The sequence below is a fragment of the Mya arenaria genome, chromosome 3, assembly GCF_026914265.1.
Source record: "Mya arenaria isolate MELC-2E11 chromosome 3, ASM2691426v1".
NCBI lineage: Eukaryota > Metazoa > Mollusca > Bivalvia > Myida > Myidae > Mya > Mya arenaria.
This window is the reverse complement of record NC_069124.1, coordinates 58567200-58835512: the sequence shown is the minus strand read 5'-3', so window position 1 is coordinate 58835512 and position 268313 is coordinate 58567200. Positions and strand designations below refer to the sequence as shown.

Here is a 268313-nt window from a genome sequence, read left to right as displayed (position 1 = left end):
TTGAGTGATGTAGTTAGGGTGCAGTCTTGTGGGTTTGAGTCATGTAGTTTGGGTGCAGTCTAGTGGGTTTGAGTCATGAACAGACAATGCGAATGTCCGTCGGACAGTCGGACATGTCCGGTATATTTCAATTTTGACCGACGAAACTTTTGTTTTGGTCGGTCACAATGTCCGGTGAAAAATTAAAGTCAGCACCGTTTAATTTCGGAAAATTTACTTTCAGTTTCTAAATAAATGTTCAGAGTTATTTTTATATCATGATTATTCAGCGTGTTAATCCGTGTTTTCACTATTTGTAAACCCGTTTCGACATGTTTTCGTAAAAGCCGATAAAAGGCGTACGGTTCCGATTTCAGCTCGTACTCTTATACTTTTATTTTACGAAATGTTCGGAATTACAAAATTCCGTATGTAGTGGTTCCTGGCAATCGTGTTAATTTAAATATGATGATTAATATACCGAGCTGACTTTCTTCCGCTCTGTTTAACATTGCCAATAACAGAACTCTACTTTCGTTTTTGCATAAATGTTGTGCCTGAGTTTGACTAGTAGTACAATTCGTTACATTTTTTAACCGTATTGCATCTTTAATTTAAAGATGAATAAAAAGAGTAAGATCTAGCTGTTCCATGGGTAGACGAACCGATGAGTTTTTTTGGGAGGCAAGGGAAGAAAAAAATTATGACATTTATAAGATCCGAATTGATTTTTTTACATTATGTTTGGCTTTTTTTTGTAATTTTATATTGTACTGTAAGACAAATCTAACCAAAATGATCTAAACCTGTTTATAATGGGAAATTACAAAACTTATTTAAAAAAGAGGCTTAAAATCAAGGTTTAGGCTGATGTAACTGAATACTGTTTGTAACATTGCGACAGGTAAAAATTTGGTGCGACAGGTAACTTTCAGTGTTTACCTGTCGCAATGTCCTGTGAAGAAGAAAAAGTTTTCGCGTTGTCTGCATGAAGTTAGGGTGCAGTATTGTGGGTTTGAGTCATGTAGTTAGGGTGCAGTCTTAGCCGAAGATGAATGACAGCAGCTGGGCTCAATTCGATGAGGACTTAAACCTTATTCTACAGTCAGCACTGACAGGGGCAGTCAAGAAGAAGTTGCGTGCACTACCTACACTTACCTATGCCCTAGGAAAGGAGAGATTTGGGCTAGAGAAGAAACCCGACCTCCCCAAAAAGCCACTCCAAACAGGAGACTCTGCGAAATAAAGAAGATCAGAGCAGAATTGCGGTCGCTGAGGAAGAGGTATAGGTGCTCAAGTGATGCAGAGAAAGAAGGTATTGTGCAGCTCAGGGAACAGTTAAGAGCAAGGTTGAAGGCACTAACCAATGCAGAAAGGCTGAGGTGTAAAAGAGAAGCCATTTTTCAGAAGCTCCATCATGTAGGCCAAACTTAACATGTGGGTCTGAAAAATACGAACTCCATGAATTCGCAGTTTAAGTCCTTTGTGATAAATGTAATCTGGAAGTATTTGTATTGGTACATAAATAACGATCTTTAAGCAATGAATATGCAAATGATTACAAATCATCTACGAAATGTTATAAATTAAAAACATGTATAATCTATGATATTAGTTTCTTAAAATTGCACATTAGTTTCGGCACTACTTTCCCAAACCCGTTAGAAAACCAAAAGAAACACAAAATCTCATCCAAACATATTTTTTTTAAATGGGGAGGGGGGTAAATTTGATTTTCATTCTTTTCTTAATTAAAAGCAAGGGGTGCTGTTATCCTGACTTTCAACCACTTCTCGCCAAGTTTTAAAACATTGGGGCAGGAGGTTTTTGACAGATTGACGTAAATGAGAATTAAAAAAAAAAATTAAAATGGGGAGGTGGGTAAATGTGATTTCATTTCTTTTCTTAAATTAAAAGCAATGGGTGCTGTTATCTGACTTTCAACCACTTCTCCGCCAAGTTAAAAACTGGGGCAGGAGGTTTTTGACAGAATTGACGTAAAATGAGAATTTAAAATTGGTTTGAAATCCTACCATCTAGCTCCTTGAGTTCCAATAACATGACAATGTTCGGATGCCCATTATTGTCTGGGCTTCGATCTGTAACTTCTCAGAGAAGAGTGGAATTCTTCTTTAAAACCCTCGCATAATCAGGAGGAGATGTGCAAATCTTCACTGCAACTCTGACCACACACTGGTGCTGTAAACAGCCCAAAATCACCTGTTTTGTGTGAAATGGGTTAAATGGCTATAAGAAATTATTGGACTTCCAGTTCATACAATTTCATTTGGTAGTATAAATATATATTAAATTGATCCGGGTTCTACCATATTGTGACTATATTCAATTATTAATAGAAAATCTATTGATGGTTAGAAATAAATTGCCAATGAAATCCAACACATGAATTTTCCACGATTTTTAATGTGTCAGTGCCCCCCAATAACATATTCAGTAAATGTGCTTTTAAGCAAGGATCAGAAAACTGTTTCAAATTCAGTCCGAGGAACACTTTTCAAAGGATTGTAATAGGAAGTAATGTGGCCGGAAATAGTCAGCCTACAATTTACCCAGTTAAATACTAACTGCATTCAAATTGACGACTTTAAAAGATGTATCTTAACAATTTATATTAGAAAAATGCAAGGTGCCAGTAAACAAATACCTTTCCAAGGCAATTTTGTCGTCCACATAGGACATTTGAAGAAGCTGTCATCAAGGCTGTCAACAAAAGAAATAAATCGTCTGGTCCAATTATATTGGAATGTCGAATAACAACTTCATCTGTAATATATCAGGTTAGCGCAATAAACATTCCACATAGTCATTAATCACTCATATAACTATCTCACATTAATATAGTTTGAGTCAAGGGAACAGACACAATAGCTTCTATAAGCTAGCAGCTTTCATCAAAATAGTGTGGTGCTAGAGGTTCATGTAAATGAAATTAGTATAAACTAACCTATCTCTGCACATGGTAAAGTTGGTCTCCCTTGGGTCTTTGTCCACAGGAAGCATGAACTGGTAGCATGGGTTCTGGGCCATTTCTCGGACGCTGGAGTCGATCCCCCTTTTATCAGCTTGCGACAAAGTCATGGGGTTGATACTGTCATCTTTGGATCATTGCCATAACTACCAACAGAATAGTATCCAAACATATGATGCCCTCTGTTTCCAAGCATTCAATAAAATATTTACACTTTTGAGGTTTTTTTCTAAAAGTATTTTGTACAGCCGTGTTTGTCACAATTCTTTAACATTATGAACACCAGTTCTATATTAGACCTCTATTATCATCTCTATTTCTCACACACATCATAAATAATGAAATAAAACCTTTGCACACCTGAAACATTTCCCAGAGTTACAACTCCATAACTCCAGACATCAGCCTTTTGAGGAAACACGTTTGAATGGGTCCATAGGGAGCAGACCTGTGTTAACCTACAAAACCATTGCGTATTGTTGATACACAAAAATATTTTAAAACAAGAGCCCGCTTTATAGTAGGAGTACCTTAACATACAAATATTTATTGAATACCGGTAGCTAAATGCTCTTTCAGTTATCATCAACACTGAGGTTTCAGCCTAATGTTGCTGGCATATAGACTCTAAGCATTTTTTTTCAATTTTTTTATTTAATACATATAGTTGTTTATCATAAGACAGAATGATAACACCATTTTAGAAAAGAAAAATGTTTTGGCTATTGCAAACTGGCATCTTTGAACCAAACAATATTGTAATTTATGATTTTAACAGAGATAACAATAATATTGCCCCAGAGTCTTCTTGTCAGAAAGTGCTTTTTCTATCAGACTACATAAATATGTTTTAACAAGAACAGTAATTAACATTGATTTGACCTTGAGCTGCTATTCCTTAAAACAATAGGGTCATTTTCTGAGGAAGGGAACAAAATAATTGAGTTAAATGGTCTACTCCTTCACCCAAGTGTTGTGCTGACAAAGTTTTCAAAATCAAGAGAAATGGAAAATTTTATACCCTAATGACCCACTCACTTTGTCAGAAACATTGCTTAAACAGCAGTAATGTATTTCATTGATGACCATGACCTTGACTTTTGACCTACAGATATGATCCATAATTAACAAGGGCATTACTAAGTCAACGCAACATATTACTGAAGTTTCATGTCCTCGTTCAACACATTCTCTAGTCACTGTCAGCTTAGTTTTCAGGACACTGGTAATCTGCATCAATTAACATAAAAAAACAGTAGGGTTTTGGCCCATAAAAACTGGTCAAGAGCAACACATCAGTCCTAGTCCCACGGTCATCTGTCAAACAATTGTGCTGAAAGATCTGCCTTTACTGATTGAAATTTGCAGGATTCTACATATTGTACAGCTCATAATCAATGAGAACTGTACTAAACATGGGCCTTTGAATACCAAAAGAACAGTATTGGGCATTCTACTGTGTCAGAGGGTGGAAATTTTGTGTCTTTGTCAAATCATTTCTTGAATTATGTGAAAAGTTTTCCAATGATTATTGACTTGACCTTTGACCAACCACCCTGAAAAACAATTGGGTCATTTACAAGCAAGGGGGCAACTACTGATGAAGTCATTGTTACTAAGTTCTTCTGGATAATTTCGGGGAAAAAAAGTTTTTTTTAAAAAAAATTGTTGACTGTATTTTTTTTGCCTTTGACCTCCCAGTACCTATCACACTACCAGTCACAGTCAGACATGGTTAACTGACAAACCATCAGACAGATCAACATTTGCAAGCCCATATGGTGAGGGATCTTATTAAAAGGGTTCGTTATATATGCATACCAGTCTATAGGTATGTCCCTCTCCCATGTTTTGCTCCTGTATAATCCCTTATCTTCCATTAGATCTTGGACAGGCCAAAGTCACAGACCTTGGCCTGTTGGTTAGTGGTTAGGAGGAATATTCGGGCTGCTAAGGTCACAGTTAATATTTTTCTTCGTGCTAGGTATTCCATAACCTAAAAAAAAAATGTAACCTTGTGATCAACTTTGACCTCTTACTTGTTCAAATATATTAAGTACCGCGACAAAAGGCTTACACTAATAAAAGAATTTAAGAATCATATTGTCAAGACAGTCTTTACATTCTAGAAAACAAACAGCTGTCATAGTATGTCGAATGCCCCCGATGTGACATGACCTAACGTAACAAGGTCAGTAATGAAACGTGATCTTGCCTTACGTGTCAAATACTATGGCAAAGTATTTGTAAATTTCTCTCTGAACAAAAAATACCATCCCATACTGACAACTACCACTGTTATGTCCTTATATTCAGAATTCCCTTGTGAATAGACACAGTGTATCTTTCACCTTAGAGGTAGGGACATGGGTCTGCCAGGACACGTACGTTCTCGGTTGGGAAACACATGTAGAAGTTTATTTAAAATCGTCCATACAAGGGAAAAGTTTACAGCCCGGACGATGACTAAACTATACTCTATGTTCCTGTATGCAGCACTACATTGTGAATAAAAACACAAGTGTGACCTTGACCTTGAGGTATGGACACGGGTCTTGCGGCGACACGTCGTCTTGGATGTGGAACACATGATGGCAAGTTATTTTAAAAATCTAGTCCTTACAAGGGAAGTTAAGCTCGGACACGACAACCTATACGCTATGTCCTTATAGCAGCACTCCATTGTGGACACTAAGCTGTGACCTTGACCTTTGAGTAGGGACACGGGTCTTGCACACGACACGTCGTTCTTGGTATGTGGAACACATGTGGCAAGTTATTTCAAAATCTGTCATACGAGGGAAAAGTTACAGCCCGGACACGAAACTATACTCTAAGCTTATATGCAGCACTTATTGTGAATAAACACTAAGTGTGACCTTGACCTTTGAGGTAGGGACAACGGGTCTTGTCACGCGACATGTCGTATTGGTAGTGGAAACATGTGGCAAGTTTATTCAAAATCTGTCCTACGAGGGAAAGTTACAGCCGGACACGAAACCTATACTCTATGCTTAATATGCCAGAACTCCATCATTGGAATAAACACGAAGTGTGACCTTGACCTAAGAGATAGGGACACGGTCTTTGCACGCGACACGTCGTTTGGTATGTGGAACACATGTGGCATGTTATTTTAAAATCTGTCATCCGAGGGAAAGTTACAGCCCGGACACGAAAACCTATACTCTAGCTTATAGCAGCACTCTATTGGAATAAACACTAAGTGTGACCTGATCTTTGAGGTAGGGACATGGGGTCTTAGCACGCGACACGTCGTCTTGGTATGTGGTCACATGTGGCACGTTATTTTAAACATCTTTCCATAACAGAGAAAGTTACAGCCCGGACACGACAACCTAGACTCTATGTCCTTATATGCAGCACTCCAGTGAAAAACACTAAGTGTGACCTTGACTTTTGATGTAGGGACAGCGTTTGCACGCCACCACGTCGTCTTGGTATGTGAAACACATGTGGCAAGTTATTTTTCAAACTGTCCATACAGGAAAGTTACAGACCCGGGACGGACGGACGTGCGATTTAATATGCCACCTTGGTGCAGATAAAGGAAATAGGTTTTCAGATTGATTAGAAGAAAAAAAAACATACTTGCAACATTAATATATAGTGTGTTCAGATGAACCATTTCTTGCTATTATGTAAATTTGTAGTTCACTATTTGTGAAAAGAAAACATTGTCTAAATGAACACGTGAAGATTGTTACCTTGGCAACATCAAGGGCAAGCTTGTAAATTTCTCTTTTTAAGTTTTGTGACCTTTGCGAGATGTCAGAAACTTGTATAGCGACTGATCCAGGCCAGTCCATCACAAGGCAGAACCCTGCAACACCACAACAACAAAACCATACATATTATATGGGCCAATCTTCAGAAAACAATCCAGGCATTTATTATCTCTCGTGGGAAATTTTTTAAAATCCTAAGGATAAGGCATTACAGAGAAATTATTCATGTCAAATGCTACAAATATGTTCTAATATCACTCTTCTGTGCTTAAAAAGAAATTTCTTCTTTTCCAAACCAAAACACTTTTTAAATTATTATTAATGATAAAGTATTAATCTACCATGAAATGCTATCGCAGGCTGCCATAGAACTTGACAATGTTTTCTGCTCAGTTTCTCCATAACTTCAGCTTACTTTTGAAATCCAACCTTTGAACGCTCCGCAATGTTGTCTTCTTTCAAAACGAAAATCAAAGAGAGTTGTCCAAATTATCCCCCTCTGAGTGTTTTTTTATGCTTGTCAGAGATTCTAGCCTGTGGCCCTTGAACTTCTGTCCTCCTAACAATTTTGAGAAATTACTGGTCAGGGAAAACCTACAACGTTTCATGGTCCTAACGTAAATGACTTCGAAGTTTTGTAAGGACAAAAAATTCTTGAATACCAAAAATGAGTTTCCAGTCATGTGACCATGTGCTAAAAAAACCCGTCTACACCCCCCATGTACGCTGAATTACGTGCACAAACGCGCCACTTCTTATTTCTTTCATTGTTATGGTTTATAAATAAGGATATATGCCATTCAATAAAGCGTAATCAAGTAGCAAGACTTTTATCAAAATGAAAATAAAAAATCGTACAAACGCATTTTTTAGAGGAACTATTGAGTCAATAGTGATTTAAAATACTGCACTTTATGATGTCACTAAACAACCGTTCGAACACGCTTTTTGGTTGAATGTACAAAAGTGCGTTGTCTACATCAATTTTTCCAAAAATTGATTAATTAGATAGCAAGAAAAAAATATTGTGCATGCTGCATGGCAGTAATTTGGCAAGCTCATTACTGGCTTACGTGCATGCCATCGTTTTGGATTTGCTATCTCCCTACTGAAACCCAGAATAATAGAGACAATGGTATAATGATTACCAAAAGTTTTGGAACCGGACCGATCAACATTAATTTGAAATAATTTTCAAAAGGGGACATAATAATGATATATTATGAGGACTGGTCTGGGTTTTTTTATTATTAATTCACAGACTATAACTGAACAAATCATTAATCAAACAGCGTTATTGTATTTTTACACGTGTGTATTGTTGTATTGAGAGATTGAGTATCAAAATTTCAAGGATAATATTTCGTAATTTCAAAAATGTATGTTTTTACCTTTTACTACACACAGATAATGGTGTATTATCATCCCTATCTAGAGTGGCACTGTAAACTGCACCATAATAACCTGTTAAAAGGTATAAATAAGGCACTTAGTACAACAAATCAAGAAAAACCTTATTAACAAGGACATAAATCTCTTGTGCACTGATCTATGAATTGATTAAATGCAAATAAGTAAAAACAGTAAGTTTTTATTCATTTCTACAAGAAATGCACATGGCTTGTAGGAAATAGTTACATGGAGACTAATTATCTTCAAGAAATACATTTACAGTTTTTAAATAGTGGACAACTAAAATGAGTCAAAAGTATCATTGATTAACTATATACATGACATAATTATAATATAATATTATAGTATAATTGCTACACTATGATTGTAAGTAGTAGTTTATCTAAGCCTGAAGGATACAGCCTGGCACATCATCGGTCAAAACCATGGTTACTTTCTTCGGTTAAAACCTTATTCATACATACCGTTAAAAATCTTTTTTTATATAAATATGAATGGCACATGAAGCCAACTCTATTTCCAATGAAATCGCATGTTTACAATAAATACTCTCAAATAACCCTATTAATGTCAGAAGTCTCCGATGGCGAGTTGTCTATAAGTGGCTGGTTTTAAATGGTAGTGATCAGGTGGATGAGTTCATTTCGCCAAATATTTTTCTACTGGAAAACATTAGTATGAGTGTCTGTGCATAAATATATGTCAGTCAGAGATCCATACACGTTTCACTTGCAGAAACCAATTGAAACTGCCTCATAATTTATGATGTTACAAGCTTTTCATAGTATATTCGCCCACGGTCACAACGGAAACAAGGCAGTAGTGTATCAGGGGTACAGAGATGAACAAGAGCATCATCATTTTCATGAGGGAGGAAAAGGAAACTCTTTTATGCCAGAATATTGTTCAATGCGATATGTTTACAAAAAACTGTTACTGGTAACAGGTGTGCACCGTGCAAACTATTTGCATGCCACACCTGATGTCACAAGGCACGTACATGTATTATTTACACCATTTTTATCAGATAAGAAATAAATTAATGATGCTCTTAACTCACTTCAATGTTATGCTCTTTAGGATATTTAGGCCATTAAATACTTACAACTTCCCAGCTGTTTGCTTGTGGTCAATGGTAGGCCTCTTTTTAGAATGACCAAATGAAGGCAGGTTACACCAGCTCTGTTTACCTCCGCCGAAGGTTCCCCAATGAGGTGGGTATGGGTTTTGACCGGAGACAACCCCTGGCTCGAGGGATGGTGGGAGTGGGGTGATTCTTGCATGTTTGACAGATCTACTTCCAAATGGTAGCACACCTTGATCTGAGAATTATCTGAAATAATTATCCTTGTTGTACAATGTCTGCAGACGATTCAACTTTCGGATATCCAGACAAACAATTACACGCTTGACGTCTGGACAATAACTTTCAAACTAACATTTTAGTATGACGTAAAGTTCTTGTTAGAAAATTCTGCAGTGTTATCAATTTAATGATTTTCAAAAGAAGAAAGAATTGAGCAAGAAATAAACTGGATCTGGAATAAAGGTAGATGGACTGATCCAGTATTTGATTCACATTAGAAGGAAATATGGTATAGATTTTACCAGGTGGACAAATCATCTGTTGTACTGGCCTTCAATCACCACTATACCTGAGTTAATATCACCACTTTACCTGAGAAGTTCATTAACACTGCACTGAGAAGTTCATAACACACTTACTTTAATATAACCACTGCACCTTTTTATCAATATTTACCTGAAGAGTTGAGACAAAGGAAGATTGTGGTATTGGTTTTGAGGTGCCGTATATCCACTAGAGGAAACTCAGATAGTCGCACTGTCCATACTGGATAAGCCACTGCTGCCGGCCAGAGTATATTGGTTGGCTATTACCATCGGTAATCTCTCGCTGTATGGACAAAATAAAACTTTTTTGATTAACAAAAGACAAGTTTTTTTTATGTCAAATAAGAAATAGTACGCCAAAATATGGTAACAGTTCTGGACGTCTTTAAATGTTTTTGTCGTTGATGTCTTTTTCTATTTTTGTGTAATGCTCTGAAGAAAGGCCAAGCATGGCGAACATTTGCAGGATAATAAACCCTATTGTTTTTAAGCTTGAACTCCTTCTTTTAATTATATTATGAAAATATAAAGCATAATGGGGAAAATGCTTTGCCATGATCATGCTTTATACATTTCTCAGTCTTAATTAAGAAAACAAATGAGGACAAGATATTTCAATTTCTGATGTTAAAGCATAATATTGCATTCTCAATATTGATTTTTTTCTTTCAAGATGCATTCTACTCCCAAATTGGAATTAACAAACTTAATACTTTTGTATAAAATTCCAAAAAGGATGAATAAAATGTCAAAAAACAATGGCTCTTATGAAGGATACCGAATTAAATGAGAGAAATGTGCTTGCGTTTTGAAACTTTTGAAATACACGGTTACAATCAGTTATCAGTAATATTTTCCATAAAGGCACTATTTAGTTAGGGTTAAAGTTTTTTCCGTCAAAAATTGATGTTTGTTCTAATCTGTGATCGTTTGGTTTTGACTAAGAGCGCCACTTTAAAGGGTGTCAACTGGAAAAAGGTTAATGGATATTTCTCAAGCTCATACCAATCAGCTGTTTTAGCAGTTATCGCGGCCAGAATAAAAACCTTTTGAATAGAATATATCGATATCATTTGTTCTTGCTCATGCTAGGGGATTATCCACACAACAGTACTAAAAAGCTTACAATGTCCTGAAAAGCAGGAATGAATGTCCTGAGCAGGGGCCTTGGGCATGGGGGGGGCCTCTCCTCACTATCTAATGTCCAGCAGTATGCCAAACTTCATGTAAAACTCTTGTGTGTACTTTTGAACTGGTTCAGAGTTCATCGCCTGCAGTTTCAGCAAAACTTCGGACAGCGAGGTACTTTTTTTATTTACCAGAAAAAATTGCTGCACCTTAAATAAACAACAATATTTTTTAATAAGAATGATTTCTTAATGAATTCCCAACTCAGAAAGATAACTTTTAAATACAATACGTTATTCCATCATATTTATAGCTACCACAAAACTCAAAAACGTAAAGTTGTGTGTTTTGGCACAAACATTTTAGGGGGTGTTTTTGATCTATTACGCACCTAAAAAAATCAGTTTGGTTAGCTTGAAGAAAATTTGTTTTTTATTAAAACGGGCAAAATGAGCCAAGATATATTCATTTCGATCCGTATGCCGTCACTATAATTACATAACAATGTGAATGTCTTTTGACACCAAAGATTCACTTATTTTAAATTACTCCTTGTAAGAATTATTTGTGTAAAATTCAAAGTTCCTATTTTCTAGGTAAATTTCCCTATGGGAGGCTTATTCCCATTCCCTGAGCTGACAGACAAGCCCTGCATTTAAACCACCTCCCTTTTATAGTAAAAACACAGCAATAGCACGAACACGCACCGCTCAATGACCTTCGCCCTCCCTCGAGTTAATGGCCTCCCACGGACTGGCCCCGCCCCTCAAAACATCTTTGCCAGAGGGTGGAGCCCAGAGCCCACACCTCGGTCTTTGCCGTCACTTCTTTAAGGCCACCAGGCTATACATATGTGGGGTCCAACCACGGAAGTCTAAAGAAGAAAAAGACAAGAACCTATCATAGTTATAGTTATGCAACATAATTTGAGTTTCCTTGTCAAAGAGAATGCGTGCATGCATTTGTAGGGATTTCTCTACCTAATTACCAGTTTGTTTATTCTCATTAAATCTTACTCCCTTCACTTAAATTCAGAACAATACCTACCTTTTAATGTTGACTTCATGATCTAAGGGAAGCTGCTGGTAGACGCATAGACGAGGCCTGGGTCTGTGACCTTGATCTCTAACAACGATGTCAAAAACTTCTCCACTACAAGGTTTTCACATGTTAGGTTTCCATGGAAACAATTGTTCTGATTCCTGAAAAATAACAGATAAGTATAATTTTGTTTACATAATATATGAACAAGAGCCCTGAATCACTGACGAATATAGGGAACCCTGCCATGGATTTCTATTGAGTCACAATACATCTATAATTGAGCTGTGATCCTACTTTTTCACCTAACAAAAGGTATATTCATAATGACATGAATTCGATTCTGGAATGAACATTAAGGGTTTTGCTCATGGTTTGTAAAATGCACTTTTATTAGCAAATAAAGAGAGTGCAAATATAAAGGGATGTTAAAAATTAAGATTACTGACAACTGGAACCCTTCAGCAAATGTTGATATGTGCCAAAAAGGTCTTGAAGACCACAATTTACAAGGCTTCAGTGCGATACACTGTTGTGTGAATCGGTTAATAAGCATTATCATTTTATGGTATCAATGTATGCTTAAAAGGTATAAAATACCATCTCTAATTGGGGCCGAATGGCAAAGGAGTCCGTTTTCTAATCATTTCCAGGCGTGTACTCAGTGCTGACCAATTTTATAAGTATTCGTTCGAAAATAGTGGCCCAAGATATAGTGACCTTAAAATTGGTCTCTAGACTGTAAACAACCAAACAGGAGCGGATGCCAGAAAAAACAACAGTCATAAAAACCTCACCTTGCAATTGATTCATGATCTATAAGAACCAAAAAAGAAAGAATTTAGACAATAAAACATCATGATAATTGAAAATAGTTAAATCTTAGGTTGAAAATAGATCAATTATTATGTGAAAACATAGTAGGTAGCCAAATTTATACAGTTACATAATGACATATAAAATAATTTGAAGCAGTCAACCTACCATGTATTTGCAAGGCCTTCCGACAGGCATTATAGAGACATCAATCAGGTGCAAAATGTCAGTTGGGGAAGCCAGTCCGGTCCATGCGCAGGAATGCCTTCATGTACACAGGCCCGTTCCACTACATCAGCAAGCCTGTGCTAGGCCCAAGGGTTAGTACCAGGAAATTGACAAATAAATTGACCCGTTAACTTCAGCAGTACCTCAAGCCAGACTCAGGGACTGCAATGTGAGAGAAAGTGGTAAAAACCTGGTTATTGTGCAATTGACTGTCGAAAATGTACAGGGGGGGGGGGGACCAATCTTCTGAAAAGCAAATACTTACAGCAGAAATATTCACATAATTATGACTTTATATGGGATTTTCTAACCAACTAAGGTTATGCCTGATATATTCGTTGAGAAGTTTCTTGAAAATCATCACACAGAAACACACTGATTAACCATGTATTTTTGTTGAAGTTGCAGAATGCTACTTTTACTGTACCAAGTGTTTCATTTTAGAGAGCCACAATTATGAGACAAGTTACTCATACAAGACCATGAGTAAAGTGGTTATGCAAGATCAGTGAGCCTTACAAACACAGGTGAACAAGCATTTTCAGTGAAAAAGATATCCCCCGCAAACAGATGGCTTGTTTGTGCTGATGGCTTGTTTTGCTGTGAAGGTTAAAAAAAATCTCAGAAAGAATAAGATAAGCACATTGGTTTATCCCTTTCCGAGCCAAATTATAAAATATCGACCGGGACTATTATAGAATTTTTTTAACGAAATAAATCAGAGGGGAGATAAATAAAAAATGCTTTTCCGAAACTGCTTACTCGGAACATCAATCATTGCAAAATAGTACAGATAAGATAAGACCCACCTTTAAAAGCGGCGTCTTATCTGGAACTGCACTATTTTCAACCAGATAGGGTATGCGGTGAAGGGAACGGCTGAAACAATAGATTTTTTAATAAATCAAGGGCAATAACTCTAAGGAAAATTGACCAATCCAAAGAAAAATAGACAGCATTCATAACCAGTATGTTTGGTTCTATTAATTCCAAGTGTGATGAAATCTACCAAGCTAAGTAGCATAGAAAAGGCTGCAAACATGGATCTTTTACTAAATCAAGGGCAAATAACTCATATAGAATCACACAATCCAAAATATACAAATAAACAGGCATCCATCGCAGTATGTTGGTTCATTATTATTTCAAGTTTCAAGAATTCTACCAACTAGCTTACTGAGAAAGGGCTGTAAATGAGAGTTTTTCAAAAAAGCAAGGGGCAATAACTCCAAGTACAATTGACGAATCCAAAAAAAAATGGAAAACCCAGGCACCATTCCAGTATGTCATTTCAATTTATTTTAAGTTTCATGAAAATTCTGCCATCTAGTGGACTGAGAAATGGCTGTGGAATCGTGCATTTTTCAAAAAAATCAAGGGCATAACTCCAAGGACTTGACCAATCAATTTATTTTGGAACGGGGCATCATTCCTTATAGTGGTTCATATTATTTTAAGTTCATGAAATTCTACCGCGCTAGTACTGAGAAAACCAGGGGACAGAGGACGGACGGATAGGAATGGACGGACGGAAGGAAAAAGACGGACGGAAGAGGACGGACAACGCCATTTCAATAATCCCCCTCCATATTTCATAGGGCGGGGGATATAAGCATTGTACAAATAAAGTCTTTAACTCAATAGCAATGTTACACGTAAATGTAGCTTCACATAATAGTAGTGGTGCTCTTCTGTGTTTGAAACCTTTTTAACAACTCAACTGACCTCATGCAGTTGTTGGTGGTGACGCTGCAGGGCTGGCGTCCAACCTCAGCTGCTTTATCCACAACATGCTGTTGCTCACATAGCCGACACTTGTAAACCTCAGTGGAAGTGGCCCTCCAATGTAGTTACAAAATTTAAGTGAATACAGCATTTGACCATATCTGCCTACATTACAGTCAAAAAAGTTGGCCCCTTTATTGCTAGCTTGATTCCTCGTTGGCTCAAAACTGGGTGTAAGGGATCAAATTTTGTTTCATTCTGTGAATGCATTCCGCCTTGGCTCAATAGTATTTCGTCGATCCCTGGGATATCGAGCCAACGGTTTTGACTGTATCTCATACAGGATGGTGTACATCAGTCAAATAAACGTGCCAGACTAGTTAAAGCAGTGTTAATTAGAAAACTTTTAGAGAACAGGCCATTTTGCTTTTCTGAATTGAAAATATTTCTTAATATGTTAACAGTGATTTTAATTGATTTTTACATCAAAGGCCAAAGTATTCCAGGTTGTTGATTTTTTTTGCTATCTTGTACTGATAAACTCGCAAAATTCAGACACTTTAAAATGCCTTATAGATTTAACAAAAAAGAGGAAGATGTAAGATAAGTTCCAAAAATTCACTAAAAAGTTCCAAAAAATGCACTGAAATTACATTTATACGATATAAAAAATGCCTAAGGTTTGAAATTTGTAAGTGCTTCTTCTAAACAAAAAAAATACCAGTAGTAAGCGGCAAAAGTGAGATTCATGTGTTACCAAACAAGCTATACACATGAATAAACAAAATATGCAAATTAAATAACAACAAGGCCAATGCTCTACTGGCATGGCTCTTGTGGTCATTCAATCCAAGAGGCATGTATGTATGTGTAAAAGGCAACAAACATAGAGTTCACGTGTTGTGGTTGGGGGGGGTTTACCTAAAACGTTTGCCAACATCTGAGGACAGAAAGTGTTGTAAGAGATTGTTGCAGGAACCATTAATAGGCTGCCAAGTAAGGCCATCCGCCAAAAAAATGCTTTCAAAACAGCACTCATGGTCAACAATTTCATTTTGTAGCTTTAAAGATAAAAAAGTTTGTCAAAAGGTCAAAGTCAAGGTTCATCCGAGGGAACAACAGTGATGCTCGTTTGCAAAACTGCACATATGGTCCCAAATCTCATTGCTGTCGCCTTGAAAATAAAGGAAGCTCAAAAAGGGTTGGGGCCTAGCAGCTTTAGCCCCTGGGGTGCATAATTTTAAAACTGTTTTGCTAGACAGTCATCATAGATGCTCCACAATAAATACAAAGGTATGAGCTTTTGGTTTGAAACAAGAAGATTTTGAAAATTATTTCTTAAAAAAGTCTCTAGGAAACTTGTGACCCCAAGGGCAGTGACACGCTTGACCCCAGGGGCATAATTGAACAACCATTGTAGCAGACAACTTAATTATGCCTTATTCAAAATAGCAAGTGTGTGCATAGACGGTTCACAGAAAAAGATTTTCAAACATTTCCCAATTGAAGTATACCCAAACTAGTGAACCCGGGGGATGGCCAGTAATGACCTCAGGGGCAAATTTGTAACAACATTACACACAGGCCAATTTGTTTAGATGAATGTGAAAATACACCATACACTATTGGCCAATTAGAGCTAAAAAATGGCCCTTGGCCTTTTCAAACACGAACAAGGCAAAAGTAATTCACAAAATCAATGCCAGAACAAAAAGAGCTAAAACAACATTCCTGTCTGAAGTATAGGAAACCTTATTGCAATGAACTGATATAAAGCTGAAATGTGTTCATTTTCATTTAAACACCACGACACATTTACAGATATGCTAAGGTCTGTACATAATTCAACATTATTTTCATTGTGTTTTTTTCCAAATAGAGTATACTCTAACAGTATTTCTTGGTATCAAAGCTGTCAAAATAAGACGAGTAATACTAGCTCAGTGAACCCAAGAGCCTTGTGATTGAGCCAAACAAGGACATTTTCCTGTGAAGCCTTTCAAACAGCCTAATTGATTTCATTCAGTGCTAAATTTATTGGCTAATTAAATAATGAACATGTCTATAAAGAGGCTAAGATTCTCACTCATAACATTCTATAATCTACGATTTGCTATCGATAATGGGCCACTGATTACTTCTTGTCCCTAGAAATAAACCAAGGTGATGAATATCAGCTACACAACCATCCTCACATAAAGCTTACATAAAAAAATGGAGGATTCCCAATTACTTAGTATATGGTTTGAAATTGTATAAAACTGTGTAAGGGACTACCTATAATAGTAAACACAGCTGACCTTACCAGCCAGTACACCTCGGGCTGACTGGAAATCACCTATCTTGGCAGCCAATGTGACCGACCAGCCATGTAGACCTGGGCTGACTGGAAAACTCACCTATCTGGTCAGCAATGTTGACCAGACCAGCCATGTAGACTTAGGCTGACTTGCAACCACCTATCTTGGCAGGCAATTTTGACCTGACAGCCATGTAGACCTTGGGCTACTGGCAACTCACCTATCTAGCAGCAATGTTGACTTGACCAGCCATGTATACATTGGGCTGATTTTGCCTACTTCACCCTATCTTGCAGCAAAGTTGACCTGACCAGCCTTGATACCTTGGGCTGACGGGCAAACTACATAGCTTGCCAGCGCAAAGTGACCTGACGCCATGTAGAACCTTGGGTGACTGGCAACTCACTATTTAGCAAGCACTGTTTGACTATGACCAGCCATGTAGACTTGGGCTGACTGGCAATCTGACCTATTTTAGCAGCAATGTGAAAATGACAGCCAGTAGACCTTGGGATGACTTGCAACTCACCTATCTAGCAGCAATGTGACCCGAACACCAGTAGACCTGGGCTGACAGGCAACTAACCTATTGTAGCAGCAAAGTTGACCGACCAGCCATGTAGACCTTGGGCTGACAGGCAACTAACCATTATTTTAGCAGCAATGTTGACGCTGACCAGCCATGTAGACCTTGGGGCTGACTTGCAACTCACATCTTAGCAGCGCAATGTTGATGAACAGCATGCTAGACCCTTGGGTGACAGGCAACTAACCTATTTAGAGGCAATGTTGACCTGACCAGCAGTAGACCTTGGCTGACTGGCAAATCACCTTATTTTAGCAGCAATGTTGACCTGGACCAGCCATGTAGACTTGGGCTGACTGAACTCACCTTATATCGTTAGCAGCCAATGTTGAACTGACCAGTCATGGTAGGCTTTGGGCTGACTGGCAGCACACCTATCTTAGCAGCAATGTGACCTGACCAGCCATGTAGACCTTGGGCTGACTGGCCAATACGTCTTTTTTCCTCCTCTTCAGTCTCAAGGTCAATGGATTGCAAGGTAATTGCACATGCTTCTCAAGAGTTCCGTACAAGTCAACATCCTGAAACAAAATTCATAAGTGAAAATGAGAATGTTTCTGAACTGTAGAGCATTATTCACGGCTGTATGATGGAAACTATATATCAGACAGTTTTCTACATTTGAGATTTATTAACTTATTACATAAATTCAGTTGCCACATTTGAAATAGTTTAAACAATATGTTTTCAACATGACGCCTAGGTGGCCATACGGATGATCATTTAAAACAACATCTAGTCTCTTTTTTAAAATTATTATTGCTTGAGTGTAAGAATCCTTAGGCTAAAAAAACACAACACCTGTGTTTCCGGTAACCCGACCGACCCTAGTTTAACTCACCGACCTTATCTTTTGTTAGGTCATAAAGTAAAAAACCAAAAATTAAATATATCGTAATTATTTCATTGCTTGTCTGTCTCTGTTCCCGGGGGAAATAAACCTTTTCATCCTGATTATGTATTACCGGAGGACGCCTTTGTCAACAGGGAAACAAAAGGGCGAGTTTGGTGTCCCTGTCCGAATCTTTAGTTTTAAATTGGCAAAACGCAAATTTGGGGGCATGGTGGGTGTTTTATGTCCAAACACGCAAGTGTGATTTCAAAGGAAACACATTTTGCATGGCTTCCTTATCAATCGAAAATACTGTAGGATATAGTTCGCGGTGTTATTGATCCATGCTCAAAAATAGAACTTACTTTATTTACTTACGGCTTTGAGTATATCATGAAGCCTCTTCGATAAGCTTTGCGAATGCATGCAGGATTATCCTTAAACTGGGTGGTTCAACATTCATTAATGTTACATTAATTTATCCCGCATGTATCACATGGTATTATGTTCATTTAATTAAGTCCCTGCAACTGACCAATACAACAAAAAACCTGCCAAAGTTATAACAAAGACTTCATAGGAATGTGTCGGCTGCAGGACAAAACGGTACAATTTGTGACGCTATTCAGAGCACAAGCGTAATAAGATAATAAGATCAACGGTCCGTGATGGCTATGGTTTGTCTTAAATGGTTGCGTCGGATACAGTATAATACCATGATTTGCCAGGATTAGTATAGGTGGTAAGAAATACACCATACGATACGAAAAAATATAAATAACAAATAATCGCCTCCCCCTCGTTCTCTCCCTGGGAATCTATTTCCCTTTTTTTTCTTTTTTCAACAATGGCACAATAATGTCGTAATTCACACGAATAGCATGAAACTTTGATTGTAATGAGAAATAAGGATATAAGTCATAAATAATTAAATAAGATACAATTAAAATAAATACCATATCCGCATTATTCTGGTCCTATGACTTAACCTACTCCACATAAGAGAGCTCAACAGTGACAAAAAAATCGCAATTTATTCAAGCAAATTAACAACACTTTAGTTGATAAAGGATGTTCGCCCTGTAGATATCACATAGACTTATAGAAAGTAGAAGTGCTGGATCTGTTCTAAAAAACCGATTCGCGTCCATATGAAAGGAGTCAAAACACCCAAATGCTCATGGGCAAAATTGGCGGGAAAATCAAGGTAGTTAGTCAAAGGTAAGGAAATGGATTTCAGACATTGAACACACACGCCCCTCCGTTTTTTCTGACTTTTTGTTAATTATGTGAAAACTCTAGACTATACTGGTTGAGAAGCCAGTTCCGACGGAAAGCAAGGTTTCCCGACAAATCGCTTGCGCATTGACGTTCCTAGACTTCATAAAGAAGGTAGAATCAATTCCAACTATATTGTAAACCTATGGCAATCAAAAGTGAAATGTACTACCGAGACACACATAAGAAATTTTAGTATATCTTAATCGTTAATTTTTCATTTTTCATTTTGGAACACAAACTTGCACGCTGGGGAATTGACGCGCAGCGTTATTGGCATGAGTGCGAACATAATTTGCTATCATTAATAGCTACAAACGTTGTCCTTAATTGATCAATACAATACGAGTCACTTGTGTACACGATGTGGAACACTGGTGTCATGCGCACAGTTCGCATCCACATTCACTTAAATGCTATACCCCAAAACACAAGTTCCCATCAGAAATGAATAAAAAAAAACATCATTGATAATTCAGTCCTCTGCCTGATTTTCGAGAATGATTGAAGTCGTAAATTGTCAAGGTTTAAATTTTTCGAAAATGCCGAAAAACCCCCCCTTCCACCTAAAATAAACCATTCTCTATTACAGTTTATCATAGTTTTATTAAATAAACGGAAAATAAAAACACACAACAGGCACCTTAAAATGCCCCCGCCATCAAATTGTCGGAAACTGCTTCGCATACACAAGCTAATCAGAACAATGTAACGTACCCTCTTTGCGCCCCATAGATACACTAGAGATGTGAAGTCAAACATGTCAAGAAATATATCGAACAATAGCAGCTTGAGATGTAGTCTATATAATAATGGAACAATTTTAGTCGAGTATTAAACACGTAAAAAGCATTCAATTAAAAACGTTAAAAAAAATGTCGCGAAAAGCTTCTTCCACACAGTAATATATTGATTTGATGCAACAAAATTACATGAAATCGAAAACTGTAAAAAGAAAAAAAAAAATCCGACCGGACCGACCTTTTTTTTTTTCGCCATGTTACCACGGAAAAACACAGGGGTCTTTTTGTTGGACTTATGAAAATAAAATATTCCCTAAAATGCATATTAAACCTACCCTTCGACTGTCCGGATGACGGCTATTACATTGCGGGCAGGAATCCCAGAGGCCTTTGTGATGTTGCCCCCTAAAGAACAGTTTGGGAGGAGACACAGGATCAGCCTGGATCCGCTCCTAGAAACTAAACCATCTTCCACGCTCCATTACCTGGAAAAGAGAACATCCATTTTCTCATACAAAAATTTGTCAACTAGCATTTATAACAAGATCAAGCTCAGCACACTATATTTTATATTAGTATGTGTTGTCTTTAACAGTTTATCCAATCTCATCATTAACAAGTAATAACCAATAATTAATTTCTGGTTGTTAAAGGAGTAAGTTGACCAATGAAAGGTGTATACTTAAGCGCTATGTACTAACTATGGTTTATTAAGAAATTGGGGGCTCATTTTTAGTTGAAAACAACAAAAAAAAAATGGCATAACTGACAACTTCAGAAGATAAAAAAATCAGCTTCCAAAACAACATTGCATATCATACAAAGCTCCAATTCTTCTGTAAGTTGCCAATAATCAGGAATTCTATGTGTTTCTATACAGGCCACACCAAATTAGAGGTGGAGCCGAGCGACGAAAAAAAAAAAAAAAAAAAAATTTCCTTGTCCAGTATTCATAAAATCCGACACGCGAGCGACAGAGCGAAAAATATATTTTTCCTTTAGAGGAAAATAAATAGAAAGATTGTTCAAAATAATTGCCCTATACCCATTGTAATGCAATCTTGAACTGAATATCCATGCAGGACATTGGGGAATACATACGCTATTTATTCATCCCGTGTTTAAGTACACAAACATTATATGGCTAAGCTAATTTCTCTATATAATTAAAAGTCACTTTAATATGACATTAAATCATATGACATAATATTCATAATAAGAAAAAACATTCGCTTTAGCTTAAAAAAGTTCTGAAACGACTTACTATACAATTACCTGATCAGTTTAACATCATATGCACACCTGTCATTAGGACATAATTAGGATTGATTTGGGATTTGTAAAAGAATGATCACTACACAGGATCATCACTAAAACATCAGACTCCATATAACATAGGACTAAATTTGTTTTTATATAACAGGAAATGCCAATGACAAGTGCTTATTAAAACAATAAAGAACAAGGGTGATTTTAAGAGTACGTTTTTTGCGTTATTTCAGATGTTTTTATGCACCAGCCACCATTTTGGCATTTGCCCCCCCCCCAAGTCGGAATTAGCAGCGGGAAGTTGGCACTTCCGATCATCTCTAAAACACCCCCATGGGTAAAATACCCGAACATGCAGGGACACAATTGTGGTGTAAAACCCCTGCCAAATGGCCCTGCAAAAAACCCTGAATTACCTATGTGTAGGCCCATCCCGACTCTTTAATATGAAGACAAAACCACATTCACTGGCCATGCGAGGGACCACCTGAAAGGTAAAAACACACAGCCACCCAACTGCCTCTGCTGTCCCGTCTATACCACTGGAACAAGGGAGAAGGGGGGCGGGGCAACAGCCCCCCCAGGGGGGGGGGAACAAAAACTCGGTTACAATGAGAAGTGCATTACCATCCCGGTTTTGCTGCACATCAAAAACAAAATATAAGTGATAAACTTAGGCTTACTTATGTTGAGGCTATTCCAGACAGTGTTTTATATCGCTATTTGTGAAAAGATACTTGTGCTCAAAACTGTCGTTTGTCAGAATTTGATCAAAAATGAGCCTATGATACAATCAATTCGGACCAAACAATGACTCAAGTTCCAAGTTGCAGTTGAACTGTCGATTTTCCACATTCAAAACGACGTCACTATATTATGCAATATCAATCGCTACCCAGTCTTAGGATACACACGCTTTAGCATAATGATGATTTAAAATAATGCTCTTTAGTGCATGAGACCCCTCAAAATGATTAACACGCATGCTCAAAACATATTTTATTGTCCAAACAATAAGACTTTAATCACCAAACTTTGAGCACATTGTTTTATATACGGAAGCCGCCATTTTAGCGATCGAATTTCATGAAGCCAGCTAAACAGATCGATATACAGTATAAAAAACACTATGCATCGTAACTTCCCTTTACAAAAACACGACCAAACTAGCGTAGACCAAATTATACAGCTTACTTCTTAGCCTTTAAAAAAAATTATTACCCTGAAAAACATTGCTTCGCTGGCTCATCACAAATATGGCACCGGTGCGGCGCGCACAAAAAAAAAAAACATATCTTGTTTTTACATTTCTTACAAAATATAGCGAGCGAGTAAATCCGCGGAACGAAATATCTATTTGGCTTGCCCAGTGTTTCATTGTCCTAAATCCGTGATCTGAGTAGGTTGTTCTAGTTCATGATAGAGGACTATAAATTGGACATGTATGTGGTTGTACAACACACAAGAGCAGTATACATTACCAACCGATGATAAAAATAATAACGCAAGGCTCCACGCTCCAAAGATTCGCGACTATGCCGAGATCTTGCCTTTGGGTTTTTGTCCTGAGATAGCGAAACATCATACTGTTCGAACTTCTGAAGATTTTCGAGCGCAAAAATCGTACCAATCGCGACACTGGAAGACCTCGCTGACTCAACTTCTCCTTATATGGGCCTCACCTGTATGCATAATACGGTATGTAATGTATCAGTGACGATATATGCAGCTACTGGGTATGCTATGACAGTGATGCCCCCCTAGTCGCACATATAAATGACTTATCGGGATGTATGATCATTGGTATGGTGTTAAATGGGTCTGTACGTATCAGTGATATATATGATCAATGCTATGGCAATGATCAAGTGATATTTATATTAATTATGAATGATCAGTGATGTATTATGATAATCTGTACTGGATGATCACGCTGACCCCCGATATAGGATTTGATTGTAGGGTGATCCACAGTGAGTGGTACTGATTAAAGTGTAGCGTCATGATCAACCGGATATAAATGATTACTGGTATGTAGATCATTGGATCGGCGTTAACTGCGAGGTACGATCAATTGAGATATATGATAATGTATAGGATCGGCATCAGTGATGTATATGATTATTGTGTGGCTGATCATGTGATATATATGATTCAAGTGTCATGGATGATCAGTAATATATAGGATAATTGTATGGATGCTTCATGTGATTATATATGATTTCATTGTATGGTCTGATATAGTGATATATATGATTAATTGTATGGTCAGATCAGTGATATATTCTGAGTATGATGGATGACACTAGAAGTAGTATGTAATGTCTTACTGTTATTGAGTAATATCCAATAAAGCAGAAAAACAGAACAATGAAAAATCCTTGAAATTAATGAAGTGGCTATTATGTAATTTTTTACTTTTTGTTGTTCTATTTTTAAAGTTAGGTATTGTTTTTGTGTTTTTTTTTTTTTTTATTCATGTCAATGGGACTGATATAATCAGTGAGTATCAGATATAAGATACTTGGAGGACCATAAACCAAAATATATGTTATAAAACATAGATAGTGAAACAACAGAAAAAGGATGACAAATCAGTCAAAACAAGTAGGCCCATATCCAAGTACGTACCTAAACAGGCATATGGCACGGACTGATATTGTTTTGTGTAGTGCGTGGTTGAGCTGCAGGTCGGGGCACAGGCTTGTGTAGTAGGAACATGAGCAAGCAATATTCTCAAAGGCGATGTTACAAATGATTGGCTCTCCAATCGGTCTTTGAAGTACACGTTCTCGTAGAAAGTACAGAAAATGTCAGTGATATTGACATAGGCTGTTAAATCTTATAAAGGTCTGTCTGTATTCAGACCAGTATGAAATGGAGGAACAGCTAGCAGGCAATCAAATCAAATTCAAATAAAACACAAGCGTTTGATCAAATCAAAATGAAATTCAGCCCTTAAATAATCTTCATTTATGAAACAATTTAAAACAATGTATCGAGTTGTTCTCCGTTTATAACAAGTTATTTACTCAACCATCAACATCAAGGAGCTGGTCACAGTATGTGACGAATGCCCCCGAATGTGCCATTGACCTAGGAACAAGGTCAGTACATGGAAAAGTTAAAGATTAACAAATTACATACGGACAAGTATTTAAAGTGCCTCTGAAACATAAAAAAATACCACCATACTGCACAATCTACATTATTATGTCCGATTCAGCCATTCCATTGTGAATAAACACTAGTGTATCTGTCACCTTAGAGGTAGGGACATTGTCTTGCACGTGACATGTCATCTTGGTATGTCGCAAAACATCGTGATAGTAATTTTAAAATATGTCCATACAAGAAAAAAGTTACAGCGACATAACAACATACTCTTGATCCTTATATGCAGCACTTACATTGTGAATAAACACCTAAGTGTGACCTTGGACCTTAGAAGGTAGGGACACGATTCTTGCCACCGCGACACGTTGTCTTGGTATGTCGAACACATGTGGCAAGTGATTTTAAAATTCTGTCCCTACAAGGGAAAGTTACAGCCCGAGACACGACAACCTATACTCTATGTCCTTATATGCAGCATCCATGTGAATCCACACCTAAGTGTGACCTTGACCTTGGAAGGTAGGGACACGGGTCTTGCTCCCGACACACGTCTTCTTGGTAAATCAAACAATGTGCTAAGTATTTTAATATGTCCATACAAGGGAAAGTTACAGCCCGGACACGGACAACCCTATATCTATGTCCTTATAGCAGCATTCCATTGTGAATAAACACTAACGTGTGACCTGACCAGAAATAGGGACATCGGATCTTGGCACGCGAACACGTCGTTCTTGTATGCGAAAACATGTGGCAAGTTATTTTAAAATCTGTCCATAAATAGAGAAAGTAACAGCCTGGACACGAACAACCATTACTCTATGTCATTTATATGCAGCAAACCCATTGGGAATAAACACCTAATGTGTGACCGGGACTATTAGAGGTAGGGGACATGGTTCTCTGCACGCGACACGTCTTTCGTCTTGGTATGTTGAAACACATGTGGCAAAGTATTGTAAATCTTGTCCATACAAGGGAAAGTTACAGACCGGGACACGAATACCTATTGACTCATGTCCTTATATGCAGCAATTCCATTGTGAAATAAACACTAAGTGTGACCTTGACCTAAGAGATAGGGAAAATTAAGGACACGGGTTTCTTGCACGCGACACGTCGTTCTTGGTAGCCGAACACCTGGGACAAGTGTTATTTAAAAATCTGTCAGTACAAGGCGAAAGTCTACAGCCCAGGACACGACAACCTATACTGCTATGGTCCTTATTGCAGCATTCCAATGGAATAAACCCTAAGGTGGACCTTGACCTTAGAGGTAGGAAGACTACGTTCTTGCACGCGACAGTGTCTTGGTATGCCGAACACATGTGGCAAGTTATTTTAAAAATACTTGTCCATAATATTTATTGAGTTATGAGGCGCGACGGACGGTCCGACGGATCTTTCATCCTTGTCACAAAAGCAAGGGACATGTCTACCCATTGTCAAGAATGTGCTTTAAAATAAACAGTGCACAAACATCACATGCTGATAAAAATTTAAAGTGAAGGTGGTGATGGCTGTATAATACTGTTAATAATCTTAATATCATATTTTTCCCATAGGCAGTTAGAAACTAAAGAATTAATAACAGGACGATGTTAGAGCCAGTTAAAACAATTATGCAATTATGATAATGCCTATAATAAGAAGAGCTATCATAACCTAAAGCATATCCATGCCCGAATGAGACTGACGTCAGAGTGTGGAGGAGTGATGCTGTAAGCGGGTAGATGTTAGGTCTGCATGTGAACACGTCATTCTTAATGTGACCAAAACATACATGCATAGTAATTTCAAATATCTCCGGCATGACAGAGTAACCGCCCCCCCTGAACAGGACCAAATAAACTCTATATATTGTGCATATCTGCAGCATTCCATATGGTTAAACTCTTAGTATGACCCTGGAACTTTGATATTATGGGGTAAGTAGGTCTTGTATGCAATACAATGTCATGTATGTACAGAACACATGTCCCAATTTAAGGACCATTACTCGCCTTTCTGGTACCGATATAAATTAAATCCCCAGATGAAAAAACTTCATTTGCTGGGTAACATTTTCTGAAATTTCAGTGTTTTGACTCTGGTTCAAAATTTTGGTGATACACAAGGACTCCAGGATTCCTACTCAGGCTTTTTACAGTGAGACAATAACAACAAATGGGATAAAAGTGAGGAAGTATATTTTTAAAAAAGAAGGGAAAATAGATATTAAGAGCAAAAAGTAGGGAAGTAAGGGTTTCTTTACTGACATTTATTTTGTGATGCAAATAGTTAAATGATTAAAAAAACCTATCATCAATGTGACTGACAGAGTAGCTTTTGCCTACAAAACAATTCTTAAAGAGAATTCAATAAAGAAATATGTCCCTTTAACAAACAATTAAATAGCATCACATATCTTAGACAATATCACAGGGCTTTCCAATGATTAGTATTGTAGCACTTAACAGTCTTTCATCACAATGAAAATATGTGGTGTTGTCTGGAAACATGAGTCTTGTTCAGGTATTCACATTTACAACAAAAACACAGCTTTAATCAAGAAATATGAAAATACGAATTCATAACAATATGTTATATTCAATTAAAGAAAACCTCCAAAAATATTAACAAATATCTATCATAGCCTGCTTGAAAGTTTGTTCAGATAAAATTGAGTATGGCAAGATACTAGACCAATTTCCACGTTTCTTAATATGATGTTATACAATGAAATCACACACATAGAACTGAATGATAACAACTATTAATTTCACAGGTATATCTCCTAGAAAGAGCATTATGGATGTTTGAGCTGAGATAAGCTAAACCTGGAGTTTGTTATTGGTCCCAGGCAAAACCCTGTTCATTTCAGGGATATCTCCAAAATAGGGTCACATCAGTTTCTCTGGTGGTGACCTATTGAGAAGCCCTGATCCTGAAAATAACACACAAGTCATTGTGACTACATTCAATTTCATTCATTGTTATTATTCACATTTTTTCCTTCTGTTTGCTTTGCTCTTATGAACTATATTCAAAAATTCAACAAGTTTATTTTGCTTTAGTGGAAGTTGACCGGTAAAATATCATAACTATTTTTTTATCTTAACTAAGGAAACTATTTTAAATCCACCTGCACATACTTTTAAGTTAGGTTGACTACAGTATTATTGAAGTTTAAACATATTTATTTTACAACGATTGTGAACCAAGTTATTACAACATTATATTTGTCACTCTCGTTGGCACGATTTTACGCAATAGTGTGGTCTTGTGTTGTGGGGGAAACCGGAGAACCCGGAGATAACCCACTTGTCTAGCTTGGTGACCACAAACCAAACCCACATGCAGTACTATTCACTGTAAAATGAAAAATATACCTAGTCAATTTCTTAACAATTTCTCTGAATGATATTCTCTTTTGTGGATCACTCTGCCAGCACAGCTTCATGATCTCGTAAACCTCATCGGGGCAGGTCAAAGGTTTCGGGAATCTCTCGTTCTGAGCGAGGCGTGCCCAATGCTCCTCCTGTGGATCGGAGCCTGGGGAGGGTTGGGATGGTTTGGTTAACCTTGGGGTTCCTCCATCCAAGAAGACCTCTAAGCACACAACGCCGAAACTCCAGATGTCTGACTGCCGACAGTATGTCCCGCTACGAACCTCTGGAGGAGCCCTGTAGATATGAATGATAAACAAATCAATAATCATGTAAATTATTAACAAAACAGCATGTGGACAGGACGGATAGACCAATGGATGGATGAACAGACAAACAGAAGGATGGGCAGGTGATTACGTAATGGTATTTAAAATTTTATGGGTTTCAAAATTATTTTCTCAAAAGAACACAAAAATGAGTTTTTAAGAGCTGCAGTTATCCAAGGTTTATGTACTCAACTAAACAAATATTACAAAGACACAGATAGAGAAGAACCAAAGATAAATGGACGAAACATAGGTAAAAGTTATTTCACAATTATTTTGCTAGATGTAAGTGGAAATTGCTAAAAACATGTATATTGTAAACTATAGCATGTGAAACAAGTTTTGAGGATATGTAAAATAAAATAGTAAAGCAAAACATGAAGTCTTTGCTTGACTCTGCTGTCAGCCAGACTCGGACAACACCAGTGTTTTAAAACCTTTGGACCATCTCTTCAAAACAGAATGCTGCGATTAGAGAAATATCAAATACTGCACAATCATCATCATTACCATAATACATGTAGTTTAAACTGAGAATCAGTCCTCCTGTATGTACTGTTTTCACAATCATTCTCCAGTTCCTTCGCCCAACCAAAGTCCGCCACCTTTGCTGTGAGGTCAGATGTCAATAACACATTCCTTGCCGTCAAGTCACAGTGAATAATGATGTTGTCATAAAGAAATTCCATTCCCTGGAAGAATTTTGTGAAGAGTTTTTTTATTGAAGCAAAATTACTTTAAAAAGAGTGTTCTCAAGTGGTAAATGCAACCAGAGGGGCACACTCACACGGTTTCTTAATATTAACTTCATGTTTATTTTTAATGTTTGCAAGAGTTCAATTCACACAAATATATAGCAAAATATGGACACTATGACAATGATTATTTCAATCTATGACGAAAATCAACTACATGTAAGATCTTTACTGAAACGTTCCCCGGATGTTTACCCAATAGCAAAACAATGACTTTAAGATAATAAATATCAACTTGATTCTTTTACTCCTCTTTACAATTAAGTTTAAAATAAATCAGTTCAACCAGTCAACATGTCATTTTTAAAAGATTCCTAACAAACATGAAGTTACCTGAGCAATGTCTATAAGGCACTTCATTTTGCTATCATACAACATTTTTGGCTCTTTCAGGTAATCAGAAAGGCAGCCATTTTTCATAAGCTCCATCATGTAGGCAAACTTAACATGTGGGTCTGAAAAATAAGAACTCCATGAATTCGCAGTTTAAGTTCATTTGTGATAAATGTAATCTGGAAGTATTTGTTATTGGTACTATAAATAACGATTTTAAGCAATGAATATGCAAATGATATTACAAATCATTAAGAAATGTTATAAACTTAAAAACATGTTATAAATATATGATATCAGTTTCTTTAAAATTGCACATAGTTTCGGCACTACTTTCCCAAACCCGTAGAAAACCAAAAGAAACACAAAATTCTCATCCAAACATATTTTTTTTAAATGGGGAGGGTGGGTAAATTTGATTTTCATTTCTTTTCTTAAATTAAAAGCAAGGGGTGCTGTTATCCTGACTTTCAACCACTTCTCGCCAAGTTAAAACATTGGGGCAGGAGGTTTTTGACAGATTGACGTAAATGAGAATTTAAAAAAAAAATTAAATGGGGAGGGTGGGTAAATTTGATTTTCATTTCTTTTCTTAAATTAAAAGCAAGGGGTGCTGTTATCCTGACTTTCAACCACTTCTCGCCAAGTTAAAACATTGGGGCAGGAGGTTTTTGACAGATTGACGTAAATGAGAATTTTAAAATTTGGTTTGAAATCCTACCATCTAGCTCCTTGAGTCCAATAAACATGACAATGTTCGGATGCCCATTCTTGTCTGGGCTTCTATTCTTTAACTTCTCGAGAAGAGTGAATTCTCTTTTAAACCTCGCATAATCAGGAGGAGATGTGCAAATCTTCACTGCAACTTCTTGACCACACCACTGGTGCTTGTAAACAGCTCCAAAATCACCCTGTTTTGTGTTGAAATGGGTTAATTGATATAATAAATATTGGTCAGTTTCATACAATTTCATTATGGTAGTATAAATATATATTAAATTGATTCCGTGTTTCTACCATATTTGTGACTATATTCAATTATTAATAGAAAATCTCATTGATTGGTTAGAAATAAATTGCCAATGAAATCAACACATGAATTCCACGATTTTAATGTGTCAGGTGCTCCCATAATTATTCTAGTAAATGCTGCTTTTAAGCACTGATCAGAAAACTGTTTCAAATTCAGTCCGAGGAACTTCAAATGATTGTAATAGTAGTAATGTGGCGGAAATATTCAGCCTACAATTTTACCCCAGTTAAATACTAACTGCATTCCAAATTTGACGACTTTAAAGACTGTATCTTAACAATTTATATTAAAAAATTGCAAGGTGCAGTAACAATACCTTTCCAAGGCAATTTTTGTCGTCCACCTGGACATTTGAAGAAAGCTGTTCATCAAGCCTGTCAACAAAAGAAATAAATCGTCTTGGTCAATTATATTGTGAATGTTCGAATAACACTTCATCTGTAATATATCATGTTAGCGCAATAAACATTCCACATAGTCATTAATCACTCATATTACTATCTCACATTAATACTAGTTTGAGTCAAGGGAACAGACACAATATGCTTCTATAAGCTAGCAGCTTTCATCAAAATAGTCTGTGCTAGAGTTTACATGTAAATGAAATTAGTATAAACTAACCTATCTCTGCACATGGTAAAAGTTGGTCTCCTCTCTGGGTCTTTGTCCCAACACTGAAGCATGAACTGGTAGAAATGGTCTGGGCAATTTCTCGGACGCTGGAGTCGATCCCCTTTTATCAGCTTGGCGACAAAGTCATTGGGGTTGATACTGTTCATCTTTGGATCATTGCCATAACTACCAAACAGAATAGTATCCAAACATATGGTGCCTCTGTTTCCATAAGCATTCCATAAATATATTATACACTTTTGAGGTTTTTTTTCTAAAAGTATTTTGTACAGCCGTGTTTGTCAACAATTCTTTAACATTATGAACACCGTTATATATTAAGACCCTCTATTATCATCTCTTTCTCACACACATCCATAAATAATGAAATAAAACCTTTGCCCACCTGAACATTTCCCAGAGTACAACTCCATAACTCCAGACATCAGACTTTGAGGAAACACGTTTGGAATGGGTCCACTCGGGAGCAGACCTGTGTTAAACATACAAAACATTGCGTATTGTGTACACAAAACTATTTTAAAACAAGAGCCCGCTTTATATAGGAGTACCTTAACATACAAATATTTATTTGAATACCGGTAGCTTAAATGCTCTTTCAGTTATCATCAACACTGAGGTTTCAGCCTAATGTTGCTGGCATATAGAACTCTAAGCTATTTTTTTTCATATTTTTTTATTTAATACATATAGTTGTTTATCATAAGACAGAATGATACCACCATTTTAGAAAAAGGAAACTGTTTTGGATATTTCAAACTGGCATCTTTGAACCAAACATATATTGTAATTTATGATTTTAACAGAAGATAACAATAATATATGCCCCAGAGTTCTTCTTGTCAGAAAGTTTTGCTAGACTACATAAATATGTTTTAACAAGACAGTAATTCACATTGATCTTGACCTTGATCTGCTATTCCTTAAAACAATAGGGGTCATCTTCTGATGAAGGGCAACAAAATAATTGAGTTAAATGGTCTACATCCTTCACCAAGTTGTTGTGCTGACAAAGTTTTCAAAATCAAGAGAAATGTGTAAAATTTTATACCCTCTGACCATCACTTTGTCAGAAACATTTGCTTAACAGCATTAATGTATTATTGATGACCATGACCTTGACTTTTGACCTACAGATACTGACTCCATAATTAACAAGGGTATTACTAAGTCAAACGCAACATATTACTGAAGTTTCATGGTCCTCTGTCAACACATTCTCTAGTCACTGTCAAGCTTAGTTTTCAGGACACTGGTAATCTTGCATCCATTAACATAAAAAAACAGTAGGGACCATAAACTGGTCAAGAGCAACACATCAGTCCAGTCCCACGGTCCACTGTCAAACAATTGTGCTGAAAGATCTGCTTTACTGATTGAAATTTGCAGATCTACATATGTACATGCTCATACTCAATGATAACTGTAAACATGGCCTTTGACATACCAAAAGAACAGTATTGGGCATCTACTGGTCAGAGGGTGAAATTTTGTGGTCCTTTGTCAAATCATTCTTGAATTATTGTGCAAAGTTTTCCAATGATTATTGACTTGACCTTTGACCAACCACCCCTGAAAACAATTGGGGTCATTTACAAGCAAGGGGGCAACCTACTGATGAAGGTCATTTGTTACTAAGTTCTCTTGATATTTTGGGGAAAAAAGTTTTTTAAAAATTGTTGACTGTATTTTTTTGCCTTTGACCTCCAGTACCTCTCAACACTACCAGTCACAGGCAAGACATGGTTAACTGACAAACCATCAGACAGATCAACATTTGCAAGCCCATATGGTGAGGGATCTTATTAGAAAGGGTCGTATATATGCATACCAGTATATAGGTATTGTCCTCTCCATGTTTTGCCTCCTGTAGTAATCCTTATCTTCCATTAGTATCTTGGACAGGCCAAAGTCACAGACCTTGGCCTGTTGGTTAGTGGTTAGGAGAATATTCCGGGCTGCAAGGTCACAGTGTAATATTTTCTTCTGTTCTAGGTATTCCATACCCTAAAAAAATGTAACCTTGGTGATCAAACTTTGACTCTTACTTGTTCAAATATATGAAGTACCGCGACAAAGGCTTACACTAATAAAAGAAATTTAAGAATCATATTGGTCAAGACAGTCTTTACATTCTAGAAAACAAGAGCTGTCATAGTATGTGACGAATGCCCCCGAATGTGACATTGACCTACGAACAAGGTCAGTACATGAAAAGTTGATCTTGCCTTTATGTGTCAAATACATATGGCAAGTTATTTTAAATTTCCTCTGAACATAAAAAATACCACCCATACTTGACAACCTACACTGTTATGTCCTTATATTCAGAATTCCCTTGTGAATAAACACTTAGTGTATCTTTCACCTTAGAGGTAGGGACATGGGTCTTGCACAGGACACGTCGTCTTCGTATGTGGAACACATGTAGCAAGTTATTTTAAAATCTGTCCATACAAGGGAAAGTTACAGCCCGGACATGACAAACTATACTCTATGTCCTTGTATGCAGCACTCCATTGTGAATAAACACTAAGTGTGACCTTGACCTTTGAGGTAGGGACACGGGTCTTGCAGGCGACACGTCGTCTTGGTATGTGGAACACATGTGGCAAGTTATTTTAAAATCTGTCCTTACAAGGGAAAGTTACAGCTCGGACACGACAACCTATACGCTATGTCCTTATATGCAGCACTCCATTGTGACACTAAGTGTGACCTTGACCTTTGAGGTAGGGACACGGGTCTTGCACACGACACGTCGTCTTGGTATGTGGAACACATGTGGCAAGTTATTTCAAAATCTGTCCATACGAGGGAAAGTTACAGCCCGGACACGACAACCTATACTCTAAGCTTATATGCAGCACTCTATTGTGAATAAACACTAAGTGTGACCTTGACCTTTGAGGTAGGGACACGGGTCTTGCACGCGACATGTCGTCTTGGTATGTGGAACACATGTGGCAAGTTATTTCAAAATCTGTCCATACGAGGGAAAGTTACAGCCCGGACACGACAACCTATACTCTATGCTTATATGCAGCACTCCATTGTGAATAAACACTAAGTGTGACCTTGACCTAAGAGATAGGGACACGGGTCTTGCACGCGACACGTCGTCTTGGTATGTGGAACACATGTGGCATGTTATTTTAAAATCTGTCCATACGAGGGAAAGTTACAGCCCGGACACGACAACCTATACTCTATACTTATATGCAGCACTCTATTGTGAATAAACACTAAGTGTGACCTTGATCTTTGAGGTAGGGACACGGGTCTTGCACGCGACACGTCGTCTTGGTATGTGGTACACATGTGGCACGTTATTTTAAAATCTGTCCATACAAGAGAAAGTTACAGCCCGGACACGACAACCTATACTCTATGTCCTTATATGCAGCACTCCATTGTGAATAAACACTAAGTGTGACCTTGACCTTTGACGTAGGGACACGAGTTTTGCACGCCACACGTCGTCTTGGTATGTGAAACACATGTGGCAAGTTATTTTAAAATCTGTCCATACAAGGGAAAGTTACAGACCCGGACGGACGGACGGACGGTGCGATTTTAATATGCCCACCTTTGGGGGCATATAAAGGAAATAGGTTTTCAATTGATTAGAAGAAAAAAATAACATACTTGCAACATTAATATATATTGTGTTCAGATGAACCTTTCTTGCTATTATGTAAATTTGTAGTTACTATTTGTGAAAATAACATTGTCTAAATAAACATTAAGATTTGTTACCTTGGCAACATCAAGGGCAAGCTTGTAAATTTCCTCTTTTTTTAAGTTTTGTGACCTTTCGCGAGATTTCAGAAACTTGTATAGCGACTGATCCAGGCAGTCCATCACAAGGCAGAACCCTGCAACACACAACAACAAACCCATACATATATATAGGGCCATCTTCAGAAAACAATCCATGATTTATTATCTCTCGTGTAAAATTTTAAATCCTCATTATAAGTCATTACTAGAAATTATTTCATGTCAAATGCTACAAATGTTCAATATCACCCTGTTCTGTGCTTAAAAATAAATTTCTTCTTTTCCAATACCAAACACTTTTTTAAATTATATTAATGATAAAGTATTAATATACCATGAATGCTATCGCAGGTGCCATAGAACTTGACAATGTTTTCATGCTCAAGTTTCTCCATAACTTCAGCTTCCTTTTTGAAATCCAACTTGAATCGCTCCTCAATTTTGTCTTCTTTCAAAACTGAAAATCAAAAGAGATGTTTGTCCAATATTATCCCCTCTGAGTGCTGCTTTGTCAGAGATTCTGTTGACTGTGGCCTTGACCTTCTGTCCTCTAAACAATTTGAGAAATCTACTGGTCAAGGGAAAACCTACAAAGTTTCATGGTCCTAATTTAAATTGTACTTGAAGTTTTGTAAGGACAAAAAATTCTTGAATACCAAAAATGAGTTTCCAGTCATGTGACCAGTGCTAAAAAAAACCCGTCTTACACCCCCATGTAAGATGAATTACGTGCAACAACGTGCCACTTCTTATTTCTTTCATTGTATGGTTTATAAATAAGGATATTATGCCATTTCAATAAAGCGTAATCAAGTATGCAAGACTTTTAATCAAAATTGAAAATAAAAAATCGTACAAACGCATTTTTTTGGAGGAACTATTTGACGTCAATAGTGATTTAAAATTACTGCACTTTATGATGTCACTAAACAACGTCGAACACGCTTTTTGGTGAAATGTACAAAAGTGCGTTTTCTACATCAATTTTTCCACAAATTGATAATTTTAGATATGCAAGAAAAAATATTGTGCATGCTGCATGGCAGGTAATTTGGCAAGCTCATTACTGGCTTACGTGCATGCCCTCGTTTTGGATTTGCTATCCCTACTGAAAACACATAATAGATACTTATATGGTATAATGATCTACCAACAGTTTTGGAACCGACCGATCAACATTAATTTGCAAATAATTTTCAAAAGGGGACATAATAATGATAGATTTATGAGGAACTGGTCTGGGTTTTTTATTATTAATCACAGACTATAACTGAACAAATCATTAATCAAACAGAGTTATTGTATTTACTACACTGTGTGTATTGTTGTATTGAGATTGAGTATCAAATTTCAGGATAATATTTCGTAATTTCAAAATGTATGTTTTTACCTTTTACTACAACAGATAATGGTGTATTATCATCCCTATCTAGAGTGGCCTTGTAAACTGCACCATAATAACCCTGTTAAAAGGTATAAATAAGGCACTTAGTACAACAAATTCAAGCAAAACCTATTTAAAGGACATAAATCTCTTGTGCACTGATCTATGAATCTGATTAAATGCAAATAAGTAAAAACAGTAAGTTTTTTATTCATTTCTACAAGAAATGCACATGGCTTGTAGGAATATAGTTACATGGAGACTAATTATCTTCAAGAAATACATTTACAGTTTTTAAATAGTGACAACTAAAATGAGTCAAAGTATCATTGATTTAACTATATACATGTACATATTATAATATAATATTATAGTATAATTGTACACTATGATTGTAAGTAGTAGTTTATCTAAGCCTGAAGACTACAGCCTGGGCCATCATCGGCAACCATGGTTACTTTCTTCTGTTACACTTCATACATACCGTTAAAAATCTTTTTTTATATAAATATGAATGGCACATGGAAGACAACTCTATTTCCAATGAAATCGCATGTTACAATTAAATACTCTCAAATAACCCTATAATGTCAGAAGTCTCCGATGGCGAGTTGTCTAAGTGGCTGGTTTAAAATTGGTAGTGATCAGGTGGATTGAGTTCAATTCGCCAGAATATTTTTCTACTGGAAAACATTAGTATGAGTGTCTGTGCATAAATATATGAGTCAGAGATCCATACACGTTTCCTTGCAGAACCAATGAAACTGCCTCATTAATTTATGATGTTACAAGATTTTCATAGCTATATCGCCCACGGTTCACAACGAAGCAAGTGCAGTAGTGTATCAGGGGTATCAGACGATGAACAAGAGCATCATCATTTTCATTGAGGGAGGAAACTATTTATGCCAGAATATTGTTCAATGCTATATGTTTACAATAAAACTTGTTACTGGTAACATGTGTGCACCGTCAAACTATTTGCATGCCACACCTGATGTCACCAAGGCACGTACATGTATTATTTACACCATTTTTTTATCAGATAAGAAATAAATTAACTGATGCTCTTAACTCACTTCAATGTTATGCTCTTTAGATATTTTAGGCCATTATCATACTTACACTTCCCAGCTGTTTGCTTTTGTCAATGGTAAGCCTTCTTTTTAGAATGACAAATGAAGGCAGGTTTACGCCAGCTCTGTGTACCTCCGCCGAAGGTTCCCCATGAGGTGGGTATGGGGTTTTGACGGCGACCCCCTGGGCTCGAGGGATTGGTGGAGTGGGGTGATCAGTTGCATGTTTTGACAGATCTACTTCCAAAGGTAGCACACCTTGATCTGAGAATATATCTGAAATAATTATCCTTGGTTGTACAATGTCTGCAGACGATTCAACTTTCGGATATCAGACAAACATTACACGCTTGAGTCTTGACAATACTTTCAAACTAACATTTTTAGTATTGACTGTAAAGTTCTTTGTTAGAAAATTCTGCAGTGTTATCAATTTAATTGATTTTCAAAAGGAAGAATATGAGCAAGAAATAAACTGATCTGAATAAAGGTAGATGGACTGATCCAGTATTTGATTCACATTAGAAGAATATGGTATAGATTCTACCAGGTGACAAATAATCTGTGTACTGGCCTTCAATCACCACTCTACCTGAGTTAATATCACCACTTTACCTGAGAAGTTCATATAACCACTGCACCTGAGAAGTTCATAACACACTTTACCTGTTCATATAACCACTGCACCTTTTATATCAAATATTTACCTGAAGAGTTGAGACAAGAAAGATTGGGTATTGGTTTTGAGGTGCCCGTATATCCACTATTGAGGAACTCAGTAGTCGCACTGTCCATACTGGATAGCCCACTGCTGCCGGCAGAGTATATTGGTTGGCTATACTCATGGTACTCTCTCGCTGTATGGACAAAATAAAACTTTTTTGATTAACAAAATGACAGATTTTTTTTTATGTCAAATAATGAAATATACGCCAAAATATGTAAACATTTCTGACGTCATTTTTAATGTTTTTGTCGTTGATGTCTTTTTCTATTTTTTGTAATGCTCTGAAGAAAGGCAAGCATGGCCGGAACATTGGCAGGATAATAAACCCTATTTTTTAAAGCTTGAACTCCTTCTTTTAATTATATTATGAAAATATAAAGCATTTAATGGTGGAAAATGCTTTGCATGATCATGCTTTATACATTTCTAGTCTTAATTAAGAAAACAAATGAGACAAGATATTTCCAATTTCTGATGTTAAAGCATAATATGGCATTCTAAATATTGATGTTTTCTTTCAAGATGCATTCTTACTCCCAAATTTGAATTAACAAAATTAATACTTTTGTTTAATATTCCAAAAAGGATGAATAAATGTCAAAAACAATGGCTCTTATGAAGGATACCGAATTTAAATTGAGAGAAATGTGCTTGCGTTTTGAACTTTTAAATACACGGTTACAATCATGTTATCAGTAATATTTTCCATAAAGGCATTATTTAGTTAGTAGTTAAAGTTTTTTTCAGTCAAAATTGATGTTTGTTATAATCTGTATGTTTGGTTTTGAATAAGAGCGCCACTTTAAAGGGTTGTCACTGGAAAATGTTAATGGATATTTCTCAAGCTCATACCAATCAAGCTGTTTTAGCAGTTATCGCGCAGAATAAAAAACCTTTTGAATGGAATATGATCATCATTTGTTCTTAGCTTCATGCTAGGGGATTTATCCCACACAAACAGTACTATAAAAGCTTACAATGTTCCTGAAAGCAGGATATGAATGTCCTGAGCAGTGCCTCTGGGCATGGCCTCTCCTCACTATCTAATGTCCAGCAGTATTGCAACTTCATGTAAAACTCTTGTTTGTACTTTTGAACTGGTTCAGAGTCATCTGCCTGCAGTTTCAGCAACTTCGGACAGCGAGGTACTTTTTTATTTACCAGAAAAAATTGCTGCACCTTAAATAACAACAATATTTTTTAATAAGAATGATTTCTAATGAATTCCCAAATCAGAAAGATAACTTTTAAACTACAATACTTTTATTCCATCATTATTTATAGTACCACAAAACTCAAAAAAGTAAAGTGTGTTTTTTTTGCACAAACATTTTAGGGAGGTGTTTTTGATCCTATTCCGCACCTAAAAAAATCCAGTTTGGTTAGCTTGAAGAAAATTTGTTTTTATTAAAACTGGGCAAAATTAGCCAAGATATATGCATTTTTTCGCTCCAGTATGCCGTCACTATAATTACATAACAATGTGAATGTCTTTATGACACAAATATTCACTTATTTTAAAATACTCCTTGTAAGAATTATTTGTGTAAATTCAAAGTTCCTATTTTCTAGGTAAATTTCCCTATGGGAGGGCTTTATTCCCATTCCCCTGAGCTGACAGACAGCCCTGCATTTAAACACCTCTCCTTTTATAGTAACACAGCAATAGCACGAACACGCACCGCTTCAATTGACCTTCGCCCTCCCTTCGAGTTAATGGCCTCCCACGGACTGGCCCCGCCCTCAAACATCTGCCAGAGGGTGGAGCCCAGAGCCCACACCTCGGTCTTTGCCGTCACTTCTTTAAGGCCACCAGGCTTATACATATTGGGGTCCAACCACGGAAGTCTAAAGAAGAAAAAGAAAGCACCTTATCATAGTTATAGTTAGCGATCATTCATTTTGTGTGTCATACTTATGCCAACATAATTTGAGTTTCCTTGGTCAAAGAGAATGCGTGCATGCATTTGTAGGGATTCTCTCTACCTAATTACCATTTTGTTTATCTCATTAAATCTTACTCCCTTCAACTTAAATTCATAACAATACCTACCTTTTAATGTTGACTTCATGATCTAAGGGAAGCTGCTGGTAGAAGCAGACGAGGCCTGGGTCTGTGACCTTGATCTCTAACACACGATTGTCAAACTTCTCCACTACAAGGTTTTCACATGTTAGGTTTCCATGGAAACAATTTTTCTGTTCCTGAAAATAAAAGATAAGTTATAATTTTGTTTACATAATATATGAACAAGAGCCCTGAATCACTTACCGAATATATGGAACCCTGGCCATGGCATTTCTATTGAGTCACTATATACATCTATAATTTGAGCTGTGTCCTACTTTTTCACCTAACAAAAGGTATATTCATTAATGACCTGAATTCGATTCTAGGATGAACATTAAAGGGTTTTGCTCATGGTTTGTAAAATGCACTTTTTTATTACAAAATAAAGAGAGGCAAATCATAACGGGTGTTAAAAATTAAGATACTGACAACTGGAACCTTTCAGCAAATGTTGATATTTGCCAAAAATTGTCTTTGAAGACCACAATTTACAATGGCTTTCAGTGATACACTGTTGTGTGATCGGTTAATAAGCATTATCATTTATGTTATCAATGTATTGCTAAAAGGTAAAAATATCCATCTCTATTGTGGCCTAATGGCAAAGGAGTCCGTTTTCTAATCATTTCCAGCGTGTACTCAGTCTGACCAATTTTATAAGTATTCGTCTAAAATAGTGGCCTCAAGATAAGTGACCTTAAAATTGTGTTCTCTAGACTGTAAACAAACCAACTATGAGCGGATGCCAGAACAAACACAGTCATAAAAACCTCACCTTGCAATTGATTCATGATCTAATAAGAACCAAAAAAGAAAGAATTTAGACAATAAAACATCATGATTAATTGAAAATAGTTATAATCTTAGGTTGAAAATAGATCAATCTATTATGTGAAAACCTAGTAGGTTAGCAAATTTATACAGTTACATAATGATATATAAAATAATTTGGAAGCAGTCAACCTACCATGTATTGCAAGGCCTCTGCCAGGCATATAGAGACATCAATCAGGTGCACAAATGTCAGTTGGGGAAGCCCAGTCCTGTCCATGCGCAGGAAAGCCTTCATGCTACACAGGCCAGTTCCACTCATCAGCAAGCCTGTGCTAGGCCCAAGGGTTAGTCCCAGGAAATTGACAAATAAATTTGACCCGTTTAACTTCAGCAGTACCTCAAAGCCAGACATCAGGGACTGCAATGTGAGAGAAAGTTGGTAAAACATGGGTATTGTGCAATTGACTGTCGAAACTGTACAGACAATCTTCTTAAAAGCAAAATACTTACAGCAGAAATATTTCACATAATTATGTACTTTTATATGTTATTTTCTAACCAACTAAGTTTATGCCTTAATATTAGTTGAGAAGTTTCTTGAAAATCATCACATCAGACACACACTGAATTTAACCATGTTATTTTTTGTTGAAGTTGCAGAATGCTACTTACTGTACCAAGTGTTTCATTTTAGAGAGCAACATTATGAGACAAGTACTCATTACAAGACCATGAGTAAAGTGGTTTATGCAAGTATCAGTTAGCCTTACAACACAGGTTTAACAAGCATTTTCAGTGAAAAGATATCCCCCGCCAACGATGGCTTGTTTGTGCTTGATGGCTTGTTTGTGCTTGAAGGTTAAAAAAAATCTCAGAAAGAATAAGATAAGCACATTGGTTTATCCCTTTCCGAGCCAAATTATAAAATATCGACCGGGACTACTTTATGATAATTTTTTTTAACGAAATAAATCAGAGGGATGATTAAATAAAACTGTCTTTTCCGAAACTGCTTACTCGGAAACAATCATTGCAAAATAGTACAGTATAAGATAAGACGCCACCTTTAAAAGCGGCGTCTTATCTGGAACTGCACTATTTTCAACAGCATAGGTATGCGGTGAATGGGAACGGCTGCAAACAATGATTTTTTAATAAATCAAGGGCAATAACTCTAAGGAAAATTGACCAATCCAAAAGAAAAATAGACAGGCATCATCACAGTATGTTGGTTCTTATTAATTCCAAGTGTCATGAAATTCTACCAGCTAGTCGCATAGAAAAGGCTGCAAACATGGATCTTTTAATAAATCAAGGGCAAATAACTCATATAGAAATTACACAATCCAAAATATAAATAAACAGGCATCATCGCAGTATGTTGGTTCATATTTATTTCAAGTTTCAAGAATTTCTACCAACTAGTTATTGAGAAATGGCTGTAAATGAGAGTTTTTCAAAAAATCAAGGGCAATAACTCCAAGTACAATTGACCAATCCAAAAAAAAAATGAACAGGCATCATCCCAGTATAGTAATTCATATTTATTTTAAGTTTCATGAAATTCTGCCAGCTAGTGACTGAGAAATGGCTGTGAATGTGCATTTTTCAAAAAATCAAGGGCAATAACTCCAAGGACAATTGACCAATCAAATTTATTTTGGACGGGCATCATTCCATTATAGTGGTTCATATTTATTTTAAGTTTCATGAAATTCTACCGGCTAGTTACTGAGAAAACGCAGGTGACAGACGGACGGACGGAAGGAAGGACGGACGGAAGGAAAGACGGACGGAAGGATGGACGGACAACGCCATTTCAATATCCCCCTCCCTATTTCATAGGCGGGGGATAATAAGATATTTTACAAATAAGTATTTAACTCAATAGCAATGTTTACACGTAAATGTAGCTTCACATACTAGTAGTGGTGTGTTTGAAACCTTTTTTAACAACTCAACCTGACCTCATGCAGTTGTTGGTGGTGACGCTGCAGGGCTGGGTCCAACCTCAGCTGCTTTATCACAACATGCTGTTGCTCACATAGCCGACCCTTGTAAACCTCAGTGAAGTGGCCCTCCCCTGTAAGTTACAAAATTTAAGTAATACAGCATTTGACCATATCTGCCTACATACAGTCAAAACAAGTTGGCCCTTTATTGCTCGGCTTGATTTCCTCGTTTGCTCAAACTGGGTGTAAGGGATCAATTTTGTTTCATTCTGTGGATGCATTCCCGCTTGGCTCAATAGTATTTTCGCTGATCCCTGGGATATCGAGCCAACGGGTTTTGACTGTATCTCATACAGGCATGTGTACATCAGTCAAATAAACGTGCAAGACTAGTTAAAGCAGTGTTAATTAGCAAACTTTTAGAGAACAGGCCATTTTGCTTTCTGAATTGAAAATATTTCTTATATGTTTAACAGCTGATTTTAATTGATTTTTACATCAAAGGCCAATATATTCCAAGGTTGTTGAATTTTTTTTGCTATCTTGTACTGATAAACTCTGCAAAATCAGACACTTTAAAATGCCTTATAGATTTAACAAAAAAGATGAGATGTAAGTTAAGTTCCAAAAATTGCACTAAAAGTTCCAAAAATTGCACTGAAATTACATTTATACGATATAAAAATGCCTAAGGTTTGAATTGTAAGTGCTTCTTCTAAACAAATACCAGTATGTAAGCGGCAAAATCTGAGATGTCATTATGTACAACAAGATATACACACTGAATAAACAAAATATGCAAATTAATAACAACAAGGGCCTATGCTCTACTGGCATGGCTCTTGTGGTCATTTTCAATCCAGAGCATGTATGTATGTGTAAAAGGCAACAAACATATAGTTCACGTTTTGTGTTTGGGTTACCTGAAAACGTTGCCAACATCTGAGGACAGAAAGTGTTGTAAGCAGATTAGTTGCATGAACCATTTTAATAGGTGCCAAGTAAAGGTCATCCGACAAAAAAATGCTTTCAAAACAGCACTCATGGTCAAAATTTCATTTTTGTAGCTTTAAAGATGTTTCTATCAATAATGGCCACTGCATTACTTTCTTGTTCCCTAGAAATAAACCAAGTGTGATGAATATCAGCTAACAACCATCCTCACATTAAAGCTTAAATAAAAAAATGGAGAATCCAATTACTAGTATATGGTTTGAAATTGTATAAAACTGTGTAAGGGACTTACCTATAATAGTAACACAGCTGACATTACCAGCCATGTACACCTCGGGCTGACTGGCAACTCACCTATCTTGGCAGCAATGTTGACCCGACCAGCCATGTAGACCTTGGGCTGACTGGAAACTCACCTATCTTGGCAGCAATGTTGACCAGACCAGCCATGTAGACCTTAGGCTGACTTGCAACTCACCTATCTTGGCAGCAATTTTGACCTGACCAGCCATGTAGACCTTGGGCTTACTGGCAACTCACCTATCTAGGCAGCAATGTTGACCTGACCAGCCATGTATACCTTGGGCTGATTTGCTACTCACCTATCTTGGCAGCAAAGTTGACCTGACCAGCCTTGTAGACCTTGGGCTGACTGGCAACTCACCTATCTTGGCAGCAAAGTTGACCTGACCAGCCATGTAGACCTTGGGCTGACTGGCAACTCATCTATTTTAGCAGCAATGTTGACCTGACCAGCCATGTAGACCTTGGGCTGACTGGCAACTCACCTATTTTAGCAGCAATGTTGAACTGACCAGCCATGTAGACCTTGGGCTGACTTGCAACTCACCTATCTTAGCAGCAATGTTGACCCGACCAGCCATGTAGACCTTGGGCTGACAGGCAACTAACCTATTTTAGCAGCAATGTTGACCTGACCAGCCATGTAGACCTTGGGCTGACTTGCAACTCATCTATCTTAGCAGCAATGTTGACCTGACCAGCCATGTAGACCTTGGGCTGACAGGCAACTAACCTATTTTAGCAGCAATGTTGACCTGACCAGCCATGTAGACCTTGGGCTGACTGGCAACTCACCTATTTTAGCAGCAATGTTGACCTGACCAGCCATGTAGACCTTGGGCTGACTTGCAACTCACCTATCTTAGCAGCAATGTTGAACTGACCAGTCATGTAGGCTTTGGGCTGACTGGCAACTCACCTATCTTAGCAGCAATGTTGACCTGACCAGCCATGTAGACCTTGGGCTGACTGGCAATACGTCTTTTTTCCTCCTCTTCAGTCTCAAGGTCAATGGCATTTTGCAAGGTAATTGCATGCTTCGTCAAGAGGTTCTGTACAATGTCACATCCTGAAACAAATTCATAAGTGAAAATGAGAATGTTTCTGAACTTGTAGAGCATTATTCACAGGCTGATTGATTGAAACCTCTATATCAGACAGTTTTCTACATTTGAGATTTATTAACTTATTACATAAATTCAGTTGCCACATTTTGAAATAGTTTTAAACAATATGTTTCAACATGACTGCTAGGTTTGCCATACGGATGATCATTTACAACAACATCTAGTCTCTTTTTTAAAATTATTATGCTTGGAGTGTAAGAATCCTTAGGCTAAAAAAACACAACACCTGTGTTTCCGGTAACCCGACCGACCCTATGTTTAACTCACCGACCTTAATCTTTTTTAGGCATAAAAGTAAAAAACCAAAAATAAAATATATCGTCATTATTTTCATTGTTTGTCTGTCTCTGTTCCCGGGAAATAAACTTTCATTCCTGATTATGTATTACCGAGACGCTTTGTCAACAGGGAAACAAAAGGGCGGAGTTTGGTGATCCCTGTCCGATATCTTTTAGTTTAAATTGGCAAACGCATGTTTATGGTCCAAACACGAAGTTGATCACAGGAGACACATTTTGCTGTCTTTATAATGAAAATATTTAGGATATAGTTCGCGGTGTTATTTTATCCATGTCCAAAATAGAACTTACTTTATTTTACATTAGGCTTTGCGCATATCATGCAGGCTTCTTTCGATAAGCTTTGCGAATTCATGCAGGCTTATAAACTGTGTGGTTCACATTTCATTAATTGTTACATTAATTTATCCGCAGTTATCAATGGTTATTTATTTCATTTAATTTAAGTCCCTTCAACTGAAATCCAAACAAAAACCTGCAAAAGTTATAACAACACATTCATAGGAATGTGTCGGCTGCAGATCAAACGGTACAATTTGTGACGTCAGAGCACAAGCAGTAATAAGATAATAAGATCAAAGGCGTGTGGCTATGGTTTGTCTTTAAATCGGTTGGTCGGATACAGTATAATACCATTTGATTGCCAGGATTTCGTCTAGGCTGGTAAGAAAATACCATACGATCGAAAAAATATAATAATCAATAATCGTCGTCTGGGAATCTTAAAACAATGACCAAAATGTTTTAATTCACTACGAATATGCATGAAACTTTGATTGTAATGAGAATAATGATAAATTATAAATAATAAAATAAGATACATAAAATAAATCCATATCCGCATTTACTTGTTCTATTATTAACCTACCTCCACATAAGAGAGCTCACAGTTGACAAAAAAATCGCAATTTTATTCAAGCAAATTAACAAATTTAGTTGATAAATGACTGTTTCGCTAGATCATCATCATAGACTTATAGAAATTAGAAGTGCTGGATTTGTTCTAAAAACCGATCGCGTCTTATAAAGGAGTAAAACACCAAATTTCATGGGCAAAATTGGCGGGAAAATACGGTAGTCAAAGGTAAGGAAATGATTTCAGACATTGAACCATGCTGTTTTTTTCTGACTTTTTGTTAATTATGGAAAACTTAGATATACTGGTTGAGAAGCAGTTTCCGACGGAAAGCAGTTTCCGACAAATCGCTTTTTCGCGTACGTTCCTTTGATCTTCATAAAGAAGGTACTGCAATTCAACTATATGTAACTAGGCAATCAAAAGTTGAAATTCTTACCGAGACACATAAGAAACTTTTATTATTATTTAATGTTTAATTTTTATTTTTCATTTTGGACACAAACTTGCACGTGGGGGATCTGCACGCGCAGCGTATTGCGCATGCGTGTGAACCTAATTTGCATATCTATTAATAGCTACAACGTTTTCCTTAATTGACTTATACAAACGATGATCATTGTGTACATATTTGTGAACACTGGTGTCATGCTATGTTTCGCATCCACATTCACTTAAATGTATACAAACACAAGTTTCCATCAGAAATGAATAAAAAAAAATCATTGATATTCAGTCTCTGCCTGATTTCGAGTATGAATTGAATGTCGTAAATTTTAAGGTTTAAATTTTTCGAAAATGCTGAAAAATTAAATAACATTTCTCTTATTACAGTCTTATATTTAGTTTATTAAATAAACGGAAAATAAAAACACACAACAGGCACCTTAAATATGCCCCGCATTCAAATTGTCGGAAACTGCTTCTCATCACAAGCTAATCAGAACAATGTAAGTACCCTCTTTGCGCCCCTATTAGATACACTATATGTGACGTCACACATGTAAGAAATATATCGACAATAGCAGCTTGAGCTGTAGTTATATAAAATGTGAACAATTTTAGTAGATATTTAAACACGTATAAATAATTCAATAAAAACGTTAAAAAAATGTCGGAAACTGCTTCTCAACCAGTAATATAATTGATTTGATGCAACAAAATTTACATGAAATCGAAAACTGTAAAAAGAAAGAAAAAAAATCCCGACCGACCGACCTTTTTTTTTCGCCATGTTACCGGAAACACAGGTGTTTTTTTTTGGCTTTATGAAAAATAAAATATTCCTAAACTGCATATAAACTCACCTTCTGACTGTGGCTGGACCGGTATTACATTGCTGGGCAGGAATCCCAGAGCCTTTGCCTGTTGCCTAAAGAACAGTTTGGGAGACACAGGATCAGCCTGGGATCCTTCTAGAACTAAACCATCTTCCCGCTCCATTACCTGGAAAAGAGAACATTCCATTTTCTCATACAAAAATTTGTCCACTAGCATTTATAACAAGATCAAGCTCAGCACACTATATTTTATATTAGTATGTGTTGTTTAACAGTTATCAATTATATTAAAAGTAATAACAATATATTAATTTTTGGTGTTAAAGTGAGTAATGTTGCTCAATGAAATGTGATACTTAAGCGTATTGTACTAACTAGGTTTATTTAAGAAATTGGGGCTATTTCTAGTTTGAAAAAAAAAAAAATGTCCATAACTGACCACTTCAGAAGATAAAAAAATCAGCTCAAAACAACATGATATCATACAAGCTCCACTCTTCTGTAAGTTGCCATATAATCAGGAATTCTATGTGTTTCTATAAGGCCACACCAAATTAATGTGGAGCGAGCGACCGAAAAAAAAATTTTTTTTGTCAGTATTCATAAAATCCGACGAGAGCGAAGAGCGAAAAATATATTTTCCTTATATTCAATATAAATAAGAAAGATTGTTCAAAATAATTGCCCTTATACCCATTTTAATGCCATCTTGAACTGAACCTCTGATGGACATTGGGAATACATACTATTTATTCATCCGTGTTTAGTACAAACATTATATGGATAAAGCTAATTTCTTATATAATTAAAACGTACTTTAATATGACATAATATTCATATGACATAATATTCATAATAATAAATAACACTGCTTTTAGTTAAAAGTTTGAAACGACTTATATAAATCTACCTGAATCAGTTTAACATCATATGCAACTGTATTTAGACATAACTTAGGATTGATTTGGGATTTGTAAAAAAATGATCACTTACACAGGCATCATAAAACATCAGACTCCATATAACATAGACTAAATTTTGTTTTTATTATCACAGGAAATGCAATGACAAGTGCTTATTAAAACAAAAAGAACAAGGGTATTTTTCAGAGTACTTTTTTTGGTTATTTAGATGTTTTTATGCACCAGCCAATTGTATATGCCCCCCCCCCCAAGTCTGGAATAGCGGGGACTTTGACTTCCGCTCTCTCAACACCCGGGTAAAATACCCGACCTGCAGGGACACACTGCTGGTGGTAAAATCCCTGCCAAATGACCCTGCAACCCTGAATACCTATGTGAGGCCCATTCCCGACTATTTTCAATATGAAGACAAAACCACATTCACTAGGCCCTGCGGGGCCACCTGAAAGGTAAAAACACAGCCCATTGCCTCTGCTGTCCCCGGTATACCCCTGGAACAAGGGCGAGGGGTGGGCGGGGCAGTGGTTACAATTGAGAAGTGCATTACAATCCCGGTTTATGCTGCAAATAAAAACAAAATATAAGGTGATAAACTTAGGCTTACTTATGTTGAGGTATTTCCAGACAAGTGTTTATATCGCTATTTGTGAAAAGATATTTGTTCAAAACTGTTGTTTTGTCAGAATTTGATCAAAAATGAGCTTGATACATCAATTTGGACCAAACAATGACTCATGTTCCAGTTAAGTTGACCTGTCCGATTTCCATTCAAAACGAGTCACTAATTATGCAATATAATCGCTACCAGTCTTAGATACACATGCTTTATTGCATAATGATTGCTTTAAATAATGCTCCTTTAGTGCATGAGACGATCAACAATGACTTCAAGCATGCTCAAAACATATTTATTGTCAAAAATAAGATTTAATTTCAAAACTTCGAGCCACATTGTTTATACCGGAAGCCGCCATTTTGATTGAATTTATTGAAACCCATGCTAAACAGATCGATATACAGTATAAAAACACTATGCATCGGTAACTTCCGTTTACAAAAACACGAAAACTAGCGTAGAAAAATTATACTAGATTACTTTTAGCCTTTTAATAAATTATTACCTGAAAAAAATCTGCTTGGCTATCAAAATGGAGGTGCGGGCGCACAAAAAAAAATAAAATATTTTTTTTACATTTTCAAAAAAATAGGAGCGGTAAATCCGCGGAACGAAATATCTATTTGGTGTGGCCTAAGTGTATGTCCTAAAATGGTGATAGAGTATGGTGTCTGTCATGCATAGAGGACTATAAATTGGTACATGTATGTGGTCTGTACATACACACAATGGTCGTATACATTACCCACGATGATAAAATAATAACGCAATGCTCACCTTTCCAAAGCTTCTGACTATGAGAGATTTGTCCTTGGGTGTCCTGAGATAGAGAACATCATACTGTCCGAACTTCTGAAGATTTGAGCGCAAAACGTACCAATCGCGACACTGGAGACCTCGCTGACTCAACTTCTTCCTTATTGTGGCCTCACTGGTATGCATAATTACTGGTATGTATGATCAGTGATATATATGATTACTGGTATGTATGATCAGTGATATAAATGATTATTGGTATGTATGATCATTGGTATGGTGTTAACTGGTATGTACGATCAGTGATATATATGATCAATTGTATGGATGATCAGTGATATTTATAATTAATTGTATGAATGATCAGTGATGTATATGATTAATTGTATGGATGATCAGTGATATATATGATTAATTGTATGGATGATCAGTGATGTATATGATTAATTGTATGTATGATCAGTGATATAAATGATTACTGGTATGTATGATCATTGGTATGGTGTTAACTGGTATGTACGATCAGTGATATATATGATTAATTGTATGGATGATCAGTGATGTATATGATTTATTGTGTGGCTGATCAGTGATATATATGATCAATTGTATGGATGATCAGTGATGTATATGATTAATTGTATGGATGATCAGTGATATATATGATTAATTGTATGGATGATCAGTGATATATATGATTAATTGTATGGATGATCAGTGATATATATGATTAATTGTATGGATGATCACTAGAAGTAGTATGTATGTCTACTGGTATGGAGTTAATATCCAATAAAGCAGAAAACAGAAAATAAAATCCATTGAAATTCATGAAGTGGCTATAACTGTATTTTTTACTTTTTTGTTGTTATTTTTAAGTAATTGTATTGTTCATGTCAATGGACTATTATAACAGTATTACAGATATAAGATAACTTGGAGGACCATAAAAAAAATATATGTTATAAAACATAGATAGTGAACAACAGAAAAAGGATACAAATCATCAAAACAAGTATGCACCATATCCAAGTACTTACCTAACAGGTCCATGTGCACGGACCTGATATTGTTTGTGTATGCGTGGTGACTGCAGGTCGGGGCACAGGCTTGTGTAGTAGTTGAACATGAGCAAGCAATATTTCTCAAGGCATGTTACAAATGAGTGGCTCTCCAATCGGTCTTTGAAGTACACTTTCTGTAGAAAGTACAGATAAATGTCAGTGAATATTGACATAAGGCTGTTAAAGTTATAAAGGTCTGCTGTATTCATACCCAGTAGGAAATGGAGGAACAGCTAGTCAGGCCATCACATTCAAATCACATAAACACAATCGTTGATCAAATCAAAATGAAATTCAGCCCTTAAATAACTTCATTTATGAAACAATTTAAAACAATGTGATCGAGTTGTTCTCCGTTATAACAATTTATTTTTACTCAATCCATCAACATCAAGAGCTGTCACAGTATGTGACGAATGCCCCCGAATGTGACATTGACCTATGAACAAGGTCAGTACATGAAAAGTTAAAGATTAAACAAATACATACGGCAAGTTATTTTAAATTGCCTCTGAACATAAAAAATACCACCCATACTTGACAACCTACATTCTTATGTCCTTATATTCAGCATTCCATTGTGAATAAACACTAAGTGTATCTTTCACCTTAGAGGTAGGGACATTGGTCTTGCATGTGACATGTCATCTTGGTATGTCGAACACATGTGGCAAGTAATTTTAAAATCTGTCCATACAAGAAAAAGTTACAGCCCGGACATAACAACCAATACTCTGTATCCTTATATGCAGCACTCCATTGTGAATAAACACCTAAGTGTGACCTTGACCTTAGAGGTAGGGACACGATTCTTGCAGGCGACACGTTGTCTTGGTATGTCGAACACATGTGGCAAGTTATTTTAAATTCTGTCCATACAAGGGAAAGTTACAGCCCGGACACGACAACCTATACTCTATGTCCTTATATGCAGCATTCCATTGTGAATAAACACCTAAGTGTGACCTTGACCTTGGAGGTAGGGACACGGGTCTTGCTCCCGACACATCGTCTTGGTAATTCAACACATGTGCCAAGTTATTTTTAATCTGTCCATACAAGGGAAAGTTACAGCCCGGACACGACAACCTATACTCTATGTCCTTATATGCAGCATTCCATTGTGAATAAACACTAAGTGTGACCTTGACCTAAGAAATAGGGACACGGATCTTGCACGCGACACGTCGTCTTGGTATGCCGAACACATGTGGCAAGTTATTTTAAAATCTGTCCATACAAGAGAAAGTAACAGCCTGGACACGACAACCTATACTCTATGTCATTATATGCAGCAACCCATTGTGAATAAACACCTAAGTGTGACCTTGACCTTAGAGGTAGGGACATGGTTCTTGCACGCGACACGTCGTCTTGGTATGTTGAACACATGTGGCAAGTTATTGTAAAATCTGTCCATACAAGGGAAAGTTACAGCCCGGACACGACAACCTATACTCTATGTCCTTATATGCAGCATTCCATTGTGAATAAACACTAAGTGTGACCTTGACCTAAGAGATAGGGACACGGGTCTTGCACGCGACACGTCGTCTTGGTATGCCGAACACATGTGGCAAGTTATTTTAAAATCTGTCCGTACAAGGGAAAGTTACAGCCCGGACACGACAACCTATACTCTATGTCCTTATTGCAGCATTCCAATGTGAATAAACACCTAAGTGTGACCTTGACCTTAGAGGTAGGGACACGGTTCTTGCACGCGACATGTTGTCTTGGTATGCCGAACACATGTGGCAAGTTATTTTAAAATCTGTCCATAATATTCTGAGTTATTGAGTCGGACGGACGGTCAGACGGACTTTCATCCTTTGTCACAAAAGCAAGGGCCATTATTCTACCCATTGTCAATGAATGTGCTTTAAAATAAACAGTTGCACAACATCACATGCTGATAAAAATTAAAGTAAGGTTTGATGGCTGTATAATACTGTTTAATACCTTAATATCATATTTTTCCCTATAGTCAGTTAGAACTAAAGATATTAACTAACAGGAGATGTTAGAGTCCAGTTAAAACAATTATGCAATTACTGATATATGCCTATAATTAAGAAGAGCTATCATAATCTATAAGCATATGCCAGCCCGAATGATGACTGACGTCAAGTGTGGAGGAGTGATGCTGTAAGCGGTAAGAAGTTAGGTCTTGCATGTGACACGTCATCTTAATGTACCAAACATACATGCATAGTAATTTTCAAATATCTCCTGGCATGACAGAGTAACCGCCCGAACAGGACCAAATAAACTCTATATATGTGCATATCTGCAGCATTCCATAATGGTTAAACTCTTAGTATGACCCTTGAACTTGAGATAGGGTCGTAGGTCTTGTATGCAATACAATGTCTGTATGTACAGAACACATGTCCCAATTTAAGGACCATTACTCTGCTTGGTACAGATAAATAAAATCCCCAGATGAACAACTTCATTTGCTGGTTAACATTTCTCTGAAATTTCAGTGTTTTGACTCTGGTTCATAAACTTTTGGTGATACACAAGACTCAGGATTCCTTACTCAGGCTTTCAAGTGACCAATAACAAAAAAATTGGGATAAAAGTAGGAAGATATTTTTAAAAAAGAAGGGTAAAATAGGGATATTAAGAGCAAAAAGTAGGGACAGTAGGGTTCTTTCCTGACCTTTATTTGATGCAAATATTTAAAATGATTAAAAAACCTATTCATCAATTGTGATGTACATGTAGTAAGCTTTGCCTACAAACCAATGCTTCAAGAGGAATTCAGCCACAGGATGAGGAGAAGAACCTCTCATCATAGAACCCCACTTGCAGCACTGGAGACCAACTGCATCAACTAATCCTACCGAAATACTAGAAGTGGCTTCTTAATTAAAATCAAGGTTTAGACTATGTATTTCAATCAATGCATTTAGTTAAAACTTTTCTATTATTTCTCGAAATATTTTTACCAAAAAGTAAGGATAGTAGGGCTTTTTCAAGAAAAAGAATGGAAAAGTAGAACCCCAGGTGCACAACATAACATGCTTGGTAAAATGCCTTTAAAGTTTTGTGACTGGTTTCCAAACTTTTGCAGATACCCCGGACACAATTTTGCATGCTCTATAGCCTATTTTTTAACAACCGGTAAGTAAAGGGCCATAACTCTGTACAGGATGCACACACACATCAGATTTTGTAATGACTGGACAGACAGACAAGGGCAAATGCATATGCCCCTAAAGAGTATAGCATAAAAAACATATATTTTATCGCTTAGCATTCCAATTATGAACAATATGTTACCTCGTATTGGGCCTGTGCTATAATTTGCACTTCAAACCAGTCCATTCCTTCAAATGTTAACTGCTGCAATTTAACCTCATAAATTTTCTGCAGAAAAATCTCACAGGAAGGTTTCTGGAAAATACAGAGCATTATAGTAAGCATTCCGATTGGTGACTAAATCAAATACGAGACCTAAGACTACTTTAAATAAACTACTGTTTTTATTATATATTTTCAAAATTTTGTCGAGGATATTAAAATCAATATCTTTCAGAGGAAATCTCAGAGTAACTAATCTTTACAGGCAGGATTCTCCAATATAAATAACTTCACAGAACTGAAAAAAAGGTCCACCAATATTGAATGAAGTTTCATTTCAAAACTCACCCCAGAAATGATTTTCAGCTTTGAGGAGTCCCCATTCAAATTTATCGACAGCGATACTGCTGAAGAACTTTTCATCCTCAGTTCATTCGTATATTGTGTGTGCCCAGAAGTGTCACTTTCCTGCACTTGAATGTTTTCTAAATCCAGTTGATATGCGGAATAGGATTCTTCATAAAAGTCCTTGTCGCTCTGCAGTATGTGTTCTAAGAATGATCGCATCAAGATGTCTGCAGGGTAACTGTCACTTGGGTTTTTATCCTGATAGTCTTTTAATTTATTTCGAATGCTACCTTCTAGAAATCTTTTGTCAATAAAATTTCTAGTTAGAGCAGGCGGAAAAAAGTCTTTCAAGCTGATGCTTCTAAAGAAGTTTTCCACATTTTCTTCTGTCCCTGTATTTTGTGCAGAAATCCGCATCATTATCAAGATGACAAAGGCCCCAACACCGCGCGAGTCCTTGTCTTTTTCCTGACCCTTTAGGTACTTGAGGTCACCGTGCACATAGTCGTATTTTACTTGATAAAACAGATACTGCAAACAAGCACTGTACTGACTCAATATATCTCGACATTTCTCTTTTACAGGTACAAATCTCATTCTAAAACACAACTTTTTTTCTCCCAGATCAGGCAACTCACCAGGTGCAAGCCAAGTGTATCTACCATCCTGACTGTTATCAAAAGCCAGACCAAAACAGTCAACCACTGCTGGTGCTATCCCTTGGGTTTCAGCCAATGCTAGACAAACCTCCTCACAAGTGCTGCAGCCACTAACTCGCTCAAAGCTTAGCTCCCTTTTTTCCCCATACACACCAACCTGAACCCCCTGAGAGAGGGACAGCATCGTAAACCCTGATCCACTGGACATCTCAGCATAGCTCACTTGCTGACTGACCTCAGAGTTGCCGCCAAACCACTTCAGCTTCATCTTTCTCTGCATCTACCATCAACCTACAAATGAAAATATAAACATGAACATCTATCCATGAACATCTATCCATTTAATAAACATGTACCCAGGGATTTGTCCGTATGAACAATTTTATGTTAACATTCACCAAAATTCACCATTTTACAATAATTATTTTAGTATAGCTATAAGGGTGCGGTATTGTTAGGTACAGTAATGTAACAAGGGTGCTTGAGGATTTGAGTGATGTAGTTAGGGTGCAGTCTTGTGGGTTTGAGTGATGTAGTTAGGGTGCAGTATTGTGGGTTTGAGTGATGTAGTTAGGGTGCAGTCTTGTGGGTTTGAGTCATGTAGTTTGGGTGCAGTCTAGTGGGTTTGAGTCATGAACAGACAATGCGAATGTCCGTCGGACAGTCGGACATGTCCGGTATATTTCAATTTTGACCGACGAAACTTTTGTTTTGGTCGGTCACAATGTCCGGTGAAAAATTAAAGTCAGCACCGTTTAATTTTCGGAAAATTTACTTTCAGTTTCTAAATAAATGTTCAGAGTTATTTTTATATCATGATTATTCAGCGTGTTAATCCGTGTTTCACTATTTGTAAACCCCGTTTCGACATGTTTTCGTAAAAGCCGATAAAAGGCGTAAGGTTCCGATTTCAGCTCGTACTCTTATACTTTTATTTTACGGAAATGTTCGGAAATTACAAAATTCCGTATGTAGTGGTTCCTGGCAATCGTGTTAATTTAAATATGATGATTAATATACCGAGCTGACTTTCTTTCCGCTCTGTTTAACATTGCCAATAACAAGAACTCTACTTTCGTTTTTGCATAAATGTTGTGCCTGAGTTTGACTAGTAGTACAATTCGTTACATTTTTTAACCGTATTGCATCTTTAATTTAAAGATGAATAAAAAGAGTAAGATCTAGCTGTTCCATGGGTAGACGAACCAGATGAGTTTTTTTTGGGAGGCAAGGGAAGAAAAAAATTATGACATTTATAAGATCCGAATATTGATTTTTTTACATTATGTTTGGCTTTTTTTTTGTAATTTATTATTGTACTGTAAGACAAATCTAACCAAAATGATCTAAACCTGTTATAATGGGAAATTACAAAACTTATTTAAAAAAGAGGCTTAAAATCAAGGTTTAGGCTGATGTAACTGAATACTGTTTGTAACATTGCGACAGGTAAAAATTTGGTGCGACAGGTAAACTTTCAGTGTTTACCTGTCGCAATGTCCTGTGAAGAAGAAAAAGTTTTCGCGTTGTCTGCATGAAGTTAGGGTGCAGTATTGTGGGTTTGAGTCATGTAGTTAGGGTGCAGTCTTAGCCGAAGATGAATGACAGCAGCTGGGCTCAATTCGATGAGGACTTAAACCTTATTCTACAGTCAGCACTGACAGGGGCAGTCAAGAAGAAGTTGCGTGCACTACCTACACTTACCTATGCCCCAGGAAAGGAGAGATTTGGGCTAGAGAAGAAACCCAACCTCCCCAAAAAGCCGCTTATTCCGAACAGGAGACTCTGCGAAATAAAGAAGATCAGAGCAGAATTGCGGTCGCTGAGGAAGAGGTATAGGTGCTCAAGTGATGCAGAGAAAGAAGGTATTGTGCAGCTCAGGGAACAGTTAAGAGCAAGGTTGAAGGCACTAACCAATGCAGAAAGGCTGAGGTGTAAAAGAAGGGAAAAGGCAAAGAAGAGACGGCCTTTACCTCAAACCCTTACAAATACACGAGGAGTTTGTTGAGCGAGGAGAAGTCTGGAAAGCTCGAAAGTAGCCAGGATGAGGTTGAACAGCACCTTAGGGAAACCCATTATGATCCACTACCGAAGCGAAACCCTGGGAGAATGTGATAGAATTCAACCAATGGAAGAGCCATTCACCCCATTGAATATGAATGAACCAACATGGAAAGAGGTTAATGATGTGGTGAAAAAGACACGTTCATGCTCAGCTCCAGGTCCAAGTGGCATCCCATACAAGGTTTACAAGAAATGCCCAAAGCTTTTACAGACACTGTGGTTTCTCTTGCGTGTAGTGTGGAGGAAAGGAACAATTCCAGAGTGCTGGCAACTGGCCAAGGGCTGTATGGTCCCAAGTAAAAAGAACTCCAAAACTGTCAAGCAATTCCGAACCATCTCATTGCTGAGTGTTGAAGGCAAGATATTTTTCTCCATTCTGGCCAAGCAAATGACAACCTACATGATAGGAAATGGATATGTAGATACCTCCGTCCAAAAGGGAGGAATTCCCGGATTTTCCGGATGCGTAGAACACACCGTCGCACTCACACAACTGCTACATGAGGCAAGGATGAACCAGAAGCATCTCACAGTAGTATGACTCGACCTAGCAAATGCCTACGGCTCCATACCCCACCAGCTAATCAAGGTCGCACTACATCATTACCATATACCAGACAAGGCTAGCAACTTGATCATGAGCTACTTCAGCAACATCAACCTGAGGTTCTCATGTGGCAACTTGACAACAAACTGGTTACCACTTGAGAAAGGAATTGTAACAGGATGCACCATCTCTGTCATTTTATTTGTCATGGGCATGAACATGATTATCAAAGCAGCAGAGAGGGAATCAAGAGGCCCACTTACAAAATACAGTAAAACTGCAATCGCTCGAGGTCGCCAGGGACCGAGCCAAAACCTCGAGGGAATCCGATGTTTCGAACGACCCGATTTTCAATTTTCCAGTTTGATATGAAATATCTTCAGTGCATTTTAAGTTTGAAGTCGTCAAACAGACTGTTTACTAAGACACCGATTATGTGTTGGGTTGTGGAAATCGCTAATATGTTCAAAGTTTGTCTTAAACTAAATGTAAAACGCAAAAGAAAAAAACAATAAATGAATAAATAGAAATGTTTATTTTAACAAAAAAGTAACATTTTCGTAACAAGCAACATTTGTATCACAGTACATATTGTGGCTTTAGTCAGATTTAAGTTTCGCAAAATCAAGGATTGTTGATTGGCGCATCTTGTGACAAGATGTCGGTTTCGCGAAACTGTTCAATCCGATGTTGAATTGATATGGTAGTGTTTTATTCATATTTTCATAACTCATTTAAATTTCTCACAATTAACTTCTTATCAGTAACTTCTCATAATTATCATCTCAAATGCCCATATCAACTAATATCGGTCATGCGTTAACAATGAAAAACGGTTTTTCACCCCTTATCAAATTGCCTTTCAACTGTCATTGCAATTTTTACAACTTGCGAAAATTTTAACACCTAGCAAATGTTTGTTTATTTTGGAACACGCGTTCGGGAAAAAGTGTGAAATTATGTCCTCGAGGGAGCCATAAGGTTTTGTGCACGTTTGTGTACTTGGGACCGAGGATATTGCTCGACTGCTCGACATAATTAGGTTTCAAGGCAGCGTGGGAATATTTTATATGAAAATATAAGGAAAAAAGTTCGGGACCAAGCTCCGACCTCGAGGGAACACCGGTTCTCGAGCGACAGCTTGTTCGAGGGAACGCAGTTTCACTGTATTGGGATCAGGCTCCTATCAAATAGGGGATTCATGGATGACATGACAGTTACCACAGAAACCCATATCCAGGCGAGATGGATCCTCAAAGCACTTGATGAAACTGTGTCTTGGGCAAGAATGCTATTCAAACCAGTCAAGTCAAGGTGTCTGGTAGTAAGGAAAGTGAAGGTGACTGACAAGTTCAAGCTTGACATACAAGATGAGGAAATCCCTTCACTTGTCAACAACCCGATCAAGTGTTTAGGGAAGTGGTTTGATTCCACACTAAAGGACACCCGCAGCCAAGACAGGCTAAAACAGCAGATTGAAGAGGGGCTGAGGAGGATTGACAAGTCCGAACTCCCGGGAAAGTTCAAGGCATGGATCTTCCAGCATGGTATCTTGCCTAGACTCATTTGGCCATTAATGGTAAACGAAATCCCCATCAGTACAGTTGAAAAACTTGGAGCAGGCAATTAGCAAGCATCTGAGAAGGTGGCTTGGACTTCCGCCTTCTTTTACCAATATTGGACTCTATGGCAAGTCAACAAAGATTCAGATGCCCATAAGCTCCCTCATCGAGGAGTACGAGGTCGCTAAAACACGTCTGCTACTAACACTCAGAGACTCAAGTGATGGTAAGATTAGTGGAGTAGGAATAGAAGTTAGAACGAGAAGGAAATGGTCAGTGAGCCAGGCTGTAGAACAGGCTGAAAGCAGCCTCAAACACCAGGATATTGTAGGCACTACAAACAAGGGTAAAGAAGGTTTGGGAATCAGTAAGAAGCAGCGGTGGCAGAACTCTGATAATGTAGAGAAGAGAACCATGATTCAGGGAGAAGTTCGGAGAGCAGAAGAGGAGGCACGGTCGGCAAAGGCGGTACAACTTGGATCCCAGGGGAATTGGACGAAGTGGAACAAGAGGAAAATGGCAGGAGCTATGGAGGTATGAGCCACTTCAACTGAGTTTCCTTCTCCGATCGGTGTATGACATGTTACCCACTCCAACCAATTTGAAGCAGTGGAAGTTATTAGAAGACCCTTCCTGCTTTCTGTGTGAGAATTCCGGATCGCTGCGGCATATACTATCTTCTTGCCCAATAGCTTTGGCGCAAGGGCGGTATACCTGGTGGCATGACCAGGTTCTAAGAGAGATGGCAAATGTCTTAGAATATGAGAGGAGAAAAAAGAGACCTTTGAAACAGACAGGCCCCCAGTTAATCAGCTTTGTAAGACAAGGGGAGAAGAAGCCGACAACAACAGTGTGTAGCGGCATCCTACAAGAATCGCAAAACTGGGGCATGTTGGTAGACCTGGGGAAAAAGTTGAAGTTTCCAGAGGAAGTGGCCCATACCACCCTTCGGCCAGACAAAGTACTTTGGTCCAGGTCTCCAAAGCTGGTTGTACTGGTAGAGCTAACAGTACCCTGGGAAGAGATATGTGAGGAGGCATACAAACTGAAGAAGGGAAAATACCAAGACTTGGTAGACACATGTAGAGAGAGGGGTTGGAAGACGTGGCTCTTCCCAGTGGAAGTTGGATGCAGAGGCTTTCCATCACAGTCAGCGTGGAAAATGCTGGGAGCTGTGGGCATCAAGGGACGAGTCAGGAAGACCGCCGTCCACGCTCTTGGGAGAGCTGCAGAGAGGGCGTCCAGTTGGCTCTGGCTACGACGCAGCAAACCGACTTGGAAGCCAACATAGATGAGGTAGTGACTGATCACCACTACTGCCCCGCCATCTAGAGGGTGTACCTAGATAAGGGGCGAAACACCCAGTGACAGATGGGCACTCGGCTGAGGACGTCTATGTTAAGCAGTAAAGCTGTATCTTCACAACATAGATGCTCATGTTAAAATCATGCATATATTATTATATTATAATAATAATAATAATTATAATAATAATATGTGTATTTTTTATTTAACCGTGCAGTGTTAAATACTGTGGAGCTACAGTTGAAGAATATATTTTCATTGGTGTGAATCAGTTGACTTGTGGCATTTAGGGAGTAAAATGAATATCCAAATGTTAAAAAAAGTTCCTTAAACGTGCATTATGCACCAGATTATGCACCAATTCAATTGTAACCATGGCCCCCGAGGTCCTTGGGTAATTAGGGGATAATGAGAGAAATGGGCCGTGTTTTTACCTTCCAGGTGGCCCCGCAGTGCCTAATGAATGCAGTGGTTTTGTTTTTGCGCCGAAAATAGTGGGGAAAGGGCCTTACCTCAAAGTGCAGGGGAATTTGGCGGGGATTTGACCAGTACTTTCTCTCCGCAGGGCGGGGATTTTAAATACCAAGGATTGCCTGGACCGAAAGTCAAAGTCCCCGCTATTCTCCGGACCTGGGAGGAGTGGGCGTGGTTACAATTGACTGGTGCATTATTGTGGCTACTTGTGAAAATGACATCTTGTTTTGACTTTATTATACAGATCTATTATATAACAGGCATTATGGAGTACAAAACAAGTGTGCACAACTTCAAAACATACATTCTATAATTTTTCCCGAAAAAAGAAAAAAATACGGAAAATCCATCTTATTTTTATTTATTTTTCTCGACGCTCATTTTTGGACATCTTTTTGTTAATTTTATTCCCTCCTCCTGGCACTTATTTTTGAAAAATTTCCCTCAAAACGAAAAAAAAACAAAAAAAACTCTGGCCTAAAGAATAAAGTGTATAATAATTATTTGAATTAATGAACCTAAAAAAAGAACAATAATTACCTTAGAAGTGATTATGTTGAAGGCTTAATAAAATTTAAAATCTATTCCCTTGTTACTAAATTTAGAAAGAAGTGGAATCTCCAACAAAAAGGGAGAACATATATCAAGACTTGCTGCCCTTGCTTCGAGAGTGAACTTAACATAACTATCAGATTTTAACAAAATGTATTTATAATGAACTTGTAACCAACGGAGTGAGGCCATTTTTTTTCTCCAGGGGCATAATTTGAATTAACATGGTAGATAACCAATAGACAATGTTACACACCAAATATTTAAGCACTATATATAAGCCTCATAGTATTTACCAAAAATAGTTCTGTAATTTTTGTAATTTTTCCTTTAGGTTGCCATGGCAACAAGAGCTCTGCATGGAATGCATTTCTTTGAACAATTTTGAAAAAGCATCAATCAAGGATCACTCCTATGAAGTTTCATTAAAATTGTCAAAGCAGTTTAGGAGAAGATGATGATTATAACCAATTGTTGACACTTTTCCTTTAGGATGCTATGGCAACAAGAGTTCTACATGGAACTCATTTCTTTGAAGCATTTTGAAAAAGCACCAACCAAGGATCATACCCATAAAGTTTCATTAAAATTGTCAAAGCAGTTTCGGAGAAGATGATGATAATAACCAATTGTTGACGCTTTTCCTTTAGGTTGCCATGGCAACCAGAGAACTGCACTGAATTCATTTCTTTGAACAATTTTGAAAAAGAACCAACCAAGGATCATTCCTATGAAGTTCCATCAAAATTGTTAAAGGGGTTTAGGAGAAGATGATGATTATTACCAATTATTGACACTTTTCCTTTACGTTGCCATGGCATCTAGAGTTCTGCATGGAATTCATTTCTCTAAACAATTTTGAAAAAGCACCAACCAAGGATCATTCCTATGAAGTTTCATTAAAATTGTCCAAGTGGTTTAGGAGAAGATGATGATTATAAACAATTGTTGACGCCAATGATGGCGACGAAGACAGATGCCGGACATAGACCGATTTGTGCTCAGGTGAGCTAAAAATGGCATTGTAAGAATTTAGTTTTGGAGCAAAATCTGGCAAAAATAACTTCTTAATTTTTCCATACCTTTTTATTCCTTGTCAATGTAAAATTAGCAACAAAGGCTTAGTAAAAACAAGATTTATAACAAAAATGTACCACTGGTAAATATTCTTTCAGACCAACAAAATATCGGAAGTTGTCGGTCCGAATGGCCAATATTTTTTTTAACACATTTGTGATGTCTGTGGCATGCAACAAAAATATCAATTATACAACTACCGTAAATGACTGGTTACAAGACGATAGGGGATATAAGACTTAGGCATAAAATCCGTGAAAACTTGAGAAAAAACTTTTAATTTATGTTTTGGGTTTTAGGACGCATAGAAAAATATTAATCTTGTCTGCTACCATCGGCCACCATGTTTATTGACAGTGATGAAATTTTTGTTTTTCGTGAAAATGGCGATGGTTATTTTAAACCGTGCAATACTTATACATAGAAAAATATTCTTTCCGACGGTGTGTCGTAAACAATAACCAGTCGAGAATGAAAAGCTTTGCAAAGCAAAAACCTTATATTGTACGTGTTTGTTCTCAAAATGTCAACACCTACAGGAAAGTAAAAAGACTGTGACAAAATTGGAAAAAAAGACTATTATTGCAACAGTTTGTACTATTGGTATGTTAAACTGCTTAAGGGAATTGGAGGTTTTTGCACCTTCATACCACTGACAAATTGCTTCTTTATATGCATGTTTAATTATTGTTTTATACAAAAAAAATATTGAATAATTTTATTCTTACAATAATGTATATTTAAAATAATAAAAGTTTTACGATACACCGTATCCCGATCTTCAACTGCCGTTTTAACACGTAACTTGATCCGGGTGATGCGAGTGATATCCCTTTCTACATAAATCTAAACAAACTAGTTTATTTTCACAATTTATTTCTCTGAAGAGCCAATTTCGGCCTGAAATCGACCTCAGAAAAAATGTCAAGAGCTTGTTACTGGTTGATAGACGCAGGCATTTTTTTACATCAAAATATATGAGAAAAAAGTGTGTCTAATAACCAGTTATTTAAAGCTGCACTCTCACAGATTTTTACAACTTTTTATTTTTTTTGTCTAGGAAAGAGAACTTTTTTGCGTAAATATCTGCAAAACAATGATATAAGATTGCTGACAAATGAATCAGATCTTAGATTTCCATATTTCTGTTCGAAAGTTAATGTTTTATAGCTTAAACTGTTGCTAACGGTTTAAGGAAAATGCATAAAACATCAATTTTTGAACTTAAATATAAAAAACTGCGATCTAAGTTTTAATCAGCAGTCTTATTTAACTGGTTTTCATGGAATTTCGCAAAAATTGGCTCGTTCCAAGACAAAAAAAAAAAGTTGTCAAAACGTTCAATCTGTGAGAGTGCAGCTTTAAGGTAGCTTAATAAAATTTTAGTGGTTTTCTAATCATGGAATCTTTAAGGAACATAAAAATTTGGATACTGTGAAATCATTTATGTTCGTTGGACATCAATGTTCGTGGTTTTCATGGGTTTGGTGATCCACGAATTCAAGATCCTATGAAATATAGACCCTTTATTCACTTTTTCAAGTGTCAGTACTTGATTTTTTCTTTAACGAAATATTTAATCCATTATTGATTGCCTACCCAGTGTTTTTAGTTTGCAAAATTCTTAATTAGTATTTATTGGCTTTGCCTACAATGAATCTATATCTTTGACATACATGTGATAATATCTTGGGTCGATTCCAGTACACTTGTCTTAATGTCAACGCACACTAGGGGGGTCTGGGGGCATGCCCCCCCCCCCCCGGATTATTTTTTAAATGGGGAACGTCTGTGGTGCATTCTAGAGCATATCTGGGGCTATTTTAGTCATTTTTAACATCGGGAAAATGTACCCATTTTGACGGCCAAAACGTAGCTTTTACTTGACATGGTTTGTTTTTTTTCTTTTGGTGCTACTGACGCAAGTCGTAGAATCTGCCGGACGTTTGGACATTGTCCACACTACATTAAACACCACTTTTTAATACACACACAAAGCCAATGATAATCCAAGATATGAATAATATACACAACGATAGTTCGAAAAAAAGTTCAAAACACAAAAATTCCTTATGGACGCGTAAGTTGTTTAAAGTTGTTTAAAGTATAACGACGTATCGACTTTGAAATTTGAATGGAATATGGGATGTTTTCCGTGTTTTAATTTTTTTTTTTACTCATTTTGTCACTTTCTTTGAACTTACCTTCATGCTCGTTTGTCGGTAAAATGTGTGAAAAATATCAATTCATCAATTAAAAGCTATCATTCATAAGACCAAACAAATCCATATGAAAAATTTGCATACAAGAATCCTCCCCGACTCGTTAAGCACAACAATAGGCCAATAGATCAATTATCGGTGATTGACAATGACCTCGACGACTCACGTACCAATTAACGGATTAGTGTCAACATGTCCTGTGTTTTACGACCAGTGTCCCGGACAGGCAAAATAGCTGACTTACATTGGTAAAATTAGGCAACCTTAAAAAATTTCTTGTTTGGAGTAACCCTACCCAGATTTTTTAAGGTGGGTAGGTAGGTAGGTTTTTTTTTTTTTTCTCCAACGACAACTGGATCTTGTGTACAGTACATTCACTACATAACACTAGTTATTCAAGGCATTGTAATAAACTTTTGAACAACAAACATCTTAACTTCTGATCCTTTATTTTTTTAATTTCAAAGAATTTCAATCTACTTAAGACTGACACAGAGATGAACTCAACAAAACAAACTTATGACACTCAAGATAAGCAAACGAAAATGTGAAACAAATTGGTTTACATACAATCATACAATGGCTTTGTGTACTTGTAGTTCACTTGATTTTACATTGTAAAATGTTTCATTATGTTTTACCAAATAAAATCAATTCTATCGGAATTTTGTGTTAGCTATTTCACAATCATGAAGGTATATTTGCAATAAATAATATTTGCAATGAATAATATTTAAAAACTAGTATGTTAAACTTATGTCTGTTGATGAAATGAGCCTGCCCCAAGGGGTTGTATGCAGTATATATGGCTTAAGTAATTTATTGTCACACAAAAACGTAATTTCGTTCGGTACACGTTCGACAAACTTGCAGTCAGCCATGTTTTCGAAACGCTCATTGCGATCAGCGATAAAAACCGAAGCTCTACGAGTGTGTCTACAAATCGAAAAGAACCGAAACAGAAGAAAAGAGCAGAAACAGAAAATAGTAGCGGAAAGGCGTTGAAAAAAAAATCGCGGATCAAAATGCCAAAAAAAAATTTGAGTCGGCAACGATTTTTATGGGTCGGTCGCGTTACTCCAAACAAGAATTTTTTTTATTTTAGGCCTTAAGATAATCGCTTCCGAGATTTTTTTCGTTTTTTTTTTATGACTTTCCGGGACAAACATGCACCCTCCATGACTCCGTGACAGAGATATGATTTCCCGGATAATTCCGGACGTCCGGGACATTATCACATGTATGTCGTTGATCAGGATGCATATTCTTTCATGACCTTAATTTCCAAATAAATTGATAATTTACATGGGTATATGCACTAATTTGGCATGTTGTACCACTATAACGAGTGTCATTAACAGTTTGACCTAGAAGATGGAAATCATGTGCCCAGTGTGTGGAGATTATGCGACAACTTACTATACGACGATCGCAGTTTCAGATTTTATTTTTCAAATATGAAATACCACGAATTCAAATACCAACAAAATGTAAATTTTCGAAAAAAACACTAAATTTCATGCCAACAAATATAAATGATTTCACAGTAATTCATTTTTGTATTATTAATCCAATTTATTTTGGCTGTTTTAAACACAGACCATGAATGCAGTCAAAATAAATATATGTTGTTTTTTTAAATCAGGATTATATATGCTCTTGTTATGGACCTGAGAGTAAACCAATGATCTAGTCCAAATAATTGTACGTTGACGGATTTTTTAGATTTTTGATATGGCAAATCCTTCACGTACAAATTGTTTAGTATCAAAAGTGGGTAGTTGTTCCGATCAGGATTCCGGGTTAAAGCATATAGCGTCTATAAAATATCATAAAAACAAGAAATATTACCAGATAATGTTATTTTATATTAGTCCGTACACAATTTTTTTTTATCCAACTTATAATTATGAGTTTGACGGCTTTCCTTCATTTCATTCTATCAAAACATAACGATATATACATGAAGGGCACCTGCAAGGCTTCAGGGCACAGTTTTAAATCGCTAGAAACATTTCGGCCATGGCCGAGTTGTTACGATTGTATAACAAGGTCTATCTCGAAGCTTTGTCGGAGGAGGCCGAGTTATTACGATTGTATCGAGTTGTTCCCCTCCGCATAATTGTTATCTGTGTCAGTCTACTTTCGTTTTATTAGAAAGGTAAACAACTTGTTTTAATGCATTAAATGCTTGTTTAGTGCAAAATAACATTTCACTTACATGGTAAAATATGAATTTAGCTCTTCATGATCAATTTCAACCATAAAATACTTCACTTAAAACATTTTCAATATTTTTAAAACACCCCTGTTTTTTGCACATTCCCGTTTAGACATTAGGGATTGGAAGAATCCGGTATAACACGTCTATTATTTTAGACTAACCAATGATCATAATCCGTCGAGAAAATGGTGTGCCAATGACGGTACAAATAAATAAATATCATACCTAGAACAATTAATTTTTTAGCCTTTAGGATTAGTCATTCTAAAATGCCGTCCAGGCTCTTTTTTTAATGATGGTTAGCCTGGACCCATCATTAAAAAAAAAGCCTGAACGCAGAATGACTACCTTTAGGATTTATTATTATTATTTCATTTGTAGTATTCATGTTGGATGAGCCAAAATTGCACGATGCAGCAAATATAATAACTTACATAAATTGGACATTTGTGCTTCAAGTGTCATGTCCAAAACGATTCTTATTTTGACCTGGAATAAGTATTATTGTTATTGTCCCAGTTTTGGTGACAGTAAGAAACAACGATGTAAAACTTCCGGGTTAAAACTCCCGTCTACTATCCGTACCGATTTAGAGGACAAAATTTTAAAATGTTCCCATCCAAAATGTTTATTGTGGCAGAGACCTATAAACTATACCAGTACTAGGTCCGTAACAGTGTCGAGAAAAAAATGTGTAAAACATGGGGTCGTGCTAAACTGCTGACCGATTAGCTGACCATATAGGAATAGAAGAGATTTGCTGACGAATTGCTGACCATATGAACAAAGAAGTATTTTTTCTGTTTGTTTTTAGTGTTTAAAATGTTTTACTGTTGTATGAAATGATTAATTGAATTGACGACTGTTCTTTTTTGCTATTCCAAGAGCGTTTCGTTGCAGATAGATGTCTTTTTATCATTAAAAGATAGAAAAAAAACTGTCTACATCCATGCCACACCACGTGGAGGCGCTCTTACCATGGCCCATTTTTGTTTGAGTAAATGAGCTAGTGAGTAGTGATTGATTGATAGATTGATTGTGTGAGTGAAAGAGTTATTGATAGTGAGTGATTGATTGAATGGGTGTGCTAGTGAATAAGTGAACGAAGCATATGTTACAGTGTGCTTGATGAATGAATAATGAAAGATTCAGTTAAACAAGGATTTATTTTTTGACCTATTGATTGATTGATTGATTGACTGACTGACTGCTTGATGTTTTTTGAAATCATTTAGTGGTAGATCACTGCCTGGTATGCTCTCCGCTGTGCTCGTCGGCATTATATCAATGGCAGAAATCGCAGTATCAATGTTATATATATATATATAAATGATAAATATATCATAGTCCATTTTCCTTATATTTACATTGGTCAGCTAAGAATTTGAGTTTTCCTATACGTTACATTGGTCAGCACTATGCAGTGAACCGTGAAGTTGACTGACCATATAGAAACAGTACAACTTTGCAATATCGGGTTTCCTTATACGTTACATTGGTCAGCTAAGAAATTGGTCTGTAACTTTTCAATACCGGGTTTTCCTATTCGTTACATATTGGTCAGCTAAGATTTAAGAACTCCTCTCTATCATTGAGTAATAGTTAGCGGCATATAAAATAAGTAAACAAGACAACTAAGTTTCAATGCTATAATAACAAAATCAATTTGATAATAATTGGTCTGTTACAAATCCTTAACTCGTATTACTTTTTCATTTATTAACAATATCAGGCCATCAATCGGGTTAAAGGTAAAAATATTTGTCAATGACATAATGCCTACATAACAAATTTATTAAGTATTTAGTCAACAACTTAACAATGTATCATAGTCCATTTTCCTTATATGTTACATTGGTCAGCTAAGAATTTATTCAGTAACTTTTCAATATCGGGTTTCCATATATGTTACATTGGTCAGCTAAGAGATTGGTCAGTAACTTTTCAATACCAAGTTATCCTATACGTTACAGTGGTCAGCACTATGCAGTGAACCGTGAAGTTGACTGACCATATAGTCATTTTGGTCAGCTAAGAAATTGGTCAGTATCTTATGAATGATGCATTACTTTGTCATCAATATGCACTGAACCATGAAATAGAGTGACAATACAACAATTGACCCCGAGGCTCTTGGTGCAAATTGTGACAACTCGATAGTCGCACAGTGTTAGCGTTCATATCTTTAACGATTTTAAGGGGCTTCAAGGACCATACAAGTTAATGAATAAATATAAATTAAAAGCGTACACTAGATTCACCAATAATGCTTTATTTGTTTATATTATGTGAACATTTCATTATGCTGTATGCTCAACGAATTACAATTATTTCATAAAAATTTTAAGAATTTAAAGGACATGTAATTACACATAATATGAGTAAATATAATATAATGCCTACATAACAAAACTATTAAGTATTTAGTCAAAAACTTAACAATGTATCATAGTCCATTTTCCTTATATGTTACATTGGTCAGCTAAGAATTTGTTCAGTAACTTTTCAATATCGGTTTTCCATATATGTTACATTGGTCAGCTAAGAAATTGGTCAGTAACTTTTCAATACCAAGTTATCCTGTACGTTACATTGGTCAGCACTATGCAGTGAACCGTGAAGTTGACTGACCATATAGTAATTTTGGTCAGCTAAGAATTTGTTCAGTAACTTTTCATTATCGGGTTTACTTATACGTTACATTGGTCAGCTAAGATATTGGTCAGTTACTTTTCAATATCAAGTTTTCCTATACGTTACATTGGTCAGCACTATGCAGTGAACCGTGAAGTTGACTGACCCTATAGAAACAGTACAACTTTCCAATATCGGGTTTCCTTATACGTTATATTGGTCAGCTAAGAAATTAGTCAGTAACTTTTCAATGTCGAGTTTTCCTGTACGCATATTGAGTAAATATAATATAATCTTCTTTCTCACTTATCGACTCCTTTGGCACCAACGGATAAAATTCCAAACTTTTATCCAGGAAATCACGCGTTTTAAATCCAGAGTATGAAAACACGGGACACTTGGTTAAATTGCCTAAGTATTTCGCCTGCGAATGTCCAACAATCAAAGCCATAATGAAACTATTTGAAAACACAAAGTCCAGCTAAAAAAATATTTCACTATATGAGCACGCAAAACTGCACTAGACAAAATCCTTTTAATTTTACAAATGGAATCACACAAATTACAGAAAAAATAATGAAAAATACGGCAATATTTCGGAGTTAATTTTGCAACGACTATGAAAGTGATATTCTCGACCAAGAAAATGAAATATATACTTATCAAACTTTAATCATTAGCAACAGTTTGCCTATGATTGCCTTATTATTCACAAAATAACTTAGAACATACAACAGATTAAAGAGAAATAAGTTCTTAATTAAAATTATCAATACCGATTTGGCAAACACCATTCTTTTGATCGTTCTTTGATGTAGTGCAGATAGTTTTTCACAGGTAGTGAAGCTAACATTTAAAGCTACATTAACAATTAAAAATATTGCTTTCAAATAATTGTACTGTACATCGTTATTAAAACCGTGATATTGTTCACATGTTTTCAACAACCCAGAAAAAAATAACTCATTGAAATGCAATTTCCCCCAAAAAAACCCCGACAACTATCCGTCTATTCTTACACTTTTAAGGAGTATATAAAATAAATTTAACATAACATGTCTTGAAAGATCTTAAACATCAAAACTTTTTTTCAATTGTTTTCCTTCTTTGTCTATATGGTCAGCAATTGGTCAGCAACTCTCTTCTATTTCTATATGGTCAGCTAATCGGTCAGCAGTTTAGTATTGACCGAATTTGCCTAAAACATGAACATTAACAATCGTAACAACTCGGCCATCTCCGGCAAGCTTCGAGATAGACCTCGTAAATCAATCGGAACTCCTCGGCTAGTATCAAGATATGGCCTCGGATATAATACGGGTCGTAAGAAAATAGTCCATCATGGCCGACCAAGAAGATGTTCAAACAACCAAGAGATATGTTAGTCCAAAGACAGAATGAGGAGCGAACTTTTACCACTTATTTGTGTGTAAGTGTTATTTTTATACTTATTGTATTTTGATAGAATATAAAAATAGTTTTAAAAGAGACCTAATGAGAAACTAATAGGAAATGTCATTAATTCTTAGTGGGTGGGGTAGTCTTCTTTCATTTGACAGATTCTAATTTAGTAAATAACAATTTTAAAGCTCCAGTGATCAGTGGCAAAAATTAAGAAAACATATACTCTATTTGTTGTTTTTTAATAACAAATAAGTCTGAATCTGACTTTACTTAGATCGATAATAGGTTAGACTTTCTTTCTCAGTGTAATTATCTCATACATTTCATATCATTAACTTTAATTTTTTATAATTAAAATTTACATTCTTTTAACCAAGGATGTATGGTTTATATGTCCGTGAGTGTTGGTAGCGAACAACTTAATGTAATGGCACAATTGAATACCTCGGCCCTGTTCACTAATATAGTTCTCTAAATGAATTAGATCTTCATTCTATTGGTTTAACAAAATGAGTTTGAACGCATAAACCAGCACACATTTCTTTCAAGACTAAATTCTTTGATAACCACCAGTGGCAGAAACATTGAAAAATGCTGACATTTTTACTTTGCCAATGAAATGCAGACATTTAAATTTTAATCTTATTGTCATTTTCAGAGAATAGTATCAGGGGTGCAGCTGACTCTGATTCCCAGCTTGTTCTAATGAAAAAAGGCAGATGAGGTAATGAGTGTGCTATTTTCGAAATTCGGACAATAATTTAACAGTCAATTATCCTATTGGTTTTAAGCCCAAAAGTACCTGCATGTTTGTACAATTAACCAACAAGTTTTAAAATATCAACATTGTAGATTAATTTAAACATGAAAACAATTTCATTTCATATTTTTTAATTAACCAGTAGTCCAGAGCTAAAAGCTGCTCTCTCACAGATTGACAGTTCTTCTTGGTCATTCTTCAAAAGCCCAAAGGAGTAATTAAATTAAATTTACACATATTATTAATTATATGGCTTAATGCAATAGCAACAAAATATTTTCCAAACAATTGAAATCTGTTCTATGATGTATGACCTTATATGACTAGCTGGAGGAATTTTTACCAAATTTTCAAACTTGTATATGAAAGACTGTGATCTGATATTATGTCAGCAGTCTAATATCACTGGTTTCCATACATTTGCACAATAATTGCCAATTGGCTCATTTAAAGATAAAAAAGGCGTCAGAACAGTAAAACCATGAGGATGCAGCTTTAAATCGGTGTTGCACTTAATGTTTTGTGAATACTTTTCTGTTGTTGTACAGGCTTTTAAAATAATTGATCTGAAAATATAATTCCTATTATTGTTGTATTTTCTCTTTTATATTTCAGGCACTGGAATCCGAATGTAATCAAAAATGCCATTGTATGAGGATTGACCTGCAATGCATGGAAATCATCTAACACAACTGCAACTCCTACCTTGGAAAAATGAGTGCAAGATGGAAACAAAGCGTTCAGTGGAACATCTTGTCATCTCAAATATTTGATGACTTACATACTAATGTGAAGTTGAAGATAAAAGTCTTCTGTTGGTCCGTGATTATTAAATAAATCCGAACATATATTTTAAAAGGGTAATATGGTAAAGGATTTATCTACGCTTAAAGTGGTTTTCCTATATTATGGAGGGAAAATAACTACAAAAACAGAAATAGATGGCATCGGCAGACCAAATAAAGGAGAACTATTTTGTTCAGTTCAATTTTTAAGACTTCAGAAAATCCGTTAATAGGGCACATCCTTGCAAATGCCATATTGTAAACTGGGCTCTTTAAAATGTGAAAAGGTGAAAAAGGTCTATAGGATAAGCCTCAAATTCAAGGTTGTGAGTTCAAGACCTCCAAGATACTTTCTCTTGACCTCAGGAAAAGGATGTCCATACTTGTTTCTACTTAGGCAACAGACTTAAGAGTGATTTTGTAAGCTTCCAGCTTGCATAGCAATCTGATAAGGCATAAAATAAGATACTAGCTGACTTGCAAACAGTTTTTCCATTTGTGTTGATTTATTTTTCATTCTGTTGGAATGTTTATTAGAAGTGATGCGCATTGCTTACTGCAACCAATATTTATTTTCTTTATTAAGTTAAATTTAACGAACACATAACATGACTTGTGATTTTACAGATGCATGTTTATTTCGTTGATTGTATGAGTTTATTTTCTCAAATGATGTAATAAAAGTTATTCTGAATGACTGTCCTTTTTTGTTTGAAGAAAATGTGTTGAGGTTTTGGCATAGCATAGTGTCATCATCATCATCATCATCATTGTTGTGTACAAATAAAACAATGTAATAAAAACCAAACTGTCAAGCCAAGCACTAAAAGCGGCACCAGGATATTGCTAAAGAGACCAGTAATACATTTAGACAAATAAAATGCAAAGAAAGATCTATAATTCTGACACATGGTAATGCTTTAGTCCTCTCATTGTGTGTTTATGGTTAAAGTGGAGACATACAGTATTTTTTGTAATGAAGACTTAAATTTGTATGGCAACTTAAAGCCATATATGGGGATTAAATGCCAGAAATATTGTGAAGTCTCCCAATAGACTCAATGCACTTAAAAGGGCATGACACAGAAATGAAAGTAAAAATGGGAGCAAAACCTAATTTATCATTAATTTTACATTGGATTGCATACAGATGGCTCTGTTATTACTTGACTAATATTAAAATAAAATTAAGAGACGTGTTGATTCAAACTGTAACTATTCTTCTTTGCATTTTATGAAGTTGGACATAAAAGAGTCATTTGGTGAAGAGTGATCTAAAGGCAAATTATTCAAAATAGATTAAGTATTATTGAAAAAATTCTGGTATACATTGCTGAAAAGCTTAGTAACCTGGCTAAATATTTGTTTAAGGCTTTTATTTACAAAAAAATAAATAAGTTGAGTATCTTATCAGTAACTCTTTTGGTGTTGTTGTTTTTAATAAAAAATGACAATTTACTCAAAGATATTGATACTAATAATTATAGATTAAGACAAACATAATGTGGAAGGAAACTTCTAATGAGTGGGTTTTATCCACAGCTTAGGAGGTAAAGTGAAGCATGATCTGCCTTGAACAAATACAATTTTAAGACAAGTTCTGTCAACTTAGTGCACCAGTCAATTGTAACCCCCCCCCCCAGGTCCGGGTAATACTGGGGTTAACCCGGGGAAATGGGCTGTGTTTTTACCTATCAGGTGGCCCTGCAGTGCTGGGTGAATGCGGTGGTTTTATCTTCGCTTAAAATATAGAGGGGAATGGACCTTACCTAGAGTCCCAGGGGTGTGGGGGCATTTGGCAGGGATTTTGCCATAGGATCGTCCGCGCAGGGTGGGGATTTTAGCCGGGGTTGGCTGTACTGAAAGTCAAAGTCCCCACTATTCCCCAGACCTGGGGGGGGGGGCGTGGTTACAATTGTCTGGTGCATATCCACATGAACGTTGTACTGGTACTCTAACAATTGAGCTTACTGCGTGGATAGTCACCGCCCCACCCCAACCCCACAGAACTGTTTACACAAAAAAAAAACTGCAGCCCAAACCCAACAATGCTGAAGTAATGGCATGAATAGATTTCAGCTGGTAAAGCTGACTGGGTGCCAAGCTCACACCCATCCTACCACAACCCACAAAACTCTGCACAAGGCAATCAATGATTTTACTGAATAGTGTTTTAATGGCAAGGAATGGTGTGAAAAATAACACGGCAAAGTATGACTTAAAACTTACATTTCATAGGGTATTCCTATAACTGTTGAGAAAATGTTGACATTTAGTCCATGCATGCATTTAATCCGATGTAATGATTCATGCATGCCATGAACCGTATGATCATTTCAATGACTGTCAAGTACATTTTCTGTGTGCTCACGATTTTTCTAGAGGAAAAAGAGTGCTTCAACCATAAGGAAACATCTAAATATTCATAAAACGAACATTCTTTGAGGTTACAATAAATATTTTCTCTTAAACAAGCACATTTAATTTAACACAATCCATTTCCTTGTTGTTACAATGGGCCTTCTTTACGCGGATTGAAAACGGTGTTAATCGCCGGCAGCCGCATCGCACTTTCGTATATCCGTACAACGTTCATGTGGATATGCACCAGACAATTGTAACCACGCCCCCCCCCCCCCCAGGTCTGGGGAATAGTGGGGACTTTGACTTTCAGTACAGCCAACCCCGGCTAAAATCCCCACCCTGCGCGGACGATCCTATGGCAAAATCCCTGCCAAATGCCCCCACACCCCTGGGACTCTAGGTAAGGTCCATTCCCCTCTATATTTTAAGCGAAGATAAAACCACCGCATTCACCCAGCACTGCAGGGCCACCTGATAGGTAAAAACACAGCCCATTTCCCCGGGTTAACCCCAGTATTACCCGGACCTGGGGGGGGGGGGGTTACAATTGACTGGTGCACTAAGTTGACAGAACTTGTCTTAAAATTGTATTTGTTCAAGGCAGATCATGCTTCACTTTACCTCCTAAGCTGTGGATAAAACCCACTCATTAGAAGTTTCCTTCCACATTATGTTTGTCTTAATCTATAATTATTAGTATCAATATCTTTGAGTAAATTGTCATTTTTTATTAAAAACAACAACACCAAAAGAGTTACTGATAAGATACTCAACTTATTTATTTTTTTGTAAATAAAAGCCTTAAACAAATATTTAGCCAGGTTACTAAGCTTTTCAGCAATGTATACCAGAATTTTTTCAATAATACTTAATCTATTTTGAATAATTTGCCTTTAGATCACTCTTCACCAAATGACTCTTTTATGTCCAACTTCATAAAATGCAAAGAAGAATAGTTACAGTTTGAATCAACACGTCTCTTAATTTTATTTTTAATATTAGTCAAGTAATAACAGAGCCATCTGTATGCAATCCAATGTAAAATTAATGATAAATTAGGTTTTGCTCCCATTTTTACTTTCATTTCTGTGTCATGCCCTTTTAAGTGCATTGAGTCTATTGGGAGACTTCACAATATTTCTGGCATTTAATCCCCATATATGGCTTTAAGTTGCCATACAAATTTAAGTCTTCATTACAAAAAATACTGTATGTCTCCACTTTAACCATAAACACACAATGAGAGGACTAAAGCATTACCATGTGTCAGAATTATAGATCTTTCTTTGCATTTTATTTGTCTAAATGTATTACTGGTCTCTTTAGCAATATCCTGGTGCCGCTTTTAGTGCTTGGCTTGACAGTTTGGTTTTTATTACATTGTTTTATTTGTACACAACAATGATGATGATGATGATGATGACACTATGCTATGCCAAAACCTCAACACATTTTCTTCAAACAAAAAAGGACAGTCATTCAGAATAACTTTATTACATCATTTGAGAAAATAAACTCATACAATCAACGAAATAAACATGCATCTGTAAAATCACAAGTCATGTTATGTGTTCGTTAAATTTAACTTAATAAAGAAAATAAATATTGGTTGCAGTAAGCAATGCGCATCACTTCTAATAAACATTCCAACAGAATGAAAAATAAATCAACACAAATGGAAAAACTGTTTGCAAGTCAGCTAGTATCTTATTTTATGCCTTATCAGATTGCTATGCAAGCTGGAAGCTTACAAAATCACTCTTAAGTCTGTTGCCTAAGTAGAAACAAGTATGGACATCCTTTTCCTGAGGTCAAGAGAAAGTATCTTGGAGGTCTTGAACTCACAACCTTGAATTTGAGGCTTATCCTATAGACCTTTTTCACCTTTTCACATTTTAAAGAGCCCAGTTTACAATATGGCATTTGCAAGGATGTGCCCTATTAACGGATTTTCTGAAGTCTTAAAAATTGAACTGAACAAAATAGTTCTCCTTTATTTGGTCTGCCGATGCCATCTATTTCTGTTTTTGTAGTTATTTTCCCTCCATAATATAGGAAAACCACTTTAAGCGTAGATAAATCCTTTACCATATTACCCTTTTAAAATATATGTTCGGATTTATTTAATAATCACGGACCAACAGAAGACTTTTATCTTCAACTTCACATTAGTATGTAAGTCATCAAATATTTGAGATGACAAGATGTTCCACTGAACGCTTTGTTTCCATCTTGCACTCATTTTTCCAAGGTAGGAGTTGCAGTTGTGTTAGATGATTTCCATGCATTGCAGGTCAATCCTCATACAATGGCATTTTTGATTACATTCGGATTCCAGTGCCTGAAATATAAAAGAGAAAATACAACAATAATAGGAATTATATTTTCAGATCAATTATTTTAAAAGCCTGTACAACAACAGAAAAGTATTCACAAAACATTAAGTGCAACACCGATTTAAAGCTGCATCCTCATGGTTTTACTGTTCTGACGCCTTTTTTATCTTTAAATGAGCCAATTGGCAATTATTGTGCAAATGTATGGAAACCAGTGATATTAGACTGCTGACATAATATCAGATCACAGTCTTTCATATACAAGTTTGAAAATTTGGTAAAAATTCCTCCAGCTAGTCATATAAGGTCATACATCATAGAACAGATTTCAATTGTTTGGAAAATATTTTGTTGCTATTGCATTAAGCCATATAATTAATAATATGTGTAAATTTAATTTAATTACTCCTTTGGGCTTTTGAAGAATGACCAAGAAGAACTGTCAATCTGTGAGAGAGCAGCTTTTAGCTCTGGACTACTGGTTAATTAAAAAATATGAAATGAAATTGTTTTCATGTTTAAATTAATCTACAATGTTGATATTTTAAAACTTGTTGGTTAATTGTACAAACATGCAGGTACTTTTGGGCTTAAAACCAATAGGATAATTGACTGTTAAATTATTGTCCGAATTTCGAAAATAGCACACTCATTACCTCATCTGCCTTTTTTCATTAGAACAAGCTGGGAATCAGAGTCAGCTGCACCCCTGATACTATTCTCTGAAAATGACAATAAGATTAAAATTTAAATGTCTGCATTTCATTGGCAAAGTAAAAATGTCAGCATTTTTCAATGTTTCTGCCACTGGTGGTTATCAAAGAATTTAGTCTTGAAAGAAATGTGTGCTGGTTTATGCGTTCAAACTCATTTTGTTAAACCAATAGAATGAAGATCTAATTTATTTAGAGAACTATATTAGTGAACAGGGCCGAGGTATTCAATTGTGCCATTACATTAAGTTGTTCGCTACCAACACTCACGGACATATAAACCATACATCCTTGGTTAAAAGAATGTAAATTTTAATTATAAAAAATTAAAGTTAATGATATGAAATGTATGAGATAATTACACTGAGAAAGAAAGTCTAACCTATTATCGATCTAAGTAAAGTCAGATTCAGACTTATTTGTTATTAAAAAACAACAAATAGAGTATATGTTTTCTTAATTTTTGCCACTGATCACTGGAGCTTTAAAATTGTTATTTACTAAATTAGAATCTGTCAAATGAAAGAAGACTACCCCACCCACTAAGAATTAATGACATTTCCTATTAGTTTCTCATTAGGTCTCTTTTAAAACTATTTTTATATTCTATCAAAATACAATAAGTATAAAAATAACACTTACACACAAATAAGTGGTAAAAGTTCGCTCCTCATTCTGTCTTTGGACTAACATATCTCTTGGTTGTTTGAACATCTTCTTGGTCGGCCATGATGGACTATTTTCTTACGACCCGTATTATATCCGAGGCCATATCTTGATACTAGCCGAGGAGTTCCGATTGGAACATTAAATGAATCTCTGAAATGAAAGAGAAATACAAGGAATAGCTAAACCAATTTTACTTTACGGCACAGAAATTTGGGTAACGGAATTATGATGTCATAAACTTGAAGAGTTCAGCTGAATTTCCTAAAGCATATTCTAAAATTAAAACGTTCAACTCCAAATTATATAGTTTACGGCGAAACTGGAACAAAACCAGTGACGCTAAATATAGAAGAGAATAGAGATCCCAAAGTAATTGATTAATTACATGGTATTACTACTACTACTACTGCTACTGCTGCTGCTGCTGCTGCTGCTGATGATGATGATGGTAACGACGACGATAATAATAATAATAATAATAATAATTAATAATAATAATAATAATAATAATATGAATGTGATTATGAATAATAATAATAATAATAATAATAATAATAATAATAATAATAATAATGATAATAATAATAATAATATGAATGTGATTAATAATGATGATAAAAATAATAATAATAATAATAATAATAATAATAATAATAATAATAATAATGATGATAAATTATCATCACTGATATATAAATGCATTTACGGAACAGTTCAAACTTTACCTTCTGACATAATAAGAATTCGATAAACAATACAAAGTGTGGATTTATAAGAATTTGGGAATATGAACAAGATGTAAATCCTAAACTGCTTAAACTTGCGGTAAAGCGCAAGCTTAAAGTGTGGATTTATAAAGAATTTGGAATATAACAAGATGTAAATCCTAAACTGCTTAAACTTGCGGTAAAGCGCAAGCTTAAAGATAATTCTTAACCACTGTGGTACTCGCTTATTAAAAAATGCAACAGTCAATCTTATAAAATCTTCAAAACATCATTTGGCTATGAGAAGTATCTTAATTCATTCAACACCAAACTCATTATTATGTCCACTTATCAAGTCAAGAAAAGAAATAACAAACTACCAACAGAAAATGAACGATAAGTTAGTTCCTTATTCCTTATTCCTTTTTCGAATAAGGAATAGGGAACTGGTTCCTTATTCCTTATTCAAAATAAATAATTGTAGATATGCATAAAATCACTTCTTTGTTATGTGTTTCATATTTTCATTACAATTCGACAACTTTGTGAATAAAATAATGCACGATAATAGAAAAAAATCGAATAAAACTCGAATAAGGAATAAAAACTTTTAAGTAATACATTTTTTTTCAAATAACTATGCAGAAGTGGTCTACATAAAAAGTGTACAGAAATGCATTGTCTATTCAAGAGGGTTTTAGTGCTTCAAGTGCTTTAAAAACGTTCCAAAATCCGAATAGGTCCGATAGGTAACAGAATTTACGAAAAATACTCAATTTCAAAGTGCTTAATTTGCTAGTTTTTTTGAAGAAATATCAAAAATTGATCCTTTTAAACAATTTGAATAAATGCATTGACTTATTTAAAGGGATGGAGAGTTTCAATTGCTTTACAACGCACACTAAATCGAATAAGGAATAAGGAACTAGTTCCCTGTTCCTTATTCAACACGAATAAAGAACAGAAACGGTGAATTTTCAACTTTTTGATTAAGACATTATTTTTTGATCAAATAACTATGCAGAAGTGGTCTACAGAAAAAAAAGTTTAAAGAAATGCATTGTCTATTCAAGAGAGTATCAGTACTTAAAGTGCTTTAAAAACGTACCAAACTCCGAATAAGGAACAGAAATCTTGAAAACGTATTTCTTTTTTTAACTTACTCGTTTTATCACTTTTCGACAAAATAACTATGCAGAAGTTGTCTATATAAAAAGTTTAAAGAAATGCATTGTCTATTCAAGAGAGTTTTAGTGCTTAAAGTGCTTTAAAAACGCTCCAAAATTCGAATAAGGAACAGAATTTACGAAAAAAATACTGAATATCAAAGTGTTTCATATGCTATTTTTTGACGAAATATCAATTGCACATATATCTTATCAAATAATTTGAATAAATGTGTTTTCTTATTGAGCAGGATGGAGTGTTCCAAGTACTTTAAACCGCACACTAAGTCGAATAAGGAATAAGGAACTAGTTGCAATAAAGCTATAATCCATGTAAATTTTGCCAGATTGTCGTATGCCAGTTTAAAGATTACTTCTTTTTAACATTAGAAGCAATGAGAACATTAAGTTCTATGCTTATATATGCATATTATCTGTCTTACAGGCGACACAAATATATAGAAATGGGCATATTATAAATATTTAGCATAAGAATCGCTGTTTCGATAATTACCGATATCGTCATGTAAATTAGGGTCAATTCTGCAATTGTGGCAGGCATATATGTTTCGATTTATCCACAATGTTTTTTTTTTGCTTTCATATAATGCATTGTTTTCGAAGAAATACAAACGCTTGAACCATTTATCATTGGAACTTGCACCCTGACAAACGCATTATTATAAATGAAAATAGATCATTATTTGTTTGGAGTTGGTAACTATTGTTAAAGGTAAATATGTGAACTAAATAATATATCTTTCGTATTTACTTTTAAATATCTTTATATCTCAGCGTTATCAATAGTAAGGACAAAAGTTCCATGGCAGTTGCATGATTATTATATGTTTTTAAAAAAGAAATGCTTATAACATTGGCTGTAAATGTACTAAACAAAAAACGTTCTCTATACAACTTTACGGTTAGTATTTTTTTCGCTTAGCTTGTTCCCTAGTTTCCATTTTATTCTTTATAATCGGACGTAACATGGTATCTATATATATTTTATATCAGGATGGGCTGACGGCTTTTGTAGTGACAAATCGTTTGGAAACTACCCTCATATGGACTGTAACAAGTTCTACCAATGTGGTCCAGATGGCGAGGTTATTACCCAGTGTCCCGGTAATCTACACTACGACGTAGTAAAAAACAATGCAATTGGCCTTAAGATGCCGGTGTTCATTCAGATCCAGCATAACTAACCGGCCAACGTCAACAAAAGCTATTTTTCAACATCATTCAGAAACATCAGTCCACCTCACACATCATCCAGACGTTTGGTAACCTGAATAGCTCGGATTTCGTCCACAAGAGAGACGCCGACAAAATCGACATCAACAAGAACAAGAGAAACATCTTCATCTGAAAGGCCAACGCCAAATCTTTCTTCTTCAAGAATCGAATTACCACCAAGCCTCCGTTCCTCGACCCCAGTATTGCCAACACGATCGATTGCAATGCGAACCTCTTCTGCTTCTTCACCATCTTCCTCGAGAAATATCCAGCCCTCATCACCCCAGTCAGGACCAATGCCTTCAAGCTCAACTGGCTGCTTTGAACCAGGTTCAACTGGCTGCTTTGAACCAGGTTAGAAACATTATATTTACATGCTTACCGGTATTCATCCTGTCATTGCTTCGACAATCAGCCTTACTCGATTACAAACACGACAATGAGAAATTTAACCGAGTGATGAGCGTACACAGCAAAAATAATCACGCATACAATTCAATTTGATAATTTGCAAGAAATATTGAAAAGTAGCTGTGATTGCCTACTTGTGAGACTCGATATCTAACAAAAAAGAAAAGGTCACCTTTTCCTCGACAGGAATTCATTTTCGCCGAAGACGAATAATTAAGCTGATAATCTGGTCTAATGCTATACCTTAAACCAATTCATTTTACTATGCTAAAGATTTGGTTTTTTTATAAATACATGCATGTACTTGTTTTATCAAGTTTGTACTTTTTAAATCAAATATGTTTTGAAGTCAAACAGATCACAACTTTCATGCACATACTTAATATTGTTCATAGGGACAGTGGAATTCTTGGTATGCGTATCTACGGGTGGCGCCCTCAAAGAATGTGAACTTCATAGCATTGAAACGCTGATGGACGAAGTACTGGCTATGTTGTACGAGTATGATGATGGGGAACCATAGTGTTCTCATCGCAGCTTTATCAAGTAAAAGGACTGTATGAGGACTTATAATATTGGATAATGAATTTTAACATGTACATAATTAAATAAAACTCTACTTTTTTGTCACAACAATTGCTATTTCTGACTGATTTTACTGACAAGAAAGGCCAAAAGAAATAACAACAGCATGCGTAAGTATTTGGTGAACTATGAACATAAAGTATGCTGTGAGAATTTTTGACATTTAGGAAACAAGTTTAGTCTAAATATATGATCACTTTGGCTTTTCAGTCTTTGAATCGTATCATATTTATTATTTTGCAAGTATAAATATATTTGGGACAAGATTGAGGTTGTGTACTCATAAAGTCGTTTAAACCCCTACTGTTTTTATGGACCGTTTTAAAGGGGGTAATCCCATTATTTATTGATACAGATATTTTGGTGCGTGTATGGTATTTGTGTAATGTTTGTACGCTTGTATATCTCGGTCGCTGTCTGTTACATCCTTAAAGTTTGCCCCTTAACTGGGTTTGTATTTGAGTTGTTGGTTTCTGGGCTTCCCCTTGTATTATTTCTGTATTCGTTTTGTGTTTTGTGTTTTGTGACCACATACATTTAATTAATATAATATAATTGTCTTGGAACGAGCAAATTTTTCCGTTGATATCTGCAAACCAGTGATAAAAAAAAGATGACAAAAGATCAGATCGCAGATTTTCATATTTCCGCTCCAAAATGTATGTGCTATGCATTTTTCTTAAAACGTTAGTAACGGTTTAAGCCATGAAACATTAAATTTGGAGTTGGTACAAGTAGCTCCCTTGCCTGGAGCTCGGCATTTAAAGGGTAGTGCTTGAAAAAGTGGTGTACTTAATACTGGTTCGTAGTGCGAGTAGTTGGGGTTAGAAATGATTTTATTGTGTATGATAGATTTACTAATGATATTAATAATGATGATATTGCAGACATACCCCTAGCTCGGGCCTCTCTAGACAAACATTGTAATTCATTTGGTTTACAGTTTCTTGATCTTTGCAAATCCACGGGATTTCGTATTTTCTGGATCATTTACCTTTGCATCAAGAAATGGGTCATCTTTTATTGATTACGTGTTGTGGAAGCAATTCAATTTTGATGATATTATCGGATTTAATATTTGTCCATTCAATGAATGGAGTGATCGTTGTCCACTAGCGTTTTCGATAAAAACAAATTATTCTTTCTGCGACAAAAGTAAAACGCAGTGCAATTTTGTTAAGATCAATATAGAGCAGGATTAATATCTAAACTAACTGTGTTTAACACATGAACGGCAAATGTAAATATACAAAATAGATCTGATATCAATAATATAATTAATTACTTTACACAAACCATTCACGGCTGATCCCTTGTTTAAAAATGATTATATATTTAAAGAGAAAAATTGTTTTGTCGACAATTCACATTGAATTAGCAAACAATGGCTTGATAATGATTGTATAACGGCAAAACGTAATTACTCGGACGCTGCGAACATGTATACTCACTGTAAATCGAACACAAATAGAATACAAATGTGCACCTTGAAAAGTGTTTATAAAAAGCTCGTTAAGCGTAAGCGAAAGTTGTTTAAAAGCCTAAGGCCTTTTGGAAATATTTAAAAAAAGCTACACAGAACAGCAGTGCTTATATTTCGTTGCAAAATTTTACCAAATAGTTTTCAGAATTGAGTGATGATATATTACAAACTGAAAATGGTGAAGCCGAAGGTTCTGTTTGAAATATTGATTTTACAAATACAAGTGAGAGTTTCGAAACGTTATTAGACGGAGATATAACAGTTGCTGAAATAAATGCTGCTGTTAAAACATTAAAACGTAACAAGTCCTGTTAGATGCCTTGTTAAATGAATATTTCATAGAATCTATAGATCTTTTGGGTTTACATTTGTGCAATGTGTTTAATGCTATTTTAAACAGTGGTTATTTCCCCGAAAGCTAGACTAAAGGAAACGTTATACCCTTACACAAAAAGGGAGCTAAAAACGATGTAAATAATTATAGAGGCATTACCCTAGTTAGTTGTATGTCAAAACTGTTTACGACGATACTAAACAAAATAATAATATCTTTCTGTAATGAAGCGAGTGTTGTATCAGATGCCCAATATGGTTTTAGAAAAGGTAGATGTGTCTGAGGTTTGGGGATTTAGAAAATCAAAAGAAATCGAGCGCATTCATTTAAAGTTTTGTAAAGAATCTTAAATGTACGCATCAATACTTCCAATTGTGCTATATACGGGGAACTAGACCGTTATCCCCTGTATGTATTACGATATATTATAATTTTTGGTTATTGGTTCAAAGTTATTAAAACAGATAATATTAAAATCAATGAAATATATACTATGTCCGTTAAAGACTGCCAAAAGGGTAAACATTATTGGGTTACTGATGCTAAAGATATTTTAAGCAAACATGGTTTTACATTTGTGTTCGATAATCCACAGTTATATAATGTTAATACAATCGTACGTCAGTCTATTCAGAGAAATATTAATTGATTCATTTAAGCAAACATGGGGTAATGACAAAGCTAGAAGTAGTGTTCTAAACCTGTATACTAATATTAAAAGTACATTAGACTTTGAACAATACTTGAACATTTTACCGCATGACTTACGATTTTATATTTCTAGATTAGGAGTGTCTGCTCATTCATTAAGAATCCACACCGGTAGATATGCAAATAACAACATTCCTAGGAATGAACGTTATTGTACTTTTTGTGATTCAAATGATCTAGAAGATGAATTTCATTTCATATGAATATGTGTTTGTGATAATGACATCAGAACGAAATACATTAAAAATATTTGAATGTCGGACCAAGCATGTACAAATTCATAGAAGTGCTTAAGTCAGATAACAAAATACTGTATTTGAATTAGCCAAATATTTAAAGAAGCCCTTAAACATAACACTTCAATCACATGTAATGATTAGTTTATATCAGGTCATCCTCATGTTTTATCATTTGCCTATTATTTTTGTTCACGTATGGACAAATATTCATATCTACATACAGACATTGCCTCAGCCCTGTATCGAATCTGTATTATGTGGCATGTTGAATTCACGTTATACAAATGTATTTATATTTTATGACTTATATAATGTATCGTGTTGGTATACGTCGAATAAAATTATGTTCTGTTCTGTTCAACCCAGGTAAATTGAATCCCGTATAATCTAAATCTCAAACGAAGTATAAAAACGCAACTTAGTTTCAGACGACTAAACCACGTACTTTGCACACTTTACATAAAAACCTACGCACAACTGTACTATCTAGAAATGTTTACTTTCCGGGCTCCGGCCTAAATGATTCCAGGAACTTTACAAAAGTAGATACATTTCAAAATAAAATTGAATTTATGCCCAAATTTTAATTTTGATTACGTAAAGTACATTTCCGTCATCTTTAATACCATGTCGACGACATTTTATAAAAGGTATATGGTTAATACATAATCTAGAATTCATGAGAGGGTGAATAATCTAGAATTCATGAGAGGGTAAATAAACATGTCTCTAAGTGAACAATAATACTTCAAACTTATGATCAGTTTTGTAAATCCTATAAGTGAAATATTTTGGAGGAGTGCTAACAATAAAGTATCACTGTCTGTTTGTTTTGCTATTCTAGTGATTTATTTTTTGTTCAACCAGATTAAACAAAAAATACTTTGCACTGTCAGAGTGCTGGTTCTGCCATATAAAGCTGACTCAACATTTATCAAAATATATTTAACATCGCCTAGCTACGAGTGTTTTCTTATTTGTTCGAATGGACTCATTTTAAAGAACTTTGTATCATTTCAAAGTTAAGTTATAATTATCGTGAGTCTATTTATTCCAGACTCCTATAATATGTTTCATAATAGCAATACTAATTTTGAATCTACCGTCGTAACCATAGAGCATAGCATGTGGTGCACATTTCTTTACTTTTAACATATGCTTCATAAAATGAGTGTGTATATTTTATTTAAGCTTAGGTCACCAAAGCCCTGCCCTTCACTGCCATATAAAATAAATGGTTATGGTATTGTAAAATTGTTTCAGTTGACAATCAAATGGTAAGTACAGATAACATTGTTTTACATTGAGGCAAATTAGATAAGAGTCTATATAGTGAACTGTATAGTCTAAATCAAACTGGATGTTATCGCTCTCTTGTTGACATTTGTTTATAGTTATGTTAATTTATCAATGCTGTTGTGCATACTATGTCGATTGTTTTGATGATCATAAGCTGCATGTGCTTGTATCTAAATACGTGATCTGTTTTGTTCTATTATATATTGCTTTTATTTGCTAACGACATGGCCATTGTTGGAAAAACGTGTCGAATTTCATATACGTGATGATATAATTTCAAAATATTATTTCACTTGAGGTTTATCAGTTTATACTCTTAAAACTAAAAGTTACGGTCTTTCGTGAAATGAGAGGAACCATTGCCCTCTGAAAATAGCCAACTTATTGGTATTGTGAATTACTTTATTGACTATGGGGCTATTTTAAACTACACTGGTATTTTGCTTTAAGCCAAAAACATCTATTTGGCAAACCATTCAAACGCTGATTATTTATTCTGTAAATATAAGGATTATAATCTGAACGATGTAACAACGTCAGCCTGTTTATGCCTGTAAAGTGTAAAATACTCTTCCAAATCCTGAACGTGAGGTGAGGATCATCTGGATGACGAACGAAACGGAGAACACTGACAATTTGAATATACTGTACTATTCCCGTTTAGAATATATACTGGTATGTTGATTATATCATTGGATGAGGAACGTCTGGACTTGGATTTAATGATTGTCACTTTTCAACAGATCAGGTGTAATATTACTGTCACACAGACAAGTAAAACAAGAATCACAAATATTCAAAACACACCACTTACTATGTTTAGTGGACTGAGACTCGGGTCTAAAAAATGACAGAAACAGCGTTATGTTAAGCTCAAAATTCTTGGGTAACGAACAAAATGTAAACAGACAAACAAATAACAAATTTATGAAATGGCTAGAACGACGGAAGACAAATGAGATTTCTATGAATTAAGTATTGGCTTTATTAGTTATAGTTCTGACAATGGAGTCAACATATTCTTAGGAATTACCATTATGTTATAGAATAAAATTATGGTAGAGTGGGGATTTTACCTACTTTGCATATTCAAATCAACATCTCATTTGCGTATAACACCAATACCTACGTTTGAGCTAATGTATATAGCACCTTTGTTTACATGTTCATACATGTATATAACTCCAATGCTTAAATGTACGTGGATGTATAAAACGGCAACGCCTGCATGCACATATATATGTAATTGTTAGAGCTTGTTATGCCAATATATTGACAATATGTGCATGTATATACTCAATAAACAGCTTTTTTTCTCACATAGCTTATTGAGGTGCAAGTCTATATAAAGAACATAGAAGATTGACATGACACTTCAGAATTTCAGTTACTAGGTAAGAAAGTGACTAAAACCCAAGAGGTTTGAGATATTGCGTATAAATGCTAACCTATCCCACAACAATCCCACAACTATCCATCTGTTTTAGGAAAGCATTGTTCTATCATGTTTTCGGTATCATTATCAGGTTAAAAGATTATCACTGGGCTCATATATATATATATATATATATATATATATATATATATAATTATATATATATATATATATATATATATATATATATATATATAATATATATATATATATCTACTACAGATATTAAGGTGACCATATATATATTAATCTAGGCATTACGGGGACCGCTGGATTAAGGCGACAAAAATTGGTCTCCTTAATATTTTCAGTCCAGATTTGATGTATCAAATGTCAATAAAAATGTCCATTGACAGTAAGTTGATAAGCTTGAATGTTTATTTACGAGATAATTTCATTGTTTTAAATCTTATTATCTTTTAATATTAAAAAAAATATTCTTAAACTTTTGTGTGTGTATATTTGTGTATCCATAAAAATAGCTATTAAGGCGACCAGGGAAAAAATCATAATTTTGGTCAAAAATAGCTATATACTAAGCATTTTTATTTGTTTTACTTTATTTAAAGCCTATTGTATATTATCCCGAAGTTTCATTCCATAAAAAACAGAAATAAGGAAATTCGATATTTCGTGTACCATCAGCATCCAAATTTTCAAGTATACAGAAATTTAACTTTCCGGAATATAACGGAAATTTTCGGGTATCTCCGTGGTACCATCTCCGTGCAATTATGCAGTATGGCGTTCATCTCTTACGGAAAGAGAATGGTAACTTGGTAAGTGTTTAAAATACATATTCAACGTTTTTTTCGTTTATTTTTATGACTTTTGTACAGTAGTATAAATCGTCCACCCTTTGGATGAAAAGCAAATGATTTATCCGGATTTTGTTCATCCGAAACTAAATCACTAGTATCAACATCCGGTGTAATTTTTGCTGGTATTTTGGAGAAACCCGATTGATTTCTAGCAAACTTGGTTTACCACTACATCGTCGCTTATTATTGTTTGGTATGTTCCAATCTAAAAAGGGATTTGCTCCCTTAACATCTCAGATTTTAATAAATAAAAGACGAAATGATACAAATGCCTTACATTTTGTTTGTCAATGTCATGTCATTAGTCATTCTCATCACCTTTGAATAGCAGAACAGAACGAACACTATCACCAATTCGTATTGTGGCTTTTTGCATGTGTCTTAAATGCTCATATTTGATAATAAATGCAACAATAAAATATTTCCCTTATTCTGCCACAGTTATGCACCAGTCAATTGTAACCATGGCCCCCAGGCAGGTCTTGTTTATACCAGGGATAGCAGGGGAAATGGGCCATGTTTTTACGTTCCAGGTGGACCAGCAGTGCTGAGTGAATGCGGTGTTATTGTGTTTGCGCTGAAAACTGGGAATGGGCCTAACCTAGGATGTCCCCAGGGGCATTTGACGGGGATCTGGTCATTTCGTAACCTTACCATTTCGTAACTGCTGAATCTTGGTTATTTCGTAACCATTTTGTTAGTCAATTCGAAACCGTCAAGAAATCAATTGCTCATATGGTTACCACCATTTAACAAGGTGATAAATAGTACACTTAGCACCTCGTTAAGTGTATTGTTCGAACGTGGATGTATATGGCACAGTAACCGAGACACTTATTGGGAGACATTACTCAAATTCTCACTAGTAACAAGCCAATGCTAAATTAGAAATGATTTGTTATACTACCAAAATATGTTAATTATTTTCTTACATTTTGCTTACTTATAAACAATAATTTAAGACTGATCGTGATGTATTTTTGAGTAAAATTACGTTTACATAAATGATCATTCTTGACCTATTTCATTGACAATATTTGTTCGAATTGTTTAAAACGAACAAAATTTTGTTCTGTTCTTTTCTCAATTGATCCATATTCTGCATACTTTATATCCGAAACCGACAAAAAACAGCCTAAAATTATTAGTTATGGTACAGTGGAAATTCACTAAACCGGATCTCCACAAAACCGGAACCCCGGAATTCCGGATACCGGACAAAAAAATCGAGAAAATTTGTTAGTTGTCAACGTAATTTTACCTCACGAAACCGGACGTTTTGTTCAAACATGTCAAAATAATTCTGTGTATTAGGAATTCGCGAATCGTGTGTCACTTTGTTTTGACAGCCGGTACGTCGTTAAATATTACACCTGTGATGTTGTGTTAACACGATAATCGATAATGATGATTGCGCTGTGGATTGACTGTCGCGCGATAATCAAACGATAATCAAACTTGTGAAAAGAAAATTGATTAAAACATTTATTTGTTTGTTGCAGAAAATAAAGAACTAGAAACGGTTTTTTAGTGATCATTTTGAAGGGTTGTTTTATCTAAAGACTTCTATGATTGAATCAAATTAGAGCGGTGCTTTAATTAAACTATCAAACATACTAAACAAGCATTCAATTACGAGAGTTGTTTTATTTCAAGACTTGGAAAAAAGATGGTTATAAAAACGCAGAAATGTTTAATTATGCTTATCACTTTTGCAAGTGCTTTAATCATGTCTGAACCTCCGTCTAAACGTCGGAGAATTGAACTGTCCCTAGAGGACAAAAGCCTTTAAAGGTTAACTCAGTTAATATATTGAGTAAACTTACTCCGGTTTAGTGAGTTTCCAATGTATTAATTTCCAATAACAAGATACAAAATTAAACACATCGGCACATTTTTAATACAATAAGCATATAAAAAGCGCATACTCTCATTCGGCAAACTCACTACATTTTACAATACTTCTATGCAATTTAAAAAAAATTGAAATTCTAAAGTTATATGGTCTATATATTTAAAAAATATTGGCTTAAGGTCACAATTCCTCTCAATGGTAGAAAATCTATGAATTAAAAAATTATTACATTTAATATTCAGCCTACTTATAATATTTCCTTCGCAACATAAAAAAATAGCTAGTGTGAATGTTTCTATTTGTCATAGTTTCAAGAGTTTATTGGCAAATCGCACTAAACTATTAGGAATAAAGAAGGAATACAACTACTAGATTTAACTTTGTTTATGTTGTTATTTTTATGTTTTATACTTACAGTAAACTTATTTGTAAATTCAAATGGTATTAAATTAATTCCTCATAATTATAGGAGTCAACGGTTAAGATATGACCATTCGATTTCTTAACGGTTACAAATTGACTAACACAATGGTTACGAAATGACCAACAATAAGTGGTTACGAAATGACCATAATTCATTTGACAAGGCTTTTACCAGCTGTTTGTCTGTGCAGAGCGGGAATTTTACCTGGGATTGGCTGGACCGAAAGTCAAAGTCCCCGCTATTAGCAGGACCTTGGGGGCCCATGCTGCAATTGACTGTTGCATTATTTGGATTTTTCTTAACTTTACGACACGCCCCCCTACAGTATTTTATAGTCAAGTTTAGTAACATTTATTTACAGAAATCGGATAACTTAACAAGTAAACTGTACTGAGCTTTTGAACAAACCTACATACTTATAAATCAAAATTGATATTTTAGGGTCTACACTGAATAAACCCAAAATGTTAGTTTTGATTTACTAAATTCGAATAGTATTTAGTCTATCCACACAAAATTTACAGGATCATCAGATAACAAATTTTCTAAAAATTCTCTGTTTGCCAAATAGGAAAGACAGGTTTAAGTGGGGTTAAAAGGTTGCTACAGTACACTCCACGCGGAACTACCACTTTCCGTTTTCCTCGGCGGAATTTGGTCATCGCGGACACGACATCCAATTGATCATAATCCTCTTTCCTCGGCGTTTTTACTCGTTCACCCACCGAGGCTGATCAGTGGACCGTATAATTACAATCGCCGCGTTACTCGGAGGTAAAAACACCGCGAAACTCGGAGGAAAACCGATAAGAATCTCCCACTGTATCTAATTTTGTTTAATTTATTTGATAATTTTTGCTACACCCGTAATTGTTTATAAAAATAATTTATTTCGCGTACCTAATTTTCGGACACCCAAAGGACATCAATCGTAACTTTCACACTTACCAAGTTTCACAGACGAAGATTATTGATTTTCATCTTTTATCCTAGCTAGATTACCTAACCGTATAGTACACCACTGTGACAAGTTAATTTGTAAATACCCATCTTAAACGATGTATTGCATGTAGAAAGAGAAAGTGTGAAATATTTATTGGAGGATTAAATTAACAACAAGGGCAATCTAGGGATTAAGAAAACAAAGACATGACATTTTTGTAAAACAATCTGCCAATAAACTTTAAAACTTATACCACACTTATAGACTGTATGAAGCAATTATGTACAGTTATACTTATTGAATCATCAATAAAAGTCAACACATTCAATGATATAGGTAACTAATTAATGTGATGAATTAAAGTTGGAAATGCAATACTCCAGTTACATTCGAAAACACCACTCAGACACATTAATCCTGCATAACAATATACATGCTCTCCATGAGATCCTCGTGGGTAAAACTGTGAGTTATGTGACGTCACACAGAGTGACTGATCTAAAGCCGATAGAATGTGTTATTCATTTCAATGCATGTATAAAATGGTGTTTAATGGGATTTTAATTAACTTGATGAAGGATTTACACCTATATGCGTTATAAATAAGTTTAGAACCATTGATAAGTACGGATAAATTAATAAGTCAGGTAAAATGCAAATTAGGAAAAAAAGACCGAAAAATATTCACACTTACAAAGTTCTCAACACCTTCATTACTCCAATCTAATTTAAGTTCTCAACACCTTAATATAGTAAGAGAAAGATGACAATAACAAACGCACGCTATGGTATATCTTTCAATTACATAATGTGAAAAACAACAGTTGTTAGACGATGCTGATGAAAATTGATATGGAAATTTTCGATAATTGTTTTTAAAAAGAAACTTACTGTACTTTGAAAAATTAATTCTCTAATTATTCAATACTGTTTTAACAGAAGCAATGTTCTGTAGTAGCTATTCACAACACGCGGAGTTCCGCGATTAGGTCAATAAATCGATTCGATCACCGGCGCTACCGGCAATAAAACCCTCCATAGAAAACGATTAACTCGGTGCAACTCGGCGAAAATTAGCGAGGAAAAAGGTTGCGTACTCGGCGGAAATCCGCGATAAATTAAAAACGCCTCCGAGTCACCGAGGAAATTGGTAGTTCCGCGTGGAGTGTACATGTATCTGTGACCAAAGAAATACTGTTCAAAATTGTGAGTATTCATTTATCTTTCGTTCAGTAAAGAGCATGCAATGGCATAGTGGTTGGATTAGATAATCTGACAGCGGTGCTGGACGTCATGAGTTCAAATATTGTTGTGAGTTCAATGTACCAAATGAATACCTTTGGAATACACAATTATCTATAAAAATGGCAGAGCAAATTGCCCATATTGTAGTAATGTCTTAGATCCAGCTTGGATAACTTGGACACAGTAAGCGGTTCACACCAAGGGAAATTCTCAGATAAAAACAGCGCTTATGAACATGAACATTACATTTTTCATTGAGACAAAGAAAATACATTATTGCTGATCTTCTGAAAACAAATCTTGGATTTAAACAAATCACCAACAAAAATATATGCATTTTAATCACACAATGTTAACAACAGCGCCACAGATCTTATCTGTATGTTTAGGGTTTTTAAAATTTAGCAGTTAAATATAGATTAGCATACTGGTAGGTCTGGTTGGTCTGTTGCTTTAGATGCTAAGTAAACATAATGTCAGTGATTTCATCACTATTTCTATTAAAATATCAGTTTTCTTCTTCAGAGCTTCTCACATTTGCACATTTTTTACCATTTGAATCATAAAAAGATAACAAACAAACACGGATGGAACATTTGAAAATACAATTCAGTTGGTTTCTATTTTCTTGCTCATTTTTGCTTGAAATTATTCTGCTTGAATGTGATATTTGTTGCTTAAATTTGAACTTAACTCTTTGTGAATATTTAAGGAATGTAAGGGGTCAGATTTCAGATTGCTCGTTATTTCTGGAACACTAAATACTTTATTTGATTGTGTACACTGCACTTTCTTGTTAAGCATTCATCCAAATCATTTGGGTAAATATTGGCAGAAAAACTGCTTTTAGATTTATACTGGTCATCAAAACCGGGACTGACAAAACATAAGATGTGTTTAATTAATGTGTGGGAAAGAGGTTTAAAGGTGTCCGCCCACAACGAAATGCTTGCGGGTCACAGTACCCCTTCAAGTAGTTCTTGAAAAAAAATGATTCTCTCAGGTAGCGTTTGATTATGTGTACATTGTATCCTTGTATGTATTTTCAAGTGTACACATGATTTATTTTAGGTTTGTACAATTTTAGTTTTATTAAAATTTTGACATTTTTTTAAGATTTGCCTGCTCCTGTCTAAACACTAAATTCTTGGTCTTTGGACTATTGTCTGCAACTTCAAAACACACTTTTTGGAACAGGACACATTTTTCTGATATTTTATCCAGTTTGACTGCAATATAAGTTGTATTTATCAATCAAGTAAAAAATGACATTTATATTTCCATAATTACCTGGTAGTTATTTGTTAATTTGTTTTAATTCCTGGATAGGTTTATTGCGAGTGTCATGGAAAGCTGGAACTTTTCAGTACACAACATGCAAACTGAGAATGAACTGTGTGTGCCGGCTTTGTGAACAAAAACGCAAGGCGGCTATGGTTAGTTGCGTCAAGATATCCTTGGGACCCCCCCCCCCACCCCCACCCCGGTCACGCAATACAATTTGTGTTTTGCTGATCTGTTGGGATCAGATCATCCATTTGGGGATTTAGATATGTTACCCCAGCCAACAGGCTGCATGTTTAATTTTACTCAATACTAAACTTTGTTTTAGTGCGAACATCAACATGTTTATCTAATTGCAGTTGCTGCTTGGGACAATAAAGTTAAGTCAGCAACCGTCTACCAGACTGCAAGATTCATCTCTTCCAAAGGATGTTGTACCTTTCCAGGTGGGTGTGCATTGATTGATTGATTGATTGATTGATTGATTGATTGATTGATTGATTGATTGTGAGTTTGTGTAAATGAATAACTGTGAAACCATAACCAAATGTTGGGCTGTAAAGGTGTGTATGTGCTTGCTTCACATATTCTCCGTCCTGGTTGGCATACTGGACCGTCATCAGACACTCTGCCATGAATGTTAGAGAGTTTAAAGCTATTTCTTATTTTCCTGTGTAACTATATTGATGTTAGATTAAATTTATGCCGCGTGTTACTGAGTAACAATTTGAAATTGGGCCAAAATCATCAAGCTAGAGCTTTGCATAATCTTTTTCAAACTTCTGCGAGATTTCTGCCCTTGACAATATTGCTCGCAGCCCCCCTCAAAGTTGCACTTCGTTCAGTATTTGAAAGCTTACGGATACACTTTTTTGTTAATTTGAGATCTTAATGTGGCTACTTCTAAGTAAATAGATGCTCAAAGTAACTAGATGCTCTGGCTGTTCACTGGGTGACAAAGGCTACCCAGTATTGGTTGTTCTTTTTTCTGAAAAGATGTTTCTAGTGAATTGCCCAGTTGCAGTGGTTTTGACGCCACAGAACCAGCATAGCTCCATGACAGATATATATGTTTTCGTCATTGATGTCAGTACTGCTGAATTGGATGCCTCACAATTTCTGTGTGGAAATGTCATCTGATACACTCATAACGGCTTATTTCTAGCATAGCTTTCATAAGTGCATGGCCATTCTCTGTCATTTTCAGATACACTGTGTTTTGTGTGGATAAGAAATGCAGAGTGGTACCACCAATCACCTAATGGGGACAGTTCCTGCAATTTACAGAAAAGCTCTCAATTGTAGCCCTACGAACTTCAGGTAAGCGATAAATCTAGACTTCAAGATATCTCTGTACTCAAGTAAGTTTATACATCATTTGAATAAAACATAGGGCCGAATTCAGAACAATCACTCTCACTCACACTCAATGAGTTAATCCTCTGTAATCACATAACGGTCGAGATATTTTCGAGTGAAAGGTATATCCGTATTCACAGGTGTGAGTGAGACTCAAGTGTTTTGCGTGAGTGGGACATTTGTGAGTGCTCGGCTAGGCCACTTGAACCGCCCTCGAGGATTGGTTTTGAATAGGGAATTGAATGAGTGTATGTGAAAACAGTACATGGCAAGTAGAAAAGATTAAATATATCAAATATTTGGAACAAATAAGGGACATGCTCGTTCCCAGACAATATTTAAGAGAGTGGGATAATCCATTGAAGTACATGTTCATTCAATAACGTGGCCATCTATAAACAAAACAAATTCAAAAGGATGCGCCTATCATATATTTGTTTTGTTTCGCAATGATCTTGAACCCCCAGCAATGTTGATGTTTGCAATTCATCAATGGCTGCAAAGACAGGCAGCTAAAGGTACGTGAAGTTAGCATCTTAGCGGCATCAAGTTAGCGGCCTAGCGGCGTGAGGTTGGCAGACTAGCGGCCTGAATTTGTTATCTATTTCAAGGTTCAATGGTTTAAATGGGAAATATGATAAATCAATGTTTTTAGTCATACATTAGCGGCCTTAAATTGTTTTCTACTTCAGAGCATTTTTATATGAGTTTTCTTCTAAAACAATGCTAAAATAATTGTAGATTATGCAAACAATGCAAGATTATATATGAATACATATTTAAATTACGTGATACAATGGAAAACGGCTACATATTTAAAACAGCAACAACAACGACAACAGAAAACATGCATTTAAACGTATTTTGCAACAGTTATTTACAACCCAAAACGTTTATTTTTATTAACCAATTGTTTTAAAATGTAAATTTCAGTTTCAGAATAACACTTATTATCATTTGTTTGTTGCCATAACTAACAATAAGGTACTCAAATCTCAAATAAACATATGTTTACAATGTATAATGTAAACATCACCATAGTCAAACAGATAATCCGATATGATCATGTAAACATACATTATAATTATATACTGTATTGCTCACTTGATGAAGTGGAGTGTTAGCAAGGCGTGTGAATACGAACAGATCACTTGAGTGTCACTCCCCATATTCCACTCAAGTGATCATTTGAGTGTCCCTTACGGGAATGTGGTTGGAGTGTGAGTGAGAGTGGATGTTCTGAATTCGGCCCTTACAATTTCAGCATCAAAATCCAGGTTTAGATCCCAGACCAAACTTTGTCTCCTTCATTAAACTTAATTTCAGATGTTCTATAAGCCACATACATGTTCACTACTTATGACGGATAAGAACTTTCGCAAATTGATTATAAATGCGTTTTCCCAGATTTACACCCTCCTCTTGCAGATACTGCCGATGGTGAAGCTTGGGTGCACTGGGCCGGTTTTCCAGCCGTGTGGAATCAACATCTCCAGCTGAACTGGGGCCGGGAATTATATAAGACTCCTTAGCAGCATGGTGAGCTTTTGCGTATTTATTTCCTGGCTCATATACCCGGCCAGACTTCTGCGTTTAAGCTTTCCTTTCGTCATTTTTTTAAATAACGTATCTCAAGTCTTTCAATGAAATCACAACTGTGACACCTTTGGAGACTAGATTTAAATTAAGGAACCATTATGTGTAGAAAGCCTTTTGGGTGATTTAAAATCAAATTAGTAAACAGGATTCTCATGGTTCATGGTTTATAATTGGCCTTGACCTTTCATTCTTTACTTTGGTAACAGCTGCTTAAGTATGTAAGAAGGGGGGGGGGGGGGTACAGATGTGATAGTAAACAGTGTTTAATAAGGTATATTTGTTTTTATTTTATCACCATTTTGAAGGTAATGATTGTGTTAAATCAGGGATAAGTAACAAGTTTAACACAAACACTGCAACATGTTCTTTATTTCAAATAAATCTATAAATTATCTCTGGAGAATTTAGTCTGATCACCATTTCTCAGAAAATGTAGCTGTCTAAGTGCCTATTCCATCAATGAGTATCACTGTCTTTAAATTGCTGTTGCGGTACAGTTTAAATTGCAAAAGTTTTATGGCCCTGCTTGTTTGCAACTCCTCATTCATTTTTGTACAGCGAGAAAAGTAAGGGAATTCTAGAGATTTACTAGTATTATGGATTGTTTTTCTTGAGTTACACAGTACATAAAGAGGAATAAGTGTGTACACAACTCCTCATTTTATTCCTGTTTATTATTTATATATGTAACATAGATGTGTACAAGACTTAGAAACATGACATAAAAGAGCTCACTTTGATAAATTTTCTCAAAAAAAGATATCTTTACTGTTAAAGTAAGAACTTTTACTGCATTGTAAGTAATGTCTTCTGCTCATCTTTATGACATCATTACATGGAATGGAAACTTCCCAAGATACATTTCCACATGGCGCAGCTCATTTATATATATTGCTGATGGATTGTTTAGAAAGGGACAGTTTTAATTGGACAAAATGTTTTAATCGCCATTTTACAGAGTGCCAGCCAGTCATTGCTGTTCTTTGCATTGCTGAGGAGGACAGTCCTGCCAACATAACAGTTTGTTCAATAACAGGTAAAAAACTGGTCTCACTTTACATTTTCAACCACTGCCAGATAATATAATCTTATATAATGATAACTCCTTCTTCACAACTGGTGTTAAATATATAATGATTAAACAAACAATAAAATGGAAATTATGCTCTTTAAACTCAGAACCATTATTGACTGTCAGATGCTACTGGTAAATGAACAGGTCTTGATGTCCTTTTCTTGAGATAATAACTATTTGCATATTGCCCCGGTACTACTATTGTACATTCAATAGAAAATTGTCTTGTTTGTATCGTTAAATGGCTTTATAATGTTCCCCACTTCCTGATTCTTGAAAATTACGTGAACAAATGACAATCCTACTACCATTTAAAGTTTGATTAAATATCGGACAAGTGTGTTTGTTTTAATTTGCCTTCTGCTTAAAGTAAGGGTATATATACTGGGCAAGAAGTGCTGAATTTCATTGTGAATGACAGTGATTATCCATAGTTTGAATTTGGTTCGGACATGTTTGACGGGAATTCAAAGACATTGTTTTGTCATCATTTTCGCATACATTGGTTCATTCCAAGATAAAAAATATAACCTTTTTAAAAATGTTCAATCTGTGAGAGTGCAGCTTTAATAGACCTGTAAAGACTTGTCGATGTGAAACTAAACTCTCAATCAAACTTTGGTAAAAGTCTTCATTTGAAGCAAAATATGTTTCAATACCCTGTATGAATTTTCTTCACTGGATATTGATTCATAAAAAAACAATGCTCCAGGGTGCGGAGCTATTTTTTTGCTATATGTCTAAATGGAAAAATCTTCTCCTCAGAAGTCAACTTTGTTCCCCAATGTGCAAGGCACAATCGGTGAAAATAATTTCAATAAAAGTCACTGATTATTATTATTGTTATTATTATTAATAAACTTTTACTATTTCAGGAGACAAACAGAAACACAGAGGTGCTATACATTCTGATGGAAAAACAAAAGCATCTCCCATCATTTTGGCGTGGCTCAGATCAAGAGGAGAATTTTAAGAAAGGTAATAACTGAGCAACTAAGAACATGCAAGTTGCACTGGTTAGAGTGTAAAAAAGACCCATCTCCCTTCATAAGAATTGATAATCATCACTGTATTAAATCAAGAAATTGAAACGTAAGTGTCTTGTCTTTTGCAGTGTTTTTGAAATATAATATAATTTTAAAAAAACTAAATTATTATTTAATATGATTGTGAATGTGTGATGTTTTCTTCTGATCATTCACTCTCAAAAACCAGATACTAAAAACATATTTGTAGATTTTTTTGTTTTACTTGTAAATATAGCTTTAAGGTTGTATTTTAGTCAAAGCCTTTTATTCTGCTCAATACAAACTTAAATATTGTAAGAGTTATGGCCCTTTGTAATTTTTAAACAAATACATTTTTTTATGTTTTTGTAAGCCCATTATTAAGGGACTTTTAATATTTTCACCAGCTGCATTATAAAGTCAGACCAAAAGTGTTCAGTAAGTGTCCAAACAATAACTAAGTTAGAATCCTTTCTCAATTCAAGTGAGCGATATAGGGCCATCTCTGTGTTTGTCTGACTAAAAAACAATAATCAATCTTTGAGTTAAATTGACAAATATTGTTGTAGAATGTTTTGTGAAGACATACAATTGGATTACTTTTGTGTCAATAGGATTAAGGTTTCTGCACATAAAAATTATTTAGAATTGCATTTGGGTCAGGCGGTTCACGTTCAATATTACTTGCAGTATAAGTGGAAGCAGTGACTTAAAATTAATTACCAAACAGTTTCTGCTCAATTGCTTTGAGTTAACATACGAGTTATGAAACTTGGAATACTAGTTCTTGGTGGCATAAATGAAAGACCTTGTTTTGTCACATTGACTTGTAATCAAGCACTAACTTCCTCTAAATTCTCTTCAGGTGATGGTTGGGCACACACAAGAAGACATAGATCACAGGTGTCTAGCCATATGAGTAGATAGGAGTGTCACAATCTGCCAAACGTACTTCATCAGACGAGCAGAAAGCTTCTCAAGATCCCGCACTGCACACTAAGACATAGTCTTTGACTACAACAAGGTGATGAAAGTACAGAGAGGTCCAATTGAAATCAATTCTGTGCTGCTGTCATTTCTTCATTCTGGAAGTCGATGGACATGATTTATCATGGCATCAAGTGTGCAGTTTGCCGACTACCAGCAGTCTTGTTCACCAGCTGTGCAACTTGAGCTGGTAGCTTTATTGCTTGAAGCCACTGCATAAGAGGGGGAAGGTGCAGGCTCATCAAAAAGTCTCAAAAGTTGAAACTAGGAAAAGAAGTTTATCAAGAGTGTGAATCTATTTTGAAAACAATCGTAAACATACTATGAATTGAGATGCTTAAATAAAAAACCGCTATTCAAATATCAGGAAACTGCCTTTTTCATACTAAAGGGTAAATGATGTCGCCATTTCCTGTATGTATTTAAATAAGATATGTCTCCACAATTAATATTTTTAGGGAATTTTTCTCAACCTAATGAATGAGATTAAATTGTACAGTGTTATATGAGCTTAATATGTGTTTTCTCATTCTTTAAAATTGGTGAAAAATTGTCAGAAGATAATTAGACCAGTATCCATTACTGCAATCATACAATCAAATATACAGGGACAAGCCCACTGGGCATATGATATAATTAAACCCTGTTTAGGAGCACGAGGCAAACACTTTCAAACGTTAAAGCTGCACTCTCACACTTTGGATGTTTTGACAACCTTTTTCATTTTATGTCTTGGATTGGAACCATCCAATTTTTGCGAAAAATTAAATCCCAGATTTTTCTATTTAAGTTAAAACATTGATGTTTTTTATGCACTTTTCTTAAACCGTTAGTAAATATTAATTTTCGAACGGAAATATGAAATCTGCGATCGGATCTTTTGTCAGCAATCTTTTATCATTGGTTTGCAGATAATTACGCCAAAACTTGCTCATTCCAAGACAAAAAAAGTTGTGGAAACGGTATATCTGTGAGAGTGCAGCTCTAAATGTTTAATTGCTTGATTTTACTACTGTATTAGAAATTACAGGGATTGGGGCATATTTTTAGTGTTTTTATTGCTTGTTTTTGATTCATACAGTCATACTTTATTCTTCAGGGCACAACTTACAAATAGACAAAACTGGAAAATGGTCATATCAAAAGGTCAAAGATAATGCAAGTTGAACAATCATATTGTTCATGGCTTGTATTTTTGGTATATTTTGTTGCATATGCTATAGAAAAGTTGAAAGTTAAAAATAAATTCTTAGTTGAAATGATGGCTTTGAATGGTATTGTCAGATGAGAAACGGCACTATTAAGAAATAGGTATAATGGTACTTTATTTATTTTAATCAATTTTAGATATTATGAAAATTATTATCTTATTTAGTACATGAGACCTTTTAAACAGTTATTGACAATATAACAATGTGTATATGAAGCTTTAGATCAACACTTAAAGCTGCACTCTTACAGATTGTCAGTTTAGACACAAACTTGTCTCAAAATCGGCTGATTTGGTTATCATTCCTTTAATTCAGTCATATTAGATAATTCATGATAGAACCAATCAAAAATGTTCGGTAAAACTGCCGAAAAGTTCATTTACATTAAATTGTTCGTAATGCTTTTAGTCATTGTTCGTAATGCTTTTAGTCATAAAACATCATTTTTTTAACATAAATATGATGAACTGCAATATGATCTTTTTTCAGCAGTCTTATATCACTTCAAATTGGGTCTAGACATTTCTGCAAAAAATACTCCATTTATAGACAAACAATAAAAGAGTACCAGTAGTCAAAACGATCAATCGGTGAGATTGCAGCTTTAAATACACCTTTTAAGACCGCTGTAAAATTCCAATGGTTTGCCTAAATCTTTAAAGCTAGCATACTGTTTAATTGACAACCATACTTATTGTTTAAAAGTGTCATGATATCTTTGTACAATGTTTTTATATAATTCATTTAAGAAGTGAAAACAAATTTGTTTATCTTGTAATTTGTTATCTATTATTTAAATGACTCAGTCAAAAATGGGAACGTCAGTGCTAGTTCTTTTACTATTAACATCACATGAAGTTTCTATTGGTGTAGCAGCAAGGAGGTGTTACATTAAGGATGCATCATTTAAACCAAATTATACATTCATATGCACATCATACAGGCGTGTAGCCGCCTATACGTGAATACGCGGCTGAATCCACATGATTCTGACAAAAAAATCAACCAAAGTTGCAGTATGCGAACTTGACTACATGAATCTAAAACTGGTTATTTTCCAGTACTAAATAATGCACATCGGAACGCCCAGAATGCACTAGATTGCACCATGGTTTTCAAAATTTTCTGAGGGGGCACGCCCCTGAACCCCCCAGCACATTTATGAATTCACATGAATAGAGGGGTAGCTACACCCCTGACATAATTGAAACCACAGTGTGGCTAAACAACACTTGTATGTTTATCATACGCAGTGATCTCCCATGGAAATGCAATCGTCAAAGAATCTGAAGGGGCTGTTTATATGGACTAGATTTGAAATGCACCAAGTGTTTAAAAAAGTTGATTTCAGTCACGAAGAGAATCAACCATACCCCACACTTGTTGGAGTAAGATGAAATGTCCACTTTCCGCGAGAAAGAAAGTACATTGAAAATGTTCATTTGATTCAATTGACTTTATCTTTTTATAAATATGTTGCAATACATAAAATACGTTATTTGTTATAATTGTTTACCCATGTTGAATTTTATTTGGCAAATTTATAAGAGATTTAAATATTAAGAAACTCAGCCGCCAAAGAGGATATGATTATGACATACTTTTTTTAAATCTTTCGAACATGAGTTTTTGAGTGAATATAAGCGAAGCGTTAAGTGTTTTGAAAATGCATCTTTTACTTGGATTTTATAGATTGTTATTACGAAATAAAGTATGGCGAATCAAACGAAGTGTTAAAGCCAAGCTATTGATGGCTGAAACCCTTCAATAAATGTTGATATGTGCTAAAATATAGTCTTTGAAGTCCAAAATTTTGAAATGCGTTACTAACCCGATTCAACAAAAGGCTGTTGCACAATCAGTTGATTGACATAATCACGTGATAAACCAATAACTTCCATTAAGGTTAAAATATTCAACACCTTAGTATGAGTCCCTGTGGGCGAGTGGATAAGCGATCCGTTTTTGATTCTATGTGTTATCTGCACCCCCATGTGCTTGCTCCCAACTTGAACAAGATCAATTTTTAATACTTTAATCTGTTTTTTAAAAATGCAATTGAAGTATAAAAGAAAATCAACCTGGTTACTATTATTTCGGCAGTTTCAGTACCAAGGAGTAAAATAAATATACATGTAAGTGTTTTCAGATGCATTACGAGGAAAAATATACGAGAACGTTGTATACAGAGTATGTTTTTACTGAACATGCGTCTGTTTATTTTGATGCCATAAAAGGTTTAAACTGTTTAAAGGAACTATAACATTATAAAACAAAAATCCGATTACAGATATCAGTGGCAGATCCAGGAATTGACTTAAGAAGGGGTACGTGAAACTCATGGGCTTAATCTTTCCACATCCGCCCCTCCCTCAGAACAGAAATTGAATGGCTTAAAATGTTGGACCCAGGTGGGGGTTAGACTCCCCTCATTTATAGTCCGAAATAGAGCAAATTTAATCTTAATATTGTATTTTTCCCGATGTTGACTGAGAACGTATTATAAACGGACGATTTAAAGGGGTGGGGGCGGCGCGCGCGCTGGGACCGATCCCCCCCCCCAACACCCCCTGAATCTGCAATTGAGTACATGCATTAAAACCGTCTCCGTAGCCTATTGGTTAAGGCGTTCTATACCCTTCATTAAACTGACTTAATACTTCACACAATTGTTCAGGACCATAAGCCAATGAGGTTACATAACTCCATATCCTTAATACAAGTTATGGCCCCTGATTGACTTAGGTTAAACTTTTAGGCAAGTAAAATTTAAGGGGAAGTTGGAATTTAATAAAAAAAAACTTCCATGGGTCACAATGAACCCAATGAACAATGTTCTTTAATCATGAGCTATATAACTGTTCAAGCGTTAACAGACACATTCGTGTGCAGACGAAACTTTTATTGTTTTTTTACAAGCACAGAACTTGTATTTAGCATTTACAGTTTCTATATAATTCAACTGAAAGTTATATTTAACCATACTATATCAAATATTATGTCACCATTCACTAGCGGATTGAGAAGGGGTGCAGTTGGCGTGCGCTCCCTCTAAAATCGTCCAAGTTTACTTTTTGTGTCAATATATGAGAAGAAAATAATAATATATACACATAATGCATCATTTCCGACTACAAATTGTTAAAAATTACTTGATTGAGTAACCCTCAATCCTCCTGCAAACGCCCCTAAGTAACGCCCCCTTCTAACGAGAATTCCTGGATCCGCCCCTGGTCATTATATATTTTGTTTATCAAACGGTACAGAGACCAAGTGACTGAATCTGACTTGCATTTAATGAATGAGATGGTCTGTAAAAGATTTCCGATGAATATCCTATGAAATTTGCAGTCCTCCCGTTTCGACTGGTCATTGTTTGTGGATTTATTATACACAATTATAAAAAATACTATTACCAAGTTGTCTCTTAAGGTTACGGGAGCCTATACTGTCAAAAGTTAAATATATATAATGTGTCCCCCTAATGCCATAAAATATGGATGGTCCCCTTAATGCCTCAAAAATAATATTATATATACACTGGTCTCCATAAACCCTTCTACATATATACCTGTCCCCTTAAAACCTGCAACATACTTACAAATTATTAAGGAGACCGCAAATTACGTATATTTTTTGTTAATTAATTTAAGAAGCCTAAATTTTGTACTCATAATAAATGATCATTTCAATACTAAATTATCAACAAAAAAGCAAAATAAAGTATAAAACAAAAAATATACAAATTGTCTCCTTAATGCCGTAAAAAATATACGGTCACCTTAATGCCCTAAGTAGATATATATATATATATATATATATATATATTAAGTTTCATGTTGGTATCGCCAAATTTTGCCAAAATCAAATAGGTTTTCTGATGCTGAGATGTTGAATTTCCTCATCAGGGCAAAAATTTTGGGGGTCATTGCATTGAAAGCACTTCATAAGTAAACACAAACAATAACAAAAACCACAGTAGTTTAAAGGGAATGAACTATTGCTTTGGTGTCATACTTTTAGGGACATTTAACCTAAAATATTATTTTTTTCTTTATAATTATTTTTCAAAGAGTTCACTCCTACCAGCAATAGCTGGGGATAAGAGAGTCATAGCCACGCCTGGTATAGTACATACATAACATTTATGGTACATGAATGTTTTATTGTAGCTTGCTAGGCCATTTCATTTATTGGTTTGGCAAGTAACCTGTTTCGTGGTAACGACAAGCGTTAATTGCTTTGAGGTCTCACTGACAGACTTATTTCGCCTGACTTGATTACCAATCAGCTTATAGGATGGATACCACGTGACTTTCACAAACCAATGAAATCACTTTCGCCATTATTCTTTGTCTTCAGCGAACAAGCTTTGCGTGAAACGCTAAAAAATCAATTACCACCTCCTCCACAACAATTATACAATAAATTATGTCTAGTCAAACTTGTATCAACTATATAAACCTTTGTATTAACCATTTGATTTTTTCTATCCACTTTGTATATTCTGTTTACATTTCACATCAGTTGTGTTAAAGAACTGTTTCCATTACTCCACACCCATTTTGGTATTTTTAGCCACTTTTGTATATAAGGGTGTTATTTCACATGTTTGTATGTCTGTATTAATTAATGTTTTCATTACTGCACAATTCTGCAGATTTCTGTACTATTTCATCTTGGTGGCGGTTTTGGCCGCCAGATAATTCATCAACATTTAACTTGTTTATACAAATGATGTATATTTTTGTTACAGCATTAAATAAATGCCCATATACAAACTGATTGTGTGTTGATTACTTACTAGCTGGGGATATGAGAGTCATAGCCAAGCCTGGTATAGTACATAAATGACTGCAGTTTAACAATATTAGTGATCTCACAATACCTTAAACTGCAGTAGTTCATATGTTATGCTAGATCGTTGGTAGAAACGACCACTTTGATTAATCTAAAGATGTTTTTTATTTAGGTCAAATGTCATTTAAAAATTACAGGTCATTTGACATCAAAGCAGGAGTTCATTCCCATCGAAACAAGGTATAGCAATATTGCCTAGGTTACAAACGTTAGCTACTGGCTCATTTACTGTTAACTTTGCATTTCTAAGTAATGTTAACTTTGCATTTCGAAGTATCTGTAACGAAATATGTCCCTTCAACGAACCATTAAATATTATATAAATATTGCATGGGTTCCAGTGTGACAGTAAATATTGTCAACATTAGGGAAATACTGTTACCCGAGGCGAAGCCGAGGATAACAGTATTTACCCGAATGTTGACAATATCTACTGTCACACTGGAAGTCATGCAATATTTATTTTATTATACAGAACACAGTTACATTTATATACATATATAAAGATTTTTTACCATTACACAACCTTCAAGTTCAATCAATTTATTCTGTAATTATTGTTTGTTTATATTAGCTGTCATTTTGTTGCAAATGTCGCTTAGAAATAAGGCAAACACCGGTTGTACCCAGATTTACAACACATTTTAATAAGCGCTTACCACCTCAGACTTGGGAAACAAAAAAACCGCCTATTTTTAGACACGCGTGCTATGTGACAGTAATAATGTCAACCGGTCAAAACGGTACTGTCAGTGTGACAGTAAGAAATTGCCCATGATGGGTGTATGAGAAATTAACATGGGCAGGTCACGTGATGTATAATAACATTACATATCTTAGACAATATCACAGGACTTTCCAATGATTAGTATTGTAGCACTTAACAGTCTTTCATCACAATGAAAATATGTGGTGTTGTCTGGAAACATGAGTCTTGTTCAGGTATTCACATTTACAACAAAAACACAGCTTTAACCAAGAGATATGAAAATAAGAATACATAACAATATGTTATATTCAATTAAAGAAAACCTCCAAAAAATTTTAACAAATATCGATCATAGCCTGCTTGAAAGTTTGTTCAGATAAAATTGAGTATGGCAAGATAGTAGACCAATTTCCACATGTTTTCTTAATATGACATTATGCAATAAAATCACAAACATAGAACTGAATAATGATAACAACTATTAACTTCACAGGTATATCTCCATTGAAAAAGCATTTTTCATTTTTGAGCTGAGATTAGCTAAACCTGGAGTTTGTTATTTGTTCCAGGCGAAACCCCGTTCCTTTCAGGGATATATCCAAAATAGGGTCACATCAGTTTCTCTGGGGCTGACCTATTAAGAAGCCCTGATCCTGAAAATAACACACAAGCCATTGTGACTACATTTAACTTCATTCATTGTTACTATTCACATTTTTTCCTTCTTTTTGCTTTGCTCTTATGAACTATATTCAAAAAGTGAACAAGTTTATTTTGCTTTAGTGAAAGTTGACCGGTAAAATATCATAAATATTCCATTTGTTTTCTTGACTAAGGAATTATTTTAAATCTACCTGCACATACTTTTTAGTTACAAGGTTGACTACAGTATTATTCACTGTAAAATGCAAATATACCTTATCAATTCCTTAACAATGTCTCTGAAAGGTATTCTCTGTTGTGGATCACTCTGCCAGCACAGCTTTATGATCTCGTAAACCTCATCGGGGCAGGTCAAAGGTTTCGGGAATCTCTCGTTCTGAGCGAGGCGGGCCCAATGCTCCTCCTGTGGATCGGAGTATGGGGAGGGTTGGGAGGGTTTGGTAAACCTTGGGGTTCCTCCATCCAAGAAGACCTCTAAGCATACAACGCCGAAACTCCAGATGTCTGACTGCCGACAGTATGTCCCCCTACGAACCTCTGGAGGAGCCCTGTATGGTAATTAAAATTTTATAGGTTTCAAAATTATTTACTCAAAAGAACACAAAAATGAGTTTTTAAGAGCTGCAGTTATCCAAGGTTTATTTACTCAACTAAACAAATATAAGACACATATAGAAAAAAACCAAAGGTAAATGGACAAAACATACGTAAAAGTTATTTCATAACTATTTTGCTAGATGTAAGTGGAAATTGCTAAAAACATGTATATTGTAAACTATAGCATGTGAAACAAGTTTTGAGGATATGTGAAATAAAATAGTAAAGGACAAAACATGAAGTCTTTGCTTGACTCTGCTGTCAGCCAGACTCGGACAACACCAGTGTTTTAAAACCTTTGGACCATCTCTTCAAAACAGAATGCTGCGATTAGAAAATATCAAATACTACACAATCATCATCATTACCATAATACATGTAGTTTAAACTGAGAATCAGTCCTCCTGTATGTACTGTTTTCACAATCATTCTCCAGTTCCTTCGCCCAACCAAAGTCCGCCACCTTTGCTGTGAGGTCAGATGTCAATAACACATTCCTTGCCGTCAAGTCACAGTGAATAATGATGTTGTCATAAAGGAATTCCATTCCCTGGAAGAATTTTGTGAAAATAAATTTTTTGTTGAACTAAAATTTGAAAAGCAAAATTACTTTAAAAAGAGTGTTCTCAAATGGTAAATGTGACTGCATCTCGTCTTGCAACCAGAGGGGCACACTCACACGGTTTCTTAATATTAACTTCATGTTTATTTTTAATGTTTGCTAGAGTTCAATTCACACAAATATAGAGCAAAATATGGACACTATGACAATAGGATTATTTCAATCTATGACGAAAATCAAATACATGTAAGATCTTTACTGAAACGTTCCCCGGATGTTTACCCAAGAGCAAAACAATGACTTCAAGATAATACATATCAACTTGATTCTTTTACTCCTCTTTACAATTAAGTTTGAAATAAATAAGTTCAACCAGCCAACATGTCATATTTAAAAGATTCCTAACATACATGAAGTTACCTGAGCAATGTCTATAAGGCACTTCATTTTGCTATCATACAACATTTTTGGCTCTTTCAGGTAATCAGAAAGGCAGCCATTTTTCATAAGCTCCATCATGTAGGCAAACTTAACATGTGGGTCTGAAAAATAATAACTCAGTTTAAGTTCATTTGTGATAAATGTAATCTGGAAGTATATGTTATTGGTACTATAAATAATGATTTTAAGCAATGAATATGCAAATGATATTACAAATCATTAACAAATGTTATAAACTTATAAACATGTTATAAATATATTATATGATATCAGTTTCTTTAAAATTGCACAAAGTTTCGGCACTACTTTCCCAAACCCGTAGAAAACCAAAAGAAACACAAAATTCTCATCCAAACATATTTTTTTTTAATGGGGAGGGTGGGTAAATTTGATTTTCATTTCTTTTCTTAAATTAAAATCAAGGGGTGCTGTTATCCAGACTTTCAACCACTTCTCGTCAACTCAAAACATTGGGGCAGGAGGTTTTTGACAGGTTGACGAAAATGAGAATTTTAAAATTTGGTTTGAAATCCTACCATCTAGCTCCTTGTGTCCAATAAACATGACAATGTTCGGATGCCCATTCTTGTCTGGGCTTCTATTCTTTAACTTCTCGAGAAGAGTGAATTCTCTTTTAAACCTCGCATTATCAGGAGGAGATGTGCAAATCTTCACTGCAACTTCTTGACCACACCACTGGTGCTTGTAAACAGCTCCAAAATCACCCTGTTTTGTGTTGAAATGGGTTAATTGATATAATAAATATCGGTCAGTTTCATACAGTTTAATTATGGTAGTATAAATATATATTAAATTGATTTCGTGTTTCTACCATATTTGTGACTATATTCAATTATTAATGGAAACTCTCATTGATTGGTTAGAAATAAATTGCCAATGAAATCAACACATGAATTCCACGATTTTAATGTGTCAGGTGCTCCCATAATTATTCTAGTAAATGCTGCTTTTAAGCACTGATCAGAAAACTGTTTCAAATTCAGTCCAAGGAACTTCAAATGATTGTAATAGTAGTAATGTGGCGGAAATATTCAGCCTACAATTTTACCCCAGTTAAATACTAACTGCATTCCAAATTTGACGACTTTAAAGACTGTATTTTAAAAATTTATAAAAAAAATGCAAGGTGCAGTAACAATACCTTTCCAAGGCAATTTTTGTCGTCCACCTGGACATTTGAAGAAAGCTGTTCATCAAGCCTGTCAACAAAAGAAATAAATCGTCTTGGTCAATTATATTGTGAATGTTCGAATAACACTTCATCTGTAATATATCATGTTAGCACAATAAGCATTCCACATAGTCATTAATCACTCATATTACTATCTCACATTAATACTAGTTTGAGTCAAGGGAACAGACACAATATATTTCTATAAGCTAGCAGCTTTCATCAAAATAGTCTGTGCTAGAGTTTACATGTAAATGAAATTAGTATAAACTAACCTATTCCTGCACATGGTAAAAGTTGGCCTCCTCTCTGGGTCTTTGTCCCAACACTGAAGCATGAACTGGTAAAAATGGTCTGGGCAGTTTCTCGGACACTTGAGTCGATCCCCTTTTATCAGCTTGGTGACAAAGTCACTGGGGTTGATACTGTTCATCTTTGGATCATTGCCATAACTACCAAACAGAATAGTATCCAAACATATGGTGCCTCTGTTTCCATAAGCATTCCATAAATATATTATACACTTTTGAGTTTTTTTTTCTAAAAGTATTTTGCACAGCCGTGTTTGTCAACAATTCTTAAACATTATGAACACCGTTATATATTAAGACCCCCTATTATCATCTCTTTCTCACACACATCCATAAATAATGAAATAAAACCTTTGCCCACCTGAACATTTCCCAGAGTACAACTCCATAGCTCCAGACATCAGACTTGGAGGAAACATGTCTGGAATCGGTCCACTCGGGAGCAGACCTATGTTAAACATACAAAACATTGCGTATTGTGTACACAAAACTAAACAAGAGCCCGCTTTATATAGGAGTACCTTAACATACAAATATTTATTTGAATACCGGTAGCTTAAATGCTCTTTCAGTTATCATCAACACTCAGGTTTCAGCCTAATGTTGCTGGCATATAGAACTCAAAGCTATTTTTTTCTTATTTTTTTATTTAATACATATAGTTGTTCATCATAAGACAGAATGATACCACCATTTTAGAAGAAGGAAACTGTTTTGGATATTTCAAACTGGCATCTTTGAACCAAATATATATTGTAATTTATGATTTTAACAGAAGATAACAATAATATATGCCCCAGAGTTCTTCTTGTCAGAAAGTTTTGCTAGACTACATAAATATGTTTTAACAAGACAGTAATTTACATTGATATTGACCTTGACCTGCTATTCCTTAAAACACTAGGGGTCATCTTCTGATGAAGGGCAACAAAATAATTGAGTTAAATGGTATACATCCTTCACCAAGTTGTTGTGCTGACAAAGTTTTCAAAATCAATAGAAATGTGTAAAACATTATACCCTCTGACCATCACTTTGTCAGAAACATTTGCTTCACAGCATTAATGTATTATCGATGACCATGACCTTGACTTTTGACCTACAGATACTGACTCCATAACTAACAAGGGCATTACTAAGTCAAACGCAACATATTACTGAAGTTTCATGGTCCTCTGTCAACACATTCTCTAGTGACTACCGAGCTTAGTTTTCAGGACACTGGTGACCATAATCTTGCATCCATTAACATAAACAAACAGAAGGGACCATAAACTGGTCAAGAGCAACACATCAGTCCAGTCCCACGGTCCACTGTGAAACAATTGTGCTGAAAGATCTGCCTTACTGATTGAAATTTGCAGATCTACATAGGTATATGCTAATGCTTAATGATAACTGTAAACATGGCCTTTGACATACCAAACAAGAGCTGTCGTAAGACAGCGCACTCGACTTTGCCGCTTTGACTTAGAAGTGAATACAATAACAATGTAATATTACCTATTTCTATTTATGTCAAACGTAACTAAAATTATTCAATACATAAGGTGACTTTGATGCTGACCTCCCACCACCCAAAAAATGACGCAAGTCATTCAAATAACTTGATTTCCCATTATGAAAAAATGGTAAAGAATATACAAATATGCCTTTAAAAAGAAATTAAAATAAAATTAAAAAAATAATAATAATAATAATTCAAGGGCCATCTAGTATAGCCCTCCTTGTTTTCCCTTGGATAAAAACTGCTTAAGAATGTAAAAATGTGCCTGTCAAAAAAAAATTAATAAAAAAATCCAGGGACATAATTTGTATTTAGGGTTAAAATGGAGTTATGTTTCTTGTTGTAAGATGGTCGTAATTAATTTTGAATTTTATTAAGTGCATTGAATGAAAGGTATAGAAGTTGTTTTTATTTAAATCCCAACTTGTCCTTAACTTTTACTTGCCTAAAACTTTAACCTAAGTCAATCAGGGGCCATAACTTGTATTAATGATATGGAGTTATGTAACCTCATTGGCTGGTGCTCCTGAACAATTGTGTGAAGTATTAAGCCAATTGAATGAAGGGTATTGAAGTTATTAAACAATATCCCAACCTGCCCTAAAACTTTAACCTAAGTTACATAGTCAATCAGGGGCCATAATTTGTATAAAAGATAATATGGAGTTATTTAACCTCATTATGTGATGGCTCTGAACAACTAAGTGAAGTATTAAGTCAATTGAATGAATGGTATTGGAGTTTTAAGTGAAAATCCCAACTTGCCCTAAAACTTTAACCTAAGTCAATCAGGGGCCATAACTTATATTAAGGATAATATGAAGTTATGTAACCTCATTGTGTGATGGTCCTGAACAACTGTGTGAAGTATTAAGTCAATTGAACAAAGGGTATAGAAGTTATTTATAAATTATAAAATATCCCAACATGCCCTAAAACTTTAACATAAGTTTAATAGTCAATGAGGGCCATAATCAGTGTAAAGAATAATATGGAGTTATCTAACCTCATCATGTGATGGCCCTGAACAACTGTGTGAAGTATTAACTCAATTGAATGAAAGGTATTGGACTTATAAGTGAAAATCTCAACTTGCCCTTAAACTTTAACCTGACGCCGACGCCGACGCGAGTAGCATAGCCCACCTATTCTTCGAATAGTCGAGCTAAAAAACAGTATTGGGCATTTTCTGGTCAGAGGGTGAAATTTTGTTGTCCTTTTTCAAATCATTCTTGAATTATTGTGCAAAGTTTTCCAAAGATTATTGACTTGACCTTTGACCAATCACCCCTGGAAACAATTGGGGTCATTTACAAGCAAGGGGGCAGCAACCTACTGATGAAGTTTCAAGGTCATTTGTTACTAAGTTCTCATGATATTTTTGGGATTTTTTTTTTCAAAAATTGTTGACTGTATTTTTGGCCTTTGACCTATAGTACCTCTCAACACTTCCAGTCACAGGCAAGACATGGTTAACTGACAAACCATCAGACAGATCAACATTTACAAGCCCATATGGTGAGCCATCTTATTATAAAGGGTCATATATATGCATACCAGTATATAGGTATTATCCTCTCGGTTTGCCTCCTGTAGTAATCCTTGTCTTCCATTAGTATCTTGGACAGGCCAAAGTCACAGACCTTGGCCTGTTGGTTAGTGGTTAGGAGAATATTCCGGGCTGCAAGGTCACAGTGTAATATTTTCTTCTGTTCTAGGTATTCCATACCCTAAAAAAAAGCAACTTTGGTGATCAAACTTTGACTCTTACTTGTTCAAATCCATGAAGTACGGCGACAAAGGCTTACACTAATAAAAGAAATTTAAGAATCATATTGGTCAAAACAGTAATTAAATTCTAGAAAAAATGGAAATTTTTCAATTAATTAGAAGAAAAAAATAACATACTTGCAACATTGATATATTCTGTTCTGATGAACCTTTCTTGCTATTATGTAAATTTGTAGTTCCTATTTGTGAAAAACAAACATTGTCTAAATAAACGTTAAGATTTGTTACCTTGGCAACATCGAGGGCAAGCTTGTAAATTTCCTCTTTTTTCAAGTTTTCGCGAGATTTCAGAAACTTGTATAGCGACTGATCCAGGCAGTCCATCACAAGGCAGAACCCTGCAAAACACAAAGACAAACCCATACATATATATAGGGCCATCTTCAGAAAACAATCCATGATTTATTATCTCTCGTGTGAACTTTTAAATCCTCATTATAAGTCATTACTAGAAATTATTTCATGTCCAATGCTAGAAATGTTCAATATCACCCTCTTCTGTGCTTAAAAATAAATTTCTTCTTCTCCAATACCAAACACTTTTTTTTAAATAATATTAATGATAAAGTATTAATATACCATGAATGCTATCGCAGGTGCCATAGAACTTGACAATGTTTTCATGCTCCAGTTTCTCCATAACTTCAGCTTCCTTTTTGAAATCCAACTTGAATAGCTCAAATTTGTCTTGTTTCAAAACTGAAAATCAAAAGAGATGTTTGTCAAACATTATGCCCGCTGAGTGCTGCTTTGCCAGAGATTATGTTGACTGTGACCTTGACCTTCTGTCCTCTAAAACAATTTAAGAATCTACTGGTCAAGGGAAACCCTACACAGTTTCATGGTCCTAATTTAAATTGTACTTGAGGTTTGGTGAGGACAAAATATTCTTGAATACCAGGAATGAGTTTCCGGTCATGTGACCAGACCTTAAAAAACCGTCTTACACCCCCATATAAGATGAGTCACACGCAACAACGCGCCACTTCTTATTTCTTTTATTGTATTGTTTATGAAAAAGATATTATGCCATTTCAATTAAGCGTAATCAATTATTAATCAAAATTTAAAATAAAAAATCGTACAAACGCAATTTTTAGAGGAACTATTTGATATTTGACGTCAAAAGTGATTTAAAATTACTGCATTTTATGACGTCAAAAACAACGTCGAACACGTTTTTCTGTGAAATGTACAAAAGTGCGTTTTCTATGTCAAAATTTCCACAAATTGATGATTTTAGATAAGCAAGAAAAAATATCGTGCATGCTGCATGGCCGGTAATTTGGCAAGCTTAGGAGCTTGCCCTCATTTTGGATTTTTCTATCCCTACCGGAATCACACTATAGATACTTTTATGGTATAATGATCAACCAACAGTTTTGGAACCGACCGTTCAACATTAATTTTGCAAATAATTTTCATTACGGGACATAATAATGATAGACTTATGAGGAACTGGTCTGTTTTGTTTTTATTATTAATCCAAGGACATAACTGAACAAATCATTAATCAAACAGAGTTATTGTATTTTCTACACTGTGTGTATTGTTGTATTGAGATTGAGTATCAAATTTCAGGATAATATTTCGTAATTTCAAAATGTATGTTTTTACCTTTTACTGCAACAGATAATGGTGTATTATCATCCCTATCTAGAGTGGCCTTGTAAACTGCACCATAATAACCCTGTTAAAAGGTATAAATAAGGCACTTAGTACAACAAATTCAAGCAAGTCCTTATTTAAAGGACATAAATCTCTTGTGCACTGATCTATGAATCTGATTAAATGCAAATAAGTAAAAACAAACAGTAAGTTTTTGTTTCTTTTCTACAAGAAATGCACATGGCTTGTATGAATATATTTACATGGAGACCACATGGCTTGTATGAATATATTTACATGGAGACTATTTATCATCAAGAAATACATTTACAGTATTTAAATAGTGACAACTTAAATGAGTCAAAGTATCATTCATTTAACTATATACATGTACATATTATAATATAATATAATAGTATAATTGTACACTATGATGTAAGTAGTAGTGTATCTAAGCCTCAAGACTGCAGCCTGGGCCATCATCGGCAACCATGGTTACTTTCTTCCGTTACACTTCATACATATCGTTAAAAATCTTTTTTTATATAAATATGAATGGCACATGGAAGGCAACTCTATTTCCAATGAAATCGCATGTTACAATTAAATACTCTCAAATAACCCTATAATGTCAGAAGTCTCCGATGGCGAGTTGTCTAAGTGGCTGGTTTAAAATTGGTAGTGATCAGATGGATTGAGTTCAATTCGCCAGAATATTTTTCTACTGGAAAACATTAGTATGAGTGTCTGTGCATAAATATATGAGTCAGAGATCCATACACGTTTCCTTGCAGAACCAATGAAACTGCCTCATTAATTTATGATGTTACAAGATTTTCGTAGCTATATCGCCCACGGTTCACAACGAAGCAAGTGCAGTAGTGTATCAGGGGTATCAGACGATGAACAAGAGCATCATCATTTTCATTGAGGGAGGAAACTATTTATGCCAGAATATTGTTCAATGCTATATGTTTACAATAAAACTTGTTACTGGTAACATGTGTGCACCGTCAAACTATTTGCATGCCACACCTGATGTCACCAAGGCACGTACATGTATTATTTACACCATTTTTTTATCAGATAAGAAATAAATTAACTGATGCTCTTAACTCACTTCAATGTTATGCTCTTTAGATATTTTAGGCCATTATCATACTTACACTTCCCAGCTGTTTGCTTTTGTCAATGGTAAGCCTTCTTTTTAGAATGACAAATGAAGGCAGGTTTACGCCAGCTCTGTGTACCTCCGCCGAAGGTTCCCCATGAGGTGGGTATGGGGTTTTGACGGCGACCCCCTGGGCTCGAGGGATTGGTGGAGTGGGGTGATCAGTTGCATGTTTTGACAGATCTACTTCCAAAGGTAGCACACCTTGATCTGAGAATATATCTGAAATAATTATCCTTGGTTGTACAATGTCTGCAGACGATTCAACTTTCGGATATCAGACAAACATTACACGCTTGAGTCTTGACAATACTTTCAAACTAACATTTTTAGTATTGACTGTAAAGTTCTTTGTTAGAAAATTCTGCAGTGTTATCAATTTAATTGATTTTCAAAAGGAAGAATATGAGCAAGAAATAAACTGATCTGAATAAAGGTAGATGGACTGATCCAGTATTTGATTCACATTAGAAGAATATGGTATAGATTCTACCAGGTGACAAATAATCTGTGTACTGGCCTTCAATCACCACTCTACCTGAGTTAATATCACCACTTTACCTGGGAAGTTCATATAACCACTGCACCTGAGAAGTTCATAACACACTTTACCTGTTCATATAACCACTGCACCTTTTATATCAAATATTTACCTGAAGAGTTGAGACAAGAAAGATTGGGTATTGGTTTTGAGGTGCCCGTATATCCACTATTGAGGAACTCAGTAGTCGCACTGTCCATACTGGATAGCCCACTGCTGCCGGCAGAGTATATTGGTTGGCTATACTCATGGTCATCTCTCGCTGTATGGACAAAATAAAACTTTTTTGATTAACAAAATGACAGATTTTTTTTTATGTCAAATAATGAAATATACGCCAAAATATGTAAACATTTCTGACGTCATTTTTAATGTTTTTGTCGTTGATGTCTTTTTCTATTTTTTGTAATGCTCTGAAGAAAGGCAAGCATGGCCGGAACATTGGCAGGATAATAAACCCTATTTTTTAAAGCTTGAACTCCTTCTTTTAATTATATTATGAAAATATAAAGCATTTAATGGTGGAAAATGCTTTGCATGATCATGCTTTATACATTTCTAGTCTTAATTAAGAAAACAAATGAGACAAGATATTTCCAATTTCTGATGTTAAAGCATAATATGGCATTCTAAATATTGATGTTTTCTTTCAAGATGCATTCTTACTCCCAAATTTGAATTAACAAAATTAATACTTTTGTTTAATATTCCAAAAAGGATGAATAAATGTCAAAAACAATGGCTCTTATGAAGGATACCGAATTTAAATTGAGAGAAATGTGCTTGCGTTTTGAACTTTTAAATACACGGTTACAATCATGTTATCAGTAATATTTTCCATAAAGGCATTATTTAGTTAGTAGTTAAAGTTTTTTTCAGTCAAAATTGATGTTTGTTATAATCTGTATGTTTGGTTTTGAATAAGAGCGCCACTTTAAAGGGTTGTCACTGGAAAATGTTAATGGATATTTCTCAAGCTCATACCAATCAAGCTGTTTAAGCAGTTATCGCGCAGAATAAAAAACCTTTTGAATAGAATTATGATCATCATTTGTTCTTAGCTTCATGCTAGGGGATTTATCCCACACAAACAGTACTATAAAAGCTTACAATGTTCCTGAAAGCAGGATATGAATGTCCTGAGCAGTGCCTCTGGGCATGGCCTCTCCTCACTATCTAATGTCCAGCAGTATTGCAACTTCATGTAAAACTCTTGTTTGTACTTTTGAACTGGTTCAGGGTCATCTGCCTGCAGTTTCAGCAACTTCGGACAGCGAGGTACTTTTTTATTTACCAGAAAAAAATGCTGCACCTTAAATAACAACAATATTTTTTAATAAGAATGATTTCTAATGAATTCCCAAATCAGAAAGATAACTTTTAAACTACAATACTTTTATTCCATCATTATTTATAGTACCACAAAACTCAAAAAAGTAAAGTGTGTTTTTTTGCACAAACATTTTAGGGAGGTGTTTTTGATCCTATTCCGCACCTAAAGAAATCCAGTTTGGTTAGCTTGAAGAAAATTTGTTTTTATTAAAACTGGGCAAAATTAGCCAAGATATATGCATTTTTTCGCTCCAGTATGCCGTCACTATAATTACATAACAATGTGAATGTCTTTATGACACAAATATTCACTTATTTTAAAATACTCCTTGTAAGAATTATTTGTGTAAATTCAAAGTTCCTATTTTCTAGGTAAATTTCCCTATGGGAGGGCTTTATTCCCATTCCCCTGAGCTGACAGACAGCCCTGCATTTAAACACCTCTCCTTTTATAGTAACACAGCAATAGCACGAACACGCACCGCTTCAATTGACCTTCGCCCTCCCTTCGAGTTAATGGCCTCCCACGGACTGGCCCCGCCCTCAAACATCTGCCAGAGGGTGGAGCCCAGAGCCCACACCTCGGTCTTTGCCGTCACTTCTTTAAGGCCACCAGGCTTATACATATTGGGGTCCAACCACGGAAGTCTAAAGAAGAAAAAGAAAGCACCTTATCATAGTTATAGTTAGCGATCATTCATTTTGTGTGTCATACTTATGCCAACATAATTTGAGTTTCCTTGGTCAAAGAGAATGCGTGCATGCATTTGTAGGGATTCTCTCTACCTAATTACCATTTTGTTTATCTCATTAAATCTTACTCCCTTCAACTTAAATTCATAACAATACCTACCTTTTAATGTTGACTTCATGATCTAAGGGAAGCTGCTGGTAGAAGCAGACGAGGCCTGGGTCTGTGACCTTGATCTCTAACACACGATTGTCAAACTTCTCCACTACAAGGTTTTCACATGTTAGGTTTCCATGGAAACAATTTTTCTGTTCCTGAAAATAAAAGATAAGTTATAATTTTGTTTACATAATATATGAACAAGAGCCCTGAATCACTTACCGAATATATGGAACCCTGGCCATGGCATTTCTATTGAGTCACTATATACATCTATAATTTGAGCTGTGTCCTACTTTTTCACCTAACAAAAGGTATATTCATTAATGACCTGAATTCGATTCTAGGATGAACATTAAAGGGTTTTGCTCATGGTTTGTAAAATGCACTTTTTTATTACAAAATAAAGAGAGGCAAATCATAACGGGTGTTAAAAATTAAGATACTGACAACTGGAACCCTTCAGCAAATGTTGATATTTGCCAAAAATTGTCTTTGAAGACCACAATTTACAATGGCTTTCAGTGATACACTGTTGTGTGATCGGTTAATAAGCATTATCATTTATGTTATCAATGTATTGCTAAAAGGTAAAAATATCCATCTCTATTGTGGCCTAATGGCAAAGGAGTCCGTTTTCTAATCATTTCCAGCGTGTACTCAGTCTGACCAATTTTATAAGTATTCGTCTAAAATAGTGGCCTCAAGATAAGTGACCTTAAAATTGTGTTCTCTAGACTGTAAACAAACCAACTATGAGCGGATGCCAGAACAAACACAGTCATAAAAACCTCACCTTGCAATTGATTCATGATCTAATAAGAACCAAAAAAGAAAGAATTTAGACAATAAAACATCATGATTAATTGAAAATAGTTATAATCTTAGGTTGAAAATAGATCAATCTATTATGTGAAAACCTAGTAGGTTAGCAAATTTATACAGTTACATAATGATATATAAAATAATTTGGAAGCAGTCAACCTACCATGTATTGCAAGGCCTCTGCCAGGCATATAGAGACATCAATCAGGTGCACAAATGTCAGTTGGGGAAGCCCAGTCCTGTCCATGCGCAGGAATGCCTTCATGCTACACAGGCCAGTTCCACTCATCAGCAAGCCTGTGCTAGGCCCAAGGGTTAGTCCCAGGAAATTGACAAATAAATTTGACCCGTTTAACTTCAGCAGTACCTCAAAGCCAGACATCAGGGACTGCAATGTGAGAGAAAGTTGGTAAAACATGGGTATTGTGCAATTGACTGTCGAAACTGTACAGACAATCTTCTTAAAAGCAAAATACTTACAGCAGAAATATTTCACATAATTATGTACTTTTATATGTTATTTTCTAACCAACTAAGTTTATGCCTTAATATTAGTTGAGAAGTTTCTTGAAAATCATCACATCAGACACACACTGAATTTAACCATGTTATTTTTTGTTGAAGTTGCAGAATGCTACTTACTGTACCAAGTGTTTCATTTTAGAGAGCAACATTATGAGACAAGTACTCATTACAAGACCATGAGTAAAGTGGTTTATGCAAGTATCAGTTAGCCTTACAACACAGGTTTAACAAGCATTTTCAGTGAAAAGATATCCCCCGCCAACGATGGCTTGTTTGTGCTTGATGGCTTGTTTGTGCTTGAAGGTTAAAAAAAATCTCAGAAAGAATAAGATAAGCACATTGGTTTATCCCTTTCCGAGCCAAATTATAAAATATCGACCGGGACTACTTTATGATAATTTTTTTTAACGAAATAAATCAGAGGGATGATTAAATAAAACTGTCTTTTCCGAAACTGCTTACTCGGAAACATCAATCATTGCAAAATAGTACAGTATAAGATAAGACGCCACCTTTAAAAGCGGCGTCTTATCTGGAACTGCACTATTTTCAACAGCATAGGTATGCGGTGAATGGGAACGGCTGCAAACAATGATTTTTTAATAAATCAAGGGCAATAACTCTAAGGAAAATTGACCAATCCAAAAGAAAAATAGACAGGCATCATCACAGTATGTTGGTTCTTATTAATTCCAAGTGTCATGAAATTCTACCAGCTAGTCGCATAGAAAAGGCTGCAAACATGGATCTTTTAATAAATCAAGGGCAAATAACTCATATAGAAATTACACAATCCAAAATATAAATAAACAGGCATCATCGCAGTATGTTGGTTCATATTTATTTCAAGTTTCAAGAATTTCTACCAACTAGTTACTGAGAAATGGCTGTAAATGAGAGTTTTTCAAAAAATCAAGGGCAATAACTCCAAGTACAATTGACCAATCCAAAAAAAAATGAACAGGCATCATCCCAGTATAGTAATTCATATTTATTTTAAGTTTCATGAAATTCTACCGGCTAGTTACTGAGAAAACGCAGGTGACAGACGGACGGACGGAAGGAAGGACGGACGGAAGGAAAGACGGACGGAAGGATGGACGGACAACGCCATTTCAATATCCCCCTCCCTATTTCATAGGCGGGGGATAATAAGATATTTTACAAATAAGTATTTAACTCAATAGCAATGTTTACACGTAAATGTAGCTTCACATACTAGTAGTGGTGTGTTTGAAACCTTTTTTAACAACTCAACCTGACCTCATGCAGTTGTTGGTGGTGACGCTGCAGGGCTGGGTCCAACCTCAGCTGCTTTATCACAACATGCTGTTGCTCACATAGCCGACCCTTGTAAACCTCAGTGAAGTGGCCCTCCCCTGTAAGTTACAAAATTTAAGTAATACAGCATTTGACCATATCTGCCTACATACAGTCAAAACAAGTTGGCCCTTTATTGCTCGGCTTGATTTCCTCGTTTGCTCAAACTGGGTGTAAGGGATCAATTTTGTTTCATTCTGTGGATGCATTCCCGCTTGGCTCAATAGTATTTTCGCTGATCCCTGGGATATCGAGCCAACGGGTTTTGACTGTATCTCATACAGGCATGTGTACATCAGTCAAATAAACGTGCAAGACTAGTTAAAGCAGTGTTAATGAGCAAACTTTTAGAGAACAGGCCATTTTGCTTTCTGAATTGAAAATATTTCTTATATGTTTAACAGCTGATTTTAATTGATTTTTACATCAAAGGCCAATATATTCCAAGGTTGTTGAATTTTTTTTGCTATCTTGTACTGATAAACTCTGCAAAATCAGACACTTTAAAATGCCTTATAGATTTAACAAAAAAGATGAGATGTAAGATAAGTTCCAAAAATTGCACTAAAAGTTCCAAAAATTGCACTGAAATTACATTTATACGATATAAAAATGCCTAAGGTTTGAATTGTAAGTGCTTCTTCTAAACAAATACCAGTATGTAAGCGGCAAAAGCTGAGATGTCATTGTGTACAACAAGATATACACACTGAATAAACAAAATATGCAAATTAATAACAACAAGGGCCTATGCTCTACTGGCATGGCTCTTGTGGTCATTTTCAATCCAGAGCATGTATGTATGTGTAAAAGGCAACAAACATATAGTTCACGTTTTGTGTTTGGGTTACCTGAAAACGTTGCCAACATCTGAGGACAGAAAGTGTTGTAAGCAGATTAGTTGCATGAACCATTTTAATAGGTGCCAAGTAAAGGTCATCCGACAAAAAAATGCTTTCAAAACAGCACTCATGGTCAAAATTTCATTTTTGTAGCTTTAAAGATAAAAAAAAGTTTGTCAAAAGGTCAAAATCAAGTTCATCCGAGGACAACATTGATGCTCGTTTGCAAAACTGCACATATGGTCCAAATATCATTGCTGTAGCTTTGAAAATAAAAGGAAGCTCAAAAAGGGTGGGCCAGCAGCTTTAGCCCCTGGGGCATAATTTTAACTGTTTTGCTAGACAGTCATCATATGATGCTCCACAATAAATATCAAAGGTATGAGCCTTGTGGTTTGAAACAAGAAGATTTTGAAAATATTTCTTAAAAAAGTCTCTAGGAAACTTGTGACCCCAAGGGCAGTGCCAGCTTTGACCCCAGGGGCATAATCTGAACAACCATGGTAGCAGACCACTTAATTATGCCTTATTCAAAATAGCAAGTGTCTGCATAGCTGGTTCACAGAAAAAGATTTTCAAACATTTCCCAATTGAAGTATACCAAACCTGTGAACCCTGGGGGATGGCCAGTAATGACCTCAGGGGCATAATTTTAACAAACATTCACAGGCAATTGTGTTTAGATGAATGTGAGAAATACACAAACTTTGGCCAATAGAGCTAAAAAAATGGCCTTTGGCCTTTCAACAAGAACAAGGCAAAGTAATTCACAAAATCAATTGCAGAACCAAAAGAGCTAAAAACAACATTCCTGCCTGTAAGTAGTAGGAAACCTTATTGCAATGAACTGATATAAATCTGAAATGTGTTCATTTCATTAAACACCACGACACATTTACGATTATGCTAATGTCTGTACATAATCAACATTATTTTCATTGTGTTTTTTTTCCAAACTAGATTATACTCTAACAGTATATTTCTTGGTATGCAAAGCTGCAAAATATAGACAAGGTAATATAGCTCAGTGACCCAAGAGCCTTGTGATTGAGCCAAACAAGGGACATTTTCCTGTGAAGCCTTTCAAAACAGCCTTCATTGATTTCATTCAGTGTAAATTTATTGGCTAATTAAATAATGCACATGTCTATAAAGAGGCTAAGATTCTACTCATAACATTCATATAAATCTAAGATGTTTCTATCAATAATGGCCACTGCATTACTTTCTTGTTCCCTAGAAATAAACCAAGTGTGATGAATATCAGCTAACAACCATCCTCACATTAAAGCTTAAATAAAAAAATGGAGAATCCAATTACTAGTATATGGTTTGAAATTGTATAAAACTGTGTAAGGGACTTACCTATAATAGTAACACAGCTGACATTACCAGCCATGTACACCTCGGGCTGACTGGCAACTCACCTATCTTGGCAGCAATGTTGACCCGACCAGCCATGTAGACCTTGGGCTGACTGGAAACTCACCTATCTTGGCAGCAATGTTGACCAGACCAGCCATGTAGACCTTGGGCTTACTGGCAACTCACCTATCTAGGCAGCAATGTTGACCTGACCAGCCATGTATACCTTGGGCTGATTTGCTACTCACCTATCTTGGCAGCAAAGTTGACCTGACCAGCCTTGTATACCTTGGGCTGACTGGCAACTCACCTATCTTGGCAGCAAAGTTGACCTGACCAGCCATGTAGACCTTGGGCTGACTGGCAACTCATCTATTTTAGCAGCAATGTTGACCTGACCAGCCATGTAGACCTTGGGCTGACTGGCAACTCACCTATTTTAGCATCAATGTTGAACTGACCAGCCATGTAGACCTTGGGCTGACTTGCAACTCACCTATCTTAGCAGCAATGTTGACCCGACCAGCCATGTAGACCTTGGGCTGACAGGCAACTAACCTATTTTAGCAGCAATGTTGACCTGACCAGCCATGTAGACCTTGGGCTGACTTGCAACTCATCTATCTTAGCAGCAATGTTGACCTGACCAGCCATGTAGACCTTGGGCTGACAGGCAACTAACCTATTTAAGCAGCAATGTTGACCTGACCAGCCATGTAGACCTTGGGCTGACTGGCAACTCACCTATTTTAGCAGCAATGTTGACCTGACCAGCCATGTAGACCTTGGGCTGACTTGCAACTCACCTATCTTAGCAGCAATGTTGAACTGACCAGTCATGTAGGCTTTGGGCTGACTGGCAACTCACCTATCTTAGCAGCAATGTTGACCTGACCAGCCATGTAGACCTTGGGCTGACTGGCAATACGTCTTTTTTCCTCAATGGCATTTTGCAAGGTAATTGCATGCTTCGTCAAGAGGTTCTGTACAATGTCACATCCTGAAACAAATTCATAAGTGAAAATGAGAATGTTTCTGAACTTGTAGAGCATTATTCACAGGCTGATTGATTGAAACCTCTATATCAGACAGTTTTCTACATTTGAGATTTATTAACTTATTACATAAATTCAGTTGCCACATTTTGAAATAGTTTTAAACAATATGTTTCAACATGACTGCTAGGTTTGCCATACGGATGATCATTTACAACAACATCTAGTCTCTTTTTTAAAATTATTATGCTTGGAGTGTAAGAATCCTTAGGCTAAAAAAACACAACACCTGTGTTTCCGGTAACCCGACCGACCCTATGTTTAACTCACCGACCTTAATCTTTTTTAGGCATAAAAGTAAAAAACCAAAAATTAAATATATCGTCATTATTTTCATTGTTTGTCTGTCTCTGTTCCCGGGAAATAAACTTTCATTCCTGATTATGTATTACCGAGACGCTTTGTCAACAGGGAAACAAAAGGGCGGAGTTTGGTGATCCCTGTCCGATATCTTTTAGTTTAAATTGGCAAACGCATGTTTATGGTCCAAACACGAAGTTGATCACAGGAGACACATTTTGCTGTCTTTATAATGAAAATATTTAGGATATAGTTCGCGGTGTTATTTTATCCATGTCCAAAATAGAACTTACTTTATTTTACATTAGGCTTTGCGCATATCATGCAGGCTTCTTTCGATAAGCTTTGCGAATTCATGCAGGCTTATAAACTGTGTGGTTCACATTTCATTAATTGTTACATTAATTTATCCGCAGTTATCAATGGTTATTTATTTCATTTAATTTAAGTCCCTTCAACTGAAATCCAAACAAAAACCTGCAAAAGTTATAACAACACATTCATAGGAATGTGTCGGCTGCAAATCAAACGGTACAATTTGTGACGTCAGAGCACAAGCTGTAATAAGATAATAAGATCAAAGGCGTGTGGCTATGGTTTGTCTTTAAATCGGTTGGTCGGATACAGTATAATACCATTTGATTGCCAGGATTTCGTCTAGGCTGGTAAGAAAATACCATACGATCGAAAAAATATAATAATCAATAATCGTCGTCTGGGAATCTTAAAACAATGACCAAAATGTTTTAATTCACTACGAATATGCATGAAACTTTGATTGTAATGAGAATAATGATAAATTATAAATAATAAAATAAGATACATAAAATAAATCCATATCCGCATTTACTTGTTCTATTATTAACCTACCTCCACATAAGAGAGCTCACAGTTGACAAAAAAATCGCAATTTTATTCAAGCAAATTAACAAATTTAGTTGATAAATGACTGTTTCGCTAGATCATCATCATAGACTTATAGAAATTAGAAGTGCTGGATTTGTTCTAAAAACCGATCGCGTCTTATAAAGGAGTAAAACACCAAATTTCATGGGCAAAATTGGCGGGAAAATACGGTAGTCAAAGGTAAGGAAATGATTTCAGACATTGAACCATGCTGTTTTTTTCTGACTTTTTGTTAATTATGGAAAACTTAGATATACTGGTTGAGAAGCAGTTTCCGACGGAAAGCAGTTTCCGACAAATCGCTTTTTCGCGTACGTTCCTTAGATCTTCATAAAGAAGGTACTGCAATTCAACTATATGTAACTAGGCAATCAAAAGTTGAAATTCTTACCGAGACACATAAGAAACTTTTATTATTATTTAATGTTTAATTTTTATTTTTCATTTTGGACACAAACTTGCACGTGGGGGATCTGCACGCGCAGCGTATTGCGCATGCGTGTGAACCTAATTTGCATATCTATTAATAGCTACAACGTTTTCCTTAATTGACTTATACAAACGATGATCATTGTGTACATATTTGTGAACACTGGTGTCATGCTTGTTTCGCATCCACATTCACTTAAATGTATACAAACACAAGTTTCCATCAGAAATGAATAAAAAAAAATCATTGATATTCAGTCTCTGCCTGATTTCGAGTATGAATTGAATGTCGTAAATTTTAAGGTTTAAATTTTTCGAAAATGCTGAAAAATTAAATAACATTTCTCTTATTACAGTCTTATATTTAGTTTATTAAATAAACGGAAAATAAAAACACACAACAGGCACCTTAAATATGCCCCGCATTCAAATTGTCGGAAACTGCTTCTCATCACAAGCTAATCAGAACAATGTAAGTACCCTCTTTGCGCCCCTATTAGATACACTATATGTGACGTCACACATGTAAGAAATATATCGACAATAGCAGCTTGAGCTGTAGTTATATAAAATGTGAACAATTTTAGTAGATATTTAAACACGTATAAATAATTCAATAAAAACGTTAAAAAAATGTCGGAAACTGCTTCTCAACCAGTAATATAATTGATTTGATGCAACAAAATTTACATGAAATCGAAAACTGTAAAAAGAAAAAAAAAAATCCCGACCGACCGACCTTTTTTTTTCGCCATGTTACCGGAAACACAGGTGTTTTTTTTGGCTTTATGAAAAATAAAATATTCCTAAACTGCATATAAACTCACCTTCTGACTGTGGCTGGACCGGTATTACATTGCTGGGCAGGAATCCCAGAGCCTTTGCCTGTTGCCTAAAGAACAGTTTGGGAGACACAGGATCAGCCTGGGATCCTTCTAGAACTAAACCATCTTCCCGCTCCATTACCTGGAAAAGAGAACATTCCATTTTCTCATACAAAAATTTGTCCACTAGCATTTATAACAAGATCAAGCTCAGCACACTATATTTTATATTAGTATGTGTTGTTTAACAGTTATCAATTATATTAAAAGTAATAACAATATATTAATTTTTGGTGTTAAAGTGAGTAATGTTGCTCAATGAAATGTGATACTTAAGCGTATTGTACTAACTAGGTTTATTTAAGAAATTGGGGCTATTTCTAGTTTGAAAAAAAAAAAATGTCCATAACTGACCACTTCAGAAGATAAAAAAATCAGCTCAAAACAACATGATATCATACAAGCTCCACTCTTCTGTAAGTTGCCATATAATCAGGAATTCTATGTGTTTCTATAAGGCCACACCAAATTAATGTGGAGCGAGCGACCGAAAAAAAAAAATATATCTTTTTTTGTCAGTTTTCATAAAATCTGACGCGAGCGAAGAGCGAAAAATATATAAAGAAGTAAAGATTGTTCAAAATAATTGCCCTTATACCCATTTTAATGCCATCTTGAACTGAACCTCTGATGGACATTGGGAATACATACTATTTATTCATCCGTGTTTAGTACAAACATTATATGGATAAAGCTAATTTCTTATATAATTAAAACGTACTTTAATAAGACATAATATTCATATGACATAATATTCATAATAATAAATAACACTGCTTTTAGTTAAAAGTTTGAAACGACTTATATAAATCTACCTGAATCAGTTTAACATCATATGCAACTGTATTTAGACATAACTTAGGATTGATTTGGGATTTGTAAAAAAATGATCACTTACACAGGCATCATAAAACATCAGACTCCATATAACATAGACTAAATTTTGTTTTTATTATCACAGGAAATGCAATGACAAGTGCTTATTAAAACAAAAAGAACAAGGGTATTTTTCAGAGTACTTTTTTTTGGTTATTTAGATGTTTTTATGCACCAGCCAATTGTATATGCCCCCCCCCCCCCAAGTCCGGAATAGCGGGGACTTTGACTTCCGCTCTCTCAACACCCGGGTAAAATACCCGACCTGCAGGGACACACTGCTGGTGGTAAAATCCCTGCCAAATGGCCCTGCAACCCCGAATACCTATGTGAGGCCCATTCCCGACTATTTTCAATATGAAGACAAAACCACATTCACTAGGCCCTGCGGGGCCACCTGAAAGGTAAAAACACAGCCCATTGCCTCTGCTGTCCCCGGTTTACCCCTGGAACAAGGGCGAGGGGTGGGCGGGGCAGTGGTTACAATTGAGAAGTGCATTATAATCCCGGTTTATGCTGCAAATAAAAACAAAATATAAGGTGATAAACTTAGGCTTACTTATGTTGAGGTATTTCCAGACAAGTGTTTATATCGCTATTTGTGAAAAGATATTTGTTCAAAACTGTTGTTTTGTCAGAATTTGATCAAAAATGAGCTTGATACATCAATTTGGACCAAACAATGACTCATGTTCCAGTTAAGTTGACCTGTCCGATTTCCATTCAAAACGAGTCACTAATTACGCAATATAATCGCTACCAGTCTTAGATACACATGCTTTATTGCATAATGATTGCTTTAAATAATGCTCCTTTAGTGCATGAGACGATCAACAATGACTTCAAGCATGCTCAAAACATATTTATTGTCAAAAATAAGATTTAATTTCAAAACTTCGAGCCACATTGTTTATACTGGAAGCCGCCATTTTGATTGAATTTATTGAAACCCATGCTAAACAGATCGATATACAGTATAAAAACACTATGCATCGGTAACTTCCCTTTACAAAAACACGAAAACTAGCGTAGAAAAATTATACTCGATTACTTTTAGCCTTTTAATAAATTATTACCTGAAAAAAATCTGCTTGGCTATCAAAATGGAGGTGCACAAAAAAAAAAAAACATTTCAAAAAAATAGGAGCGGTAAATCCGCGGAACGAAATATCTTTTTGGTGTGGCCTAAGTGTATGTCCTAAAATGGTGATAGAGTATGGTGTCTGTCATGCATAGAGGACTATAAATTGGTACATGTATGTGGTCTGTACATACACACAATGGTCGTATACATTACCCACGATGATGAAATAATAACGCAATGCTCACCTTTCCAAAGCTTCTGACTATGAGAGATTCGTCCTTGGGTGTCCTGAGATAGAGAACATCATACTGTCCGAACTTCTGAGGATTTGAGCGCAAAACGTACCAATCGCGACACTGGAGACCTCGCTGACTCAACTTCTTCATTATTGTGGCCTCACTGGTATGCATAATTACTGGTATGTATGATCAGTGATATATATGATTACTGGTATGTATGATCAGTGATATAAATGATTATTGGTATGTATGATCATTGGTATGGTGTTAACTGGTATGTACGATCAGTGATATATATGATCAATTGTATGGATGATCAGTGATATTTATAATTAATTGTATGAATGATCAGTGATGTATATGATTAATTGTATGAATGATCAGTGATATATATGATTGATTGTATGGTTGATCAGTGATGTATATGATTAATTGTATGTATGATCAGTGATATAAATGATTACTGGTATGTATGATCATTGGTATGGTGTTAACTGGTATGTACGATCAGTGATATATATGATTAATTGTATGGATGATCAGTGATGTATATGATTTATTGTTTGGCTGATCAGTGATATATATGATCAATTGTATGGATGATCAGTAATATATAGGATTAATTGTATGGATGATCAGTGATATATATGATTAATTGTATGGTTGATCAGTGATATATATGATTAATTGTATGGATGATCAGTGATATATATGATTAATTGTATGGATGATCACTAGTAGTAGTATGTATGTCTACTGGTATGGAGTTAATATCCAATAAAGCAGAAAACAGAAAATAAAATCCATTGAAATTCATGAAGTGGCTAAAACTGTATTTTTTACTTTTTTGTTGTTATTTTTAAGTTATTGTATTGTTCATGTCAATGGACTATTATAACAGTATTACAGATATAAGATAACTTGGAGGATCATAAACAAAATATATGTTATAAAACATAGATAGTGAACAACAGAAAAAGGATACAAATCATCAAAACAAGTATGCACCATATCCAAGTACTTACCTAACAGGTCCATGTGCACGGACCTGATATTGTTTGTGTATGCGTGGTGACTGCAGGTCGGGGCACAGACTTGTGTAGTAGTTGAACATGAGCAAGCAATATTTCTCAAGGCATGTTACAAATGAGTGGCTCTCCAATCGGTCTTTGAAGTACACTTTCTGTAGAAAGTACAGATAAATGTCAGTGAATATTGACATCAGGCTGTTAAAGTTATAAAGGTCTGCTGTATTCATACCCAGTAGGAAATGGAGGAACAGCTAGTCAGGCCATCACATTCAAATCACATAAACACAATCGTTGATCAAATCAAAATGAAATTCAGCCCTTAAATAACTTCATTTATGAAACAATTTAAAACAATGTGATCGAGTTGTTCTCCGTTATAACAATTTATTTTTACTCAATCCATCAACATCAAGAGCTGTCACAGTATGTGACGAATGCCCCCGAATGTGACATTGACCTATGAACAAGGTCAGTACATGAAAAGTTAAAGATTAAACAAATACATACGGGAAGTTATTTTAAATTGCCTCTGAACATAAAAAAATACCACCCATACCTGACAACCTACATTCTTATGTCCTTATATTCAGCATTTCATTGTGAATAAACACTAAGTGTATCTTTCACCTTAGAGGTAGGGACATGGGTCTTGCACGTGACATGTCATCTTGGTATGTCGAACACATGTGGCAAGTAATTTTAAAATCTGTCCATACAAGAAAAAGTTACAGCCCGGAAATAACAACCAATACTCTGTATCCTTATATGCAGCACTCCATTGTGAATAAACACCTAAGTGTGACCTTGACCTTAGAGGTAGGGACACAATTCTTGCACGCGACACGTTGTCTTGGTATGTCGAACACATGTGGCAAGTTATTTTAAATTCTGTCCATACAAGGGAAAGTTACAGCCCGGACACGACAACCTATACTCTATGTCCTTATATGCAGCATTCCATTGTGAATAAACACCTAAGTGTGACCTTGACCTTGGAGGTAGGGACACGGGTCTTGCTCCCGACACATCGTCTTGGTAATTCAACACATGTGCCAAGTTATTTTTTAATCTGTCCATACAAGGGAAAGTTACAGCCCGGACACGACAACCTATACTCTATGTCCTTATATGCAGCATTCCATTGTGAATAAACACTAAGTGTGACCTTGACCTAAGAAATAGGGACACGGATCTTGCACGCGACACGTCGTCTTGGTATGCCAAATATGTGGCAAGTTATTTTAAAATCTGTCCATACAAGAGAAAGTAACAGCCCGGACACGAAAACCTATACTCTATGTCATTATATGCAGCAACCCATTGTGAATAAACACCTAAGTGTGACCTTGACCTTAGAGGTAGGGACACGGTTCTTGCACGCGACACGTCGTCTTGGTATGTTGAACACATGTGGCAAGTTATTGTAAAATCTGTCCATACAAGGGAAAGTTACAGCCCGGACACGACAACCTATACTCTATGTCATTATATGCAGCATTCCATTGTGAATAAACACTAAGTGTGACCTTGACCTAAGAGATAGGGACACGGGTCTTGCACGCGACACGTCGTCTTGGTATGCCGAACACATGTTGCAAGTGATTTTAAAATCTGTCCGTACAAGGGAAAGTTACAGCCCGGACACGACAACCTATACTCTATGTCCTTATTGCAGCATTCCAATGTGAATAAACACCTAAGTGTGACCTTGACCTTAGAGGTAGGGATACGGTTCTTGCACGCGACATGTTGTCTTGGTATGCCGAACACATGTGGCAAGTTATTTTAAAATCTGTCCATAATATTCTGAGTTATTGAGTCGGACGGATGGTCAGACGGACTTTCATCCTTTGTCACAAAAGCAAGGGCCATTATTCCACCCATTGTCAATGAATGTGCCTTAAAATAAACAGTTGCACAACATCACATGCTGAGGTTTGATGGCTGTATAATACTGTTTAATACCTTAATATCATATTTTTCCCTATAGTCAGTTAGAACTAAAGATATTAACTAACAGGAGATGTTAAACAATTCAGAGTCCAGTTAAAACAATTATGCAATTACTGATATATGCCTATAATTAAGAAGAGCTATCATAATCTATAAGCATATGCCAGCCCGAATGATGACTGACGTCAAGTGTGGAGGAGTGATGCTGTAAGCGGTAAGAAGTTAGGTCTTGCATGTGACACGTCATCTTAATGTACCAATTTACCAAACATACATGCATAGTAATTTTCAAATATCTCCTGGCATGACAGAGTAACCGCCCAAACAGGACCAAATAAACTCTATATATGTGCATATCTGCAGCATTCCATAATGGTTAAACTCTTAGTATGACCCTTGAACTTGAGATAGGGTCGTAGGTCTTGTATGCAATACAATGTCTGTATGTACAGAACACATGTCCCAATTTAAGGACCATTACTCTGCTTGGTACAGATAAATAAAATCCCCAGATGAACAACTTCATTTGCTGGTTAACATTTCTCTGAAATTTCAGTGTTTTGACTCTGGTTCATAAACTTTTGGTGATACACAAGACTCAGGATTCCTTACTCAGGCTTTCAAGTGACCAATAACAAAAAAATTGGGATAAAAGTAGGAAGATATTTTTAAAAAAGAAGGGTAAAATAGGGATATTAAGAGCAAAAAGTAGGGACAGTAGAGTTTTTTCCTGACCTTTATTTCATAATTTGATGCAAATATTTAAAATGATTAAAAAACCTATTCATCAATTGTGATGTACATGTAGTAAGCTTTGCCTACAAACCAATGCTTCAAGAGGAATTCAGCCACAGGATGAGGAGAAGAACCTCTCATCATAGAACCCCACTTGCAGCACTGGAGACCAACTGCATCAACTAATCCTACCGAAATACTAGAAGTGGCTTCTTAATTAAAATCAAGGTTTAGACTACGTATTTTAATCAATGCATCTAGTTAAAACTTTTCTATTATTTCTCGAAATATTTTTACCAAAAAGTAAGGATAGTAGGGCTTTTTCAAGAAAAAGAATGGAAAAGTAGAAACCTAAAAAAAATAGGGAAAAGTAGGAAAAGAAGGGCTGCTAGCTCTATAGGCAATTTCTTAGCTAAGTGACAACTCGGCACCTACTTAATGCAGCTCCACACTGAACCCCAGGTGCACAACATAACATGCTTGGTAAAATGCCTTTAAAGTTTTGTGACTGGTTTCCAAACTTTTGCGGATACCCCGGACACAATTTTGCATGCTCTATAGCCTATTTTTTAACAACCGGTAAGTAAAGGGCCATAACTCTGTACAGGATGCACACACACATCAGATTTTGTAATGAACGGACAGACAGACAAGGGCAAATGCATATGCCCCTAAAGAGTATAGCATAAAAAACATATATTTTATCACTTAGCATTCCAATTATGAACAATATGTTACCTCGTATTGGGCCTGTGCTATAATTTGCACTTCAAACCAGTCCATTCCTTCAAATGTTAACTGCTGCAATTTAACCTCATAAATTTTCTGCAGAAAAATCTCACAGGAAGGTTTCTGGAAAATACAGAGCATTATAGTAAGCATTCCGATTGGTGACTAAATCAAATACGAGACCTAAGAATACTATAAACTACTGTTTTTATTATATATTTTCAAAATTTTGTCGAGGATATCAAAATCAATATCTTTCAGAGGAAATCTCAGAGTAACTAATCTTTACAGGCAGGATTCTCCAATATAAATAACTTCACAGAACTGAAAAAAGGTCCACCAATATTGAATGAAGTTTCAATTCAAAACTCACCCCAGAAATGATTTTCAGCTTTGAGGAGTCCCCATTCAAATTTATCGACAGCGATACTGCTGAAGAACTTTTCATCCTCAGTTCATTCGTATATTGTGTGTGGCCAGAAGTGTCACCTTCCTGCACTTGAATGTTTTCTAAATCCAGTTGATATGCGGAATAGGATTCTTCATAAAAGTCCTTGTCGCTCTGCAGTATGTGTTTTAAGAGTGATCGCATCAAGATGTCCGCAGGGTAACTGCCATATTTATCCTGATAGTATTTTACTTTATTTGGAATGCTACCTTCTAGAAATCTCTTGTCAATAAAATTTCTAGTTAGAGCAGGCGGAAAAAAGTCTTTCAAGCTGATGCTTCTAAAGAAGTTTTCCACATTTTCTTCTGTCCCTGTATTTTGTGCAGAAATCCGCATCATTATCCAGATGACATAGGCCCCAACACCGCGCGAGTACTTGTCATTTTCCTGACCCTTTAGGTACTTGAGGTCACCGTGCACATAGTCGTATTTTACTTGATAAAACAGATACTGCAAACAAGCATTGTACTGACTCAACATATCTCGACATTTCTCTTTTACAGGTACAAATCTCATTCTAAAACACAACTTTTTTTCTCCCAGATCAGGCAACTCACCAGGTGCAAGCCAAGTGTATCTACCATCCTGACTGTTATCAAAAGCCAGACCAAAACAGTCAACCACTGCTGGTGCTATCCCTTGGGTTTCAGCCAATGCTAGACAAACCTCCTCACAAGTGCTGCAGCCACTAACTCGCTCAAAGCTTAGCTCCCTTTTTTCCCCATACACACCAACATGAACCCCCTGAGAGAGGGACAGCATCGTAAACCCTGATCCACTGGACATCTCAGCATAGCTCACTTGCTGACTGACCTCAGAGTTGCCGCCAAACCACTTCAGCTTCATCTTTCTCTGCATCTACCATCAACCTACAAATGAAAATATAAACATGAACATCTACCCATGAACATCTATCCATTTAATAAACATGTACCCAGGGATTTGTCCGTATGAACAATTTTATGTTAACATTCACCAAAATTCACCATTTTACAATAATTATTTTAGTATAGCTATAAGGGTGCAGTATTGTTGGGTACAGTAATGTAACAAGGGTGCTTGAGGATTTGAGTGATGTAGTTAGGGTGCAGTCTTGTGGGTTTGAGTGATGTAGTTAGGGCGCAGTATTGTGGGTTTGAGTGATGTAGTTAGGGTGCAGTCTTGTGGGTTTGAGTCATGTAGTTTGGGTGCAGTCTAGTGGGTTTGAGTCATGTAGTTAGGGTGCAGTATTGTGGGTTTGAGTCATGTAGTTAGGGTGCAGTCTTAGCCGAAGATGAATGACAGCAGCTGGGCTCAATTCGATGAGGACTTAAACCTTATTCTACAGTCAGCACTGACAGGGGCAGTCAAGAAGAAGTTGCCTGCACTACCTACACTTACCTATGCCCTAGGAAAGGAGAGATTTGGGCTAGAGAAGAAACCCGATCTCCCCAAAAAGCCACTTACTCCAAACAGGAGACTCTGCGAAATAAAGAAGGTCAGAGCAGAATTGCGGTCGCTGAGGAAGAGGTATAGGTGCTCAAGTGATGCAGAGAAAGAAGGTATTGTGCAGCTCAGGGAACAGTTAAGAGCAAGGTTGAAGGCACTAACCAATGCAGAAAGGCTGAGGTGTAAAAGAAGGGATAGGCAAAGAAGAGACGGCCTTTACCTCAAACCCTTACAAATACACGAGGAGTTTGTTGAGCGAGGAGAAGTCTGGAAAGCTCGAAAGTAGCCAGGATGAGGTTGAACAGCACCTTAGGGAAACCCATTATGATCCACACCGAAGCGAAACCCTGGGAGAATGTGATAGAATTCAACCAATGGAAGAGCCATTCACCCCATTGAATATGAATGAACCAACATGGAAAGAGGTTAATGATGTGGTGAAAAAGACACGTTCATGCTCAGCTCCAGGTCCAAGTGGCATCCCATACAAGGTTTACAAGAAATGCCCAAAGCTTTTACAGACACTGTGGTTTCTCTTGCGTGTAGTGTGGAGGAAAGGAACAATTCCAGAGTGCTGGCAACTGGCCAAGGGCTGTATGGTCCCAAGTAAGAAGAACTCCAAAACTGTCAAGCAATTCCGAACCATCTCATTGCTGAGTGTTGAAGGCAAGATATTTTTCTCCATTCTGGCCAAGCAAATGACAACCTACATGATAGGAAATGGATATGTAGATACCTCCGTCCAAAAGGGAGGAATTCCCGGATTTTCGGGATGCGTAGAACACACCAGCGCACTCACACAACTGCTACATGAGGCAAGGATGAACCAGAAGCATCTCACAGTAGTATGACTCGACCTAGCAAATGCCTACGGCTCCATACCCCACCAGCTAATCAAGGTCGCACTACATCATTACCATATACCAGACAAGGCTAGCAATTTGATCATGAGCTACTTCAGCAACATCAACCTGAGGTTCTCATGTGGCAACTTGACAACAAACTGGTTACCACTTGAGAAAGGAATTGTAACAGGATGCACCATCTCTGTCATTTTATTTGTCATGGGCATGAACATGATTATCAAAGCAGCAGAGAGGGAATCAAGAGGCCCACTTACAAATACAGTAAAACTGCAATCGCTCGAGGTCGCCAGGGACCGAGCCAAAACCTCGAGGGAACCGATGTTTCGAACGACCCGATTTTCAATTTTCCAGTTTGATATGAAATATCTTTCAGTGCATTTTAAGTTTGAAGTCGTCAAACAGACTGTTTACTAAGACACCGATTATGTGTTGCGTTGTGGAAATCGCTAATATGTTCAAAGTTTGTCTTAAACTAAATGTAAAACGCAAAAGAAAAAACAATAAATGAATAAATAGAAATGTTTATTTTAACAAAAAAGCACATTTTCGTAACAAGCAACATTTGTATCACAGTACATATTGTGGCATTAGTCAGATTTAAGTTTCGCAAAATCAAGGATTGTTGATTGGCGCATCTTGTGACAAGATGTCGGTTTCGCGAAACTGTTCAATCCGATGTTGAATTGATATGGTAGTGTTTTATTCATATTTTTATAACTCATTTAAATTTCTCACAATTAACTTCTTATCAATAACTTCTCATAATTATCATCTCAAATGCCCATATCAACTAATATGGGTCATGCGTTAACAATGAAAAACGGTTTTTCACCCCTTATCAAATTGCCTTTCAACTGTCATTGCAATTTTTACAACTTGCGAAAATTTTAACACCTAGCATATGTTTGTTTATTTTGGAACACGCGTTCGGGAAAAAGTGTGAAATTATGTCCTCGAGGGAGCCATAAGGTTTTGTGCACTTTGTGTACTTGGGACCGAGGATATTGCTCGACTGCTCGACATAATTAGGTTTCGAGGCAGCGTGGGTATATTTTATATGAAAATAGAAGGAAAAAAGTTCGGGACCAAGCTCCGACCTCGAGGGAACGCCGGTTCTCGAGCGACAGCTTGTTCGAGGGAACGCAGTTTCACTGTACTGGGATCCGGCTCCTATCAAATAGGGGATTCATGGATGACATGACAGTTACCACAGAAACCCATATCCAGGCGAGATGGATCCTCAAAGCACTTGATGAAACTGTGTCTTGGGCAAGAATGCTATTCAAACCAGTCAAGTCAAGGTGTCTGGTAGTAAGGAAAGTGAAGGTGACTGACAAGTTCAAGCTGGACATACAAGATGAGGAAATCCCTTCACTTGTCAACAACCCGATCAAGTGTTTAGGGAAGTGGTTTGATTCCACACTAAAGGACACCCGCAGCCAAGACAGGCTAAAACAGCAGATTGAAGAGGGGCTGAGGAGGATTGACAAGTCCGAACTCCCGGGAAAGTTCAAGGCATGGATCTTCCAGCATGGTATCTTGCCTAGACTCATTTTAGGAGAAAAAAGAGACCTTTGAAACAGACAGGCCCCCAGTTAATCAGCTTTGTAAGACAAGGGGAGAAGAAGCCGACAACAACAGTGTGTAGCTGCATCCTACAAGAATCGCAAAACTGGGGCATGTTGGTAGACCTGGGGAAAAAGTTGAAGTTTCCAGAGGAAGTGGCCCATACCACCCTTCGGCCAGACATAGTACTTTGGTCCAGGTCTCCAAAGCTGGTTGTACTGGTAGAGCTAACAGTACCCTGGGAAGAGATATGTGAGGAGGCATACAAACTGAAGAAGGGAAAATACCAAGACTTGGTAGACACATGTAGAGAGAGGGGTTGGAAGACGTGGCTCTTCCCAGTGGAAGTTGGATGCAGAGGCTTTCCATCACAGTCAGCGTGGAAAATGCTGGGAGCTGTGGGCATCAAGGGACGAGTCAGGAAGACCGCCGTCCACGCTCTTGGGAGAGCTGCAGAGAGGGCGTCCAGTTGGCTCTGGCTACGACGCAGCAAACCGACTTGGAAGCCAACATAGATGAGGTAGTGACTGATCACCACTACTGCCCCGCCATCTAGAGGGTGTACCGAGATAAGGGGCGAAACACCCAGTGACAGATGGGCACTCGGCTGAGGACGTCTATGTTCAGCAGTAAAGCTGTATCTTCACAACATAGATGCTCATGTTAAAATCATGCATATATTATAATAATAATAATAATAATAATAATATGTGTATTTTTTATTTAACCGTGCAGTGTTAAATACTGTGGAGTTACAGTTGAAGAATATATTTTCATTGGTGTGAATCAGTTGACTAGTGGCATTTAGGGAGTAAAATGAATATCCAAATGTTAAAAAAAGTTCCTTAAACGTGCATTATGCACCAGATTATGCACCAATTCAATTGTAACCATGGCCCCCGAGGTCCTTGGGTAAATAGGGGATAATGAGAGAAATGGGCCGTGTTTTTACCTTCCAGGTGGCCCCGCAGTGCCTAATGAATGCGGTGGTTTTGTTTTTGCGCCGAAAATAGTGGGGAAAGGGCCTTACCTCAAAGTGCAGGGGAATTTGGCGGGGATTTGACCAGTACTTTCTCTCCGCAGGGCGGGGATTTTAAATACCAAGGATTGCCTGGACCGAAAGTCAAAGTCCCCGCTATTCTCCGGACCTGGGAGGAGTGGGCGTAGTTACAATTGACTGGTGCATTATTGTGGCTACTTGTGAAAATGACATCTTGTTTTGACTTTATTATACAGATCTATTATATAACAGGCATTATGGAGTACAAAACAAGTGTGCACAACTTCAAAACATACATTCTATAATTTTTCCCGAAAAAAGAAAAAAATACGGAAAATCCATCTTATTTTTATTTATTTTTCTCGATGCTCATTTTTGGACATCTTTTCTTAATTTTATTCCCTCCTCCTGGCACTTATTTTTGAAAAATTTCCCTTAAAACGAAAAATAAAAAAAAACTCTGGCCTAAAGAATAAAGTGTATAATAATTATTTGAATCAATGAACCTAAAAAAAGAACAATAATTACCTTAGAAGTGATTATGTTGAAGACTTAATAAAATTTAAAATCTATTCCCTTGTTACTAAATTTAGAAAGTAGTGGAATCTCCAACAAAAAGGGAGAACATATATCAAGACTTGCTGCCCTTGCTTCGAGAGTGAACTTAACATAACTATCAGATTTTAACAAAATGTATTTATAATGAACTTGTAACCAACGGAGTGAGGCCATTTTTTTCTCCAGGGGCATAATTTGAATTAACATGGTAGATAACCAATAGACAATGTTACACACCAAATATTTAAGCACTATATATAAGCCTCATAGTATTTACCAAAAATAGTTCTGTAATTTTTGTAATTTTTCCTTTAGGTTGCCATGGCAACAAGAGCTCTGCATGGAATGCATTTCTTTGAACAATTTTGAAAAAGCATCAATCAAGGATCACTCCTATGAAGTTTCATTAAAATTGTCAAAGCAGTTTAGGAGAAGATGATGATTATAACCAATTGTTGACACTTTTCCTTTAGGATGCTATGGCAACAAGAGTTCTACATGGAACTCATTTCTTTGAAGCATTTTGAAAAAGCACCAACCAAGGATCATACCCATAAAGTTTCATTAAAATTGTCAAAGCAGTTTCGGAGAAGATGATGATAATAACCAATTGTTGACGCTTTTCCTTTAGGTTGCCATGGCAACCAGAGAACTGCACTGAATTCATTTCTTTGAACAATTTTGAAAAAGAACCAACCAAGGATCATTCCTATGAAGTTCCATCAAAATTGTTAAAGGGGTTTAGGAGAAGATGATGATTATTACCAATTATTGACACTTTTCCTTTACGTTGCCATGGCATCTAGAGTTCTGCATGGAATTCATTTCTCTAAACAATTTTGAAAAAGCACCAACCAAGGATCATTCCTATGAAGTTTCATTAAAATTGTCCAAGTGGTTTAGGAGAAGATGATGATTATAAACAATTGTTGACGCCAATGATGGCTGACGGAAGACAGATGCCGGACATAGACCGATTTGTGCTCAGGTGAGCTAAAAATGGCAGTGTAAGAATTTAGTTTTGGAGCAAAATCTGGCAAAAATAACTTCTTAATTTTTCCATACCTTTTTATTCCTTGTCAATGTAAAATTAGCAACAAAGGCTTAGTAAAAACAAGATTTATAACAAAAATGTACCACTGGTAAATATTCTTTCAGACCAACAAAATATCGGAAGTTGTCGGTCCGAATGGCCAATATTTTTTTTAACACATTTGTGATGTCTGTGGCATGCAACAAAAATATCAATTATACAACTACCGTAAATGACTGGTTACAAGACGATAGGGGATATAAGACTTAGGCATAAAATCCGTGAAAACTTGAGAAAAAACTTTTAATTTATGTTTTGGGTTTTAGGACGCATAGAAAAATATTAATCTTGTCTGCTACCATCGGCCACCATGTTTATTGACAGTGATGAAATTTTTGTTTTTCGTGAAAATGGCGATGGTTATTTTAAACCGTGCAATACTTATACATAGAAAAATATTCTTTCCGACGGTGTGTCGTAAACAATAACCAGTCGAGAATGAAAAGCTTTGCAAAGCAAAAACCTTATATTGTACGTGTTTGTTCTCAAAATGTCAACACCTACAGGAAAGTAAAAAGACTGTGACAAAATTGGAAAAAAAGACTATTATTGCAACAGTTTGTACTATTGGTATGTTAAACTGCTTAAGGGAATTGGAGGTTTTTGCACCTTTCATACCACTGACAAATTGCTTCTTTATATGCATGTTTAATTATTGTTTTATACAAAAAAAATATTGAATAATTTTATTCTTACAATAATGTATATTTAAAATAATAAAAGTTTTACGATACACCGTATCCCGATCTTCAACTGCCGTTTTAACACGTAACTTGATCCGGGTGATGCGAGTGATATCCCTTTCTACATAAATCTAAACAAACTAGTTTATTTTCACAATTTATTTCTCTGAAGAGCCAATTTCGGCCTGAAATCGACCTCAGAAAAAATGTCAAGAGCTTGTTACTGGTTGATAGACGCAGGCATTTTTTTACATCAAAATATATGAGAAAAAAGTGTGTCTAATAACCAGTTATTTAAAGCTGCACTCTCACAGATTTTTACAACTTTTTATTTTTTTTGTCTAGGAAAGAGAACTTTTTTGCGTAAATATCTGCAAAACAATGATATAAGATTGCTGACAAATGAATCAGATCTTAGATTTCCATATTTCTGTTCGAAAGTTAATGTTTTATAGCTTAAACTGTTGCTAACGGTTTAAGGAAAATGCATAAAACATCAATTTTTGAACTTAAATATAAAAAACTGCGATCTAAGTTTTAATCAGCAGTCTTATTTAACTGGTTTTCATGGAATTTCGCAAAAATTGGCTCGTTCCAAGACAAAAAAAAAAAAGTTGTCAAAACGTTCAATCTGTGAGAGTGCAGCTTTAAGGTAGCTTAATAAAATTTTAGTGGTTTTCTAATCATGGAATCTTTAAGGAACATAAAAATTTGGATACTGTGAAATCATTTATGTTCGTTGGACATCAATGTTCGTGGTTTTCATGGGTTTGGTGATCCACGAATTCAAGATCCTATGAAATATAGACCCTTTATTCACTTTTTCAAGTGTCAGTACTTGATTTTTTCTTTAACGAAATATTTAATCCATTATTGATTGCCTACCCAGTGTTTTTAGTTTGCAAAATTCTTAATTAGTATTTATTGGCTTTGCCTACAATGAATCTATATCTTTGACATACATGTGATAATATCTTGGGTCGATTCCAGTACACTTGTCGTAATGTCAACGCACACTAGGGGGGTCTGGGGGCATGCCCCCCCCCCCCCCCCCCCCCCGGATTATTTTTTAAATGGGGAACGTCTGTGGTGCATTCTAGAGCATATCTGGGGCTATTTTAGTCATTTTTAACATCGGGAAAATGTACCCATTTTGACGGCCAAAACGTAGCTTTTACTTGACATGGTTTGTTTTTTTTCTTTTGGTGCTACTGACGCAAGTCGTAGAATCTGCCGGACGTTTGGACATTGTCCACACTACATTAAACACCACTTTTTAATACACACACAAAGCCAATGATAATCCAAGATATGAATAATATACACAACGATAGTTCGAAAAAAAGTTCAAAACACAAAAATTCCTTATGGACGCGTAAGTTGTTTAAAGTTGTTTAAAGTATAACGACGTATCGACTTTGAAATTTGAATGGAATATGGGATGTTTTCCGTGTTTTAATTTTTTTTTTTTACTCATTTTGTCACTTTCTTTGAACTTACCTTCATGCTCGTTTGTCGGTAAAATGTGTGAAAAATATCAATTCATCAATTAAAAGCTATCATTCATAAGACCAAACAAATCCATATGAAAAATTTGCATACAAGAACCCTCCCCGACTCGTTAAGCACAACAATAGGCCAATAGATCAATTATCGGTGATTGACAATGACCTCGACGACTCACGTACCAATTAACGGATTAGTGTCAACATGTCCTGTGTTTTACGACCAGTGTCCCGGACAGGCAAAATAGCTGACTTACATTGGTAAAATTAGGCAACCTTAAAAAATTTCTTGTTTGGAGTAACCCTACCCAGATTTTTTAAGGTGGGTAGGTAGGTAGGTTTTTTTTTTTTTTCTCCAACGACAACTGGATCTTGTGTACAGTACATTCACTACATAACACTAGTTATTCAAGGCATTGTAATAAACTTTTGAACAACAAACATCTTAACTTCTGATCCTTTATTTTTTTAATTTCAAAGAATTTCAATCTACTTAAGACTGACACAGAGATGAACTCAACAAAACAAACTTATGACACTCAAGATAAGCAAACGAAAATGTGAAACAAATTGGTTTACATACAATCATACAATGGCTTTGTGTACTTGTAGTTCACTTGATTTTACATTTTCATTATGTTTTACCAAATAAAATCAATTCTATCGGAATTTTGTGTTAGCTATTTCACAATCATGAAGGTATATTTGCAATAAATAATATTTGCAATGAATAATATTTAAAAACTAGTATGTTAAACTTATGTCTGTTGATGAAATGAGCCTGCCCCAAGGGGTTGTATGCAGTATATATGGCTTAAGTAATTTATTGTCACACAAAACGTAATTTCGTTCGGTACACGTTCGACAAACTTGCAGTCAGCCATGTTTTCGAAACGCTCATTGCGATCAGCGATAAAAACCGAAGCTCTACGAGTGTGTCTACAAATCGAAAAGAACCGAAACAGAAGAAAAGAGCAGAAACAGAAAATAGTAGCGGAAAGGCGTTGAAAAAAAAATCGCGGATCAAAATGCCAAAAAAAAATTTGAGTCGGCAACGATTTTTATGGGTCGGTCGCGTTACTCCAAACAAGAATTTTTTTATTTTAGGCCTTAAGATAATCGCTTCCGAGATTTTTTTCGTTTTTTTTTTATGACTTTCCGGGACAAACATGCACCCTCCATGACTCCGTGACAGAGATATGATTTCCCGGATAATTCCGGACGTCCGGGACATTATCACATGTATGTCGTTGATCAGGATGCATATTCTTTCATGACCTTAATTTCCAAATAAATTGATAATTTACATGGGTATATGCACTAATTTGGCATGTTGTACCACTATAACGAGTGTCATTAACAGTTTGACCTAGAAGATGGAAATCATGTGCCCAGTGTGTGGAGATTATGCGACAACTTACTATACGACGATCGCAGTTTCAGATTTTATTTTTCAAATATGAAATACCACGAATTCAAATACCAACAAAATGTAAATTTTCGAAAAAAACACTAAATTTCATGCCAACAAATATAAATGATTTCACAGTAATTCATTTTTGTATTATTAATCCAATTTATTTTGGCTGTTTTAAACACAGACCATGAATGCAGTCAAAATAAATATATGTTGTTTTTTTAAATCAGGATTATATATGCTCTTGTTATGGACCTGAGAGTAAACCAATGATCTAGTCCAAATAATTGTACGTTGACGGATTTTTTTTAGATTTTTGATATGGCAAATCCTTCACGTACAAATTGTTTAGTATCAAAAGTGGGTAGTTGTTCCGATCAGGATTCCGGGTTAAAGCATATAGCGTCTATAAAATATCATAAAAACAAGAAATATTACCAGATAATGTTATTTTATATTAGTCCGTACACAATTTTTTTTTATCCAACTTATAATTATGAGTTTGACGGCTTTCCTTCATTTCATTCTATCAAAACATAACGATATATACATGAAGGGCACCTGCAAGGCTTCAGGGCACAGTTTTAAATCGCTAGAAACATTTCGGCCATGGCCGAGTTGTTACGATTGTATAACAAGGTCTATCTCGAAGCTTTGTCGGAGGAGGCCGAGTTATTACGATTGTATCGAGTTGTTCCCCTCCGCATAATTGTTATCTGTGTCAGTCTACTTTCGTTTTATTAGAAAGGTAAACAACTTGTTTTAATGCATTAAATGCTTGTTTAGTGCAAAATAACATTTCACTTACATGGTAAAATATGAATTTAGCTCTTCATGATCAATTTCAACCATAAAATACTTCACTTAAAACATTTTCAATATTTTTAAAACACCCCTGTTTTTTGCACATTCCCGTTTAGACATTAGGGATTGGAAGAATCCGGTATAACACGTCTATTATTTTAGACTAACCAATGATCATAATCCGTCGAGAAAATGGTGTGCCAATGACGGTACAAATAAATAAATATCATACCTAGAACAATTAATTTTTTAGCCTTTAGGATTAGTCATTCTAAAATGCCGTCCAGGCTTCTTTTTTTAATGATGGTTAGCCTGGACCCATCATTAAAAAAAAAGCCTGAACGCAGAATGACTACCTTTAGGATTTATTATTATTATTTCATTTGTAGTATTCATGTTGGATGAGCCAAAATTGCACGATGCAGCAAATATAATAACTTACATAAATTGGACATTTGTGCTTCAAGTGTCATGTCCAAAACGATTCTTATTTTGACCTGGAATAAGTATTATTGTTATTGTCCCAGTTTTGGTGACAGTAAGAAACAACGATGTAAAACTTCCGGGTTAAAACTCCCGTCTACTATCCGTACCGATTTAGAGGACAAAATTTTAAAATGTTCCCATCCAAAATGTTTATTGTGGCAGAGACCTATAAACTATACCAGTACTAGGTCCGTAACAGTGTCGAGAAAAAAATGTGTAAAACATGGGGTCGTGCTAAACTGCTGACCGATTAGCTGACCATATAGGAATAGAAGAGATTTGCTGACGAATTGCTGACCATATGAACAAAGAAGTATTTTTTCTGTTTGTTTTTAGTGTTTAAAATGTTTTACTGTTATATGAAATGATTAATTGAATTGACGACTGTTCTTTTTTGCTATTCCAAGAGCGTTTCGTTGCAGATAGATGTCTTTTTATCATTAAAAGATAGAAAAAAAACTGTCTACATCCATGCCACACCACGTGGAGGCGCTCTTACCATGGCCCATTTTTGTTTGAGTAAATGAGCTAGTGAGTAGTGATTGATTGATAGATTGATTGTGTGAGTGAAAGAGTTATTGATAGTGAGTGATTGATTGAATGGGTGTGCTAGATGAATGAATAATGAAAGATTCAGTTAAACAAGGATTTATTTTTTGACCTATTGATTGATTGATTGATTGACTGACTGACTGCTTGATGTTTTTTGAAATCATTTAGTGGTAGATCACTGCCGGGTATGCTCTCCGCTGTGCTCGTCGGCATTATATCAATGGCAGAAATCGCAGTATCAATGTTATATATATATATATATATAAATGATAAATATATCATAGTCCATTTTCCTTATATTTACATTGGTCAGCTAAGAATTTGAGTTTTCCTATACGTTACATTGGTCAGCACTATGCAGTGAACCGTGAAGTTGACTGACCATATAGAAACAGTACAACTTTGCAATATCGGGTTTCCTTATACGTTACATTGGTCAGCTAAGAAATTGGTCTGTAACTTTTCAATACCGGGTTTTCCTATTCGTTACATATTGGTCAGCTAAGATTTAAGAACTCCTCTCTATCATTGAGTAATAGTTAGCGGCATATAAAATAAGTAAACAAGACAACTAAGTTTCAATGCTATAATAACAAAATCAATTTGATAATAATTGGTCTGTTACAAATCCTTAACTCGTATTACTTTTTCATTTATTAACAATATCAGGCCATCAATCGGGTTAAAGGTAAAAATATTTGTCAATGACATAATGCCTACATAACAAATTTATTAAGTATTTAGTCAACAACTTAACAATGTATCATAGTCCATTTTCCTTATATGTTACATTGGTCAGCTAAGAATTTGTTCAGTAACTTTTCAATATCGGGTTTCCATATATGTTACATTGGTCAGCTAAGAGATTGGTCAGTAACTTTTCAATACCAAGTTATCCTATACGTTACAGTGGTCAGCACTATGCAGTGAACCGTGAAGCTGACTGACCATATAGTCATTTTGGTCAGCTAAGAAATTGGTCAGTATCTTATGAATGATGCATTACTTTGTCATCAATATGCACTGAACCATGAAATAGAGTGACAATACAACAATTGACCCCGAGGCTCTTGGTGCAAATTGTGACAACTCGATAGTCGCACAGTGTTAGCGTTCATATCTTTAACGATTTTAAGGGGCTTCAAGGACCATACAAGTTAATGAATAAATATAAATTAAAAGCGTACACTAGATTCACCAATAATGCTTTATTTGTTTATATTATGTGAACATTTCATTATGCTGTATGCTCAACGAATTACAATTATTTCATAAAAATTTTAAGAATTTAAAGGACATGTAATTACACATAATATGAGTAAATATAATATAATGCCTACATAACAAAACTATTAAGTATTTAGTCAAAAACTTAACAATGTATCATAGTCCATTTTCCTTATATGTTACATTGGTCAGCTAAGAATTTGTTCAGTAACTTTTCAATATCGGTTTTCCATATATGTTACATTGGTCAGCTAAGAAATTGGTCAGTAACTTTTCAATACCAAGTTATCCTGTACGTTACATTGGTCAGCACTATGCAGTGAACCGTGAAGTTGACTGACCATATAGTAATTTTGGTCAGCTAAGAATTTGTTCAGTAACTTTTCATTATCGGGTTTACTTATACGTTACATTGGTCAGCTAAGATATTGGTCAGTTACTTTTCAATATCAAGTTTTCCTATACGTTACATTGGTCAGCACTATGCAGTGAACCGTGAAGTTGACTGACCCTATAGAAACAGTACAACTTTCCAATATCGGGTTTCCTTATACGTTATATTGGTCAGCTAAGAAATTAGTCAGTAACTTTTCAATGTCGAGTTTTCCTGTACGCATATTGAGTAAATATAATATAATCTTCTTTCTCACTTATCGACTCCTTTGGCACCAACGGATAAAATTCCAAACTTTTATCCAGGAAATCACGCGTTTTAAATCCAGAGTATGAAAACACGGGACACTTGGTTAAATTGCCTAAGTATTTCGCCTGCGAATGTCCAACAATCAAAGCCATAATGAAACTATTTGAAAACACAAAGTCCAGCTAAAAAAATATTTCACTATATGAGCACGCAAAACTGCACTAGACAAAATCCTTTTAATTTTACAAATGGAATCACACAAATTACAGAAAAAATAATGAAAAATACGGCAATATTTCGGAGTTAATTTTGCAACGACTATGAAAGTGATATTCTCGACCAAGAAAATGAAATATATACTTATCAAACTTTAATCATTAGCAACAGTTTGCCTATGATTGCCTTATTATTCACAAAATAACTTAGAACATACAACAGATTAAAGAGAAATAAGTTCTTAATTAAAATTATCAATACCGATTTGGCAAACACCATTCTTTTGATCGTTCTTTGATGTAGTGCAGATAGTTTTTCACAGGTAGTGAAGCTAACATTTAAAGCTACATTAACAATTAAAAATATTGCTTTCAAATAATTGTACTGTACATCGTTATTAAAACCGTGATATTGTTCACATGTTTTCAACAACCCAGAAAAAAATAACTCATTGAAATGCAATTTCCCCCAAAAAAACCCGACAACTATCCGTCTATTCTTACACTTTTAAGGAGTATATAAAATAAATTTAACATAATATGTCTTGAAAGATCTTAAACATCAAAACTTTTTTTCAATTGTTTTCCTTCTTTGTCTATATGGTCAGCAATTGGTCAGCAACTCTCTTCTATTTCTATATGGTCAGCTAATCGGTCAGCAGTTTAGTATTGACCGAATTTGCCTAAAACATGAACATTAACAATCGTAACAACTCGGCCATCTCCGGCAAGCTTCGAGATAGACCTCGTAAATAGTAGTAAGGATATACGAAAGTGCGATGCGGCTGCCGGCGATTAACACCGTTTTCAATCCGCGTAAAGAAGGCCCATTGTAACAACAAGGAAATGGATTGTGTTAAATTAAATGTGCTTGTTTAAGAGAAAATATTTATTGTAACCTCAAAGAATGTTCGTTTTATGAATATTTAGATGTTTCCTTATGGTTGAAGCACCCTTTTTCCTCTAGAAAAATCGTGAGCACACAGAAAATGTACTTGACAGTCATTGAAATGATCATACGGTTCATGGCATGCATGAATCATTACATCGGATTAAATGCATGCATGGACTAAATGTCAACATTTTCTCAACAGTTATAGGAATACCCTATGAAATGTAAGTTTTAAGTCATACTTTGCCGTGTTATTTTTCACACCATTCCTTGCCATTAAAACACTATTCAGTAAAATCATTGATTGCCTTGTGCAGAGTTTTGTGGGTTGTGGTAGGATGGGTGTGAGCTTGGCACCCAGTCAGCTTTACCAGCTGAAATCTATTCATGCCATTACTTCAGCATTGTTGGGTTTGGGCTGCAGTTTTTTTTTGTGTAAACAGTTCTGTGGGGTTGGGGTGGGGCGGTGACTATCCACGCAGTAAGCTCAATTGTTAGAGTACCAGTACAACGTTCATGTGGATATGCACCAGACAATTGTAACCACGCCCCCCCCCCCCAGGTCTGGGGAATAGTGGGGACTTTGACTTTCAGTACAGCCAACCCCGGCTAAAATCCCCACCCTGCGCGGACGATCCTATGGCAAAATCCCTGCCAAATGCCCCCACACCCCTGGGACTCTAGGTAAGGTCCATTCCCCTCTATATTATAAGCGAAGATAAAACCACCGCATTCACCCAGCACTGCAGGGCCACCTGATAGGTAAAAACACAGCCCATTTCCCCGGGTTAACCCCAGTATTACCCGGACCTGGGGGGGGGGGGGGGGTTACAATTGACTGGTGCACTAAGTTGACAGAACTTGTCTTAAAATTGTATTTGTTCAAGGCAGATCATGCTTCACTTTTCCTCCTAAGCTGTGGATAAAACCCACTCATTAGAAGTTTCCTTCCACATTATGTTTGTCTTAATCTATAATTATTAGTATCAATATCTTTGAGTAAATTGTCATTTTTTATTAAAAACAACAACACCAAAAGAGTTACTGATAAGATACTCAACTTATTTATTTTTTTGTAAATAAAAGCCTTAAACAAATATTTAGCCAGGTTACTAAGCTTTTCAGCAATGTATACCAGAATTTTTTCAATAATACTTAATCTATTTTGAATAATTTGCCTTTAGATCACTCTTCACCAAATGACTCTTTTATGTCCAACTTCATAAAATGCAAAGAAGAATAGTTACAGTTTGAATCAACACGTCTCTTAATTTTATTTTTAATATTAGTCAAGTAATAACAGAGCCATCTGTATGCAATCCAATGTAAAATTAATGATAAATTAGGTTTTGCTCCCATTTTTACTTTCATTTCTGTGTCATGCCCTTTTAAGTGCATTGAGTCTATTGGGAGACTTCACAATATTTCTGGCATTTAATCCCCATATATGGCTTTAAGTTGCCATACAAATTTAAGTCTTCATTACAAAAAATACTGTATGTCTCCACTTTAACCATAAACACACAATGAGAGGACTAAAGCATTACCATGTGTCAGAATTATAGATCTTTCTTTGCATTTTATTTGTCTAAATGTATTACTGGTCTCTTTAGCAATATCCTGGTGCCGCTTTTAGTGCTTGGCTTGACAGTTTGGTTTTTATTACATTGTTTTATTTGTACACAACAATGATGATGATGATGATGATGACACTATGCTATGCCAAAACCTCAACACATTTTCTTCAAACAAAAATGGACAGTCATTCAGAATAACTTTTATTACATCATTTGAGAAAATAAACTCATACAATCAACGAAATAAACATGCATCTGTAAAATCACAAGTCATGTTATGTGTTCGTTAAATTTAACTTAATAAAGAAAATAAATATTGGTTGCAGTAAGCAATGCGCATCACTTCTAATAAACATTCCAACAGAATGAAAAATAAATCAACACAAATGGAAAAACTGTTTGCAAGTCAGCTAGTATCTTATTTTATGCCTTATCAGATTGCTATGCAAGCTGGAAGCTTACAAAATCACTCTTAAGTCTGTTGCCTAAGTAGAAACAAGTATGGACATCCTTTTCCTGAGGTCAAGAGAAAGTATCTTGGAGGTCTTGAACTCACAACCTTGAATTTGAGGCTTATCCTATAGACCTTTTTCACCTTTTCACATTTTAAAGAGCCCAGTTTACAATATGGCATTTGCAAGGATGTGCCCTATTAACGGATTTTCTGAAGTCTTAAAAATTGAACTGAACAAAATAGTTCTCCTTTATTTGGTCTGCCGATGTCATCTATTTCTGTTTTTGTAGTTATTTTCCCTCCATAATATAGGAAAACCACTTTAAGCGTAGATAAATCCTTTACCATATTACCCTTTTAAAATATATGTTCGGATTTATTTAATAATCACGGACCAACAGATGACTTTTATCTTCAACTTCACATTAGTATGTAAGTCATCAAATATTTGAGATGACAAGATGTTCCACTGAACGCTTTGTTTCCATCTTGCACTCATTTTTCCAAGGTAGGAGTTGCAGTTGTGTTAGATGATTTCCATGCATTGCAGGTCAATCCTCATACAATGGCATTTTTGATTACATTCGGATTCCAGTGCCTGAAATATAAAAGAGAAAATACAACAATAATAGGAATTATATTTTCAGATCAATTATTTTAAAAGCCTGTACAACAACAGAAAAGTATTCACAAAACATTAAGTGCAACACCGATTTAAAGCTGCGTCCTCATGGTTTTACTGTTCTGACGCCTTTTTTATCTTTAAATGAGCCAATTGGCAATTATTGTGCAAATGTATGGAAACCAGTGATATTAGACTGCTGACATAATATCAGATCACAGTCTTTCATATACAAGTTTGAAAATTTGGTAAAAATTCCTCCAGCTAGTCATATAAGGTCATACATCATAGAACAGATTTCAATTGTTTGGAAAATATTTTGTTGCTATTGCATTAAGCCATATAATTAATAATATGTGTAAATTTAATTTAATTACTCCTTTGGGCTTTTGAAGAATGACCAAGAAGAACTGTCAATCTGTGAGAGAGCAGCTTTTAGCTCTGGACTACTGGTTAATTAAAAAATATGAAATGAAATTGTTTTCATGTTTAAATTAATCTACAATGTTGATATTTTAAAACTTGTTGGTTAATTGTACAAACATGCAGGTACTTTTGGGCTTAAAACCAATAGGATAATTGACTGTTAAATTATTGTCCGAATTTCGAAAATAGCACACTCATTACCTCATCTGCCTTTTTTCATTAGAACAAGCTGGGAATCAGAGTCAGCTGCACCCCTGATACTATTCTCTGAAAATGACAATAAGATTAAAATTTAAATGTCTGCATTTCATTGGCAAAGTAAAAATGTCAGCATTTTTCAATGTTTCTGCCACTGGTGGTTATCAAAGAATTTAGTCTTGAAAGAAATGTGTGCTGGTTTATGCGTTCAAACTCATTTTGTTAAACCAATAGAATGAAGATCTAATTTATTTAGAGAACTATATTAGTGAACAGGGCCGAGGTATTCAATTGTGCCATTACATTAAGTTGTTCGCTACCAACACTCACGGACATATAAACCATACATCCTTGGTTAAAAGAATGTAAATTTTAATTATAAAAAATTAAAGTTAATGATATGAAATGTATGAGATAAATACACTGAGAAAGAAAGTCTAACCTATTATCGATCTAAGTAAAGTCAGATTCAGACTTATTTGTTATTAAAAAACAACAAATAGAGTATATGTTTTCTTAATTTTTGCCACTGATCACTGGAGCTTTAAAATTGTTATTTACTAAATTAGAATCTGTCAAATGAAAGAAGACTACCCCACCCACTAAGAATTAATGACATTTCCTATTAGTTTCTCATTAGGGCTCTTTTAAAACTATTTTTATATTCTATCAAAATACAATAAGTATAAAAATAACACTTACACACAAATAAGTGGTAAAAGTTCGCTCCTCATTCTGTCTTTGGACTAACATATCTCTTGGTTGTTTGAACATCTTCTTGGTCGGCCATGATGGACTATTTTCTTACGACCCGTATTATATCCGAGGCCATATCTTGATACTAGCCGAGGAGTTCCGAATGGAACATTAAATGAATCTCTGAAATGAAAGAGAAATACAAGGAATAGCTAAACCAATTTTACTTTACGGCACAGAAATTTGGGTAACGGAATTATGATGTCATAAACTTGAAGAGTTCAGCTGAATTTCCTAAAGCATATTCTAAAATTAAAACGTTCAACTCCAAATTATATAGTTTACGGCGAAACTGGAACAAAACCAGTGACGCTAAATATAGAAGAGAATAGAGATCCCAAAGTAATTGATTAATTACATGGTATTACTACTACTACTACTGCTACTGCTGCTGCTGCTGCTGCTGCTGATGATGATGATGGTAACGACGACGATAATAATAATAATAATAATAATAATAATAATAATAATAATAATAATAATAATAATAATAATATGAATGTGATTATGAATAATAATAATAATAATAATAATAATAATAATAATAATAATGATAATAATAATAATAATATGAATGTGATTAATAATGATGATAAAAATAATGATAATAATAATAATAATAATAATAATAATAATAATAATAATAATAATGATGATAAATTATCATCACTGATATATAAATGCATTTACGGAACAGTTCAAACTTTACCTTCTGACATAATAAGAATTCGATAAACAATACAAAGTGTGGATTTATAAGAATTTGGGAATATGAACAAGATGTAAATCCTAAACTGCTTAAACTTGCGGTAAAGCGCAAGCTTAAAGATAATTCTTAACCACTGTGGTACTCGCTTATTAAAAAAAGGCAACAGTCAATCTTATAAAATCTTCAAAACATCATTTGGCTATGAGAAGTATCTTAATTCATTCAACACCAAACTCATTATTATGTCCACTTATCAAGTCAAGAACAAGAAATAACAAACTACCAACAGAAAATGAACGATAAGTTAGTTCCTTATTCCTTATTCCTTTTTCGAATAAGGAATAGGGAACTGGTTCCTTATTCCTTATTCAAAATAAATAATTGTAGATATGCATAAAATCACTTCTTTGTTATGTGTTTCATATTTTCATTACAATTCGACAACTTTGTGAATAAAATAATGCACGATAATAGAAAAAAATCGAATAAAACTCGAATAAGGAATAAAAACTTTTAAGTAATACATTTTTTTTCAAATAACTATGCAGAAGTGGTCTACATAAAAAGTGTACAGAAATGCATTGTCTATTCAAGAGGGTTTTAGTGCTTCAAGTGCTTTAAAAACGTTCCAAAATCCGAATAGGTCCGATAGGTAACAGAATTTACGAAAAATACTCAATTTCAAAGTGCTTAATTTGCTAGTTTTTTTGAAGAAATATCAAAAATTGATCCTTTTAAACAATTTGAATAAATGCATTGACTTATTTAAAGGGATGGAGAGTTTCAATTGCTTTACAACGCACACTAAATCGAATAAGGAATAAGGAACTAGTTCCCTGTTCCTTATTCAAACACGAATAAAGAACAGAAACGGTGAATTTTCAACTTTTTGATTAAGACATTTTTTTATCAAATAACTATGCAGAAGTGGTCTACAGAAAAAAAAGTTTAAAGAAATGCATTGTCTATTCAAGAGAGTATCAGTACTTAAAGTGCTTTAAAAACGTACCAAACTCCGAATAAGGAACAGAAATCTTGAAAACGTATTTCTTTTTTTAACTTACTCGTTTTATCACTTTTCGACAAAATAACTATGCAGAAGTTGTCTATATAAAAAGTTTAAAGAAATGCATTGTCTATTCAAGAGAGTTTTAGTGCTTAAAGTGCTTTAAAAACGCTCCAAAATTCGAATAAGGAACAGAATTTACGAAAAAAATACTGAATATCAAAGTGTTTCATATGCTATTTTTTGACGAAATATCAATTGCACATATATCTTATCAAATAATTTGAATAAATGTGTTTTCTTATTGAGCAGGATGGAGTGTTCCAAGTACTTTAAACCGCACACTAAGTCGAATAAGGAATAAGGAACTAGTTGCAATAAAGCTATAATCCATGTAAATTTTGCCAGATTGTCGTATGCCAGTTTAAAGATTACTTCTTTTTAACATTAGAAGCAATGAGAACATTAAGTTCTATGCTTATATATGCATATTATCTGTCTTACAGGCGACACAAATATATAGAAATGGGCATATTATAAATATTTAGCATAAGAATCGCTGTTTCGATAATTACCGATATCGTCATGTAAATTAGGGTCAATTCTGCAATTGTGGCAGGCATATATGTTTCGATTTATCCACAATGTTTTTTTTTGCTTTCATATAATGCATTGTTTTCGAAGAAATACAAACGCTTGAACCATTTATCATTGGAACTTGCACCCTGACAAACGCATTATTATAAATGAAAATAGATCATTATTTGTTTGGAGTTGGTAACTATTGTTAAAGGTAAATATGTGAACTAAATAATATATCTTTCGTATTTACTTTTAAATATCTTTATATCTCAGCGTTATCAATAGTAAGGACAAAAGTTCCATGGCAGTTGCATGATTATTATATGTTTTTAAAAAAGAAATGCTTATAACATTGGCTGTAAATGTACTAAACAAAAAACGTTCTCTATACAACTTTACGGTTAGTATTTTTTTCGCTTAGCTTGTTCCCTAGTTTCCATTTTATTCTTTATAATCGGACGTAACATGGTATCTATATATATTTTATATCAGGATGGGCTGACGGCTTTTGTAGTGACAAATCGTTTGGAAACTACCCTCATATGGACTGTAACAAGTTCTACCAATGTGGTCCAGATGGCGAGGTTATTACCCAGTGTCCCGGTAATCTACACTACGACGTAGTAAAAAACAATGCAATTGGCCTTAAGATGCCGGTGTTCATTCAGATCCAGCATAACTAACCGGCCAACGTCAACAAAAGCTATTTCTTCAACATCATTCAGAAACATCAGTCCACCTCACACATCATCCAGACGTTTGGTAACCTGAATAGCTCGGATTTCGTCCACAAGAGAGACGCCGACAAAATCGACATCAACAAGAACAAGAGAAACATCTTCATCTGAAAGGCCAACGCCAAATCTTTCTTCTTCAAGAATCGAATTACCACCAAGCCTCCGTTCCTCGACCCCAGTATTGCCAACACGATCGATTGCAATGCGAACCTCTTCTGCTTCTTCAACATCTTCCTCGAGAAATATCCAGCCCTCATCACCCCAGTCAGGACCAATGCCTTCAAGCTCAACTGGCTGCTTTGAACCAGGTTCAACTGGCTGCTTTGAACCAGGTTAGAAACATTATATTTACATGCTTACCGGTATTCATCCTGTCATTGCTTCGACAATCAGCCTTACTCGATTACAAACACGACAATGAGAAATTTAACCGAGTGATGAGCGTACACAGCAAAAATAATCACGCATACAATTCAATTTGATAATTTGCAAGAAATATTGAAAAGTAGCTGTGATTGCCTACTTGTGAGACTCGATATCTAACAAAAAAGAAAAGGTCACCTTTTCCTCGACAGGAATTCATTTTCGCCGAAGACGAATAATTAAGCTGATAATCTGGTCTAATGCTATACCTTAAACCAATTCATTTTACTATGCTAAAGATTTGGTTTTTTTATAAATACATGCATGTACTTGTTTTATCAAGTTTGTACTTTTTAAATCAAATATGTTTTGAAGTCAAACAGATCACAACTTTCATGCACATACTTAATATTGTTCATAGGGACAGTGGAATTCTTGGTATGCGTATCTACGGGTGGCGCCCTCAAAGAATGTGAACTTCATAGCATTGAAACGCTGATGGACGAAGTACTGGCTATGTTGTACGAGTATGATGATGGGGAACCATAGTGTTCTCATCGCAGCTTTATCAAGTAAAAGGACTGTATGAGGACTTATAATATTGGATAATGAATTTTAACATGTACATAATTAAATAAAACTCTACTTTTTTGTCACAACAATTGCTATTTCTGACTGATTTTACTGACAAGAAAGGCCAAAAGAAATAACAACAGCATGCGTAAGTATTTGGTGAACTATGAACATAAAGTATGCTGTGAGAATTTTTGACATTTAGGAAACAAGTTTAGTCTAAATATATGATCACTTTGGCTTTTCAGTCTTTGAATCGTATCATATTTATTATTTTGCAAGTATAAATATATTTGGGACAAGATTGAGGTTGTGTACTCATAAAGTCGTTTAAACCCCTACTGTTTTTATGGACCGTTTTAAAGGGGGTAATCCCATTATTTATTGATACAGATATTTTGGTGCGTGTATGGTATTTGTGTAATGTTTGTACGCTTGTATATCTCGGTCGCTGTCTGTTACATCCTTAAAGTTTGCCCCTTAACTGGGTTTGTATTTGAGTTGTTGGTTTCTGGGCTTCCCCTTGTATTATTTCTGTATTCGTTTTGTGTTTTGTGTTTTGTGACCACATACATTTAATTAATATAATATAATTGTCTTGGAACGAGCAAATTTTTCCGTTGATATCTGCAAACCAGTGATAAAAAAAAGATGACAAAAGATCAGATCGCAGATTTTCATATTTCCGCTCCAAAATGTATGTGCTATGCATTTTTCTTAAAACGTTAGTAACAGTTTAAGACATGAAACATTAAATTTGGAGTTGGTACAAGTAGCTCCCTTGCCTGGAGCTCGGCATTTAAAGGGTAGTGCTTGAAAAAGTGGTGTACTTAATACTGGTTCGTAGTGCGAATAGTTGGAGTTAGAAATGATTTTATTGTGTATGATAGATTTACTAATGATATTAATAATGATGATATTGCAGACATACCCCTAGCTCGGGCCTCTCTAGACAAACATTGTAATTCATTTGGTTTACAGTTTCTTGATCTTTGCAAATCCACGGGATTTCGTATTTTCTGGGTCATTTACCTTTGCATCAAGAAATGGGTCGTCTTTTATTGATTACGTGTTGTGGAAGCAATTCAATTTTGATGATATTATCGGATTTAATATTTGTCCATTCAATGAATGGAGTGATCATTGTCCAATAGCGTTTTCGATAAAAACAAATTATTCTTTCTGCGACAAAAGTAAAACGCAGTGCAATTTTGTTAAGATCAATATAGAGCAGGATTAATATCTAAACTAACTGTGTTTAACACATGAACGGCAAATGTAAATATACAAAATAGATCTGATATCAATAATATAATTAATTACTTTACACAAACCATTCACGGCTGATCCCTTGTTTAAAAATGATTATATATTTAAAGAGAAAATTTGTTTTGTCGACAATTCACATTGTATTAGCAAACAATGGCTTGATAATGATTGTATAACGGCAAAACGTAATTACTCGGACGCTGCGAACATGTATACTCATTGTAAATCGAACACAAATAGAATACAAATGTGCACCTTGAAAAGTGTTTATAAAAAGCTCGTTAAGCGTAAGCGAAAGTTGTTTAAAAGCCTAAGGCCTTTTGGAAATATTTAAAAAAAAGCTACACAGAACAGCAGTGCTTATATTTCGTTGCAAAATTTTACCAAATAGTTTTCAGAATTGAGTGAATATATATTTCAAACTGAAAATGGTGAAGCCGAAGGTTCTGTTTGAAATATTGATTTTACAAATACAAGTGAGAGTTTCGAAACGTTATTAGACGGAGATATAACAGTTGCTGAAATAAATGCTGCTGTTAAAACATTAAAACGTAACAAGTCCTGTTAGATGCCTTGTTAAATGAATATTTCATAGAATCTATAGATATTTTGGGTTTACATTTGTGCAATGTGTTTAATGCTATTTTAAACAGTGGTTATTTCCCCGAAAGCTAGACTAAAGGAAACGTTATACCCTTACATAAAAAGGGAGCTAAAAACGATGTAAATAATTATAGAGGCATTACCCTAGTTAGTTGTATGTCAAAACTGTTTGCGACGATACTAAACAAAATAATAATATCTTTCTGTAATGAAGCGAGTGTTGTATCAGATGCCCAATATGGTTTTAGAAAAGGTAGATGTGTCTGAGGTTTGGGGATTTAGAAAATCAAAAGAAATCGAGCGCATTCATTTAAAGTTTTGTAAAGAATCTTAAATGTACGCATCAATACTTCCAATTGTGCTATATACGGGGAACTAGACCGTTATCCCCTGTATGTATTACGATATATTATAATTTTTGGTTATTGGTTCAAAGTTATTAAAACAGATAATGTTAAAATCAATGAAATATATACTATGTCCGTTAAAGACTGCCAAAAGGGTAAACATTATTGTGTTACTGATGCTAAAGATATTTTAAGCAAACATGGTTTTACATTTGTGTTCGATAATCCACAGTTATATAATGTTAATGCAATCGTACGTCAGTCTATTCAGAGAAATATTAATTGATTCATTTAAGCAAACATGGGGTAATGACAAAGCTAGAAGTAGTGTTCTAAACCTGTATAATAATATTAAAAGTACATTAGACTTTGAACAATACTTGAACATTTTACCGCATGACTTACGATTTTATATTTCTAGATTAGGAGTGTCTGCTCATTCATTAAGAATCCACACCGGTAGATATGCAAATAACAACATTCCTAGGAATGAACGTTATTGTACTTTTTGTGATTCAAATGATCTAGAAGATGAATTTCATTTCATATGAATATGTGTTTGTGATAATGACATCAGAACGAAATACATTAAAAATATTTGAATGTCGGACCAAGCATGTACAAATTCATAGAAGTGCTTAAGTCAGATAACAAAATACTGTATTTGAATTAGCCAAATAATTAAAGAAGCCCTTAAACATAGCACTTCAATCACATGTAATGAGTAGTTTATATCAGGTCATCCTCATGTTTTATCATTTGCCTATTATTTTTGTTCACGTATGGACAAATATTCATATCTACATACAGACATTGCCTCAGCCCTGTATCGAATCTGTATTATGTGGCATGTTGAATTCACGTTATACAAATGTATTTATATTTTATGACTTATATAATGTATCGTGTTGGTATACGTCGAATAAAATTATGTTCTGTTCTGTTCAACCCAGGTAAATTGAATCCCGTATAATTTAAATCTCAAACGAAGTATAAAAACGCAACTTAGTTTCAGACGACTAAACCACGTACTTTGCACACTTTACATAAAAACCTACGCACAACTGTACTATCTAGAAATGTTTACTTTCCGGGCTCCGGCCTAAATGATTCCAGGAACTTTACAAAAGTAGATACATTTCAAAATAAAATTGAATTTATGCCCAAATTTTAATTTTGATTACGTAAAGTACATTTCCGTCATCTTTAATACCATGTCGACGACATTTTATAAAAGGTATATGGTTAATACATAATCTAGAATTCATGAGAGGGTGAATAATCTAGAATTCATGAGAGGGTAAATAAACATGTCTCTAAGTGAACAATAATACTTCAAACTTATGATCAGTTTTGTAAATCCTATAAGTGAAATATTTTGGAGGAGTGCTAACAATAAAGTATCACTGTCTGTTTGTCTTGCTATTCTAGTGATTTATTTTTTGTTCAACCAGATTAAACAAAAAATACTTTGCACTGTCAGAGTGCTGGTTCTGCCATATAAAGCTGACTCAACATTTATCAAAATATATTTAACATCGCCTAGCTACGAGTGTTTTCTTATTTGTTCGAATGGACTCATTTTAAAGAACTTTGTATCATTTCAAAGTTAAGTTATAATTATCGTGAGTCTATTTATTCCAGACTCCTATAATATGTTTCATAATAGCAATACTAATTTTGAATCTACCGTCGTAACCATAGAGCATAGCATGTGGTGCACATTTCTTTACTTTTAACATATGCTTCATAAAATGAGTGTGTATATTTTATTTAAGCTTAGGTCACCAAAGCCCTGCCCTTCACTGCCATATAAAATAAATGGTTATGGTATTGTAAAATTGTTTCAGTTGACAATCAAATGGTAATTACAGATAACATTGTTTTACATTGAGGCAAATTAGATAAGAGTCTATATAGTGAACTGTATAGTCTAAATCAAACTGGATGTTATCGCTCTCTTGTTGACATTTGTTTATAGTTATGTTAATTTATCAATGCTGTTGTGCATACTATGTCGATTGTTTTGATGATCATAAGCTGCATGTGCTTGTATCTAAATACGTGATCTGTTTTGTTCTATTATATATTGCTTTTATTTGCTAACGACATGGCCATTGTTGGAAAACACGTGTCGAATTTCATATACGTGATGATATAATTTCAAAATATTATTTCACTTGAGGTTTATCAGTTTATACTCTTAAAACTAAAAGTTACGGTCTTTCGTGAAATGAGAGGAACCATTGCCCTCTGAAAATAGCCAACTTATTGGTATTGTGAATTACTTTATTGACTATGGGGCTATTTTAAACTACACTGGTATTTTGCTTTAAGCTAAAAACATCTATTTGGCGAACCATTCAAGCGCTGATTATTTATTCTGTGAATATAAGGATTATAATCTGAACGATGTAACAACGTCAGCCTGTTTATGCCTGTAAAGTGTAAAATACTCTTCCAAATCCTGAACGTGAGGTGAGGATCATCTGGATGACGAACGAAACGAAGAACACTGACAATTTGAATATACTGTACTATTCCCGTTTAGAATATATACTGGTATGTTGATTATATCATTGGACGAGGAACGTCTGGACTTGGATTTAATGATTGTCACTTTTCAACAGATCAGGTGTAATATTACTGTCACACAGACAAGTAAAACAAGAATCACAAATATTCAAAACACACCACTTACTATGTTTAGTGGACTGAGACTCGGGTCTAAAAAATGACAGAAACAGCGTTATGTTAAGCTCAAAATTCTTGGGTAACGAACAAAATGTAAACAGACAAACAAATAACAAATTTATGAAATGGCTAGAACGACGGAAGACAAATGAGATTTCTATGAATTAAGTATTGGCTTTATTAGTTATAGTTCTGACAATGGAGTCAACATATTCTTAGGAATTACCATTATGTTATAGAATAAAATTATGGTAGAGTGGGGATTTTACCTACTTTGCATATTCAAATCAACATCTCATTTGCGTTTAACACCAATACCTACGTTTGCACTAATGTATATAGCACCTTTGTTTACATGTTCATACATGTATATAACTCCAATGCTTAAATGTACGTGCATGTATAAAACGGCAACGCCTGCATGCACATATATATGTAATTGTTAGAGCTTGTTATGCCAATATATTGACAATATGTGCATGTATATACTCAATAAACAGCTTTTTTTCTCACATAGCTTATTGAGGTGCAAGTCTATATAAAGAACATAGAAGATTGACATGACACTTCAGAATTTCAGTTACTAGGTAAGAAAGTGACTAAAACCCAAGAGGTTTGAGATATTGCGTATAAAATGCTAACCTATCCCACAACAATCCCACAACTATCCATCTGTTTTAGGAAAGCATTGTTCTATCATGTTTTCGGTATCATTATCAGGTTAAAAGATTATCACTGGGCTCATATATATATATAATAAGTTTCATGTTGGTATCGCCAAATTTTGCCAAAATCAAATAGGTTTTCTGATGCTGAGATGTTGAATTTCCTCATCAGGGCAAAATCTTTGGGGGTCATTGCATTGAAAGCACTTCATAAGTAAACACAAACAATAACAAAAACCACAGTAGTTTAAAGGGAATGAACTATTGCTTTGGTGTCATACTTTTAGGGACATTTAACCTAAAATATTTTTTTTTCTTTATAATTATTTTTCAAAGAGTTCACTCCTACCAGCAATAGCTGGGGATAAGAGAGTCATAGCCACGCCTGGTATAGTACATACATAACATTTATGGTACATGAATGTTTTATTGTAGCTTGCTAGGCCATTTCTTTTATTGGTTTGGCAAGTAACCTGTTTCGTGGTAACGACAAGCGTTAATTGCTTTGAGGTCTCACTGACAGACTTATTTCGCCTGATTTGATTACCAATCAGCTTATAGGATGGATACCACGTGACTTTCACAAACCAATGAAATCACTTTCGCCATTATTCTTTGTCTTCAGCGAACAAGCTTTGCGTGAAACGCTAAAAAATCAATTACCACCTCCTCCACAACAATTATACAATAAATTATGTCTAGTCAAACTTGTTTCAACTATATAAACCTTTGTATTAACCATTTGATTTTTTCTATTCACTTTGTATATTCTGTTTACATTTCACATCAGTTGTGTTAAAGAACTGTTTCCATTACTCCACACCCATTTTGGTATTTCTAGCCACTTTTGTATATAAGGGTGTTATTTCACATGTTTGTATGTCTGTATTAATTAATGTTTTCATTACTGCACAATTCTGCAGATTTCTGTACTATTTCATCTTGGTGGCGGTTTTGGCCGCCAGATAATTCCTCAACATTTAACTTGTTTATACAAATGATGTATATTTTTGTTACAGCATTAAATAAATGCCCATATACAAACTGATTGTGTGTTGATTACTTACTAGCTGGGGATATGAGAGTCATAGCCAAGCCTGGTATAGTACATAAATGACTGCAGTTTAACAATATTAGTGATCTCACAATACCTTAAACTGCAGTAGTTCATATGTTATGCCAGATCGTTGGTAGAAACGACCACTTTGATTAATCTAAAGATGTTTTTTATTTAGGTCAAATGTCATTTAAAAATTACAGGTCATTTGACATCAAAGCAGGAGTTCATTCCCATCTAAACAAGGTATAGCAATATTGCCTAGGTTACAAACGTTAGCTACTGGCTCATTTACTGTTAACTTTGCATTTCTAAGTAATGTTAACTTTGCATTTCTAAGTATCTGTAACGAAATATGTCCCTTCAACGAACCATTAAATATTATATAAATATTGCACGGGTTCCAGTGTGACAGTAAATATTGTCAACATTAGGGAAATACTGTTACCCGAGGCGAAGCCGAGGATAACAGTATTTACCCGAATGTTGACAATATCTACTGTCACACTGGAAGTCATGCAATATTTATTTTATTATACAGAACACAGTTACATTTATATACATATATAAAGATTTTTTACCATTACACAACCTTCAAGTTCAATCAATTTATTCTGTAATTATTGTTTGTTTATATTAGCTGTCATTTTGTTGCAAATGTCGCTTAGAAATAATGCACACACCGGTTGTACCCAGATTTACAACACATTTTAATAAGCTCTTACCACCTCAAACTTGGGAAACAAAAAAACGCCTATTTTTAGACACGCGTGCTATGTGACAGTAATAATGTCAACCGGTCAAAACGGTACTGTCAGTGTGACAGTAAGAAATTGCCCATGATGGGTGTATGAGAAATTAACATGGGCAGGTCACGTGATGTATAATAACATTACATATCTTAGACAATATCACAGGACTTTCCAATGATTAGTATTGTAGCACTTAACAGTCTTTCATCACAATGAAAATATGTGGTGTTGTCTGGAAACATGAGTCTTGTTCAGGTGTTCACATTTACAACAAAAACACAGCTTTAACCAAGAGATATGAAAATACGAATACATAACAATATGTTATATTCAATTAAAGAAAACCTCCAAAAATTTTAACAAATATCGATCATAGCCTGCTTGAAAGTTTGTTCAGATAAAATTGAGTATGGCAAGATAGTAGACCAATTTCCACATGTTTTCTTAATATGACATTATGCAATAAAATCACAAACATAGAACTGAATAATGATAACAACTATTAACTTCACAGGTATATCTCCATTGAAAAAGCATTTTTCATTTTTGAGCCGAGATTAGCTAAACCTGGAGTTTGTTATTTGTTCCAGGCGAAACCCCGTTCCTTTCAGGGATATATCCAAAATAGGGTCACATCAGTTTCTCTGGTGCTGACCTATTAAGAAGCCCTGATCCTGAAAATAACACACAAGCCATTGTGACTACATTTAACTTCATTCATTGTTACTATTCACATTTTTTCCTTCTTTTTGCTTTGCTCTTATGAACTATATTAAAAAAGTGAACAAGTTTATTTTGCTTTAGTGAAAGTTGACCGGTAAAATATCATAAATATTCCATTTGTTTTCTTGACTAAGGAATTATTTTAAATCTACCTGCACATACTTTTTAGTTACAAGGTTGACTACAGTATTATTCACTGTAAAATGCAAATATACCTTATCAATTCCTTAACAATGTCTCTGAAAGGTATTCTCTGTTGTGGATCACTCTGCCAGCACAGCTTTATGATCTCGTAAACCTCATCGGGGCAGGTCAAAGGTTTCGGGAATCTCTCGTTCTGAGCGAGGCGGGCCCAATGCTCCTCCTGTGGATCGGAGTATGGGGAGGGTTGGGAGGGTTTGGTAAACCTTGGGGTTCCTCCATCCAAGAAGACCTCTAAGCACACAACGCCGAAACTCCAGATGTCTGACTGCCGACAGTATGTCCCGCCACGAACCTCTGGAGGAGCCCTGTATGGTAATTAAAATTTTATAGGTTTCAAAATTATTTACTCAAAAGAACACAAAAATGAGTTTTTAAGAGCTGCAGTTATCCAAGGTTTATTTACTCAACTAAACAAATATTACAAAGACACATATAGAAAAAAAAACAAAGGTAAATGGACAAAACATACGTAAAAGTTATTTCATAACTATTTTGCTAGATGTAAGTGGAAATTGCTAAAAACATGTATATTGTAAACTATAGCATGTGAAACAAGTTTTGAGGATATGTGAAATAAAATAGTAAAGGACAAAACATGAATTCTTTGCTTGACTCTGCTGTCAGCCAGACTCGGACAACACCAGTGTTTTAAAACCTTTGGACCATCTCTTCAAAACAGAATGCTGCGATTAGAAAATATCAAATACTACACAATCATCATCATTACCATAATACATGTAGTTTAAACTGAGAATCAGTCCTCCTGTATGTACTGTTTTCACAATCATTCTCCAGTTCCTTCGCCCAACCAAAGTCCGCCACCTTTGCTGTGAGGTCAGATGTCAATAACACATTCCTTGCCGTCAAGTCACAGTGAATAATGATGTTGTCATAAAGGAATTCCATTCCCTGGAAGAATTTTGTGAAAATAATTCTTTTATTGAACTAAAATTTGAAAAGCAAAATTACTTTAAAAACAGTGTTCTCAAATGGTAAATGTGACTGCATCTCGTCTTGCAACCAGAGGGGCACACTCACACGGTTTCTTAATATTAACTTCATGTTTATTTTTAATGTTTGCTAGAGTTCAATTCACACAAATATAGAGCAAAATATGGACACTATGACAATAGGATTATTTCAATCTATGACGAAAATCAAATACATGTAAGATCTTTACTGAAACGTTCCCCGGATGTTTACCCAAGAGCAAAACAATGACTTCAAGATAATACATATCAACTTGATTCTTTTACTCCTCTTTACAATTAAGTTTGAAATAAATAAGTTCAACCAGCCAACATGTCATTTTTAAAAGATTCCTAACATACATGAAGTTACCTGAGCAATGTCTATAAGGCACTTCATTTTGCTATCATACAACATTTTTGGCTCTTTCAGGTAATCAGAAAGGCAGCCATTTTTCATAAGCTCCATCATGTAGGCAAACTTAACATGTGGGTCTGAAAAATAATAACTCCATGAATTCTCAGTTTAAGTTTATTTGTGATAAATGTAATCTGGAAGTATATGTTATTGGTACTATAAATAATGATTTTAAGCAATGAATATGCAAATGATATTACAAATCATTAACAAATGTTATAAACTTATAAACATGTTATAAATATATGATATGATATCAGTTTCTTTAAAATTGCACATAGTTTCGGCACTACTTTCCCAAACCCGTAGAAAACCAAAAGAAACACAAAATTCTCATCCAAACATATTTTTTTTTCAAATGGGGAGGGTGGGTAAATTTGATTTTCATTTCTTTTCTTAAATTAAAAGCAAGGGGTGCTGTTATCCTGACTTTCAACCACTTCTCGTCAACTCAAAACATTGGGGCAGGAGGTTTTTGACAGGTTGACGAAAATGAGAATTTTAAAATTTGGTTTGAAATCCTACCATCTAGCTCCTTGTGTCCAATAAACATGACAATGTTCGGATGCCCATTATTGTCTGGGCTTCTATTCTTTAACTTCTCGAGAAGAGTGAATTCTCTTTTAAACCTCGCATTATCAGGAGGAGATGTGCAAATCTTCAGTGCAACTTCTTGACCACACCACTGGTGCTTGTAAACAGCTCCAAAATCACCCTGTTTTGTGTTGAAATGGGTTAATTGATATAATAAATATCGGTCAGTTTCATACAGTTTAATTATGGTAGTATAAATATATATTAAATTGATTTCGTGTTTATACCATATTTGTGACTATATTCAATTATTAATGGAAACTCTCATTGATTGGTTAGAAATAAATTGCCAATGAAATCAACACATGAATTCCACGATTTTAATGTGTCAGGTGCTCCCATAATTATTCTAGTAAATGCTGCTTTTGAGCACTGATCAGAAAACTGTTTCAAATTCAGTCCAAGGAACTTCAAATGATTGTAATAGTAGTAATGTGGCGGAAATATTCAGCCTACAATTTTACCCCAGTTAAATACTAACTGCATTCCAAATTTGACGACTTTAAAGACTGTATTTTAAAAAATTTATAAAAAAATTGCAAGGTGCAGTAACAATACCTTTCCAAGGCAATTTTTGTCGTCCACCTGGACATTTGAAGAAAGCTGTTCATCAAGCCTGTCAACAAAAGAAATAAATCGTCTTGGTCAATTATATTGTGAATGTTCGAATAACACTTCATCTGTAATATATCATGTTAGCACAATAAGCATTCCACATAGTCATTAATCACTCATATTACTATCTCACATTGATACTAGTTTGAGTCAAGGGAACAGACACAATATATTTCTATAAGCTAGCAGCTTTCATCAAAATAGTCTGTGCTAGAGTTTACATGTAAATGAAATTAATATAAACTAACCTATTCCTGCACATGGTAAAAGTTGGTCTCCTCTCTGGGTCTTTGTCCCAACACTGACGCATGAACTGGTAAAAATGGTCTGGGCAATTTCTCGGACGCTGGAGTCGATCCCCTTTTATCAGCTTGCCGACAAAGTCACTGGGGTTGTCAATGTTCATCTTTGGATCATTGCCATAACTACCAAACAGAATAGTATAAAAACATATGGTGCCTCTGTTTGGATAAGCATTCCATAAATATATACATTTTTGAGGGGTTTCTTCTCAAAGTATTTTGCACAGCCGTGTCTGTCAACAATTCTTAAACATTATGAACACCGTTATATATTAAGACCCCCTATTATCATCTCTTTCTCACACACATCCATAAATAATGAAATAAAACCTTTGCCCACCTGAACATTTCCCAGAGTACAACTCCATAGCTCCAGACATCAGACTTGGAGGAAACACGTCTGGAATCGGTCCACTCGGGAGCAGACCTATGTTAAACATACAAAACATTGCGTATTGTGTACACAAAACTAAACAAGAGCCCGCTTTATATAGCAGTACCTTAACATACAAATATTTATTTGAATACCGGTAGCTTAAATGCTCTTTCAGTTATCATCAACACTCAGGTTTCAGCCTAATGTTGCTGGCATATAGAACTCAAAGCTATTTTTTTCTTATTTTTTTATTTAATACATATAGTTGTTCATCATAAGACAGAATGATACCACCATTTTAGAAGAAGGAAACTGTTTTGGATATTTCAAACTGGCTTCTTTGAACCAAATATATATTGTAATTTATGATTTTAACAGAAGATAACAATAATATATGCCCCAGAGTTCTTCTTGTCAGAAAGTTTTGCTAGACTACATAAATATGTTTTAACAAGACAGTAATTTACATTGATCTTGACCTTGATCTGCTATTCCTTAAAACACTAGGGGTCATCTTCTGATGAAGGGCAACAAAATAATTGAGTTAAATGGTATACATCCTTCACCAAGTTGTTGTGCTGACAAAGTTTTCAAAATCAAGAGAAATGTGTAAAACATTATACCCTCTGACCATCACTTTGTCAGAAACATTTGCTTCACAGCATTAATGTATTATTGATGACCATGACCTTGACTTTTGACCTACAGATACTGACTCCCAAATTAAAAGGGCATTACTAAGTCAAACGCAACATATTACTGAAGTTTCATGGTCCTCTGTCAACACATTCTCTAGTGACTGCCGAGCTTATTTTTCAGGACACTGGTGACCATAATCTTGCATCCATTAACATAAACAAACAGAAGGGACCATAAACTGGTCAAGAGCAACACATCAGTCCAGTCCCACGGTCCACTGTGAAACAATTGTGCTGAAAGATCTGCCTTACTGATTGTAATTTGCAGATCTACATAGGTATATGCTAATGCTTAATGATAACTGTAAACATGGCCTTTGACATACCAAACAAGAGCTGTCGTAAGACAGCACACTCGACTTCGCCGCTTTGACTTAGAAGTGAATACAATAACAATGTAATATTACCTATTTCTATTTATGTCAAACGTAACTAAAATTATTCAATACATAAGGTGACTTTGATGCTGACCTCCCACCACCCAAAAAATGACGCAAGTCATTCAAATAACTTGATTTCCCATTATGAAAATGTGGTAAAGAATATACAAATATGCCTTTAAAAAGAAATTAAAATAAAATTAAAAAAAAAAAAAAATAATAATTCAAGGGCCATTTAGTATAGCCCTCCTTGTTTTCCCTTGGTAAAAAACTGCTTAAGAATGTAAAAATGTGCCTGTCAAAAGAAATTTAATAAAAAAATCAAGGGACATAATTTGTATTTAGGGTTAAAATGGAGTTATGTTTCTTGTTGTAAGATGGTCGTAATTAATTTTGAATTTTATTAAGTGCATTGAATGAAAGGTATAGAAGTTGTTTTTATTTAAATCCCAACTTGCCTTTAACTTTTACTTGCCTAAAACTTTAACCTAAGTCAATCAGGGGCCATAACTTGTATTAAGGATATGGAGTTATGTAACCTCATTGGCTGGTGCTCCTGAACAATTGTGTGAAGTATTAAGCCAATTGAATGAAGGGTATAGAAGTTATTAAACAATATCCCAACCTGCCCTAAAACTTTAACCTAAGTTACATAGTCAATCAGGGGCCATAATTTGTATAAAAGATAATATGGAGTTATTTAACCTCATTATGTGATGGCTCTGAACAACTAAGTGAAGTATTAAGTCAATTGAATGAATGGTATTGGAGTTTTAAGTGAAAATCCCAACTTGCCCTAAATCTTTAACCTAAGTCAATCAGGGGCCATAACTTATATTAAGGATAATATGAAGTTATGTAACCTCATTGTGTGATGGTCCTGAACAACTGTGTGAAGTATTAAGTCAATTGAACAAAGGGTATAGAAGTTATTTATAAATTATAAAATATCCCAACATGCCCTAAAACTTTAACATAAGTTTCATAGTCAATGAGGGCCATAATCAGTGTAAAGAATAATATGGAGTTATCTAACCTCATCATGTGATGGCCCTGAACAACTGTGTGAAGTATTAACTCAATTGAATGAAAGGTATTGGACTTATAAGTGAAAATCCCAACTTGCTCTAAAACTTTAACCGGACGCCGACGCCGACGCGAGTAGCATAGCCCACCTATTCTTCGAATAGTCGAGCTAAAAAACAGTATTGGGCATTTTCTGGTCAGAGGGTGAAATTTTGTGGTCCTTTTTCAAATCATTCTTGAATTATTGTGCAAAGTTTTCCAAAGATTATTGACTTGACCTTTGACCAATCACCCCTGGAAACAATTGGGGTCATTTACAAGCAAGGGGGCAACCTACTGATGAAGTTTCAAGGTCATTTGTTACTAAGTTCTCTTGATATTTTTGGGATTTTTTTTTCAAAAATTGTTGACTGTATTTTTGGCCTTTGACCTATAGTACCTCTCAACACTTCCAGTCACAGGCAAGACATGGTTAACTGACAAACCATCAGACAGATCAACATTTGCAAGCCCATATGGTGAGCCATCTTATTATAAAGGGTCATATATATGCATACCAGTATATAGGTATTATCCTCTCGGTTTGCCTCCTGTAGTAATCCTTGTCTTCCATTAGTATCTTGGACAGGCCAAAGTCACAGACCTTGGCCTGTTGGTTAGTGGTTAGGAGAATATTCCGGGCTGCAAGGTCACAGTGTAATATTTTCTTCTGTTCTAGGTATTCCATACCCTAAAAAAAAGCAACCTTGGTGATCAAACTTTGACTCTTACTTGTTCAAATCCATGAAGTACGGCGACAAAGGCTTACACTAATAAAAGAAATTTAAGAATCATATTGGTCAAAACAGTAATTACATTCTAGAAAAAATGGAAATTTTTCAATTAATTAGAAGAAAAAAATAACATACTTGCAACATTGATATATTCTGTTCTGATGAACCTTTCTTGCTATTATGTAAATTTGTAGTTCCTATTTGTGAAAAAAACATTGTCTAAATAAACGTTAAGATTTGTTACCTTGGCAACATCGAGGGCAAGCTTGTAAATTTCCTCTTTTTTCAAGTTTTCGCGAGATTTCAGAAACTTGTATAGCGACTGATCCAGGCAGTCCATCACAAGGCAGAACCCTGCAAAACACAAAGACAAACCCATACATATATATAGGGCCATCTTCAGAAAACAATCCATGATTTATTATCTCTCGTGTGAACTTTTAAATCCTCATTATAAGTCATTACTAGAAATTATTTCATGTCCAATGCTAGAAATGTTCAATATCACCCTCTTCTGTGCTTAAAAATAAATTTCTTCTTCTCCAATACCAAACACTTTTTTTTAAATTATATTAATGATAAAGTATTAATATACCATGAATGCTATCGCAGGTGCCATAGAACTTGACAATGTTTTCATGCTCCAGTTTCTCCATAACTTCAGCTTCCTTTTTGAAATCCAACTTGAATAGCTCAAACTTGTCTTGTTTCAAAACTGAAAATCAAAAGAGATGTTTGTCAAACATTATGCCCGCTGAGTGCTGCTTTGCCAGAGATTATGTTGACTGTCACCTTGACCTTCTGTCCTCTAAAACAATTTAAGAATCTACTGGTCAAGGGAAACCCTACACAGTTTCATGGTCCTAATTTAAATTGTACTTGAGGTTTGGTGAGGACAAAATATTCTTGAATACCAGGAATGAGTTTCCGGTCATGTGACCAGACCTAAAAAATCCGTCTTACACCCCCATATAAGATGAGTCACACGCAACAACGCGCCACTTCTTATTTCTTTTATTGTATGGTTTATGAAAAAGATATTATGCCATTTCAATAAAGCGTAATCAATTATTAATCAAAATTTAAAATAAAAAATCGTACAAACGCAATTTTTAGAGGAACTATTTGATATTTGACGTCAAAAGTGATTAAAATTACTGCATTTTATGACGTCAAAAACAACGTCGAACACGTTTTTCTGTGAAATGTACAAAAGTGCGTTTTCTATGTCAAATTTTCCACAAATTGATGATTTTAGATAAGCAAGAAAAAATATCGTGCATGCTGCATGGCCGGTAATTTGGCAAGCTTAGGAGCTTGCCCTCATTTTGGATTTTTCTATCCCTACCGGAATCACACTATAGATACTTTTATGGTATAATGATCAACCAACAGTTTTGGAACCGACCGTTCAACATTAATTTTGCAAATAATTTTCATAACGGGACATAATAATGATAGACTTATGAGGAACTGGTCTGTTTTGTTTTTATTATTAATCCAAGGACATAACTGAACAAATCATTAATCAAACAGAGTTATTGTATTTTCTACACTGTGTGTATTGTTGTATTGAGATTGAGTATCAAATTTCAGGATAATATTTCGTAATTTCAAAATGTATGTTTTTACCTTTTACTGCAACAGATAATGGTGTATTATCATCCCTATCTAGAGTGGCCTTGTAAACTGCACCATAATAACCCTGTTAAAAGGTATAAATAAGGCACTTAGTACAACAAATTCAAGCAAGTCCTTATTTAAAGGACATAAATCTCTTGTGCACTGATCTATGAATCTGATTAAATGCAAATAAGTAAAAACAAACAGTAAGTTTTTGTTTCTTTTCTACAAGAAATGCACATGGCTTGTAGGAATATATTTACATGGAGACTATTTATCATCAAGAAATACATTTACAGTATTTAAATAGTGACAACTTAAATGAGTCAAAGTATCATTGATTTAACTATATACATGTACATATTATAATATAATATTATAGTATAATTGTACACTATGATTGTAAGTAGTAGTGTATCTAAGCCTGAAGACTGCAGCCTGGGCCATCATCGGCAACCATGGTTACTTTCTTCCGTTACACTTCATACATATCGTTAAAAATCTTTTTTTATATAAATATGAATGGCACATGGAAGGCAACTCTATTTCCAATGAAATCGCATGTTACAATTAAATACTCTCAAATAACCCTATAATGTCAGAAGTCTCCGATGGCGAGTTGTCTAAGTGGCTGGTTTAAAATTGGTAGTGATCAGGTGGATTGAGTTCAATTCGCCAGAATATTTTTCTACTGGAAAACATTAGTAGGAGTGTCTGTGCATAAATATATGAGTCAGAGATCCATACACGTTTCCTTGCAGAACCAATGAAACTGCCTCATTAATTTATGATGTTACAAGATTTTCGTAGCTAAATCGCCCAGGGTTCACAACGAAGCAAGTGCAGTAGTGTATCAGGGGTATCAGACGATGAACACGAGCATCATCATTTTCATCGAGGGAGGAAACTATTTATGCCAGAATATTGTTCAATGCTACATGTTTAAAATAAAAATTGTTACTGCTAACATGTGTGCACCGTCAAATTATTTGCATGCCACACCTGATGTCACCAAGGCACGTACATGTATTATTTACACCATTTTTTATCAGATAAGAAATAAATTAACTGATGCTCTTAACTCACTTCAATGTTATGCTCTTTAGATATTTTAGGCCATTATTATACTTACACTTCCCAGCTGTTTGCTTTTGTCAATGGAAAGCCTTCTGTTTAGAATGACAAATGAAGGCAGGTTTACGCCAGCTCCGTGTACCTCCGCCGAAGGTTCCCCATGAAGTGGGTATGGGGTTTTGACGGCGACCCCCTGGGCTCGAGGGATTGGTGGAGTGGGGTGATCAGTTGTATGTTTTGACAGATCTACTTCCAAAGGTAGCACACCTTGATCTGAGAATATATCTGAAATAATTATTCTTGGTTGTACAATGTCTGCAGACGATTCAACTTTCGGATATCAGACAAACATTACACGCTTGAGTCTTGACAAAACTTTCAAACTAACATTTTTAGTATTGACTGTAAAGTACTTTGTTAGAAAATTCTGCAGTGTTATCAATTTAATTGATTTTCAAAAGGAAGAATATGAGCAAGAAATAAACTGATCTGAATAAAGGTAGATGTACTGATCCAATATTTGAATTCACATTAGAATAATATGGTATAGATTCTACCAGGTGACAAATAATCTGTGTACTGGCCTTAAATCACCACTCTACCTGCGTTAATATCACCCTTTACCTGAGAAGTTCATATAACCACTACACCTGAGAAGTTCATAACACACTTTACCCAAGGAGTTCACATAACCACTGCACCTTTTATATAAAAAAAAATACCTGAAGAGTTGAGACAAGAAAGATTGGGTATTGGTTTTGAGGTGCCCGTATATCCGCTATTGAGGAAATAGAACTCAGTAGTCGCACTGTCCATACTGGATAGCCCACTGCTGCCGACAGAGTATATTGGTTGGCTATACTCATGGTACTCTCTCGCTGTATGGACAAAATAATTTTTTTTTATTGATTAACAAAATGACAGAATTGAATGTTGACTGTCAGATTTGACAGCTGTGTATTTGTTTTGACAGAACCAATACATTTACACCTTTTTCTGCTCTTGTTGAAAATAATTTGTTTTAAGTATGTTTAAATAAATAAAATCTCACTATGTTAAATGTTAGTTACTGATTTATTATTTCAACAATCATGACATGACAAGTTCCATTGATGATCCTTCAGGTATTGCATTTAATGCATCTGAAGTCATCTTCACATGAGGTAGAAATGATATAATTACACGGTAGCACAACCCCACCCCCTTCTTCATGTTGAGCCGGCCAGGGTGGGTAGCACTTGTGACCTCTGAGGACACTTTGCCACCTCTGTCTATGATATTTCTGAAGTAGGGTGCCAAAGATCTGGGAGCACGACTAATTGGCAAACCAGCCACATCCTCTAGCTTTAAATGTCATTTTTCTTCAGTTGTCAGTCCCAGTTCATCCTTTGAAAAGAAATCCAACTCAGGAATCCACACTAGACAGGCACATACATCCATCCTTGATATTTGTGTACTCCGGTTGAACATTAAGGAGACAAGATGGTGTAGTCATTGGAGGTCTTATTTCAAAGGCATGATATCCCTTGATGACTGAGTGCTTCAAGGTCATTTGATGCAAAGGAACACCATCATGTTGCTTGGAAGAAGGTTCACCACTATCATCTTGCTTCTGATTTTTTTTAAAGATCTGGAGAGTTAAATGTGCGTACCAGTGTTACCCAGCCACCTGAACAACATACCTTTAACATGAAAAATGCACTTAAGATTTTGATATTTATATAGCATTTTAGAACTGCAAGCATCTATTCTAAGATAGAATGCTCACATACATTCACCAAAGCAAAATAACTGAAGTGTTAGGTGCTTATAAAATAATGTGTATTATAAATGTTTATAAAATAAGTTTTATTTTTAAAGGCAACATATCATATAATATTATACACTCATTACTATATAGAATATTTAAATATAAAAATGAGGTTATTGTACAATGAGTTTTGAATTTGCAATGTGACAAAATTTGTATCATCATCAAATGTCCATACTCTGTGGATAGTAAAATGTATATCAAATACTATTCTAAAATGTCTTCTTTGTAAAAAGTAACACATTTAAAATACAATAATTATTTCCTATATATTTTCACATTTAAAATAGGTTTGTTAATTTGTCATGAGAAGCAGGTTTTGAAACACTATCTTTCATGTATGTTTTCACATTTGAAGTAGGTTTTTTTTAGAATTTAAAAAATTTGAAACATGAACAACTTTCTCTGAGCTCTATTCAGTTAACTTATTTGCAGTTATGGCAAACAAAATTCTCTTCTGTCCTGTCATACTCAAAACTTATTGGTAAACAGTCTTCATGCAGCCATGCTGTGCAATTATCACATTGAATCCATGTGTTGCCAGCATTAGTGCCTTATATTTAGTCCATGTCATTTCACAGACAACACAAAAAGCATCATTATTACTGTTCAAATCACATTCTATGCTCGGTTCAATTCTCTTTTGTCTGTCTCCTTTTGAATATTTCACTGCTGCTTTTCCTTTAAAGGCATTTGTTGCGGACTTTCCTTTCACTGCAGCATTTACTGGGGCTTTTCCTTTCACTGCTAGGTTGCCAGATGACGTAGCTTTCAAATAGACTTGTTTTGCCTTCTTCTCTTCCTCAGCAAACTTCCGTATCTTATCTAAGTTTTATTCTCAAGTTTTCTGAGAGTAGAACTCCAGAGTACTCAGGCGAGGTCAGGTGGTCAGGTAGTACTTCTAAAGTGCTTTTGCGTTTCACTTTCATAGATGAGACTTTTGGTAATTTCAATGCCTCTTTCATTACATGCGACACATGACTTTCAGATGTTTTACTAGCTGTATCTTGATTCAGACCGGTAGCCACATCAGCAAGGAGTTGTAGAGCACTGACTTCTTCCTGGTTATATTCTTTCACTGGATCTTGATTATTAGTTGAGCTATCTGACTGGATACTTTCGTCTGATATTACTTTTGTTTTCACCTTCGACTTTAAAAGTTCATAAGTATCGTACTCTGGTGATATGCCCTTTATATCAAAATTCTCTTGCAGCCTGTTTTCATACGTGTGCTTAACTGGCGTTGACAATACACTTGCATACGCATTGAATACTTCTTCATTTATATCAATTTGAGTATTTTCTCTCTGTTCTGATTCCTTCTCGGATTCCTATACTATGGATGCCCCATCAGATTCACTGAATGTTAGACCTGTCTTCAACTGCTCATCTGAGATGACTTCACGGTTCACAGGGTAGATGCCTGATGAACGGAAGCTACTAACGATAGTACATGGCTTGTAAAAATCGTTAAAGCAATCCTTTAACTTCTCTGCAAAATTTGTTTTGTTTATTACGACACCCGGGTGTTCTCGATTATGTTTACGGACAGTCGTATACCACTGTTTCTTCATTGGTCCAAACACGCCCTTGTCAAGTGGTTGCATAAGGTGAGTTGCATTAGGCACAATTCTGTACAGTTCAATTCCCTTTGACCGTGCTTTAGTGAATAGTGTACGATTAATGTGTGAACCAACTGAGTCTATCAACAATACAACCAGCTTTTCTGTCACAATATGTTTGTCAAAGTGGTCAAGGTATTTCTCAAATGTTTCAATGTTCATCCACCCCTTTTCCGTGTAGGACACAAATCCACCTGGTAAGGAACAATTTAACAGATTAACACCTTTTGGTGGTGGGGCAGGGTAAACGTAGAATGGTGGCATCATTGCCCCACTAGCACTTGCTGAAAACATAACGGTCAATCGTGCCTTCGTCGATGATCCTGACATATGTGGTACTTGTGTTGGAAATTTCTCCCTACAAGGTCCAATTATATATCCTGCTTTACTTCCCATTTGAAAACCGGTCTCATCGGCATTCCATATTCGTTCGGGCTTGTTGAGAAGATCTTTCTCAGCTAGGAAATCTGTGAAGTTTGAATACCATTTATCAAAATGTTCACTTGTGAGTCTGCTTCTTGAAGCTTCAAGCAAAACTTCTTTCCTTAAGCCAACAATGTCTTTGTTTCTATCCATAAGCTTCTTGTACCATTCATAGGAAGGTCTATCATTAGAGAATGGAGTTTTCCTGTTTTCTTTCCGTATAATATCCTGGATAAGATCCGAAAACTCACAGGGCCTAGCCCCATCCCTCTTTTCGCTATTTCACTAAGATACTGAGCAAGTTCTGTTTCCTCTTCCCTAGAAAATGTTCCTGGTCCATTCCTTGAATCTATTGCAGTCTCCCCTGAGACTCTTCTGTACAAATAACTGTAACTGAGACTGTGCTCTATCGAAGCTTTACGTATAGATACCTTTTTATTTTGAACGTCGTACAAGGCACGTCTTGTTCTCACTATCTTGTCTTTGTGAGGAGATTGCGACTTTTTGTATTTTCCCTATATACCTGGGACAGCGGAGGCAACAGGTTGTGTTATTACCTTTCAGGTGGCCCCGCAGTGCCTAGTGAATGAGGTTTTGAAAATAGTCGGGAATGGGCCTCACATAGGTATTCGAGGTTGCGGGGCTATTTGGCAGGGACTTTACCAGCAGTGTGTCCCTGCAGGTCGTGTTCTTTACCCGAGTTTTGAGAGACCGGAAGTCAAAGTCCCCGCTTTTCCGGGCTTAGGGGGGGATTTACAATTGGCTGGTGCATAAAAACATCTAAATAACCAAAAAAATACTCTGAAAAATACCCTTATTCTTTTTGTTTTAATAAGCACATTGCATTTCCTGTGATAATGAAAACAAAATTTAGTCTATGTTGTATGGAGTCTGATGTTTGATGATGCCTGTGTAAATGAGCATTTTTTGCAAATCCAAAATCAATCCCAAGTATGTCTAAATACAGTTGCATATGATGTTAAACTGATTCAGGTTGATTTATATAAGTCGTTTCAAACTTTTTACTAAAAGCAGGGTTATTTCTTATTATGAATGATCGTCATATTAAAGTACGTTTTAATTATATAAGAAATTAGATTTATCCATATAATATTTGTGGGTGGGTGTGTAAGCTTATTTATACTCGCACTCGGGCCTTGCCCATTCGGCGAGTGCTCCGTTAAGATTGTTAGTCATTTTAGGTTTTTGGAGCAATGTGCACAGACAGAATGTAACCCTGTTTGGAGCTACCCTGGTTCTTTAACGTGCACCAGTGTATAGCACTGTCACACGGGACGCTCATTTAACGTCCCTCCCGGAAGACGATTAGTGTTTTTTAGTGATGCGACGGGGGATCGAACCTTCGGCCCGTGGATTGATAGTCAAGTGTGTTACCTCAAGACCACAGATCCGCCACAAATCATGTTTGTACTAAACACGGATGAATAAATAGTATGTATTCCGACATTTTCCCAATGTCCATTAGAGGTTCAGTTCAAGATGGCATTTAAATGGGTTTAAGGGCAATTATACTGAACAATCTTTCTTATTTATATTGAATATAATGAAAAATATATTTTTCGCTCTTCGCTCGCTTCGGTTTTTATGAAAACTGACAAAATTGTTGTGTTTTTTTTTCGCTTGCTCGCTCTAATTTTTTTTGGCAAAAATCCGAGGAACGAAACATTAACTTGGTGTGGCCTTATGAAAACATAAACCATTTAATGGTGGAAAATGCTTTGCATGATCATGCTTTATACATTTCTAGTCTTAATTAAGAAAACAAATGAGACAAGATATTTCCAATTTCTGATGTTAAAGCATATTATGGCATTCTAAGTATTGATGTTTTCTTTAAAGATGCATTCTTACTCACAAATTTGAATTAACAAAATTAATACTTTTGTTTAATATTCCAAAAAGGATGAATAAATGTCAAAAACAATGGCTCTTATGAAGGATACCGAATCTAAATTGAGAGAAATGTGCTTGCGTTTTGAACTTTTAAATACACGGTTACAATCATGTTATCAGTAATATTTTCCATAAAGACATTATTTAGTTAGTAGTTGAAGTTTTTTTCAGTCAAAATTGATGTTTGTTATAATCTGTATGTTTGGTTTTGAATAAGAGCGCCACTTTAAAGGGTTGTCACTGGAATATGTTAATGGATATTTCTCAAGCTCATACCAATCAAGCTGTTTTAGCAGTTATCGCGCAGAATATAAAACCTTTTGAATAGAATATGATCATCATTTGTTCTTTGCTTCATGCTAGGGGATTTATCCCACACAAACAGTACTATAAAAGCTTACAATGTTCCTGAAAGCAGGATATGAATGTCCTGAGCAGTGCCTCTGGGCATGGCCTCTCCTCACTATCTAATGTCCAGCAGTCTTGCAGCTTCATGTAAAACTCTTGTTTGTACTTTTGAACTGGTTCAGAGTCATCTGCCTGCGGTTTCAGTAACTTCGGACATCGAGGAACTTTTTTATTTACCAAAAAAAATTGCTGCACCTAAAACAACAACATTTTTTTTTGATAAGAATGATTTCTAATGAATTCCCAAATCAGAAAGATAACTTTTAAACTACAATACTTTTATTCCATCATTATTTATAGTACCACAAAACTCAATAAAATAAAGTGGCTATTTTTGCACAAACATTTTAGGGAGGTGTTTTTGATTCTATTCCGCACCTAAAAAAAAATCCAGTTTGGTTAGCCTGAAGAATTTTATTTTTATTAAAACTGGGCAAAATTAGCCAAGATATATGCATTTTTTCGCTCCAATATGCCGTCACTAGAATTACATAACAATGTGAATGTCTTTATGACACAAATATTCACTTATTTTAAAATACTCCTCGTAAGAATTATTTGTGTAAATTCAAAGTTCCTATTTTCTAGGTAAATTTCACTATGGGAGGGCTTCTTTCCCATTCCCCTGAGCTGACAGACAGCCCTGGCCCCAATATCACGAAAATACTTAAGTCAAATCTCAAACTCAGTCTCAACACAATTTACCACATAGCATCAAAATTTATTAAAAAAACATATATGTTTTTTTACAGTTTTATAAGCACATTCTACCATAGAATATGCTGAAAAAAGCCTTTGGTCAAATTGCAAGGGAAATTTATTCTACAGCCAAAAATATATTTGAGTACAATTCTGTATTCTTTATAAAATACTCAAATATATTTTTTGCTCTAGAATAAGTTTTCTTTGAAATATTGAAAAAATCTTTTTATCAACAAATTCAATAAGAAAATACGTTTTCAAAAAGTATAAAACATGGAAGATTTTGAAGAAAATTATGCTTTTACATAGTGGCATGAGTTAAGTCTGAGTTTGAGATTTGACTTAAGTATTTTCGTGATATTGGGGCCTGCATTTTATCAACTCTCCTTTCATAGTAACACAGCAATAACACTGACACGGACACGCACCGCTTCAATTGACCTTGGCCCTCCCATCGAGTTAATGGCCTCCCACGGACTGGCCCCGCCCTCAAACATCTGCCAGAGGGTGGAGCCCAGAGCCCACACCTCGGTCTTTGCCGTCACTTCTTTAAGGCCACCAGGCTTATACATACTGGGGTCCAACCACGGAAGTCTAAAGAAGAAAAAAGAAAGCACCTTATCATAGTTATAGTTAGCGATCATTCATTTTGTGTGTCATACTTATGCCAACATAATTTGAGTTTCCTTGGTCAAAGAGAATGCGTGCATGCACTTATAGGGATTCTCTCTACCTAATTACCATTTTGTTTATCTCATTAAATCTTACTCCCTTCAACTTAAATTCATAACAATACCTACCTTTTAATGTTGACTTCATGATCTAAGGGAAGCTGCTGGTAGAAGCAGACGAGGCCTGGGTCTGTGACCTTGATCTCTAACACACGATGGTCAAACTTCTCCACTACAAGGTTTTCACATGTTAGGTTTCCATGGAAACAATTTTTCTGTTCCTGAAAATAAAAGATAAGTTATAATTTTGTTTACATACATATATGAACAAGAGCCCTGAATCACTTACCGAATATATGGAACCCTGGCCATGGCATTTCTATTGAGTCACTATATACATCTATGATTTGAGCTGTGTCCTAGTTTTTCACCTAACAAAAGGAATATTCATTCATGACCTGAATTCGATTCTAGGATGAACATTAAAGAGTTTTGCTCATGGTTTGTAAAATGCACTTTTTATTACAAAATAAAGAGAGGCAAACCATAACGGGTGTTAAAAATTAAGATACTGACAACTGGAATCCTTCAGCAAATGTTGATATTTGCCAAAAATTGTCTTTGAAGACCACATTTTTCAATGGCTTTCAGTGAATCACTGTTGTGTGATCGGTTAATAGGCATTATCATTTTTGTTATCAATGTATTGCTAAAAGGTTAAAATATCCGTCTCTGTGGTCTCTAGACTGTAAAGAAACCAATTATGAGCGGATGCCAGAACAAACACAGTCATAAAAACCTCACCTTGCAATTGATTCATGATCTAATAAGAACAAAAAAAGAAAGAATTTAGAAAATAAAACATCATGATTAATTGAAAATAGTTATAATCTTAGGTTGAAAATAGATCAATCGATTATGTGATTACCTGGTAGGTTAGCAAATTTATACAGTTACATAATAATATATAATATAATTTGGAAGCAGTCAACCTACCATGTATTGCAAGGCCTCTGCCAGGTGTATCGAGACATCAATCAGGTGCAAAAATGTCAGTTGGGGAGGCCCAGTCCTGTCCATGCGCAGGAATGCCTTCATGCTATACAGGCCGGTTCCACTCATCAGCAAGCCTGTGCTAGGCCCAAGGGTTAGTCCCAGGAAATTGACAAATAAATTTGACCCGTTTAACTTCAGCAGTACCTCAAAGCCAGACATTAGGGACTGCAATGTGAGAGAAAGTTGGTAAAACATGGGTATTGTGCAATTGACTGTCGAAACTGTACAGACAATCTTCCTAAAAGCAAAATACTTACAGCAGAAATATTTCACTATGTACTTTTATATGTTATTTTCTAACCAACTAAGTTTATGCCTTTATATTAGTTGAGAAGTTTCTTGAAAATCATCACATCATACACACACTAAATTTAACCATGTTATCTTTTGTTGAAGTTGCAGAATGAATGCTACTTACTGTACTAAGTGTTTCATTTTAGAGAGCAACATTATGAGACAAGTACTCATTACAAGACCATGCTTAAAGTGGTTTATACAAGTATTAGTTAGTCTCACAACATAGGTTTAATAAGATATTTTACAAATAAGTATTTAACTCAACAGCAATGTTTACACGTAAATGTAGCTTCACATACAAGTGGTGCGTTTGAAACCTTTTTTTAAAATCTCAGCCCTGACCTCATGCAATTGTTTGTGGTGACGCTGCAGGGTCGGGTCCGACCTCAGCTGCTTTATCACAACATGCTGTTGCTCACATAACCGACCCTTGTAAACCTCAGTGAAGTGGCCCTCCCCTGTAAGTTAAAAAATTTAAGTAATACAGCATTTGACCATAGCTGCCTACATACAGTCAAAACAACATGGCCCGTTACTGCTCGGCTTGATTTCCTCGTATGATCTGGGTGTAAGGGACCAATTTTGTTTCATTCTGTGGAAGCATTCTCGCTTGGCTCATTAGTAGTTTCGCTGATCCCTGGGATATCGAGCCAACGGGTTTTGACTGTATCTCATACAGGCATGTGTACATCAGTCAAATAAACGTGCAAGACTAGTTAAAGCAGTGTTAATTAGCAAACTTTGAGAGAACAGGCCATTTTGCTTTCTGAATTGAAAATATTTCTTATATGTTTAACAGCTAATTTTGATTGATTTTTACATCAAATGCCAATATATTCCAAGGTTGTTGATTTTTTTGCTATCTTGTACTGATAAACTCTGCAAAATCAGACACTTTAAAATGCCTTATAGATTTAACAAAAAAGATTAGATGTAGGATAAGTTCCAAAATTTGCACTGAAAGTTTCAAAAATTGCACTGAAATTACATTTATAAGATATAAAAATGCCTAAGGTTTGAATTGTGAGTGCTTCTTCTAAACAAATACCAGTATGTAAGCGGCAAAACCTGAGATGTCATTGTGTACAACAAGATATACACACTGAATAAACAAAATATGCAAATTAATAACAACAAGGGCCTATGCTCTACTGGCATGGCTCTTGAGGTCATTTTCAATCCAGAGCATGTATGTATGTGTAAAAGGCAACAAACATATAGTTCACGTTTTGTGTTTGGGTTACCTGAAAACGTTGCCAACATCTGAGGACAGAAAGTGTTGTAAGCAGATTAGTTGCATGAATCATTTTTATAGGTGCCAAGTAAAGGTCATCTGACAAAAAAATGCTTTCAAAACTGCACTCATGGTCAAAATTTCATTTTTGTAGCTTTAAAGATAAAAAAAAGTTTGTCAAACGGTCAAAGTCAAGTTCATCCGAGGACAACATTGATGCTCGTTTGCAAAACTGCACATATGGTCCAAATATCATTGCTGTAGCTTTGAAAATAAAAGGAAGCTCAAAAAGGGTGGGGCCAGCTTTGGCCCCAGGGGCATACTTTTAACTGTTTTGCTAGACAGTCATCATATGATGCTCCACAACAAATATCAAAGGTATGAGCCTTGTGGTTTGAAACAAGAAGATTTTGAAAATACTTCTTAAACAAGTCTCTAGGAAACTTGTGACCACCAGGGCAGGGCCAACTTTGACCCCAGGGGCATAATCTGAACAACCATGGTAGCAGACCTTAATTATGCCTTATTCAAAATAACAAGTGTCTGCATAGCTGGTTCACAGAAAAAGATTTTCAAACATTTCCCAATTGAAGTATACCAAACCTGTGAACCCTGGGGGATGGCCAGTAATGACCCCGGGGCATAATTTTAACAAACATTCACAAGCAATTTTGTTTAGATGAATGTGAGAAATACACAAACTTTGGCCGATAGAGAAAAATTGCCTTTGGCCTTTCAACAAGAACAAGGCAAAGTAATTCACAAAATCAATTGCAGAACCAAAAGAGCTAAAAACAACATTCCTGCCTGTAAGTTGTAGGAAACCTTATTGCAATGAACTGATATAAATCTGAAATGTGTTCATTTCATTAAACACCACGACACATTTACGATTATGCTAACGTCTGTACATAATCAACATTATTTTCATTGTGTTTTTTTTCCAAACTAGATTATACTCTATATATATGTACTCAGTATATTTCTTGGTATGCAAAGCTGCAAAATATAGACAAGGTAATATAGCTCAGTGACCCAAGAGCCTTGTGATTGAGCCAAACAAGGGACATTTTCCCGTGTGGCCTTTCAAAACAGCCTTCATTGATTTCATTCAGTGTAAATTTATTGGCTAATTAAATTATGCACATGTCTATAAAGAGGCTAAGATTCTACTCATAACATTCATATAAATCTAAGATGTTTCTATCAATAATGGCCACTGCATTACTTTCTTGTTCCCTAGAAATAAACCAATATCAGCTAACAACCATCCTCACATTAAAGCTTAACTAAAAGAATAGAGAATCCAATTATATGGTTTGAAATTTTATAAAATTGTGTAGGGGACATACCTATAATAGTAACACAGCTCACATTACCAGCCATGTACACCTCGGGCTGACTGGCAACTCACCTATCTTGTAAGCAATGTTGGCCCGACCAGCCATGTAGACCTTGGGCTGACTGGAAACTCACCTATCCTGGCAGCAATGTTGACCAGACCAGCCATGTAGACCTTAGGCTGACTGGCAACTCACCTATCTTGGCAGCAATGTTGACCTGACCAGCCATGTATACCTTGGGCTGACTGGCAACTCACCTATCTTGGCAGCAAAGTTCACCTGACCAGCCATGTATACCTTGGGCTGACTTGCAACTCGCCTATCTTACCAGCAATGTTGAACTGACCAGCTATGTAGGCCTTGGGCTGACAGGCAACTAACCTACTAGTATTTTAGCAGCAATGTTGACCTGACCAGCCATGTAGACCTTGGGCTGACTGGCAACTCACCTATTTTAGCAGCAATGTTGACCTGACCAGCCATGTAGACCTTGGGCTGACTTGCAACTCACCTATCTTAGCAGCAATGTTGACCTGACCAGCCATGTAGACCTTGGGCTAACAGACAACTAACCTATTTTAGCAGCAATGTTGACCTGACCAGCCATGTAGACCTTGGGCTGACTTGCAACTCACCTATATTAGCAGCAATGTTGACCTGACCAGCCATGTAGACCTTGGGCTAACAGGCAACTAACCTATTTTAGCAGCAATGTTGACCTGACCAGCCATGTAGACCTTGGGCTGACTGGCAACTCACCTATTTTAGCAGCAATGTTGACCTGACCAGCCATGTAGACCTTGGGCTGACTTGCAACTCACCTATCTTAGCAGCAATGTTGACCTGACCAGCCATGTAGACCTTGGGCTGACAGACAACTAACCTATTTTAGCAGCAATGTTGACCTGACCAGCCATGTAGACCTTGGGCTGACTTGCAACTCACCTATATTAGCAGCAAGTTGACCTGACCAGCCATGTAGACCTTGGGCTAACAGGCAACTAATCTATTTTAGCAGCAATGTTGACCCGACCAGCCATGTAGACCTTGGGCTGACTGGCAACTCGCCTATTTTAGCAGCAATGTTGACCTGACCAGCCATGTAGACCTTGGGCTGACTTGCAACTCACCTATCTTAGCAGCAATGTTGACCTGACCAGCCATGTAGACCTTGGGCTGACAGACAACTAACCTATTTTAGCAGCAATGTTGACCTGAACAGCCATGTAGACCTTGGGCTGACTTGCAACTCACCTATATTAGCAGCAATGTTGACCTGACCAGCCATGTAGACCTTGGGCTAACAGGCAACTAACCTATTTTAGCAGCAATGTTGACCTGACCAGCCATGTAGACCTTGGGCTTAATGGCAACTCACCTATTTTAGCAGCAATGTTGACCTGACCAGCCATGTAGACTTTGGGCTGACTTGCAACTCACCTATCTTAGCAGCAATGTTGACCTGACCAGCCATGTAGACCTTGGGCTGACAGACAACTAACCTATTTTAGCAGCAATGTTGACCTGACCAGCCATGTAGACCTTGGGCTGACTTGCAACTCACCTAAATTAGCAGCAAGTTGACCTGACCAGCCATGTAGACCTTGGGCTAACAGGCAACTAACCTATTTTAGCAGCAATGTTGACCTGACCAGCCATGTAGACCTTGGGCTGACTGGCAACTCACCTATTTTAGCAGCAATGTTGACCTGACCAGCCATGTAGACCTTGGGCTGACTTGCAACTCACCTATCTTAGCAGCAATGTTGACCTGACCAGCCATGTAGACCTTGGGCTGACAGACAACTAACCTATTTTAGCAACATTGTTGACCTGACCAGCCATGTAGACCTTGGGCTGACTTGCAACTCACCTATTTTAGCAGCAATGTTGACCTGCCAGCCATGTAGACCTTGGGCTAACAGGCAACTAACCTATTTTAGCAGCAATGTTGACCTGACCAGCCATGTAGACCTTGGGCTGACTGGCAACTCACCTATTTTAGCAGCAATGTTGACCTGACCAGCCATGTAGACCTTGGGCTGACTTGCAACTCACCTATCGTAGCAGCAATGTTGAACTGACCAGTCATGTAGGCTTTGGGCTGACTTGCAACTCACCTATCTTAGCAGCAATGTTGACCTGACCAGCCATGTAGACCTTGGGCTGACTGGCAATACGTCTTTTCTCCTCTTCAGTCTCAAGGTCAATGGCATTTGGCAAGGTAATTGCATGCTTCGTCAAGAGGTTCTGTACAATGTCACATCCTGAAACAAATCCATAAGTGAAAATGAGTATGTTTCTGAACTTGTAGAGCATTATTCACAGGCTGATTGATTGAAACCTCTATATCAGACAGTTTTCTACATTTGAGATTTATTAACTTATTACATAAATTCAGTTGCCACATTTTGAAATAGTTTTAAACAATATGTTTCAACATGACTGCTAGGTTTGCCATACGGATGATCATTTACAACAACATCTAGTCTCTTTTTTAAAATTATTATGCTTGGAGTGTAAGAATCCTTAGGTTAAAAAAAAACAACACCTGTGTTTCCGGTAACCCGACCGACCCTATGTTTTACTCACCGACCTTAATCTTTTTTTAGGCATAAAAGTAAAAAAACAAAAATTAAATATATCGTCATTATTTTCGTTGTTTGTCTGTCTCTGTTCCCGGAAAATAAACTTTTATTCCTGATTATGTATTACCGAGACGCTTTGTCAACAGGGAAACAAAAGGGCGGAGTGGTGATCCCTGTCCGATATCTTTTAGTTTAAATTGGCAAACGCATGTTTATGGTCCAAACACGAAGTTGATCACAGGAGACACATTTTGCTGTCTTTATAATGAAAATATTTAGGATATAGTTCGCGGTGTTATTTTATCCATGTCCAAAATAGAACTTACTTTATTTTACATTAGGCTTTGCGCATATCATGCGGCTTCTTACGATAAGCTTTGCGAATTCATGCAGGCTTATAAACTGTGAGGTTCACATTTCATTAATCGTTACATTAATTTATCCGCAGTTATCAATGGTTATTTATTTCACCTAATTTAAGATCCTTCAACTGAAATCCAAACAAAAACCTGCAAAAGTTATAACAACACATTCATAGGAATGTGTCGGCTGCAGATCAAACGGTACATTTTGTGACATCAGAGCACAAGCTGTAATAAGATCAAAGGCGCGTGGCTATGGTTTGTCTTTAAATAGGTTGGTCGGATACCGTATAATACCATTTGATTGCCAGGATTTCGTCTAGGCTTGTAAGAAAATACCATACGATCGAAAAAATCTAATAATCAATAATCGTCGTCTGGGAATCTTAAAACAATGACCAAAATGTTTTAATTCACTACGAATATGCATGAAACTTTGATTGTAATGAGAATAATGATAAATATTAAATAATAAAATAAGATACATAAAATAAATCCATATCTGCGTTTACTTGTTCTATTATTAACTTACCTCAACATAAGAGAGCTCACAGTTGACAAGAAAATCGCAATTTTCTTCAAGCAACAAATTTAGTTGATAAATGACTGTTTCGCTAGATCATCATCATAGACTTATAGAAATTAGAAGTGCTGGATTTGTTCTAAAAACCGATCGCGTCTTATAAAGGAGTATTGTATACAAAAAACACCAAATTTCATGGGAAATATTGGCGGGAAACTACGGTAGTCAAAGGCAAGGAAATGATTTCAGACATTAAACCATGATGTTTTTTCTGACTTTTTGTAAATTATGGAAAACTTAGATATAATATAATTGATTTGATGCAACAAAATTTACATGAAATCGAAACTGTAAAAAAAAAAAAAAAAAAAAAAAATCCCAACCGACGGACCTTTTTTTTCGCCAGGTAACCGGAAACACAGGTAATTTTTTTTGGCCTTATGAAAAATAACATATTCTTAAACTGCATATAAACTCACCTTCTGACTGTGGCTGGACCGGTATAACATTGCTGGGCAGGAATCCCAGAGCCTTTGCCTGTTGCCTAAAGAACAGTTTGGGAGGCACAGGATCAGCCTGGGATCCTTCTAGAACTAAACCATCTTCCCGCTCCATTACCTGGAAAAGAGAACATTCCATTTTCTCATACAAAAAATTATCCACTCTAAGCATTTATAAGAAGATCAAGCTCAGCACACTATATTTTGTATTAGTATGTTTTGTGTAACAGTTATCAATTATATTAAAAGTAATAACAATATATTAATTTTTGGTGTTAAAGTGAGTAATGTTGCTCAATGAAATGTGATACTTAAGCGTATTGTACTAAGGTTTATTTAAGAAATTGGGGCTATTTCTAGCTTGAAAAAAATATGTCCATAACTGACCACTTCAGAAGATAAAAAAATAAGCTCAAAACAACAAGATATCATACCAGCTCCACTCTTCTGTAAGTTGCCATATAATCAGGAATTCTATGTGCTTCTATAAGTGTATGTCCTAAAATGGTGATAGAGTATGGTGTCTGTCATGCATAGAGGACTATAAATTGGTACATGTATGTGGTCTGTACATACACACAATGGTCGTATACATTACCCACGATGATAAAATAATAACGCAATGCTCACCTTTCCAAAGCTTTTGACTATGAGAGATTTGTCTTTGGGTGTCCTGAGATAGAGAACATCATACTTTCCGAACTTCTGAAGATTTGAGCGCAAAACGTACCAATCGCGACACTGGAGACCTCGCTGACTCAACTTCTTCCTTATTGTGGCCTCACTGGTATGCATAATAACTGGTATGTATGATCAGTGACATAAATGATTACTGGTATGTATAATCATTGGTATGGTGTTAACTGGTATGTGCGATCAGTGATATATATGATTAATTGTATGGATGATCAGTGATATTTATGCTTAATAGTATGAATGATCAGTGATATATATGATTAATTGTATGGATGATCAGTGATATATATGATTGATTGTATGGTTGATCAGTGATATGTATGATTAATTGTATGGATGATCAGTGATATATATGTTTAATTGTATGGATGATCAGTGATATATATATATGATTAATTGTATGGATGATCACTAGTAGTAGTATGTATGTCTACTGGTATGGAGTTGATATCCAACAAAGCAGAAAACAGAAAATAAAATCCATTGAATTCATGAAGTGGCTATAACTGTATTTTTTTACTTTTTTGTTGCTATTTTAAAGTTATTATTTTGTTCATGTCAATGGACTATTATAACAGTATTACAGATATAAGATAACTTGGAGGATCATAAACAAAATATATGTTATAAAACATAGATAGTGAACAACAGAAAAAGGATACAAATCATCAAAACAAGTAGGCACCATATCCAAGTACTTACCTAACAGGTCCATGTGCACGGACCTGATATTGTTTGTGTATGCGTGGTGACTGCAGGTCGGGGCACAGGCTTGTGTAGTAGTTGAACATGAGCAAGCAATATTTCTCAAGACATGTTACAAATGAATGGCTTTCCAATCGGTCTTTGAAGTACACTTTCTGTGGAAAGTACAGATAAATGTCAGTGAATATTGACACGTCGTCTTGGTATGCCGAACACATGTGGCAAGTTATTTCAAAATCTGTCAATACAAGGGAAAGTTACAGCCCGGACACGACAATCTATACTCTATGTCATTATATGCAGCATTCCATTGTGAATAAACACCTAAGTGTGACCTTGACCTTAGAGGTAGGGACACGGTTCTTGCACGCGACACGTCGTCTTGGTATGTTGAACACATGTGGCAAGTTATTTTAAAATCTGTCAATACAAGGGAAAGTTTCAGCCCGGACACGACAACCTATATTCTATGTCCTTATATGCACCATTCCATTGTGAATAAACACTAAGTGTGACCTTGACCTAAGAGGTTGGGACACGGGTCTTGCACCCGGCACATCGTCTTGGTAATTCAAACACATGTGCCAAGTTATTTTATAATCTGCCCATACAAGGGAAAGTTACAGCCCGGACACGACAACCTATATTCTATAGTCCTTATATGCAGCATTCCATTGTGAATAAACACTAAGTGTGACCTTGACCTAAGAAATAGGGACACGGATCTTGCACGCGACACGTCGTCTTGGTATGTCGAACACATGTGGCAAGTTTTTTTTAAATCTGTCCATACAAGGGAAAGTTACAGCCCGGACACGACAACCTATACTCTATTCTCTTATATGCAGCATTCCATTGTGAATAAACACTAAGTGTGACCTTGACCTAAGAGGTAGGGACGAAAGTTTTGCATATGACACGACTTCTTGATATGCCGAACACATGTGGCAAGTTATTTCAAAATCTGTCAATACAAGGGAAAGTTACAGCCCGGACACGACAACCTATACTCTATGTCCTTATATGCAGCATTCCATTATGAATAAACACCCAAGTGTGACCTTGACCTTAGAGGTAGGGACACCGTTCTTGCACGCGACACGTCGTCTTGGTATGCCAAACACATGTGGCAAATTATTTTAAAATCTGTCTATACAAGGGAAAGTTACAGCCCGGACACGACAACCTATACTCTATGTCCTTATATGCAGCATTCCATTGTGAATAAACACCTAAGTGTGACCTTGACCTTAGAGGTAGGGACACGGTTCTTGCACGCGACACGTTGTCTTGGTATGCCGAACACATGTGGCAAATTATTTTAAAATCTGTCCATAATATTCTGAGTTATTGAGTCGGACGGACGGACGGACAGACGGACGGACGGTGCGATTTTATTATGCCCACCTTAGGGGTCATAAAAAGTCGTATAGTTATTGCGTCAGATGATGACACTTAAAGGCTATATTAATACATTTAACACGTGATCTTTGATAAATAGATTGTTTAACAATGAAACTAGAAATGTGTCCATAGGACAGAGATGCCCAAACTTTCATCCTTTGTCACAAAAGCAAGGGCCATTATTCCACCCATTGTCAATGAATTTGCATTAAAATAAACAGTTGCACAACATCACATGCTGATAAAAATTAAAGTTAGCTTTGATGGCTGTATAATACTGTTTAATACCTTAATATCATAGTTTTCCCTATAGTCAGTTAGAACTAAAGATATTAACTAACAGGAGATGTTAGAGTCCAGTTCAAACAATTATGCAATTACTGATATATGCCTATAATTAAGAAGAGCTATCATAATCTATAAGCATATGCCAGCCCGAATGATGACTGACGTCAAGTGTGGAGGAGTGATGCTGTAAGCGGTAAGAAGTTAGGTCTTGCATGTGACACGTCATCTTAATGTACCAAACATACATGCATAGTAATTTTCAAATATCTCCTGGCATGACAGAGTAACCGCCCGGACAGGACCAAATAAACTCAATATATGTGCATATCTGCAGCATTCCATAATGGCTAAACTCTTAATATGACCCTTGAACTTGATATAAGGTCGTAGGTCTTGTATGTAATACAATGTCTGTATGTACAGGACACATGTCCCAATTTAAGGACCATTACTCTGCTTGGTACAGATAAATAAAATCCCCAGATGAACAACTTCAGTTGCTGGTTAACATTTCTCTGAAATTTCAGTGTTTTGACTCTGGTTCATAAACTTTTGGAGATACACTAGACTCAGGATTGCTTACTCAGGCTTTCAAGTGACCAATAACAAAAACATTGGCATAAAAGTAGGAAGATAATTTTAAAAAAGAAGGGTAAAATAGGGATATTAAGAGCAAAAAGTAGGGACAGTAGGTTTCTTTCCTGACTTTTATTTGATGCAAATATTTAAAATGATTAAAAAACCTATTCATCAATTGTGATGTACATGTAGTAAGCTTTGCCTACAAACCAATGCTTCAAGAGGAATTCAGCCACAGGATGAGGAGAAGAACCTCTCATCATAGAACCCCACTTGCAGCACTGGAGACCAACTGCAACAACTAATCCTACCGAAATACTAGAAGTGGTTTCTTAATTAAATTTAGACTACGTATTTCAATCAATGCATTTAGTTAAAACTTTTCCATTATTTCTCGAAATATTTTTACCAAAAAGTAAGGATAGTAGGGCTTTTTCAAGAAAAAGTAGGGAAAAGTAGGAACCAAAAAAAATAGGGAAAGGTTGGAAAAGAAGGGCTGCTAGCTCTATAGGCAATTTCTTAACTAAGTGATAACTCGGCACCTACTTAACGCAGTTCCACACTGAACCCCAGGTGCACAACATAACATGCTTGGTAAAATGCCTTTAAAGTTTTGTGACTGGTTTCCAAACTTTTGCAGATACCCCGGACACAATTTTGCATGCTCTATAGCCTATTTTGTAACAACCGGTAAGTAAAGGGCCATAACTCTGTACAGGATGCTCACACACATCAGATTTTGTAATGAACGGACAGACAGACAAGGGCAAATGCATATGGCCCTAAAGAGTATAGCATAAAAAACATGTATGTTATCGCTTAACATTCCAATTATGAACAATATGTTACCTGGTATTGGGCCTGTGCTATAATTTGCACTTCAAACCAGTCCATTCCTTCAAATGTTAACTGCTGCAATTTAACCTCATAAATTTTCTGCAGAAAAATCTCACAGGAAGGTTTCTGGAAAATACTGAGCATTATAGTAAGCATTCCGATTGGTGACTAAATCAAATACAAGACCTTAGAATACTTTAAATAAACTACTGTTTTTATTATACATTTTCAAAATTTTGTCGTGGATATTAAAATCAATATCTTTCAGAGGAAATCTTAGAGTAACTAATCTTTACAGGAAGGATTCTCCAATATAAATAGCTTTACAGAACTGAAAGAAGGTCCACCAATATTGAATGAAGTTTCAATTCAAAACTCACCCCAGAAATGATTTTCAGCTTTGAGGAGTCCCCATTCAAATTTATCGCCAGCGATACTGCCGAAGAACTTTTCATCTTCAGTTCATTCGTATATCGTGTGTGGCCAGAAGTGTCACTTTCCTGCACTTGAATGTTTTTTAAATCCAGTTGATATGCGGAATAGGATTCTTCATAAAAGTCCTTGTCGCTCTGCAGTATGTGTTCTAAGAAAGACCGCATCAAGATGTCCGCAGGGTAACTGTCACTTGGGTGTTTATCCTGATAGTCTTTTAATTTATTTCGAATGCTACCTTCTAGAAATCTTTTGTCAATAAAATTTCTAGTTAGAGCAGGCGGAAAAAAGTCTTTCAAGCTGATAATTCTAAAGAAGTTTTCCACATTTTCTTCTGTCCCTGTATTTTGTGCAGAAATCCGCATCATTATCAAGATGACAAAGGCCCCAACACCGCGCGAGTCCTTGTCTTTTTCCTGACCCTTTAGGTACTTGAGGTCACCGTGCACATAGTCGTATTTTACTTGATAAAACAGATACTGCAAACAAGCACTGTACTGACTCAATATATCTCGACATTTCTCTTTTACAGGTACAAATCTCATTCTAAAACACAACTTTTTTTCTCCCAGATCAGGCAACTCACCAGGTGCAAGCCAAGTGTATCTACCATCCTGACTGTTATCAAAAGCCAGACCAAAACAGTCGACCACTGCTGGTGCTATCCTTTGAGTTTCAGCCAATGCTAGACAAACCTCCTCACAAGTGCTGCAGCCTCTAACTCGCTCAAAGCTTAGCTCCCTTTTTTCCCCATACATACCAACCTGAACCCCCTGAGAGAGGGACAGCATCGTAAACCCTGAACCACTGGACATCTCAGCATAGCTCAAATGCTGATTGACCTCAGAGTTGCCGCCAAACCACTTCAGCTTCATCTTTCTCTGCATCTACCATCAACCTACAAATGAAAATATAAACATGAACATCTATCCATTTAACAAACATGTACCCAAATGTGTCCTTATGAAAATTTTATGTAAATATTCACCATTTTTAGAATAATTATTTTAGTATAGCTATAAGGGTGCAGTATTGTTGGGTATAGTAATGTAACAAGGGTTCAGTCTTGCGTGGTTGAGTCATGTAGTAAGGGTACTGTATTTTGCGTTTGAGTGATGTAGTAAGGGGGCAGTATTGTGGGGTTAGGTTATGTATTTAAGTGAAGTCATCTTGGGTTGAGGCATGTAATTTGGGTGCAGTATTAATTGGTTAAGTCATGTAATTAATAAGGTTGCAGTGTTGTGGGGTTTAGTCATTATATTAGATTGCAGTATTAAAGGGTCGGGTCATGTTATTAGGGTGCAGTCTTGTGGGGTTTAGTCATTATATTAGAGTGCAGTATTAAAGGGTCGGATCATGTTATTAGGGTGCAGTCTTTTGGGGTTGAGTCATGTATTTAAGTGAAGTAATCTTGGGTTGAGGCATGTAATTTGGGTGCAGTATTAATTGGTTGAGTCATGTTATTAGGGTGCAGTGTTGTGGGGTTTAGTCATTATATTAGAGTGCAATATTAAAAGGTCGGATCATGTTATTAGGGTGCAGTCTTGTCGGGTTGAGTCGTGTTATAAGGGTCTTGTGGGGTTGAGCCATATTGTAAGGGTCTTGTGGGGTTGATTCATGTTGTAAGGGTCTTGTGGGTTTTAGTCATGTAGTTAGCATGCCGTCTTCTGGGGTTAAGTCATGTAAATAGGGTGCAGTCTTGTGGGTTTAAAAAGATGTAACTAGGGTGTAGTCTTGTTGGTTTGAGTCGTGTAGTATTAAATGTCTAAACTTAGCTGTTAAATCATTTATTGATGCGAAAGTAGTTACATTTGTATACTGGTCCTGTTGAAGATATAACGAAATGGTGTAATAGTTATTCCTGTTGATACGTTCTGTGGTTTTGGATAATTAAACATTGATTCTTGAACCATAATAATCATTGTTAATCAAGTGTTTATAGTACTGATTACATATTTAAGTTTTGGGACAAAGCAGTCCGATGTTTATATGTCGATTTAAGGCAGTGTGACTGAGCTTACTAGGGAAGAAGCCTAACAGTTCCAGCAGCCTAATTTCGATGACTTCCATGCTATCTTTAGGTCAAAATGGGTAGTGTTACTGTTTTAAGTCAATGGAGTGGACAAGGACAGCTACAGACATTTCGAGGGTCAGTCGTAAAGTTCCCGGATTGTCCTTATAAAATTCGCATTTTTTATTCAATCGTTTAAATACTCAGTGATGGATATAAATATATTTTTTATTGAAATTTATAAATATTGTTTAGGAGTTACGGAGCAGTTTGAAATATTACATACTTACAAACAACACATTAATGTATTTTCTCTCGAATCTTTAAAATTTGGCGCGTTAACGTCATAATTTTAGACATGACGTTAAAACGTATCTGGTGAATACTTCCGAAAATTTATGACTTCATATCTGTTATAACCATTGAGAAATCGCTAGTTGAGTATCACTACCCCGCAACAGTTGCAATGGAAAAAAATCACCGACGTCATTTTGTATGGAGCAACATGCAGTGAAATTTTGCGCAAGTGCAGGATTACCTCCTCCAGAAACATTTGAATTTATTGAAAAGGACACTAATAATCTAAGGGCCGATGATAAGCTTATGACAATTGACTTCCACGGATATGAGTGTCTGCAGCATCCTCCATACCCTGGTACAGTCCAAACCTGTCTCCCATGGATTTCAAGTTGTTCCCTAGGTTAAAGGGTGAGCTTCGAGGCCGGAATTTCAAATCGCTACTGAAACTGGCGATTGCTGCACGAACGCATATCCGGGGATACGACCCGATGTGGTTCAGAGATGTTTTTGATGAGTGGGTAGAGAAACACCGAAAATATGTCCGTGGTTGCGGGGAATATTTAGAAAAGGTGTAACGTCTAACGTGACGTCGCATTATTTTCGCTGTGCAAAGTGCTCCGTGTTGTTCATGGTTATGTGTAATAGGGTGATGCTATTTTTTAGTATGATAATGTTGTTTGTTTCCTGTTAAATTTGCAACACCACTTCCAAATACATTTGTCTATCGTACTGTTGTATTATTTTGGTTTTAAAGTAAAGAGTTTTGATATCATAAGCAGTGTCCGGGCCCTCGTATATACAGAATATTCATAATGTTTATCTCATTACATTCAAAGTCTGATAAAGCCCACTGGAATTTTGTATAAAATACAAGCTTCATTGCTTGATTTTGGACATTCAGACATATATTTGTTTTTATAAATCAATTTGGAAATTGAATTAAATGACATTTTAGGATGTTATATTGAAAAAATCATACAAGTGAGACCACGCATTGTTCATTTTGAATACTAAATACGTCAAATCAGGGTTTATCCATTAAGAATTTGAAACTGGAAGTATGAACTTCCTGTCCATCAATATTGTAAGTTTTTCACTGAAATCCGGAAGTTTAAGTCTTTCATATACAATATTGCATTTCCACTACTTTTCATATTGTATGTTAAAAATCAAATAATATACAGCTATAACTTGCCAAATTCCCAGATTTATATTATATGAATTAATTTTACTTCAAGACCGATTGAATTTGTGCCCATAAAGATAATATTGACACCAGGTTTTCATATTTTGAGCTTCCAAGCAATTATCTTTGGAAGTTTTCTTCAAAATTATAGAAGTTTTTTGTACTTCCAAGGAATCAATTTTGGAAGTTTTGACGCATTTTTAAGGAAAAAATATAATTCCAAACCCTCTTTAACGGAAGCCCTGGTCAATATGAAATTACATTTTTTAATCGTCAGTCCAACTGTCCCGATTGGTAAATTTTGACTAGGTCTGACTAAATTTGTAATGGGGACGTTCTGTCTGATCAACAGTTTTCACCTCCAGATGTAAAAAATAGTGGAGATCTAATCTTTATCAATAATCAAACACCACTTAAAAGTAAGAACAAATATTTGTTTAATACAACATCGCGTTTTATCAATCATTATATTGTCAAATAACCATTTGTTTTCGAACCCGATGTCTTATGTACTGTGTAGATGTCGGAATGCATGAACCACACATAGTAAAGCACTTTGCAGCATTTGATTCCCTTTGCAATACGTTACCAAATAATGTATATTAATGTGTATATATCACGCAAAGTTTAAGAAAATCTTAAATGATACACCTTTTTCATAAACATTGGAATTATTTAAAGGATAGTTCCAAATGTTCCAAACAAAAATCTTATCCTTCGGAACATGACTTTGTTATACAATTCCCAATTCTGGGAACAGTAGCACATTGCCATCAAATCGACTAATAAAAATTGTCATTATGATTCAGTGCAAGTGTAAAAAATGGCATTGTAAGAATTAAGTTTTGGAGCAAAATATGGCAAAAATAACTTGTGAATATTTCCATACCTTTTTATTCCTTGTCAATATGAAATTAACAACAAAGGCTTAGTAAAAACAAGATTTATAACAAAAATTGTCCCACTGGCAAATATTCTTTTGGACAAACAAAATATCGGAGGCTGTCGGTCCGAATGGCCAACTCTTTTTTTAACTTTTGCGATGTCTGTGACATGCGACAAAAACATATCAATTATACAACTAGCTTATTAAAATTTTAGTTTTTTTAATCATGGAACCTGTATGGAACATAAATAAAGACAATTTGGTTACTGTGAAATCATTAATGTTCGTGGGACATTAATGTTCGTGGTTTTCATGGGTTTGGTGAACCACGAGTTCAAGATCACGAAATATTGACCATTTATTCACCTTTTGCAAGTTTCAGTATTCGATTTTTTCTTTCATGAAATATTTAATCGATTACATTGACTGTTTACTCAAGTATACGCACCTTCTCAGTGTTTTCAGTTTGCAAATTTCTTAATTAGTAATTAATGGCTTTGCCTATCTATATCTTTGATCAGAGTGCATCTTCTTTTATGACCTTAATTTCCAATTAAATCGATAATTGACGTTTGTATATGCACTAATTCGCATGTTGTTCCACTATAGCGAGTGTCATAAACAGTGTGACGTAGTAGACGGAAATCATGTGCCCAGAACCAGTGGCGTAGCTACCTATAGCCATTGTAGGCCTGGACCTACAGTTTTTTTTGAAATGACAAAATGAAAAAAACTCAAAATGCAATAAATGTTATATATATGATGTAATTTTATCAAAAGCAAGCCTGGTGTTTACTTAAACTATATATGTGCTCGGTGTATTGCTTGATTTTATTCTAATCATTGCACATATATTAAAGCTTTTGTAATGTGCATATAAAATAAATGAAATTGCCCTTTTGTTTCTCTCCTGGAATGCTCCCAAATTGCACTATTTTGCTTCTAATTTAGAAAGAAATCTTTGGGGTCGGTATCTCCAATCTAACCTAGAACCATCAGGCCTACAGTACACGTTTTTTTAGGCCTATCTACGCCCCTGAGCACGTGGAGATTATGCAGATGACTTACTAGGACGATCGCAGTTTCGGGCCACGCATTTAAGTACCCACGAAATGTAAATTTTCGGAAAACCACTAAATTTCATGCCAACAAATATAAATGATTTCACAGTAATTCATTTTTGTATTATTAATCCAATTCACTTTGGCCGTTTTAAACGCAGACAATGACAGCAGTCAAAATAAATTAGAACGATATCTGTTGTTGATATGGACCTGAGAGTAAACTAATGATTATTAACCGTCGAGAAAATGGTGCGCCAATTTCAAACTTTTAACAGAACTAAATGTAGAAGGTCTGAGTTTAGCAACGACATTTCTCGGGGTTTTGGTTTTTATTTACTGTGGTAATTGAAACCTATAAACATAACATATATTATAGAAAACTATAAACATACTATATTTAAATACAACACAAGACAAATGTTAAAAAGACATAATACGGGGTACAATACAATAACCACGCCCGTGTAATGGAACACAATTTAAATACAAATGTGTTTAGTTGTTTAGATATTATTTTAATACAAACTACTAAGACAACTCACCAGGATATGATGCAAAGTACTAAATTGAAAATATATTTGAACAGTTTTGTGCTAAACCGTAAGATAAGCCCAAACGAAAATGCCGCCAAACTTTACAGTTTGACGTTCAAGTAATGAATGATTAGAGGAAAACATAGGTTAGTCTGGTGCAGTGATGATATAAATATCGACCAATGACATTGTAAATTAAATATATAAAACCTTTTTAAGATATCACCCCATACAGAACATTGTACATACATGAAGATTACATGGACTGAAAGAATGACAATTACATGGACAGCACAAGTGACAAAACAAAACGGACTGCTGGGGTGGAGTTGACCTGTCTACACACTCCCCCACTTTATTTAAAATGTCTCCGACATTTCTGGCTGTAAATTATAAATAAACATGTAGTGTGAAGTGTATAATATTCCTAAGAAAATGATGGCGGGCCTTGTAGTATCCGAAAAACTAATGATATTAAATGTATGTAACTCTGAAAAAAGGCATGTGAACTAATATAACACAAGTTTTACAAATAAATATGAGAACAACTAAATGAGAAAAAAGTTTCTCACTGAAATAAATGCATTAGCATAAATTATTTTGCGATAATTAATGAATACATAAAGTACAGGGTTGTCAAGCCCTAGATGTACCATTAACCAGGATTTCTGAAAATCACCTTTGTAGCAAGGAAATAGCAATTGTTGTACAAGAAGTTAGGTAAAAAAATACTAGAAGCGCCGCAATGCGACGAAACCAGGTTTTTGTTATGGGCAATCAGAAATTATAGCCAATTAATTTGTTGTATGAGCAAGTTCAATCTGCAGCTTCATATAAGCTATATTCACACTAAGATTCATCACTATCCATCAATTCTAACTAAGTTGTTGGGCAGAAAAACATTTTTCTATTTTTAGGAACAGTGACCTTGACCCCAATTCCCAAGCTAGCTCTTCACATAAGCTACCTTCGCTCTAAGTTTCATCAATATCTATCAATGCTAATTAAAGTTATAGGGCAGGAACCATTTTTTCTATTTTTAGTAACAGTGACCTTGACCCCACCCCACTCAAAAGAAATTTCAAGCTTGCTCTTCACATAAGCTACTAGTACCTACACACAAAATTTCGTCAATATCTATCAATCCTAACTAAAGTAATTGGGCGGAAACCATTTTTCAATTTTTTAGTAACAGTGACCTTGACCTTAGCTCCACCCCCTTCAAAAGCAATCCCAAGCTAGCTCTGTACATAAGCTACCTACACACTTAGTATTATCAATATCTATCAATGCTAACTAAAGTTATTGGGCGGACACCATTTTAATTTTTTTAGTAACAGTGACCTTGACCTTAGCCCCACCCCCCCTCAAAAGCAATGCCAAGCTAGCTATTTACATAAGCTACCCACACACCAAGTTTAATCAATATCTATCAAGGCTATCAAAAGTTATTTGGCAAAAACATTTTTTCTATTTCAATTAACAGTGACATTGACCGTAGCCCCTCCCCACTTAAAAGCAATCCCAAGCTAGCTCTTAACATGCTACCTACACACCAAGTTTCATCAATATCTGTCAATCCTAACTAAAGTTATTGGGCGGAAACCATTTTTCTATTTTTCGTAATAGTGACCTTGACCTTAGCCCCTCCCCACTCAAAAGCAATCCCAAGCTAGCTCTTCACATAAGCTACCTACACACTATTTTTCTATTTTAGTGACAGGCGACCTTGACCTTAGACCCACCCACCCTCAAAAGCATTTCCAAGCTAGCTCTGTACATAAGCAACCTACACACCAAGTTTCATCAATATCGGTCAATGCTAACTAAAGTTATTGGGCAGAAACCATTTTTCTATTTTAAGTAACAGTGACCTGGACCATTTTTCTATTTAAAGTAATAGTGACCTTGACCTTAGCCCCTCCCTACTCAAAAGCAATCCCAAGCTAGCTCATCACATAAGCAACTTTCACACCAAGTTTCATCAATATCGGTCAATGCTAACTCAAGTTATTGGGCAGAAACCATTTTTCTATTTTTAGTAACAGTGACCTTGACCTTAGCCCCTCCCCCTCAATAGCAATCCCAAGCTATCTCTTCCCATAAGCTACCTACACACCAACTTTCGTCAATATATATCAATCCTAACTAAAGTTATTGGGCAGAAACCATTTTTCTATTTTTAGTAACAGGCGACCTTGACCTTAGCCCCACCACCCTCTAAAGCAATCCCAAGCTAGCCCGACGAAATCTTGGAAGCATGTATGCATCTTTTTGGTACGGGAATTCAGCATACGGAAGTCGATGCAAAATCGCAGGGATCCATCTTTTTTACGAACTAAAACAACATTGGAAGAAAAGGGGCTTTGGATTTCACGGATGGCGCCACAATCCAACATATCTTTGATGTGCTGCCGGACTTCCTCATACATACCAGGAGAACCAGTGGAAAATATGTTTTTTCCAGTTTCCAAGAACCTGGCGAATACAAAGAAGCTGATCGGAGGACATGTTCACCGTGTCAATCTAAACACCAAGATCATCAACACAATTATCAGAGGGTGTAGATGAAGGAGAACAACAACGCAAACGTCAGACTTCGGCCGAATAAAAATGGGCCTAGTGTTCATGTTACAAACTCTGACAGGGATTTTAGCAAACTTACCGTTCTGGGGGACAGAAAGTACTTGTGGTCTAACAAGACATGGAGAATCAATGTCACAGTTCTCTGTTACAATTTTCTGAATGTTGCTACCAAGACCTCTGGCAATACCGATAATGGTCACAGTCTTATTTGGTTTTAGTTCAATACTGTGCTCATCAGTGGACTTAACAGAGACAGGGTGACACACTAGCGTATTGAATGCGAATTGCCAAACCTCTGACACAGTGTTCGCGGAGGCGGCCACCACCGGCTTACAACACCGAATGATATTAGTTCCCAAGATAACATGACAAGTTTGGTTACTCTCTATATCTGATACTACTAAAAGGGGGACTGGTAATTCTTAATTAAAATCAGGGATAGCTACAGCAACTTCAATGTAGCCTTGTATGTCCAAGGTATGGCCACTGGCTACAGAAACGTTTAAATCAACTCAAAAATTGTTAACATCAAAAAGTTGATCAGGTAGGGACTGGTAAAAAGAATTTGAATTAGTTGAAACCATGGACCCTTTGTCAAGTAGACCTGTTGTAGAAACATGGTGTATAAAAACAGAGCAAGTGTTTTAATCACCAGCAATGCGATCTCTCAAAGTCGAACAATGGGGAATATTAACTTTAGAAGAACAATCAATGCGGCCATCATCGGGAACCACCTCTGGGCGGCCAGTAGCAGAGCGGAAGCTAGTTTGGGTGACAGGTAAGCTACTGGCTACCCGCGAACTACTGTATGTTGCCACTGTAACCACCTCTCCCACGCCACTGCTTGTTGTCGCAAGTTGGGCCTGTCTGCGACTTAAAAGGTGGAGGTCCGAGGATGGACTGAGGGTTGCGGTTTACTAAAATTGGGTGGGGGATATAAAAAAACGGGGAGGGGGGGGGGGCTCGACACTGATATATTATCGAACCGCTAAACGAGCAAATTGAATTTCTTATCAACACTAGACTGAACACTGCTAACCTTGTTGTTAATTCGCTGTTCTAATTCAATAAATTGCTGCTGGATGTCAGGGGTAGACACCTGAGCATTCATATAGGGTTTCGACTTGGGATTAGGAGGTTGTGTAATCTCCCGCTCCACCTGCCGGATATCCCGCAAAAATAATCATAGTCGGGTGAGGCATCCAACTTATGACGAGTACTACTCTTTAAAGAATCAGAAATGAGTCCTGACCATAATCACATAAAAGTTCGTTTCGACCGGACCTAGGAACCTGACCGCCTGCAAAAGCTAATTCAAGTATAGATTCAATACGACACCCGAAAGCAGTGACAGACTCGTCATGCTTCTGAGTAGCATTGAAGAACTCGCGCATAAAAACACCTTGTCTGGCTGGATCTGCAAAGTTGACTCTAAGTTTCCTGAAAACAGTATCTATTGTGGCATTATCGCCAAGAGAAACAAGAAGACCCCTAGCAGTACCACGCAGCGAAGTTCTGATTGACTGAAGGACCTGAGTCTCTGACAAAGTAGTATCTCTACGAAGACAACGTGCTTCATGCTGCCACTCATAATAACTAATCTCATCTTTTCGGTACTGGTTCATTCTCAGAAAACAATGGAATTTTGGGAGGTCTATAACTACCATCTGTACTAGGGGGTTATGTGAAATAAGATGGTGTGGAAGCACTATCGGTATTCACAAAGAAAGGTATGACGTGGGGTATATGGTCAGCCTGTGCTGTAGGGGTTATTGTAGAAGGTCTGAGTTTAGCAACGACACTTCTCGGGGTTCTGGTTCTTTATCTATCGTGGTAATTGAAACCTATAAACATAACATATATTATAGAAAACAATAAACATAATATATTTAAATACAACTAAAGACATATGTTAAAAAGACATAATACAGGCAGTGATTTTTTACTAACAATTTGACGCCGGATATCGGCCTATTTACAATCGCCAAAAAACGCTAAAAATTCACAAAAATATGAAAAAGAATTCACAATTCCCAAAAGCTACTTGTGAACAAAGTGTTTTTCTATTAAATCAGCGTACAAACTCGTAAAAGTTGTGTAAAACCTTGAAGATTTTAGTCAAAATATTTACCGATCGGCGATTGCGAATTCGCATATATATATAGAATACCGTATGACGGCTTTTATCGATACCCGATCAAGTAAGTAAAGCGCTCGGTCACGCGGAGCAAAAGGACAGAGCAAAATTTGTAAACAAATTGATATTTATCGGCAAAATGTCAAGAAATGGCAAGTATTATCAGAAAAATTAAAAAAGATCCACGCTGCCGGTACACCAACAATATTTTCCGCCTTTTAACAGATGACATTTACAAATGACCGTGGTGATTCTCAATCTGTCATCAGTTCACTTTCGTGTACCTCATATCATGCGTGTAACTTCAACATGATCTAGATGACAAAACCTTAGAACGTCTTGTTGACAGTTTCAAAAGATACAGGAATAGGAAGTTGTAAATCAAGAATCTACAAAACTGTTATCTGTAGCACTTTGCATTTCATAAATATGCAACTATCAAAGTTTCTTTGTTGTCTTTTATCCTTCTAATGTTAATACAGACACTAAATCAGGCTGTATGTTTGAGTATAACACTATTATATTTAAGAATTAAGATTTTAATGTTTTGTTAATTTTTCACAATTTTAAACTTTAACGCGCTAAAATTTCATAAAAGAAAAGGCATTTTTGACAGGGTACAATACAATAACCACACCCGTGTAATGAAACACAATAGAAATACAAATGTGTTTAATTATTTAGATATTATTTTAATACAAACTTCTAAAACAACTCACCAGGATATGATGCGATATATTAAATTGAAATTACATTTGAACAGTTTTGTAATAAACCGTAAAGCGTAACATAAGCCAAAACGAAGATGCCGCCATGATATAAATATCGACCAATGAAATTAAATATATAAAACCTGTTTAAGATATCAACCCATACAGAACATTGTACATACATGAAGATTAAATGGACTGATCGAATGACAATTACATGGACAGCACAAGTGACCAAACAAAACGGACTGCTGTGGGTGGAGTTGACCTGTCTACATAAGTTTGGTAGAAATAAATAAATATCATACCTAGAACAATTCATTTTTTAGCCTTTAGGATTAATTATTATTATTTCATTTGTAGTATTCATGTTGAATGAGCCAAAATTGGACGATGCAGCAAATATAATAACTTACATAAATTGGACATTTGTGCATCAAGTCTCATGTCCAAAACGATTCTTATTTTCACCTGGAATAAGGATTATTGTTCTTGTCCCGGTTTTGGTGACAGTAAGAAACAACGATGCAAAACTTCCTTGTTCTAACTCCCGTCTACCATCCGTACCGAATTAGAGTACAAAATTTTATAATGTTCCCATACAAAATGTTCATTGTGGCAGAGACCTATAAACCATAGGTCCGTAACAGTGTCGAGAAGAATTATGTAAAACATGAAAATAAATGAATATCTAAAAAGAAAGAAAAATACAATTCATGTATATTATACTGCGCTGACTGGAAACTTCAAAAAAATTAATATTTTCAAAAGGCCGACAACCAAATTATTTTTTTCACTAAATATAAATCAACCGCTTGATATAGTGAATGAACATAAATATCTAAGTGTGCAGTTTAGTTGAACAGGTTCTTTTTATATAAAAAAAATAAATAGATGTTACATCGCTGGCAAATAGAGTAGCTACAATAATGAGCGATCAGGGATACATTTTTTTTATTACTTTGACATTTCTTATGTATCCCTGTACAGTAACGCTACAACTCTCTACCATTTAACACTGGTTGAAAGAATATATAGTAAGATTATGCATCGATTTTGAAAAATAATGACAAAATTGTTTAATATATACCCGACAGTAATCTAAACTGGATTGAATTTGTCATTAGAGTCGTTATTTTCACATTAATATATTCTGGGTCACGAATACCGTTTATAATGTTCACAACCTGTCAGATTTGTCCCGGATTTACAGATATAGGGGTACTTGATAAACAATCGACACATGTAAGTGTCTTATGATACCTGAACATGTTTTTTGGGCATAATGACATAAATAGATATGTGTTTAATAGTAGGCAATACTAATTTCCTGGAAATTTGAATTTATAACGGAAATAATTTCAAAATTGTGGCCGTGAGGATTCTCTGCGTAAGGACCGTTCGCTATTTTTTGCTGGGATGGTGGACATCAAAAGACTCGTTGACGGCCATTTAGATGGACTAGCAACTAGAGCAACTTCTAGTCTCCTCAGAAATTCTAAGTAAAAGATTCAATCTACCTATCGATCTCCAAATAGACTAATCCGAAGGAATAGTAAAACCAATTTTCATTTACGGCACAGAAATTTGGGGTAACGGGAATTATGATTTCATAAACTTAGAGTTCAGCTGAATTTTTTTAAAGAATATTCTCAAATTAAAAAGTTCAACTCCAAATTATTTAGTTTACGGCCAAACTGGAACAACACCAGTGACGCTAAATATAGAAGAGAATATGATCCCATAGTAATTGTTTAATAATATGGTATTACTACTTCTACTACTACAACTGCTTCTGCTTCTGCTGCTGCTGCTGCTGCTGCTGCTGCTGCTGATGATGATGATGATGATGATGGTAACGATGACGACGACGACGAAGACAATAATAATAATAATAATAATAATAATAATAATAATAATACTATCATCGCTGATATATAAATGCATTTACAAAACAGTTCAAATTTTACCTCCTAATAAGAATTCGATATACAATATAAAGTGTGGATTTATAAGAATTTGGGATTATGAACAAGATGTAAATCCTTAACGGCTTAAACTTGCGGTAAAGTGCAAGCTCAAAAATTATTCTTAACCACTGTGATACTCCCTTATTGAAAATAATAGCAACAGTCAATTTTATAAAATCTTCAAAACGTCATTTGGCTATGAGAAGTATCTTCATTCAACACCAATCTCATTATTATGTCCACTTATCAAGTTAAGAACAAGAAAACAAACTACCAATAGAAACGGGTAATGGGAATAGAATACCAGTCAATGAAAGGAAATGCCAAACCTGTAAGAAACTTGGGAATGAATTCCATTTTTATTCGAGTGTATTATTTTTGATAACGAATGTAAGCAGCATATAAAACCATATTTTAAAAGATATCAGATATATATGTATACTTTATAGCATGTTGTGCATGCATATGAGTGAATAAATGTATTGACTTGACTTGTCTTGCTATTGGGAAATTAACGACACGTTTAGCGATACTGAAGCAATCAGCTGTCATCAAAGAATAGTGGAGTTAAGTATAACAACGACTGTACGTGCAAACTGCAGACGACTAAATAAGATTTTATCACATTTGTTAAAAGATCAAAAGATTAAGTTGTTTAGTCAAAAATAAGATGCAGCTGAAGCAGTTATGAATCATATCTTCTTCATATTTCTCTTAACACACATGTCAGAGCAAATTCAACATCGTACTCTTTTGGAAAAAAGAACCCTGCGTTAAGGTCATTCAATGCCCACTGGTTCAAATTACATTAGTGGCTGCACTATGGTGAGATATAAATATACTAACGTATAAAAATACTGTTTCAAAGAATTGATGTGAATCCCGAAAGTGCGTTAAAATGCGTTTAAATCAGCCCATCATCACCAATGCAAATTACCTTCCGACCGCATGCATTTATAAGTATTTTTTATGTATATTGTTCATCTTATAATGCAAATAATACAAACAGTATTATACATGTATGCACAGATCTAGAACACTATCTTAATGGCACAGACGCACCGAAACTGCAGTTTATGCAATAAAGCTATAATCAATGTAAATTTTGCCAGATTGTCGTAACGTAACATAGACAATGAGTACATAGTGGTGAGTTCTATGCTTCAATATGCATAAAATCTGTATTACAGACAACAAAAACTATGTGGAAATGCGCATATTATAATTTTTTAGCATATGAATTGCTGTTTCGATACTTAAAGACATCGTCATGTAAATTAAGGTCAATTCTGTCATTGTGGCCGGCATATATGTTTAGATTTATCATCAATGGTTTTTGTTTTTCATATAATGCATTTTGTTCGAAGAAATACAAACGCTTGGATCATTTATCATTGGAACTTGCACTCTGACAAACATATCATTAAAAATGAAAACAGAATTGATCATTATTTGTTTGGAGTTGGTAACTATTGTTAAAGGTAAATATGTGAACTACATAACATATGTTTTGTATATACTATAAATGTGTTTATATCTCAGAGTAATTAATAGTTAAGACACAAGTTCCATGACATGATGGAAACTTTAGTTGCATGATAATAACATGTTTTCAAAAAAAACTCAACATTGGCTGTAAATGTACTAAACAATTCACACAAAACAATTCTCTATACAATTTTACGGGCGTAATTAATAGTTTGGACAAAAGTTCCATGGCACTTGCATGAATATTACATGTTTTGAAAAAGAAGTGATCATAACATTGGCTGTAAATGTACTTAACAATACACGTTTTCTATACAACTTTACGGTATTCTTTTCGCTTAGCTTGTTCCCTAGTTTCCATTTTATTCTTGATAATCGGGCGTAACATGGTATCTATATATATTTTATATCAGGATGGGCTGACGGCTTTTGTAGTGACAAATCGTTTGGAAACTATCCTCATATGGACTGCAACAAGTTCATCCAATGTGGTCCAGATGGCGAGGTTATTATCCAGTGTCCCGGTAATCTACACTACGACGTAGTAAACGATAAATGCAATTGGCCGAAAATTGCCGGTTGTTCATTCAGATCCAGCTTAACTACCCGGCCAACGTCAATAAAAGCTATTTCTTCAACATCATTCAGAAACATCAGTCCAACGCACACATCATCCAGACGTTTGGTACCCTCAATAGCTCAGATTTCGTCCACAAGAGGGACGCCGACAAAATCGACATCAACAAGAACAAGAGAAAAATCTTCATCTGAAAGACCAACGCCAAATCTTTCTTCTTCAATAATCGAATTACCACCAAGCATCCGTTCCTCGACCCCAGTATTGCCAACACGATCGGCTGCAATGCGAACCTCCTCTGCTTCTTCACCATCTTCCTCGAGAAATATCCAGCCTTCATCATCCCAGTCAGGATCAATGCCTTCAAGTTCAACTGGCTGCTTTGAACCAGGTTAGAAAAATGTTGTTTACATGCTTACCGGTATTCATTATGCTATTGCTTCGATTGCCAGCATTACTTGATTTCAAAAACGACATCAAAGAAACGAGTGATGATCGTACACAGCAAAAACGATAATGACATACAATTAAATTTGACAAGTTTTAAAGAAATACTGAAAAGTAGCTGCGATTGCCTGCTTGTGAGACTTGATATCTAACAAGAAAAAAATGTTACCCTTTCCTCGACAGGAATTCATTTTCGCTGAAGACGAATAATTAAGCTGATAATCTGGTCTAATAGCTATACCATAAACCAATTCATTTTACTAAACTTTATAGATTTCTTTTTACAAAATACATACATTTAATTGTTTTATTAAGTTTGTACCTTTTAAATCAAATATGTTTTAACGTCAAACAAGTCACAACTTAAATGCACAAAATTATTATTGTTCATAGGGACAGTGCAGTTCTTGTTATGCGTATCTACGGGTGGCGCCCTCCAGGAATGTGAACTTCATAGCATTGAAACGCTGATGGACGAAGCACTGGCTTTGTTGTTGGAGTATGATGATGGGGAACCATAGCGTTCTCGTCGCAGCTTTATGAAGTATAAGGACTGTATGAGGAATTAAACTAGTGGAAAATGGATTTGTACAGTACATACTTAAATAAAACTCTACTTTTTGTCACAACGATTGTTATTTCTGATTTATTTTACTAACAAGAAAGGACAAAAGAAATAACAACATTTAACATATGTATTTGGTAAACAGTGAACATAAAGTTTGTTGTGGGAATTTTTGACATTTAGGAAACAAGTTTAGTCTATATATATATGGTCACTGTGGCTTTTCAGTCTTTGAATGGTATCATATTTATTATATTGTAAGTATAAATAAAGTTGGGACAAGTGTGAGGTTGTGTACTCATAATCTATTTTAATTCCCCAGTGTTTTTATTGACCGTTTTGAAGGTGGTAATCCCGTCATTTATTGATACAGATATTTTGATGCGTGTGTGGTATTTGTGTAATGTCTGTACGCTTGTGTATCTCGGTTACTGTCTGGACCCTTTAAGTTTGCCTCTAAACTACAGTGTTTATATTTGAGTTGTTGATTTCTAGGCTTCCCCTTGTATTATTTATAAACTTCTTTTTTTAAACTAACTTTTTTTAACCACATACATGTAATATATGTGATGTGTTCCCACTGAAGTGCTATTATTGAATTGATGATATAGTCAGCTAACCAAAAGGGTTGTTGAGTCTCCGTTCCTAGACGAAACCTGGCGTGTGGACGTATAAGAAATCCGACTGATTACTGTTTATAAGCGAGCAGGCTTAAACGCAATTTAGTCTGTTTCCGCTTTTCCAAGAAGATTCTAGTTAAAAACTATTGAAAACTGTATTTTTATTTGGGAAGCAGTTTTTTTTTATCGTTTATCAGCAAGCTTGCAGTCAGGTTACTTCGTATTTGTGCTTCAAAATAATCACCGTCAGATACTCAAGTTTCAAGTTTAATTCATTATAATAACTCATGTCATACAAAATGAACATTGCAATGAACATATTATACATATAAAGAGGTATTGTAAATTAACGTGTCTAACGGTCGGGAGACAGGTTGTTCACTGTGTCGAACTCTCAGGAGACATGCAGTGTACTGTGTCTAACGGTCTGCAGACAGGTACTGTGTCGAACGATTATCATAAATATGTGACATTGTTTTATTTATATACACACACAAAATAGTCATGTATCTTCCAAATACTTCGTGAGTTAAACTGATACTGATTTGTTTTTGTAATGCTATCAGTTTTCGCATTAAAATGCCAACATGTATCTGGTAGGTCAACTTTTACAAAACTCTTTTCGTTGTTTTTTTCTGATCGCTTATAGCAACATATTGTTTTATTTACTCATTTATAGTTTGTAAATTAAGACATCGATACAAAAAGCTGTTAACAATATACGTGTCAAAAATTTGATCGACAACATACTTCTTAAGTATTAGCATGCTGAAGATGATATGCCGAATTATGCTAACAATTGAATGAAGAAGTAAAAACATCATCTGATCAACAGCTGTTTTAATCTATTGCTTCCGGCATTGTTAGGGATATGTTCACTTTCATCTTCATATGGTTTGTAAGGAAAATAGATTTTGTTCTATGATAACAAACATAATTAAATCACCCTAAAGGAGTTATATTAACAATGCTACCAAAGTGTTAAGGAACACTGCCTTATTGTAAACATAAAATACGATAAACGATTCTACTGAAGAGCTACCGAACTGCCATTTGTATCTGAAGATGGCTATCAAAGTTTTGATTTTACTTTTTGGACTTCAAATTGGTAGCATTGGTAAGTGCAAATTATTTCAACATTTTCTGGGCAATTTCTCGGTCTACAATCGTCAAATTAAAGCATATTTTAAGTTTGTACTTATTGATCAGACTTATTGTAAATCTATCGATCAAGTAAAATGATATATTATCTTCTTTAACATTGTTTCTGAGTTTTAAAGACAATGTTATAAATTATTCCATTCTTAATTATTATATGAAAAACTATTGAATCAAGCACAATAGTCAACAGTTTAAAAATAACCCCCGTTTAATGGCACAGGGTCAACGCCAAAGACATAGAACACAGACACAAACAATCACAAACCATAAATATGGAATAACAGCAAAAAACTCCACACACAAGACAGTACATATATATACTTTATAGAAATACGGGTGTTTATTAAGCCCCAGTCGGTTAACCGCAACCATTTCAATCGTGCAAAATAAGATTGATGTCCATATATACCAAGTAGCTCTGCTTGTGTCAGGCATGTAACAATCAACAGCTGCCTCTTCTAACGTCAACCCAGTGTCAAACAAATCTAGGAATGACTCTTCTCCTGCTCACCCTATAACCAATATATCACACCTGTTTATCCTCTGAAGACCACCATATGTAAACAAACACAGAAATAGTGTTAATGATTGAGATTGGATTTTCTCAATGTTTATCAAAGTTTATATATGTGTCAAACAAATTCTAGAAGGGCTCTTCTCAATGTGTATCGGGTCCATCCTCGGCCAAATCTATATTCTTGAGATATAGACAATCTCCAACAAAATACATGGGTGCTCGTTTTCATGTGTATATTGGAATTGCCAACTGTCCCTTTCATGTCCAGTAGGTGTCCAATAAAACTAGAAATAGCTCGTGTGCCCTGATGTTGATTCACATGCATTTCTCAAAATAACTCACGTTTATTTTTAATTCACGTACATTTGTTCACCCAGTCTAAAATCGGTGGTTCGTTGTTCTCTGTTTGCTTCATTCTTTTCTTAATAGATGTTTTTTTGTTGGATAACGTGATGTGAACTTGAATTGATATATGTCTTGTAACCCATGAATAGTGGGCCTACGCATTTATGAAATAAAAGCTTAAAACGTGAAAGAAATGACTTAATATGTCATATTCATGTTTTTATCAAAAGACTTAATCTACCTATCGATCTCCAAATAGACTAATTCGAAGGAATAGTTAAACCAATTTTACTTTACGGCACAGGAATTTGGGGTAACGGGAATTGTGATGTCATAAACTTGAAGAGTTCAGCTGAGTTTTCTAAATTAAATTCTCAAATTAAAAATTTCAACTCCAAATTATATAGTTTACGGCGAAACTGGAACAACACCAGTGACTATTATTATTATAATATGAATAATAGTATGAATAATTATAATATTAATAAACTATAATCGCTGATATATAAATGCATTCAAAAAACAGTTCAATCTTTACCTCCTGACATAATAAAAACTCAATATACAATATAAAGTGTGGATTTATAAGAATCTGGGATATAAACAAGATGTAAATCCTAAACGGCTTAAACTTGCGGTAAAGCGCATGCTAAAAGATTACTCTTAACATTGTGGTACTCCCTATAGAAAATACTAGCATAACAGTCAATTTCATAACATATTCAAAACGTCATTTGGCTATGAGAAGTATCTTCATTCAACACCAAACTCATTAGTATATCCACTTATCTGGTTTAAAACAAGAAACAACAGACTACCAATAAAAACGGGTAATTGGAATAGAATAACAGTCAATGAAAGGAAATGGCAACCCTGTTACAAACTAGGGGATGAATGCCATTTTTTATTCGAGTGTAATATTTTCGATAACGAATGTAAGCAACATTAAAAAACATATTTCAAAAAATATCAGGTATATATGTATACTTGAACAGCGTGTAAGCACACCTATTAAAAATGAATTTTTGAATATGTGTAAAATGGTCTGTTATTCTTAAACAAATTCGTTGAAACAATATTATTCTTATTTATTTGTATCATTTTGCATTTATAAAGAAAGAGTTGTGACTCTCCTATTTTATAAACGTAAACAATATCACTGTTTAAATCCAATGATCTATGTTCAATATTTATTCATTTGTTAAACGGGTATATCTGGTGTTTAAGGTTTTGATAAACTTGAATGTATGTTATGTCTTTGAATTCTCAATTTGAGCCTCTGAATTGTATTGTTTTTATCAATTACCTCATTTTGTTCAAGCTGTGCATGCATATGAGATTAAAAATGTTGACTTGACTTGTTTTGCGATTGGGAAATGAACGACACGTTTAGCGATACTGAAGCAATCAGCTGTCATCAAAGAATAGTGGAGTAAAGTATAACAACGACTGCGCGTGCAAACCGCAGACGACTTTTAAATTAAGATTTTATTACATTGGTTAAAATATCGAAAGAACAAGTTGTTTAGTCAAAAATAAGTTTCAGCAGAAGCAGCCAACTCAACATCGCACTCTTTCGGATAAAAGAACCATGTGTTAAGGTCATTCAATACTCAGTGATTCGTGGCTGCACTATGATGAGGCATAAATATATTTACGTATAAAAATGCCGTTTCATACAAGTGATGTGAATTCTGTAAATGCGTTAAAATACGTTTAAATCACCCCCACATCCCCAATGCAAAATACCTTCCGACACCATGCATTTATATGTATATTGTACATCTTATTATGCAAATAATACAAACAGTAGTATACATGTATGCATCTGAGGCACTATCTAAATGACACAGACGTACCGAAACTGCTGTTCTTGCAATAAAGCTATAATCCATGTAAATTTTGCCAGATTTTCGTAAGCCAGTTTAAAGATGACTTCTTTTTACCATTAGAAGCAATGAGAACATTTTGAAAAGTTCTATGCTTACATATGCATATTATCTGTCTTACAGACGACACAAATATATAGAAATGGGCATATTATAAATATTTAGCATAAGAATCGCTGTTTCGATAATTACAGACATCGTCATGTAAATTAGGGTCAATTCTGCAATTGTGACAGGCATATATGTTTCGATTTATCCACAATGTGTTTTTTTGCTATCACATAATGCATTGTGTTCGAAGAAATACAAACACTTGGGCCATTTACCATTGAACTTGAACCCTGAAAAACGCATTATTATAAATGAAAATATAATTTATCATTATTTGTTTAGAGCTGGTAACTATTGTTAAAGGTAAATATGTGAACTACATAATATATCTTTCGTAAATTCTTTTAAATATCTTTATATCTCAGCGTAATTAATAGTTCGGACAAAAGTTCTATGGCACTTGCATGATTATAACATGTTTTTAAAAAGGAATTTATTTCGCTTAGCTTGTTCCCTAGTTTCCATTTTATTCTTGATAATCGGACGTAACATGGTATCTATATATATTTTATATCAGGATGGGCTGACGGCTTTTGTAGTGACAAATCGTTTGGAAACTATCCTCATATGGACTGCAACAAGTTCATCCAATGTGGTCCAGATGGCGAGGTTATCACCCAGTGTCCCGGTAATCTACACTATGACGTAGTAAAAAAACAATGCAATTGGCCGAAAGATGCCGGTTGTTCATTCAGATCCAGCTTAACTACCCGGCCAACGTCAACAAAAGCTATTTCTTCAACATCATTCAGAAACATCAGTCCAACGCACACATCATCCAGACGTTTGGTACCCTCAATAGCTCGGATTTCGCCCACAAGAGAGACGCCGACAAAATCGACATCAACAAGAACAAGAGAAACATCTTCATCTGAAAGACCAACGCCAAATCTTTCGTCTTCAATAATCGAATTACCACCAAGCATCCGTTCCTCGACCCCAGTATTGCCAACACGATCGATTGCAATGCGAACCTCCTCTGCTTCTTCACCATCTTCCTCGAGAAATATCCAGCCCTCATCACCCCAGTCAGGACCAATGCCTTCAAGCTCAACTGGCTGCTTCAAACCAGGTTCAACTGGCTGCTTTGAACCAGGTTAGAAACATTTTATTTACATGCTTACCGATATTCATCCTGTCATTGCTTCGACAATCAGCCTAACTCGGTTACAAAAACGACAATGAGAAATTTAACCGAGTGATGAGCGTACACAGCAAAAAAATCAAGGCATACAATTCAATTTGATAATTTGCAAGAAATATTGAACAGTAGCTGTGATTGCCTACTTGTGAGACTCGATATCTAACAAGAAAGAAAAGGTCACCTTTTCCTCGACATGAAATCATTTTCGCCGAAGATGAATAATTAAGCTGATAATCTGGTCTAATGCTATACCTTAAACCAATTCATTTTACTATGCTAAAGATTTGTGTGTTTTTTTTATAAATACATGCATGTGTTTGTTTTATCAAGTTTGTACTTTTTAAATCAAATATGTTTTGAAGTCAAACAGATCACAACTTTAATGCACATACTTAATATTGTTCATAGGGACAGTGCAGTTCTTGGTATGCGTATCTACGGGTGGCGCCCTCCAAGAATGTAAACTTCATAACATTGAAACGCTGATGGACGAAGCACTGGCTTTGTTGTTGGAGTATGATGACGGGGAACCATAGCGTTCTCGTCGCAGCTTTATCAAGTAAAAGGACTGTATAAGGACTTATAATGTTGAATAATGAATGTTTACAGTACATAATTAAATAAAACTCTACTTTTTTGTCACAACAATTGCTATTTCTGACTGATTTTACTGACAAGAAAGGCCAAAAGAAATAATAACAGCATGCGTAAGTATTTGGTGAACTATGAACATAAAGTATGAGTTTTTGACATTTAGGAAAAAGTTTAGTCTAAATATATGGTCACTTTGACTTTTCAGTCTTTGAATGGTATCATATTTATTATTTTGCAAGTATAAATATATTTGGGACAAGATTGAGGTTGTGTACTCATAAAGTAGTTTAAACCCCTACTGTTTTATGGACCGTTTTAAAGGGGGTAATCCCATCATTTATTGATAATGATATTTTGGTGCGTGTATGGTATTGGTGAAATGTTTGTACGCTTGTATATCTCGGTCACTGTCTGTTACATCGTTAAAGTTTGCCTCTAAACTGGGTTTGTATTTGAGTTGTTGGTTTCTGGGCTTTCCCTTGTATTATTTCTGTATTAGTTTTGTGTTTTGTAACCTCATACATATAATATATTGGATGTTTTCCCGCTTAAGTGTTATTATTCAACTGACGGTATAATCAGCTAACCAAAAAAGGTTGTTGGGGAATCCGTTCCTAGACGAAACCTGGCATGTGGACATGTAAGCAACCCGAATGTTTACCGTTTATAAGCGAGCTGAAACATTTATGTCTTTTCCCGCTTTTCCAGGACGAAAAGGGTTGAAAACTATTGAAAACTGTTTATTGATTTGAGAAGCAGTTTGTTTGTTTATCGTTCATCGCCAACCTTGCAGTCAGATTACTTCGTATTTACGCTTCAAAATAATCGCCGTCAGGTTTCAAGTTTAGTTCATTATAATAACTCATGTCATACAAAATGAGCATTGCACTGAACATATTATAAATATAAAGAGGTATTGTTAAAGAACTTTAAGTATATATATATATATATATATATATATATATACTGCACTATTTTTCCTGAATTCATACAACACAGCGAGGCTTGGTATTTGACGGTGCAGTATAATTATTAATTTAATAATTGCAATCGTGCGTTATTTGCGTTTTGCGTTCCCCGATTATTTATAACATTTTTCTTTCAATGTGGAGAGTTTAAACATGTAGCTTTATTAAAAGTGAGTTTGCACCTAGTTTCGTGTATTAACACGGCTGGATCTGGTATTATTAAAGGATTGACGTCATATTTTATATGATTTGTTTTTCATTTCTTTTACCATGCATATCGAATTGCCAGTCATTCTGGCAAGGGCAGACTTCTTGAATTATTTCAATAATTTTATGAGGAATAAAAGGCATTAATCTAGCAACAAAATAAAGCATTGTCATATAATTTTGTTTTATTTGTTTCCATTATCATTGTTAATATCATGATACGTTTATCGACTTCAGAGTCTCCAGGGACAAGCCCGTTTTCCAAAGAAATAACGATAACCCGGCTTAGGGGCACAAAGTTCAAAGACTAAAATACACTTAACAAGTAATTTACAAAATCACAAAACAATAAAGACAAATAGCATACGCAGTAACACATTTGTATTTATGAATGTTGAGAGTTACCGCATTACAACGGTCGGGAGTCAGGTAGTTCACTGTGTCGAACTCTCAGGAGACAGGTAGTTCAGTGAGTCGAACGATTATCATAAATATGTGACATTGTTTTATTTTATACACATGCACATGTATCTTCGAAATATTTTGTACGTAAAACTATACACTTATTTGTTTTTGTAATGCCATCAGTTTTCGCATTAAAATGCCAAAATGTATTTGGTAGGTCAACTTTTACAAACCTCTTTACGTTTTCTTTTTCTGGTCGCTTATAGCAGCATATTGTTTTATTTACTCATTTTTAATTTGTAAATTTAGACATACATAACAAAAGCTGATAACCATATACGTGTTAAGAATTTGATCGACAAAATCTTTCCCAAGTATTAGCATGCAGAAGATGATATGTCGAATTATGCAAACACTTCAGTGAAAGAAGTTACAACAACAAATGATCTACAGCTTTTTAATATATTGTTTCCGGCATTTTTCTTCAATGTTATTAAGGAAACGTTCACCTTCATCTTCATATGGTTAATAGGGAAAATAGATTTTCTTCTATGATAACAAACATAAGTATGTCACCCTAAAGGTGTTATTACAATACTACCAAAGTGTTAAGGAACACTGCCTTATTGTGAACATAAAATACGATGAACGATTCCATTGAAGAGCTACCGAACTGCCATTTATATCTGAAGATGGCTATCAAAGTTTTGATTTTACTTTTTGGACTACACATTGGTAGCATTGGTAAGTGAAAATTATTTTCACATTGTCTGTGCGATTTCTCTGTCTTAACATCGTTCAATTAAAGAAAATTTTGTACTTATAGATCAAACTAACTGTGAATGTCTCGATCAAGTAAAATAATATATTATCTTCTTTGAGTTTAAAAGACAGTCTATATAATTATAACTAATTCCATTCTTAATTATTATATGAAAAACTATTGAATCAAGCCCAGTAGTCAACAGTTTAAAAATAACCCCCGTTTAATGGCACAGGGTCAACGCCAAATACATAGAACACAGACACAAACAATCACAAACCATAAATATGGAATAACAGCAAAAAACTCCACACACAAGACAGTACATATATATACTTTATAGAAATACGGGTGTTTATTAAGCCCCAGTCGGTTAACCGCAACCATTTCAATCGTGCAAAATAAGGTTTATGTCTATAATTGCTTTATTTGTTACAAGCACATTCTATCACGCAATCGTAAATCAATATTACTCAATGTTGCATCAAAGCACTGAGGCTATATGACTCGGAACCAGGCACAATGGACTTTTATGGACAATTTTCAAGATGGCCGCCATTCGGCTATATTCACATATACAAAATACAGCTCACTCTCTAAAAGTGTATTTTTTTTACTCTATTTTGTTTCAAATTTCTATTTATTTGTACGCGTTCTTTTTATTGCCAATTTGTTGCCAATTGGTCTAAACTTTGCTTGTTTAAAGAATACTATAAAGATACCAATTCAGAACCACCCGCTATATATACCTACCATAATTTGTCTTAAAACTCAACTATATTTTAACGACCATCGTATAAACGGCACAACAGGCAGTCGTGTAAATTAGACAATATAATATTGATGTATATATTGTACGCATTATTGTATCTGAAATAAGACATCATTCTTATGTTCTTGTTTTTATTTCGCGTGACAAACATTTTTTATGGATAAAATTGGACCAAATAATTATGTTCATTCTTAAAGTAACACTTTTAGCTAATTTGTTACTGTTTTATTACAATAATTGAAACAGTCATAAAAGCGTAGCTACTGAACCTTTAAAACCTGTTTTAAATACAATGTTTAACATAACCTTGTAAACGATTGCGTGTAGTTATTACTTTAATATTAAAAAAGTGAACGTTTATTTTGAACATGTATTTGTTTCTTTGTAAAATTCAATCAGGGCCTCTTTTCAACTTAGGCCATCTTTTTAACTAAATTAAAGAGCATTATATGGACTAGATCATATACTTTATGTTGACAATAATATGTTTTAAACTTTGCTGAAATTGTTATATTTGCTTACTAAATTTTCTGAACGAACACTGAACAGCAACTGGCAATATTGAGTAAATGGAAACCTATTCTAATTCAATTTTAAATAGCTTTACTAACATAGCAACCTCAATCACATGTTTACATAATTATCAACAGCAGTGCTCTAGTTTGATCAAGAGAAAACTGTTTTATCACTGTAAAATGCATTTTGTTCACATTTCATTGAATCGCTTTTTTCGGTGTGTGACCTTATAAAGCACGAACGAGTCCTTTTAAATGCATGACATGTCCCCCGTGCAAAAAGTAGGTCACCAATATACAGAATGAAATGCACTTTTATGCTATAACATTATGATATGATATTGTTTGAGTATCAATGAATAATTGACTTTGCTTCAGACTGTGATTTCTGTCAAGGCGTTCCTAGCGGTGATTATCCTCATCCGGACTGCAGCAAATTTATCCGGTGTGGAAATGCTGGTACAGACGTAATTAAATGCCCCGGAAACTTGCATTTTGATGCCTCGAACAAAATATGCAATTGGCCCCTCCGGGCGAGTTGCAGAAGTTCTAACGTTGTCTTTCCGTCAAAAACTGTCGCCGCAGGCAAAACAGAAACTAGCACACCAACGTTCTCAACAATGTCTGCGTCAAACGCAGCTCAAGATGCAGCTCAAGATACAACATCGACAACAACTGCAATCATGACAACAACTTCCACAATGACAAAAACTGCCAGCATGACAGCAGCTGCCATCATGACAACAACCGGCCAGCAAACACTGACTGCATCCACGGTATTTCCTTCTACGACAGGCACAACTCTCACTTACACAGCACCTATGCGTTCAAGTATTCTTTCAACTGACACAGTTATTGATACGGCCTCTCCTCGAGACAGTTTATTCCCGACGACCGCTTCAGAACTTCGCGACAGATTTACCATGACAACCACTACACAAACGGTACAAGAGACGATTGCTTCATCGCCGTGCTCCTGCACATGTGCATGCACAGAACAACCAGAATCAGGTGTGTTTATGTAGGAGGTGATTTTCAGAATATATCACGTTGAGCGGCTTTTGACGTTTGGTCCTTGCGCCTTTAAGCAAAACAAGTTAAACCTTTTCTGCTGGGCTTGTCCCTGTATATGACTGGGAAACGAGTATGTTGTTGGTCTCGGCTTTGATGTCTGCACATTGTTTAAATGTTTTTAAAGACAAAACATGTTATCTCAACAATGTAATCAAAAGCGTGATGCTGCAGAACACCATTTTCTACAATGATGACCAATCTGTCTACTTTTGTTTCAGAGCAGACTCGGTACCTTGCATGTCGAATAAAAGTAGGATTTTCGGACTGTCAGCTGCATGACTTGGGCAGCCTGTTTGATGCAATGGGGCCTGCGCCGCCATAAACACGAGCGGCTGTTAAACTGTGTAAACTTATATTTACATACGCAATCCCTGGCATGTCAATAATATATTTATGAGTATTTTACTTCTTACTAAAAACGTTTGCATAAATCTTTTGTTTTTGAGATATCAAAATTAATTGTTTTTGGATGGATTGAGGTACTGGATAGTGGATATCGGAGACAAAAGGTTTTCTAGATTAATGTTTAGCAGGACACAATATAAATATATAACTGCACAGTAAATTTCTGTATGTGTTTACAATGTACTTAACAGTCGAGTCAATGTTTTGCCTTCAGTGTCATAGTGTAGATTTGAATAGTACCTTGACTTGTTAACTTGATTTGTATAAGAACTCTCTTGCAAATTTTATGTCGGTGACTTTTTCATTTTTATATCAGACAATAGACATATACCTATTTTTTACACCACACAACACTATACAGAAACTCCTTTAACACCTAACACAAATAGACATATACTTAATTTAACATCACACAAACAAAGACAGACACGAGAGAAGGACCCTTAAATAATAATCTTGGTATGTTTTCAAGCAGCAATTATAATTATACCATTCATTAAACACGTTGATCATGATATATATGGCATTCAATGGTATACTGCGGGTTTATCAATTATCAAACTGTCTCTTTCTGTCACGTAATAGTTAGCTGACATTAACTGAAATCTTAATGATTAAGAATGGGCGGAGTGAACGAAGCAAACGAGCTCTTCTTTATCATTAGGATTTCAATTCAGGCCATCTTACTGACATAGAATACAATCTCATTGGCTGACACATTGGCAACATTGATTATGTATCGGACGGGTGGCAGTGGGTAGACCTTTAAACACCTGAGAAAGTTGAAATTCTTAATGATTAAGCCTAGTACTTTCAATTTCATCAACTGTAAATGTTGGTTGTAATTTATTTTTTTCTTTGTCGATTGTTAACAATGTTGTGAATTTTAGCAATATACTTATACAACATAGTCGTGGTAAGAATGTTCTAGCCAAAGGCAACGGCTCGTATGTAGATCAAATAAATACATATCGTCTAAGTGCTGTTTTGATTATTCTTTTCAATGTATTAGTAATACTTAATGCCAGAAAAGAAATCGAAAAAACAACGCCCAAGTTTTTTTCAACCCGGTGCCTTTAAACGGGGTTATCGTAATTTTTGGCGACAAACAAACAATTAAAACAAAACAACACTGGTAACTTAGCATGACATAATGCTGGTCTCTATGCACGACAGTTTACTCCAAATAACGTACATGACATATGGAAGTCGCATACATTTCAGTAAACCAAGGGTTTTAACTCTGCAAGAATTAAAGAATATGTTAAAATTCAATTTTGGCAATTTCAGCAATATTCAGAAAATGGAACGGGCGTACGTATCTCGGCTGACGGCCGAGGTAGCCCACTCTGCCTTCTGTCGATCGTCGAAATTGCACTCTGACTTATGCTTGGCGTTTTGGTGCATTTGTCAGAATCGGTCTACGTAAATAGTACTGACCAGAAAATTTGAAAAATCCTCGATTGTCATTGGACCACACAAAAATGTCAACACCAATGAACGTTGGTGTACAAATGAGTATACGGACTTTTGTCGTACCGAGTTAGATAATTGTACATGTAAAGTTTTAAATAATTGTGTTTCATTAAGATGCTGCACAAATATGTTTTGCAAATGTTGCTGGATATACGTGCGTTCAGGCGAGGTAAACTGTCATTACTGTTAATTTAAAACAAAAAGAGAACATAAACAGACATAAACATATATACCAAGAAACATGGTGACCTTACATACCTCATACTCTTTTTCAAACATGTGACTTTGGTCGTTACGTGCCAAGTGCCTATAATATTCCATTCTCTGTTGCATAGGAAATGTTCACATTAATGTAAAGGCTAATCATCTACTGGTCGAAGACAGGTTTATAAAAGCATGTGTTATGATTCGATAATAATTGCACTGACTATCTTTCTAAATATGTTTACTTGATGTTGAAATCGAAGTGAATTTACACATTGCTCTTCAATTTTCCACGACAAAGTTGTAATGATAGCCAATGTGGAACCAGGCTATTGTCATTCATGTATCAATCAGTAATAAAGCGTTCTGGTAAATAGATGATACATATTGTGGGAATTTTAATTTGAAAGAACAGTATACTCGTACTGAGATCGAATGATTTTATCTGTAATATACCACGTATATATGAATGACACCACGTTTATATGAATGTTTTGTTAAATGTTGTAAAAACATGTACAGTCTGTAACAGAGCTAGGAGTGTCTTTAGATTTCCTAAAATCTGTAAAACAAGCCAATTTGAGGCATCATTCTGTTTACTTTATTTTGTCTTTTTTGCAAAAGAATAAACAGAAACAGGGGTTTTCTATAGTCTTAATCTAGTCAATATGCAATGATTCTATGCTTTATATTTAGCGAAATAGTATATGCGAGACAATAACCTAGGTAGAAGCGTTAGAAAGTTTAGACGAGGCCTTATGTTTTTGAATTATGAATGAAGTCTTTGTTTACTAATCTGATTGTGGTGTTTCGGGTGTTCTCTTTTGGAACGTTTTCCTAATATAAGTTATTTATTGGTGTTTCATTCTTTGTTTAATCTTATAGGCTACCCTTAAATATTGACAAACCATAATTTGAGAAAAACTATCGTTTTGAACTGATTGTGTCTACTTTCACTTTGAACACAGGTCAACTTAAAACCGATGAATTGATCCTTTCAGGGTCATATCAAATCTGTATATATGCATCATTTATAATATTAAGATATAAATTAAACGGATTAGATCTGATCATCTGTCATGATATCATCATTATAACAAATAAGTGAGCTTAATTTGATCCTGTTTAAAGGGACCTAACCTTTTTTCGAGAAATTAGTGTCAGTTCTTGGAGCACCATTAATTGATATTTGTCATTAAAGGCGAACAATGTAGTATGCATGTTTTTAATTTGAATGCATTTTTTACGTTTAATTCATTCGGCTTTTAAGATACAAACAAACGAAAAGCATATTTGACTTCAATGATCCAAACAAAAAACAACCCCATATGATTTGTGTACCGATAGAAAATGTGTTAGCAATATTTTGGCGCTTTTTTAACTGTGAAATTTGTGGCCTAGAAGCTATTGATTAAAAAATCACATTTATAAAGGCTTATATTTTCTTATCTGTACACAAATTTAAATAGCGATCTTTCACTCCATGATCACCTCGTTTAGATGCAAAATGTCTAAGGGTGATTGGATTTATTCTTTAACTTATCAACCAGAAATATATTCCTTGAGCACATGCCAAATATAACACAACAGAAAGCCTCATTAGTTTCTTTACTCTTCCTAAAGCTAATGCATGTCATTATCGAAAACATTAAGACCAATTCCAAGTACAGACCCACATTTATATGCAGTAAACATTCAAACGAGTACAATGTTAAGGTGTTATGGTGTTTAATTTAAAAGTGAATATGAAAACAGTGTATTTTCCAACAAGCACAGGTACATATCATCGTTTGGTACGTGCAAGGGACTTTGTAGCAGTTTTGCCAAAGGCCAGAAGAGCTTATGCGATGGCAATGTGTACGTCGTATGTGCGTCCTTGCGTCAGTGCGTCCGTGCGTCTGTAAACCATTGCTTTTGAACACTGTACTATTTTGATTGAATCTCAATGAAAATTGTACAGTAGTTAATTAGATATCCATCAGAACTCGGTTTCTTTCGAAAACCAGCCAGATCTGTCCATGCACGACTAGAGTATGTCCTTTGAAAGTATAAAAACAAAAATCTATTTTAGCCAAGGTTATAGCATGTCTAGGATTAAAGAGAACAACTTGTTATTTGGTTGTGCAGTTGTTTTTATGTTGTACTCTCCCTTGCCCTTGTTAAAAAGAGTTCAAAATTACAGTTTAAAGATGTTGGTTGATTTTGGCTCTATTGGTAAAAGGTCAGAAGTGTCTGTCGTTTGTGCATCCATCTGAACAGGCTTGTGAATATTTGTTCAAATTATGCCCCTGTGGTCATTACTGGCAACACCCCTGGGTTCCCAGGTTTGGTGTACTTATTTAGGGAAATGTTTGAAAATCTTTTGTCTGAAACCGCTAGGAAGACCCTTGCTATTTTGAATAAGGCATCATTTAGTGGTCCGCTACCAAGATTGTTCAAATTATGCTCCTGGGGTCAAAACTGGCCCTTCCCCGGGGTCAAAACTTTCCTAGAGACTTATAGAAGAAAAAACTTGCAAAATCTTCTCGTATAAAACCACAAAGCTCATACCTTTGATATTTGTTGTAAAGCATCATATGATGACCCTCTACCAAGAAAGTTAAAATTATGCCCCGGCGGCCAAAGCTGTCCCAACCCCTTTTGGCCTACTTTTTTCATTTTTAAAGCTACATCAATGAAATTTGGACCATGTATACAATTGTGCAAACGAGCATCAATGTTGTCCTCAGATGACATTGACTGTGACCTTTTGACCTACTTTCTTATTTTTGAAGCAACAGCAATGAAATTTTGGACCATGTGTACTGTTTTGTAAACAAAATATTTATTTTGTACTTGTATGACCTTGTTTGTGACCTCTTGACCTACTTTTTTTTATTTTTGAAGCTACAGCAATGAAATTTGAACCATTTGTACATTGTGCAAACAATTAACTAAGTCTTAATATTATCCTCAGACGACCTTGACTGTGGCCGTTTGACCTACTTTCTTAATTTTGAAGCTACAGCATTGAAAGTTTTACCAAGTGTACAGTTTTGAAAACAAATATTAATTTTGTCAATGGATGGCCTTCACTTGTCACATAGTAGAATAGTTCATGCAACTAATCTGCTTACAAATTTCTGTCTTCAGATGTTGAACGCCCAACAATTTCAGCTAACCCAAACACAAAACTTTAAATAAATGTGTGTTGCCTATTACCCATACATACATGCTCTGGATTGGAAATGTCCATAAAAGTCATGCCTGTAGAGCATAGGCCCTCATGGGCCTCTTGTTGACTCTAAAAATCTAGTAATAAAAAAGGTTGGATAGAGAAAAAGAGTATGATGAACATATTTACGTATTTCATTTATAAAATGATTACAATTAAAAAGATGATGAAACTCGTTGCCTATTTCTTGTCTATAACACAATCTATTTTCTCTTCCAATACCATAAACGTGACCTTAATTTTCTACTGGTAAATTAAAATTAAGGCATCTAAGACAAGTATGATGGCATATAATTGCCGTTAGATAAACTGTTAACGTTTGCGAATTGTTTCGTGTTAGCCACTTAATTTTCGGGATAATTATCTAACTACCTAGAGAATATTTGGGTGCGTTACTGTTTTGGTAATATACGTATCATCAGACTAAAAACAGGCTTGAAAGTGCCCAGAACTGCCGACTATTTCCTTTTTTAGCTGTACAACACCTACAGGTTAATTAGTTATGATCTGCGAATTACACTTAATAAGTAACATACTAACCGGTTAACGTAATAACGATTCGTGTTACCACTTAGCTAAAAATGCATTCCATATTCAGGCGCTAACAGGTTATCTAGGTATGGTTTGCGATTTCCACTTAATATGCTATGTGCAATGATGAGATGTAAATAAAGATACAAACAAACAATAAGTAACATAATAACTGGTTGACGTAATAAGTTTCTTGTTAACACTTACTAATTGAAATTCGCATATCATAACCAGTTATGAATATATATGAATATTTTCCGAAGAACGCAACATTTTCGGATATGTTCGGATAGCAAATCATCGCGTAATAAAATAAATTGAAACATTGTCTTGTTATTGTTTGTATTGTGTCAGCAGACCACGAACAACTTTAATCAACATGTTGAAAAAATATATTGATTTATGATTTGATAAATGCAATGTTGTCATTAGCGTTGCCCATTATGAATTTTGGTCAACATATACCGTTTGGATGCAATCCTCAAACGCCAGTGGATCTGTAATTCCAAAATTCACGAAATGGAAAAGTCCCTTAGAACCATACATTTGAAATAAACAGAATTTGACACCAGAATGGGTGCAGTAAAGAAAAGAGTCAATGACATTGCGAAATCATGCATCAGAGATGAAAACGACACGCGAAAGATTTAATTTATGACATTATAACAAGTTAAACATTTAGACACAATGTGATGAAACATCAATGTAATCGTAACAACAAGAAACAGAAAGATCAAAAGATGAACTCTTGGACATGAAAGCTTGTTCGATGAACAGACAGACAGCAAGACAGACATACAGACAGTTTATTGACGTGAGCATCTGCTAATGCTGAAAACTGTAATGAGCTCGTGAAAGACCTGATTAATCTACATTTACAACTTTACACAGACAACATGGCCGTCGATCGTGCACCAACTGGGAGCTAAAGCCGCACCATAGTTGTTAAATTTCATAGCTACACTTCAAGAGAGGCGGTGCGAATTAAGTCGCTAGAGCGGATGTTTAAACCGCTCTCCAAAACCAAGGCCGTGGGATCGGAATTCAGTCACCACAGGAATATCGCGACGACCGGAAAGCGTTATACCTTCTCATATTGTTTTAAAATAGTATTATGACAAGAATAATTATAATGTTACAATATGCTCTTTAACTTCTTATAAGTATCAAATCTAAATAGTTATGTTAAATATTTAGAATGTTAAATCTGATTTGAGCCTTTATATTTCATTGACTTTAATATGCACCTCAATGTTTTCATGTTGTACATGAATTTGAGAGAATAAAAGTATTGACTGACTGACTGACTGACTGACTGACTGACTGGCTGGCTGGCTGACTGACTGACTGACAAGAGAAGCCGCGGACCGTGAAGACAGTGAGAGTCTATCATGACTCAATCATAGGGGACAGAACTCTTACCAAATAGTTTGTTAACGGTAAACATTGTGACCCAATAAAAAGTAGTGCCTAGAGAGGTCAAGAGGGTCGGACTTAAGACTCTTATCCTGGAATATATATATGGCCTTTCCAGAAAATTCTAAGATGCTAAGTTTATAGATATTATTAATCAAAATGATATTATTTTGATATCAGAAGCATGACTTTCAAAGCATATAATTATGTACTTGTTTAAAGATGCACTCTTACCCCCAAATAAGATTTGCCGCAATTAATACAATTCTTTTGATGTACCAAAAAAATGAATAAATGTCAAAAACAATGGTTATTATGAAGGAAAATAGTGCAGAAAACACGGCATTTCTAATTTTTGAGACGATAGTAGATCACAGTAAATCTTTTAACAACAATCATTTAATATGTTTGCGTTTTCAGCTATGAAATACAATATTGTTATCAGTAATGAATTTTCCGTAAATGCATTATTTATTAATCATAGCTTATTATGGACAAAGTTATCCAAAGATCTATTTAACTTTAACGAGGATGTATACATCTGTAACACATAATTTTTATATTCATCAAATTATTTCAAAAGTTATAAGAAATGACCAATTTAACTTCTTGACTACACAGCGATCTAGGTATGGGAGGTTATACATTTCATTCAATGAATGGATCGAGCATTGTACATTATTTACTATTAGAACCACAGGATTTCAATTATATCTCGAACTTTCAAATTCTGGAACAAAATGAATTTTCAGATCATCCAGGCATATTTTTTTTTTTACTTTAGATAAAGAAAGTGATACCAGACCATATAAATTCTGATCAATACAAGCGATAAAAGTTGTAACGATAATATAAAACAAAAATATATTATATGTCATTCATTGAAAATTGAGGAACTAAAAAAATCGATATCTTCACATAGTGAACAATTATCGATGCTAACAAAACAAATAAACTCTAATAGTACACGTTCATTTATACAGATAAATGAGGATTCAGCTACGTGTATGTCTGTTGAAAGAACAGTTAAACGGTCAAGATTGCACACCTCAATAAAAAGCCGTGGTTTAATGCAAAATGCTATAATGCAAGATCCATTTTCAAGACGGCTAAAAATAAATTTATACGTTGTAAAAGTTGCGCAATTTTACGTTGTGATTATATTCAGTGTGTGTATACCGCGTCATACATGCTACGTTAGGGGCGATATTTTGCTTCGAATGAAGACCTTAAACAAAGAAAACTTCACCATTTCTGCACCATTTTTAATCATAGCGCGGTGAATTAAGTCTTCATTTTAAGCAAAATGTTGCCTTCCGACGTAGCATATATGACGTAATTTATCACGTGGTATACACACACTGATATTGCAGCAGATACTTACTACAATAAGATTAAACGCATACATAAAAACGAAAACCTAAAGGAAAAGAAAGCTTAAGCAACCCCAAGCAAGTCAAAACAAAAAGAGTTCTGGAAAAAAGTAAAGCTGCCGTATAAAAACATCCTCGAACTGCTGAAAATATAGAGCTTGAAGAATTATGTGAATTTAAACTTTCAAAACCTTATACAGTACCACTAACAATAATGATAATCCTAATCTTATGAGAAATATCAATGATAAATACCTTCATAAAGAAATAAAATTAACAGAGTTAAGAGAGGCAGTTTTCTCACAAAAAAAAAAATAGAATGATATATTATCAGATATTAATCATAATATTGACGGGTTTTTTAGTATAAACGATGTAAAATTATACTTTCTTTTATTTACTAAAATAATGATATTTTAGAGAGGTAGAAAAACTAATTATTACTTAAATAAAAATTTAGAAATGACTGAAACCTTCAAATATTTATTAATAACTGAATAAAGAATTATTAATAACTGAATAAAGATTGGTAACTGGAATGTAACACAGAAACACGTATCACACCACTTCCTGTATGCCTTACACGATTTGTTTATTGTTTTTAATCAATTAAACCTTAACATTGAAGAGAAATGTTCACTTTTTTGTAGTCTTATTGGCTCAATGTTAAACTATGGTACTGAAATTTTCGGATAACAACCACCAAAAGACATAGAATTAATTCATTGTAATTTTTTGAGAAAAATTCTAAATGGCAAAAAAGGACAAATCTATCTGCATTATATGGAGAATTAGGCAAACATCCAATGGTATTAGAACGTAAAAAATAAAGATCAAATACTAGATGAGAATATTGAAATCTGATAATAAGTCTCCGTCCAAACATACTTATACAATGTTAAAGAATGATATCGATAGCAATAATAACTATAACGGAAAAAATTATGCTTCCCAGCATTAACTATTTTAGACAAAATTGGAATGGCTGATATATGGTTCGCTCAAGATATACAAATAATCCTCATCCAATTAATAAAGGAAAGACTATTTGATATTTAAAGATGCACTCTTGCTCCCAAAAATATTTTCCACAATTAATAATATTGTTTTAATATTCATTAAAGAATGAATAAATGTCTTAAACAATAGTTATTATGAAGGATACCGAGATTATTTTGAAAAAAAATGTGCATAACACACGGTATTTCTACGTTATAAAACGATAGTTGATCACAAAAAAATATTTTAGCATTTACCAATCATTTAATATTTTTGCGCTTTCTGCTATTAATTACACGGTTACAATCTTGTTTTCAGTAATTAATATTTTCCATAATTTCATTATTTAGTATTTACATTTATTCATCCTTTAATGAATTTTCTACCTTTTAACAATACATCGATAACATCACATTATAATGTCAATCAACCAATCACGCAACAATGTATCGCTGAAAGTTGTTAGTAACGCTGAAAATCGTGGTCTTCAAAAATGTCAAGGGTTTCATCTATCTAGCTGTCAGCTTAGATTCAACACTCCTTATGATTTATCAGAGTTAATTTCGAAATAAAAAGGTGCATTTTACAAACCATGAGCGAGTTCCTTAAAGTGAAATTATTATTTATTAACCGATTCTGGAAAGAAATAATGAACGATTTGTGTAAATAATATAAGCAAAGAATTGCATGATCTTAAATATGTTTTGGTACGGCGACATACGGGATCTGGTAAAACCGAGTAAAAATGTGATAAATTGTTCGAATTCTAAAAAAAAAATCCTTTGTAATGTTTCAAAATATGTTTACTTTATTACTGCATTTAAAACTGAAATAAAATTTATCTAAAATTATCCTTATAACAACGATTTAATAAACTTTTTCAATACATGAATTATTATCTGTACCAATAGTTTCGCACAAAACATGGCCGCCTACATAAGACCTGTCATAAGATTTCTTACAGCTGATAACTATTGTTAACGCTTGTGGTGCAGATGGGTTAGATAAACAAGGCGAATGAACTACGGAAAGCGAATGTCTCTTAGTCGGCCGGCAAATGTCACTGACAGGTATAGCAGTTTCAGTGCTCCAGCCAGGATTTGAAAAGGGCAGGATGGAGTTTTGAAAAGGGCTAGCTACATGAGTCGTATAGGGGCGATTGGGGGAGGGGGGTTCTCCCCCTAGAATTTGTTTTGTTTTCATACTCAATTTAAATCATTTTCCATCATTTTCAGGCTTAAACAAGATGTTGTTGTTTTTCTCTCAAAATTTAGAAGGGTGTGTTTGAATATTAAAATTAGAATTTGTCTCTTTGTCTGTGGTAGTATGATTGTACTTGTCTGGAGTCTTCTTAAGTCTAATGTCACACATTTTTCCTAAAATCTTGTTAAATGAATAGAAAAAAAACAAAGGCAGTTAAACATTTGAAGCAATCAAATAAATACCAAAAAAATACAAGTATGTAGGGGACGAATCTGGCGCAGTATGAAATGCATACAACAAAGAAATAGAGTAATGCATACAACATAGGCAAAGAAGGGTTTTCACATTTGCATACAACATACACAAAGAAGGATGTTGAGAAACGCATACAATATAGAATATGAACAAAAATATTGACATTGAAATATAATTGTTTAAATCAATAAATTAGTATGTTTATGAGGTTAGTCAAGTGAAAAATAGTTAATTCACTTTAATTTTGAATTTTGCTTTTAAAACTAAAACCTAATTGATTTGTTTTTCAAACTTTTTGTTTTGTTTGAATAGGGAAAAGAACCTTATATGAAATCATTAAAATTGGTTTAATTAAGCTTGAAGGAAACAAAAAGTTTATGAAAACTTTGCAATTGGATGAAATAAAGATTGTATTCATTGTGTATACTATACAAGGTTCGACACTAACGGTAGTCCGGTAGTCCGAGACTACCAGTTTTGTGCTCGGACTACAAGAAATTTTAAGTCAATAGTCCGTCGGACTACTAGAAAAAGTAAATATGACATCAGGTAATTGAGCATAAAATATTTATTACGTTTAAACTTGCGTAAAACGTGTTGTTAAAATTTAAAAAAAAAACGAGTATCACCGGTAAATACTCATTCTAAAGTTTGCCAAAGATGGCCGAGCAGTTCCGGACAACCTGGACTGTTAAGCGAGTTTCGCGCGCAATTCGTATAGCCTTTCGATCAATATTTAAACCAGTCTGTAGAATGTCTTTATTTAGAATGGGAAAAACCATTTTGCACTGTATGGTGTGTTTTAATCGTCAGACACGTGAAAGTCTGCCAGTGTCGGCGAGATAGATTTGGGTTTAAAATGAGGTAGAATTTCTAGATCCCTTGCATTTTCAGTCAGAAACAATGACAGATACGATGTTAGCAAAAACTTGATGGTTGTTACTATTTTTAGATTTTCTGAAAATACGTCATGCCTCATGTCTATTTATTTATCGTTTAGAGTATTGTCAAATGTCGGTGTTTTGATAAAGAAGACAGAAGGAACATTATGTATGGCTTGTGAAATATTTTAACTGGCTTTTAAAAGAGCAGCTTAAAAAATAATTATACTGCTCATAAATGTCTAATTGCAGACGACGGCAGAAATTGTGTGCGTTAATTTTCGCGCCAAAATGTCGTAACATTTTATACATTGAAGTTAGGGCCAATAACAATTCTTATCAACTCCCAATTAATTAATAACATTTTGGGAATTAATTTCATTATATTTTTAAAGCATTATTGTATGTCATTTTAATAGATTAACAAACACTACTGAATAGTAGGATGCCAATATCAATTATCAAATAGTGCTGACCAGTAGGATGTCATTTGTTCCGTAACTTAGCAACGATCTCGGTCGAGGTGTCAATTGATTTATTGCAACATTTTCCTGAAAGTGACAGATTATGGGGTATTTTAGCATGGTTTTTAGAATTTTATTCTGGGGTATTTTAGCATGGTTTTTAGACTTTTTAAGGTTTTAATATTGAAGGCCAAACATTGTTTTGAAGAATGTGGAAGTTTTAAGATTGAGACAGATAAGAAACATGATCAATCAAAGGGTTATACTGACAATGTTTTTAAGGAGAAGTCTAACAAAACACTGAAGGAATCCGTTGCAGGCTTGCAATTTTTTTTGGACTATCAGAATTTTTGCTGGACTACCTGGATTTTAGATCCAGTAGTCCGAGGGACTACCTTGTAAAAAATGTTAGTGTCTAACCCTGCTATATAAGCACATTTATGAAACAGAAACATATCATGTCACACTGCATGATTACAATACATCAGATATAAAATAAATAGATATAAATAATTTCTCATAAGTATAGTAAAGCACCTGGTATTTGATAAAAGACATACGTATGTATTTTCAAGAATTATTGTAAATTATATGTAACAATTATAAATTGTATCCAAAATGAACAACACATTTGCATAAATATATTATATAAAAAAATGATGAATACAACAGAGAAGCATGTGGGATGTAAAGAGTTTACATGTACATTTATTTGTTTACTATACTGAGTAATTTTTTACTTAAATATTGCATGAAAAACATAGAAATTCCTCAGTGGTTGTTGAATTATCTGAAGGTGTGTTAACACAATATTTGTTGGTCTTGACGGGTGTGGTGAATTTGACATGCAGGCGAAATTGTTGGGTCCATTTTAAAATTATATTTTCACCGTTCTTCATCCTCACCGAAAAGTGGGAGACATTATATAGTATTACATACTAAGTAAATGTTTTCTATACAACATATGTGCTGCTTCCATATGTTTCAAAGAAAGCTTTTTGTAAAGTTTTTGTCATTAACAGTCAAATTAAGGTTGACCAGTAAGAAACATTTCTGAAACTGGTTCATTATAATTTCTTATGTTTTCAAGATATACAAAGCTGTCACATTTTTCTTTTTCTGGTAATGGTTCTATTTTAGGGATTTTATGAATTCAATTTGCCTCAAACTTTAATGAAAAAAAATAAAAAAATAAATCCTGCTTTGGAGTCCTTGATGTTAATGAGTAATTTTGGCGTTAATGCAGAGTAAAAAAGGCTTTTTTTGCTTTCCTGGAATTTTGTGTTTTAGTTTGGCGTTAAACTTAATGAGTTGTCTAGATTTACAAAATCATCAAATTCAATAAAGATTGAGATCAATACACAGAAGCTGTGTACTATATACAGATTGGTGGGGGTCATTTATCCAATAAAATTAAGGGTCACTTGTCCAGTAAAATACCAGTTATTGGAGATTACTTATGGGTATTGTCTGCCATAAGGTGTCCAAATGACATAATCATGATTCATTAATGACATAATCATGATTCATTATATATTTTTCATTTGTCACCTAACACCTATCTTTATGGCATCCCTTAAATTAACGATGTGTGAATAAAGAACAAACAAACGATTGCATAGCACCTGCTATCATGGATAATAGGAGTATTGTCTCAGAATTTTGGTGAGTTTATAATAAGGAAGTCAATAAATGAAATCAAAGGATTGTCACAAGACAGCATATAGGTCAATAAAGATTAAGATCAATACACAGAAGCTGAGTAAGATACACAGATCAGAAGAAGATAAAGTCAATAAATGAAATAAAAGTTTCTACAGATTCTACACATATGGGAAACACACATCTTTACGATTTTAAATCATTCATTTTAAATTGCCCCAGAAAATCGTATATTTGTTATTTCTCAACTCATTTTATTGAAAAGAAAACACTATAACACGATTTATCCAAGGACTCTGTCTTACTTTCCCCGATTTCAAAGTCTTCATAAAAGAAATAATAAATTGTTTCTTTATAAATCTAGATATTAAACCATTAAATCAATTGTAATGATTTGAAATAAGGTTCTTTTCCCTATTCAAACAAAACAAGAAGTTTAAAAAACAATCAATTAGGTTTTAATTCTAGAAGCAAAATTCAAAAATAAAGTGAATTAACTATTTTTCACTTCACTAAACTCATAAACATAATAATTTATTGATTTAAACAATAAAATTTCACTGTCAATATTTTTGTACTTATTCTTTGTTGTATGCGTTTCTCAACATCCTTCTTTGTGTATGTTGTATGCAAATGTGAAAACCCTTCTTTGCCTATGTTGTATGCGTTACACTATTTCTTTGTTGTATGCATTTCATACCAACCCGACGAATCTTAGTTTGGTACGATCGGGATTGGGTACGAATGTTATATTCAGCCTGGCTGTAATTTAGTTGTCTTTGGTGAAATAATGTTTAATATGCTGAAGTTTTAGATTAAAATGACAATAAAAATCACTGCCCTTGCTTAAAAAAAATCACTTACAAAACATGGTACATTGATAAAATAACTTCGAAATTCGTTCTGACAAAATGGCGGTTTCCGCGAATTTTGTCATGATCGTAGACATGATAGTTAAACGTAGCAATAAAGCATCAACATATTTTTGTGGGTTACAAAGAAATTTTCATCATGAATATTTTACAAATAAACTTTCAAAACATATACTGAAAAAGTGATGTATTTGGTTGTGTTAGTGCCACCTTTCTTGTGTTTACAAATCGGCAGTGACCGTCTGCTTCAAATCATTAATGTTTAAAATGGTGAGTCTTGTCCGAACAATACAATTAACAATTATTTTAAAAGATTGAATTGTGCTTGACACCATTTTTCACCATCTCTTTGCATTTTCTATCGCATTCTACAAACTTTCATCATTGAATGAACGAGTTCTCAAAGTATATTCTGATTGGCTGACATTCAATAACCGTTGTTTCCATATTTGGCTCTTCCTAATTATTGGATAAAAGATCGCCGATTATGAATACACAGGTCGTCTGCTCACTACACAAATACACAATAAGCTGTCATATGACTTGGACAAGGCACATGGGAAGATGAAGGGGCAGTACGGCATATTTTAAGAAGTCAATGGGGGCATGGCGACACCTAGCGGGAACACTATTATCATAAGTGTTACGTAATTTGTCTCAATTATGACAGCGGATTAAGGGCTGCCGATCTTTCATAATGATTTAATTAGTAAAAAGGGCACTAGTTAACAGGATAATTGGCGCTAATAGAGCATTTGTGAAAAGGGCACTACTCAAAAAGGGGGCAGGGCGGTAAGAAAAGGGGCACGGGCGCTGCGCCATTGAAAAACGGGCTAGCTGGAGCACTGCAGTTTATTTTGATTTTCTTTGTGTGTTGCCAACTTCTCTCCTTCCTACCACTGAGTATTGAAAGTATGATGCAGACCCCAACAGCTGCCTCTGGCTCACTTTAAATAGTTGCCTGTGGCCTCAGTTGGGTAAAAGCAGTCTTGACCCTGGAAAAAAAAAATACATCAACATTTTATGGGCTGCTTATCACGTCATGGGACCCAATTCAACTTTTGATCATGATTTGTCAACAAATTTCAACATTTTATAAAAGGTAAAAATCCACTAGGGTTATATAATTAACAAGAGAACAAACGTTCCAAAACACAATTCGTCATGGAAATGATTAACGTCCAGTTTAGACATAAATTTTATAGCAAATACAGACAATGCAAAAACTTTTTCTTCTTCACAGGACATTGCGACAGGTAAACACTGAAAGTTTACCTGTCGCACCAAATTTTTACCTGTTGCATTGTTACAAACAGTATTCAGTTACATCAGCCTAAACCTTGATTTTAAGCCTCTTTTTTAAATAAGTTTTGTAATTCCCCATTATAACAGGTTTAGATCTTTTTGGTTAGATTTGTCCTACAGTACTATAATAAATTACAAAAAAAGAAGCCAAACATAATGTAAAAAAAATCAATATTCGGATCATATAAATGTCATAATTATTTTCTTCCCTTGCCTCCCAAAAAAAACTCGTATCTGGTTTGTCTACCCATGGAACAGCTAGATCTTACTCATTTAATTCATCTTTAAATTAAAGATACAATACTGTTATAAAATGTAACGAATTGTACTACAAGTCAAACTCAGGCACAACATTTATGCAAACACGAAAGTAGAGTTATTGTTATTGGCAATGTTAAACAGAGCGGAAAGAAAGTCAGCTCGGTATATTAATCATCATATTTAATTAACACGATTGCCGGGAACCACTACATACGGAATTTTGTAATTTCCAAACATTTCCGTAAAATAAAAGTATTAGAGTACGAGCTGAAATCGGAACCTTACGTGTTTTATCGGCTTTTACGGAAACATGTCAAAACGGGGTTTACAAATAGTGAAACACGGATTAACACGCTGAATAAACATGATATAAAAATAACTCTGAACATTTATTTAGAAACTGAAAGTAAATTTTCCGAAAATTAAATGCTGCTGACTTTAATTTTTCACCGGACATTGTGACCGACCAAAACAAAAGTTTCGTCTGTCAAAATTGAAATATACCGGACATGTCCGACGGACTTTTGCATTGTCTGCTAATATACTACTCTTAAGCATATAACTGCATTCTGGGCAATGAATAATCGCTTTTACAATGAATGACACAACAATCTTACCAGTTATTCCAAATTGTAGCAGAAATCAGATTTAAAAAATACACACTATCGGCCAAATTTCGCCATAACACACATCTTCGATTAATTCTAATGCTGCCATGAGCGCTTGAAATGATCCCAATGGTATTTTTTAGATGGAAGAAGATGGTTTATCATATTCCGAGACAAATGCAATTTATTTGGATATAATTGGTTGAAAATAAGTTAGCTACATGCTTTACATAAACACCTATGTCTGTACAAGGGCCCTAACCCTTGAGCGCAGGTATACGAGTTTGGCCGACATAGCTCATTAGCAGGTGTTGCTGCATCTGGCCGACCCTATCCACTACTGGATGTAAACACATCGCCCGCATATTTCTATAGGGTCATTTCAATTTTGCATCTTTCTTTTTGTTAACAATATCCCGGATTTTCATAAAACTAAAGCTTAACCTTTTTTGTATTGATTTTCCCTTGAAAATATCTGCTAAAATTTGAAGGTAATTATTTATGCTGCCAGTTGCAGGTGTGAGATCACACTGTGATGTAATAAGACCACTAGGCTGAGTACTGTATGAAAAATCCCCAAATGCATTGATGCGTAAATCATTAAATATATTATGTCAGTTCAATTAACCATTAAAATCAATAAAGATTATAATTATTTGTAGATAATATTTTGTGTTACAAACAATAGAAACAATAAGTAGCTGAGAAAATGACGAGTAAATTTTCTGTTGAGCTGATTGATATCCAGCATGGTTCCAGTTGTAAAATAGGTTAGGTAAACACATTTGTGCAAGTGTTTGGATGATCTATATCTTTTTATTCATACCGGGAAAACATTTATCGGCTTTCCTTTTGTAAACAATTTTATGCGGGGGTAATAAAGTTAAACAGACACCCTGGACTGGATCGCTCAGCTGGATGACACCGGATATTCCTGCCATATTTCTGTGTACTAAACACAAGAACATCAATAGACGGCTTTTTAATCCAGACGGGTCTTTTTTATGATAGGGGTAATAAAATTTAGATTGATCCCAGCATTTTTTTACCCTTTGATTTAATGCAATTATGACATTTCAAAGAAATGTTAAAATTCCATCTTTCACATATGAAACAAAATAATTTTATATTTCATCATTGACACCATTTATTAGATAATTTAATTATCTATAAAAATGTATTCACATAAAAAAGATTTGGCCACAATTATTTGGAGTAATATTAATTTTAAGGTCATACTGCGATATTAATTTGCTAATTTTCAAATCTCCAAAAAATCCTGTACAGATAAGGACTGCTTATCAGTAAGTTGGCTATTTACTGGGAGGTGTAATCTGGCCACTTGCCTATGTGCAAAAGGGTTAATGAAGTTTTGAAATTTTAAAGAAATGTTACAATTCCATCTTGGAAATGCATTCACAGATGAAATAAAATAATTTTCTATTTCATCATTGACACCATTTATTAGATAATTTAATTATAGATCTATAAAAATGTATTCACAAAAAAAATTTGGCCACAATTATTTGGAGTAATATTAAATTTAAGGTCATACTGCTGTAATAATTTGCTCTTTTTCGATTCCTATAAAATGCCTATACAGATAAGGACTGCTTATCAGTAAGTTGGCTATTGACTGGGAGGTGTAATCTGGCCACTTGCCTATGTGCTAAAGGGTTAAACAACAAAATATGACATAACCAGCAATGGATTTGGATATGAAGGTTGTTTTAGTTTTCAAATCAGTTAGTTTCAAAAAACTTTCATCTGGCAAGTGGATGCTGTTAGACCATACATGCCATATTTTCTGGAAACCATTGAGGGGGATTTGTTCAGAAAAAATTTGGTGGTATTCAGGGGGATTTTTTAGCAGGTCTAAGTTGGCAAAATTTCAAAGTATTTTAGATGCAAGTACGAAAAAAATGTATTCACATATATATTTTGTTTGAAAACCTTAAACTTTTTCATTATACAGAATTACTTTATGTCATGATTTATCATATTCTTATGATTCACTGTCATGTCATACTGTAATGCACTTGCAGAACAAAATATGTCATTGGAAAAATGTGTTTTTGAGACCATTAAATCAAATATTCCTTCCTCCAGTCTTTTAAAAAAATTGCTTAATACTATCAGCTATGATGGTGTTCAGACAATAAGAGAATGGAATAAATATTATTAATTTCTTCCTTCTCCAAATTACAGTTGAACACCGCTTCTCCGAACATCATTTATCCGAAATTATTGCTATTTAGAAATTATTTTTCTGTCCAGATTTTATCCTCTTTGTTTAACTAAATTAATAATTTTTAATCCGGAATCGCTAGTCCGAAATAATCGCTATTCCGAAGTAAAAATTATGCTCCCAGATTTGTTATTTCACGCCTATTAATCAATCCTTATTGCAAACTAGATTATCTCATAGTTTTTCACACCATACTGCGAATGCACTCGGGCATCGGCTTGATGTGACAATGTAGCACAGTTAGCACTTGTTAAAGAATGACATTGAACACACGTATGTTACAGACATTAGAAAATGAGTGATACATTTTGGTGATGTAGCGTGTATATGATTGCTGGTAAACACAACCTGAATATCATTCAAAAATGTCTATCTCATCAGATTTGATCGCCGCATTGCTCACTCGACCAACTACCAAACAATCCGGAGAAGGAATCATCATTGTGCAGCGAGACATGACATCATTCTTTAAAAAATAAGCCGAACGATACTGAGTAATCATTGTATAATTTCAGTGCTATTTAAACATGCTTTTCATAAACTGTTAGACTAGATGTACATGTTGAAATTGACGATTTGACAGACTTAAATTTCAACACATTGATGGAGTGTTTCCTTTTCACTCAGGTTAGTCCTGCTATAGGACTTTGGATAACTAACGTCAGCGAAACAAATTGTACTCGCTTCTTCTTGTATCAATCCGTCGCTGAACCTTAAATGTGTCCACACTCTTGATTTTAGTATTTTAGGAGCATCTTTCAATGATGGAGACACCATGTTACTTGGCTAGTAAAAATGAAAATCTATTATTAATTGGATGCCAGAATAACTACTAACAAATTGCACACCCTGTAACAAAACTTCACATGTTTAGAATGCGGATTCAATTAAACGAATAGGTCATTTTGCGGCATGATGTTTAATATGCAGATCGAATCAAAATTTTTGAGTGTTTGTATTGATTTAAATTGGCAGTTTAAAATCAATTTTTCAATGTATAGGAGTGAATCCTTGCACCTTTACCTGAGTCATCCAATTATTTTAACATGTTTACTAGCCAATTGTCTAAGAAATCTGTTCGGTCACTGAAAAAAAAACACTTGTCACTGCAATTATTTTATTGCTCAGGAAAAAAATAATAATAATAAACTCAGTCATTCTGATAAATTAGCAGTCTCTTCATGTAATATATACCCTTACTTCCTGAACAAAAATAATACAAAACTCTGTCATACTTAGCAGTCTCTTCATGTAATGTATACCCTTAATACTAACTAGTGCAGACTGTGTTAAGGAACTATCTCATGTTTTTGGACTAATTTTTTTCCCTCAGTAATGCATCTGAAAGCACCAAGATTAAAATTACTCTTTGATAATGAAATTGCTGAAAAAAAATACAATTACACGGGGGTATGGTCAAGAAAAAAAATGAGAAAACTGACAACAAAACTGCTCAACAACAAGGACTCTTACATAAACCGATGGATAATTTAACCTTTAAAGCATTTTGTTGAAAAGCGTTACTGCTGTAATTTAACCTATGTAGGGAAAAATATTAACTCTTTCAGGAGGGGAATAGGGCTGAAATTTAACTATAAAAAGGCTGAATAGCACAAATATGACACCAATGGGAGCTTTTCTCCACCTTGACAGTTTATAGAGTTTAATTATTTGAGGTGTTCAAAGCAATCCATTGGATTGTGCATTATAATTTTATTGATAAAATAAAATTATTATTATCCTTTTAGTGTTCAATAAAATGGTTGGGTGACTAACAGCATCAGGTTAATTGTTGGATATTTAAGTGTTTTTACACTTGTGAGGGAAACTGGAATACATATAATATTGCTTGATCATCCCTGATGTACATGTTAGGCACAAGTGTGTTTAATGGTTAGTGTCCCTCTTTTTCTTTTAGGTCCAATATTTCACCATCCACTTGTAAGGCTTTGAAAAATAAGTTTCCCAAATGGCTAGGATATTGTTGAGTGAAAGTATATATATAGCAAGTCCTGTATTTGAAACATACCTGTGATATAGAGCTGGACTGTTTTGTAGATACAAAGGGAACAGTTTGTTAGGCAGCGTTGTTTGCATCAATGTTGTTGGTTGTCTGTGTCAATTTCACACTTCAATTCTCCATCAATAGGTTGTGAATGACTTGTTACAGAGTCCTCCAATCTGGTATGCACACTTCTCATGACCAGAAGATGACCCCAATTTTTGCTCAATATACGGTACCCAGAAAGTTTGATGCCTTGACTTGTTACTAAAACTCCAATGGAGCATTGTGCATGGAAAATTATGGAATAACCCCAAGTGATTTTTTTTATATCAAATGTCTTGGTCAAGGTAACCCATTTTACACTAAAATTGGTATTAGAAATGGTTTCAGGGGTGCTGCTAATAGGCAACTCATCCAAGTTATGGAATTCTAGTTTATATATATTATTTTAAAAAGGTTACATGATTGTACCATAATCATAATTCAACAACCCATATTTTCAGTGACAGTGCGCTGGCAGACGACGATGATGACTATAGAAGTCACAGACGGTCCTCCATTGCTGGAAAAGATAAGTATGTAATAAATTGTAGAATTTGCATACCTGCTAAAGTATTATGCTTAAGGCTTCCATTATATATTAATGAATTCAGGGATGTGATTTGTATGCGGATCTTATGGCTACAAGGACCAACTTTTTAGACTGATTAAAAAAAAGTGGTTGCTTTTGGTTGTTACTTCAATTGTTGTTAGAATTGACACTCAAATTTGCTTCAAATTAGAAGTCAGGAGAGCCCTCAAAAGGGCTTCTTAAAAGCCAGTTTTGCTTCTGCGGCAGGGTGCCTTGCCCCCTTTGAATCCCATAGTGGGCCTTAAGTGCCTGCAAAGATTCTAGGACATTTGCCCCCCCGGATGTTTGCCCCCCCCCCGGATGTTTGCCCCCCTTTTGGACCATCGCGGACATTTGCCCCCCCGCCGTTTTCGAGGGGGCGGACATTTGCCCCCCCGCCGTTTTCGAGGGGGCGGACATTTGCCCCCCCCCCGGTTTTATAAGTTTATACCAAGATATTAAAAATATATTAATATATAAAAAAAATGAACATTTTTTTCTTTAACTATTTGTTCAATTTACGTGCAAACTGCCAACCGATTTACACCAGTTTGTATGTTTGTCACTAATTACATATAAATACAGATTACACCGTTCAGGTCACACATGTGACGATGTAGGCTTAGGTAAGACAACAATGTAAATCCTTTTATAATATTTTTATTTCAAATCAGAAGTCATATAGCACATTTATAGCACTCATATATACAAGTATATACAGCAAAAAATACGTTTCTGTTCTCTGAATGGTATGATAAGTAATTCACTAATCAAGATCAAAATAGCACATTCAAATGGAGGGGGGGCAAATGTCCGCCCCCTCGAACATTGAGGGGGGGCAAATGTCCGCCCCCTCGAAAACGGCGGGGGGGCAAATGTCCGCCATGGTCCAAAAGGGGGGCAAACATCCGGGGGGGGCAAATGTCCGGGGGGGCAAATGTCCGTTTACCGCCTGCAAAACCCTTTGCCGGATCAAACACATCCCTGATGCTGGTTGCACAAAACATCTACTTTCACTTTTGTTTTTAGGTATTGCTACATATATATATATAATTTTTTTTTAACCATTTTGGATAAAAACATATAGGTAATAAATCCATTTATAGGTAAAACAAAATATGGCTCAAAGTGATTTGCTCTGCAGTATTATTATGCATTGCTTGGATAAAGAAATTATTTGATCGTTGTTGATAACATGTATGGGTATATCCATTGTTACATATTTGGTTCAAACACAGTCAACATAAAATGATTTTAGAATTAATTTAAATCCCTCTTTCAGATGCAAAAATGCATGATATTGTATTTTCTAGGTTAAACCGTAACTTGAGTGAGAAGAAGCGTCGAGACCAGTTCAATATGCTTGTGAATGAGCTTAGCACGATGGTGTCCACCACAAACAAGAAAATGGACAAGTCCACAGTCCTCAAATCCACCATCTCCTTTTTGAAAGAACATCAGGGTACGTCAAATCCAAGCTTCTTATGCCCTCCTTCTCAAATAAGGCTCCCATCAAGTCAAGGACTGATGCTTTTGAAACTGAACCATTCTTGTCTGATTTCTGTACACACTGGTATTTTGAGTATATAGCATATTTTTCATCAAGATCACCTTTACTGGAAAGATGAAGTTAGTTAACCACGACATTGCTCCAGCTAGGTCTAAATAGCAGGGTCTGGCACCGTGCTGCCCTTTCCAACAACCTGCTGCCTTTTTACTACACCCTGCTTTTGTTGGACAGAATCAATTCTTAAAAATAAGTATAAAGATAATAAATATACATCTGAACCATATGATTGTTGACAGGAAAAAAAATCGCTCAAGATGTGAGACACATACAAAATGTAGTTCTTCCGAGTTTATAAATGTGTGTAGAGCCAAAAATGGAATTTACTTTTTCACAATCGAAGGTTATCTTAACTATTTCGATTTGATACTTTTTTTCGATGATATTTTGTATATAAAGTAATAATAGCTCAGAAAAGGGGTGATTATGGAATGGATGCAAACTAGAGAACAGCAGGTTGGTCGAGGAAATGGCCAGCTTTTAACCATTTTCCGTCCTATTTGTTTATGAATTGTTCTGACAATAATTAAAAGCTTAATTAACTGAAAAAACTCGGCATCAATGCTGGTTTTTAACTCATAGAATAAACGCAAATATTTATAGATGAAATTCTCAAGGTTGATTTCACACATTTTCCTTAAATGACGTGTTTGAAATAAACAATAAATTGACCAGTGCTTAGTCTTTCAACTTGTGAACATTGCATTAACAGATGATTAGACATTTTACTAGGTGCGAAAATAGATGGTCACAGTTGCCTCAATGAAATCAGGTGATGTCATAAATCACAGCTTAGAAGGTATTACAGTCAGTGTTAATAGGCAAGGGCCAGGGGATATGGACATTAGTCCAGGGCCCCATTTCAATAAAGATTGATAGGTATAAGATCATAAATTTCTGATAAAATATCATAAGAAGTTTAATATGGATATTTTGGGTTTAGATTTTGTCCTCTAGTACACTTCAGCACTGTAAGGTTTATGTCTAAGATGTCTCATTTAAACTGGCCTCAGAGCTGAGAGTACACTGCCACATCCTTTTCAGTAAACATCAGTGCAGGAACTACCTGAAGGTCAGAAGATACCCAGAGTACATTTGTTTATATAGAAGAGCGCACATTTTTGAGAGATCAGATTATTGACTTGCCTGTGGTCTAAGTGTAGAGAGAACCTAATCTGTAATGTAAATGAAATTCTTTTAATCATTTCATAATCTCCAATGCTGGAATACAAATGTGTATGAAAGAAAACATCAAGACAATTTTAATACCAGTATGGATTTAAACTGACACTGAGTCCTTGAAAATGCCTGAATCCATGGATGTGAGCATGGTTGATTGACTCCCAAACTAATCTTATCTCAAAGTTTGCTTGACTGATTCAGAACTGGTAATTTATATACTTCAGAGTCGACCAATCAGGCACAGGTGAATGAAATCAAGGAAAACTGGAAGCCATCTTTCCTCACAAACGATGAATTCATGCATCTTATGCTTGAGGTATGTTTTATTGTAATTTGTTGAATAGGGAAGAAGAAACTCATTTGAAAATCTTCAATATAGCGCAGAATTTATAGCGCATTTGGTTATTAAAAAACACACTTTCATCAAAATATCTCACACCCTATGGTCATCATATACATTTTTGCTTGCATACTGCAACACAATCTCTCTAACAATACTTGGATTATTTATTATTTTGTTGGTGTAGAGACATAACTATTATTTAATTATTCCCCCATCCCCCCTCCACACATAGAAAACGACATGGCAAGGGCCGTAACTGTGGCTTAAATAATTGTTAAGTTATTCCTCTAGACCAGCAGCGTTATATACAGTGGATGAGGGTTGGCAAAAGCTTGTGATTTGTTTGTTTAGATATACTCTATTTTTATCTTGAATTTAACTATATAAATGACATTATCTTTGAAATACAATGTTTTTAGCTGGACTATTCGAAGATTAAGGAAGGCTGTACTACTCGCGTCTGTGTCGGTGTCCGGTTAAAGTTTAGCACATGTTGGGATTTTCACTTAAAACTCCAATTAAATACCCTTCATTCAATTCACTCAATACTTTACACAATTGTTCAGGGCCATCACACAATGAGGTTAGATAACTCCATATTATCCTTTATACAAATTATTGCCCCTGATTGACTAAGGAACTTGTTTAAATATACCAAAAAGGGTGAATAAATGTCAATAACAATGGTTCTTATGAAGGATACGAGTTTATTTGAAAGAAAGGTGCAGAAAACACGGTATTTCTACCTAATGAGACTATAGTAAATCACAGTAAATCTTTTATCACTCGGCCCTGAGAATTATGGTCAATGTCAAGGTCACTGTAGCTAAGAATAGTAAAATGGCTAGTACTGAATAGTAAGGGTTGGCATATTGTGACCAAACCTGGTATATAGGAAGTTACCGGTAATGGAGACCTTTCATGGTATTGCGTTTGGGGCCCTTAGGGTCATGGTCACTGTTACAAAAAATAGATAACAGTGTGGTAGTTAAATAACTTTGACATATTGTGACCAAAATTGATATGTAGGAATAGTTTATGGAGGACTACCATGTGATAGCGTTTTGGGCCCAAAGTGGCAAGGTCACTCAAGGTCACTCATATCATGGCGTTCTTTGTCTACTTTTCAATTAGACTTTTATTGCTTTCATCATGCAAAACAAACAATATGACAATACATTCACTGAAAAAAACGAATGCATGTTATGAGGATCAATTCAAAACTATTTTGCTAAGAAATGCAAGACTTGAAGTGCTCTTCACTTATTCAGCATTCCTGAATTATTGGTGACGTAAAATTTAGTTGTGAATATTGCAATGTCGGCTACACATCACCAATGTGTTGCATTTTGTTTGAGTGATTGTTCAGTAAACATGTAATTCTATGTTGAACAATTCCTAATAAATGACAAATAATTTGTTTTTTTACTTTTTATTAAAACAATGTTATGCATGTAAAACAAAAAGACAGCAAATCCATGCAGTTGTAACATAGCACAGTTTATATAAAATTTATTTATATAATATACTTAATGCTCAATGTCATTTTGAACCAGGGCTAATTTTGCTTTATTATCACCTCAATCCAATGCCTGTGTGCTATTGCAGTCAACTGTGAAAACTATAAGATGACCGAGTTTGAAACAATGATTGATAAATAGATGTGAAATACCAATTCAGGACCGTAATACTGACTTTGAAATAGCGATAAATTTGAAATAGCGATAAATTTGAAATAGTGATTTCGGTTTACTGATTTTTAATTTTAATTAAACAAAGAAGAAATGAAATGGGCACCAAAAAATAAATTTGAAATGGTAATTAGTTTGGATTTACAGTGTTTAAAAGTATTCTCCAAATGTTTGTCTTTTATTGCATGCTTGCATGCATTTGTGTGTGTGAGATTATTATTATTATTATAATTATAATTATTATTATTAATATTTTTGTTATTATTATTATTATTATTATTATTATTATTATTATTATTATTATTATTATTGTTATTATTATTATTACATTTCTACGAAGGCCCTGGACAGCTTCATGTTGGTGTTTACACAGCAAGGAATCATCATGTACACATCCGATAGTGTTGCTTCCCTTCTTGGACATCTACCGGTAAGAAACATGTAGTTCATGTCTTGGGATTATTCCAGTATTAATAGTTCTCTATATTCCTTTTATACATTATTTTAGTGATGACCCCTGTGTCGTTTTTCAGTGAGGCTAACATGAGTTTTGTCCCTTGACTTAGAAAAATGGTGTGAAAATTTTTGTCATGAAGCACCAACTTTATTGAACAAACACTTCATAGGTATGTTCGTCAGCATGGGCTGCTGTGTACCTGCCATTCCCTCACATTTCACTCATGAGTAATGAGTTAAAAATTGTCTAAAATATTGTTTTTGTCACATGTAGCACCGAAAGGTATTGCACCTACACTCATGGAACTTCATAGGAATCACAGTCAGCATGGGCTGTTGTGCATATGCCATTGCTTTCACATTTCGCTTGTTAATTCCACAACTTTACATTGAACCATTCCTGTGTCAAGGCGTCATCTGGGGGGATTTATCATAACTGTGATAGCTCTAGATAGAAATAAACTTAATATAAAACCAAGTTATAGGTGAATTTAGAATAATATTATTTGCTTATCCATTGCTAGTATTGAATATATCCCTGGTTTCAGACTGACCTGATGAACCAGAGTATATATGACTTCATCAACAAGGCAGAGTCTTCGAGCATACACAACATCCTCTACAACTACAGGGCTGCTCTCACCACCGACTATGAAAGAGGTAAGGTGGAGCTGGGTCATGGATGAGGGGGTTGGGTTTTTGAATAGCAGCCTAAATTTACCAAAAAATAATCCTCTGGCCATACTTTCTCGAATCATGTCCAAGTCCTTAATAACAGGTTCCAGCTAAGCTAACTATTTTTGTGTTTATATAATCATGATGTAATTACATCTATGAGAGGTTTAAATAGGAATTCCTTCTGATAATAATAGGGATGGCAACGAGTAGTAAAATTAATACTCGAGTACTCGGACAATCGTTCGATCGAGTACTCGGGTACTCGATTACTCGGAAAAATTGAATATGTGTTTGCAACTTTAGACAAGATTGTGTATACATGTATCGTTAATGACGTATGTTGTGCGTTGGTCGTATTATTGGTCATTTTCACCTTTAAAGTAAACTTTCATTACGTATTTTAACAAAAAAATGATATAAAAAGAACACAAATGTTGTTTCAGGCTTTTAATTTGTCTTATTCGTTTCATTTTATACAAGTATGCACTGCAGAAATGAACAACAATCAGAATTACAATGAACGAAATTCAGTACGAAGTTCAGTTGTTTACTCTACAAATTATTATTTTTTAAATGATAGTTTTTCGTACTGTGTAATTGTTGTTTACCTCATTAATATTCATAATTCTTGATTTAAAATATCAACCAATCAATCGTGATAATCATTGCAAAAATAGTTAAAATACGCCCATTAAGAAATCAATTCTCGTAACGGTCGATACTCTTTCGCTCGTTAGCGTCCATTGTTTGGTGAAAGGTCTGTACTTCATATACAATAGAATTGTGTAGGTGAAAGTACCGCTATCAAAACTTCGCTAATTGACATCAGTGCTAATTTGAAATAGGGGTCCTTTGTTGACAGTTTGCAACTATCACAACAACTGTCAACTAATTGTTTGAGGTCAATTGTGTACACAGCGGGGATTAGAGGGACCGTAAATTGTCCTCTTGGCAACCAACCAGATCTGATATTTTGTCTGTAAATTGTGTATTTGGTAATTTTTATAGATTGTTTTATTATATTTTTTCCGAGTACTCGAGTAGTGATTTGGTACTCGAGTACTCGGACGTTGATCGAGTACTCGAGTACTCCGGTACTCGTTGCCATCCCTAGATAATAACAATAAACCATTTGTTTATATAGGTCATATTTACGTATGCATTTAGGCTAATTGATATTAGCTACTAAGCCTGTTTAGCTTAAGAAGTTTTGAGAAGTTGGGGCTAGAGCTTTGGCTTTTAGCATTTTGATTTATGATCTATGTATACCATTAACTATATTACTCAAAACAAGTTTAGAACATTCCAAGAGGATAGAAAAATCTTGATTTTGTATGGAGTAAGTGTTTCACCAAAGTCTTAAATGACTTCCATACGGTATTCATTGTTTAACATTTATATGGAAAACGTAAATAAAATTTAATCTAAAGAAGACAACATTAACATACAAACAACTTCAGAATTTGAATGGTTACAGATGACAGTCCTGTGTGCTTTGAGTGTAATTTCCTGCGTGGGTCCATGGATCCAAGGAAACAAGCGCAATATGAGAAGGTCACCGTTCGTGGTGGCTTCCGTCGCATCGTGGCTGGCTCAGGTAGATACACCTTTTGCTTAGTATAAAGATGTTAAATGTAGATTTGTTTTATGATGTTGAGTGAAACCTACCTGGCAAGTTACAAGACAGCTAAATCTTTACAGGAAGTAGAAAACAAATGAGACATTTTTCACGAATTACTGAGTCACTTAAAATATAGCCTTCAGATGTGACTTGAATGCAGTTTATAAACATATATATACTACAGTTGCATACTTCCACCTGTTCCAGATGACGATTGTCAGATCCCCGAGGGGTTGGGTGGTGGGGGTCAGATGTATTTTCTGTGTACCGTCCGGCTACAGAACTCCCAGCTGGTCAGGGAGATGTCCATTGTCGATGAAAACAAGGAGTTCTCCTCACGACATAGTCTCGAGTGGAAATTCCTCTTCCTCGATCACAGGTTATTTTGACTGTGTGTTCACACCTATAGGCATTTTATGTTAAGACATATACTAAAATGTTGAGTTTTGTTTTTGTAAGTGGAACTGTAACTAACCAGATAATACACATCAACGTTCAATTCTATACAACATCACTCATTGACCATTAGCTCTTTACAGCTGGAATGTTTACCCTAAAGTAAACCTTGAAGCTGTTGACTGCGGCCAGTTGTCTGCTCCATAACGGACACAGAACAATGTTGCATGTAAATAAAGAGAACAATAATGTTTAATAGTAATGTATTTGACAGTTTTTTATACAATTAATTGCGCACATGGCATAAATATGGTAGGATTATTCTCTCCTTTTATAAATCATTTATAATGGCCACAATTTGTTTGTTTTCATACCATTCTAGAAGCATGATGGAAGTTCTGTGTTCAGAGATGTCTTGGTTGATCAGTCATCACCAGCAGCACAAAGCAGTTTTTGCAGTTCATTGTAGTTATTTTGTTTGAACAATCTCACCGCAAAAAGATAATGAAATTTATTCTAAATGTTGCGTCAACTTTTCAGAGCACCCCCTATAATAGGATACCTGCCGTTTGAAGTGCTGGGCACTTCAGGGTACGACTACTACCACCCAGACGATCTGGATGGGGTCACTATCAGCCATGAACAGTGTATGTATGCATTTATGTCAGGAAAAGGTTTAGATTTGTGTTTCTGGAATACTGGCAAAAGAGTTTTAACGGCTTGTGTGTATATCATAAGCATATGATAAGATCTGAGTAAAATGTAGGGAAGAAATATTACATTGTTACATCGCTTGTGTTTGCAAGGTTTTATGTTTAGCCTGATGTTGTTTTCATTCAAGAGTATCAGAAAATTCCATTTATCAGGTTTAATAGATCTACTGTCTGGAATCCAGACTGCATCATGTCTGTTTTACTATGATTTGTATGTAGGGAAATATCTAACAGTTTTTTTATGACATGTTTTATTTCAAAAGCTTTTGCTCAGTAATTGACATTGGATTGGGCTTTGGAATATAGTGAATATTAAGAGCCTTATCCACCTGGAGTTTTAAGACTGTGCTGATTAACAACTATGATTCATGTTCATTGTTTATTGTGTTTCTTAGACGTAAAGCTGAACTCTCCAGATTGAACAGTTTGATTTATTTATTTTCTGTCTCAGAATCAGCTGATTTTGTGACCAATCTTTTCAATTCAGTCAAATTAGATAACTAACAAAAGAACAGATCTCAATTGTTTGGCAAACTGCCAATTTCATTTTTTCTTTACTGTTATGCACCAGTCAATTGTAACCACGGCCCCTCAGGTCCGGGGAATAGCGGGGACTTTGACTTTGGGTCCAGCCAAGCCCGGGCAAGATCCCCGCCCTGCGGGCACAAACTGCAGGTAAAACCCCCGCCAAATGCCCCCACACCCCAGGGACCCTAAGTAAGGCCCATTCCCTGCCTTGTTTGGTGCAAAGACAAAACCACCCCATCTATCCGGCACTGCGGGCCACCTGGAAGGTAAAAACACTGCCCATTTCCCCGGCTATCCCCGTTATACCCCTGGACCTGGGAGGGCCGTGGTTACTTGACTGGTGCATTAGTAACGCTTTTAGCCATGAAACATAAATTTTCAATCTTTAACATGAAAACTGCTAACTGGGCATTTGTCAGCAGTCTTATGTCATTGGTTTTCAGACATTTACGTAAAAATTGGCTCCTTCCAAGACAAAAAATGAAAAAAAAATTCAAAGTGGTCTATCTATGAGAATGCAGCTTTAAATGTTGAGTAGTTTTCAATATGTTGAGGTATGATTTGTTTCAGTGATGAAGACAGGGGAGGGTACATCATGTTACTACCGCTTCTTGACAAAAGGTCAGCAATGGATCTGGCTGAGGTCACGCTACTTCATCGTTTACCACCAGTGGAACTCTAAACCGGAGTTTATCAACTGTACCAACACTGTCGTCAGGTAACAGGAGGGGCTGATATCTATGACAGGTGTCTTTTTCATCATTTTTCAGCTCATGGTAAAATGACCATTCTTTTAGGTTACTTAAATAAAGCAATAGAAACCCTGTGGGCAGGTCTGGTTAAAATACTAAACTCAACTTCATTCAAAGAAAGACCTGCTAACGAGATTTTTATTGTGTATTAAGGTGTTTCTTAATTATATGACCGTCATTCAGTAATTATGTCTCCCCTTTTCTGAAAAGGAAACATTTTGTTTTTTGTCAGTATACTAATTATTTGTTTTCTTCAGCCAAATTTTGTCCATAACAGAACTCAGAAACAAAAGGAAGGAATTAAATGAAACTTAGAGCATATATATGTGGCAATGTGAAGTTGTGCACCTTGCAAGATTTTTAACTCTTGGGCACTTTGTTCCAAAACAGATTGTCATGTTATTTTGCTTCTGAATCAAGATGGAAGAAGTGAGTCTCTTAATATCATATTAATCATTGATATCTACTGTCGACCCTTTCCTTCCCTGTAGCTATGCAGATGTGCGTTCCCAGCGTCAGCAAGAGATGGGCCTGGGCGAGGAGGTCCAATCCCGTACAAATATCGAGCCCAAGCCCCAACTCATCTCACGCTGTAGCTCTGTTGGATCTAATTCCAACAATCTGCCAGACTCTAATGGTAGGTTGAAAAAGTTTATTTCATTGGGCTTTTTTCTGTTATTCAAAAACGTCAAGCTACTATTTTGTTTAGTAAAATTAAAAAATCAATGTTTCTGGCTTAAAACTTTCAGAATTTCTTAATTTGGACAATTGACAATAGTAAATGAATGATATTTTTAAGGAATCATAAGACTAAAAAAATGGCATGGTTTTTCCATTCAGAATTTAAATATTGTGCCACATCACGAGAGCAATATTTATCCATGCAAACATTTCAATAACTTTTTATTACACATGCCTCAAAAGAAAAATGTCATAAATCAGTGACTGCATCTATAAACAGCATATTTCGAGACCATTTCAGATAATCAAGTTTTAAATTAAGAATTTAAAATATAGATGCTTTGCGTTTTCTAGGCACAAAATGGCAACCAATTGTGTAATGTACATGATGTTACTTCCAGTGCATGATAAAAACTGTGCCATTTTTTCACCACTTGTGGACATTGAGTGGAAAGGTCTGAGACATTCAGCAGACCAGTGAAAGTTTTCCCGCAAACTTAACATACCAAGTATTAACAGATCGGACACCTAGTATCAAATTACCTTTGGTCAATAGAAATATCATGGGCATTGATTGTACATACAGTGAAACTGCGTTCCCTCGAACAAGCGGTCGTTCGAGAAGCGGTGTTCCCTCGAGGTCGAAGCTTGGTCCCGAACTTTTTCCTTCTATTTACATATAAAATATACCCACGCTGCATCGATACCTAATTATGTCGAGCAGTCGAGCAATATCCTTGGTCCCAAGTACACAAATCGTGCAGATAACCTTATGGCTCCTTCGAGGTCATAATTTCACACTTTTTCCCGAATGTGTGTTCCAAAATAAACAAAACATTTGCTAGGTGTTAAAATTTTCGCAAGTTGTAAAAATTGCAATGACAGTTGAAATGCAATTTGATATGGTGTGAAAAACCGCATGACCGATATTAGTTGATATGGGCATTTGAGATGATAATTATGAGAAGTTAATAACGAGAAGTTAATTTTGAGAAATGTAAATGAGTAATACAAATATGAATAAACACTACCATATCGATCCAACATCGGAATCTATGAAAATAATTCCTTCTTGTCATTTTGCTTTGCAATATGGCAATTTTGTAAAAATAAAAAATTCTATTTATTAATTTATTGATATTACTTTTAAAATTTATATTTAGTATACATATAGTATAAGACAGCCTTTGAACATATAAGCGATTTCCACAATGCAACACATAATCGCTGTCTTAGTAAAGAGACGACTTCAAACTTAAAAAACACTGAAAGATATTTCATAACAGACTGGAGAATTGAAAATCGGGTTGTTCGAAACATCGGTTCCCTCGAGGTTTAGACTCGGCGACCTCGAGCGATCGCAGTTTTACTGTATGTAATGATATTGAATACTTGATATCTTGACTTTTCTTAATTGTAGATTGAAATCCATCTATTGAAATCTCTTATTTCCCCAGTTGGTGTAAGTTCCGGCTATGATGACACTGGTCGAGACAAGCTTGGTGCCATGCAGTCTCCAACATCAGGTACCCCTGTCCGGTCCAACACTGTATCCCAGCAGCTGCAGAAATTCCTACAGCGACACTTGAAGAAACAGCAGCAGCAACAACAGCAGCAGCAGGAGGCAGTAGCGACCCCGCCTCCCTCCTCCACCAACACCACGTTCTCCAGTCAACAGCTTCACCGCCTGTTGTATAACAAGCAGAACCAGGGGCGCCCGGAAGAACACCATCAGACCTGGATTCTTCCCCGTCCCCCACAGATGCCTGAACACTTGCCAAGACAACAGGTTAGATTCTAATGATTGCTTTACATTAAGTAATTGATTTGCATGAACAAAACTAACTCTTTTTTCATCATATTGATCATAAATTATATTCCACTGGTTATGTCTTTGAGTAGGCCTTAAAAAATCCATTTGGTCTGGGTTATTGACCTTACCTACGAAAAGGGCCCTACTGTTTTTATGTTCATTTGGATTTTTTTTGTGTGTGTTTTAATTTGTAGTTTAGAAACTTTAAAGCTTTATACTGAAGACTTCTTTAACACCATTCTCCAATGATAACAATAATGCTCTTATATAATGCTTCATGAAATAAAAAAAAGCCTACCTACTCTACCTGTTTTTGAAAAGAATGTAACCCTAACTAAACCAATTTAAGTTGGCCATATTCATTAAGGTTTGCTCTTTACTAAGCTGTGTGATGACTTCATTTAAGAATGAATATTCGGATTACAGATGCCACAGGCGTCTATGATGGGTTTACTGAACAGCCCAGCCAGTGGTCCCAGTCTCATGTCACCTCTGGTAAGTTTCTGGCAACAGTATAGAAATATTATTCATGGCTCCATAGAGAAGGCTAAGTGTGTTTATACCCCAGCCACTGATGTTTGAAGGGGGTATATTGGAGTCACCATATGATCAGTTGGTTGGTTAGTTTGTTTGTTTGGGCGAGTAGGAATCTGTTGCGAAATGTTTGTAGAGCAAACTTCTTCTCAAGTTTTTGACATGAAGTTCTGAGACTTGGTACACATGATCACCATGGAGTGCCTTAGACATTTGCAAACAAATTTCAGTCTGCCATTGAAACTTTGAAGCTAAAGTGATGTTTACTGGATAGCCAACCAAGATACATATTGTTCTTTCCATGACCTTTTGACCTTCTTTTATATTTCTATGAAGCTATAGCAATGAAATTTGGACTATCTGTACAGTTTCGCGAACAAATAACATTTAAATCTGTTTCGGACGGCAGGAATTATGCAATATTGCATGTCCAAGTTTGAGGGATTTTGTAGGAAAGTTGTCTGCAGGAAGTAGTGTTGGTAATAGTTAAAGCCCCAAACAGAAGTTTCAACACCAAATATTGTGTTGCAGGACATGCTACCGACAAACATGTACATGACACCCGTACAGAAACAGCTACACGAGCAGCTCCAGCGAAAGGCAAACCAAGTGCAGTCGATGATCTTCAAACAGCAGGAAGAACTGAAGCAGATACACCAGCAGCTTCTTTTTACACAGGCACCTTACCCTGGCAATAGCGCTGGTATGTAGTTAATAGACATGTATGCTTATTATGATGCTGTTTCTTAAGCCGCTCAGATTTCAATATTCCTTATTGTTAGAGCAATGTAAAATTGCTAAGGGTTGACTTAATCCAGATTAAAGGCCATGTAAGATTGGTGCTGGACATGACTCAATTATAACATAACTAACAATGCATGTAAACATGTGTATCATTGACAACATTTAAAGTACTAGTTTCTGTGTACCTTGCCTTTTATTACATTAATTCTCAATGGTGTTTTTGAATGTTTTAACTTTGATATGTACAATGGTATACTAATTCTTTATTAGTTAATCTGTAAGTTTTCCTTGTTACAAAGTTGTTATACACAAGCCAGCTTTTGAGGAAATATTGATTTATATTACCAACGTACAAGCATATTGACCATTGTTTTGTTATGTGTTTAAGCTCCCTATAGCTGTAATTATTTATAAAGTAGTGTGCTGCTCACCCAAGTGGTCCAAGGTTAGATCCTTAACTGGGATATCAGCCTAGATTGTGGGTTTGTCAGCTATTTTCACAATACTAAAAATTGGACGGATGTATCTGTTCTTTAAAACTACTACATGTATAAACTATAATCTTATATGTTTTCAGACCAGCTGTGCATGATGGGACTGGACAATGTGCAGGGTATGGGTGTGGCTGGGGGTCCAGGATGTCAGATGGTGACCAGCTCCGCCAGCCAGGGGCCCCAGGGTGGGGACCAACAGGGTTCCATGGTGAACATTCCCCACATAATTGTGAATCAGTCAGTGAACCCGTCTGTGAACCAGTCTGCTCCTGTTCGCCCCTACACCATGATGAGAGACCCCGGGGACATGTATCTGTCCCTTCCCTCACAGGAAAACACTGGAGATCAGCTCAATACGAGCCAGCAACAGTGACTCACATACATGTAGCTGCCATAATGTTTTCTTGTACATGTACAAAAGTCATTTAGGCTTTAAAACATGTATACTCTCAACAATGGTTTGGACGGACTGCCATATATCTGACTGTAGGGTCGTTAGAGCCAGTGTTAACCTAACTTATCCGGTGTGTAATCTGACAATACTGGGATCTCATATTTTACCAGAATTATGGTCAGCATGTGTCATTTGTACCTGATGTTGAATGTCAAAAAGATAGTGTATGTGAAGCAGTTTCATGGTTAGTGCTGTTTTGTCAATGTTGAAGAGGTTGATTACTCTGCAGCGCAGTTAAGGTTCAATCTCATATTTTTGTAGACTGATGAAGTGTATTTTCCATTCGGTGTATAGCTAGCATAAATAAAATAGATGTGTATTTTTCTATTATTATGTCTTACATGTTTCATGTTTAAGCTGTAGCTTGTACATATGTTTGTTACAAAAAACATGAATCGCAGAACATTTCACTGTAACAATATCAGATCACTTAAATTTCATACATATATTCTTGAAGCCAAACACAGATGCCAATGACCGAGTGGTTAGTGTATAAGAGTCAGGATAAGAGGTTCCGCAATTCAATCCCCACTCTGACCTTTGTTAGTGGGTAGTGATAGTTAGTTCAATCCCCAATTGGATCTTTGTTAATAAGTATAGATAGTTAGTTCAATCCCCAGTCGTATCTTTGTTAATGAGAAGTGATAGTTAGTTCAATCCCCAATTGGATCTTTGTTAATGAGTTGTGATAGTCAGTTCAATCCCCAATTGGATCTTTGTTAATGAGTAGTGATAATTCAGTCCCCACTCAGATCTTTGTTAATGAGTAGTGATAGTCAGTTCAATTCTGACTCGGATCTTTGTTAATGAGTAGTGATAGTCAGTTCAATACCCAATTGGATCTTTGTTAATGAGTGGTGATAGTCAGTTCAGTCCCCAGTCAGATCTTTGTTAATGAGTAGTGATAGTCAGTTCAGTCCCCAGTCAGATCTTTGTTAATGAGTTGTGATAGTCAGTTTAATCCCCAAATAAATCTTTGTTAATAAGTAGTGATAGTCAGTTCAATCCCCAATTGGATCTTTGTTAATGAGTAGTGATAGTCAGTTCAGTCCCCAGTCAGATCTTTGTTAATGAGTAGTGATAGTCAGTTCAATCCCCAATTGGATCTTTGTTAATGAGTAGTGATAGTCAGTTCAGTCCCCAGTCAGATCTTTGTTAATGAGTTGTGATAGTCAGTTCAATCCCAAATTGATCTATGTTAATGAGTAGTGATAGTCAGTTCAATCCCCACTCGGATCTTTGTTTATTAGTAGTGATAGTTAGTTCAATACTCGGATCTTTAGTAATGAGTAGTGAAAGTGATCACTCAGGAATGGTAAAATACCATATAATGACATGTAGGTAGTGATTTTTAAACTGTACATGATATGTTTGTTGTGATAAAAGCTCTTTTGAGCTAATACCATGTTTTTCATTGCGATGTTAACAATCTGACATATCCCCTTCACAGATCAATATTTTCAAGCTCTTGTTTAACAAAAAAAAACAGAGCTTAATACATTTCAAATATACAAACATAAAAAACAGCAGACAGTTCAAACACAAACTGACAAAGTAAATATAGTTCCATCAAACCAATGTGGCAACAAACAATATCACTTTTAGCCGGCAATTTTACTTTGATTCTGAAACATTTGTAACATCAGTTTTTGATTCAACTCCACTTCTGAGCAGCATTTTGTTATCTAGCCTTGATCATGCCTAGCATAAAAGAAAAGCTTAAGGCACATAAATGTACCCTGTTGCATTTCACAACTTCACAAGTAATTCCCAACACAGCTGCAGCTATTAATGAATTGGTATCACAAATCTTCATTGATGAAGGGCAAGCTCAAAATTTCACTTTTCATAACATTTAAGTATTAAATCCATAGATTTTCTTGATCATGGCTGTTTAAGTATTTTATTTGCTTGGATAGTCAGTGAATATTGTTCATTATTGTGTATCTATTTTATTAAAAACTAAATGCCATCACTGTGCCTAAATTTTCTTTCATAACAAAAATACTTATATGAATATTCACATGTAAATATGGTCTTACATTCCATTTTCAGAATAAGTTGGAAACATATTTATTTCGCTGTTTTTTTCTTCTGTTTTTTTAAAGCAGCTTTTTTTATTTATCAAAATGATTGTATTCTGTTTAGCAAGATTTTTCATTGAATCCTTGAATGTTATAGATTGGTGAAAAGCTGTGGGGCACGCGGGTTGGGTTGGCGTTAGGTATCCTTAACCATCTAGCATTTAAGTTTTTTTTCGGTGTCATAAATACAACAATTTTACTAGGACAAATATTAAGACAAAGTTTCTTATTCCTTTCACATATTCATCAGTGTTTATCCAGTCTTCATGAAACTCAATCAGAATATTTCTCAGCATGATAATAGGACAAAAGTGAATTAGGGTCATCTTGGGTAAAAAAACTAGGTCATTAGGTGAAATCAAGAAAATAATTTCATTCATAATTTCCACAGTGATTGTCCAATCTTTTTGGAAGTCGGTCAGAATATTTGTGTATTTGTCAATATGATATTTAAGATTTGTTTGAATATGGGTCATCTCTGACTAAAATCTAAGTTATTGGGTCAAATATCAAGCAAACTTTGTCGTTGAAATTTCTTATTCCTTTCATAAATTCTACAGAATTTATCCAATCTTTTTAAGAATCTCAGTCAAAATATCTCTCAGCATGATATTTTGGATCAGTATAAATATGGGTCATCTCCGGTCAAAAACTAGGTTTGACCAGTGTGAATGCTGGTCATCTCGGGTTGAAAACTGGGATTGACCAGTGTGAATATGGGTCATCTCAGGTTGAAAACTGGGTTTGACCACTGTGAATATTGGTCATCTTGGGTTGAAAACTGGGTTTGACCAGTGTGAATATGGGTCATCTCAGGTTGAAAACTGGGTTTGACTACTGTAAATATGGGTCATCTCAGGTTGAAAACTGGGTTTGACCAGTGTGAATATGGGTCATCTCAGGTTGAAAACTGGGTTTGACCACTGTGAATACGGGTCATCTCGGGTTGAAAACTGGGTTTGACCAGTGTGAATACGGGTCATTTCGGGTTCAAAACTGGACTTGATCAGTGTGAATACAGGTCATCTTGGGTTGAACACTGGGTCAAACCAGTGTGAATACAAGTCACCATTCAAAAACTGGATCAAACCAGTGTGAATACGGGTCATCTCTGGTCGAAAACTGGGTCAGACCAGTGTGAATATGAGTTGGCAGCATTTACTTTTGCCTCTATTAAAATGCATCCTGCTGCAAAATCACATTTGTTAAAATGAAAAATCTGGCTTTACTAACCCTTTGTTTGTCCAGTAATAGATAATAAAATATAAATATATGAAATATAAATATATAAGGGACAAACATAGGAGTGTTTTCCATGAATCAAAGAGGAAATATCATGTATTCCTATTATAATTTAAATTGGAAATTTACTACCTCATTCAAATATTTTTTTATAAAAAAAAAAAAAGATTAATAAATGGACTCGCTGGAATATCACCACTTAAGCAATAATATTTTCCAAGCTTAAATTGCTTACATTCATGCAAAGTGATATTTTTATATTACATGTGTGTAGTTTTCTCAAAGAAAAATATGTGTTGGTTACATTTAACCAGAAACAAGGTACCAGTATATCATGTGATAGATAAATGTACTCAAATATTTAACATCTTGTATATATTTCATGTTAGTTATGATATTATTGTCTGATTTCATACCATTGTGTTATATTTCAATACACATACTAACGAGCATGAAATGTATATTTTGTAATTAAAATACATGTGTGTATGTGTGTGCACATATATTCACTTTCTATTTACAAAATAAGCACCAACAGATAAAATAGTGCATTGCCTTTTTATTGTATGTCTGTTTTATTCCTACAAACCAAGCTTTCCCGGTTTCTATTAGAACTGTTGTTGAGTTTCCCATTAAGCTCATTCCCATCATTTCTTAACATTCCAAATTGTTCAAAATAATTTCCATGTATTGTTCTCACTTGACTGTCTGTATCATCATTTCCATGTATTATTCTCACAGGGCTGTCTGTATCATCATTTCAGTGTATTTTTCTCACTCGGTTGTTAGTATCATCATTTCAGTGTATTATTCTCACTTGGTTGTTTGTATCATCATTTCAGTGTATTTTTCTCACTTGGTTATCTGTATTATAATTTCCATGTATTTTTCTCACAAGCTTGTCTGAAGAGTATTATTCTCACTTGACTGTCTGTATCATCATTTCAGTGTATTATTCTCACTTTGTTGTCTGTATCATCATTTCAGTGTATTATTCTCATTTGACTGTCTGTATCATCATTTCAGTGTATTATTCTCACTTTGTTGTCTGTATCATCATATCAGTGTATTATTCTCACAGGCTTATCTGTATCACCATTGAAGTGTATTATTCTCACTTGGCTGTCTGTATCATCATTTCAGTTCATTATTCTCACTTTGTTGTCTGTATTATCATTGAAGTGTATTATTCTCACAGGCTTATCTGTATCATCATTGAAGTGTATTATTCTCACTTGGCAGTCTGTATCATCACTTAAGTGTATTTTTCTCACTTGGTTGTCTGTATCATCATTTAAGTGTATTATTCTCACTTGGCTGACTTGGTTGTCTGTGCCATCATTTCCATGTATAATTCTCACTTGTTTTTTCCGTATCATCATTTAAGTGTATTATTTTCACTTGTTTTTTTTTCCGTATCATCATTTCCATGTTTTTATTTTTCTTGGTTGTCTGTATCACCATCAAGATATTGCATAAGGCATTTGTTCAAAAAGTTGTGATTTCATTGGCAGGACTTTATTTTGTTTTGATAGCTGGATTTAGCTATATCTATTAACAAATTATTTTCACTACGCACAAAAGAATTTCAGCAAAAAAACAACATTTTAACTTTATTTTGTTTAACTGATAGGGAGAAAACGCATCTACCATAGCCGCTTGTGTAAGATAGGTTCATCCCAACCCTCGTCAGAGTGTTCTATGGAAACTCAGTAAACCTCGTTTCCGCAAAACATCCTATGCTCGGGTTGGGATCTTACACTCTCTGCCACGGAAGATACTTATAATCTTTTTTATTCAGTGTCATAAAAATATTGATTGACCAACAACACCGTGAATAATATCTTGGTGGGTAATGTGAATAATATCTTGGTGGGATTAAAGGACACGGGAATTGCCTAGGTATATGGATTACACAATTGTGTTTGTTATACATTGTTTCATGGTTGCCCTCAGTACATCATATTGTTAATAATTAATATAGTTTATTGTGTGTCTTATTACAATGTTGTTACGTCTGTTGTTTATGGATAGTATTTGTATATAAAAAAATAATAATTTAAGAGAAATAAATTGTTGTTGATTGAATACTGTAGCAGTTATTTATTTTCACCAATAATATGTTTAGGCGATGATTTTCATTGAGAATCTGTTTCATTACTGTTACAGTAAATACCGTACAAACATCGTTGATTACCGTGAAAAAAAAATACAGAATACACAACTTGAGTATGGGTGGTAAATTAAAAGATGTATATTTTTCTTTCTTCTTCCATAAATGAAATTAGGAATTAAACACTGCAAAATTGATCAACAAGTGTATAATCACAGAAGATTTGTGTATTTTATAGAGAATGCAGAAGAACTTTTGAAGTTATAAACGTGACAATTGTATGAAATTTCATTATGTCCATCCAATTCAAACACAGAAGCCTTAAAGGCGGACATGTGGAAACAAATGTGTCCAGAATCTAACAATTTGTTTGTTTATTGTTATTATGAACTCACCAAAGTTCATAAAGGGGAAATAAGAACATAAAGAGGGCAACCAATGAGAGGATACCACACTTATTATTCCAGAGAGATTTGATAAGACTTGAAAAGGATTAGGCACAGAAAAATGAAAAAAAGGGAGTTTAAACACGTATATTTAAGCCTCTCATTTGATCCTGAATTTTGTCTTATCATATAATGCTATGGATATCAATAACCATTTATCTCATTTACCATAATATTTAATAATGATAAATTACATAAATTCCAGTTACCTTGTTAATGCAAGTTTGTACACATACGTAATATACGAAAATATGCTTACCATAAACTAAGACAAATTATACGCAATGAAGTATTCATGCATATAGTATCCATTTTCCGATAAGTGGCCTTATATTACTACAATCACTGTATATTTTTTCTTGTTATCCTTTTCATTTAAAACCTTATCATGGCATGTGTGTACTCGGTGTTGTTTTAAATTTTACAAAACATTACATTCAGTTATACCAATAACTTTATGTCCTCAAAATGTACAAGAGTCGAGCCCACGAGTCAAGCCCATAAACCCAGCCCATGAGTCGAGCCCACGAGTCCAGCCCATGAGTCCAGCTCATTACCCTAGCCCTTGAGTCATGCCCACTTGCCCAGCCCGTGTTTTCTAGTTTCATTGTGAGTAGGCCATGATAGAGATGTATAACTAGAGGCTTGCCTTGTATAACGACGCGGAAATTACCAAAAGACGAATCGCAAACAAATGAACACATTTCGGGTGGACTTGTGCGTTATAAGGACGAACAAGTAAGAAAAAAAACATACATGTGTTGCTTATCTATACTATTAGACCTTCAGGACAAGCCAGTGTGATTCACAGTTGCAATGCTCACTGGCATAAGCATTAACTAATAACCTGAAATAATCAATGATTTGTGGGTGCCTGATGCCCCCATAGTTTTAGGGTATTATCTAAAAGCGTTATACGCGTAGACGGCAACTAGACGTAAGTTCCGACGGTTAAAAAACTTCATCATGAATTTAAAATAAAATGTTGACGTTTTTTGTTAGTTTACGTGGTAGTATAAATCAGCAAACAATACATATTCAAATAATTGTTAAGAATACCAAAACTAGTATGGGTCACTAAGCAACAAAATGTAACATTGTCGCCAATGGCACGATCAAATGACCAACATATTTGTGGATCGGGTATTTAAGGGACTAGACACAAGATAATAACATTGAAAGAAAAAGGAAAGAAATTTGACAGAAACTTACATAAAATTGATATCGTTGTGTACAACGCATTGAATCTAACTTTAAATACTGATGTATCATATCGCGTACAACACATGAATCGTCCGCAGTTTTTGCGTATTTTTCCGATTCGAAATTGACTGGTTTTGTCTACGACGTTAATCTCAGTAAATTTTAAAAATAGCGTCGGTATTTGTAGTGTAACGTGCGACGCCATACAGCCGAGCTTTC

At 35.3% G+C, this 268313-nt stretch overlaps 6 protein-coding genes and 5 long non-coding RNA genes across 17 annotated transcripts; 6 read left to right on the top strand and 5 right to left on the bottom strand.

Moving 5' to 3' along the window:
- Positions 1 to 27590: 27590 nt before the first annotated feature.
- LOC128227933 (uncharacterized) lies at positions 27591 to 68133 on the bottom strand. Of its 2 annotated transcripts, none has more exons than XM_052938885.1 (26): positions 68002 to 68133; positions 54882 to 55831; positions 54513 to 54626; positions 51198 to 51355; positions 50179 to 50332; positions 47890 to 48028; positions 45220 to 45369; positions 43059 to 43174; positions 41285 to 41509; positions 40300 to 40451; positions 39929 to 40094; positions 39224 to 39425; positions 38227 to 38376; positions 37569 to 37795; positions 36450 to 36522; positions 35394 to 35516; positions 35036 to 35154; positions 33108 to 33283; positions 31662 to 31748; positions 31265 to 31441; positions 30960 to 31017; positions 30332 to 30521; positions 29611 to 29732; positions 29033 to 29214; positions 28197 to 28490; positions 27591 to 27751 (listed from the first exon to the last, which is right to left on the bottom strand). In XM_052938885.1, exons 2-26 carry the CDS (start codon positions 55818 to 55820, stop codon positions 27733 to 27735), a joined length of 4512 nt encoding a protein of 1503 aa, XP_052794845.1. In that variant the 5' UTR covers positions 55821 to 55831; positions 68002 to 68133; the 3' UTR covers positions 27591 to 27732. The 2 variants fall into 2 exon arrangements, with proteins under 2 accessions (XP_052794845.1, XP_052794846.1); XM_052938886.1 differs by having other exon boundaries at positions 37569 to 37783.
- LOC128226152 (uncharacterized) lies at positions 60603 to 61004 on the top strand. Its single transcript, XM_052936050.1, has one exon. The coding sequence runs from the start codon at positions 60603 to 60605 to the stop codon at positions 61002 to 61004; it is 402 nt and encodes a 133-aa protein (XP_052792010.1).
- Positions 68134 to 71519: 3386 nt separating the features above from the next.
- Positions 71520 to 73928, top strand: LOC128227935 (uncharacterized). The gene is made up of 3 exons (XR_008259875.1): positions 71520 to 71630; positions 72264 to 72329; positions 72981 to 73928. It is a non-coding gene; the product is annotated as an uncharacterized LOC128227935 (long non-coding RNA).
- A 3085-nt stretch (positions 73929 to 77013) lies between these two features.
- Positions 77014 to 79322, bottom strand: LOC128227934 (uncharacterized). Its single transcript, XR_008259874.1, has 3 exons — positions 79206 to 79322; positions 78507 to 78572; positions 77014 to 77855 (listed from the first exon to the last, which is right to left on the bottom strand). It is a non-coding gene; the product is annotated as an uncharacterized LOC128227934 (long non-coding RNA).
- Positions 79323 to 89401: 10079 nt separating this feature from the next.
- Positions 89402 to 104756, top strand: LOC128226844 (uncharacterized). 2 transcript variants are annotated; one of them, XR_008259732.1, is made up of 7 exons: positions 89402 to 89617; positions 95770 to 95856; positions 96618 to 96730; positions 98198 to 98308; positions 99327 to 99404; positions 100319 to 100421; positions 101316 to 104756. It is a non-coding gene; the product is annotated as an uncharacterized LOC128226844 (long non-coding RNA). The 2 variants fall into 2 exon arrangements; XR_008259731.1 differs by having other exon boundaries at positions 89402 to 89852.
- A 3279-nt stretch (positions 104757 to 108035) lies between these two features.
- On the bottom strand, positions 108036 to 147823 carry LOC128226841 (uncharacterized). Of its 2 annotated transcripts, none has more exons than XM_052936918.1 (26): positions 147692 to 147823; positions 136255 to 137198; positions 135891 to 136004; positions 132459 to 132616; positions 131440 to 131593; positions 129178 to 129316; positions 126529 to 126660; positions 123397 to 123512; positions 121772 to 121996; positions 120787 to 120938; positions 120416 to 120581; positions 119712 to 119913; positions 118714 to 118863; positions 118056 to 118282; positions 116899 to 116971; positions 115861 to 115980; positions 115510 to 115619; positions 115048 to 115220; positions 112345 to 112431; positions 111948 to 112124; positions 111643 to 111700; positions 111017 to 111206; positions 110460 to 110581; positions 109846 to 110027; positions 109135 to 109428; positions 108036 to 108870 (listed from the first exon to the last, which is right to left on the bottom strand). In XM_052936918.1, exons 2-26 carry the CDS (start codon positions 137185 to 137187, stop codon positions 108855 to 108857), a joined length of 4470 nt encoding a protein of 1489 aa, XP_052792878.1. In that variant the 5' UTR covers positions 137188 to 137198; positions 147692 to 147823; the 3' UTR covers positions 108036 to 108854. The 2 variants fall into 2 exon arrangements, with proteins under 2 accessions (XP_052792878.1, XP_052792879.1); XM_052936919.1 differs by having other exon boundaries at positions 118056 to 118270.
- On the top strand, positions 140303 to 140704 carry LOC128226843 (uncharacterized). The gene has a single exon (XM_052936920.1). It carries the CDS (start codon positions 140303 to 140305, stop codon positions 140702 to 140704), a length of 402 nt encoding a protein of 133 aa, XP_052792880.1.
- LOC128226845 (uncharacterized) lies at positions 147139 to 159768 on the top strand. The gene is made up of 3 exons (XR_008259733.1): positions 147139 to 147193; positions 158087 to 158663; positions 159116 to 159768. It is a non-coding gene; the product is annotated as an uncharacterized LOC128226845 (long non-coding RNA).
- On the bottom strand, positions 153036 to 155354 carry LOC128226846 (uncharacterized). Its single transcript, XR_008259734.1, has 3 exons — positions 155244 to 155354; positions 154545 to 154610; positions 153036 to 153893 (listed from the first exon to the last, which is right to left on the bottom strand). It is a non-coding gene; the product is annotated as an uncharacterized LOC128226846 (long non-coding RNA).
- Positions 159769 to 163874: 4106 nt separating the features above from the next.
- LOC128228428 (tyrosine-protein kinase JAK2-like) lies at positions 163875 to 208769 on the bottom strand. 4 transcript variants are annotated; one of them, XM_052939734.1, is made up of 27 exons: positions 208652 to 208769; positions 197583 to 197720; positions 196771 to 197162; positions 196403 to 196516; positions 193280 to 193437; positions 192512 to 192665; positions 191861 to 191999; positions 190029 to 190175; positions 185674 to 185789; positions 184975 to 185199; positions 184108 to 184259; positions 183736 to 183901; positions 182599 to 182800; positions 177151 to 177306; positions 176487 to 176713; positions 175364 to 175436; positions 174327 to 174446; positions 173976 to 174085; positions 173516 to 173688; positions 170819 to 170905; positions 170425 to 170601; positions 170120 to 170177; positions 169493 to 169682; positions 168923 to 169044; positions 168309 to 168490; positions 167593 to 167886; positions 163876 to 167328 (listed from the first exon to the last, which is right to left on the bottom strand). In XM_052939734.1, exons 2-27 carry the CDS (start codon positions 197707 to 197709, stop codon positions 167313 to 167315), a joined length of 4077 nt encoding a protein of 1358 aa, XP_052795694.1. In that variant the 5' UTR covers positions 197710 to 197720; positions 208652 to 208769; the 3' UTR covers positions 163876 to 167312. The 4 variants fall into 4 exon arrangements, with proteins under 4 accessions (XP_052795693.1, XP_052795694.1, XP_052795692.1 ...); XM_052939733.1 differs by having other exon boundaries at positions 163875 to 167328; positions 176487 to 176701; positions 196771 to 197720; XM_052939732.1 differs by having other exon boundaries at positions 196771 to 197720.
- Positions 208770 to 234919: 26150 nt separating this feature from the next.
- On the top strand, positions 234920 to 266420 carry LOC128227952 (circadian locomoter output cycles protein kaput-like). Its single transcript, XM_052938937.1, has 15 exons — positions 234920 to 235055; positions 246253 to 246324; positions 247673 to 247821; positions 249333 to 249424; positions 251483 to 251572; positions 252147 to 252258; positions 253754 to 253873; positions 254105 to 254276; positions 254834 to 254940; positions 256105 to 256252; positions 256778 to 256923; positions 258425 to 258756; positions 259207 to 259275; positions 259846 to 260017; positions 260636 to 266420. Exons 1-15 carry the CDS (start codon positions 235003 to 235005, stop codon positions 260923 to 260925), a joined length of 2124 nt encoding a protein of 707 aa, XP_052794897.1. The 5' UTR covers positions 234920 to 235002; the 3' UTR covers positions 260926 to 266420.
- Positions 266421 to 268313: the final 1893 nt, after the last annotated feature.

Excerpts from the sequence above, each read along its gene's own strand:
- LOC128228428 (XM_052939732.1), bottom strand. The coding sequence starts at position 197,709 with ATGCAGAGAAAGATGAAGCTGAAGTGGTTTGGCGGCAACTCTGAGGTC. Across the intron at positions 182,801-183,735 it reads GGCCAAGGTCAATTGAAGCG|GTGCAGCAATTTTTTTTGGT; the intron begins GTGCGTGTCCGT and ends TTGTTGTTTTAG. Across the intron at positions 170,602-170,818 it reads GTACTCTGGGAAATGTTCAG|TTATGGCAATGATCCAAAGA; the intron begins GTGGGCAAAGGT and ends TCTGTTTGGTAG.
- LOC128226841 (XM_052936918.1), bottom strand. The coding sequence starts at position 137,187 with ATGCAGAGAAAGATGAAGCTGAAGTGGTTTGGCGGCAACTCTGAGGTC. Across the intron at positions 129,317-131,439 it reads TAGTCAGAAGCTTTGGAAAG|GTAATGGAGCGGGAAGATGG; the intron begins GTGAGCATTGCG and ends TCTCTTTTCCAG. Across the intron at positions 111,207-111,642 it reads ACAAAAATTGCCTTGGAAAG|GGTGATTTTGGAGCTGTTTA; the intron begins GTATTGTTACTG and ends AACACAAAACAG.
- LOC128227952 (XM_052938937.1), top strand. The coding sequence starts at position 235,003 with ATGAACTACGGAAAGCGAATGTCTCTTAGTCGGCCGGCAAATGTCACT. Across the intron at positions 252,259-253,753 it reads CACCACCGACTATGAAAGAG|ATGACAGTCCTGTGTGCTTT; the intron begins GTAAGGTGGAGC and ends GAATGGTTACAG. Across the intron at positions 254,941-256,104 it reads CACTATCAGCCATGAACAGT|TGATGAAGACAGGGGAGGGT; the intron begins GTATGTATGCAT and ends GATTTGTTTCAG.
- LOC128226152 (XM_052936050.1), top strand. The coding sequence starts at position 60,603 with ATGTTGGTAGACCTGGGGAAAAAGTTGAAGTTTCCAGAGGAAGTGGCC.
- LOC128226843 (XM_052936920.1), top strand. The coding sequence starts at position 140,303 with ATGTTGGTAGACCTGGGGAAAAAGTTGAAGTTTCCAGAGGAAGTGGCC.
- LOC128227933 (XM_052938885.1), bottom strand. The coding sequence starts at position 55,820 with ATGCAGAGAAAGATGAAGCTGAAGTGGTTTGGCGGCAACTCTGAGGTC. Across the intron at positions 54,627-54,881 it reads AGCTGAAAATCATTTCTGGG|AAACCTTCCTGTGAGATTTT; the intron begins GTGAGTTTTGAA and ends TGTATTTTCCAG. Across the intron at positions 40,452-41,284 it reads CAGAGGCCTTGCAATACATG|GAACAGAAAAATTGTTTCCA; the intron begins GTAGGTTGACTG and ends TTTTATTTTCAG.